The sequence below is a fragment of the Schistocerca nitens genome, chromosome 3 (assembly GCF_023898315.1).
Source record: "Schistocerca nitens isolate TAMUIC-IGC-003100 chromosome 3, iqSchNite1.1, whole genome shotgun sequence".
In the NCBI taxonomy this organism is placed as follows: domain Eukaryota; kingdom Metazoa; phylum Arthropoda; class Insecta; order Orthoptera; family Acrididae; genus Schistocerca; species Schistocerca nitens.
Genome location: NC_064616.1, coordinates 917744416 through 918032773, shown reverse-complemented (window position 1 = coordinate 918032773; position 288358 = coordinate 917744416). Strand labels below are relative to the sequence as shown.

General features: G+C 41.7%; 1 protein-coding gene and 1 pseudogene across 1 annotated transcript; both read left to right on the top strand.

The window, feature by feature from the left end:
- Positions 1-51364: 51364 nt before the first annotated feature.
- Positions 51365-51482, top strand: LOC126249855 (5S ribosomal RNA; annotated as a pseudogene).
- Positions 51483-154527: 103045 nt separating this feature from the next.
- Positions 154528-286196, top strand: LOC126248977 (protein-serine O-palmitoleoyltransferase porcupine). Its single transcript, XM_049950533.1, has 8 exons — positions 154528-154694; positions 154886-155134; positions 173335-173590; positions 173671-173872; positions 232357-232582; positions 249464-249570; positions 275282-275499; positions 285367-286196. The coding sequence occupies exons 3-8, from the start codon at positions 173359-173361 to the stop codon at positions 285798-285800; spliced, it is 1419 nt and encodes a 472-aa protein (XP_049806490.1). The 5' UTR covers positions 154528-154694; positions 154886-155134; positions 173335-173358; the 3' UTR covers positions 285801-286196.
- The last annotated feature ends 2162 nt before the right edge of the window (positions 286197-288358 follow it).

The window sequence follows — 288358 nt, the reverse complement described above, 5'->3', positions numbered from 1 at the left end:
TCATGGGTCGGACTGTTTCAAAATCTGTTCTCTAAGTTTGACATCAGTGAAATTGTACACGATTGCATCACGCAACACAACATCTGAATATAAAGCACCACAAGCACATTTGAATTTGCATTTCCTCGTCATACCCCGAATATCTGTTAACCACTCGCGATAAGTTTCTTCTGATTGTTTTTTGCAATTAAGGAATTGATACCAGCAGCTGCCACATTCACTTGGTGGTCATAATAGTTACTTAGCAAATCTACAACCTGTTCTTGCGAAAGATTACTCAGAGTGACATTAAGAAAGAGTTTTTGAATGAGTCTGAACACTGCACTTCCTGCTGTTGAGAGAAAGTAATGGCTTTCCACCTTACGTGGTACGTTGTGTGCAATTATGCCGACTTCAAACTGTTGCAACGACTCAAACCATTCCTCGTCTTGTTCATGAAACTTGCGAAAAGGCGGTATAGCACTTGGAGCTGCTGTAGATGCCTGTTGTACTGTATTCGTTTGATTTTCCAGGAGCTGTTGTACCGTATTGAGTAGAGATGCAATCTGTTGCATCTGAAACTGAAACATCTGTGTTAGCTGCATTGCATCTAACGCTGGCAGCTGAGGCGCCTGAGCAATGGGTGGGATAGATGGGGCAGGCATGTTGGAAGAGACAAATGCAATAAACAGATAAGTCAAGCAAGAAAAATAAATACAAAAGCAAAGAAAACTTCCGCAACGTCCACCTGAAAACACTAATTAGCAAAAAAAAACTATAAGAGGCTGTTAAAGCAAGTAATCACCCCTGCAATGGAAAGACAAGAAAGAATTAAGGCGCCAGATTCCCTTCGCCTAGATGCCACTGCTGTCTCGGTGTCATCCGAGAGAGGGATCGGTAGTGTACTATTGGCTGACGTCGTCTTACAGCCCTCTCTGCTGTAACGGTCCTGGCCGTCGTTCCAGCACTTGATGCTTGGACAGTTCCAGTAGGAGAATGCGACACACCACACGTCCAGAATTGCTATAGAGTGGCTCCAGGAACATTCTTCAGAGTTTGGATACTTCCGCTGGCCACCAAACTCCGCAGACATGAACATTATTGAACACATCTGTGATGCCTTGCAACGTGCAGTTTAGAATAGCTCTCCACCCCCTCGTACTCTTACGGATTTATGGACAGCCCTGCAGGATTCATGGTGTCAGTTCCTCCAGCACTACTTCAGACAGTAGTCGAGTTCATTCCATGTCATGTTGTGGTACTTCTGCGTGCTTGCAGTGCCCCTACACGACATTCGGCAGGTGTACCATTTTTTTGAGGCTCTTCAGCGTAAGATGATGAACGTAGACAGTTCATTTTTAAGGATATGACATACACAGAAATACTGGTACAATTGAGATATTGCCAACAAGCACTGCATTGCCGACATCTTTCAGGAACTTCTGCTGCAGCACCTCAAAGAGGCTACTTCCAGTTTCAGCACATCTCCTTCCGACTAGAGGTCAAGTTCCCGGCCATTGTGACCTCCCAGATCACGCCACCTTACAGTGGAACAATGGAGTTTGAACCTCAGGTCACACCCTGTTTGTGCGTGCATGCACCAACCTCTGGCGTGCCACAGGGGAGTGTTATGGGACCATTGCTTTTCACAATATATATAAATGACCTAGTAGATAGTGTCGGAAGTTCCATGCGGCTTTTCGCGGATGATGTTGTAGTATACAGAGAAGTTGCAGCATTAGAAAATTGTAGCGAAATGCAGGAAGATCTGCAGCGGATAGGCACTTGGTGCAGGGAGTGGCAACTGACCCTTAACATAGACAAATGTAATGTATTGCGAATACATAGAAAGAAGGATCCTTTATTGTATGATTATATGACAGCGGAACAAACACTGGTAGCAGTTATTTCTGTAAAATATCTGGGAGTATGCGTGCGGAACGATTTGAAGTGGAATGTTCATATAAAATTAATTGTTGGTAAGGCGGGTACCAGGTAGAGATTCATTGAGAGAGTCCTTAGAAAATGTAGTCCATCAACAAAGCAGGTGGCTTTCAAAACACTCGTTTGACCTATACTTGAGTATTGCTCATCAGTGTGGGATCCGTACCAGATCGGGTTGACGGAGGAGATAGAGAAGATCCAAAGAAGAGCGGCGCGTTTCGTCACAGGGTTATTTGGTAACCGTGATAGCGTTGATGATGATGATGAGTCCCATACTTCTTTACAGAGCGTAGGGGAGCGACGCGGGAGACCCGCGCCGCCTTACTAGGCAAGGTCCTAGTGGAGGTGGTTTGCCATTGCCTTCCTCCGACCGTAATGGGGATGAATGTTGATGATGAAGACGACACAATAACACCCAGTCATCTCGAGGGAGGAAAAATTCCTGACCCCGCCGGGAATCGAACCCGGGCCCCGTGCTCGGGAAGCGAGAACGCTACCGCGAGACCACGAGGGGCGGACGTGATAGCGTTACGGAGATGTTTAACAAACTCAAGTGGCAGACTCTGCAAGAGAGGCGCTCTGCATCGCGGTGTAGCTTGCTCGCCAGGTTTCGAGAGGGTGCGTTTCTGGATGAGGTATCGAATATATTGCTTCCCCCTACTTATACCTCCTGAGGAGATCACGAATGTAAAATTAGAGAGATTCGAGCGCGCACGGAGGCTTTCAGACAGTCGTTCTTCCCGCGAACCATACGCGACTGGAACAGGAAAGGGAGGTAATGACAGTGGCACGTAAAGTGCCCTCCGCCACACACCGTTGGGTGGCTTGCGGAGTATAAATGTAGATGTAGAATATCGCTCGCCTATGGGCTAATGCCAAGACAGGTTCAAATGGATCTGAGCACTATGGGACTTAACATCTTAAGTCATCAGTCCCCTAGAACTTAGAACTACTTAAACCTAACTAACCTAAGGACATCACACACATCCATGCCCGAGGCAGGATTCCAACCTGCGACCGTAGCAGTCCCGCGGTTCCGGACTGCAGCGCCTAGGCCGCCAAGACGGGGAGGGTATATATATATATATATACACTCCTGGAAATGGAAAAAAGAACACATTGACACCAGTGTGTCAGACCCACCATACTTGCTCCGGACACTGCGAGAGGGCTGTACAAGCAAAGATCACACGCACGGCACAGCGGACACACCAGGAACCGCGGTGTTGGCCGTCGAATGGCGCTAGCTGCGCAGCATTTGTGCACCGCCGCCGTCAGTGTCAGCCAGTTTGCCGTGGCATACGGAGCTCCATCGCAGTCTTTAACACTGGTAGCATGCCGCGACAGTGTGGACGTGAACCATATGTGCAGTTGACGGACTTTGAGCGAGGGCGTATAGTGGGCATGTGGGAGGCCGGGTGGACGTACCGCCGAATTGCTCAACACGTGGGGCGTGAGGTCTCCACAGTACATCGATGTTGTCGCCAGTGGTCGGCGGAAGGTGCACGTGCCCGTCGACCTGGGACCGGACCGCAGCGACGCACGGATGCACGCCAAGACCGTAGGATCCTACGCAGTGCCGTAGGGGACCGCACCGCCACTTCCCAGCAAATTAGGGACACTGTTGCTCCTGGGGTATCGGCGAGGACCATTCGCAACCGTCTCCATGAAGCTGGGCTACGGTCCCGCACACCGTTAGGCCGTCTTCCGCTCACGCCCCAACATCGTGCAGCCCGCCTCCAGTGGTTTCGCGACAGGCGTGAATGGAGGGACGAATGGAGACGTGTCGTCTTCAGCGATGAGAGTCGCTTCTGCCTTGGTGCCAATGATGGTCGTATGCGTGTTTGGCGCCGTGCAGGTGAGCGCCACAATCAGGACTGCATACGACCGAGGCACACAGGGCCAACACCCGGCATCATGGTGTGGGGAACGATCTCCTACACTGGCCGTACACCACTGGTGATCGTCGAGGGGACACTGAATAGTGCACGGTACATCCAAACCGTCATCGAACCCATCGTTCTACCATTCCTAGACCGGCAAGGGAACTTGCTGTTCCAATAGGACAATGCACGTCCGCATGTATCCCGTGCCACCCAACGTGCTCTAGAAGGTGTAAGTCAACTACCCTGGCCAGCAAGATCTCCGGATCTGTCCCCCATTGAGCATGTTTGGGACTGGATGAAGCGTCGTCTCACGCGGTCTGCACGTCCAGCACGAACGCTGGTCCAACTGAGGCGCCAGGTGGAAATGGCATGGCAAGCCGTTCCACAGGACTACATCCAGCATCTCTACGATCGTCTCCATGGGAGAATAGCAGCCTGCATTGCTGCGAAAGGTGGATATACACTGTACTAGTGCCGACATTGTGCATGCTCTGTTGCCTGTGTCTATGTGCCTGTGGTTCTGTCAGTGTGATCATGTGATGTATCTGACCCCAGGAATGTGCTATTGGTAACTGTGTGTTGAAAATGGCTCAAAGAACACATATTGAGGACGTTATGAGGGGTAGAATAATAGGGCGACTGGCGGCTGGTCAAACACAGCAGGTCGTAGCATGAGCCCTCCGTGTGCCACAAAGTGTGATTTCAAGATTATGGCAACGATTCCAGCAGACAGGAAACGTGTCCAGGCGCTACACTACGGGACGTCCACAGTGTACAACACCACAAGAAGACCGATATCTCACCGTCAGTGCCCGCAGACGGCCACGGAGTACTGTTGGTAGCCTTGCTCGAGACCTTACCGCAGCCACTGGAACAGTTGTCTCCAGACACACAGTCTACAGACGACTGAACAGACATGGTTTATTCGCCTGGAGACCTGCAAGGTGCATTCCACTGACCCCAGGTCACAGGAGAGCCTGTAAAGCCTGGTGTCAAGAACACAGTACATGGTCATTGGAACAGTGGTCCCAGGTTATGTTCACGGACGAGTCCAGGTATAGTCTGAAAAGTGATTCTCGCCGGGTTTTCATCTTGCGTGAACCAGGAACCAGATACCAACCACTTAATGTCCTTGAAAGGGACTTGTATGGAAGTCGTGGTTTGATGGTGTGGGGTGGGATTATGATTGGTGCATGTACACCTCTGCATGTCTTTGACAGAGGAACTGTAACAGGTCAGGTGTATCGGGACATCATTTTGCACCAGTATGTCCGCCTTTTCAGGGGTGCAGTGGGTCCCACCTTCCTTCTGATGGATGATAACACACGGCCCCACCGAGCTGCCATCGTGGAGGAGTACCTTGAAACAGAAGATATCAGGCGAATGGATTGGCCTGCCTGTTCTCCAGACCTAAACCGCATCGAGCACGTCTGGGATACTCTCGGTCGACGTGTCGATGCACGCCTTCAAACCCCTACGACACCTCAGGAGCTCCGACAGGCACTGGTGAAAGAATGGGAGGCTATACCCCAGCAGCTGCTCGACCATCTGACCGAGAGTATGCCACCCCGTTGTGCGGCCTGTGTACGTGTGCATGGTGATCATATCCCATATTGATGTCGGGGTACATGCTCAGGAAACAGTGGTGTTTTGTAGCACATGTGTTTCGGGACGGTTTTCTCAACTTATCACCAGTACCGTGGACTTACAGATCTGTGTCGTGTGTGTTCCCTATGTGCCTATGCCATTAGCGCCAGTTTTGTGTAGTGCCACGTCGTGTGGCACCACATTTTGCAACTATCCTTAATTTATGATCAAGAGTGTACTTTCATGACAATGCTTTTCCAACGACGTGAACTCTTCTCCCAAAAAGCACACTTAGATAGCTTCCGCATTCCTGTCGCGCGCATTATTCTCAGCTGCTGACGTTACACTGACCATTGTGTTGTGCGACATATCAAGTTTTTTACTTTTCTCAATAACACCTATTTTATTCGCGAATCACACATTGTCAGTTTGGCAACCCGTAGGTGATTAACCAGACTGTTCAGATGAAGAAAAGGAATAAAATCATTTAGTAAGACTCCATTCCAGTCGTTCAGTGTTAAAAATACAATGAGTTATGGGGATTCGACCGAAATTCCAACAGAATTGGCGATTTATTTTTGTGTGAATTGTTCACCTTTTCTCATTCGAAGAAGCATCAACATTTTGAGTAGGCCACATTTTTCTTGTTGACAGGTTTAATTGTACTTCTTGTGCCGAAACACAGTATAATTTGAACAAACTCATTTTTGCAGCAGCTATTGTGACAGAATCCTGAAACAGTGTTCCATTAAACAAGCAATTGGCGACCAGAGAGCTCTATATCTTACAATAAACCTCATTGTGTCGGTTTGCGGTAACATAAGAGAAGAAATTTCATGTTTATTTTCTTACTAGGAACGATTGTTTCACTAGCTGTCGATGACTCTTAAAAAGCTACAGTCACTGGAATGAAAGAAATAAAATAGAAAGTACAACTTCTGATATATCGCTGTAGATAAGAAAGTTCAGTGTGTTTACGAACTGGCAAAGTGTCATCATTCGCCAAAATCTCGTTTCCATGTCTCGAGCGGCTTAGGAGATATGAGCGAGGTTGTGGATATTTCATTTTTGCGGGCGTGAGATCGACAGTGAACGCGCTACATAGGATCTATTTTCTGGAGATTGGAGACTGGTAGAGACCTCCTCCCAAGTCTAAAGAAAAATTCAATATGTTAGCTAAATTTCATGCGCAGCAACATATGGTGTAATACGCACCAACCGTAAAATCATAGCGACCGCTATTTTTCATTGCAAACTTTTCGAATTTTGCGTAGTGTCTTACTAATACGTACACATCGCAGTAAGTATGACCATTAGCGAGGTGATGAGCACTGCGCCACGAAGCTGACATAAACGCTAAAAGCAAGGCAAAAATGAAATATTTTTACTGAATAGTTTCTGTAAAATCGTTTGAGAAAGATTGTAGGGTGCTCGCACTTCGGTTCTGTCAGCACAGAGCGTCGCCAATCGGTGCGTTAGAACTATGAGTACGCGTCTTAATACGCGCAGGACCCGCGTGACATGTGCAGGATGTGAGCGTCGTGCTGTAGCGTCGTGTCACGTCACACGTGCTATACGTTCCTCAATTGGCGCCTAGCTTAGCAATTGCCAGTTCGTAAACACGCAGAACTTTCTTATCTATGACGATATATCAGAAGTTGTACTTTCTATTTATTTTTTTCATGCCAATGACTGTAATTCTTTAAGAGTTGTCGACAGCTAGTGAAACAAGAGCTTCAGAGTATGAAAATAACATGAAATTTCTTCTCTTATGTTATAGCAAACCGACATAACGCGGTTTTTCGTAAGCAACTGAGTTCTTCGGTAGTCAATTACTTGTCTCATGAGACACTGTTTTAGAATTCTGTCACAATTGCTGCTGCAAAAATGAGTTTGTGCAAATTATAATGTGTTTTGCAAAATAAGTACAATTAAACCTGTCAATAAGAGAAATGCGTCCATTATTCTTAAATGTTGATGCTTCTTCGAATGAGAAAAGGTTATCAATTCACACAAAAATAAGTCGCCAATTCAATTGGAATTTCGGTTGAATCCCATAACCCATTTGTTGTTACTATCCTATCCCGCGACTAACCCTTTCCTTCCTCCTTCTTCGTCCTCGTTTAACTTAGGAACCCAATCAACTAAGGAATTCTATAGCAATTTTAAAAAGATAAGCTTAGTAGACCAGTAATGGTCGGAAATTCCATAACCGTGACAGTATAAACTGACGCCGAAATCTGGAATTCGAACTATCTTTTTATGCATCAATGATTCCACTCATGCCGGCCGATGTGGCCGAGCGGTTCTAGGCTCTACAGTCTCGAACCGCGTGACCGCTACGGTCGCAGGTTCGAATCCTGTCTCGGGCATGGATGTGTGTGATGTCCTTAGGTTAGTTAGGTTTAAGTAGTTCTAAGTTCTAGGGGGACTGATGACCTCCGATGTTAAGTCCATAGTACTCAGAGCCATTTGATTCCACTCATGACATCAAATAACAATAGTTTTGGATTATTTAATGAAATTTCTCGTCGGCAACACAACACTGTTGTTTATGCACGCAAACTACTGTGCGAGTAGTTTTAATTTGTACGTGTGAAACAAATTGTTTAAATGACAATATTCACAATTTAGTTAATATTTCCTGTGCCACATCTTCTGAAGCTACATTTGCAGAGTTTTGTGACATCTTCAAGATATGTGTGTTTTTGACACTATACCAGCCATTGCCTAACACCAGATTTAATAAACTCCTGAAGCAGTTCTTGTTCAATGGCAAGTGTGCCACAAAGAAAGTGCGCCAGAAAGGCTGGGGGAGTTTACAGTTCATGGGGAAATAAAAAAGAGTAATTATTTAAACATCCCATGCTAGTTTCTATGTCATCTGCAAAGCAAACTACACAGGTCCCTCCCTCTCTCTGTATACAAATTTAGTTCCGGTCTTTTGTAAAGTGTAATTCGAGTCAACCTACATCTACATCTACGAGTACGTGATTACTCTGTTATTCACAATAAAGTGCCTGGCAGAGGGTTCAATGAACCACCTTCAAGTTGTCTCTCTACCGTTTCATTCTCGAATGGCACATGGGAAAAACGAGCAATTAAATTTTTCTGTGCGAGCCCTGATTTCTCTTATTTTATCGTGGTGATAATTTTTCCCTATGTAGGTGGGTGCCAACAGAATGTTTTCGCAATCGGAGGAGAAAACTGGTGATTGAAATTTGATGAGAGATCTCGTCGCAACGAAAAACGCCATTGTTTTAATGATTGCCACACCACTTCACGTATAATGTCTGTGACACTATCTCCCCTATTTCGCGATAATACAAAACGAGCTGCCCTTCTTTGTACTTTTTCGATGTCATCCGTCAGTCCCACCTGAAGCGGATCCCACACCGCACAGCAATACTCCAGAATAGGGCGGACAAGCATGGTGTAAGCAGACACCTGTTGCACCTTTTAAATGTTCTGCCAATGAGTCGCAGTCTTTGGTTTGCTGTACCCACAATATTATCTATGTTATCGTTCCAATTTAGGTTATTTGTAATTGTAATCCCTAAGTATTTAGTTGAATTTACAGCCTTCAGAGTTGTGTGACTTATCACGTAATCGAAATTTAGCAGATGTCTTCTAGTACTTATCTGAATAACTTCACACATTTCCTTATTCATGGTCAATTGCCACATTTCGCACTGTACATATATCTTATCTAAATCATTTTGCAAGTCATTTTGATCATCTGATGACTTTACAAGATGGTAAATGACAGCATCATCTGCAAACAGTCTAAGACGGCTACTCAGATTGTCTCCTATGACGTTAATATACGAGGGCCGTTCAGAAAGTAACCTCCGGTTGATTTAAAAAAATACACCAAGTTAAATAAAAATATTTTAATATATACATCTTACAACTACATCTTTGCACTATTTTTCTACATAGTCTCCATAGCGATTGAGGCACTTATCGTATCTCTTCACAAGCTTTGAAATTCCTTCTGCATAAAAATCACCCGCTTGTGCCTGGAGCCAGCCTGTGACCGCACAGAACTTACGGTAACCCAATCTTGCAGTCACTATCTCGTACAAGAGAGTCTTAGAAATCTGTGGAAAACCAGTAGACAACTCCGACATTGAGAAACGTCGATTTTCACGAACTTTTGCATCAACTGTCTGAAAGAGTTCGTCAGTCACCAATGATGGTCTACCACTCCTCTCTCCATCATGAACGTTTTCTCGTCCACTTTTAAATAAACGTACCCATGCACGGACAACTCCTTCACTCATAACTCTTGGTCCGTACACGGCACAGAGCTCACGATGAATAGCTGCTGCAGAATATCCTTTGGCTGTAAAAAACCTTATGACAGCACGCACTTCACATTTGGCGAGGTTTTCTATTGCAGCACACATTTCAAACTGCCACAAAAACTAAACTAGCGCAGGTACGACGTTCACTCGACCACGGCTTGATGCCGACTGACCTGTTGAGTGCGTGAACGCACAGATGGCGTCGCTACTCCCCCCACAACCCGCACTGTGACCAATCGGAGGTTACTTTCTGAACCGCCCTCGTAGATCAGGAACGATAGAGGGCCTACAACACTTCCTTGGGGAACGCCATATATTACTTCTGTTTTACTCGATGACTTTCCGTCTATAACTACGAACTGTGACCTTTCTGACGGGAAATCACGAATCCAGTCGCACAACTGAGGCGATACTCCGTAGTCACACAGTTTGGTTAGAAGATGCTTGTGAGGAACGGTGTCAAAAGCCTTTTGGAAATCTAAACATATGGAATCAATTTCACATCCCCTGTCGATAGCTCTTATTACTTAATGAGTATAAAGAGCTAGCTGTGTTTCACAAGAACGATATTTTCTGAATCAGTGCTAACTATGTGTCAACAAATCGTATTCTTCGAGGTACTTCATGATGTTCGAATACAGTATATGTTCTAAAACCCTACTACAAATCGACATTAGTGATATAGGCCTGTAATCAGCGGATTACCCCTACTTCCCTTTTGGGTATTGGTGTGACTTGAGCAATTTTCCAATCTTAAGGTATGGATCTTTCTGTGATCTAGTGGTTGTATATAATTGCTAAATATGGAGCTATTTTATCTGCATACTCTGAGAGGAACGTGACTGGTATACAATCTGGACCGGAAGCCTTGCCTTTATTAAGTGATTTAAGCTGCTTCGTTACTCAGAGGATATCTACTTCCGTGTTTCTCATCTTGGCAGTTGTTCTTGATTGGAATTCAGGAATATTTACTTCGTCTTCTTTGGTGAAGGAATTTCGGAAAACCGTATGTAATAACTTTGCTTTAATGGCAGTGTCATCAGTGACTTCACCGTTGTTATCGCGCAGTGAAGGTATTGATTGCGTATTGCCACTGGTGTGCTTTATGTGTGACCAGAATCTCTTTGGGGTTTCTGCCTCATTGCGAGACAGAATTTCGTTGTGGAAATTATTAAAAGCATCTCGCATTGAAGTACACGCCATATTTCGGACTTCTGTAAAACTTTGCCAATCTTGGGGATTTTGCGTTCTTTTAAATTTGGCATGATTTTTTTCGTTGCTTCTGCAGGAACGATCTGACCAGTTTTGTGTACCATGGGGGATCAGTACCATCACTTATTAATTTACGTGGCATATATCTCTCAATTGCTGTCGATACTATCTCTTTGAAAACATTCCACAACTTTTCTACACTTACATGATCAGATCATAAGGAGGAAGACTGTCTTGGGCTTGGAGCTTTGGTTCTTTCCCAACACAGCTACGACAATTTACAACTACAATACCAACCATTTCTACAACTACCTTACTGTGTTTTACCTGCCCACTTTTATATGGACGTCCCTTCTGTGGTTCCCTGAGACCTTCTAGTTTTGTGACATCATCAATTTGTGTGTGTGAAATAGCTACCACGTCCGCCTTATATCCTCTAATGATAATCATGTGGCCAGAAATTAATTATTTATTGACTTCAGAAATAATTCTGGATCGATTCTCAGTCAGGCATTTGCTTTGGAAGGAAGGAGTCTCGCGTGCAGTGGCATCCAACAGGTTGGTTCAAGCATGCAGAAACAGGATCTGACCAGTTGAGATGGCAGAGGACACCAACAGGATGTGGACTTTTGTTGCACAGATTAGTGTGGTACTTCAAAGGAGCTGTGGGGCAGCTGACAGCTGATAGCAATGTGGCGAGTCCACTGACACGTCCAGGTGCTCTGACACACCTCAATTCTGGGGAGCCTGTACGGGTGGCGAGACACGAGAAAGTTTTCAGATATGTTTAAGCAATGACTGAAAGTTTAATTACATGTTTCCTTATGCGATTGGAATGAGAAAGTGCTGGAATTGTTTAAATATTCCACACATTGCAACTGATGTCCTGACAAATTCTTTAAATAAACTATATTCCATACACCTTGTATCCCATAAATTGTTTAAATAAAAATATTCGTCACATTGTTTAAATTGTTTAAACAATGTCCCATACCCTGCAATCGATTTCCACTAATCAATCAACATTTCCAGAAGACAGGAGCAAGGGAAAGTGAAGGATATCCATTTAATTATTTAGTCAATCGAACTGATACAGTTGTAGGGGTGAGTCTATTGAAATAACCTGAAGCAGCCTGTAAATACCGGAAGTGGCACAACTGAGCTATTTTCCACCAATTTTGTCAATCAGTTTACTTAATTAGTCAATTAATTTAATACTAGAAGTGGTGCCAGGTTTCTGAGATGGGAGAGGGAGAAATGCAGGAAAGAAGGTGAGTCATGTTGTCTTCCTGGATGTGTTCTTGCATTTTTATCAACTTTTTAGGTGCTTAATATCATCCCTCTCCTGAAAGATATTGCCATTAAACTCACATGTTTTAAAGCCCACAATACTGCTGAGGGGGATTAAGTTCACTTCTGGCTTGCGATAGAAGTTACCTAAAATATGCACAATTTACAAGAACATACTATGCATCTGATGTCCATGGGAAATGTAACATCAAATGCATCTCATTTCCAATTAAACTCCAGGAGCAGAATCTGGATTATTCAAGTCATGTTTGCAGGCTGGCAGCAGAATGATAGTGACGCAGAAGACAATGTTCACACTGGGCAGAATGAAGTAAAGCATAAAGTAGTTGGACCTGTCTACTTTTAAAAATTAGCCAGTCAGTATCTCAAACACACAGATTTGCTACTATTCTCTGAGGGTGAGAAACAACACCATGTCTGGATCAAAAACATTTTCCATCTAATTTCTGCCCAATTTTTTTTAAATGGTGCAAGTTGTTTTTGCCGTAGATGCCTCAACTCTTTTACTAGGCATGAGTATCCAAAAAGACGCCTCATTTCCTGCTCTAGCCTGGAAATGCCTGCCAAAGTTGAAAAGTTATTGATGTTTAAGAATGCCTACCACCATGAGCGATGTCTCTTTGTCATGTATGCTGACTTTGAGTGTCTCCTAGCTCCTGTGGCACATTGTGAAGGTGGCCCCTCTGCCTGTCATAATACCTTCAATGAATGACATGTACTATATGTAGCAGTGTATCAAGTTGTATGCTCATATGACTTCAACCTCAACCATTTAAAATCAAACTTTGGAGATAATCCTGCAAGATGACTTCTCTCTGACTTCGAAAAACTTACATGGCACATTGACAAGATTTATTGCAACAATGTTCCCATGACCAGTTTTTGCCGGCCGCGGTGGTCTCGCGGTTCTAGGCGCGCAGTCCGGAACCGCGCGACTGCTACGGTCGCAGGTTCGAATCCTGCCTCGGGCATGGATGTGTGTGATGTCCTTAGGTTAATTAGGTTTAAGTAGTTCTAAGTTCTAGGGGACTGATGACCACAGCTGTTAAGTCCCATAGTGATCAGAGCCATTTGAACCAACCCATGACCAGTTTGCAGGAGAATGATGCCTTATATGAGTAGGCAATTTACTGCCACATTTTTCAGCTGCCATTGGATAGAGAAGTAGAACCGCCAGGTTAGCTGAGAGTGCTAATGTGCTGCTTCCCGGACTCGGGTAGGTGTGCCAGCCCCGGATCGAATCCGACTGGCAGATTAACGACTTCGGTCAGCGTGCCAGCCGGCCTGGGTGTGGTTTTTAGGCGGTTTTCCACATCCTGATAGGTGAATACCGGGCTGGTCCCCACGTTCCGCCTCAGTTACACGACTGGCAGACATCTGAACACATTCGCACTATTCCGTGGATTACACTAGACACAGGCAGCTGGGGTACACTCATTCCGTGCCAGGGGTTATGGGGTGGCGGCAGGAAGGGCATCTGGCCACCCCTTAAAATTAACCTTGCCAAATCCGTTCTAACCATGACAACTCTGAGAAACTGCAGGATAAGGCACTAGTGAAAGAAGAAGATTGGATAGAGAAGTGGAAACTCCGTGTAGAGATTACTGTCATATAATGGGGAAATTTTGTGCTGCAGCCCACAGTGCATGCAATTTGATATACTAACTGCCATGACACACACTTGTCTGCTGCCATAATTTTAATGGGTTTGATGCTCACTTTCTTCTTCAGTGCTTGAGTGATTTCAGCTTCAAAGATGATAAGGTGAGTGTCATACCTGAAACTGTTGAAAAATATATTCCCAAGCAAATCTCGCCATAAATAACACACCACTTTCTGCATTCGCTACGTTTAATGTGTGCACCTCTTCAGAAACTTGCTGAGACCATGTGTCAAGAGGATATGGATATCACAAGTGCTGTATATCTCAATGATGCAAAGTTTCAAAATGTCACGAGGAAGGTGGTCTTTCCTTATGAATACCTGGATTCAATGGACAGACTCCATTGTCCGACATAACAGCATTATCCAGTAAACTCACAGGCACTGCCATAACATATGTGGGGTATGGGTATGTGACGAATGTTTGACAGGATTTCAGCATCCTTGATTGGGGTGAATATGTTGTACTGTACATGTACACTGTTGTATGTCTACTTGCATATATTTTTGAGACATTTTGGAGTGTATGAATGGGCACATGCTGTTTGGATCCTGCCTTCTATTACAAGGGCACCTTTCCAGCGCTTTTGTGGAATACAATGTTAAGAACAACACATTTCAACATAGAACTGTTGACAGATGTTGACATGTTGCTCTTCTTTGTGTGGGAGTCACACAGGACTTTGACAGTATGTGCACAGGTATGCCAAGGATAGTAACTCACAAATAAGTGAGGAGGTTTACAGGCCATCTGACGATTTAAGTTACATCTTTTACTTGGCTGTAAAAAACCTCTACAGGCACGCCACACAACAATCTCTGCCATTTGGAGGGCTCTGATGGCTGTCCTGAGAAGAAATCGTCAGACTGGAGAAAGAAATCTCAAGATGTGGCTGCAGATTCTGGTGAAGAATAGGTCTTGGAGGCATACCTGGCACATCCTACCCATTTTCATGATGCACACTGCGACTTGCTACTGTGTCTGGAGCCCTAGTCCCATGCTATGGTTCCATTCTCAAGCTGACGACAACGCTGGGGGATAGGCAGAGATATATTCCGCACTACTTAAGCCTCCAGCCATGTCCCAGTTTACGGATGGGCCATATTAGAATCACTCGCAGCATCTCCTTCAGTCAGTGTCCCTGGTTGATGGAGTACATTGATGAAACACTAAACAGAGGACTTTGGTGATATATGAATTTGAAAAAAAAATTAAATTAATGAAGAATTCGGCATTTGAGAAAACCATTGAAAATGCTAGTAAATCAGTTCACTTACTTTACTGTTGGGTTAGGTATTATGGCGCAAGAGATCACATCACCAGTCCAAATTTTAAGTGGACCATCATCATCAATCAAGGACTAGTTACTTTGGAAATGGCTAAGGTTTCAGTGCATTTCATGAAGCCTTTCTACATCAGTATATGTATTCTGGGTCTCTCTAAACCTAACATGTAAACGATTCCACTATGAGTTTGCAAAGCCAAACTGCACCGACCCCAGTTACTCTACATGAATACAGTCAGTTCCATCTACTGGGTGAAAGTCTGCTATCCATGTGAGGTAATTAGGTACAATCCAATGCATTTAACATGTCTGGATGTACAGCTGATTATCCTTATGGAATAACTCCTCAAAACTAGAAGATTATTGGTCTAATGAAAGATGATGCGAATGTGTCGCAGTTTTTGGAGTTTGTGGGGCTCAGATCGAAAATGTGTCCATACCAAATTGATGCAGGTGTCACCCAAATGCGAGCTAAGGGCATACATTGTGTGGTCTCAAAGGCTCTCTCGATTGAAGATTACAAGCGATGTCCGCTCAGGGACGTTCGTGGCGCTACGCATATGTTGTGCGAAATAGTCATTCAGTCATGAGGCCATGTGGTACATATTGCACTGCAGCTGGAAGTTGGACTCTCATGTTGTGATAACAAACGGTTCATCTATGGGGACCAGGATCCTCCCATACTTACACTATTCACTAGAGAATGATTGAATGGGTGGATGGTTATTTATTTGTAAATAGTGGTTGTGTGTGTGAGTGTATGTGGAATAGCTGGATGAACCCTTCATCATACGTGAGCGTATGAGTATGTGTGTCTGACTCCACACTATGTAAATTGCATATATTGTGTGTACTATGTACATGACTGCACACTGTGTGTGCAAATAATATGGGGTGCATGATTTCCATGCATCACAGTGCCACCATCTGCTTCCAACTATGGTCACCAGGTTCCGTGATCAGTCATCGTGATTCATAGTCTCACACACCTGACCAGTCACAATGCACTTGTTGACATGTCAACATGAGCTTGGACAAAAGGAGCAGGGCATTACTGGTAAAGCTCTATTATCAAAACAACAGTAATGTTGCAGCTGCACTTCAAGAATGGTATGGCTTCATGCCTACATTCATCATTGGCCTGTTCTTTTTTCAACAGGACCAAAGACGTGCAGTGTGACTGGCCAGCGTGATATGCTTTTCCAGCATGTCATATCCGCCCTACAGGAGAGAGATGCATTGAACTCAACTGTTTTCAAGCAATATGGGGCCTCACTGCACTACGCTCGTGAAGTTCACCTGCATCTTGGGAACACATTTGGAAACGATCGAATTATCGGCCGATCGTTTTCAAATGCTTGGCCAGCACGATCACCTGATCTCATTCCCTGTGACTTCTGGTTGTGGGGCTACCTAAAGGGCAGGGTTTACCACATGCGCTGATCTGAAGGGCAGAATATCAAGAGAGGTAGCCAGCATACCTTCAGACATGCTTCGTTCTGCTGTGCATAATGCAATCCTGCACTTTCAGACTCTTCTGGACATTGATGGGCGCCATATTGAACCCCTTTTGTAGCAGTAATCGTAGCTGTTCTAATATACTCCCTCAGTTGTTACGACCTGTCCTTACCACTTGCCACACACAGAGATATCTGACAGCACTAAAGAGCCTGTGGACTCAGACTCTGCAAGGTAAGGAGATCCTGGATGAAATAATGATTACATATCAGAATAACAGCCGTCATACATGCCCTAAAATATTTCAGTGGGGAAGAGGTAGCCTCTACTCTAGAACACACAAACAACTGTTACCTGTACTAAATCTTTTTCTTACAGAATCACCATACACATTGGGTTCAAGTGTGTAGTTGGTGACACTGGAAAATCCTCCATAATTAGGAAGATCCTGATAATGAATTCACAAACTAAATGAAATTAATCATGATAAACATGAACACATAATAACCTTTCAAAAGTGTTCCTACATGAGAAAAGAAGCTCTAGCGTAACTTACAATACAATAATCACAAAACAATGTACCCTCCAAAACAATTTACTCGCTACACTTCAATATTCCCTACTGTCTATGCTATTTTAGCTGCACAATTATGTATATTTACCGATACCTTTCTCGACTTTTAAGCCCTATGAATACACACGCGATATGTGGCTAGTCTGAAACGAGGGAATGAGAAGAAACTACGTAACACAACTCCAATCACCAGTAGAACTGAAGTGCACACACAAGCTAGTGACTCCATTACTGAGTGCCTCAGCAAACATAATATTTACTCTGATTTTTCGGCGGCTGCTGTGGTCGGCAATCGCGTATGACGACGGCGGTGCGTAGACGGTATGCGGACCTGTAAACCGGAATACTATTCTGACCTTGACTGTAGCAATCACAAACTGTCCTGAGTTTTCGTGAGGCGAAAAACTGTTTTTTTTTTTCCTCAAGTTAACCTACTGATAATGTCCACTCGCTTTAGCTTACCGACGTGTACACCTCTGCCGTCTTTAATTCTTCCGCAGAACGTAACTAACTTGGGTCGAAATCCGAAATCTTCACTCCGGAGATGTTACGAGATTTTCGAACCCTATGAACGCAAATGTTCACTAAAAAGCTCTCCTGGGCCGACAGAACAGTAAGTGTTCCGCCTACACACGGCCCTAGTCTGAAGAGACCTCCCCTTCTACCCACGGCCCCGGTCTGTATATCTTTTTTGTTCCCCCCACTGTACCTTGTGTTCATCCCCTACCACAATTCGTAGCTGCCAGTGCTGATTGTGGTACTACTTGTGTCGCTTCTTGGCCCAATGAAGCTTGAGAAGCGTGTTGGGGTGGAAACTATTTTCCTTCTGACCTGTGGCATTCATGTTTCGCTCCTATACTCTCAGACTCCGCCCATACATGAGCTGTCCACGTACACCCTCGTGTTCTCCACGCCTTCATCACGTGATACGTGTGGATTTGTTAAAAATAGCGATGCTTTCCACTGTGGCATGTTTTCTGTTTAAAAAAAAAAAAGAGAGAGAGACAGTAGCAATGTTTTTCGTGCTTGTCAAAGACCTCCCGTCGTTATTCTGAAAGAATTCCTTTCCGAGAAGCTTTCCCAGGCATCAGGTGTGGTCTTTCTACACGTGTTCTGTCCCATCGTCTCTGTCCCGCTGTTAACTTTATTTTGGGCGACTCAACACTTTTTGTAAATGTGAATTCCATGTATTGGTCGTCTAAGACTGGCCACGTGGACCCCTGCTATGCTCAGATGTTTCTTTCCATTCCACGTAGGTGTCAGTGAGAGAAGCTCGTTTAATGGCTTATTGTTAGCTAATGGCATGCTCGTTTAATGGCTTATTGTTAGCAAATACCACCTGCCTCCCCACTGCGAATGGTCGGCTTTTATTGCCCCTTTTGAAATGCGTTCCATGTTCTACTTCTCTCAATGGTTCGGTACTCGCTACGTACATTTCACTTCAAAGTGACAGCGATACTATGTGACTATTGACATGCAAAATAGGGAATGCTTGTTAGTATTGAGTTCATGTCGGCCACGTATGAACGATCACTCTCCGTACTATGCAAATTAGTATCACTTTCCTTGAAGTAGGGCATGCATGGTATCAAACTCCTCGGCTTGATGAGTAGATTACGATTCTATATTGAAAATAGTATGTTAAGGGGCAGTTAAATTTGTGCAGGGGTGAATCAATGGTTGAGGCACTGATTAACACTGTACAAAATTATGCAAAGTTTTTTTGTGTAAACATCCAATCCCTGCAAGAGATCATTTCAAATAAGTACCCCGCTCATACAATTATAGGCGGTGGTAACTTCAACCTACCCTCGATATGCTGGAAAAATTATACGTTTAAAGCCGGCGGCAGGCATAAAGCGTCATCCGAAATTGTACTGAATGCTTTCTCAGAAAATTACTTTGAACAATTACTTCGTGAGCCCATTCGAAGCGTAAATGAGTGATAAAGCATACTTGACCTTTTAGCAACAAATAATCCTGGACAAATAGCGAGTATTGTGACGAACACAGGGATTAGCGATCGACCACATGGCACCCTTGTTTGTGCAGTTGTGCCGTGTAAGCCGCATTGTGTAGTGTACTAGCGACGGATCGGTTAGCTGTGTAGTGTATGGTGTTAACTGTGTTCGTACAAGCGCTGCTAACTATTCCACACGTCCGTAGTAATGAGGAATACACAGATATGGTGTATGTTTATGGCTTCTGCGATGATAGTGCTACTACTGCAGGCGCTTTGCGATTGACGATTACCCGATCTCAGGGTGTTTGCCAAAGTGCTTATCACTTTGCATGCAACAGGCTCTCTTCGAAGTAGACATTTTTCATACTGTACAGTACAAGCATACGAAGAATGTCCCTGTGTATGAATGTCTCACAGACATGTGTATGGAAAACATTACATGCAGAAAACCTGTATCCATTTCACATACAGTGTGTCCAAAATCTCCACATTGGCGACAATGCCCAACGACTTCAATTCTGTCGCTAGATAATTGAGAATAGTCATTTTCTTCCATACATACTATTCTCCGACAAAGCCCAGTTTTCACGACATGGAATAAACAACACACACAATAATCATCAATGGTCACAGGAAAAGACACACGCCGGCCGCGGTGGTCTAGCGGTTCTAGGCGCTCAGTCCGGAACCGCGCGACTGCTACGGTCGCAGGTTCGAATCCTGCCTCGGGCATGGATGTGTGCGATGTCCTTAGGTTAGTTAGGTTTCAGTAGTTCTAAGTTCTAGGGGACTGATGACCACAGATGTTAAGTCCCATAGTGCTCAGAGCCATTTGAACCATTTTTGAAAAGACACACGCTTCAGAGGATAGCATTTTCCAAGTTCGTTTTGCCTTAATGTTTGGTGTGGTATGATCGGTAATCTTTTGGTAGGTCCATATATTATTAATCAGCGATTGACGGGAGAGAGGTACCTGCATTTTTTGGAAAATTCATTTGTGGAACTATTGGAAGATGTTCCTTTAGCCAAGCGAACTGCGTCGGTGCCCCTCCACATGTTATTTTTCATGTGAGGGACCATCTCAACCGCACCTACCCTAATTGCTGGTGCTATTAACTGGCCTCCAAGACCACCTGACCTGACACCTTTAGATTTCTGTTTATGGGGCTGTATGGCAACAGAGGTGCACAAAGTGAAGGTAAATACAAAAGATGAACTGCTTCATCGCATCGTGGACGATGCTGAATTGATGAGGAACCAACCACAGGCAACTGAACAAGCAACACATGTTATCGCTAGAGCACAAAAGTGCATTGACGTTAATGGTGAGATATTCGAACATGTTTTGTGAACGGTACATCTGAGTGATAGGTGTGTAAGGTGTCCGGATTTTATGAACCTTACATGAGCGTGACCCATAATGACAGTAAGGTTCAAAATGGCTCTGAGCACTATGGGACTCAACATCTTAGGTCATCAGTCCCCTAGAACTTAGAACTACTTAAACCTAACTAACCTAAGGACATCACACACATCCATGCCCGAGGCAGGATTCGAACCTGCGACCGTAGCGGCCGCGCGCTTCCAGACTGTAGCGCCTAGAACCGCATGACCACACCGGCCGGCCGGCAAATGACAGTAAGATACAGTATGAGATCCTCAGAAAAAATAATTATATTATATCAACAAAAGGCAGTAACAGTAATCTCATGTACTGAAAACTAACAAAACAATATCTACCAATATATGGACGGGGGCATGTATAAACAAATTCAAGTGAAACGCAATTTGGTGGCGAACCGAGCAGTTGCTTAATGGCACCGGAAAACACCCCTTAACAAGAGAACGGCGACCTTCAGTGCAGAAAGGAATAGGGCCAGAACAATGCATTATTCCTTTTAATGTAAATCCAGCTGCGACTGAGGGTAAGTGGCTGCACGGCATTAACAGGGCTAGGCTGCGACCCAACAAGAAAAATTAAATTTACCTCTAGCGAGACGGCGATTGGCTGAAGCCATACTGGGCGATGCAGACGCGACATGGTGTGGAGATCCCCATTATATAGAAGCATTTTGAGAAGTAAAATGGCTAGATATCTCTCTCATCTCGCGGCGGACCGTACAAGTCTATGGAAAATAGTGAGAGCATTGAGAGCTTCGCTTTCGGCAAAGTGTGGACGATACGCTTCACGTGTCGTGGCGACAGACAGCAAAGAGGTAGTTAATTATTACTGCGGGATTTTTTGCGGACAAAGAAATTGTGCACATCACTCCAACCCTTAGCGAGTGTGCAATAGCCATTATTTATACTAGGGAAAGATTAACGATCTACAGAACGCAGGAAAGTTGAGACTGAGTGAATTCAGTCAAGGCCAGAATAGGTAATTAGCGTTTCAGGTCAAGCACGGAGACAATGCTGTTGCAGATGCCACTTGGTAAATTACCATCGCGCATTAGGCCACAGTAAATGTTGAGTCGAGATTTTGCTCACTCCATCTTGCGTACGCTTTGACCACTGAATATCAAAACCTTGGATACTAACCTACCCTCACCTTGTGTACATGAGAGTTTTTCATTGGTTCAAAAAGTAAATTTATTCTCCACTAACTCAGTGCATTGACCAGCTATAATAATGTAGATGAAAATGGTCTGATGAAGATTTTTTTATCATTTTTTCCTGTCATAAAAATTTTTCATATGTAGAGATAACGATTTTAATAATGATCAGTTTAATATGTCCAAGAGTTAAATATTTTGTTATTGATTGTCAAAAGTGATTGAACATGATTGGTGTGTATCACTTGGCCCCTGAAAGCACAGTTGATAAATTATATGTATAATATAAAAGGGAATAGCTGTTTTGTCTTTCTAGAATAGATCCCAAACTTTCACTTTTATTAATACATGCATTCTAGTTAGGTGACAGCAGCATTTCAAATGATTTTTGTTTTGATCCGCACCTAATATTTGCTCCCTTACAGGGCCAGGTTCATATTTATTTAAAATGTCTGTTTAACAGCCTGGGCTTGAGAAAAGAGTTCGGGGGTTTTGTCCACTTACACACTAAGTGGTAAGCTAAGTTTGCACATATTAGTACACTCGCTGTGTAGACACAAAAGTGCGGACGCTGACAAATGGCGACGTCTGCCAGGATTCGAATTTACAGCATTCTGATAGATTCAGGGTTTGTTTATGACAGGTTAAAAAACACATAATCCTCCCGAACAATAAGCTGACGCAAACTGGAGAAAAAAAATGTAAATGTAAATGTGACTCAACTGTGTAGTAAGTGTAGATAGAAATGTATTCATGTATTTCTTATTTTCTGGCGCAACACAACGCTGAATTGGGATGTGTTGAGTTCTAACTTAACTCCAGTAACCAAAAGGCTAAATAGAAGACGAGGAAAAGGGTTCAGATATTGAATATAGGACCGTGGATGATATTTTGGGGTAGAATCAAGTCTTATGATCAGATATTAACACGCAGTCAGGTTCGGAAAATTCGAGAACAGCAATGCTTAATGGAACGCTCAAAAATGACAGAAAATAAAAGATTAAGTCAAAGAGAAGTCATGGAAGATCTTGATAGGATTGAAGGTAGATCAGCGTGAACAACACGAGACACAACACGTAGAAATACCGAATGAGACCGAAAATGCAACAGATGATGTTCAATATGGTCCAAAGAATGGACACGAGAACGGCGTTACTGATGAATCAGACGCGGAGTCTGCAGATAGTGATTTTCAGCATATTGAACCAAACGTAATCATATTGAATGAGGCAAGCTTACAATTGCATGAAAGACCGAGTGTTAGTGCTCCTACATTATGTTCGGAAGTGAAGGAAACGGTTCACGAAAAACGAGATAGGGAACTGTTGCATCAGATGGCAACTGGCGAAAATGGTGTAGATGAAAACGCCAACATATTTGGAATGTTGCAGCGTTTATTACAACAATCTTAGGAATTAGGAGGGCGCATAACACAAGGGCAAAAAGAATTAGAAGGGCGCATAACACAAGGGCAAAAAGAATTAAATGGGTGCATAACACTGGGGCTGAAAGAAACTAACCGCCCTGATAGCTGAATGGTCAGCGTGACGGACTGCCGTCCACAGGGGCCCGGGTTCGATTCCCGGCTGGGTCGGGGATTTTCCCCGCTCAGAGACTGGGTGTTGCGTTGTCTTCATCATAATTTCATCCCCATCCGTCGCGCAAGTCGCCCAATGTGGCATCGAATGTAATAAGACCTGCACCAAGGCGGCCAGACCTGCCCCGTAAGGGGCCTCCCGGCCAATGACGCCACACGCCCATTTCATTTCCGCAGGGAAATACAAAAAACGAGTGATAATATTCAAGGCCAATTAGATCAAATAGGAACTGAAGCTAAGGAAGAGCAAATCACGCTTCAAACGCTCGTTACAGGGCACAAACAATTGAGAACAGACGTTGACACTGTCCAAACAGACATGGTTACGTTGCGTGAAGTTACGCAACGAAGTGTCAAAAAGGTTAAACAACAGGTCAAAGCTTATGCCATGAAAGGGACGACGAAAGCGAAACATGTTATTGCTGAGACGACGTCTCACAAAACAACGACAAAAGAATCATTAAAGGAATTTGATGCTCATATTTTAAAAATACAAGAGAAAAACGAACACCAGTTTCAATGGTTGAGATCGGAAGTTTTACGTACGATCGAAAGTCGTGCTGACGTAGAAAGCGTTAGTGAGGAGTCACAGACGACGACAAATCCGCTTTAGTGTCGGTAAATACTATTATGAAGACTGTAAAATCAACAGTTGCCGATAATACGACAGAAAGGGTACGCGAAATTATGTGTGACGCAAGACGGAAAGGCACATGTGGATACCAGTCCGAAACCGCAAACCGCGAACGGGAAATTACTCCAAACCAGCGTATGCCAGAACATCACGATAACCGTAGGGAACAGTGTGGATTGCGACCACTTGTTCACGAAAGAATAACTGGTCAATCGGGAATACCAGAGGGTGGTTTGCAGCAAAGTTCAGTACGTCAAGCACAAACCGTGACATACGCTGATTAAACCATAGAGACGCGTTACACAACGCCACAACCCGTAGGACGAATACCGACGGGTTACAGTACGGCGTCTAACGAGACAGAATTGCTTACACGTCAAGATACAGAGCCAGTAGCGGGCGTTATGCACGCACGTTGCGCAGTGACACCTGCAAGTGATTCGCGGCACAAATTTCACGGAATGAATCAAGTTACACACGTTTGCGTAGATTTGACGTAAACCAAGGACAGAATTCCATTCTTCAAAACTCAGAAGGTACATCACAAAGAGAAGCGAGAGGTTTTGACGATAACCACTTTCTTACAGTGCGGAAATACCAGCACTATAAGAATATGCACATATTCTCCATCCCTGCACCTTTATTGACCATATTAAAAGTAGGAATACCGACACACTGGCCATTGAAACATAAGTTAGATTCATTTGCGCACATATGGAGGAAAGTGTTGCTGAAACTATGCAGAATGCAGCAGAAACTCGCGATTCGTATGGTTTGTTTAGAGCCGCCGTTATAGCAAAATATTGGTCACCTGAGGCTCAGATCAGAATAAAAAATGGATTATTACAAAATGTCTCATTCGAAAATTCGAGTGAGAAAACAGCAGTCAAATTCTTTGAGAATATGACTAAAAGGAACCAATACTTAGATAACTCATATAGTGACGGAGAATTGATTCAAATATGCAAAATGAAACTGCCAATGAAGTATCAACAAACCTTGATAGGACGTGGGGGCGATAATGCAGAAACATTCAAAGGTGTTTTGAGAGGAATAGAATTCATGTTTGAAAGCGAGGCTCAAAGACATCGCGATTCAGGCCAGAATAATTTTGAAAGAACGTGTAATAGTAAGGAAAATATCAATAATGGTAGCGATGGTAGGCCGGTATTGGGACTGAATTCTGGACGAAATGGGAATAATTAGGGAAATGGGAGTAGTGGAAACACTAGACCACAACGTAATGGACATGGTTTTAATAGTGGTTGGAACAGGAGGAATATAGACGAACTCAGGAATAGAAACTGGAGAACTCGGGATAACCGATAGAATGATTTTAATCAGCAATCACCAGGTCCATAGAGAGAAAGCAGGTGGTGAGTTGGTGCGAGAACACAGCCACAAGCAAATACTTCGGGCTATTACCGGAGAAACGCACCAGAGACGGAGGTTGAATTACGACCACCAGTTCCTGGGAAGCGTGAGGCTTGACTGACGTTAGGTATTGCAGTAGATAAAGCACGTAACACACTTTCTGTAGAAACGGATGACAAGGCGACCGCAGGTTAAGGTGTTGTAACGTCGCGAGTCAAACCGGAATAGCATTTTATTGCAGTGAGCTACCTTGCAGTACGGGTTCCTACCTTTGGAGTCGGTGTCGGTGACAGTCGCTTGCATCTCGGCGTGATTCACTCGCACCTGTCGCTACCACGACCGTGGGAAGCGCTACTTGTGTGAGTTCCAGCGACAGAATATTCAAGCCCTCAAGAATCTAAATAAACTATACTAAATCTTACTCAATTTCGAAAAAACTTTATATTTAGCCTTTTGTTATTAAAAAGAAGCTGGTTGCAAAGTCTCAGCTTTCTGGCTGGGATACTTTCAAAGTTAGAGAAAATTAACAAAAATACCGAAAACCGATTCTTATAAGATTAAAGTCAGTTCGGATGCATAACAGTTTATCCTTTGCTATCAGTTGGAGTCATTACTGAAGTTTACAAAATGTTAGGACAGTGTGTTTGAATTTTTATACATAAATATCGTTCACTATTTTTCGTTTTCATAATAGAGAATTCAGTAAGAGCTAATATTCATTTAATAACTGTTTGTTTTGTTGTGTAAATAAATGAGAGTGCCGGCCGGTGTGGCCGTGCGGTTCTAGGCGCTTCAGTCTGGAACCGCGTGACCGCTACGGTCGCAGGTTCGAATCCTGCCTCGGGCATGGATGTGTGTGATGTCCTAAGGTTAGTTAGGTTTAAGTAGTTCTAAGTTCTAGGGGACTGATGACCATAGCTGTTAAGTCCCATAGTGCTCAGAGCCATTTGAACCATAAATGAGAGAGTAAATGAGAGTGTGTATGCAGGACATACGTAAAGATTCAGTATTATCTCCTGTTAAACATTATGTAACTCGGTGATGGGAAGGCGTGCAACAAGCTGTTGCAACGAAAGCTGTAATTCCCCTTACTTGCTGATGACGTATGTCCAAATGTGCTTGTTTTCGTAAGAAGGCAGCCAGAATACTTATTTGTAGAGTAATGTCCGCAGCTCGTGGTCTTGCGGTAGCGTTCTCGCTTCCTGCGCACGGGGTCCCGGATTCGATTCCCGGCGAGGTCAGGGATTTTTCTCTGGCTCGTGATGACTGGGTGTTGTGTGTTCATCATCATTTCATCATCATTGACTCGCAAGTCGCCGAAGTGGCGTCAAATAAAAAGGACTTGCAATACGGCGCCCGAACTTCCCCGCATGGGGCCTCCCGGCCAACAAAGCCATACGATCATTTCATGTTAGTTTTCGTTTCGTTTGGTTTGGTTGAACATTTTGTTAATATTTGCAGCATAAAATGACGTAAATGCATCTGTAAATGTTGATTGGAGTAAAACAGTTGAGGCGCGAATACGATCTTGAAAGATTGATCTGATTGACTGTTCATTTGATCAACCAATCAGAGAGAAGTCTTTCCCGCGCTCTATAAATGATTATACGCGCTGTGAGCAACGGAATTGAGGCAGTCGTAGTATTACTGTCGGGTGCGCAGGTCGTGTAGAATGTGCCCGAAAAAAGTTGTATGTAAAATGAAGAAGGTACCGTTATTTCGCGTTCGGTTTATATCGCCGTGAAAGCAGCTGCATTTGCGGACAGATGTAAAAATTTGAGCTTTGTGAAGGAATTAGATGGTGAGATAAACGCGTGTGAACTCTCGGCCTTTGTGAAGAACTCCACGTGGCATATTTCGTAATCGTTTACGGAATAGTTGCCGAGCAACTTGTTTTAAAGAAATTCACTGAAAAGGACCGAATGTAAAACTCATGTTGTAGCTGAGTACAAACTGTGAGTCTAAGGCGCTGCAGTCATGGACTGTGTTGTGTGGCTGGTCCCGGCGGAGGTCCTCCCTCGGGCATGGGTGTGTGTGTGTGTGCTTGTCCTTAGGATGATTTAGGTTAAGTAGTGTGTAAGCTTAGGGACTGATGACCTTAAGCTGTTAAGTCCCATAAGATTTCACACACATTTGAACATAAACTGTGAAAATCGCGTAACCGTAAGGTTGACCTTTGGTACATTTCTGGCTGTCTTGCATGTGTATTAGATGGTATGAGCTATGAAATGAGGAGAGTCATATTAGCTGTTAGTTTTAAATACGTGCTGATGGCACCTATTTGATTTGGCACTAAAGCAAATAAAGAACTATTTGCCGAATTTTGACATTTTTCTAAGACGAAACAATCGCCCTCCATCCGAAAATTGTTATAAGATATTTACATGACATTTAGCTACAGAGTTAATGCGGACTGTGCTAACGTAAGTATTGACGATGTTTTTCTTCACCGCTGCTTTTAACATCATCAGAACAGTATCTACGTTGCAGAGAAGCGGGTTGGTGTCCAGACGCCGTACTGAGCTAGGTGGAACTTTTGTGGTTGACAGTACAGCGAAAGAAGCAGTAAGCAATTACGCGAATTTTAACCTAGCAATGCCGCAGTTGGTGCTTTATTGGCCGGGAATTACAATATAGTGTTTGGAAGAGTAGGAACTGTGTATGAAAGCAGCAGTGTTAAATGAACTTGGTGAAGTGTTTCACACGCGAGTGAAAAAGGAACTATATTAGGACATGTGTGCTAATGAACATGCATCAAGAATCGGCAGTCACTGAAACGAGGTGGCAGAGTTTGTCGGCGACCGCTCGGCAACGAGAGGCGGCATTTCTACTAGATTCCTGCATGGCCGAGTAAACGAGCACAAAATCCGAGATGGGGCGAGCATACCCTAACCGGATAGGCTGCCCGCACTAGTTCTAGTGACCGAGCGTAGAAGCCGTGTCCGAATACGTAGCACGTAATTTCAAACACATTACACGTGTCATTATCCGTGTGAGACTGCAGCCAGTACGGGCTTCTCATTTGTGGTGAGTCTCTCTCTGTAATCATGCAGCGCGAGGAAGCCAGTGCAGTAAGACGTAAGAAGCGGGAAGATCTAAAAAGCCAAGTATGGAGTACATTTCTGTTGGTTGTAGACGAAAACAGTGCATCTATTGGGTACGTATCGTGCATAAACTGCTCCACATTATTTTGTTTCCAGTCGGGAACCACTAATTTAAAGAAACACAGCTGCAAGAAACCTCACCAAGATACAGCTCCTTCAGGGATACCGGCATTAATAAAAAAAAATAGTATTCCAGCAAAGTGTGTTGCAATGTGTGCTAAAGACATGAGAACTTTTAATGCTGTTTCCGGTGAAGGTTTCAGAGAACTAGGCCAAGAATTAATACATCCAGGTGATCATTATGAAGAAGTTAACGTGGCAGATGTCATGCCACATCCGTTTACTATAAGCAGACATGTCAAAAAAACAAGCTGATGCAATACAAAACAGCATAATGCCTTCTGTTCAAATGGCTCTGAGCACTATGGGACGTAACACCTGTGGTCATCAGTCCCTTAGAACTTAGAACTACTTAAACCTAACTAACGTAAGGACATCACACACATCCATGCCCGAGGCAGGATTCGAACCTGCGACCGTAGCAGTCGCGCGGTTCCGGACTGCGCGCCTAGAACCGCTAGACCACCGCGGTCGGCCGCCTTCTGTTATTGCGCAAAAAATGTGCTGCGACAGTTGATATGTGGACTGATTCGCATAATCAGGTGCACTATTTGACGCTTATAACATTACATTAACACAGATTGGTCTCTTATGAACAATGTTTTATTTACAACAAAATTCCCGGACGTTAAGAAGACGGGAGTAAATATTATGAAAGAAATTGAAGAGAGGATGGCTGATTGGGACATTTCGCCGGACGTGTTGCACAGTTTTGTTTTTGTCTCCGACCAGGGTGCCAATGTAATAAAGGCTTTGGAAAATCACGAAAGGACTTCTTGTGCTGCTTATGGTATAAAGACAGCACTTAGTCATACTTTCGATGAAGATAACTATTTGTTAAATCATGCCCCGAACATCGCATCAACAATAAATACTGCAAAATACATTGGAAGGTACATTAAGAAAAGTGGCCTCTGCTCATCTTTGAAATCATCGTTGAATCAAGAGTTCTGCACAGGCTGGAACAGCTTGTACACTATGCTGGAATCCTTACACCCTCAGTATAACGAAGTCATCTGGAAGTCCTTCAACAGACTACGGACCAAAGTCGCAAGATCGAGGGACAAACTCCTTAAATGGAACTTCCAAATGCCAACACAACACTGTGAATGCGGTGAATTGCAGACAATGCAGCATCTCTTCAAATGTAACTCATGCCCAACCAGCTGTAGCATGAAGGACTTAACGTCTGCAGCGCCCAATGCTACCAAAGTTGCGGAATTCTGAGTGAATACTGCATAGTTTTCTTTGTATGTATTGTATATGTGTTCATTTTAGTGTACCTCTGACATGAATAAAGAAAGAAGCATAACGAAGTTTGCTGACGGAAAAGGACTCCGCTTACAGATTGCAAGGATATGATAATGAGCTTGCAGGAAAAATTGCGCATTTTCTGAGACCATTTAAAGAGGCCACAGATGAATTAGAAGGCGAGAAAGAACCGACAATCCAGTTAGTTCTTCTTTGGTTTCACAAACTGCAACAAATTTGCAGTGTCAATGACACTGACTGTCAGGTGAGTAATTACTGCAGATAAAGGCAGTGTTTGGCCGGCAGCTGTGGCCGAGCAGTTCTAGGCGATTCAGTCCGGAACCACGCTGCTGCTACGGTCGCAGGTTCGAATCCTGCCTCGGGCATGGATGTGTGTGATGTCCTTAGGTTAGTTAGGTTTAAGTTGTTCTAAGTGTAGGGGACTGATGACCGCAGATGTTAAGTCCCGTAATGCTTGGAGCCATTTGAACAACTTTTTTAAAAGCACTGTTTCATTATGATATGCGATAGATTTATATTTAACTAGCGTAATTGATGTGTATTAACAGATAGTATTTTTTAACAGGAGGTACAAAGGATTAAAAATCGAGCCTTGACTTTCGTTTGTGAGAAGATTGTGATCACTTCCAGACATAAAATTGCTACGTTTATTTGGCCGTCTTTCCGTGATCTTAATATGCTTGAAATAAACGAAAAAGCACGAAATTCTTAGCAATGTGCGACAAATGTGTGCTACTTACGTAGGTACAATCATTAACATAATGGTTTTTGCATAGTTAGTGGATAGTGTATTATAGAGAGACGGGAATGTTATAGTTCGTATAATATTTCATTAACGTAAAAACCTAGTTTTTACGGGAACGTTTCGATGGTTTCCAGATCAATTCTGTATTACTTGTCTCTTTTGTTTATTATCATAGATCCTTCAAGTACTGTGTCATCACCACCCAGAAAGAGAGACCGTTTCAAGGAATGGAGACACAATAGATCATCCGCAGCAGATGAAGTAGATCTCTACATTTTAATGAACCCCGGAGATAATGATGACATCTTAAAGTGGTGGAGCAGACATGAAAAAGGTCTGCCAGGCCGTACTGCAGTTGCAAGACATATTTTATGTATCCCAGCAACAAGCGCACCTAGTGAAAGATGCTTTAGTAAAGCCGGCATGTTACTAACAAATCGCCGCAGCCAATTAAATACGGAACGCGTTAGTGATTTACTGCTGATCAACAATAACTATAATTTTGTTTCTGTTGCAAACAAGTGAAAAGTATGACAAGTTACGTCTGTAAATATTTAATGTTCTTCGTATGCTTTCCTTATGAAGATGGTTATCTTCTAGATTACAGGGACGACACTTATTTAATGTTTCTTATTAATGAAAGGAAAAATATATCTTCTGTTTGGAAATGAGACTCGTCTTCTATCCGTGACTGCATTGAAATATCATTTTCCTTTCCAAGTGCTTTATGAATTTGACAACGGTCTTGCCGCAGTGGATACACCGGTTCCCGTGAGATCACCGAAGTTAAGCGTTGTTGGAAGTGGCCGGCACTCGGATGGGTGACCATCCAGCCGCCATGCGCTGTTGCCATTTTTCGGGGTGCACTCAGCCTCGTGATGCCAATTGAGGAGCTACTCGACCGAACAGTAGCGACTTCAGTCAAGAATACCATCATAACGACCGGGAGAGCGGTGTGCTGACCCCATGCCCCTCCTATCCGCATCCTCTTCTGAGGATGACACGGCGGTCGAATGGTCCTGGTAGGTCACTCGTGGCCTGACGGCGGAGTGCTTTATGAATTTAGCTGTGTCACGTACCTGTTCTTGGAAACGTTACTTTTGTATTAAAAGAGAGAGAGACAGAGATAAATACATTGTGTGTGTGTGAGAGAGAGAGAGAGAGAGAGAGAGAGAGAGAGAGACGGACGTTGGATTTGTACAGTACAGTGCAGCGAGCCGAGGCGAGGTGAGACCCCAGCGGTGACCTGTCATGCTCGGTTATCCGCATATCCGGAATCCGGACAACAGTCATGGGGCGAGTACGTGACCGAGCCGAGTCGTGTGGGGCTGGACATGAGCGGCTCGGTCCCTCCGTCGACAGGCGCGCCGTGACCGGTCAAACATTGAGCGTTGCAGCACTCTTCATTTCTACTACAGAGAGAACAACTGACGGTATGCGGTAGCAGACGACGTGCTGACAGCTGAAGACCGCCAGGCGCAGTTCTACCACAGTCCAACATAACAGTCGCGACACTCACTGCTGTAAGAGTTATTACCGTTTGACAGATGGAGCGACACTAGCGCTCCAAGCGGCGAGTAAGATGAACCTCAGACGTGTCGTAAGCATAATGTTGGTTTTGCATCCATTTCCTACGTCATTTACGAAGTATTTGATTTATTTTCTTTCCTCTAAGGGCTTGTGTAGCATCAGAAGGCACATATGTTTCTAAAAATGATTATAAAATAAGTGCAATTATGGACAAAAACGGTGAATCGAGTGGCAAGCTACAACACATTCGTGAATAAACACCTGTGACATTGGATAGAACTGCAGTTTAGCACGTTGATGGCAAAAGAATATGAACACACAGATTTACACGTAAGAAGCACAGACATTTACCTCTACATTGCAAAAGCGATCGACAACTCATTTATCGTTCTGTAGGCCTACTGTGTTTGTCATTGTTGCCGCCTGTTGCCACAAGTACGACTTTCATCTTTATATCATTCTAAGTGGGACAAGCAACTGCCAAATAGTAGTAGAAATATGTTGAAAACATTATAATGAGCTGATTACATTACATTTTACGCAAAACCAAATATTTGAATAATTTTCAAACAATCTGTCGGTGAACAAGGTGCTAACAAAATAATGTTATCACATGAAGGAAGCAAGGAAAATTAAGTGACTAACAACAGAAGTGAATGAAATACATACCAAACCCTTTTGTAAGACACGAATAACTCCACTTAATCTAACCACTTCATCGTCAAAACATGTCTGTGTTGACGATTCACACGAATTTGGCACTGATACATGGAGAGTTGAACTGGCTGCTTCTGTGTCATAGGACTGTTTTACAGCCGTAGATGGATTGTCGAATCTTTGTGGCAGTTTCCTCTTCATCGTCAGTTGAGGTGGCTTATTTGGGATGTCAAACAATGCGGGTACTGCATTCTACACGAGGTTATTATTGTCTGCGTTCATGAACTGGTTTTGTTCGAAATGCAGCGAACAAAACCTAATATTATGATACAGGTAAACTGGGTCTTTTTTCATAAGGTCTTCTCGTCTGCTACTAACTAACCATTTTCGGCTTCTAAAACGAAACATCATTAATACACATGTAGTTTGCAAGTGAATCCTGACGATACAGTTTAGTAACATGCTGGTATATACCTCTCAGGATCCCTAGGAAACGTAAAAAAGACAGCTGTGATGTCTTCTTCCTGTTGTTGCTGCAATTTATAGCGCTACAAACGTTCCAGCTTGTAAAAACCATTATAGAAATCAAAATAAACAACCACTATTAGGTTTCCCTATCGCACCGAACTCACAGTTTAAGTTACTGGCCGCTTGGGGCGCTGCTGGTGCGGTAGGCAACAAAATCGAGGCGAAGTGTCGTGACAGTTATGTTTGACTGTGGTTCTACTGCAGCGATCAGCATCCGGGGCAGTTGGCGGCCGTGTGTGCAGCGAGGGCCCAAAACTGCACTTGGTTGAAGCAGAGCTTGGCGGACGGATACGCAGTTTCATCTTGGCGTGCAGTCAACCGGACGAGACGGAAGATAAGCAGTGTTCTACTTTATTGTCTGTGTGCATGTGCTAAGAAACCGTGCAGAATGGCTGAAAACAATCAGAAAATTGTAGATTTGGGGAGAGTTAAAGCTGAAAATGATTCCATGGGTACTGGTTTCAGTTTTGATATGTCACAAGGTAATACGAGTAAGCAGTTTGACAGATTCAATGTGTGCTAATTATGGAACGGATAGTGTGCACAATATATCGGAATCTAGTGTCCCATTTACACCTCGTAATGTTAAAGAAATAAAGCAGGAGCCAATGTCAGCTGCTAGGGAGCAGAAGGACAATGAGTCAGTTATGTTGGTAAATATCTCGCAACATATGTGACAAATAGATGCTACGTGTGTAAAATGGGATCGGATATTGATAGTAAGATGAATGGTTTGGGTTCCGAAATTAAAACATCATTGATTTCTGATATTGACGATAAAATGAATAAAATGGGTAATGACATTGATACAAAAATGTCCAGGTATATTAATGTCACGTATAAAAACTTCACTAAGTTATGAAATAAACGAATTACATACTGAATTGGTCGAAATATAACCCAAAATGGAAAATAAAATTTCGAATTTGAGGGATTCGTGGAAAAATGACCTGACTTTGTATGGTAATAATATTAAAAGTGATATTAGTCAGGTCAGGCAAGAATGTAATGCTACAATTGTAACAGTTGAAAGTGAACTAATGTCACAGATAAGGCAAGTTGCTGAGGATAGTGTTCAGTTAGAGGAAAGAGTAAATTCTGAATTAGATAAAGTTCATGAACAGATTCAGAAGGTAAAAAAAATGCTGTGAAGATAGTCGCATTTTCTTAGAAAGTAAAATTAAGGAAGGAAATGATGTGTGTATGAAGGTTGGTGTGCAGATGTCTAATAAAATTACTAATTTTGAAACTAACATTAGTCAGTTTAGTACTGAGGTAAATGAGTAACTATGTAACCATGAAGGTAGACTAACAATGGTTGAGCTAACAACAATAATGTGTGTGTAGTTTCTAATGGTGTTGTGGAATCTATTGAAATTGCCTGTGTGACGCATCGCCAATTTTTGAAATTTGACCCAAATAAGAATGTTTATCCAAAACAGTTTTGGAGTGATTTCCAAGATATGTTGATTAGTGTGGAACGATAAGCAAAAAATTGGTTTTATTACTTCAAATTTAATGGGGGAAGCTAGAATATGGTGGAATTTAGCTTCTGATAACTGCGACAGTTTAGGGGATTTCAAACAGGCTTTTTTCGAAGAATACGGGGGAAAGAGAAAGCAGTTGGAAGTTTTAAACAAGAAAGGTAGCATCAAAAGGTTTGTACAAAAGTGAGTGACTACCTTGTTATATTTAAATGCTAAGGTAGAAACAGAGCAGGTCATTATGGGCATAGAGAATAGGTTGCTACTGCATTGGCGGAATATAATCATTTCGGCTCCTCGAGATGATATTGATAGGTTTATCCATCATTTGGAAAGAGTAGAAAACATTTTGAAAGAGGAGGAAAATAATAGGAGAGAATATAGGCCTCCCTCGAGTCGCAATGACAATAGGACGGAAGTCAATGTAAATAGAATAGGCGTACAAAGAGGCAACGGCTACCGGGGTAGGTATAGAGGAAGAGGAGGTACTGCTAGAAGTAGTTTCAATAACAGAGTACAGTATTTTGAATGCAAGCGGCTCCGAGTCGATGACATAATGGATGAGCGTCACCTATCAGGTAATAGAAACGTCAGAGGCAACGACATCGCACAGAAGGGAATCCCGTAGCGGTCTATGATGACTAGCGTTTGCAGGCTGCAACTGTGTAGACTAAACACGCTAGCAACGCCCTTTGTAAAGAAGGCACCTACTAAACAATATACTGAATGTAATGTCAATGAAATCAGAAGGGCAGAGGAGAGTGACACTGAGAAGCAATTTACTTCTTTAGAAAAGGAAGTAGCATTTCATGGAAAGGAAAGTTCTAGTAAAGATCGCAGGAACCATGCTAAGAAGGAACTTATTACAGAAAGTAAAGACTCAGGTCATGAGGTGGGAGTGAATCAGCACTGCGAAACAGATGTGAGACTACCTGTAGACGGTGGAAGTGACACTACGGGAATACAAGAGTGTGTTGTACGTAGACTGAACTAAGTAATTTCGGAGAGTGAGGATGAAGGGACGGAAGAGGAAGAAGAAGTGAATAATTTAGATAGTTCTGACGACACCTTGGATAGGGTTGCAGAAACAAAGATTATTCTGGAGGGTGAGAAGTTAGAGAAATATTTTGAATTGTCTATAGTGGAATGGATAGTAAAAGTTGCCACTAATAATGTAGTGAATGGGGGGCCAATTAAGTTAAATGTACTTTTCACAGAAGGAGTAGGCTTTGACAGGCGCTAAGTAGTGGAAAATTTATTGGAAGAGCCTAAGTCTGTAATCAGAAGTGAATACGTGGGACAACCTATAGTACAAGTACCTGTATTTCAAGAAAAGGTTCCTTGCTTGATAGATACCGGATCAGAAGTTTGCACAGTGTCACAGAATTTTGTGAATGCTCTTCCAAAAAGTAAACAAATAGTGATAATGCCTGTGAGTGGGTTAAAAATTGTGCTGGCCACGGGTAAAAGCAAGAAAGTAGTAAAGCAAGAAATATTGTTACCAGTCACTATAGGTGGGATACAGATAGAATTGAATTTTTTGATTATCAATGGACTCAGTGTGGAAATGTTAGTAGGTGCCAATTTCTTGAATAAATACCAAGGGAGGGTTAATTTTGGAACCAATGATACAATGATTAGGACAACTGGAAAACTGGTAACTATACTGTTCATAGGTAAAAGACATAGCGTGAATAATGAAGTAAGTGATACTCTGATCCGATACTGTAGGACCACTGAGGTGATTGGAGGTTAAAATGAATGTGGCGAAAGGAAGGAAGTAGATCCTTCTGAGCTACAGAATCTCAGAATCAGGATCGATGAAAAATTAGAGCAACTAACTGATTTGACGAATGTACGACAACATTTAAGGCAAATTTTTAATAGGCATTGTAAAGTATTTTTGGACCAGCCCGGATTAGTTCAAAACTATTAGTGGTATTTAACTGTGAAAAAGTTTTGGTTTTACCTTTGAATCTGAGAGTCAGGCTTTCAGAAATTTGTAATTAGGGTAAATGTGTGTGTTAGGTTAGGATGTAGATACTAAGAATGGACACAAACACAAACTGTATTTGCAGGTACGAATAATGTGACCGAACTGGAAATGGTACTGAGAAAGAACCTGATTGCTGAGACAGAGCTGGACACTGTATTCCAGTGACAAGCCATTATGTGACCCACATGTAACTGTTAGTGATCCGCACCCGTTTGTTTAGTCAGTGAAAGTAGTCGAAACCCCAATGTTGTTTTGGAAAAGTGTTGCAGGGATAGACGACCCCTGTACCACTGTAAAAGTTTATGTTTCAGTGAATTTTTAGAATGCTCCATAAGCGATGAAGCGGAATATTTGTTTTTGGGTTAAAAATGAGGTACAAAACGAAAAAGTTTCCTCATGAGTGTTTTGTAAATTTGAATTGAAAGAAAATGTTGTAGTATTAAATTTTGGGAGAGAAGGGGATTGAAAATTTGTTTGTATAAGAATTTTCTGTGTGCCATCAAGCCCTAGCCAATGATTATTTGATGTAATTATGTATAATGTTATAAAGTAGTCTGAAATATTTTGTTTATTTGTGAAAGACTTTAGTTCAACATAGAGTTTCGTAAGAACCATTTTAGATTTGACAGTGTCGATATGGATACCTAAATTCTTCCTGTTCGCTCCGTATTTTGTAAGAACCATAAATATTGTTAAATTTTAGGTTCTTAGGGGGTGTGTAATGTCGCGAGTCAAACTGCAATAGCATTTTATTGCAGTAAGCTACCTTGCAGTACGGGCTCGTAGCTTTGGAGTCGGTGGCGGTGATAGTTGTTTGTATCTCGGCGTGATTCACTCGCACCTGTCACTAGCACGACTGTGGGAAGTGCTACTTGTGTCAGTACCATCGACAGAATATTCAAGCCCTTAAGAATCTAAATAAACTGTACTAAATCATATTCAATTTCGAAAAACTTTATATTTAGCCTTTTATTGTTAAAAAGAAGCTGGTTGCAAAATCTCAGCTTTCTGGCTGGGATACTTTCAAAGTTAGAGAAAATTAAAGAAAATACCAAAACCCAACACTAATAAGATTAAAGTCAGTTCGGATGCATAACAGTTTGTCCTTTGCTATCAGTTGGAATCATAACTGAAGTTTACAAAATGTTAGGTCAGTATGTTTTAAATTTTATATTTAAATAACATTCACTATTTTTCGTTTTCATAATAGAGAATTCAGTAAGAATTAATATTCGTTTAATAGCTATTTGTTTTGTTGTGTAAATAAAGGAGAGTAAATGGGTATGTGTATGCAGGACATATGTAAAGATTCAATATTATCTCCTGTTAAACATTATGTAACTTGGTCATGGGAAAGTGTGCAACAAACTGTTGCAATGAAAGCTGTAATTCCCCTTACTTGCTCATGACGTGTGTCGAAGTGTGCTTGTTTTCATAAGAAGGCAGCCAGAATAGTTATTTGTAGAGTAATGTTTTTCTAAAGTAATTTCAAGATTAGTTTTCGTTTTGTTTGGTTTGGTTGAACATTTTATTAATATTTGCAGCATAAAATGACGTAAATGCATCTGTAAATGTTGATTGGAGTGAAACAGTTTAGGCGCGAATACGATCTTGAAAGATTGATCTGATTGTCTGTTCATCTGATCAACCAATCAGAATGAAGACGAGAGTAGGTCAGAGATAAGTCCGCTACTGCGTGTAACAGTCAAGGGTATTGTCATTAACGCAATAGTAGATAGTGGGAGTGAGTTAACGGCAATATCAGAGCTGTTACTCAATCGTTGCAATGGTAACAGTGACTTATTCGAACAGAACAAAGATCCAGAAGTGTTAAGGGTCAAACATAAGTGGAAAGACAAAAAGTTGGTTGACATTCATCAGCATTATTTGCTGATGAATAACGTGCAGTTCTACAGACGCATTGTATAGGAATTCTTGCAGTGGTCATACAGCAATTAGCCATGAAACAAAAATCTAAATGGATCAAAGATGATAAAGCAAAAGAATGTAGATATGTTTCAGGCAGCAGCAGATCTCAAGAGGCAGACAGGACGAGCTACAAACATGTAAACGTTCAAATATAGGTACAATAGTACTAATCATTTAAATAATCAAAGTAGATTTCAAAAAGAAAAGAAAAGTACTTGTATATGTACTAATTATCTAACCTACATATCATCAATCCATGCTCATTCAAGAAGTAAAGGAACCAATAAAAAATAAATTAACTTACAGTATAAATGATAATTCTTCTGTAAAGTACTGGAAAAAAACATTTAAATATTCATTGTATTATTCATGTAAATATTCAACTGAAAAAATCATTGTAAATTTAGATAAAGAAACTTGTAAGTAGTAGCATTAAGCAAAAGTCACTGTAAACAAATGAAACAATGTCACTACAATCATCTGGTCAATGAAGCCAAGCTGACAACAGAAGCAGAAGGTCGACAGGAGGCTATGGTCTGAGTGTGACAGTTTATATGATTGCACAATATGGCACTGGCGACAAACTGGAGACTGAAGTAAAAAATTTACTGACTTCCGCTTTACATTAGTGTAGAGACTGCGCCAGGTGTATTTTGAAGAATATTGTCCCATGCCTCACCCCAATAGAGAAAAAAACCAGCAACAGTGAGGGACAAAGGACACACACCTGTGAGGAAAGTGAAGTGACCCTATTAGCGTGGCACAATAGCAACGACTAACAATAGCAAACCGTTGGTAACAGGTCTGTAGTACAACTGTCTGGAAAAATAAACTCAGAATATTTCTCTCAATACCAGATGGAGAAGCTAATAACTGAAAACAGATATATCACTTCCGAAATTATCTATTCAGACTTGACCATATCTCATAACAACATTACTGATAATTCTTCCAAATAATGTTCGCTGAATAACATATCCTATCCCTATGCCCAAGAAGTTGCAAGTTCCAAGAGAGAAGACATGAAGACTCATTAAGTAACGAAGAGAAGAAAGAGTCCCAAGATGAGGGCAGAAGACAGCAAGATTCCTTTCTAAATCCTATACCTTAAACCAGTATGAGATTTGTCAGAATCAACAGAAAGCAATACTCAACAAAACCGCGGCAGTTATTTCATCCTAACTATCAAACCAAATGCGGTCAAACCTCAAACAGAGATTGCATAATGGGGACATCAAAATGCAGCAACTGTTGAGGGGCCACACTCAGCAGTCTCGATGGCAACTACATCAATAAAGGACTATGGCACCTATGTTGTCACATCATGGCATTGCCTTGGATGATTAGCTTGTCATCAGACAATGAAATGTGGAAATGACCATGTAATGGCAGTAGTGATCGAACACTCAGAACTGTAAATGTCGATAATCTTCATCAACATCATGCAGAGTCTACAACTGACTAGCAGCATCAACCACCACTGATCGACAGCAGCATCAGGAAGCAACCCCAGCCCAAGGTTTGAAGTGTAGAGTGCATGAAGAAAGAAAGTGATGCATGTGACGCATTCACTGTTAAATTTTAAAGAGTGCATAAGATAATCACTTCAGCAAGGAGTTGAGATGCATGTAAATATTCAGTCACATCTGTAACACTGAGAATTTGTACTTTGTGTGTTTCATTGGTACTCTATAATTCGATTTTAAATAATAAAGTTTATTCATAAATGTACCATGTTTTATATTTTATATTTCATGTTTAATTTGTAAATGCCCATTCAGGCCAAAGATACATTAATAAGAAGTTGTGTATTGTAGATATCTTGGAAACGTGTTTCAAATGATAAATAATGTCAATGAATAAAGTTTGTGTTAATGTGTATAAAAATATGCAAAAATATTAACGATTTTACATACATAATGTCACTTAAGTAAATACATATCTATCTATGAGGATAAATTGTAATATTGATGTAGCATTTATGTGTTGAGAATAGATAAGAGAACAAAATTCTTCCTTAACTTCACTCATCTTTCATAAGCATCAGTATCATGAATGTTTGAGAATTGAGGAATGCCTAAAGTTATTGTGAAGAGGAAATCTAAAGGGTGGATGAATCATTTTAATAAAATTTAACCACAAGTATAGGAGAAAAATGTTGTAAGATTAGTCAAATAACTGCAATAAACGACTGTAAAGCCACATAATAATTATCTAAATATAAAATGCCATGTAAAGAAATATGTCTCAAATAAAAAAAATGTTAAAAAGACATCATCTAGCATAAGATACAAGAGTAGCTGGACAATGATTAAATTAATTGAATTTATAATTTTGTACTGCAATGAGCAATGCCTCAACCATTGATCACAGCAGCACAAAATGAATTCAGAAGAGACGGCATGTGTAAGGGGTCCAGATTTTATGGACCTTACATTAGCTTGATCCATAACGACAGTGCAGTAAAGTATGAGATCCCCAGAAAAAATAATTATAATACATCAACAAAAGGCAATTGCAGTAATCTCATGTACCAAATCTAACAAAACATTATCTACCAATATATGGACAGGGGCACAAATTAACAAGTTAAAGTGAAACGAAATTTGGAGATGAACCGAGCAAGTGGTTAAAGGCATTGGAAAAACGCCACTTAACAAGAGAACAGCGAGCTTCACTGCAGAAAGAGATCTGCCAGAACAATACATTATTCCTTTTAATGTAAATACGACTGGGACCGAGGGTAAGTGGCTGCACGGCATTAACAGGGCTAGGCTGCGACCCAGCAAGAAAAATAAAATTTACCTCTAGCAAGACAGCGATTGGCTGAAGCCATACTGGGCGACACAGATGCGACACGGTTGTGAGATCCCCATTATATAAAAGCATTTTGAGAACTAAAATGGCTAGATATCTCTCTCACCTAGCAGCAGACCGCAAAAGTCTGTGTAAAATAGTGAGGGCATTGAGAGCTTTGATTTCTGTAAAGTGTGGACGATATGCTTCATGTATGGTGGCGACAGATAGCAAAGAGGTAGAGGTAGTTAATTATTCCTGTGGGAATTTTTGCAGGCAAAGAAATTTTTTACGTCACTACAGCCCTTAGTAAGAGTGCAATAGCCATTATTTCGACTAGAGAAAGATTAACATTCTACAGAACGCAGGAAAGTTGAGACTGGGTGAATTCAGTCAAGGCTAGAACAGGGAATTGGCGTTTCAGATCCAGCACAGAGACAACGCCGTTGCAGATGCCACTTGGTAAAGTACCATCGTCCATTAGTCCACAGTAAATGTTGAGTCAAGATTTTGCTCACTCCAACTCGCGTACGGTATGACCACTGAATATCAAAAGCTTGGATACTAACCCATCCGCACTTGCATACATGAGAGTTTTTCATTGGTTCGCCGGCCGGAGTGGCCGTGCAGTTCTAGGCGCTAGTCTGGAACCGAGCGACCGCTACGGTCGCAGGTTCGAATCCTGCCTCAGACATGGATGTGTGTGATGTCCTTAGGTTAGTTAGGTTTAATTAGCTCTAAGTTCTAGGCGACTGATGACCTCAGAAGTTTAGTTGCGTAGTGCTCAGAGCCATTTTTCATTGGTTCAAAAACTAAATTTATTCTCCACCAACTCAGTGCATTGACCAGCTATGATAGCGTAGATGTAAACGAGCTGATGAAGATTTTTAATGATTCTTTCTTGTGATAAAAATTTTTCATATGTAGAGATAACGATTTTAATAATCGTCAGTTCAATATGTCCAAGAGTTAAATATTTTGTTATTGAGTGTCAAAAGTAATTGCACATGATTGGTGGGTATAACTTGAGCCCTGAAAGCACAGTTGATAAATTAAATGTATAATAAAAAAGGGAATAGCTGATTTGTCTTTCTAGAATAGATTCCAAACTTTCACTTTTATTAATTCATGCAGTCTAGTTAAGTGACAGCAACATTTAAATGATTTTTGGTACAATCCACACCTAATATTAGCTCCCTTACAGGGCCCGGTTCATATTTGTTTAAAATATCTGTTTAACAGGCTGGGTTTGAGGAGACAGTTCAGATGTTTTGTCCATTTACACGCTGAGTGGTAAGCTAAGTTTTCACATATTAGTACACTCACTGTATAGACACATAAAGTGCGGACACTGACAAGTGTTAAACCTGTTTTTAAAAGACGTGGTATGTCTTTTTCATCTGAATACATGTAACTTGCATTTGTAATGCATTATGTACTAAATGCAAAGAAAATAAACATTATGTAAAAATGTGTAACAAAGCTGTACTTCTCTGTAGCATTGTTTTCAAGGAAATCACGTTATGGCCCAGTTACATTGCGTATACATTCGCGTTGTGCACATCAATTTTGCAGAATTAAAGGTCCTTTCAATACCAATACCTCCCTAACCAAGCATTTGCGGACCTACGTTGATATAACATTTTTGTTCAGAATTTCTTGTACTAACACTGTGTAAAATATTGACCTTTCTTCCCAAAACACCCTATATACAGGTTGTCTCATTTATCTTGACCACCCTAAATAATTGTTTGTCCAGATGCAAATTACAAAATGTTTCAAGCAAATGTTCTTTAGCCATCAGGGGGACATCAAGCAGCATAACTGCCTTCGTTATAGCTTTGTTTTTTTACAATGATATGAACTGTGGTATGACTTCTTTAAATGGCACCCTGTATTTTTTATTTGGTAATTCATTGCCTCTCCTAAAGACCTATTCAAAAATTTATCACAGTGTACCATTCACCGAAACAAATTGTTATTAATTACATAACACAACATTGACGTTGATGCTCCCAGCGCTTAGTGCAGGTTCTCGGGGTAATGGAACACATCCACGTGCTGACATTGACAGAGGACAAATGTAAACATAAGTAGAATGCACACCCATAATTTCGTCACCCATCGTCAGTTGAAGAGTTGTGTGAGTAGAATGTACACCGACGAAGAGAAGGTGCAAATGCTACTCATGTATGTGGAATGTAAGTTAGCAGAACAGTAATTGTAATACTGTTTTTTTATGTACAGGTACATTTAGTACCGTAGTTTACTCCTTTTAAATACTGTTGTGTAGTGTAGGTGTACAGCAAAGCCTGTCCTTCCGGGAAACTGCATTGCATTGTTGTTGCTGGAGGTAGGCAAAATGCTACGCAGGCAGCAGAACTGTACAGAGAGCGACATCCTGCAAGAACCCACCTTCGCGACGGATGTTTTCTCGTCTTGTTGTGACGCTTCAGGAAATGGGAAGTTTAAACCCACGACAACGCTATCATCGTAGCACTCGCACACACAAAGCTGCCGAAGTTACTGTTCTCGCTTCCATTGCTATGAATCCACATGTGAGCACACGAAGCTTGAACATGATGTAATGTTGTTCCACTAATTTACTCTGCAAGCGGTGCTGATATTCAATAAAAGCGGGTTAAAAGCTGTGAGCTATGTGGGGAAGTTAACCTTGCATTACTGCGCAACTGTTTCACCAGGTATCCAGTCTAGCTTACCAAATTCCCAACCAGACTAACATTAATTATAATCTTTTAATAGTTGTACGACAACCGGTGATATATACTGTATATAAAAAAGAGAATTTAAATAAAAAGAAATAAATCAGTTTATATTTGGAAATTTATTTTAACATTGTTCATTGAAATTTCAGCATATTAAACTTGATTCATAACTAAACTGGCGCCTTATTTAGGATTGTGAAAATGTGAGATTGTAATCTTACGGAACACATCAAATATGGAGCCAAGATTGGGAGACTGCATACAACACAGCATTCATAAAATAACACATGAAGAACGTTGAAACATATGCAAGAGGAAATTAACCACAACCAACCGATTCAATTTTCACCCAAAGAAGCTACGTTCGTAGCGCAATCCTGTCCGTCATGTAATTACCACACACTGGTATACTAAATTCATACTAACTCTCTGTGAAATCTTCCCGAAAAGAATAGGTGAGGGCTACTTCGATGATTACACCACATGCTTCACGTGGTCAACTTGGTTTATACAAAGAGTGTAACTCCACAATAATTTTGATAATTAAAATAAATTAGATCGAAAAGCAATTTACAAAAGAAAAACCTCAAACTGGTTACTATCGTCTTACTATTAACCTGATGGGTCAAACAATTGTATAAGCACGTGGTACTGGTCTCACAAAGTACACCCCACGTGGGTTGAACATAAAGAAAAGTTGCTATATTGAAAAATATTGTCAAGACGAGACGTTATAATCTCACGCACATTCGCATTGAAGATTGATGATGCTAGTTAGAGTTACTGATCAACACGTGGTTCCACTTTACTCACAAAGTAGTGACAAAGCAACTACCGGAATATATTCTGAACTTCACACTCGAATTACACTACGTTGCAATTGAAGATAACATTAGATATTTTAGAGCTAAACCTGAAATAAAGGTGATTAAATTTTCAGTTAGGCTGAACTTAAGAAATCCATTGTCCTACGGACTTAGCAGACATGCGCTTAGCCGGAGATCTTACCACTTCAGACGCTCGCCGCATACAGACTGCCGTGGTCCCTTCGTGAGGGTGGCTCACAAATACAAACGGAAGTGGCCAGAGAGGCAGCTTCCTATACCAACATGACAAGGGACGGACAGGACCATACTAAGGATAGAAACCTCTCTGCTTTTAGAAAGCATAGCTACCTGTTCCGACGTTGGACCTACTGTTCTCTAGCAGACAGGCTTGTCTGCTACCCTCAAGCATGCAACTAGAAACACATTTGCTCATTCATCCTCTCACACAGAAGGGAAGGGGGATGACAGTATCTTGTACAGTATATAAAAGAAAGCGGATGTAGGTTCCGTATGAGACTGTGTGACATGAATTACATATAAACTGTGTTTTAAAGTGTAGTAGTGTGACAGATCGTTCTTTTTGTGTTGGCAGAAGTGCCAACACCGTGTTGCTAGAGGAGGCCGAAATGCACGCGTTTAAGCTCACGCAGGCTGGCGTGAAGTCTGGAACAGTTAAAGGAGTTGAGTCTAATAAATAAAGTACGGAGTTTCTGGAATACTTAACTTTAATCCATAATTGGAGAACATCGCTCTTGATGATACATGAATTACAATCTCAATATAAACTGATAATGGCGCCTTGCTAGGTCGTAGCAAATGACGTAGCTGAAGGCTATGCTAACTATCGTCTCGGCAAATGAGAGCGTATTTGTCAGTGAACCATTCCTAGCAAAGTCGGCTGTACAACTGGGGCGAGTGCTAGGACGTCTCTCTAGACCTGCCGTGTGGCGGCGCTCGGTCTGCAATCACTGACAGTGGCGACACGCGGGTCCGACGTATACTAATGGACCGCGGCCGATTTAAAGGCTACCACCTAGCAAGTGTGGTGTCTTGCGGTGACACCACAGTTGTTGTTTATGTGTAAAAGTAACATGTTCCACTACTCAGTCTCCTCCCAGATAGTCAGAAACGCCACAGTAAATTTAGACGAGGAATTTATGCCGTAAATGACAACAGATTTAAGAAATTAACATGAAAGGAATCCAACAGAGACCTTTCAACGAGATTGGCATTCCTAAAACCTGTGTTCATCATATTGTTACATGTCACCAGTTCCATACTTAGCATGTACACCTACATCAAGAATTGCATGGGAATGATTTCCAGAATCATGTACAGTTGTGTCAGTGGGTACAGTAGCAAATCCTTTCCAACCTGAACTTCTTCTCCAATGTTCTGTTTACTGATGAATGTTCCTTCTCAAACAAAGGACAGGTAAATATATACAAGGAAGATGCATTATTAGTCCAGCGACAACCCACGATGGCTTAGACAGATGGAACATCAGCATCAATGGAGAGTTAATGTCTGGTGTGGGATGCTTGGTACTACAATTATTGGCCCTTATTACATCAATGGCAGTCTAAATGGCACAGCGTATGCCAACTTCCTCAGATGAATTCTTCCTCCTCTTCTGGATGAAGTGCCTTAAGAAGCAGAATGCTTATGTGGAATCAACACGATGGATGTCCAGCACATAATGCCTTGTGTGCACGTCGTGTTCTGAACCAAAGGTATCCTGCCAGATGGATTGGTCGAGGAGGAACAGTTACTTGGCCTGCCAGTTCTCCTGATTTAAATCCTCTGGACTTATTTCTTGGGTGGTGCATTGAAGACGTTGTCTATCGCAATATTCAAACAACCCCAGAGAGCATGCAAGAACGTATCGTGCTTGCTTGCAATTCTCTTCAGCAGGCAACACTGGAAGCAGTAAATAATTCTTTCATTCAATGAGTGCACCAGTGTATCCGTGTCCACAGTCACCAATTTGAGCACCTTTGAATGTTCTACTCCTGGGCAATGGTACAGGAAAGTCAAAGTCAATTTTGTGTTATGTTTTTACTTGATTTTCATTCGTTTTCTGACAACTGCAGCAAGTGGACGAGTTTGTGAACCCGGACTCAAAGTCGATGTTGTGTTATGTAATTAATAACGTTGTGTTTCAGTAAATGGTACACTGTGATACATTTTTGAATAGGTCTACGGGAGAGGACATGAATTACCGAATAAAAAATACAGGATGCCATTTAAAAAAGTCATACCACAGTTCATATCTTTGTAAAAAACAAAGCTACAATGGAGGCAATCATGTTGATTGATGTCCCCCTGATGGCTAAAGGACATTTTTTTGAAACATTTTGTAATTTGCACCTGGACAAACAGTTATTTAGTGTGGTCAAGATAAATGGGACACCAATAAGAAATTCTGAGTCAAATGAAAAAAGAAGTAACGTTTATCGATTTTGAACCTCGAGATCATGTACAACAACAACAGTGACAACATGTTACGTAAACGACGAAATGTTTTAGAAAGAAACTACGTGAAGTTTGGAAGGTAGGAGACGAGGTAGTGGTGGAACTGAAGCTGTGAGGACGGGTCCTGAGTCATGCTTTGGTAGTTCAGAAGGTAGAGCACTTGCCCGCGAAGGGCAAAGGTCCCGAGTTCGAGTCTCGGTCCGGCACACAGTTTTAATCCTCCAGGAAGTTTCAAGAAACTACATGTACACGACACATACTGCAACAATACGAAATCCTTAGTGGAAAAGTAAGATTCATCGATTTTGGTCCCTCGAAATCATCTACAATAACCACAGACTCGTTGGTCGCAACATATTCCATACTCAATGAAAAATATATATACTATTTACGATGGTATTGCTGCTGCTGCCACTGCTGTTGCTGCTGCCTCTCAGCCTCTTCAATTACCCGATGGATATATGCTGAAACAATAAGACATGTATTTATTACGAAATTCTTATTGAAAGAAAAGTTACTGTTATCGAATTAGATCCTTCGAAATCAACAAATTCGCTGGTCACACCAGTACTACAAAGATGGAATATATAGGGTGGTCCATTGATCGTGACCGGGCCAAATATCTCAGGAAATAAGCGTCAAACGAAAAAACTACAAAGAAAGAAACTTGTCTAGCTGGAAGGGGGGAACCAGATGGCGCTATGGTTGGCCCACAAGAAGGCGCTGCCATAGGTCAAACGCGGTGCTTTTCTTTTTTTAAATAGGAACCCCCATTTTTATTACATATTCGTGTAGTACGTAAAGAAATATGAATGTTTTAGTTGGACCACTTTTTTCGCTTTGTGATAGATGGCGCTGTAATAGTCACAAACATATGGCTCACAATTTTAGACGAACGGCTGGTAACAGGTAGGTTTTCTAAATTAAAATACAGAACCTAGGTACGTTTGAACATTTTATTTCGGTTGTTCCAATGTGATGCATGTACCTTTGTGAACTTATCATTTCTGGGAACGCATGCTGTTACAGCGTGGTTACCTGTAAATACCACATTAATGCAATAAATGTTCAAAATGATGTCCGTCAACCTCAATGCGTTTGGCAATAACATTCCTCTCAAAAGCGAGTAGTTCGCCTTCCGTAATGTTCGCACATCCACTGACAATGCGCTGACGCATGTTGTCAGGCGTTGTCGGTGGATCACGATAGCAAATATCCTTCAACTTTCCCCACAGAAAGAAATCCGGAGACGTCAGATCCGGTGAACGTGAGGGCCATGGTTTGGTGCTTCGACGACCAATCCACCTGTCATGAAATATGCTATTCAATACCGCTTCAACCGCATGCGAGCTATGTGCCGGACATCCATCATGTTAGAAGTACATCGCCATTCTGTCATGCAGTGAAACATCTTGTAGTAACATCGGTAGAACATTACGTAGGAAATCAGCATACATTGCACCATTTAGATTGCCATCGATAAAATGGGGGCCAATTATCCTTCCTCCCATAATGCCGCACCATACATTAACCAACAATGTGCTGATGTTCCACTTGTCGCAGCTATAGTGGATTTTCCGTTGCCCAATAGTGCATATTATGCCGGTTTACGTTACCGCTATTGGTGACTGACGCTTTGTCGCTAAATGGAAAGCGTGCAAAAAATCTGTCATCATCCCGTAATTTCTCTTGTGCCCAGTGGTGGAACTGTACACGACGTTCAAAGTCGTCGCCATGTAATTCCTTGTGCATAGAAATATGGTACGGCTGCAATCGATGTTGATGTAGCATTCTCAACACCGACGTTTTTGAGATTCCCGATTCTCGCGCTATTTGTCTGCTACTGATGTGCGGATTAGCCGCGACAGCAGCTAAAACACCTACTTGAGCATCATCATTTGTTGCTGGTCGTGGTTGACGTTTCACATGTGGCTGAACACTTCCTGTTTTCTTAAATAACGTAACTATCCGGCGAACGGTCCGGATACTTGGATGATGTCGTCCAGGATACCGAGCAGCACACGCCTGTTGGGCATTTTGATCTCAATAGCCATACACAACACGATATCGACCTTTTCCGCCATTGGTAAACGGTCCATTTTAAGACGGGTAATGTATCACGAAGCAAATACCGTCCGCACTGGGGGAATGTTACGTGATACCACGTACTTATACGTTTGTGACTATTACAGCGCCATCTATCACAAAGCGAAAAAAGTGGTCCAACTAAAACATTCATATTTCTTTACGTACTACACGAATATTTAATAAAAATTGGGGGTTCCTATTTTTAAAAAACGCACATGCTATCCGTTTGACCTATGGCAGCGCCATCTAGCGGGCCAACCATAGCACCATCTTGGTTTCCCCCTTCAAGCTAGACAAGTTTCTATCTTTGTAGTTTTTTTCGTTTGATGCTTATTTCGTGAGATATTTGGCCCGGTCACGATCAATGGACCACCCTATATATTCCATCTTTGTAGTACTGGTGTGACCAGCGAATTTGTTGATGATTTCGAAGGATCAAATTCGATAACAGTAACTTTTCTTTCAATAAGAATTTCGTAATAAATACATGTCTTATTGTTTCAGCATATATCCATCGGGTAATTGAAGAGGCTGAGAGGCAGCAGCAACAGCAGTGGCAGCAGCAGCAATACCATCGTAAGTAGTATATATATTTTTCATTGAGTATGGAATATGTTGCGACCAACGAGTCTGTGGTTATTGTAGATGATTTCGAGGGACCAAAATCGATGAATCTTACTTTTCCACTAAGGATTTCGTATTGTTGCAGTATGTGTCGTGTACATGTAGTTTCTTGAAACTTCCTGGAGGATTAAAACTGTGTGCCGGACCGAGACTCGAACTCGGGACCTTTGCCCTTCGCGGGCAAGTGCTCTACCTTCTGAACTACCCAAGCATGACTCAGGACCCGTCCTCACAGCTTCAGTTCCACCACTACCTCGTCTCCTACCTTCCAAACTTCACGTAGTTTCTTTCTAAAACATTTCGTCGTTTACGTAACATGTTGTCACTGTTGTTGTTGTACATGATCTCGAGGTTCACCCTGTATACTTACAATGCTGCTGGTGCAGCAACTGCTGCCACTATCTCTGTGGCTGCACCACAGGATTCATTTCATCCATACTTTGATGTTGGTTGATATGCGCTGAAACAATAAAAAGAAATGTGTTCAGTTCTACGAAATTCTTAAAAAAGTTAGTTACAGATTTGAATCTGCACTTACCAGGTAATTTCCCGTCCTGCTCTAACGGTCTCTACCGTTTGCCGCCACTAGCTCTACCGATGGTGCTTGATGCAGCTGAACATTTCATTTCTTTCACCTAATCTGGTAACACGCACGCAAAAGGGAGCAAACTGACGCGCACGAGCGAGACCAAGACGACCGACCTCACACTTCGGTGATTGATGACAGAATGAGGGCGACTGACCCCACAAACAAAGGATGGGGCCCTTCCACGCCGACACCAACGTGGTGACCAAACCAGAAGTTCTACTGTCACCTCCGTATAACATGTTAGTTTTTGAATCAGTAGTCACAGGATGCGGGCTGTGATGTTATCCATGCGTCTGGGTAAGATTACTCATTAACATGGTCCATCAGCAGATAGAAAGTGGACGAAAACGATCGAAGGGTAGCGATTGTAAGGGCAGAGGAAAAAAAGTGCCAAGGCAAGCGCCAAGGGAAAAAAACCTCTGCGACAGTAGGACGGGTAGTGGTCCCATAGGAACTTACCACAAAATTGGCATCGCGCATACGAGTCATAGTGCTTAAAGCTGGGCTCATCCTTTTTAAATACGTTAGGTAGCAAATAAAATGCCAACGGCCTTGCCGCAGTGGTAACACCAGTTCCCGTCAGATCACCGAAGTTAAGCGCTGTCGGTCTGGGCTAGCACTAGGATGGGTGACCATCCGGTCTACCCAGCGCTGTTGGCAAGCGGGGTGCACTCAGCCCTTGTGAGGCAAATTGAGGAGCTACTTGATTGAGAAGTAGCGGCTCCTGCCTCGCAAACTGACATACGGCCGCGAGAGCGGTATGCTGACCACATGCCCCTCCATACCCTCATCCAGTGACGCCTGGGGCTGACGATGACACGGCGGCCGGGCGGTACCGTTGGGCCTTTATGGCCTGTGTGGGAGGAGTTTAGTTTTTAGCAAATAAAATATATATATCACATAGTAATGGTTCAAGTTGTGTAGTAACCAAAAGCGTTCACATGGTTTTATATAAATATTTGAGAGCACATTACACACATTTCTTGATTTCACCCGCTCAAACACATTGTAAGCAGTAACATTCTATTTTCTCAGGGAATCCGTAGTGCTCAAGGCTAATTGTCTTAACATGTTGAGGAAATAAGAGCTCTAGAACATTTTTTCGAAAGTGTGGCTACAGGTCTGTTCTTGAATAAGTTGAGTTGTGTAGTCAGTATACTCCTTTAATAGCGTTAACTAAAGCATGACCATACTTTGCGCAATACACTCACTACCACTCCTCAAATTCACTATCAGAATTATTACCTTATTCACAAACATCCCGCACGCACTTGAAGTAGAATAACTGAATTACAATGGATTCGTAGCGATTATTCTGTTACAGACAGATGGTGCGGCGAAAGGAACAAACAGAAGTCTGTTGTACGCTTGTAATACAGCATCCTTTGCATTCAAGCCTATAGGAGGTTTCTACATAACATGGTATTCCTTTTTGAAAAGCCCGCGTCTCGTGGTCGTGCGGTAGCGTTCTCGCTTCCCACGCCCGGGTTCCCGGGTTCGATTCCCGGCGGGGTCAGGGATTTTCTCTGCCTCGTGATTTTTATTTATTTATTTATTTATTGTTCCGTGGGACCACTTTTAGGAGAAGTCTCCATGGTCATGGAACGAGTCAATACATGAAATTATAACACGATTGTAGAAACAGATGAAATGAAATATAAGAAACATATTCAGGCGACAAGTCGTTAGTTTAAATAAAGAAAATCAAGAATGTAACACTGGAATTTGCTTAATTTTTTAGCTCTTCCAGGAGCTCCTCGACAGAATAGAAGGAGTGAGCCATGAGGAAACTCTTCAGTTTAGAATTAAAAGTGTTTGGGCTACTGCTAAGGTTTTTGAGTTCTCGTGGTAGCTTATTGAAAATGGATGCAGCAGAATACTGCACTCCTTTCTGCACAAGAGTCAAGGAAGTGCATTCCACATGCAGATTTGATTTCTGCCTAGTATTTACTGAGTGAAAGCTGCTAACTCTTGGGAATAAGCTAATATTGCTAACAACAAACGACATTAAAGAAAATACATACTGTGAGGGCAATGTCAAAATTCCCAGACTATTGAATAGGGGTCGACAAGAGGTTTTCGAACTTACACCATACATAGCTCGAACAGCCCGTTTTTGAGCCAAAAATACCCTTTTTGAATCAGAAGAATTACCCCAAAAAATAATACCATATGACATAAGCGTATGAAAATATGCGAAGTATACTACTTTTCGTGTTGAAATGTCACTTATTTCAGATACTGTTCTAATGGTAAATAAAGCGGCATTTAGTTTCTGAACAAGATCCTGAACATGGGCTTTCCACAACAGCTTACTATCTATCCATACGCCTAGGAACTTGAACTGTTCCGTCTCGCTTATAACATGCCCATTCTGTCTGATTAAAATGTCAGTTCTTGTTGAATTGTGAGTTAGAAACTGTAAAAACTGAGTCTTACTGTGATTTAGCATCAAATTATTTTCCACAAGCCACGAACTTATATCATGAACTACATTATTTGATAATGTTTCAATATTACACACGAGATCCTTCACTACCAAGGTGGTGTCATCAGCAAACAGAAATATTTTTGAATCACCTGTAATACTAGAAGGCATATCATTTATATAAATAAGAAACAGCAGTGGCCCCAGCACCGACCCTTGGGGAACGCCCCATTTAACAGTGCCCCATTGGGACTAAACATCATTACCACTCTCAATATTGCGGAGGATTACCTTCTGCTTTCTGTTCTTAAAGTAGGAGGCGAACCAATTGTAAGCTACTCCCCTTACTCCATAATGTTCCAACTTCTGCAGTAATATTTTGTGGTCAACACAGTCAAAAGCCTTCGTTAAATCAAAGAAAACACCTAACGTTCGCAACCTTTTATTTAATCCGTCCAAAACCTCACAGAGAAAAGAGACTATAGCATTTTCAGTTGTTAAGCCATTTCTAAAACCAAACTGTACATTTGACAGCAAATTATGTGAATTTAAATGCTGCAGTAACCTTGTATATACAACCCTCTCGATAACTTTAGCAAACACCGATGGCATAGAAATAGGTCTATAATTGTCAACATTATCCCTGTCTCCCTTTTTATAAAGTGGCTTCACTACCGAGTACTTTAATCGGTCAGGAAACTGACCACTCCTAAAGGAAAAGTTACAGATATGGCTAAGTACTGAGCTAACATACGTGGAACAATACTTCAGTATTCTGCTAGATACCCCGTCATATCCATGAGAGTTCTTGGTCTTTAGTGATTTAATTATTAACTCAATCTCCCTCTTGTCAGTATCATGGAGGAGCATTTCAGGTAACAGTCTCGGAACACTTTTTTCTAAGAGCGCTATATGATTCCCTGTTGGGACTAGGTTTCTATTTAGTTCACCTGCTATATTCAGAAAGTGATTATTAAGTACTGTACATATATGCGACTTATCAGTAACACGGACATCCCCACTACGCACTGATTCTATATCCTCGATCTGTCTCTGCAGACCAGCCACTTCCTTTACGACTGACCATATGGTTTTAATTTTATCCTGAGACTTAGCTATTCTATCCGCATACCACATACTTTTTGCCTTCCTAATAACTTTTTTAAGCACCTTACAATACTGTTTGTAATGGGCTGCTGCATTTAGATTGTGACTGTTTCTAACGTTTTGATATAATTGCCACTTTGTTCTACAAGATATTCTTATCCCTTTAGTCAGCCACCCAGGCTGCCTGTTTGTGCTAGTACCCTGTTTTGAACGTTCTAACGGAAAGCAACTTTCAAAGAGCACGAGAAAAGTCTTGAGGAAAGCATTATATATATCGTCTACTGTATCAGCACTATAAACATCTTGCCACTCTTGTTCCTTGATAAGGTTTACAAAAGTCTGTACAGCAACTGGATCAGCTTTCCTAAAAAGTTGGTAACTACATTTAACATGTGTTGCAGCACAAAAATCTTTTAGACTTAAAATTTGTGCATCATGATCTGAAAGGCCATTCACCTTTTTGCTAACAGAATGCCCTTCTAATAATGACGAATGAACAAAAATATTGTCTATGGTTGTTCTACTGTTCCCTTGCACTCTCGTTGGAAAGAATACGGTTTGCATAAGATTATATGAATTAAGGAGGTCTACCAGCATCCTTTTCCTTGCACAATCACTTATACAATTAATATTGAAGTCACCACATATAACTAACTTTTTGTATTTCCTATAAAGTGAACCAAGAACCTCCTCTAACTTTAGCAAAAATGTTGTGAAATCGGAGCCTGGGGATCTATAAATAACAACAGTTAGAAGTTTAACTACACTAAATTTAACCACACCTGCACAACATTCAAACACCTTTTCAGTGCAGTACTTTGAAACATCAATTGACTCAAATGGGATACCGTTTTTCACATACATGGCTACTCCCCCACACCGCAAAGAGCTCCTAGAAAAGCTGCCAGCCAACCTGTATCCTGGTAAAGGAAGCCTCTGAATTATCTCCTTATTTAAGAAGTGTTCAGATATACCAATAATTTCAGAGTCAACATCTATAAGCAGTTCACTAACTTTATCTCTAATACCTTGTATATTTTGATGAAATATACTAATTCCCTCATTAATCGGATACCCAAGCTTTGTAGAAAGTGGTTTCTTTGTTAGAGAGACTTCCCTTAAGCAGGAATACCTATCAGCTGACTTCAATCTAAAAAAGGTACAGCTCTAACACCCACAACTACCGGAATTTTCCCATGAGTGATCCCACCACCCCCACCTATGCTGTCACCTATAAGTTTTGCCAACCTCCCCTTCCCATACCTGTTGAGGTGCAGGCCATGGCTGCGTGTTGTGTGCTGTCCTTAGGTTAGTTAGGTTTAAGTAGTTCTAAGTTCTAGGGGACTGATGACCATAGATGTTAAGTCCCATAGTGCTCAGAGCCAATTTTGAACCTTTTTGAAAATTCAGCTTCCGCACACACGTTATACGATCTTACCAGGTCTGTATCATTAAGTCGCCGTTACTCGCACATGTAGCAAACAAAATCTTTGTATGACGAGTTTAACAGGCTCTTTTATTTTTTCATAACAAACTCAATTTTTCCAGGTGCAACAACAGATCCGTGTCGTCGTGATTCTTCTCCTGCTCCAAAGAATTAAAGAGGTGCGTTGCTTAGCAACAGGAACTTAAAAATGTACTTCGACTACAACAATTTTGCGGTTTCTCCACCCATCTGCTCAGCCCCTGAAAATTAGCTCCGAATGGACGTACTCTATTATATATTGCATTCGCAATGATTTCTTAGCCAGGCGAAATTTGTGTGATCTGGATGGTGGTAGGAAGGTCTACGGTAGCTATGCATGGTATAAAGAAGACGCCACTGTGTGTTGGGTGGATTTGCAAGTATCGAAAACACTAGAACGTGTCGTGGAAGTGGTGAAATCGATAAAATAAACAAAGATGCTAGGGCTTTCTTAAATAGTAATTACATCCTTTATTCATCGACAAGTATGTGATGACGAGAGGCTTTTTTGCTACTGGCAATGTGAAAACGGCATCCAGCTGATGCGAGTGTGGACGTATCATAATTTCTTTAAACACCTATAATTGACAGTGAGAAATGTTATGCTGCTGCTTGAACGTAAAGGTATTGTGGCTTACGTTCCAAAATATCACCAGACGTTTGTGGCAAGTAATCCAGCTACTATTCATGTAAAAAGAAATTACGTGCGTCTAGTCGTAAGGGAAGGATGATTTGACGTGGCGAATTGTGATTTCAAGGCATTGAGGAGCGCATCCGAGCATAACGGGTGATAGATTCATTTCGTAAACAGCTGCACTATATAGCAATGCAAGGGTTCAACTGGACCTGCTATAGTGTACAAACGGGTCGGACGACACACGGAACGTCCCCTCATCGGCACCCCCAAGCATTTCCTCGCGTTTTCCTTGTTGCACTATCAACAGATTGTTGATTACAGTACACCAACGTGTATCGGTGATGTCTTTCCAGCCCTTTCGTCCGCGGACGCCTGTGCTTTATAACACTTGTTTGAGCGAGTCTTGGCAGGATACAGCATCTTCCGGAAGCACTGACTGGAAAACTTTTACGTTAAATAATTTCCTACAAGTCAAGAGAATCGAGACACGTACTGGTGTGAGTGTGAGCATACCACAAATGTTTGGGGTGCTGTACACTTATAAATGATAACTGCTCTGCTTGTCTGAAATGTGTATATGTTGCAGTGTAAAGTTACTGTGGTTTATGTTCCGGTACGTCCAGAGAAAATGACTGTATGTTCTATCGTGAGGGAGGTAGAGATTCAGCAGATCGATAGCCGTAAGGGTATGAGCGAGATTTTATGGCCGGCCGCTGTGGCCGAGCGGTTCTAGGCGCTTCACTCCGAAACCGCGCGACTGCTACGGTCGCAGGTTCGAATCCCCGGGCATGGGTGTGTGTGATGTCCTTATGTTGGTTAGGTTTAATTACACTCTGGCCATTAAAATTGCTACACCATGAAGATGACGCGCCACAGACAAAGATGCTGTGATATGCAAATGATTAGCTTTTCAGAGCATTCACACAAGGTTGGCGCCGGTGGCGACACCTACAACGTGCTGACATGAGGAAAGTTTCCAACCGATTTCTCATACACAAACAGCAGTCGACCGGCTTTGCCTGGTGAAACGTTGTTGTGATGCCTCGTGTAAGGAGGAGAAATGCGTACCACCACGTTTCCGACTTTGATTAAGGTCGGATTGCAGCCTATCGCGATTTCGGTTTATCGCATCGCGACATTGCTGCTCGCGTTGGTCGAGACCCAATGACTGTTAGCAGAATATGGAACCGGTGGGTTCAGGAGGGAAATACGGAACGCTGTGCTGGATCCCAACGGCCTCGTATCACTAGCAGTCGAGATGACAGGCATCTTATCCGCATGGCTGTAACGGATCGTGCAGCCACGTCTCGATCCCTGAGTCAACATATGGGGACGTTTGCAAGACAACAACCATTTGTACGAACAGTTCGACGACGTTTGCAGCACCATGGACTATCAGCTCGGAGACCATGGCTGCGGTTACCCTTGACGCTGCATCACAGACAGGAGCGCCTGCGATGGTGTACTCGACGACGAACCTGGGTGCACGAATGGCAAAACGTCATTTTTTCGGATGAATCCAGGTTCTGTTTACAGCATCATGATGGTCGCATCCGTGTTTAGCGACATCGCGGTGAACGCACATTGGAAGCGTGTATTCGTCATCGCCATACTGGCGTATCACCCGGCGTGATGGTATGGGGTGCCATTGGTTACACGTCTCGGTCACCTCTTGTTCGCATTGACGGGACTCTGAACAGTGGACGTTACATTTCAGATGTGTTACGATCCGTGGCTCTACCCTTCATTCGATCCCTGCGAAACCCTACAATTCAGCAGGATAATGCACGACAGCATGTTGCAAGTCCTGTACGGGCCTCTCTGGATACAGAAAATGTTCGACTGCTGCCCTGGCCAGCACGTTCTCCAGATCTCACACCAATTGAAAACGTCTGGTCAATGGTGGCCGAGCAACTGGCTCGTCACAATACGCCAGTGACTACTCTTGATGAACTGTGGTATCGTGTTGAAGCTGCATGGGCAGCTGTACCTGTACACGCCATCCAAGCTCTGTTTGACTCAATGCCATGCGTATCAAGGCCGTTGTTACGGCCAGAGGTGGTTGTTCTGAGTACTGATTTCTCAGGATCTATGCACCCAAATTGCGTGAAAATGTAATCACATGTCAGTTCTAGTATAATATATTTGTCCAATGAATACCCGTTTGTCATCTACATTTCTTCTTGCTGTAGCAATTTTAATGGCCAGTAGTGTAGATCTAAGTCTATGGTACTGATGACCTCATATGTCAAGTCCCATAGTGCTCAGAGCCATTTGAACCTTTTTTTTTTACATTTTATGTGGAAAATTATGTGTGCTATAGATATTGATATTCGTTCTAAAAACACAGCTGTATAGAGGAGACATTTCCAGTACATCGGTCGGCGTCAGACTGCAGCGCCAGTCGTAACATTTAATTGTATTTACACTGCTAAATATATTTCAAAATGGTTCAAATGGCTCTGAGCACTATGGGACTCAACTGCGTAGGTCATTAGTCCCCTAGAACTTAGAACTAGTTAAACCTAACTAACCTAAGGACATCACAAACATCCATGCCCGAGGCAGGATTCGAACCTGCGACCGTAGCGGTCTTGCGGTTCCAGACTGCAGAGCTTTTAACCGCACGGCCACTTCGGCCGGCAAATATATTTCCCTATATTCTTGTGAATCTGGAAATGACCGTAGAAAGCATAGCAGCAAGCCAACCGGTCGGGGGCGGGAAACAGTATCTCGGTGGACATCTTTGTTCAGAGAGACCGAGAAAGCTTCCGGCTTTGAACTACTTGGCTAGCGGCTCTCCCTGGACGGGTGAATAGTGAACTAATACCCCGTTTGCGTTGAGTCGTGTTCGGGACCGCGTCTGTCGCATGTATACTCAGTGGAAATTTGGGAAGATCCAATATGACGAGTGTCTCCGCTGGGAGTATTGATAGCGTTCCAAATCCAGCAACTCAGTCCCCATGGGGTGGGGGCCCTCTACAGCCGGCGGGATCTCTCTGGCTTCCGCGGCTGCGGTCATGGGACGCGTTTCCGGCCGCAATTTCCTCCGTTGGCGCTGTACTGCGGCACGGTGCATGTAGGCGTACAGAAGGTATGTGGGACGTGAGAGTGTTTTCGACGATCTCAGTGATCTATAGTGCGTTTAAAATAAGTTGCAACTTTTGACACTTCAGAACGAGTAGAGGGAAGCGCAGATGCCAGCGTGTGCTGAGCCATCCGCAGGTGACGATAATTCCAGGCCTACTCCGCGTGGAACCTGGCGGGCTCGCTTGACTGCGTGAACAACAAACCGATCTGCGATCTTTTTCAAACGATTTTAAGGAAAATACTCGGTAATAAACTCTTACGGTGTTAAAGGTAACAGCCTTAAGCTATTAAGATCATATTTACAAAACCGTAAGCAAGCCGTCTGTGTTGGGAAAGAAATGTCCAGTATAGAACAAGTTGAGGTAGGTGTTCCGCAGGGATCCGTGCTGGGCCCTTTCCTTTTCCTAATAATGATAAATGACCTGCCATCATTTATCAAATCCAGAACAGTACTCTATGCTGATGATACAACATTTCTGAACAGCAGTAATGATCTTAATAGCCTTAAAACATGTGTTACAGAGACAATTGAGCAAGCTTCTCTCTGGTTTAAAGCAAATGGGTTCTTGCTTAATGAAAGCAAAACCCAGCAGATGGTATTTAGTTTAAAAGACAAGTTTCCATCAGATGATCCTAGTTGTGTTAAATTTTTGGGGGTATATTTGGATGATAAACTTTCTTGGAATCCACATATTAAGTATATTAGCGGTAAATTGTCTAGGGTAATCTATTTGTTAAGGCGATTAATGCACTGTGTACCTAAAAATTATGTTAGAGTATCTTACTACTCATTTTTCCAAAGCATCATATCCTATGGCATTATTTTATGGGGAAACTCCACTTGTGTGAATGATATACTATTGCTGCAAAAGAAAGCTATTAGGATAATTACAGGCTCACTATACAAGGCTCGTTGTAAACCTTTGTTTACTCAACAAAAAATCATGACAGTAATAAACCTATATATTTATTATGTTTTAATCTACACAAAAAAGAACTTACGTAAAGTAAAACGCAGGGCAAATATACATTGTTACAGCACTAGGACAAACAGCTCTATCTATACGCCCTACCACAGACTGTCAAAATCTGTTAACAGTTATGAACTTATGGGCCACAAATTATTTAACAAACTTCCACAAGGTATACAAAATTTGCCAGAGCAACAATACAAACAAACACTTTATGACTGGTTAGTTGTAAACCCATTCTACAATGTAAAGGATTTCATGACCTGTGATATTAAACTGTAAAGTTCTTAACACTTCTGTCCTTCTATAGCATGTACTGTACTGTATTACATGTATGACTTTGTCTATTGCTGTAATGGCTTAAAGACAATAAAATTATTATTATTATTATTATTATATCATTCTCACACATCTTACAGTTTACTTCGTCAGATTCGTGCTGAACCGCTTATCATTTAGTCATGGTTATTGTGATACGTCAATATTAGGTAAACTATTGTAAGAAATTCTTAGGGTGCAGTGAAAAGTAGAGGTCACTGTGAATTTGTGTTTTGTGGGTATTAGCTTGCATGTTGCTGCTTATTAAATGTAGGTAATATACTGAATTATTCTTTAAACTTGGAAGTATATTGCTGTCTGTTTCCAATCTCGGGAAAAATGAAATGTGTGTAAAGCCCACCATGCGTCAGTGAAAAAACTAGAGTGAAATATTCATAAATTCCTCATGTCTCGTAAATGGTTTGAAATATTGAAACAACATTTTGGCAAATGATAGCACGTAAAGACGAGAGTGTTTTGCCATATGATTAATATGCGCAACTTCCATATCTACCACGATATTCAAGTGACTACAGATTTTTTTCAGTTAAATAGTGTAATTATTGAGGGCCTTTGATAGCTGGTAAAACGAGAATTGCTGTGGCTTGTGTAACAATATACGATGTTCACTCCAAAAAATGCACACTATTTTTATAAAAATACAGTTTTCATTCGGCATGTGTGAAAGTTTTACATTGTGTAGATACATCCTTCCCGCTTGTTTTCAAACTCAGTTCAACCTGTTCCCATGAGTGTCGCGCTCACAGTATGTCTTCAAGATGGCTGCTACACTTGACGCTCGTCAGAAGCAATGTGCTCTCATAGAATTCCTGTGCTGTGAAAACGAGACAGTGGGAAACATCCACAAGAGGTTGAAAAAGGTGTATGGAGATGCTGCTGTCGATCGCAGTACAGTTAGTCGGTGGCCAAGCAGGTTACGTGATGAAAGCGGGCACGGCAATATTGAGCATTGTCCTCGCAGCGGCAGGCCTCGTACTGCACACACTCCAGAGAGTTAACGAATTGGTGACTGCTGACAAACGCATCACAGTGAACGAATTGTCACGCTACGTTGGGATAGGGGAAGGAAGTGTTTCCAGAATACTGAAAGTGTTGGCGTTAAAAAAGGTTTGTGCCAGGTGGGTTCCCAAGATGTTGACAGTCGTTCACAAAGAAACAAGAAAAACGGTATGCAGCGAACTTTTGGAACAGTACCATAATGGTGGAGATGAATTTCTTGGAATAATTGTGACAGGTGATGAAACATGGCTCCATCATTTTTCACCAGAGACGAAGAGGCAATCAATGGAGTGGCATCATGCAAATTCACCCAAGGAAAAAAAAAAAAAATCAAAACCACACCTTCTGCTAGAAAAATTATGGTTACAGTGTTTTTCGATTCCGAATTACTCATGCCAAGTGGAACCAACATAAATTCTGATGCATCTGTGACGTCACTGAAGAAACTTCAAGCTCGAGTGAGTCGTGTTCAACCACATCGGCAAAAGCAAGATGTTTTGCTGTTTCACGACAATGCATGGCTACATGTCAGTCAAAAAACCATGGAAGCGATCACAAAACTCGGATGGACAACACCGAAACACGCGCCTTACAGTCCTGACCTGGCTCCATGTGACTATCATCTCTTTGGGAAACTGAAAGACTCTCTTTGTGGAACAAGGTTTGAAGATGATGACTACTTGTGCACGCTGCCAAACAGTGGCTCCAACAGGTTGGCCCAGAATTTTACCGTGCGGGTATACAGGTGCTTGTTCCAAGATGGCGTAAGGCAGTTGAGAAGGATGGAAATTATGCGGAAAAATGAAAATATTGTTCCTAAAGGATGTATCTACACATTATAAAACTTTCAAACATGTAGAATAAAAGATGGATTAAAAAAAATAGTGTGCATTTCTTTTGGAGTGACCCTCGTAAGTGAAGAAGTTACAAATTTATTTTTATACTGAGAATGGGCTGTTTTATAAGCTATTGACGTGACTTGCACTCAGTTGCTAGTTTAATAACAAACTATTTCAGCATTCTGTAGCAATTTCAGCTCCATTAGAATGTTAGTGAGATGAATATTTCCAATTTCTGCTATCATGGTAACAAGAGAAGTTCCGTATTCATCAAAACTCGCTACAGTCCTTCATGAATCAATGTCTGCGCAACCACCTTCTTAGAGTGGCTGACAACTCAAGGCCAGTCCTCTCGTGTAACATACACAGTGGCTTCTTTTGCCAGCACTTCCGAATCCCTCAGAGTAAACTTCTTGCTGTTTTTTTGCCACAATAGGTGCATATATTTTCAGTCGCATTTAAATGAGCATCATACGGAGGAAGCACGATTAAACTATGCCCTCTTCAGTCAGCCAGTTAGTCGACCTGGTAGAGTAACGTTTTGGTTCAACTTTTATCTCGTGGAACATTTCTTTGTACACAGAGCAAAACATCCGCTTTCCTCCACTGCATTGTTGGTGATTTATGTATCACAACAAAGTGATAATGCGTTTCGTCCACTGCTACTGCCGCGCGGGATTAGCAAAAAAAAAAAAAAAAAAAAAAAAAAACGGTCTTAGGCGCTGCAGTCATGGACTGTGCGGCTGGTCCCGGCGGAGGTTCGAGTCCTCCCTTGGGCATGGGTGTGTGTGTGTTTGTCCTTAGGATAATTTAGGTTAAGTAGTGTCTAAGCTTAAGGACTGATGACCTTCGCTGTTAAGTCCCATAAGATTTCACACAATTTTTTTCCATTGCTATTCCCAAATTCCGAGGAATGTTTTGCAGCAGAACGTTATCTCACCAACCAGTGAACGTGTTCTTTAATTGCAAATCTCGTATCAGATGTACTGCACAGTTGTTATTAATGCAACGCAAACACAAAACACTTGTTCACAATAGCTGACGACTACAGAATACTTCAACGACAGAAAATACAACTTTAGAACGAGAGCTGACGAACGTTGACGCATCTAACGCCTCACACCACGTGGCAGTGTTTTGGGCTGGCGATAGGGTTGCTGTACCTGCGGAACTGCTGGCGGGGTGGTAGGAAAAGCCAGCTCGCTATTGGTGTTACCTGGGCAACAGCGTGAAGTCCCTCTCCGGTCAGTCAAACGTCAGAAGTCGCAACTTATTTTAAACGCAATATAGGTGTGAATGGATCGTGTTTCTCAATACATTTGTTGTTGTTGTTGTTATCCAATAGCGTGGTAAACCATTTCCTCCCTCCTTCTTCGTCCTGGAGCAGCTGAGAGAACCAGTCAACTTAGGAATTCTATAGCACTTTTAAAAAAGAAAATACACTTAGCAGACTTGGGGTGCTTGGGGACTCTGTAACCACGACGGTATAAATTCACGACGAAATTGGAAATTCCAACTATCATTTCACAGATCACCAGTTCCAATCGTGACGTCCAATAATAATAGGTTTGGATTATTTAATGATATGTCTTCTCGAAAACATAACACTGTCGTTTACGCATGCAAACTATTATGCAATGTCGATCTTTTTTTATTCTGAGTAGTTTTAAACTCTGTGAAGAAAATTACTTGAACACTATATTAACGATTTAATTAATATTTCCTGTGGCACGTCTTCTGACGCAGCATTTGTGACATCTTCAAGACGTGATATTCTGCACCAGATTTAATAACTCCTGAAGCAGTTCGTGAAGTGTACCTCAAGAAAAGTGCACAGGAAGCCTGAGACAGTTTAGAGTCCATGGCGGATTGAAATATCTCATGCCAGTTCCTATGTCACCTGCAAAGCAAACTACACATCTCTCTCTCTCTCTCTTTCTCTCTCTCTCTTTGTGTGCAACGATCTTTTTTAAAAAGTGTATTTCGAGTCAGCCGTCTACCAGTTTTGCAGCATCGTCAATTAGTGTGTGTGAGATAGCTACCGCGTCCGCCTTATATGCACTGTATCACGATCACGTGACCGGAAATTAATTACTTGCGGGTTGTTTGAAAAGTTCTCGGAATCACCACGAGAGGTCAGTGCTAGCGGTACGAGTTGTTCACGTGATATTCATTGAACTGTTGCCTGTAAACACGTACCACGTCAGTGCTATTGGAAGAGAGCTGTGGCGGTGACCTGTTTCTGCTGTTGTTCCCGCGTAGTGATTTGCGAAGATGGAAAAAGTCGAGATTCGAGCAGTGATTAAGTACTTCGTGAAGGAGGGTATGACAGCAAAGGACATACATGCCGATTTCCAGAAAACACTGGGGGACTCTGCCCCTTCATATTCAATTGTTGAGATGTGGGCAAATGAATTTATATTTGGTCGGGAGAGTTTAGATGATGATCCGCGCAGTGGTCGGCCAAGATGTATCATTACGAAAGTGCACAAAATGGTCATGGAGGATCGCCGATTGAAAGTGCTTGAAATTGCTCATGCTTGCCAGATGTCACCTGAAAGTGTATATCACATTTTAACTGAAGAATTAGAAATGAAAAAATTGTCTGCAAGATGGGTACCGTGACTCTTGACACTGGATAAAAAAATGGCTCTGAGCACTATGGGACTTAACATCTATGGATATCAGTCCCCTAGAACTTAGAACTACTTAAACCTAACTAACCTAAGGACAGCACACAACACCCAGTCATCACGAGGCAGAGAAAATCCCTGACCCCACCAGGAATCGAACCCGGGAACCCGGGCGCGGGAAGCGAGAACGCTACCGCACGACCACGAGCTGCGGACACTGGATCAAAAACGCATGAGAATGCATATATCGGAACAATGTTTGGCCCGTTTTAGGAGAAATGAACAAGTTTTTTGCGCCAGTCCTCAGATTAAAGTTGGCTACACTACTATACCCCAGAGACAAAACAACAGTCAAATCAATGGAAATATGCTGATTCTCCGCCACCAAAGAAAGCAAAGACAATTCCTTCGGCGGGAAAGGTCAGGGCATCAAAGTTCTGGTATGTGAAGCGGATTCTGTTCGTAGATTATCTCCCCACTGGGAAAACAATTACTGGAGAATACTATGCTAGCCTCCTGGACCAATTACAACAAAAAAGAGGCGAAAAAGGGCTAGGTTTAGCAACGATGAAAGTCATCTTCCATCAAGACAATGCGCGCCCGCACACATGTGCCGTCGCCATGGCAAAATTACACGAACTAAAGTACGAATTATTGCCAAACCCGCCTTATTCACCTGATATGGCTCCGTCAGACTTCCATCTCTTCCCAAAACTGAAAATTTTCCTTGGTGGACGAAAATTTACTTCCAACGAAGAACTGATAGCCGGAGTTGACAACTATTTTACAGGCGTGGACGAAACTCATTTTCAAGTTGGGATCAAGGCACTGGAAGATCGTTGGACCAAGTACATTAATCGACAAGGCGACTACATTGAAAACTAAAAATGTTTCAGTGATGCAAGTACTTTTTTCTATTCCGTTCTGATAACTTTTCCAACCACCCTCGTATATTAACTTCAGCAGTATTTCCGGATCGATTCTCGGTCGGACATTTACCTTGGAAGAAGTGCTCGCAGGCATCGGTATTCGGCAGGGGTTTACATCTACATCTACGTGATTACTCTGCTATTCACAATAAAGTGCCTGGAAGAGCGTAAACACTGCTTTGTTTGTGGTTCGATCCGACTGCGAACGAGGGCACATGCATGCTCGGCAGTGGCACATTACGCGGGGAGAAATAGAGAGACAGCACGTGTTTCAACAGGAATTTCTCGGGTGCTTTTGTCCGGGGATCAGCGTGACATCCGGTCTCTCAGTCGTGGGGCCAGAGCGGCCACATCTTGGACTCCGGTGCGTGCCACATCCGCTGACGGACACGTCGCTTTGCTGGGGCCCCCGGCACACTCCGAGTCTGAGCTGCCTGTGCGGGTGGTGTTCTGTATGGGTCAGTGAACGGCGCACGCTTCGCGATCGAAAGATTTTTAACAGTGTAATTACGTATGATGGGTGTTTCATGATGCTATTCCTTGCAGAATTGGGATTAAAAGGAAAGCGCTCGATTTAATTACTTTCTTCGATGTACTTTACAAGACATGCATCTTCCTAAGCAGCTGAGAACGATGAGCAAAAGAGATCCAACCCGTGCAAACTGAATTTTTTATAAGTAAGCAATATACCCTCTGCTATGTAATTGAATTTCCTGTCATGAGATCCTCCTCTCCAGCACAGAGCCGTCAATTTCCAGGTAGAGGAGGAGGAGAGGCGACAGTAGGCTTGGGGGGTTTACCAGAGGGGGAAGGGTTAATTAATTGATCAATTTAAGTAAGTAATCAATCAGATTGGTAGAGGGAGAAGGGGCTATTTGAATAACTCAGGCCTGAAAGTGTACCTGTATCAGCAAGGGAGAGGGGGGAGGGTTGGAGGTTTCCTGAGGGGTTGGAAGGAGGTGGGGAGGGGCAGGGTAATAATAGGTTAAGGACCTGTCAATCAAAGGGAAGGATTACCCCCAGGGGTCATAATCCACTTAGCAGAACAATAGGTTAAGGATCTGTCAATCAAAAGAGAACAATAGGTTTACCCCTGAATGTATACTTATCTCTGATGTAGGCAACCTGCAATGTGGGGTGATGCCACTCTTTTCCTACTTCTTCCATAGTGTACCGGTACATCAAGCGGCAGTGTTGAAGCATTCGGTTTTTGGAGAAAATGATCTTATATTTTTTTAAATGGTCTAAATACAGGATTTTTATTTCTGGAAACATAAATGTTGATGAAATCTAAAGTTAGCCAAACAATTTAATTTTCTTAATATGCTACGATCACATAACCAATATTGCATTAATAATTCAAATAGATAATTTTCCTGTCTTGATAATGTGATCATTTGATGGACTGGTCTTTAGAGTATCCCAAAGTCTACGTTTGGTTGCAAGACAACAGTCTGGTTGTGGGTGTAAGCGGGCTCTCTTGTGTTACTCTTGCCCATAAAGGCATACAGCTCAAACTGAACACTAAAACGCCTATAAGATTCCAGCGAGATCTATATTAGATTTCTGAATGAAGAAAGGTTAAGGATCACAAAATACAATAATATCCTTGACAATCCTTATCTTCAGGATGTATCTCCGTTATTTATCAATGCACACAGGTATGTTGAAAATGTATTACCGTAAGATAGTAAAAAAGAAATAAAACTACTCGTAGGAAACCCGATTATACACCTGTGAATAGAGGGTTCACACCTAACCTCGACAGGCTTAGAATTCTGTTCATAATTTCTCATGAACAATCTAAAAATAGCGATGCAGAGAAAGTCAACTACATAAGGTTAAAATTAAGTACAGGGTGGAAATCAGATTGATCAAATGGAAAGGGAATGATGAATACATCAATAGCTCTCAAAACGATGTAAACCTGTCTGAAATGTTGTCAAGATGGAACTGGGTGGAATTAAGACTACCAAAAATACTTCATCTTAAAATTTTATCATTCCCTATGATTTCAATATTTTTTTCATTAATGCTTGTGATTTCATTAATAATGTTGCAAACGAAAAACTAAAGTTGATAATATTCAGAACTCAAATAGTGTTGACAACTTTCTGAAACATTTTGAACTCATTGTACTTGCCTTTAAATGCAAAGAGATTAAAGTAAATTACCACAAAAGTACAAAAGGTAAGACACTCAAAATCAGATGGTCTCTTCAATTTTGCAAAAAAAAAAAAAAAAAAAAAAAAAAACCTATATTATAGCACACCAGCTATGTTCAATGATTCATTGGATATTTAGACGTGTCCATTACCTTCCATCCTTAAACGTTATAGTTCTTAAATCTCAACTACAGAATGATGACAACTCACATCCTAATAATTATCGCCAAATCTCTCTTGTATCCATCGTTTCAAAAGAACTAGAGTACTGCACACAGCTCCAAGTCTGTGAACACCTATCAACGATCAACAAATACCATCCTCAGTGGCTTGCAGGATGATTTCAGGGTTGGTGTGTCAGTGGAGAAAGCAGTTGAAGATGTTGTTTTATTTGTGCTACACTCATTTAAATCACAGTTATCTGTTACTGTTGTGCTGGTGGATGTCGTGTCGGTGCACTCATATATGCCGCTATCACGACCACAGAATTCATGTTCGGCACTGCCAGAGAGAAGGCAAAATAAAGAGTGCCTGCTTCGCTCGCTGGCAGCACCAGTATCAGACGAATGGTCCAGACAGCAAGCGGCCACCATGGTGGTGAAGGTTCCACTTACGGACTAGGACAGTTCTGTGATTTTGTATGATGAACATAGCATGTTATCAAGTTCTACCTGGATTACTATTCTTCTGTTAATGTTCTCCCATGTTTGTTTAATTCTGGTGCTCTCCTCATTGCTGTATTTCTTGTGTACTGTTGGTGTGAACGAAGAACTGTAGATACTACATATCTCAGGAACGCATCTGAATGGGTCAGCCACATGATTCTGATTAAAATAGGCAAAAAAAATCTCTTTGCTCAGCTCATAACTGAGTGAGAGAAAACAAATACTATAGTTTAGTGATAGAACTAATGTTCTGCATATCAAGTGGGGCATGCCAAGAATTTCTGTGTTTGGATTTTTACTATTCGTAATCTATGTAAATGACATGCTGCATAAGTCCACACTATATTTTGATATCACCACATTTGTACACTTGAAGAAGAGTTAGCAGCATTAAAGCATCAAAGTAAAAATCAGGCACGAGCAATCACTACATGGTTTGGAATCAATCAACTATATGTTAATCATGAAAAACTGTAAATATTCTCCTCAATTTATATAGAAAACATGACAATGATTGTGCTTCTTCTGAGTTTCTCATGGTTCATCTTGACTTAAAGTGAACTTCAAAAAGTCTTGTGGAATATCAGTGTACAAAGTTAGTATGGGTTACGTATTTCTTAACCCTTTGGCTGGTGTGGGCTTGTACACACGTCCTGCTACACCACTGCCCAGATGTGTGTATACGTGCGCCGCTTGGAATTTCCTACATTGCTATGGAAGTCTGAATGCGTCCTGAGCCGCCGACTTCTCACTGTTGCGGAAGAGTTACTTCCGTATCTCGGTGAATAAAAAGTTTCGACTATTTATCATACAACATACGTGCCTCATTGCGTGCTATCATTTGCATGAAACCTCGTTTCAGTATCTTGACTCGTTTATGAGATATGACTATTTTTGTGACCATATGTTCGCGATGTGCAAGGACGTGAATGGTCGGGTCCGGCGTGACTGTCCTTCGGATATGAGACCCAACTATTCGAGAACGGCAATGTTTTACTTCATTTGATGCAGTACAGTAACTATACGGCCGTCATTTAGCAAGTAAAGATATTGGGCTGTAAGATGTGCATAAATCAAATTTTTTAGCTTGATAAATTTCTTAAAAATGGATGATAAGTATTTCACAGCAGCCGATAAGTACTCAGGGGTGGAACTGGGTGCGTCACGCCCAACCATTTGTCGGACAGAAAATTCAGCAACTTGTGAACGAAATGAGATATCGTCTTCTCTCAATTTTAAATAAAATTTCGGTATCTTATCTACATTTAATTCACTTCACTGTATGAGCTAAAATCAACCATACGCAAAATACACGCATTGCGTTTTTACCTCTGTGAAATCTTTAAATTTCCTGCATTGTTTTACTTGATATGAGGCAACGCATTAAGTATGACGAATAACCAAAATAAATTCAGTTCTTTATCGAATTAGATATCAGACTGTAAAATGTTCAAAAAACCAAAGTTTTTCGCGTGACAGTTTTCGAAAAATTGGATGATAAGTATATTATATTGAGCAGAGCACCGTGTTGCAGCACAGGCAAAAGATTTTGGCGAGCAGTACAGCTATAACGCAAGCCCTCTCAGCACGGAACGCAAAGAGCACGTCTGCAGCAGCTAGAGGGTTAAGTAAACTCCCATCTTGTGTTAGTGATAACGTTAGTGGCAATGTTTATTGTCAACTATGCCTTTTTCTACAACCAGTTCACAAATGGAGTTCTATTATAGGGCAATTCCTCTTGGTAAGGAAAAAATTAAGTGGCAGAGAAAGACATTCAGATGAATTTGTAGCCGGCCAGGGTGGCCGAGCGGTTCTAGGCGCTACAGTCTGGAACCGCGCGACCGCTACGGTCGCAGGTTCGAAACCTGCCTTGGGCATGGGTGTGTGTGATGTCCTTAAGTTACTTAGGTTTAAATAGTACTAAGTTATAGGGGACTGATGACCTCAGAAGTTAAGACCCATAGTACTCAGAGCCATTAGATGAATTTGTGGTGCCAAAAGTAAAGTGTCTTGTAGACTATCTAAATCATTCACTACACACAAATGGAAACCAACGGAACCATAAATTGTGACAGTCTGTTCATCAACATGATACACCTACAACAGCAGACTGACATCCCAGTTGCCAGACTTAAAAAAAAATCCAATCCAGTTACAAACACTTGAGTTTACAGTTACAGGTATTTAATAAATTGTGAGCACAGGCACTGGGTGTGATACTTAGTGTGTTCAGAAACACCACTAGAAACAGGTTAATACAAAGGAGATTTTAATCAATAGAAGAATTTAAAATGTGTCTCCAAAATGATATTGAATATATATAATATTGTTTCATTTATATTGTGTATGTACGTTTGTCATGTATTGTTTCACAAACATGTTATATCGTGGTAGTAATTTATTTATTCATTATCCAGGGATCATCTCACAATGATGTAGGAGTTTTCATGATAATCCAAAGAAGACGAGTAGTTCCAGTACACATATGAAGACAGGACAGGTGGTTGGCCGTGACCTTGCTGAAGTAACCATTCTGGAATTTGTCTCAAATCATTTAGGAAAAAAACCAGGATGGCCGGTCTGAGTGAACTCCATCCTCCAAAATATGAAGTCAGTGTTACAATAGCACAGACTCTTTTGGTTGGTACCCTGTTATACAATGTTCTTTTTATTAAACGCAATATTCACCAAATATGTTATAATATAAAATGTAGTTTTGCAATGCACCACTATGGATGCCTGATGGTGATTTCTGGCCTATGAACTTTATATCTAACTATATCTTCTTCATAATGCATGCATGGTGTTCATTTTAATCGAAGACATTGAAATACATCGAAAATTACACATCGGAACAAAAAAATGTATAATTCCAATTTGTTTGTCTCAGAGGGGGACATCCAGTGATATCACACTCGACACCCCCCCCCCTCCATGCATCGGTGGTGGGGGAAAACTTTGAAATCTTCAAAAGGAACCCTCGTTTTTTATTGCAGATTACGATTCTACAGCAAAATCTAAATACATTTTATATGAAGCATTTGCTTCGTTTCGCCACAGACGGTGCTGTAATCGGAGGAATAGAAATGGGTACACAATCATAGTTTGTGACATGCTACTCAATGGCCCTTGAATATACAACAGGATGTGTGACCCCATCTCCATGGTATGAAAGTAGGAGAGACCAGTATTTGATAACTTCTAACTCCGAATCCAATTTGCAAAATATCGAACAGGGGACTACTCAGTATGCACTGTGGCTGTGGTTTGAGGCCATCTTGAAATATCTTCACAGAAAGAAATCCGGCGAGTCAAATCTGGCGACCTAACGGGTCAGTTAGTAGGCTCACCACTGCCGATTCACCTACCAATATAAACATGGTCTAATCCCTCCATGCTTCAATTGCTAATCCATTGGTCAGCTGTCATACTGAAACCACATATGTTGTTAAATGTCCAGGGCAATATCCTGCAATAGTACCAGTAGTTCCTGTTCCAAAAACGTTCGATATTTGCTTACCTTCAACGCGCCGTCGATAAGATGGGGACCAATGAGTTTGTTCCCCATGATGCCACACCATATGTTCACCAACCAAGGATGTTGATGGTCAACTTTCGGTAACCAGTGAGGATTGTCTACAATCTAGTAATGCATCTTATGCCAGTTAACATTACTACGGTTTGTGAATGTAGACTCATCAGAAAATAGTACCTCTGCAAAGAATGTGGTGGTCTTTTGCATTTGTTGACATACCCATTGACAAAACATTACCCAGTTATGGAAATTGGTACCATGAAGTTCTTTCTGCAGTGACACATGGTGTGGATGATACTTATAACGATGCAGTATTGTGACGGACATACCGGTATCGCGGTGTAATTGATTGGCGCTGATCCGTGGGTTGTGTTGTACTGCCGCTAGAACAGCTGTTTCGTAACTTTTCCTGCTACATGTTTTCTTTGTTTCTGTTTAGCAGTCTGTATGCTGCCATCAACACAAAGACGTTCACAGCCTGGTAAAAGAGCGAACAAGAGCGAGCTTTCTCTGGAAAATGCTCGCCATACAAAGCAACATCAGCCTAATCATTTCTCCTAAATTCTCTGTGAATCAGGATCATTTCAGTTTTTTCTTCTGTGGTTGCAACGTTTATCGTCCACTTGCACGTCTGTTCTCCAAATTATAGGTAAGTGTGAAGGCCATAAACACTGCGCAAGTATTGTAATGTTTGAAGCCAGTACCTGCTCTACGTTTGCAGGACACGTGAACTCTGGTCACAGTGTACACTGACTGATCTGCCTCTTATGATATGTCGTAGTTTGATACATGACCATGATGGCGTTTCAAGTAGTCCCCTGTTCAAAATGTTGGAGGAATACAATAATACAAATGGGGTTTCCAATTAGAAGTTATGAAATACTCATCTGTCCTATCCTCGCAGCATGGAGGTGGGATCCCACGTGCCATTGGATATTCAAGGGTCATTGAGTACCATGTCATAAATTACGATTGTGTACCCATTTCTATTCCTCAAATTACAGCACCATCTGTGGCGAAACGAAGAAAATACTTCATACAAAACGTATGTAGATTCTGCTGTACAATCGTAATCTGTAATAAAAAACAGGGGTTCCTATTTAAGATTTCAAAGTTGCCCCCACCACCCTTGCACACGGTGGGGTGCCGCGTCGAGTGTGCTATAGTTGAATGTTCCCCCCTGAGACAAACAAATTGGAACTATAACTTTTTTTGATCCGATGTGTAGTTTTAGAAATATTTCAACGTCTTCAATTAAAATGAACACCCTGTATGTTTATTTTTACATGTATTGGTGTAAGGACACGAAGTAACGCTCAACTGAATCTATCGATATCATATGTTGCCTTTGATCCATGACGTAATGCTGTGGCATGAGTTGTACTTCACGTGAAAACAGGAAAAGAACAAAATACTGACAATTTGTTCTTTTTTTCTTACTTTTGGAATGTAGGCTGTGATGACAGACTAATCTCTAACACAGCCCAAAGTATACATTAGGTCCCAAGTTGACAATTTGTTTGAGTCAGTCAAGCGAGCGAATGTGAATACAATGTCTTAATCGTGGTGGCATTCTGATCTGCAGCATACCCCAGTGCCTATGTTAGTCTGAAAGGTGATAGTTTTGTTGTGAGTTGGGGAAGAACTATTGACATGTATTTATGGTTGAAAAAGGTGACGACCGTATATAATAAAAGCATGTTAACGGAGAGGTAATTTTTATGATTATATGACTGCGTATTGACTATTGATCAGAATTACGATACACATTTTCCAAAAATAAACTACCCCTAAGTGTCTCTGAGCTGCGAGGAAATAAAGGCAATGACACCATACCTATCAGTTTTCAGATTAAGCTGATAACCTGCATAATACATGCTACAAATCAGCCTGTCATTCAACTAATAATTCGTAGTCACATTCAGTGGCTTCAGACCACTACCTTTCAGTCCAGCCTGTAACGGCATTACAGATCAGTCTGTCACTACATTCAAGAATTATCAAACTCGAGCGTTGTATCTCAATATATTTCAGTTATACATAGCCGAAGTTCCATGCAGCACTTTATAGAGTATTTACGAAGCCAAAATTACAACATGGATTACAAAGCTTTGGCCAACAGGTAGGTGACAACGCTTTTGTCTGAATGGCAAATGTCTTCCTTAAGATGTCTTGAACGATAGCCAATCGGCAGACTTTCGAACATAGATATTGATGTGTAGCCTTCGAGGATTGATCTTCATCACTTTACAGATAATATGCTGATGGTTTCATTTTGTGATTTTTGCAGCACTTCGAAACATTTCTTGTCGGAAAAAGGACATTCAGTACGGTATTTCTGTTACAATGTAAAAATACACAATTTGTAAAAGTATTTGTATATATTTACTTAATTTATATAATAACTTATGAAATAATCTTGAAGCAGAATCTGAGAGACCCTGAAAATACTCATCGATCGTTAATAAATTTCTATTGGTACTTATACTGACGGTTAAGAAATACTTACCATTAATATAATTTTAACTATATAAACTTCACATTAGTAGCCGAAAGTAACAATAACAAAATAACGCACCAGTCAGTGCAGATATTGTTCTCAACCATGTGTAGAAACGAACTGATCGACTCACGTGGAATTAGATGGCATCCAGGGCAGTGGCTGTGGGCAGAAGTGAGTGACGTCACTTTCGTCAAAAGACAAGTTCCAGCCTAACATCAACAGATGGCCTTAGCTTTGGACTAATGTGTCTATCTATGACGTCGTGAGCGTGAGCCAATTAGAGGTTGATACGCGGCCTGCCATAGCAAGACGCTCTTCAGGACTGTGTCACGTCTCTTTGGCTGACTGCAACATATTGTATCTGTGTATAACAGAGCAAAATTATTTCCCATTTGACAACCAGTTCCAGTCACACCAGGACAGACTTTCCATGGGGTCACCAGTCAGTAGACTCCTAACCATCATCCCCCTCGGCTGAAAGCAAAATATTGGAAACAATATATGATAGTATACTGATATTTCTATCTAGATGGCATCATATTTCTTCTAAATAAAACTCCCAGTTGCATACAACAACTCCACAATGATACAAACACAGATCACTCCAAAATAAAATTCACCATTGAAACAGAAAATAACGAAATGTTAAATTTCTTTGACTTCACAACACACAGAGAAAACAACCAATACCAGCTCTCCATATTCAGGAAAGGCATCACCACCAGCAGAGCCATACACACTCTAATCATCCGATTCCGCACAGACTAACCAGTTTCCAGTATATGATACACAGACTGTACAAAATTCCACTCAATGAAGATAAAAACAAAAATTAACTACAAAAAATCAAACAAATGGTTACAGAGAATGGATATAATACACACATTGTAGAGAAACTGAAACACAAAATTAAAACAAAAATAAAGGAGACACTCGGCGCACAAAAATAAACGACCTGTCACCAACTTGCAAACACAGACACACAGATGAATAAGAAACGCCAATAACAACAAGCAAATGATTTACTCTCACTTACAACGAAGCAGCCCATAGAATAGGCAACATATTCAAACAACAAGGGCTAAAATAGCCTACAGAACAGACAACTCAGTACAGAGAAGTCTAAGAACAACCAACACAAGCACAGAAAAACGTAACAAATCTGGTATTTGCCAACTGACATGCCAAGGCTGCAAATCAGTTTATATAGGACAGACAAGCAGAAACTTTGTTACCAAATATACAGAACATAGAAAAGCATTAAAAAGTAACAGCTGTCATTCTGCATTTGTTGATCATCTTATGGATATGAAACACAGCCTAAGAAACACCAACACTCACTTGAAAATTTTCAAGTGCTGCAACAGCCCCCCCACAAAAACTAATAATTGAAGAAAACTATAAAATACAAAAAGCCATAACTGAAGGAAAATAAGTAATAAATGAATACACAGTTCTGTGCAGTGGAACTCTGTCCTAAGCCCTCAAAAAAAAAAAAAAAAAAAAAAAAAAGTTCAAATGGCTCTGAGCACTATGGGACTCAACCGCTGTGGTCATTAGTCCCCTAGAACTTAGAACTACTTAAACCTAACTAACCTAAGGACATCACACACATCCATGCCCGAGGCAGGATTCGAACCTGCGACCGTAGCAGTCGCACGGTTCCGGACTGCGCGCCTAGAACCGCGAGACCACCGCGGCCGGCTCTTAAGCCCTCAAAGAACTATCAGACAACAGCACTCCATAAACTCCCCAACCCCTCCCCCCCCCCCCCCGTCAAAACACACACATGAGCACACACACAATAAATAAAAAAAATGAAAAGAAAAAAGTAATAATAAAATAAATGAAACTCATATCCATCGACACACACACACACACACACACACACAAAGACAGATATATTCCCAAACATTCAGAACTACTGGCCAGAGAGCATTCAACTGTCCAGCTGCCCACCATCTTGTTTCCGTTGTTTATAAACAGTGACGCAAAACGCTACAGGTGGCTGAGCCAACGTAGAGAAAGGGGTGTCAGCTACCGAGCAAATCGATGGATGTCACTATGGTCATGCTACTATGATTCTTTGCCAATCCAGGGTGCATATTTTCTCACGCTCAGTCTTTGATCCTTCGGTGAACTTTCATAGCAGTAGTAGCGTTGGAAATGGAATCACATATTCACATGAAAGCAACATCTGAATTAACTTTCCAGAAGTCTTTTTATCAGCTTTATGTTAGACAGAACAAAGATGCTGATTATTCCACATCACAAATGTTGCAGGTAGAATTGTTTAATTTCCCAACAACAATTCAACCATGGACTTAGATACATAGATTCATTATTAAGATTACGGATTACAACATTCTCATCACATTATTGTATTTGTGGTGTCACCGCTAGACACCACACGTGCTAGGTGGTAGCTTAAATCGGCCGCGGTCCATTAGTACATATCGGACCCGCGTGTCGCCACTGTCAGGATCGCAGACCGAGCGCCACCACAAGGCAGGTCTCGAGAGACGTACTAGCACTCGCCCCAGTTGTACGACGACGTTGCTAGCGACTACACTGATCGAAGCCTTTCTCTCATTTGCCGAGAGACAGTTAGAATAGCCTTCAGCTAAGTCCATGTCTACGACCTAGCAAGGCGCCATTTGTACCATTGCATGTACCTCAAGATAGTCTCACTTGTATCATCCAGAATGCTGTATACCAAAGGACAATATAAAAGTTAAGTGTTCTAGTAGCTACGTTCTTTTCTTTATCACATTCATTACGAATCCTGTTCCAGACTTAACGCCAGACGGCGTGAGTTGACGCGTGCCCTTTCGGCTACTTCACTGTGGACTGGCTGCCTTAACAGTCCACTACAGTATTCGCATCTTAAATAATGCTGGGCAACAAATAAGTACAGGCGTGGATTTGGGAAACTCTTGTAAAATCTCGGGCAGCTATGGCTGGAAGGCAGTAATTAAGAGGCCGACTGGCACATTGGATGGTAGGCGCGGGCGATCTTGATATTTTGCAAACGAGTCTGCGAGGCAGGTTTACGACACCGCTCGCAGGTCAGAAGACATGGCCCAGCGGGCACTGTATACAAATGTGAAGTAATCAGGACAGCACAGGCTGTGACGTGCTGTGAAGAAGCCATATGTTGCACTTACAACAGTGTCTAGATACCTGTGTGTAGGGGCCAAAGTGGGCTGAGGAAACCTGACGTCATAATTACTAAAGATCACTCCACTTGTCCCCTCCGGAGGACCTACGTAAGAGGCGTAGGGAAAAGGTGTATAAATAAGCGGGTTCGGAGGCGGTCATGTCTCCATTCTAATGTCTGCGTTTAGAACCGGAGAGAATGACGATTGTGTAAGTTGCAGGCCAACCGCAACGACCTTTTGGTGATGGATATCGGCGGCCAACTGCACCACTGAGGCTACCTCCCACCTCCACTGCACACACCTTAGAGCTACATCGGCGCGAGGAGCGAGAGGGCTGCTAGCATCTACTCTCTGTGTGGTATCATCCGGTAGACTGCAAGCCGCCGTCCTCAGGGGTGTGCCGGGGCGCGAACTCGCGGCCTCGCGGGTGCAGAGTTGCTGACAAGGGAACCTCCCCATCGCACCCCCCTCAGATTTAGTTATAAGTTGGCACAGTGGATAGGCCTTGAAAAACTGAACACAGATCAATCGAGAAAACAGGAAGAAGTTGTGTGGAACTATAAAAAAATAAGCAAAATATACAAACTGAGTAGTCCACGCCAAGATATGCAATATCATGGACATTCCGAGACTAGGAGCGCCGTGGTCCCGTGGTTAGCGTGAGCAGCTGCGCAATGAGAGGTCCTTGGTTCAAGTCTCCCCTCAAGCGAAAAATTTTTCTTTATTTTAGCAAAGTTATGATCCATCCATACGTTCATTGACGTCTCTGTTCACTGTAATAAGTTTAGTGTCTGTGTTTTGCGGCCGCACCGCAAAACCGTGCGATTAGTAGACGAAAGGACGTGCCTCTCAAATGGGAACCGAAAACTTTTGATCGTAAGGTCATAGGTCAACCGATTCCTCCACAGGAAAACACGTCTGATATATTCTATACGACACTGGTGACGGCATGTGCGTCGCATGACAGGAATATGTTGTCGACCCACCTAACTTGTACACTTGGCGAATGGGTAAAAAGATTCTTCTACGTTGCCCGATTAGGTTTTCTTGTGGATGTGATAATTACTCCCAAAAAAGTGATGAAAACATAAGAGTTTGTCACATAAACTGCAACAAATGAATCCAAAACTCTCACACTCGCACACTTTTCCCTGTGCTCTGTCAAAACATATGTTTTTTACGTTTTCAAATTTTTCCGTGTGTAGACCGTCAAATCCTGTATATGTCCAAGCAAATCTAAACATGTCCTGGAGTTTTGGAGAGCGAAGTTGATTATGTGTGAGTGCCTGAACTTTGATAATTGTCTGAACATAAAGAATTAAACTTTTTGCTCGAAGGAAGACTTGAACCAAGGACCTCTAGTTCCGCAGCTGCTCACGCCAACCACGGGACCACGGCGCTCCTGAGTTTTGTCGGTACTGGATGTTGCCTATCTTGCGCATGGACTACTCAGTTTGTATATTTTGCTTATTTTTTCATAGTTCCACACAACTTCTTCCTGTTTTCTCGATTGATCTGTGTTCAGTTTTTCAAGGTCTATCCACTGTGGCAACTTATAACTAAATCTGAGGAGGGTGCGATGGGGTGGGGGGGGGGGGGGGTTCCCTTGTGAGAACGAGCTGCCCTGGCCGGATGGCCGGAGCCCCTAGGGCTGCATTCAGACACGCAGGAATAGCGCATCTTAAGCCGCGCGGTTTGAACCGCAGAATGGCGGCCTGTGTGTTCAGACAGGTGCTGTCCGGCCGTAGATAGTAAGCGGTTGGCTTTCGCGGTGTGTAGCGGGAATTGACAGTGTCAAAATGGAAGTCAGAGGAGAAATATTGTGTTTACTCTGGTTACTCATAAAAAAAGAGAGCGAGAGTAAGAAAAAGACAGTACTGGGTGCATCCTATACTAAGTGATCGGCACGTACATGGCCAATCCGTAACGTTGTACCCTACATTAAGAATCTATGGAGAAAAATTCTTTGATTATTTGAGAATGTCAATAAATTCTTTTGACGGGCTACATCAATTAGTCAAGGAAGATATTTCAAGTTCTGAAACACACATGAGACGAAGCGTGTCACCGAAAGAAAAACTCGTAATAACTTTGAGGTAAGATATGTATTGATTGCTGTTCATCCATACCAGCATATACATTGTTAACAAAACTAGAAGAATGAGAGCTAGAGCTATATTGGGATGCAGGAGACGGTGATGCTGGTACTATGACTGTAGAGGCTGATTCAGGTGCAGTAAAATATCCCTGACCGTTTGAATATTGTTGATTATGCCAGTATGCTGTGGTAGGTATAATCTGCTGAGAATTGTTGAGAAGAGAGGGTGGTGAAACCTGCCCTTTTTGTATCACCTGGTGCAATTCAATTTTGATTGCTAAACGCCTATTTTCTGGTACCTTCATGAGTTCATTGTATAATGACAAGCAAAGAAGTTTATCATCGTCTTGTTTCGAAACACTGTTTTCTTGTAGTTCTTTCTCCAATTTTTTTCTTGGCTGGATACTTTTTTGTATTAATTCACTGATTCGGTCTTCTGTCGTAATCTGGGATTTCTTTCGTTTGGTTACACGCACTTCAGTGGGTTTAGTAGTGTTAACTGCAAAATGGTTCAAATGGCTGTAAGTACTATGGGACTTAAGATCTGAGGTCATCAGTCCCCAGGACTTCGAACTACTTAAACATAACAAATCGAAGGGCATGACACACAGCCATGCCCGAGGCAGGATTCGAATCTGTGACCGTAACAGCAGTACGGTTCCGCACTGAAGAGCCAGAACCGCTCGGTCACAACGACCGGCCGTTAACTGCACTTGCCTCACTATTGACTTCACTGGCCTCATTATTGACTTCACTGGCGCCATTATTGACTTCACTTGCCTCATTATTGACTTCAGAGTGCCTTTCTTGACTTTCGCCTTGATGCTTTTTTATACTAGCAGTATTTTCTTTGGTGTCTAAATTTTTCTGAAGAAAAGAGAGTCTTGAAAAATACATATACTGTGATCCATTACGAGCATCTGAACCTGAAGGAGCTGTTTTGATTTTCTTATTATAGCAATCCCATATATTTTTCCATTTTTTGGTAGCGATACACGTGAAAATAATACGACATTATTAATTTCGCTGTTTCAGATATCTTGGGACGGGTTGTTCATTTGTAGACATTAGCTACCACTATAGCCTTGGAAAATCTACGGTAAGAGGAATTGTCTGCGAAGTTTGTAAGACATTGTGAGAAAAGTTGATGCGTAAAGTCATGCCTGAACTAACTGAAAAAAAATGGGGGGGGGGGGGGGTTCAAATGGCTCTGAGCACTATGGGACTTAACATCTATGGTCATCAGTGCAACTAACTGCAGATATGCGGAAGAAAATAGCGGAAGACTGAAAGATATGCAAATTTTTCAAATTGCATTGGCGCCATAGATGGCAAGCATATCCGTGTTATAAAGCCTATGGATTCTGGATTGTTGTATCGTAGCTACAAACATTTCTCTTCGATAGCGCTTTTAGCACTCTGTGACTCAAACTATTGTTTTACTTATGATGACATCTAAGCTTATGGCAAGGGCAGTGATTCCGCTATATATAAAGCTTCCATATTTTACAAAAGACTTGTAAAAAAATCATTGAATATACCAAAACTCAAACCAATATATCTTATGTAGATCCAAACCACTGCCCTATATTATAGTTAGAGATGAAGCTTTTGGCTTAGCGGGAAATTTAATGCGACCCTATGCAGGCAAACGTTTAGCAGATAAAAAACGGAGAGTCAGACATTACATAGAGTGCACTTTCGGCATATTTTCAAACAAGTGTCGAATTTTTCATAGGCCTATAAATGTAAACACAGACTTGCTCATCATTCTCTGCTGTTTGGATACATGCAGGTTTTGTAAGAAGTAATTACATGGAGCAAAGATGTTGCATAACCTAATGTTCGACACTGTACTCTTGGTGTCATAACCTAATGTTTGGCCCTTTGTCGTCATTTAACCTATTGTTCTGTTAAGTGGTTTTCCATGTCACCCCCATTTCCTTAAACTATTTTACCGCCTTTTATACCAAATTAAGTAATTAGTTATGTCCTCCTACCATTTTCTGGTACACTTTTCGAATTTCACATGCTTTTGAACGCCATTTCTGGCGCATTCTTCTTTGTCACCCACCCCCTTAAACTATTGTACTGCGTTTTACATAAAAATTATGCATACTTCACTTTTGAGTAATTTGCACCTCATTGGCGACATAGGGGTGTACACTACATACAAAATTCATGTTATTAATCAATGCCTCTTTAAATCTTTTCTAATCAGATATACAATAACATTATTCTGCTTATCTCTGCTCTTTCCATTACTCCCAGGTCTGATGAGAAAATATTCAGTAATTCATTCAGTATAACTTTGCTTTAACTTCATAAAGACATCACAAATCCAGGACCATACCAGAAACTCTACAAATCTGCACAACCAAAGTGTCTGCACCACCTCCTTGTACTATGTTGGGGTGACTACTAAGTATAGGCCATGGCCGATACCCAAGATTATTATTTTTTAATTTTGCCTTCTGGTGCAAGTTAATAAACATGGTAACTATCAATAGTAGTACCTTTAAGTAGTACACATTAAGAAAATGGTACGATTTACATTCCACTGAGTAAACTCATTGTCATATATTATATATTTATGTGGATTACACTTGTACCCTGATGTGTTCTAGTTAATGTTGTGAGAACTTATCAGTTGTTGTTGTTGTGGGGACTTATCAGTATGTAGACAGTCCAGTATCATTAATGTGACCACCTATGTTCGATGCCAGGGTGCAATAATCACTCTCGGACGGCAGCTAGCAGCATTAGCAGTGGAGGATATACACTCCTGGAAATGGAAAAAAGAACACATTGACACCGGTGTGTCAGACCCACCATACTTGCTCCGGACACTGCGAGAGGGCTGTACAAGCAATGATCACACGCACGGCACAGCGGACACACCAGGAACCGCGGTGTTGGCCGTCGAATGGCGCTAGCTGCGCAGCATTTGTGCACTGCCGCCGTCAGTGTCAGCCAGTTTGCCGTGGCATACGGAGCTCCATCGCAGTCTTTAACACTGGTAGCATGCCGCGACAGCGTGGACGTGAACCGTATGTGCAGTTGACGGACTTTGAATGAGGGCGTATAGTGGGCATGCGGGAGGCCGGGTGGACGTACCGCCGAATTGCTCAACACGTGGGGCGTGAGGTCTCCACAGTACATCGATGTTGTCGCCAGTGGTCGGCGGAAGGTGCACGTGCCCGTCGACCTGGGACCGGACCGCAGCGACGCACGGATGCACGCCAAGACCGTAGGATCCTACGCAGTGCCGTAGGGGACCGCACCGCCACTTCCCAGCAAATTAGGGACACTGTTGCTCCTGGGGTATCGGCGAGGACCATTCGCAACCGTCTCCATGAAGCTGGGCTACGGTCCCGCACACCGTTAGGCCGTCTTCCGCTCACGCCCCAACATCGTGCAGCCCGCCTCCAGTGGTGTCGCGACAGGCGTGAATGGAGGGACGAATGGAGACGTGTCGTCTTCAGCGATGAGAGTCGCTTCTGCCTTGGTGCCAATGATGGTCGTATGCGTGTTTGGCGCCGTGCAGGTGAGCGCCACAATCAGGACTGCATACGACCGAGGCACACAGGGCCAACACCCGGCATCATGGTGTGGGGAGCGATCTCCTACACTGGCCGTACACCACTGGTGATCGTCGAGGGGACACTGAATAGTGCACGGTACATCCAAACCGTCATCGAACCCATCGTTCTACCATTCCTAGACCGGCAAGGGAACTTGCTGTTCCAACAGGACAATGCACGTCCGCATGTATCCCGTGCCACCCAACGTGCTCTAGAAGGTGTAAGTCAACTACCCTGGCCAGCAAGATCTCCGAATCTGTCCCCCATTGAGCATGTTTGGGACTGGATGAAGCGTCGTCTCACGCGGTCTGCACGTCCAGCACGAACGCTGGTCCAACTGAGGCGCCAGGTGGAAATGGCATGGCAAGCCGTTCCACAGGACTACATCCAGCATCTCTACGATCGTCTCCATGGGAGAATAGCAGCCTGCATTGCTGCGAAAGGTGGATATACACTGTACTAGTGCCGACATTGTGCATGCTCTGTTGCCTGTGTCTATGTGCCTGTGGTTCTGTCGGTGTGATCATGTGATGTATCTGACCCCAGGAATGTGTCAATAAAGTTTCCCCTTCCTGGGACAATGAATTCACGGTGTTCTTATTTCAATTTCCAGGAGTGTATAATGGGTGTCAGTGGGATATGGAAAACAGTGCAGTTGTTGACGCAATGGAGCAATTTATATGACGTCCAAACAGACATAATCATTGGCTTTTGGGCCAGAAGTGAAACATGAATGATATCTTCTGGGTACCACCTTTATATCCCCCAGCTGGACACATCTGGGTGAGGGCCTGGTGCGGTGGTGGCGGAAGCGCGACATGGGGCATCAATCCAAGGTCCTCAGTAGCGCCACAGGCAGCGCCAGACATGGATCTCTGCTAGCGTGACTACAATGTTTACGTGTCCTCTTCAGTTGTCATGACAGGAACGGACATCCACGTAGATTGCCACTGTGCTTTGGTCATGCTCAATGCTTGGACCCAGGCCTCCTTTAATGGAAAACGACTGTCCTTATTTGCTAGTCCATCATGGGACTTCCACAGGATGCAGAAGAAGAAATACAATGTAGAACATGCTATACACTTACCAGGGCCGTAACACCAAAGCCAAACATCTACAAGAAAGAGAGAAAAGCACTTAAGTGGCTCCAAGAAGATACTGAGACAGTCATCCTCGCAGCAAACAGAGGGAATTTTATGCTACCACGTCATGTTTACAGTAAAAATTGTATAACCTATTAGGGATCAACACATACGAAGAATTTCTTACCAACAGAGTGAAGAGGAAAACCATCAGCCTTGTCCAGCACATATTCCGAGACAAGATGAAGTGAAGAAACTTCGTCCATGAGCAGCTACACCGCCTAGACTTTATGGACTATCTAAAGACAACAAGCGAGAAATACCTCTTCATCAAGTTATTAGTAACATCAAATTCACGATAAAGATAGTAGAAAACGACCAACTCCAATTTATGGATGCGTTCGTTAAGCGAAGACCAGATGGCACACTAGGACACAGTGTCTACCATAAATCGACACATAAAGAATTGTACTTGATGCCTCCAGCTTTAATACTGCTTCACAACGAGAAGGTGTCCTAAGCACACTAGTGCTACCACGACAGTCTAGCAGATGAACTGCAACACTTACAGGCAGTGTTCCGTACAAACAGTTCAGCAGCCACCAGGTACAGTGTGCCTTATGAATGAAGCCGAGACCACAGCCTGCTGAAGATCAAAATAGAACAGTTGCAGGGAGGATTATTCCATACGTCAGGAACATATCAGAAAAAATCGTAAGAATACTCTGGAAACACAACGTTAGTTACATGTTCCACCCACCAGCCAAGACGAAAACGTATTGGGATCTGTCAAGAATGTCCTAGGGCTCTGGAAACCGGGACCCTATCGCATCCCTTGTCAGCGTGGAAAAAGATAAGTAGGCAAAACTATATGCTCAGTACAGGAGCGATGCTCTGACCATACACATCACGCTGACAATGTTCACCCAACAAAGTTCACTGTGGCAGAGCACTCCATCTCCTAAGGACATACCGTGAATTATGACGACACCAAGATGTTTCAATAGTCTGACACGACCTGGGATTGTATTTTCAAGGAAGCTGTAGAGATACTACAGCATGATGGAGTAATATATAAAGATAGCGGTTTTCAGTTAAGTAAGGCCTGGGATGCAGCCTTGAGCACAGCCAAAGTACAGTGGCAGTCTACATGGACATCTGCTCCCATCATGATAAGCATTGTCGTCACACAAGCAGAAATCTGCGTCTGGCGCCAGCTACAGCGCTACTGAGAACCCAGGATTGATTCCCGACATTGCGCATCCCCTAGCACCGTACCAGGTATGTGCATGGAGACAACCGGCTAGAAACGGCGAGAGGGGGGCAGAGGATATAAAGGTGGCACCCAGCAGACATCACTCGGTCAGCAGAAACGCCTGAAGATGGTAAGAAGTCGTTTTGGCGAAATATCACGCGTTTTGGACGACACCGCCCATCTGAATGCTCGAAAACTATTCAAGAAAAGGGCCATGGATGACAGGGGTGGACAATGGCCATGGAGATGTGGACGGGCAAACAGACGTGCGACGGATGAGCAGTTGACCACCTAGATAAGCCGTGGGCCTACCAACAGTGTCTCCTCAACGACCGTTCAGTGAATGTTGCTGAGTACGGGCCTCCGCAGCAGGCCTGCACCCATGCTGACTGTAGTTCATCAGCAACGAAGGCTTATCGCAACTGGCTGTCCACTGAGTGGCGAAGGTGACCTTTTTGGATGAATCACGTTTTATGCTCCGTCGGATAGATGACCACTGACGTCTGTTGGCGTGTACTGTGTGAAAGTCTGAAAGCAAACGGCCTGCAACAATCGTTGGAAGGGTCTAGGCTGGACGACATTCCCTGAGTGACCTCATCATTCTGGAAGGCACAATTTTGTATGCTGTATTCCAGAATAAAGGAACTGCAATATTACAGCTGAGAAGCAGCAGAAGCCAAAAACTGTATCTTACAACATGTGTTAACAGAAATGCAACAGTTGTATACCTATTGCAGCAGAATACACATTACAATGATTTCAGATGTCATGTTGAGCAATTGTGGCTTAAAACGAAAAACAAATGTGCAACTTATGTACTCATGAATAACTGGCAAAAACGGTTTGCTTAACCACTTAGAAACCCCAAACGTGAAGAATTATCTTTCTAGGTCATTGGTGAATTTAGAAAATGGTACGAGGAAATTAAGCAGGTAACAGTCACCTAGCATTAAAAATCGTCATATTAATTCTATTATAAGAACAGTCAACTAAGAAAACTAAAATTACAAGGAGACAGAATAGGTGGAGACTGTCATTCAAATGAATCAATTCAGTTCATTGTAATCATAAACAAATATACAATGTGAGGTACAAAGGCAGTACAAAGTAATCAGTTAACTACTTTCAGAGGAAGGTGTAAAATATAGTGTACTGCTAGGCTTAGTCAAAGGATCCCCTGTAAATTAATCTTAGCATAATATTGATGCTCACAGATCAGACATGTCTGCAAATGAGATCACAGTAGTAGTAAATGTACATCAATAAGGATCTCGTGATGTGTGTTCTTCTTTGTTCAAATGTACCCTCCAAACACTAGCAAGGTCAGTAAGTAAAACTGGATACTATGAAGTGTTACTGATTAGACATTATTAACGCCATTTCACAGCACAACATACCTACATTGTAGATAAGGGGATTATAGGTAAGAGCAAATTGCACCACATGTGTTTCATGCAAGAACTTGCTAACAAAATCTGATGCAGCAACAGTACCAACAAGATGTTGCTGTCATATTTACTGGTACAGTACTGGGACAAACCATTACAAATTTGATACATATTATTTGTGCAATTTTTATGTATAGAAATTTGTGAGGGTGTTTAGGAAAGGGTGGAGTTTAGTTTTCGACATATTTGTTGAAAATAAACTGAGTGAAGATAATACGAAAAACGAGGAAAAAGTGGAGATCTTTTGGAACTAACTAGATGAACTTACTTAGAAAATTAGAAAAACAACATGGACTTTCTTGGAGATATTAATGCACAGATTAGCAAAGAAAAAAGTATAATGAAATTTTTGGAAACCATCTCACCCATTATAAAACAAAAAGAAATAGCATCAGGCTAATAGAACTTTGACAACCACATAATCCAATTCTTAAATCTACAAAACAAAAAACATGGGCATCCTCAAATTCCCACTTAACCATGTAGCAATTAGTCATATGTTGTTGACATTATGCAAAGAAATTTTGAATATTAGAGTGCTTATGGGTGGAAACTTGGGCCATTATCCGTCGAAAAGCAAGTTTAAACTCACCCTAAACAGAAAATACAAAATAAAACAAAGTAAAGCCCATAAACACAGCACGAAAAATATGTTATGCACAGGTAACTTTACATAGGCGACAGAAAACATCCAGACTCAAAGCTGGGAAAATATCGAGGAAATCTTAGTTAACAGACCTGAACAAATAGCAGCCCAAAATAAAATCAGAACACATAAATAGTAGTCAGTGCAATGTGATACATACATTGCAACAAGAAACCAGGCTTGGCAACAATGGAAATCACAAAAAAAACCAGAGGAACACAGACTAAACTGCATTACAGTTACGAAAAGGCAGATAATAATATAAAAAAGGTTAATAAGGCATGTGAAAACAAAACTCTCCACCAAACTGATGAAGACTTTACCAAAACCAACACATAAAGCTTCCACAGAATTTTCAAGCAAAAATTGTCAAAATATAAAGCACCAGGTCTTCACTTTTGAGATGCTAATGAGAATATTGCCACCAACAATAAAGAAAATTGTAAAATATTAAAAGAATATTTTGAGAAACTCTTGCACTGTGAACCCATTTTCGAAAAATTTGTATTCACTCCAAATAATTCTGATAAACCAGTTTCAGAACCACTGACAATTGAATAATTACAAAAAAATTGAAAATTAAAAAATAATAAAGCATCAAGTCAAAATCAGATAGTGGCCATCTATGGAAAAATAATAATAAAAATGCCATTAAACCCCTTCAATGCCTTCAATTACGTTTGAGAAGAAGAAGAAGAAATCCCAGTAGAGTGAAAAACAGCTCTCATCCACCATCTTCACAACAAAGGCTTCAAAACAGACCTAAACACTTGCTGAGGAATATCGTTGCTGGATTCTTTGAAAAGTCCTTTTAAACTGAGCAGAGCCACAATTAGACCCACAACAGGAAGGGTCCAGAAAGGGTAGATCATGTTCTGAACAAATACTGCACCTCAAAAACATTATGGCATACCAAAACTGAAGGACAAAGACTTATATTATTTCCTTCACTGACTTTAAGTAGGAATACAATTCAATTGACAGAGAATGCCTAACATCAGTATTAGGAGAACTGGGTTTGGGTAAGAAGACAACTAATGTAGTGAAAAGCAGTATTATGAAAGGTTTTCAAAAGTTAAATTCATGGGTGAGACATCAGATCCATTTGAATAACTGAGTGTAAACTACCCATTTTATGACATCTGAATCTTAGGCATCGTCTATGACAAACAATATACAACTCACATTAATGTGGAATCTGTGTCATGTAAAAATCAACAGATTAAGCAGTCACTAAATACCTGCAAAGTGATCCTTTTTTACTCATGCACAAACATCTGGAGCCAACAGTGGAACCATATTGGCCTAAATAGTTTCCTAACCGTAACATCCACCAATGCTGACTTCTTAAATTTGTTTCATTGCAACTGAATAACTGAAAGAATATAATACGAATTTTAAAGCGAATGTACAGCCTTATTCCTTACATGCTTTGGCAAAATCAGGACAGACTGAATAATATGGATGCAGTCACTAGAAGTTTTTTCCTTAAATATATCGTAATGAGAATAAAACTGTCAGGTCTACTGCTCACAAAAGTTAGTATACTCCATTCAGTCCTAACTTTGCTTTTAACTGTTTAAATTCAAGTCAATATTTGAAACAACATTAGGATACAAAAAGGTTCACAGTAAAATTTCCAAATAATGGTATCAATTTTTATTCCACTGCATACTTTTTCACGAAAAATTGTACATTTTTATTACACAAATATGAGAACATTCTCTACAGATATACACTGACAACAAAAGGGCATAAAATAAGAGCAGAAACCCTTAACTACAGTGTGGCAAATTCCTCCAGTGTGGTACTAGCAGTTTCCTTGAGGAAAGTATATTACTTATTTGTGAGCAGCAGCATTTGTATTCATACATGAACTTTTACTGCCACAGATTACTGACTGATTATAGAAACGAATATTTAAGTCATGACCTTTTACTGCCATACATTGTTGATTGATTAAAGAAACGAATATTTGAGCCCTTACCAAAAATGTGCAGCCTCAGAGGAACTAAGCCCTCAAAAATGTTCCACAGTCATATGATCAGAACAGAAAGGCATCTTATGCAATAAGCCCTATTAATGCAGAAAGCTGTAAAGTGGAAGTCACAGTATTACCCTACAAGTCTCTAGCAAGTGAAACCCGAGTTTTTTACAAACAGACTTGGGTTAACTTATTTTGCTGACAAACTGGAAATCAGCACTGCTCCAATCTCCCTTGACGTCTTGCTAAACATTCAATGTACATAAAAAACTTTGCCACTACTCAAAGCATTTTATTTCACTATGGACTCAGAGCATATTATGTTTTGCAACAACAAAAAATGTATTATATTCCTTAAAGTGTGAGCACATCTACAACAAAATTAACTTATTTTTAGGCAAACAAGGGTAATTAATTTTACAATTTATCTAACTAAATAGAATAAGTTCCAAGAATTACCAACATTCCAATACTGCTAGCACTCATACCACTTGAAAAACACCTAATTATAGAGCCTTAACTAAATAAACATTATATTACATTGTTGAGGGACTGACACATTTTATTAGGCTCTCAGTAAAAAATATGCCACGATCTGTTTTCAATATCCTGTATAACGTTACATTATAAAAACTATAGAACAGCTAGCAAGCTCCAGAACTAATGAAATCATTTACAAAACCTGTCTATCTCTTCAAAACCTATATCTGATCTGGATGCTGAAATATGTTCAGAGTCCTCTCCACAGAAGCTTTCTTATCTGTCACAGTCTTTATCTGTGAAGAGAGAAGAACATTTTATACATCATCCAATCATATGTAAAATATGAAATATTAAGAAGAAGACATATTTGATCTATGAATTTTATTAATATCGACAGTTCAATTCATATAATCCCTGACCTTCTCTTTCAGCTGTTGAAGAACAAAAGGTTCAAATGGCTCTGAGTACTATGGGACTTAATATCTGAGGTCATCAGCTCCTAGAACTGCTCGGCCACAGAGGTCGGCTGTTGAAGAATAGTTGAAGAACTCTGTACTTAGCAACTCAATATGTTTAAATAGGAGCTACACTTGAAGAAGCCTTTCAATAGTAATTTTAGTATTGTTATGTTACTATAGCACAGCTGTGTACCCTTCGTCTCACAATTGCATGACAGTATTACCACTGACTTGCGAATAGTTATGAAACTACGTCTGCAACTTATAACATACCTCAGTAAAACATTGCACATGCATCTCAACTAAAAATGTCACAGTATTGGTCAAAGTTGTTGTAATGTAGAGTTTATTCACCTTCAGACATTTTACATCTTATTGGTTCATGTATTTACATATAAAACTAACAGACGTGAGGTGCACAAAATTTCATCATATTTACATCAGTAGCACATCATTACATATAATCTGAAACTTAAATATGCAGGAAATTTTTAACCAGTGATTTGTTACAACTTAGTATGACAGTAATTAGAGCTTTTTGTCATTTAAGTCCGATTCCTCACTCTCACTTATGGAGTAGTATGCATTCTTCTTAAATCACTCTGCTAAAACAATTTTAAATGTACTGCAGGGAACAGAATGAGCAGCTTTTGGAAGTCTGTTGAAAAATCTGGGCCCCAGATATTTATGATTGTCCAGTTCTTGTGTTGTGTTCACATATAGACATCATAAGGTTACAGTTATTTAAATTCACTTTAAAATTGAGAAGGCAGCTATACATGTAGAGGCTAGGGATTATCATAATACTGAGCTCTGTGAAGTACTCTTTATAAGATTCACATGAAGTAAGTGCTGATATATATCTGATGCCTTTTATTGCTGATTGAATACAATTTTTGAGCTGAGGTAATAACCACATAGAAGAGTTCCATAGTTAAGCTGTGAGTGCAAAAATGTAAAATATGCATGCACTAGCAGAGTTTTGCTTACATTATTCCGTAGTGTGTACAACAGATAAATCACTTGAGACAGTTTGGAGCAAAATTTTTCTGTGTTGCTTGCCCAGATGAGTTCGTAACCTATGTGCAAACCTAACAGTTTAATTAGTTCACGATCTTCGTTGGAGACACTTAAATTGAAAACAATATCTACAGTTTTATTATTATTAATGTGGTGTCACCGCCAGACACCACACTTGCTAGGTGGTAGCCTTTAAATCGGCCGCGGTCCGGTAGTATACGTCGGATCCGCGTGTCGCCACTGTCAGTGATTGCAGACCGAGCGCCACCACACGGCAGGTCTAGAGAGGCGTCATAGCACTCGCCCCAGTTGTACAGCCGACTTTGCTAGGAAAAGTTCACTGACAAATACGCTCTCATTTGCCGAGACGATAGTTAGCATAGCCTTCAGCTACGTCATTTGCTACGACCTAGCAAGGCGCCATTACCAGTTTATATTGAGACTGTTATTAGAGTACCGTCAAGAGCGATGTACACCAATTATGGATTAAAGTTAAGTATTCAGGCCACTACGTTCTTTATTTATTAGACTCAACTCCTTTAATTGTTCCAGACCTCACGCCAGTCTGCGTGAGCTTAAACGCGTGTATTTCGGCCTCCTACAGCAACACGGTGTTGGCTCTTCTGCCAACACTACAATTAATCTGCAAATAATTTACCTGGAAGCAATTAGGCATTCGTTCATTCTTATATTTACACTATGTTACACCTCCTCTAGATCATCAACTTGTATGGTTAGAGTTGTATCAACTGCACATAGTACTGCCTCACATGGCAAGAATGAGAGTGAATCGTTTATATATACAATGAATAGGAATAGACCCAGTACCAAATCCTGTGGAACACGTTTTGTAAGAGACAATGAGTCTAAACTTTGGTTGTTTATAGTTGTCATTTGCACTCTGTTGCTTAGATGTGATTCAGTAGGGTAAAGAGCATTCTCTCTAGAGTTTCACGGGTTGTTTCCTCACTCTCAAAATAACATATTTTTGTGTTGGTGGTCTCAACTGCTTTGACAGTTGAAATACAAAGTCTGAAACCACATTGTGAGGAGCTACGTAGATTATTTTGCTCAAAGTGCTTTTTCATCTGTATCTGCATACAATATTTTATTCTTTTTTATATGATTGTGAGATGGGGCAATAGTTAGCAGGGGACGCTTATTCACCTTCCTTAGGGATATGTGTTACAATAGTACTGGTCTAGCGGTTCTAGGCGCTCAGTCAGGAACCGCGCGACTGCTACGGTCCGCAGGTTCGAATCCTGCCTCGGGCATGGATGTGTGTGATGTCCTTAGGTTAGTTAGGTTTAAGTAGTTCTAAGTTCTAGGGGACTTATGACCACAGATGTTGAGTCCCATAGTGCTCAGAGCCATTTGAACCATTTACAATAGTACATTTCACGCAACACGGGAAGATTCATTCATGTAGGATTTGGTTCTTGATTTTGGTTAGTAGCAGAAGCCTTTATTTCTTTATATTTTTATTACATAATTTGTAAGTCAATAGAAATATTCTGCTTTTGAGTTGCTAAGTTCGACAATTGCTTCACTATCTTGTCTGTAGGATACACAATACCAGGAGTTGTAATGTGGCTTACTGTCTAGAACTCGGAGCAAAACTAGAGCTTTATTTGCATCTTCAATGAGGTGTTTATTTGAGCCAGAGTTAGTAAAGCGTGTATTTAAACAGAGAACATCGTCTATGACACTTTGATGTTGATCAGATGACTGGATGGAGTAAGAGTAGTAGTGAACAAGGACTAGCCTGAAAAGAAAGAGTGAAGCTGGAGACGCAAAAAGAAAAGCAGAAGATAATCCTTAACTAAGCATTAAAGAACCCAAAACACAAAAATAAACATGGCACATCAATATAACCCACACCAAGCAAATGTGCAGACACAAGGTAACGAAGATGTGCATAAGTCGACAGAACATCTCAGCATAAAGAAAATTACTAGAATATCTCGTCTGGCACAATCTGAAGGTACAAGGCAATACACAGTCTATACTTTGGTGGCATTGTGAATGCACTCAAAATGGGGTGGAGTGAAGGAACCTAAGCACTTGGGACAGAAGGAAAACGCTCATTGTAGCACTGCGTTGGCTGGACAGAATCACTTACTGCTGAGTAGAAGCGTTCAGTTGTTGTAACGGGCTCGAACTATCGTCTGTGATAAGAGGCCGGCAAAGTTCACCTTCACTGGTCCGCTCCCTTTTGGGTGCAAAATGGCTCAGATAAACCATTGCGGTCCAAGCAATACAATTCTGACTACCCATTGTTGCTCCCTTAATCTGATTTTCAGTGGCACCAACGTGCCATGGGTCCAGATGTACTACACCATGTCCATACGAATTAGCAGGAATCTCGTCCGCATCATTGATAACTAATAACTCAAAACAATTACCACAGGATTTCCTGAAATGTTCATTTACAAACTCAGACGAGGAAAACAGTCAAGACTCCCCATGGTCTTCATCCTTAATACTGGGCCAATGTTAACCGATCCACAATCACTACAGAATCTGGGGTTTCGATTATTCTCTTAACAGTACATTGGCTCTCATATGATCAGCTCCGTCACCAGACTGCCTTTAGTCATGCAAACACCTCTGTCTGCACGTCGTTACTTCAGCTACAGGAAGGGTGGTGTAGCATGATCCATCCTCCAAGCTTCAACCTAGAAATGGTTGAAACTAATAAACATTATAGTTCATCTACCAAACATGTATCCAGAGCACAAACTGATCACTGAGAAGCGTCTATTTTGGAGCTGCGCAGTCGGTAGAGGCTGCACAGTTGCACTGAACTGGATCACTGTACATGAGATACTCATCAACACTTCAAAAAGATCCAAGTTCCTAATAAGAGTGGTGCTGTCTTCACTACACAGATTGTGAAAGTTCAATGTTGAATGCCACAGAACATCCCCATCAATGGTGGAGGTGAAAAATAATTAATTTGGTTTCATCTTCTCTCAAAAACATCAAAATATTATGAATTGTCACTTGACTGTGGCCGGAAAGCACAAATTCCTCACTGCAGATTGTTCCTTTTTTTTGTGCTACACAATCGGAAGAATATATGTCTGCATCGAGCTGTTCTTGGGGTGCCAACTACTCCCTCTGGCGCAAGGTTCCACGCTGAAGAATTGGCAGGGTGCCATGTATTTTCAGCATTCCACCTCAGTCCGGTCTCGCTGTCGGGAGCTCCCTGTCATTGGTCAGACTCTCGGATGTCCACTGTCGTGTCATGCGCAGCGTCCAATCGCGCGTGAGGCGGCTGCCGACTCTGCAGTGTGTACGCAGGCAGCTCAGCTGACTGCTAACGTGGGTGTGGCCGCTGACCACTGGGTTGGTGAACAGGTAGATGGCCCTCGCTGAGGTCATGTCAGCCCAGCGTTGCCACAGGTGCGTCGCCGTCAGCCAGCTCTGATGAGGGAGGGGAGGAAGCGAGTTGCCTGTCACCTCCGGCCGTGCCTCTCGCCATGACATCTCTGGTGGAGCTGAACTCGTGGCTGATGACACCACTCCGCCGTGCCTTACAATATTCCAAAACTACACAGTAACTCACAGAATACAACCACCCTACTGCAGGTACACTGACCTATGAGAAGAGCTTCACACTAATGCAGGAAAATAAAGGCAAAGTTACAATGATCACAATCTAAGGATTTACAAACATCTATTGACACAGAGCGACAGGGCTGTCTGACCACATATAATGTAGCCCAGCTCATTTAATAGTTTATAATTGTTTAATGCAAGAAAACAGAAGGGAGCACTTAACAGCTAACCTTATTGTATGGACACTAAGGCGTTACAAAAGTGTCCTGGCCCAACAGGATCTTGGAATCGCAAATTATTGAACAAATTACGCTTTACGCCCTTTACATGCCAGAATTAGAGTTCATTAATTAACATGAAGAAATTTAGTAAAAGATAAGAGGGTGAGAAGTGACGTCACATGGGAATATTAGGAAGGGATTATAATACATTAGTACCATAACCAATGGAAAACACTATTAATCTCCATAAATTCGATATGCAACTATAGTCCACAGCACCTGCTGTTATACTGTAGCAGCATAGCACTTTATGGCACTAGACCTCATCAAACAATAGAACATATTAGGGGTCATACTCCCCGTTCATCATCCCAGTTTTGTTCTCACCTTATCATTCTTTGCTGCAAGACTGTCTCTTTAGTTTACTCTAAGGACTGTTGCTGGCACTGGCCTCTGCAAGACATCGGTGATCTCTCCATTCTCAACTTTAATCTCAGAGTTGCTGCAGCTTTGACAGACCTGACGTCATACCATTCATTTGACTCAGTTTAGGCTTCTGAAACACACACGCAAAAACGATTACTTAAAAAAAAAAAGACATGCACTCTCTTTCCATTGACTGATAAATCTTACATAGTGATATTGAGTGTAGGAAATGAAATAGTCATCCTACTTGTTTGCTTGCTTACTCGACACCTTCCGTCATTTTCATTTTGGTAGTTACACAAACTTAAGTAATTTGGTAGTTGGTACCGCATTACCTTTCAACAGATTGGCATTTCACTCCATACTTGGACTTCCTTTCGTCAGTTGTTCAGTACTGTACTTCTCTGCTCTCGTGAAATGTCCTCCCATATAGGTTCCGATTCATCGTTCCCCCTCTGGAAGAAACTAATCCATTCATTAATCATCAGCATGGTACGCCCATATTTGCGTCCATCCACATAAGTAAATCGTGCAGCGTACGCCCTCTACCACGTCTGGCAAGCTAAAAAGTTAACAGCACAATGCACCTTTTCAACTGGATACACCACTCTAACTCATTGCACTGAACGCCCAATCCTGCGTCTGGGAGGCAAAAAATTAAAAGCACAATACATCTTTGCAATTGGCTACACAACCTTAACTCATCAGACTTTCTCTCCAAGACCTAATTCCAAATCTTCGATGAAAAGAGGGACCTACAGCAGAAACGAACAGCTTACAATATTGGAGATCTTCAAGGTCGATCAGGGTGGAGCTACACTACTGGCCATTAAAATTGCTACACCAAGAAGAAATGCAGATGATAAACGGGTATTCATTGGACAAATATATTATACTAGAACTGACATGTGATTACATTTTCAAGCAATTTGGGAGCATAGATCCTGAGAAATCAGTACCCAGAACAACCACCTCTGGCCGTAATAACGGCCTTGATACGCCTGGGCATTTAGTCAAACAGAGATTGGATGGCGTGTACAGGTACAGCTGCCCATGCAGCTTCAACACGATACCACAGTACATCAAGAGTAGTGACTGGCGTATTGTGACGAGCCAGTTGCTCGGCCGCCATTGGCCAGACGTTTTCAATTGGTGAGAGATCTGGAGAATGTGCTGGCCAGGGCAGCAGTCGAACATTTTCTGTATCCAGAAAGGCCCGTACAGGACTTGCAACATGCTGTCGTGCATTATCCTGCTGAAATGTAGGGTTTCGCAGGGATCGAATGAAGAGTAGAGCCACGGGTCGTAACACATCTGAAATCTAACGTCCACTGTTCACAGTGCCGTCAATGCGAACAAGAGGTGACCGATCCGTGTAACCAATGGCACCCCATACCATCACGCCGGGTGATACGCCAGTATGGTGATGACGAATACACGCTTCCAATGTGCGTTCACCGCGATGTCGCCAAACACGGATGCGACCATCATGATGCTGTAAACAGAAGCTGGATTCATCCGAAAAAATGACATTTTGCCATTCGTGCACCCAGGTTCGTCACTGAGTACACCATCACAGGTGCTCCTGTCTGTGATGCAGCGTCAAGGGTAACCGCAGCCATGGTCTGCGAGCTGATAGTCCATGCTGCTGCAAACGTCGTTGAACTGTTCGTGCAGATGGTTGTTGTCTTGCAAACGTCCCCATCTGTTGACTCAGGGAACGAGACGTGGCTGCACGATCCGTTACAGCCATGTGGATAAGATGTCTGTCATCTTGACTGCTAGTGATACGAGGCCGTTGGGATCCAGCATGGCATACCGTATTACCCTCCTGAACCCACCGATTACATATTCTGCTAACAGTCATTGGATCTCGACCAACGCGAGCAGCAATGTTGCGATACGATAAACCACAATCGCGATAGGCTACAATCCAACCTTTATCAAAGTCGGAAACGTGATGGTACGCATTTCTCCTTCTTACACGAGGCATCACGACAACGTTTCACACGGCAACGCCAGTCAACTGCTGTCTGTGTATGAGAAATCGGTTGGAAACTTTCTTCATGTCAGCACGTTGTAGGTGTCGCCACCGGCGCCAACCTTGTGTGAATACTATGAAAAGCTAATCATTTGCATATCACAGCATCTTCTTCCTGTCGGTTAAATTTCGCGTCTGTAGCACGCCATCTTCGTTGTGTAGCAATTTTAATGGCCAGTAGTGTATTTATAAACATGCGGATCCACTATATGACTAAACAGCCCATCTACTGCTGTTATGCTGAACACGCTGCTGAACGTTCATCTAGTTCATAAGGCCTCGAATTCCCTTATGTTTGTTATGCAGCACATACTGCCCGATCTTTTGTTCTCAGGGTTTCGATTTCCACCACAATTTTTCGACTCCCAAACGACCCACAGAGTACCCTGAAAGATGTCTTGCAGAAATGCTTCCGAAATAATCAATGGGCTTTCATTAGGACCTTTTGCCCTCGTCACACAAAATCAATAGAACGTGCTTAATGGCTGGCGCATTCTTGCCTCCTATTACACCTCGGATCTTCGTTCTCTGATGAGGGAATACTAGCCACATTTTCTCCTTCATACGTGTTACAAAAACGCTCTCGTCCATCATCACATGACTCCCCACGTCGAGAATGCACTGGGCACTTATATTCCTAATATTTATTTACATTGTGTGTGACTAGGGTCTCCCGTTGGGTAGACCGTTCGCCGGGTGCAAGTCTTTAGATTTGATGCCACTTCGGCAACTTGCACGTCGATGGGGATGAAATGATGATGATTACGACAACACAACACCCAGTCCCTGAGCGGAGAAAATCTCCGACCCAGCCGGGAATCGATCCCAGGCCTTAGGATTGACGTTCTGTCGCACTGACCACTCAGTTACCAGGGCCAGACAATATTTACATTTATGACAGGGTATGAAATAAAACAAACGCTCTCTCGTTCCCGCAATAGACCTTCTCTAATGCCTTGGGTGCGTATGACAAAAGGAAGGCAGTTTCTAGTTGCCGACTACAAGTGCCCGCACTGGTCTCTTCCAGTCGGAGTGGACCTGGTTGTCGCCTCTCCACATGGCACATTACAACTTGTGTCAGGGCCCCTGATATCGACGCTACCTTCCACCACCGCATTATTGCATGGCGCGGAGATAGGAGGAAGTGGACCTGGCCCGTTTCCGCGCCCTCACATGTGGCCCATCTGTTGTCCGCCTGATCTATTGTACCGTCTAATTGGTCCACCATTCTGGCTGCCCTTTTAGTGGGTGCGCTACCCTTGATCATGACTCTGGGAGTGTTGTCGAACTCCGTTAACTTATGGCGCTTCAGAGGGTAGTATCACTCATTCTAACAACTGTGGTTCACAATATTATTTAATAAGCAAGAGACCTCCCGCTCTTTCCCATTACAGCTTACGAATGCACAATTTACATTGCCGGAATTGACTCTATTAGATTGCAAACACAGAAAATTAATTACCCCCAAAAGAAGCACATGAAAATCACACAAAAAGAGAAATAAACAACGCTGTATTAACAACGCAGATTCCCCACTGCAAACAGAATGGCAAAACCACCAATGTAAGAATAAAATAAGTTACAGGAAAAAAATTTACTAGCTCAGAATAATATCCTAACGGCTTATTGGCTCTGAGCACTATGGGACTTAACATCTTAGGTCATCAGTCCCCTAGAACTTAGAATTACTTAAACCTAACTAACCTAAGAACATCACACACATCCATGCCCTAGGCAGGATTCGAACCTACGACCGTAGCAGTCCCGTGGTTCCGGACTGCAGCGCCTAGAACCGCATGGCCACCGCGGCCGGCCTAACGGCTTATTGTCCAAGGATTTCTATCAGTAAGATCTTCGACAGACTCGCCAGACGAAAGTGGTGCCTTATGTATTTCATTGGCATGGGAACTGATAGAAGATCTTGTAATGGACTAACCAGATATTCAAAACTTTTTCGGTTCAGTATTTTCGTCATATGCGTCTACAAAAATGCTCCCAACTTGGTAACCCTAACACTCATTATCATATATTCAGAATGAAGCAGTATTGGAGAAAGGAGGGCATCACCCCAATCTCGATTGTTTCCAGATGTATCCAACATGACAGTGATGACATAATTCAAGACGGCGGCGTGAAGACTTGGCGACAGCGCATGACGTCATCCAATATGGCGGATTTTGGCGAGAAGATAGGTCAATTGGGCTACCTCCACTAACCCAACCCCCCTCCCCTCCCTTCCCACAGAAAAGTGGTGGGAAGTTCAAATTCCAACAGGATAATGCATCACACCACAGTTATCTCTACTAATCTAAGAAAATCGAGGGAAAGAAAGGGCCCTTGGGCTACCTCCACTAACCTAAGTCACCTGACCACCACCTCCTCCAAGGGATTCGCGAGAAAAGGACTCGACCAGTGCTGGACATAAGTCTTTATTTTAACAATTAGAGGCACTACCACCATCTAGTGTGGTCGCCAAGGGTCCAGACTCCAACTAACTTAGTATACAGTACCACTACCAGAGGGTGCTCTCGTCCCCAAAATGGCTGCTGATGACACGAGTACCACTATCCAAGATGGTGGGAAACAGTGTGGTCACCACAGAGTCCGGACTCCAACGGACCTAGTGCACAGTAGCACCACCAGAGGGCGCTCCCATCTGTGACGTAATCCAAGGTGGCCACCATGATGTCAGCTGATCACGCAAGTACCATTATCCAAGATGGCGGGAAACAGTGTGTTCACCATGAGGCCCATGTGATCTAGTACACAGTACCACCACCAGAGAGCGCTGTCGTTCATTGTGTGTTGTAATCCAAGATGCCGGTCTGGGATGGGACAAAATGGCGGGAAAAGGACTCTGCATGAGCTGGACATAGGTCTTTATTTTGCAGGCAGTGTCTCCACCACGAGATCTACACTCCACCTGACCTAGTACACAGTACAGCCACCAGAGGATGCTGTATCCCTCCTGTGATGTAATCCAAGATGGTGGTATGGGGGGGGGGGGGAATGGGGCGAAAATGACTCAGCCTGCACTGGGTTGCTGGAGAGAGTAAGGAAGGAGTGTATTTCACTTATTTTGGAACAATTTATTTAGGGATAGAGTATATTTATCACACTGACACAAAACACTCGCCCTGATGTGCTTGGGGTCACAATACACAGTCTGCAGACCTACAAACTACTCGTAAATAATGCAACAGACACGCTTGCTAATTGTAGACTGTCGAATAATGTATTCCACAGCCTACACACATGCAAACTACTACACCAAAATAATGTCAGTACAGACTTGCAAACTGCTCCTAAATAATGCAGCACACTGATGTGTAGACACGCTAAATACTCGTAAACTGCCAAAATAGTCCAAAGCACAGCCTACAGACCTACTCACAAAATAATGCACCATACATGCAATCAATGCGTGCAAGCACCATCCACCACCCCCTGTCCACTAGACTGCACAGGAGGCAACAGGCAGCCCCTGCGAATTGACGCGGCCATCAGCTGTCAAACCACACACAGGTGCCCGCTCGGGTCCCGAAAGAATGAGGCAGCAACATCCCTTTCGTACTTGGTACCTGAGAAATTCCTCTCGAAATAGGTGTTCACCTAGGCGCCGTTGCTGACGCGACTGGACGAGAGCGAAAACCTATTTGCCGAGTGTGCCGACGCTGCCGCAAGCCACTGCTGGAAACAAGTCACCACTGCTGCCTACAGCGACCCGGTGAAAGTTTCTTCCATTTTCCAGTATACAGTCAATGTTATACTGATGTCACGGAACTCCACGGCGCGCTCACACTGGTCTCATAGGCGAGACACCTCTGGGCAGCATGTGTGTTTACCATAGATGACAGAGTAGCACAGTATGGATTGTTCATAGCTGGACATGAGAGCTGCGTTTAACCGTGATTAACTGCCCAGGGTGACTGACGCAGTATGCACGGAAATTCTTACTGTAAATAAACCTGTTTACGAAGATAGCGCAGAATAACAACATCGAATGCAGTCTTCCTCGCAGACCTAACATGATACCCCTTCCATCACGTGTTACCCTTCCTGCTTTCAACACACACAAACGTTCCCTCCGCTATGTAGAGACTCCTATATCCCAGCACCAAAGAATGTCTTGTGAATGAATCGAGCATTACGATTGTCTCTTATCGAATTTATCCTCCGAATTACCGATGCAACCAGTGTGTAAGCACCATCTGCCTTTTCTTTCTTTCTGCAGATGAGACTTTCAGCAGGAAAAAAAAAAACTATTTTATACAGATAGCCATATTGCATCGACAGTTAAGCCCTGCAAAGTGCCCCTACATATCGTCAAATATGGAAAGACTCTTACTCAGTTACACTGCTCTCCCACTTAGGACAGGAGCTTGAATAATAGATCATGAAACCGAAATCCAACCCAGCAATATATCACCGCGTACCATGTCGATGCAGTAAACATACAAAATGACCCCTTTTACATCGTTCGTACATATACTGTGAAGACAGACAGCACAGTACGTATACTTGTGGCACTAGGGCATCCACGCCCAATGGGTGGCCACAGCACCCTCACCGGACCGAAGTCACTCTCAGAATGGTTCTACAAATTTGGGCTCCCTTCATCTCGGCACAAACAGGTTACTGTTTCTGGTCCAGACCTGGTTGCTTGCTTGCTTTTCTACACCTGGGATTACAAGAACACATGAATTTTCGCACGGTTTGCCATAATATTATACTATTTTCGCGGTAATTCTCAATATCAAGCAACCAGCAGTAGCCTACCGATCGCTCACGCAACATAATTCCGAAGATATAGACTGGAAATTATTTCTCTACAAACCCAAGACTTTAGCGCTTATCCCATCTGCGAAGACCTTTACCTGAAAACTCGAAACAAATAGAGAAAAATGATATTTCCACTCGCAAATACCGATGTCGGTGATGTAACAGATTACAAATCATCGCTATAATTTACAAAGTCAACTAAGGTATTTCTCGTGTCTAGAGAACAAGCAAACATCTCTTTCACCTGCTTTATGCACACACCACAACCGATGTTCCCTCAACTAAATAAAGACGCGAAATTTGCAGAAGCAGTCACCCGAACAGTTTTCATGTGAGGGAATAACAGTCCAGCACAAACACAAGTCCATATTGAATCTTCTCAAATTTACACGCAATCACGAAAGCCGTCCCAACACATACCAAGTATTAGTTCACTATTCTGGCGTCTAGAGGACGGGAAAGTTAACTCAGATACATTCCTGCATTGTAACAGGCCTTTGCATTCGGACAGCTGCTGCCGTTAATGTGAAATGTGAATCATTCCCGCACAAGTCACCGGAGCTCCAGGCCAATCACGCATAGACAGGTGAGCCTATGAATTCGTTCACATATATATTTTATCCCTGTACTTACAGCTAAATGTTACCATTGCGGTCTCTGTTGAACGACACTCGTCAGTGAGTGAAGTATCGGAAATACACCCTGCTGACGGCTGCGGCTCTGGAAATAGAAATATCCGTACCCGTTCATAGGACTTGATATACTCTTCCCTTGCCATCACAGTATTCCATGTCAAATCCATACCTTCCTTACGATTGGACACAGTCATTTCCATTGCACACATAGTTTATAAGCCTGATGCTCAAATGCGAACATATCATGCACCCCGTACTACTAAGTATAATAGTTCGTCAATAACTGATCGCTGTCGATACGAAATAATAATATCAACCATGGGTGGACCTGTCTCATAAGTTTTTCTTGCGAGTGCTGCCACCGTGTCCTAGAAAGAGAGGTTTAACCACCAGATGTTAAAAAAAATTCGATCCCAACAACTAATGTATGTTACCGTCACAAGCGGTCTTGGTTCTACAGGTGCATACATGTATCCATGTTAAAAGCTATACTGGCTTTATAAATCGAGGTACGACATTACCTCTGAATGAGGTGGTTTTTTGTCCAGAAAAATACCGAGACGGCGATCGCAGGAGTATATAGTATCAGTCCATCACTCAGGTTGCACGTCGCTGACGGTGCAACCTCGTAATAAAATCGCTGAATTTTGGAAGTGATTCAGCTAAGGAATGCAGTATGTAAGCGGTATTTGCGACTCCCTCACACTGCCCCAGCTAGATATTCCTATAGTACTTGTAACATTGTCTGTCTCCATACCATGTCAGCGGTTTGGTGATAAATCCACTGAGTTACAGGTAATGACTGATTGAGAAGGATAACAAACAGTAGTAGTAGGTGAGGTGCTGATTGAGGTCATAAGAAAATGTACACTAGCTTGTCAGATCTCTAGTGTTACGCTATCTGCTAGAAATGATGTCAATGATTTGGAATCAGGTCTTTCCATTAAAGCACATACCTGCATTGGATCCTATTGACAATTCCTTTAATGATTACAACCACTACTCAATCAAATTTATGACACTCCCATACCTCGAAACGTGTCACCTTTCTCGAATCTAGCTGCTACAGTAACATTTCAACGTGGCTTTTGTCACTCCTACTCATCTTGCAACTGCTCCCATTTCTACAGCTTTCCGCATATGACCATTCCAATTTAAGTCGGAACTGAGCAGAAGTCGGAGAAAGCCATATCCACCACCTTCTGCAACCCATGTAGAAACAGAACGACCTAAGTTAGGGCAACAGGACCGTGTTTTGATCATTCGGTGGAAATGCGCGCAATGTGTTACGTATCCAAACTAGATATAGATACTACAGTTCGAAGCAGATCTGTGCCCATTGAAAATCTATCAGCCCAACATGTTATCATCGTCATTCTCTATAGATAAAAATTAAAAACTACAGAAGCTCCACTAACTTCATCTGATATACACTCCTGGAAATTGAAATAAGAACACCGTGAATTCATTGTCCCAGGAAGGGGAAACTTTATTGACACATTCCTGGGGTCAGATACATCACATGATCACACTGACAGAACCACAGGCACATACACACAGGCAACAGAGCATGCACAATGTCGGCACTAGTACAGTGTATATCCACCTTTCGCCGCAATGCAGGCTGCTATTCTCCCATGGAGACGATCGTAGAGATGCTGGATGTAGTCCTGTGGAACGGCTTGCCATGCCATTTCCACCTGGCGCCTCAGTTGGACCAGCGTTCGTGCTGGACGTGCAGACCGCGTGAGACGACGCTTCATCCAGTCCCAAACATGCTCAATGGGGGACAGATCCGGAGATCTTGCTGGCCAGGGTAGTTGACTTACACCTTCTAGAGCACGTTGGGTGGCACGGGATACATGCGGACGTGCATTGTCCTGTTGGAACAGCAAGTTCCCTTGCCGGTCTATGAATGGTAGAACGATGGGTTCGATGACGGTTTGGATGTACCGTGCACTATTCAGTGTCCCCTCGACGATCACCAGTGGTGTACGGCCAGTGTAGGAGATCGCTCCCCACACCATGATGCCGGGTGTTGGCCCTGTGTGCCTCGGTCGTATGCAGTCCTGATTGTGGCGCTCACCTGCACGGCGCCAAACACGCATACGACCATCATTGGCACCAAGGCAGAAGCGACTCTCATCGCTGAAGACGACACGTCTCCATTCGTCCCTCCATTCACGCCTGTCGCGACACCACTGGAGGCGGGCTGCACGATGTTGGGGCGTGAGCGGAAGACGGCCTAACGGTGTGCGGGACCGTAGCCCAGCTTCATGGAGACGGTTGCGAATGGTCCTCGCCGATACCCCAGGAGCAACAGTGTCCCTAATTTGCTGGGAAGTGGCGGTGCGGTCCCCTACGGCACTGCGTAGGATCCTACGGTCTTGGCGTGCATCCGTGCGTCGCTGCGGTCCGGTCCCAGGTCGACGGGCACGTGCACCTTCCGCCGACCACTGGCGACAACATCGATGTACTGTCGAGACCTCACGCCCCACGTGTTGAGCAATTCGGCGGTACGTCCACCCGGCCTCTCGCATGCCCACTATACGCCCTCGCTCAAAGTCCGTCAACTGCACATACGGTTCACGTCCACGCTGTCGCGGCATGCTACCAGTGTTAAAGACTGCGATGGAGCTCCGTATGCCACGGCAAACTGGCTGACACTGACGGCGGCGGTGCACAAATGGTGCGCAGCTAGCGCCATTCGACGGCCAACACCGCGGTTCCTGGTGTGTCCGCTGTGCCGTGCGTGTGATCATTGCTTGTACAGCCCTCTCGCAGTGTCCGGAGCAAGTATGGTGGGTCTGACACACCGGTGTCAATGTGTTCTTTTTTCCATTTCCAGGAGTGTAGAACTCACCGAGGCACCGTTGCACCGTTGCATAGCTGTGGTGCGGTCCAGCATGGAGAGAGAGATTTTATGATGCTCCCCAGAATAGAATTTCTAACGAGACACCCCTTCCGTCATCTAATTTACCTGTCAAACTGCTGCTGCTGCCTATATGGGACGATCCTATTAAATATTCAGCTTTTGATACATTGCAGAGGGCAGTATAAGGTTTCATCACCTGTACTGTAGGATGATGACCGTATCCCACAGACTATACTGTAAGTCGCAAGAGGCGCTCCCTGTGACCCTGTGTCATTGTTTGAAACATGGTTTTCTAACACGCTTTGTACAGTGGCATACATTTTGTTTTTCTGCCACGACTTCGAGGTCTGTGTCAGGTCCTAAACTGAAATTAAGATGCTGTGATCCACAGCCTCTCGCAGAAAACTAGACATCGCACGGTGTAAATCATTTTGTTACTGCAGCTACCATAAAACACGACATACAGTGGATGATTTTAAATAAAAGACAGTTACAACATAACGAAAGTAGAAGAGTTTGGCTGTGTTGTAGAGAGTTTCCAGACTGATGTCCGAAAGTGATTGACGACCTCTACATTTAAACTCATCTGTCACAGTGATGGAATAGATGATGGCTCTTCACTCACTTTCGACTGATTCCTCACATTGCACTCATGTACACGATCACTGTTTCGCTGCTAGCAACCCCCAGAAGGTGTCACCCATCTACAAAACTCGTTCCCCAACTCAAACGAGCGCTGTCAGTCAATCACTATGCGGTAACCACCAGCGCACATGGAAAAGACACTGCCGATGTACTGTAATAATAAGCATCACAGTTGATAGCGTGAACAGTTTTAGCAATTTTACAGTAATTTCACCACTGGCCAATAATGTGACAACATGTTTCAAAATTTTAGTATCATAGCTATACCGCCCCATCTCTACTTTGCGAGTATCATTGCGAATGTAGATAGATGACTGCACAGTACGTCCATTCAGTATTAATTCTCGAACACATAAATCATCAAAGTGTACCAGACAGCGCTCTACATATTTCTAACACCTCAAGCATAATGCTTAATTTCGATCTATCTCATGTGTATGAGAGTCACAGAGCATTCTCGCTGCCTTAGGCAAAAATTAGAAAGTGAAAGACCCTTATCACACTGTCATTGACCAACCCGCCCTGCAAGCACCGTTACCCAATTAATCTGCATCTGATCAGAAGTAGACCACTACATTTCACATCTTGTGAATGAACGGAGCTTTCCGAACCCTCACCCATCCAAGTGCACGAGATTTCTCGAGAGGAGCCCATGTCGAGGAGGTTAGCACTCCTTATCGATGTATAGTAACAGATTTCAAAGTGTCCTGATGTAATAGCTGACAGTTAAGAAGAAAAAGAAAGGAATGATTTTTATTCGCGATGGTGTTCCAGGCAGATGGAGTTCGACGATTTTTACATAAATCAACCAAGTTAACAACTCTAAAGTATTGTTCTAGAGTGTAGGATCGGTACCTGGAAGGTATTGGTAAGAGAGAACATAAAAACACGCACTCTTAAGGCTACAACGTTCTGCGCTTAAAACTGGCTATAATATTAGATCGCTTGCGTTTCCAATCTATCAGTCATATGGAATGTAGCGCTGTTAATATTCCAATGTAAGAAATATATTTAAACCGCAGGACATACATCCTTCTTCCCGTTTTCTCTACGATAAACTATGTTATAAAACCGTAAAACGAAAAAAAACTGCTTCCTTAAAACATTGGCTCTTTGTGATACGAGTACAATATAGCTTTCTGGAAATGTATAGCGCCAACTGTTCACATCCGACCACGGTTCGGAAATTATACTATGCCTGCCTCAGCCCTATGTAAAGTGATTGTTAGTAATGGCGAATACCTCTTACAAGGAAGCAGATAAACGCATAGCAGCAGTGTCCGACATATGAAAATCACGAGTCATTCCGTCACTAACTCTGTAAACAGCACACCTGTCAGGCAAATGTGTACACGGGGATTGCAGTGCCTCACAAACACCTGACATGTTTCATCACAAATGAGATGGAAGTTCTCTGATGACCGACAGGTTTACCGTTAACGATCGAAAGTAGACAGTGCTTTAAACCACATACAGAACAGGTGGCTGTATACGAGTAGAACGCAGGCTGTCACATGACTGATGCATCCTGACAGAACAGTGGAAAAATTGACCTGCAGCAACTTCTCCTTCTCTAGAATACATCATCAATCAGCCATTATATCGTACCTCGTTACAGCTCCATCTCAATCGATCACCCCGTCCACTCTCTGTTATCCTTTAACGTCTATGCAAGTAAGTTTAGAGGCGGATGGTTCTCTGTCTTCCTGAAGAGCATCAAATACAGTAGTCAACTCACGTGTATCACTGGTACCTCAATAGACATACAGTATAATGCTGCCTCGACGGAGAAAAATTGACTGCCTTCCTGATTCCCTTCGTTTCGATGTCGACGTTTTCTTGGATTCCTCTTGCTGCCGCATACTTGTTCCCATGTACAAAGTTTTCGGCGCGAACCAGAAGATACACAAGTACTTCCTCAATGTACGATATTATGTCCATTTATACCTATTCTCTCGTCATTTTTCGCAATTCTATTGATTTTATGTCAGATCTATCCATGCGATCATAACATAACTTTTCGTTCTGTGTTCCAAAATTGCTTGTAAATGTAGAACAGCTGCCAACACCTAGCCCAAATGCACTGATTGGGAGGCGTAATATAGCACTGCAGTCGACTGTATCCAGTCACCTCCATATCTGTAGAGTGTTTGCTCCGTTTTCTGCATGACTGTGTATATGCATGCCTCACGGAAGGCTCCCAGGAGCTGCAGTAGACCCAAGTTAGCATTCGAATCTGGATCCGCTGCGGGTTCTATCCAGAGCAATGTTGAAATGCGGATCAACAATATGCCACGCACGGGATAGGGTTTGAAGGTGGATCCGCCACACGCAAAGTACGAAGCGGTTTTGGGATGCAGATCCACAATGTACCACATCCGAATTAGCGTTCGAGCGTGGATCTGTCGCGGATTATATATCTGCACCTATGTTCGGAGGTGGATGCACCACACGTCACGTCTACGATAGGGTTTGCAGGTGGACCGAACACGCATTATGTCTGGGGAGGCGACTGGGTGCTGGGAGGCATGCATATACAAAGACATACAGAAAACAGAGCAAACGCTCTCCAAATATGGAGGTGACTGGATACAGTCGACTACAGTGCTATATTACGCCTCCCAATCAGTGCATTTGAGCTAGGTGTTGGCAGATGTGCTACATTTACAAGCAATTTTAGAACACAGAACGAGAGGTTATGTCATGATCGCATGGATAAATCTGACCTAAAATCGATAGAATTGCGAAACATGACAAGGGAATAGGTATAAATTGACCGAATATACATCGAAATGCGAGGAAATTGAGGAAGTACTTGTGTATCTCCTCGTTCGGGCCGAACAATTTGTACTTGGGAACAAGTATGCGGCAACAAGAGGAATACGAGAAAACGTCGACATCGAAACGAAGGGAATCAGGGAGGCAGTCAATTTTTCTCCATCGAGGCAGCATTATACTGTATGTCTATTGAGGTACCAGTGATACACGTGAGTTGACTACTGTATTTGATGCTCTTCGGGAAGACAGAGAACCATCCGCCTCTAAACTTACTTGCATCTGCGTTAAAGGATAACAGAGAATGGACGGGGTGATCGATTGAGATGGAGCTGTAACGAGGTACTATTTAATGGTTGACTGATGGTGCATTCTAGAGAAGGAGAAGTTGCTGCAGGTCAATTTTTCCACCGTTCTGTCAGGATGCATCAGTCGCGTGACATGGCCTGCATTCTACTCGTATACAGCCATATGTTCTGCATGTGGTTTAAAGCACTGTCTACTTTCGATCGTTAACGGTAAGCCTGTAGGTCATCAGAGGACTTCCATCTGATGTGTGATGAAATGTGATGCATTCCTCTAAACGAACTTTGATTTATGCGGTGTACTCCATCCCCCCCCCCCCCCCCCTGTCACATCTTGGGAGTAAAATCGAGACTTCAGCGTCATAACTAAGTTAGCGATAGGTGCTTGTAAGCACTGTAATCCCCGTGTACACATTTACCTAACAGATGTGGTGTTTACAGAGTCAGAGGCGGAATGACCTATAATTTTCACACGTCAGACTCTGTTGCTATGCGTTTATCTGTTTCCTTGTAAGAGGTATTCGCCGTTACTAACGATAATTTTATATAGGGGTGATGCAGGTATAGTATAATTTCTGAACCGTGATCGGATGTGAACAGTGGGCGCTATACATCTCCAGAAAGCTGTATTGTACTCGTATCACACAGAGCCAATGTTTTAAGGAAGTAGACTCTTCGTTTTACAGTTCGATAATATAGTTTATCGTAGAGAAACGGAGAAGTAGGATGTATGTCCCGCGCTTGAAGCATATTTCTTTCATTGGAATATTAAAAGCGGTACATTCCATACGACTGATAGGTTGGAAACGGAAGCGATCTAACATTATAGCCCGTTTTAAGTGTAGAACGTTGTAGCCTTAGGAGTGCATGTGTTTATGTTCTCTCTTATCAATACCATCCACGTACCGATCCTAAACTCTAGAACAATACTTTAGAGTTGATAACTTGGTTGATTTACGTAAAAACGCGTCGAAATCCATCCGTCTGGAGCTCCATCGCGCATAAAAATCATTCGTTTCTTGTTCTTCTTAACTGTCAGCTATTACATCACCACACTTTGAAATCTGTTACTATACATCGATAAGGAATGCTGACCTCCTCGACATGGGCGAATCTCGAGAAATATTATGCATTTGGATGGGTGAGGACTCGGTAAGCGCCATTCATTCACGAGACGTGGAATGTAGTGGTCTACTTCTCGTCGGTTACAGATTAAATCGGTGACGGTGCTGCAGGGCAGGTTGGTCAGTGACAGCGTGAGGGAGGTCTTTCAGTGTCTAATTTTATCCTAAGACTGCGAGAATGCTCTGTGACTCCCATCAGCATAGAGATAGATCTTAAATTAAGCACTATCCTCGAGGTGTTAGAAATTTGTAGAGTGCTGTCTGATATACTTTGATGATGTATGTGTTCGAGAATTAACAATGAATGGACATACTACATAGTCATCTATCGCAATGGTACTCGCAAAGTGGAGAAGGGGTGGTTTAGCTATGATACTGAAATTGGGAAACATGATGTCACATCATTGGTCAGTGCTTAAATTAGTGTAAAATTGCTAAAATTGTTCACAGTATCAACTGTGATGCTTATTATTTCAGTACATTGGTGGTGTCTTTTCCATCCCATCCGTCCACTGGCACGCTGTTGGTTACGACATAATGACTGACTGACAGCGCTTGTTTGAGTTGGAGAAGGAGTTTTGTGGCGGGGTGACACCTTCTGGGGATGGCTAGCACCGAAACAGTGATCACGTACATGACTACAATATAAGGAATCATTCGAAACGGAATGCATAGCCATCAGCTATTCGATCAATGTGACAGATGAGTTTAAACGTAGTTTGGAAACCGATGGCAACGCCGTAAAACTCCTCCAATTTCCTTATGTTGCAAAAGACTTGTATCTAAGATCATTCAGTGTGTGCGGTGTGTTATAGTAACAGCAGTAATAATATGATTTACACAGTGCAAGGTCTAGAGATAGTCCAATTGACCTATCTTCCCTCCATAATTCAAACTTCCTTCCTGGGGGTCTTGGCAGGGGTGTATGGCACTTTCCAGTCACCTTGGATGACGGTACTTGCGTCATCAGCTGACGCCATGGCAGTTATCTTGAATGACATCAATCACGTCACAGTGAAACGTCTTGGATAACTGTACTTTGGGGTGACGTCCTTGATGTCTACAAGAGGCAGTGGATCAGAATGTCTTAATGGCAGTTTAGAACCTGACACAGACCTCGAAGTCATGGTAGAAAAACAAAATGTTTGGTAGTGTACAAAGCGTGTTAGAGCAGAAAAAAAAAATGTTTCAAAGAACAAGACACGGTCACAGGGAGCGTCTCTTGCGGCTTACAGTATGGTCTGTGGGATAGGATCATCCTCGTACAGTGCAGGTGATGGAACTTTAAACTGGCCTCTGCAGTTGATCAATACACGTATATTTAAGAGGATCGTGAATATGCTCGATGCCTGCACATATGAGGTATTTGTTTTCGATATATGGGAAGAGTGAGATGCGGTAAAAATCTTATCTAGTTATCTATCAGATGAAGTTAGTTGGGCTTTTATAGTTCGTAATTTTTCACTGATGGATGGAACAGAATAACGATAATAGTATGTTGGGGAGATAGATGTGAATGGACGTGGATCTGTAGTATTTGTATGTAATTTGGAGAAGCACCACAATGCATTAGCAAAATCCACGTCCTTCCGCCAGCTCCCGTACTGTCTTTTATACTACTTCGTGTTGCAGGAGCAGGCTTTGTTTCCGTCAAACGATCAAACCACAGTTCTTTCACAGTATCTCCGTTTCGCCTGTTTCTACACGGATTGCAGGAGGTGGTAGATATAGTTTCCTCTGACCCCTACTCAGTTCCGACTTACACTGGAAAGATCACATGCGCAAAGCTGCAGGGATGATAGTGTAGACGTCTGAGGGGGCAATTGCAGGATGCGTAGGGGCTACCTAAAACTAGGCAGTAATTTTACTGTAACAGATAGGTTCGAGAAATGTGACTCGTTTCGAGATGTGTGAGTGCCAGAAATATGATTCACTAGTGGCTGTAATCATTAATGGACTTCTCCATAGGATCCAACGAAGGTATGTGCTTGAATGGAAAGACTTGATTCCAAATCCCTGACAGCATTTCTAGCGGATAGCGTTTCATTAGAGATCGGAAAAGCTTGTGTATATTTCTTACAACCTCAATCATCACACCATCTACTACTGTTTGTGATCCTTCTCAATCAGCCATTGCCTATTGCCCAGTTGATATATCACCAACCCTCTGACATTGCATCAAGACAGAATGTATTACAAATACCGGAGAAATATCTAGCGGCGGCAGCGTGAACGAGTTGCAAATACCGGTTTCTTACCATGCTCCTTAGCCGAATCGCTTTCAAAACGTAATCTTATTACGAGGTTTCACCGTCGGCGAGATGTTGGTCTGAGACTATACACTCCGGCGATCACCGTCTCGGTATTTGTCTGGAAAAACCAGTTCATTAGGAGGTAATGTCATACCTCTATTTATAAAGCCAGTATAACTTTTAACATGAATGCTTGTGTGCACGTGTAGAACCACGACCGCTTGTGACAGTAACATACAGTAGTTGTTGGGATCGGGTTTTTTTAACATCTGGCGGTTTGTAAGACAGTTAAACCTCTCTTTCTGAGACAGGGTGTTAGCACTCGCAAGAAAAACTTATGAGACATTTCCACCCATTGCAGATTTTCGGTCAGTATTATTTCGTATCGCAAGCGATCAGTTATTGACGAAGTATTATACTTAGTAGTAGGGGGAGCGAGATAGGTTCGCCTTGAGCATCAGGGTTATAAAGTATGTGTTTGTGTTCAGACATGTACAAAGGAGGGTATGGATTTGACGTCGAGTACCGTGATAGCAAAGGGAAGAGTATATCAAGTCATAAGAATGGTGCAGATATTTCTATTTCCAGAGCCGCAGCCATCAACAGGGTGTATTTCCGATACTTCGCTCACTGTCGAGTGTCGTTCAACTGAGACTAAGATCGTAACATTTACTTGTAAGTACAGGGATAAAATATATATGTGACCGACTTCTTAGGATAAACATTCTGCCTGTGCGTGCTCGGCCTGCAGCGCTGGTAACCTGTGCAGGGGTGATTCATGTTTCCCATTAATGGTAGGAGCTGTCAGACTGGAGAGGCCTGTTGGAGTGTAGGATTGTAGATGAATTAACCATGTTGTCCTCTAGATGAACAAATAGCGAATTAATACTTAGTATGTGTTGGATAGCTTTCGTGATTGCGTGGAAATTTGAGAAGAAGGTGCGTTTGCGCTGGATCGTTATTCCCCCCCCCCCCCCTCATGTAAATTGTTCGGTTGACTCCTTCTGCGCATTTCTTTTCTCGCCTTTATTTAGTTGAGAGAAGATCGATTGTGGTGTGTGCATCTAGCGTGTGGAAGACACGTTTGCCGGTTCTCTAGACATGAGAAACACTTTAGTTGACCTTGTAAACTATAGGGATGATTTGGAATCTACTACATCACCGACATCAGTAGTCACGAGTGGAAATATCAGTTTTTTCTATTTTTTTTTTTCGAATTGCCGAGTAAATGTCTTCGCATAAGTGACAGGTTTCTAGTTAGGCAGTGGTTTACAGCACGCCCCACCTAGCAGAGGTTTTGGGTTTCTAGAGAAATACTTTCCAGTCTATATTATGTTGCGCGGGCGTTCGGTGGGGTGCTCCTGAGTGCTTGATATCGAGAAGAACCGCGAAAATGGTATAATATTATGGCAAACCATGCGAAAATACATGTGTTCTTGTAATCCCTGAGTCTGGAGATGGGTGTAGAAAAGTGAGCAAGCAACGAAACAGGTTCTGACCAGAAACAGTGACGCGTTTGTGCCGAGGAGAAATGAGCCCGAATTTATAGAACAGTTCTGAGAGCGACTTCCGTTCGCTGAGGGTGCTCTGGTCGCGCATTGGGAGTGGATGACTTGTGATCGTCAGCTGCGGTAAAACATCTAGAGCTGCGAATCTTCGCAGTGTATGGCTCAAATGGCTCTGAGCACTATGGGACTTAACTGTTGCGGTCATCAGTCCCCTAGAACTTAGAACTACTTAAACCTAACTAACCTAAGGACATCACACACATCCATGCCCGAGGCAGGATTCGAACCTACGACCGTAGCGGTCACGCGGTTCCAGACTGTAGCGCCTAGAACCGCACGGCCACTCCGGCCGGCCACAGTGTATGTACGAATGACTTAAAAGGGATGATTTTGTATGGTGCATGATAGGAAATGTATGTGTACTACATCATCATGGTATGCGGTGATATATTGCTGGGTTGGAGATTGGTTTTACATACTAATATTCAAGCTCCTGTCCTCAGTGGGAGAGCAGTGTAATTGAGTAAGAGTCTTTCTGTATTTTACGATATGTAGAGGCACTTTGCAGGGTTTAATTGTCGATGCAGTATGCGTATCTGTATAAAACAGTTTTTTTTCCTGCTGAAAGTCTCGTCTGCAAAAAGAAAAAAAAAAGGCGGCCGGTGCTTCGATACCGGCGGCATCAGTAATTCGGCGGGTAAATTCGATAAGAGCCAATCATAATGCTCGATCCATTCACAAGACATCCTTTTGTGCTGGGATATAGGCGTCTCTACATAGCGGAGGGAACGTTTGTGTGTGTTGAATGCAGGGAGGATAACACGTGATGGACGGGGTACCACGTTACGAACGCGAGGAAGACTGCATTCAACATTATTCTGCGCTACTGTCGTAAACAGGTTTATTTAGGCCAAGAATTTCCGTGCATACAAGCTGAGACATCAAGAAAGCGAGCGTTAACTATTTCTGGGACACTATACAATTTCCGAGAGGTCGACTTGGCTCTTATTTTGCATAATCATGTGGTGTCAGAATAACATTGAGAATCTTTTAGATGGTGAGTCGCCACGCGGAGGTTTCGCGGCGAGGTGTCAATCATGCTGGGGCATATACGCACGGCTGGACGCAGCTGAAATGTTCCATTAGGATCGCTAGGGAGAAAGCAGCCTGCGCTATTCTGGAACAGATTTCTATAGCGCGGTCTGTGACGTCAGTATCCATAGGTATAGCGGCAGCAACGGTAAACACAGGTGCCACCCGGAGGCGTTTCTTGTATGGGATCGGTGTGAGCGCGCCTTGGAGTTCTGTGACGAGGTGGATAGGGCTGTGTGCTGTACCTCACGTGATCGACGAGGACGTCACGGCGGAGGAGTAGACGCTGCGAGCAGCCTGGTTGCTGCATCCCTGACCCGCTAGCCTGAAGGAGGGCGACCCTTGGACGCCAGAGGGATGCTGTGGCGACCGCGGCCGGTTTGGGGTCGGGGCCGGGGGCAGCGGCGGCGGGGAAGGCGGGGGCGGCTGCGGCGTCGGAGGAATATAGCTACAGACAGAGAGCGATAGAGGCACCACACAGGCCATACTTTAACTAAGCGCCTTGTTAGGGGTTGCTTCCTATCAGCTAAAGGCTATACCACTTTCCTACTTGACGTCCTGAGCAAGAGTGGCCGAGCGCACACTAGAGACTTATTCCAAGCCGCGGAGCTGTGCTAGCTGAGCTAGTCTCGACTCGCGGATCCAGCGATACGATAACGGACCGCGGTCGATAACTGCAGCCCCTAACAAGTGTGGTATCGGACGTTGATACCACAGATTTCATAGGGGCCTTGCAAACTATTGTCATGTGGAGGGGTGAATTTCTAGATGATGAAGAAAAGCAATAGTGACATTAATATTGCCTTTTTATTAACAAAAGATGAGAAACTGAAACATTTACAGGCAGAAAAAGTGAAACTCGTTATTCTTACTCGCTCTGATAGCATTAAACATGACCTATTGAGAGGGGGGGGGGGAGCCGTGTGAAATGATGGAAATGATCCTGCAGCCTGACTTTCCCAAAATGATGAAGAAACGAAGGGATGGTGAGCAAGGAAATGAGGAATCTGATCGTCGTGGCTAAAAGTTAAGTTACTTCTACGTGAGAGAATTAAGTTATCAGCGTGCAACCACCTTTACTGTAAACTAAAAAGAACAACTGAGTATTAGGATAATAAGACGCCAAAGTGGCCGGCCGTCCAGGAATCAAGTAACAATCATCAAGGTCCATGATAATTACTTTCGTCTGAGCAAAGAGGATCACATTACCGTGGACATGAAACCTTGGTATGGAATCATTGTAACGTAAGGCCAGCCCCTCACCTTGTGGTCACGTTGTCTAGCACAAAGGACCAAGCCCATTTCACAAACGCTGCAGTTTAAAGACTCTTAATTCCACACGCATATTGCGAAAATAAATAAATAAACAAACTGAGTAAGAATGCAGAAGGTGCAGCTGTAACCTTCAGAGTGAGAATCTTTACCCTAATATAAACTTCAACATGCTTCTCGCGTCTAACGGACAGAGGTCGGATACTAAACACAGCATGACAAACAAATTCTTAGCTTTATGAGATAAACGTCGCAAAACAATAAAACGAAGACTACAAATGCGATCTAAGCGAAGGATTTCCTCACTCATAATGTTGTAACCAACGAAGCTGGAGTTCACAAAGAACACTCATACTTACCGATACGGGACCTCGACGTCTCACCTCCAGCCATGAGCAGCAACAGACTAGCACCTTGTCTCCAGAAGGGAGTTGGGGGCGTTAGGTAGCGAACATTGGAGTGCAGAGGGACAGTTCCCACGGAGGCTACTTTGCGGCGTTAAAAAGGAGTGAGAAGTGAAATTTCGGAGTAATACGACAGTATTAGGGGCTAAGAAGAGGGTCAACTTTGGCCATCACATAGCATTCAGACTGGTCCCACGTGGTCCCCCTAAAACAACGATCAAGGCGAGAAAGGTGGCTACAGGGAAGCTGCTCAACTGACTGCACAAGTAAAGAAAAATATCTTGCTCCCATCTTCTCTCGCTAATCGGTGTGATATTAACACAAAAACCTATCCCGCCATGCGGCATTCAACTGGAATTATAAGACACTGATGCAAAATTCCTTCGCTACAAAAAGAATAAAATATGAAAGGCGTGCATAGTGACTGGGAATGAAGTGCATTTCTTGCATCACGCTGGCCTATGACTAATTTTCTCTAAGACTCGTATAAAAAAAGAGGATCTAGAAAATCTTCACATCCATTGGGGCAGGGGGTTTACATATACACAGCCATGTGGTAACTATCATGGGTTCTGTGGGATAGTTTTACCCGTCATGTTCCTTTTTTATATACTTAAATAGTGGGCAAACACAATGAAACGAATCCCAGAAGTGTCATCAAAAATATTGATACAAAAGTATTATACTCAATAGGCGCTAAAAATACATCATTGCAAACCAATGTACAATAATCTCACATCAAGAATAAAAAGGGCCTCTTTTGACAAGCACAGCCTTCTACCTGTAAAAGATTTACATTGGACACAAAACATATAGCAGAACGACTTCATCAAAGCTAGCACGACATTTTTAGATAAGTGGTGTATTTACCATGCACATCACTGTTCAAGATATATACGTATATAGTAAAATATTACTTAAAACAGGCAAGTACAATCAGACCAGGGGTAGTAACTAAGAGAAATACGGTAACTGTGGAACAATTTGTGGACAGGACAAGGAAAATACTAACATGAATTCTTTATAGACGAATGGAAAAACTGGTAGAAGCCGAACTCGGGGAAGATCAGTTTGGATTCTGTAGAAATTTTGGAACACGTGAGGCAATACTGACCCTACGACTTATCTTAGAAGATAGATTAAGGAAAGGCAAACCTACGTTTATAGCATTTGCAGACTTAGCGAAAGCTTCTGACAATGTTGCCTGGAATACTCTCTTTCAAATTCTGAAGGTGCCAGCGGTAAAATACAGAGAGCGAAAGGCTATTTACAATTTACACAGAAACCAGATGGCGGTTTTAAGAGTCGAGGGGCATGAAAGGGAAGCAGTGGTTGGTAAGAGAGTCAGACAGGGCTGTAGCCTATCCCCGATGTTAATCAATCTGTATATTGAGCAAGCAGTAAAGGAAACAAAAGAAAAATTCGGAGTAGGTATTAAAATCTATGGAGAAGAAATAAAAAGTTTGAGGTTCGCCGATGACATTGTAAATACTGTCAGAGACAGCAAAGGACCTGGAAGAGCAGTTGAACGGAATGGACAGTGTCTTGAAAGGAGGGTATAAGATGAACATCAACAAAAGCAAAACGAGGAGAACGGAATGTAGTCGAATTAAAACGGGTGATGCTGATGGAATTAGATTAGGAAATGAGACACTTAAAGTAGTAAAAGAGTTTTTCTATTTGGGGAGCAAAATAACTGATGATGGTCGAAGTAGAGAGGATATAAAATGTAGACTGGCAATGGCAAGGAAAGCGTTTCTGAAGTAAAGAAATTTGTTAACATCGAGTATAGATTTAAGTGTCAGGAAGTCGTTTCTGAAAGTATTTGTATGGAGTGTAGCCATGTATGGAAGTGAAACGTGGACGATAAATAGTTTAGACAAGAAGAGAATAGAAGCTTTCGAAATGTAGTGCTACAGAAGACTGCTGAAGATTAGATGGGTAGATCACGTAACTAATGAGGAGGTATTGAATAGAATTGGGGAGAAGAGGTGTTTGTGGCACAACTTGACTAGAAGAAGGGATCGGTTGGTAGGACATGTTCTGAGGCGGAGGGCAGCGTGGCGGGTAAAAACGGTAGAGGGAGGCCAAGAGATGAATACACTAAGCAGATTCAGAAGGATGTAGGCTGCAGTACGTACTGGGAGATGAAGAAGCTTGCACAGGATAGAGAAGCTTGGAGAGCTGCATCAAACCAGCCTCTGGACTGAAGACCACAACAACACCCCATGAATTAGGACAGGATGCTGCAGTCAGTGAAATTATTTTTCAAGAAGCTGAGCAGAGGGCGCTCGATGCTTCTTTAAGAGAGTTGCATGCGGAAATGTCAAGATGTGTATGGAATGCAGTGGGTCTGACGGATTTGCACGCAGAAGTGTGGATAGCTGTAGAATGTGAGGAGATCGATTTGTCGACTGGAATGCAGGGCAAAGAGACAGTGTTTGCAGCTAGTATAAAATGTTTCAGATGCGGACGAACGGAACATGTAAGGAGGCAGTGTCGCCAGCCTCAGATTGATGTGAATCAAGTAAGAGGAAGCAATAGTTTTAGAAGTAGAGGAACGAGGAAGAATAAGGTGTTAAGCTCCAACGGGAACTGTAGGTCCACCTCTGATCATTCCCATTAAGATTGGATGCTAAAAAATGGTATGCAGAGATGGATTGTGTGATAAGGGGAATATTACTGGACACAGGGGCGTATGTGTCGGTCGTCAGTTACGATCTGGTGAAACATAAGCAATGGGACCCACCATGGTACAAATTGCGTGGTGTAGGGGATAAAGATGTCACACTATTAGGTTCAGTGGACATAGATTTTTGCCTGGATTCAATTCAGTTTCAGCAATGTGTAGAGATTGTTCTACACGTGAATGCTACGACATGCTTCTAGGATTAGATTTCTTATATTAATATTGTGTCATAATTGATCTTCAGCAACATAGGGTGGAACTTGGCGGAAATTTTTTCAGTTAGGTGAGGCCATTGCCAGTGTAGCGATGTTGCGAGGGGAGTCTGTTGCGAAAGACGAATCGATTAAACCACGACCGATCACGCTAGAACTTGATTCACACGATTGTGTACCCAAGGGTACTGGGAAATCGCTTTGGGTCAGTGTTGAGTCTAGCTTGCCGGTAGAACTTTTGTGTGTGGTGGAACCGTTAGAAGAGACTCAAGTATTAGATCAAGTGCGTTGCTTAGTTAAAAGAGATATTGTATATGTACGACCAATAAATGATGAAAAGAAGGTACCTGTTTTTATAGATAATTTTAGAGCAGAAGACACAGGATTAACAAAGGGGATGTTAATCGCTAATATGGGTATCTTGGAGGAAGAAGAATGGGACGCAAGGCGTTTCATCCGCAGAAAATCACCAGACGCCATTGAAACTGCATTAGGAGGAAAACTAAAGCACCAAGAGGGACACAATAGGGAACAGATGGAAAAATTACTTTTGGAATTTAACGATTTATTTTTTCCAAAATGGCGATTACTAACTACACATATTACACAACACCAGATACCAACAGGAAATGAATCACCAAACCCTTCAAACCTTACGGAATACCTGGGTACAGTTCTTGCAGTCAATTTTGGAGGAATTTATCGATAAACAGCTGAAGGATGGACTAACTGAAGAAAGTAATAGTTCATGGAAGGCAGGAATAGTCATTGTAGCAACAAAAAAGAATCAGTGGATGGAACACAAAAAAATGGGTTTTGTGGTGATTATATACACCTCAACCGGAAACCATAATAGACCCCTACCCTTTGCCAAATATCGCTGAAACCTTGGATCATTTACGGCAATGTAAATATTTTGCAACAATGGATTTAAAGACTGGTTATCATCAGATAGAGGCTGATCCACAGGATCGACACACAGAACAACGTTTTCCTCACCCTGGGGACACTACCAATTCAGAAGACTGCTATTCGGATTAAAAAATGCACGTGCAATGTTTGAGAGATTGTTGGACAGAATACTCGAAGGGTCAAAACCACAGTAACGTTCAGCTTATGTCGATGGCATAATCGTCTATGGGAGTGATATGGAACAAAATATGCAGCGATTAAGGGAAGTATTCCTAAAGTTAAAAGCAATGAACTTAACATTGACTAAGGTTCAAAATGGCTCTGAGCACTATGGGGCCTAACTTCTGAGGTCATCAGTCCCCTAGAACTTAGAACTACTTAAACCTAACTAACTTAAGGACATCACACATATCCATGCCCGAGGCAGGATTCGAACCTGCGACCGTAGCGGTCGCGCGATTCCAGACTGTAGCGCCTAGAACCACTCGGCCACTCCGGCCGGCATTGACTAAGGGAAAGTGTAATTTTGTGATGGAAGAGGTAGCATACCTAGGTCATATTATAAGAAAGATGGGGTTAATACAGACCTAAGATTAATTAGAGCTTTCCGGAACCGCGCGACTGCTACAGTCGCAGGTTCGAATCCTGCCTCGGGCATGGATGTGTGTGATGTCCTTAGGTTAGTTAGGTTTAAGTAGTTCTAAGTTCTAGGGGACTGATGACCACAGCTGTTAAGTCCCATAGTGCTCAGAGCCATTTGAACCAATTAGAGCTTTACATTAATTTCCTGTACCAGAATCTGTAAAGGAGTTGCGGTCATTCTTGGGACTTGCGGACTACACTCCTGGAAATGGAAAAAAGAACACATTGACACCGGTGTGTCAGACCCACCATACTTGCTCCGGACACTGCGAGAGGGCTGTACAAGCAATGATCACACGCACGGCACAGCGGACACACCAGGAACCGCGGTGTTGGCCGTCGAATGGCGCTAGCTGCGCAGCATCTGTGCACCGCCGCCGTCAGTGTCAGCCAGTTTGCCGTGGCATACGGAGCTCCATCGCAGTCTTTAACACTGGTAGCATGCCGCGACAGCGTGGACGTGAACCGTATGTGCAGTTGACGGACTTTGAGCGAGGGCATATAGTGGGCATGCGGGAGGCCGGGTGGACGTACCGCCGAATTGCTCAACACGTGGGGCGTGAGGTCTCCACAGTACATCGATGTTGTCGCCAGTGGTCGGCGGAAGGTGCACGTGCCCGTCGACCTGGGACCGGACCGCAGCGACGCACGGATGCACGCCAAGACCGTAGGATCCTACGCAGTGCCGTAGGGGACCGCACCGCCACTTCCCAGCAAATTAGGGACACTGTTGCTCCTGGGGTATCGGCGAGGACCATTCGCAACCGTCTCCATGAAGCTGGGCTACGGTCCCGCACACCGTTAGGCCGTCTTTCGCTCACGCCCCAACATCGTGCAGCCCGCCTCCAGTGGTGTCGCGACAGGCGTGAATGGAGGGACGAATGGAGACGTGTCGTCTTCAGCGATGAGAGTCGCTTCTGCCTTGGTGCCAATGATGGTCGTATGCGTGTTTGGCGCCGTGCAGGTGAGCGCCACAGTCAGGACTGCATACGACCGAGGCACACAGGGCCAACACCCGGCATCATGGTGTGGGGAGCGATCTCCTACACTGGCCGTACACCACTGGTGATCGTCGAGGGGACACTGAATAGTGCACGGTACATCCAAACCGTCATCGAACCCATCGTTCTACCATTCATAGACCGGCAAGGGAACTTGCTGTTCCAACAGGACAATGCACGTCCGCATGTATCCCGTGCCACCCAACGTGCTCTAGAAGGTGTAAGTCAACTACCCTGGCCAGCAAGATCTCCGGATCTGTCCCCCATTGAGCATGTTTGGGACTGGATGAAGCGTCGTCTCACGCGGTCTGCACGTCCAGCACGAACGCTGGTCCAACTGAGGCGCCAGGTGGAAATGGCATGGCAAGCCGTTCCACAGGACTACATCCAGCATCTCTACGATCGTCTCCATGGGAGAATAGCAGCCTGCATTGCTGCGAAAGGTGGATATACACTGTACTAGTGCCGACATTGTGCATGCTCTGTTGCCTGTGTCTATGTGCCTGTGGTGCTGTCAGTGTGATCATGTGATGTATCTGACCACAGGAATGTGTCAATAAAGTTTCCCCTTTCCTGGGACAATGAATTCACGGTGTTCTTATTTCAATTTCCAGGAGTGTATTAACGCCCGCCCATTCGTAAAAGGATTTGCGGATATTGCCAAACCATTGACACAATTGTTAAAAAAAGGCTATTAAATTTGTGTGGTCAGAAGAGTGCCAGCCTGCTTTTGAGGAGCTAAAACACGCTTTAACATTGAGTCCAATACCGGTATTTCCAGATTTTAACAGAGAATTTTTTTTATCATGTGATGCTCAAACCATGCTGTGTGTTGTCGCAAGAAGTGGAATGTGTAGAACATCCAGCAGCTTGTGCATCAAGACAAAAAAGTTCTGTGGAAAGAAATTATTTCCCAACGGAGAAAGAGATGTCAAACTTTATTAATGGAATCGCATATTTCAAATGTTATCTGTAAGATAAAAAGTTTAGAATAATAACAGTCCATATGGCATTAAAATGGTTGTTGGGGTTAAAGGATCCTTCTAGTAGGTTGACATGATCAGTAGTAAGACCAAAAGAATTTGATTTCGAAGTCATGCACAAATCTGGGAAGAAGCACGGAAACGCGGATGGCTTAAGTATAAAAGTAGCAGAATTACATATTGAGGGTAATGAGGATAATAAGTGTTAGATGACCAATGGATTGTCACCCATGGAGATTGAAATGAGAGGACAGGACGTCAGTTGTGCATGTAGGGCAGTTAAAACCTTTCCAAGGGACTCCGGAAGTTATTCCAGTGATAGGATATGCGGACCAGAAAGTGAGGAGGAAGTTATCTGGAAGATAAACAAGAGGTTGTGAATGAAACGGAAACTAGGAAACTATGGATTCAGGCCTAATAGATAGTCATTTAATATTATTTTTAGGTTAGGTATAGATTTAGTGTAATCAGTATAAGCAGCTGCAGAGCAGCAATGAATTTAAGGGGGGGAAAGTAATAGGTATTCCTGCCCGTATGTGAGGTGCAGAGAAGGTGGGATGATGCTGTTCATAGCGGGACTACTAACCTTCGTCGGGGTGGAAGCATTACGGAACCAGCACTTGGAAGACGGGAAGGGGAAGTGCTGTTCGCCATGCAGTAAGACGTAGTGATCACCTGTCATCGATAGGTGATACGGGTGATATTCAGTGCATGGGAGATGTGTAACGAGATGAGAGGATTGGACGACAAATTCCGTCACGAAATGGAAGGCACGGGATACTCAAAGAAAGTGCTGGGATATGTGAGAGAGTACATGGGTTGTGCAAGGAATTAAGGAGTGAGATGATCCAGGTACTGGAAGTTATTCCACATACGCAAAGGAAGAGTGGTTGGATCGAAGCTGGAGGTCGGCTTATGAAAACCATATTTGGCACTGCTGATCAGGAAGGCATTGGAAGGGTGAACGACACCTTAGCAGAGATTAAGCAGTTCGCAAAAGAGAACAAAGCTGTGAGTGAGTGCCACACTATGCAGACTGCAAGTGTAGAGAAGGACGTATTGAATAACAGGCGACTACTACGACAACTGACTGGAGAAGTAATGCGGTCAGTGGCGGATACATATGGGAGGCGCGCGGAGCCCCCCCCCCCCCCCCCCCCCCGCAGCGTGGCCATCCGGATTGCCTCCCGCGCCGCCCACGCCAGTCAGCCAGCACGCTATTCGCTGGCTTCTTTCGTCAGTCGACTCGACTGAATCAAGTAATCGAGTAGTTGTACTTTCCTATGTAACACGAGTGTGCGCGTCATCGTATTTTATTCGTTTCTGTCTGGCACATAGACAGTTAACACACACCTACGAGAAAAGTCGCGACCATTCTAATGATCTCAATACGTTATTCTGTCTGGCATTTGTTTGAGAAAAGTCGCGAATATTATACTGTTTTCTTGTACAGAGAACCTTCGACACAAAGCTTTATAAATACGGACTATTCGCAGAATAGGAAGCGAGATTACATTCAGAAGCAGAAATATTAAGACTGAAGAATGAATAAGTAAAAAGTCCTAGTTGTAGCAAGTGCAAGTGTGAAGAATAGTCAAGAGTGAGAGTGATCAGTTGATCGTGAAGTATTAATAATTGTAACTCATAGTAATTTCTTAGTAAAACAATATTTTTACTAATAACGTAATACGAGTTATGTATGCGAAACTATTGATGTGTATATCTCCGGTAATAGTGACTTTCGAGAAGATTCCTAAAAAGACATTTTACTATATAGGCTTCCTATCGAACGCACTTGAAAGGAACGGAATCGACAATAAAAGTTCCACATACATAAATTGCCGGATGACGCCATCATTGAAAACTCGTCCTTAAATTATATGTCGTAAGGTACATATTGGCTTATCAGTTTCACAGTAGGTATTTGTTCACACTCCATAAAAGCCTTTAAGCGAACATTCTGGCAGCGAATGTTCTGGAAACAACCGAGCCACATATATAAGGGAAGCAGAGTCGCTGCCAGAAAATCAGTTTTGAAAACTATAATCGTCGCGATAACTTGCAAGTGATAAAAAGTGAACAACTACGATTATTGGCTATTACCACGAACTTCAGTCAGTGTTGTGCTTAGTGATATTAGAAATATGCGGAATGTGACCGTGTGTGTTTTAGTGCTACGTGTACTAGTGTTGCACTTTTCAGTGCGAATAAAGTGTTTATTCGAGAATTAAACTTTGCATGTGACTTGATTATTTTTTATTACAGTAAAAGTAAAGGTAGCTCATGATATCTTTAGCGCCCCCTCCTTGTGGTTTTTCTGTATCCGCCACTGAATGCGGCATGCCAGAGATGCAGAAAAGGCAGTTAATCAGAACTACAAACCGAAGTAGAAGTCTTAGATAGGTAAGTAGTAATTAAAAAATCGTTGCAGTCCATAGAAGATAGTATATGGGAAGCACGAGGCAATGTAACAGAAAAACAGGAGGTTACGCATGCAGGCTGAAGAGGTCTGCTAGGGGTAAACTTGTCCGCAGAGCAGTATTTAGTCGGTCTAAAGAAAGTACAGAAGGAACTACCGCCGGAGTTGGGGTTGGTATTAGAACCCGAGCGCAAAAACTTATGTTTTTATTTCAAGGTAGCAACAGTATCAGTGAGAAGAGATGGATTAATTGCAAAAAAGGGGAAGATATGTAGAAATGAAGGAAGCAGAGTTACAAAAAGCTACCGAGGGGAAATCACAGTCTATCTGAATACAGTAATAAGAGAGGGGCAGTATTCCTGCTCAATGAGGTTGCTAATGGCACAAAAGGAGGTAACAGAATGCAATAATGAAGTAATCGAGCCGGAATTGCACTGTCAGCAGCTCGAGGCGCATTGGATGTTCTCTACCTTTAACAGGATGGTAGTAGTGGGTAGTTGTTTCGAGCAGGGCAAGCTTACGTCAGCAAAGATTGTAGAATTAAACGGGAGTGGTCTGTTATTAAATGGAACAGCGAGTGGGATAATGGGACCTACTTTCCATCTGCCCGCCGCTATTTCAGGGACAACTCACTTGATATAATTACAATGAAATGAACACCTTTAGCTGCTTACAGGCTTTGACATACGTCAACGGGGACAGATGAAAATGTGTGCCCCAACCGGGACTCGAACCCGGGATCTCCTGCTTACATGGCAGACGCTCTATCCATCTTTTTTTTTATTTTTATTTTTTAATCGCATTTTGCTCTATACTGGATGATGAATCTGTTCGTGGCGGACGTCCGATGACAGCCGTTCAGGTTCTTTGTTGATCCGTTTACTCAGTTCTTTTATTACAGAGGGTAGCTAACGCTCTGACCGAGCACGCTGAGCTACCGTGCTGGCGATCCATCTGAGCCACTGAGGACGCAGAGGATAGCGCGACTGCAGGGATTTATCTCTGGCACGCTTCCCGCGAAACCCACATTCTCAACGTATTGTCCCGCTCTACATGCGTAGTGCCCCCGCCCATTATACTCATTACTCGCGGCGCGTTGTCGATTCCCATAAGAGTTCGGGAACTGTTTGTGCATTCGCACAGAAGAAGAAGATGGTCAAGTGGCCGGTGAGCCTTATATATATATACTAAGTTGGTATCTGTTCTTTCGGACATGTCAGCTCAGATGGATAGAGCGTCTGCCATCTAAGCAGGAGATCCCGGGTTCGAGTCTGGTCGGAGCACACATTTTCATCTGTCCCAATTGACGTATGTCAACGCCTGTAAGCAGCTAAGGGTGTTCATTTCAGTGTAATTTCATTCTAACGAGCTGCATGGTCACCGAAGGTATCTGTTCTTTCGGACATGAACAGATACCATCTTAGTATATATATATATATATATATATATATATATATATATATATATATATATATATATATATATATAGAGTTAAGGCTCACCGGCCTAATTTCATATGTTCTTTGTCAGTTAATTTGAGCCAATTCCTTTCAGTATGATAATAATTTCAATTTCTTGTGTTATAATTATGGGTATCTATGTCTAACAATGCAATATGGTTTTTTATGTGAATACTGACGATACTGTTAATATGTTTGGTTTCATTAATTTAGTTCTGCAGGAGTCTCTTGGAAATAATCTTGCTATACATCTTACAGATTTTTTTTAGCTTCAGTACCCTTTGTACATGCACATTTGCAGCATTTCCCTAGACCAGGGTACCATATGAAAGTTGTGAACAGACTAGGTAGTAGTACATCATTATTAGTGTTTTTGTGTCTACTGCACTTAACATTTTTCTCGTAAGAAATATATTTGAACTCACTTTGTGGCATATTATTTATACACTGGTCAGCCAAAACGTTATGACCACTGCTCACTGCAGGTTGGATGCCCCCTGCTGGCGCTGCAGGTACGTGACACAGTAAGAAAAATTTGTGAGCTGAGCAGAGACGGATGGGGGATTACACTACTGAAGATATGTGCTGCAAATGGAGAAATCCTTTGAGATGAGCGACTTTGCCAAAAGGTAGATTATTATTATGCAGATTCTGTGAGCGACTATCTCGAAAACGGCGATGCTGGTCGAATGTTCATGTGCTACTGTCGTGAGCATCTACAGAAAGTGGTAGGAGAGCTGTGGAACTACCATTAGGCGCTAAGTCGTTGGATGTGCATGGCTTATTACAGAAAGTGGGGTTTGGTGGCTTATCAGCTCATTAAAGTAGGATAGATGCGGATCTGTGACACCGACGGCAAAAGAGCACAATGCTGGTGGATGCATATGTGTTTCAGAGCACACATTGTTGAACAAGGGGTTCCGCAGCAGATGACACCTGCATGTTCACACATTGGCCCAACGACATCGTCAGTTACGATTTTAGTGGACTCGGAATCATCGAGACTGGACCTTGTATCACTGGAAATGAGTTGGCTCTTCGAGTGAATCAAGTTCTTGCTACACCAAGTCGATGGTCGTGTCCACAAACACCGTCATCCAGCCTAATTGCTACTCGAAATGTGCACCATGCCAAGGATGCAGACTGGTGGGAGCAGTATTATGCTATGATAGACATTCTCCTGTGCTTGCATGGGACCTGTGATAGTAATCAAGGACACTGTGTCAGCTGCAGACTACCTACATACATTCATGCTTGATGTCTTCCCTCACGACGATGTCATCATTCAGCAGTATAATTCTCCATGTCTTGGAGCCAGAATCGTGCTACAGTAGCAAGGAGCATGAGAGTGACATTACGTTAATGTCTTGGCCAACGAATTCGCCTGATGTGAATCCGATGGTTTGCATCTGGGTCACTATCGAGCGCCATCACCACATACACAAGTCAGTGGCCAGCTATTTACAGGAATTACATGACTTGTATGTAGACATCGAGTGCCACATAGACCCACAAATCTATCAATGAACTGTAGAATCGAAAGTATACAGAACTGGTGCTGCATTACAAAGATGGCCCAACAAGATATTAAGCAGGTGGTCATAATGTTTTGGCTCGTCAGTGTATGAGTCTCCCTGTCTAGTACCTATCCACAATGGGGAATTTGTAACTTTCTCTCTCTTTTACATCCAAGTCTCGAAGTTTGACAGTAATATTGTTCAAATAATGTCCTTTATTTATATGTATTTGTACATATGTGGTTTTGTTGACATTTCTAAAAAGATTATTTTCACTGAAATAATTGTTTCCATTTTCATGTTCAGAGCAGCTCTATTTTGTAAGACATCTGTTTAAACACTGCTTATAACAAATGAAGTGTCACTTGCATACATGACAGCATTTCCATCTATTACTTCGATCATATCATTTATATATAAAATGAAAAGTAGTGTGCCTAGCATTGATGCTTGAGGCACACCATATTTAGAAATTAAAATAGATGTTTGTACTAGTATTGTTTACTGTACTTTTTATCTCTACATGCATTTTGCATGAATGATTTTCCGATATTAGCTGCTTTCCCCCTAATACCATAACATTGAAGCATTTCTAATAATATGTTGGAGTACACACAATCAAAGGCTTTTGATAGGTCAAAAAACATACAAAAGACTTTTTTATGTTCATCTAGTGCCTTAGTTACAAATGTTAAAAACTTAGCTATTGCTGTTTTGGTAGATATACCAAATATATATATATATATATATAAAATATATATAAAATTTACTATTCTGTCTTTAATTACACTTTCTGTTACTTTAGATAAGACAGGTGTGATAGTTACTGGTCTGTAATTTCCTGGATCTTCTTTGCTGCCTACTTTGTAAGTAGGGGTCACTTTACTCTTTTTTAAAACATTTTGGAAATATTTTTTCTTCCATGACTAAGTTTACAAGAAACATCAGAGGCTTTACCACCCACTGCAGGCAGCATTTAATTAGTCCAGTACATATACCATCTAGGTGCTCAGTATTTTTTGTTTATAATATATATATAAAATTTTTAATAATCCAGATTCATTTGTTGGGAAAAGGAAAAACCATTTTGTCTCATGAGATGTACTTCATATGTATTTTGTGGTAGGTGGGTTTTACTTTATTAATTTGTCCACTACCACAACATAAACGCTGGTTGCTAATATTATTGACTTTTTTAGTGTCTATGACTTTTTCACATTCTTCATGATAGTTATTTTTCCACTGTTTTCATGTCTACAGTACCCTCTCTTGCTTTATGTGGGACCTTGTGGTCTTCAAGATATGAGTAAAAGCTGCAATTTTGTTTTTCTAATAACTGGGTTTGGTTTCATTTATTAGTTTGTTATATGATCTCTTCTTGTCCCTATAAGTATCACAGTTTGCTTGTGTTAGTTTGTCCCAAATTCTTCATACATAATTTTTAGCCCTTCCTTACTACATCTATTCTGACACTGTATTTATTACACTTATCATTTGTATTCCTACATACTACTAGACATGCAAGATTTATGTGATAGGATATTGTTTTGCAAAATGATTCCCATCCCTTATTTACGTTTCCTGTTAAGAAGATCTCACTCCAGTCTTCAGTTTGCAGTGATCTTCGTTGCCAGCATAGTTTTGCTGGCTTTGTTTGTAACAACTATTTAAAGATTTTCTCACATTGATCTCTGTATCTTTACTGCACCTTGTGAGACTAGATTGCCATCACAAACATTGATTAGATCAATGAATCTCCTTGTATAACAGTTGCCCTTTAGTGTCTTAATATTTATATCACCTGCTATTATTATGTAGGGATATTTCCTGATAGCCTGGTCTAATACTACTTCTAGCTCCTTTAGAAAACCATTTACCTAACTCTTTGGTGATATGTATAGTCCTAATATCAAACACTTTTCCCCTTTGAATATTATTTTGTTGCTGCTGGTTCAAATAGCATTTCTGTATAGTTGTCCACTATCCATTGAATGTGATCCTGCATTTCATTGTGTACATATACTGCAGCTCTTACACCTTTATATTCACATCTGCAGAAGTAAGTCACTTTTTATATGGTAGACCTGTACCTTTCAAACACCAGTTTCATTTACTTTTAACCAATGTTATGTCATAATGAAAATATGTGGTAGTTTTTCTACCAGTAGTACTTGTATCTCATTTACTTTAGTTGATACATACCGTACATTCTGGTGTAAAATTCATACAGTAGAAACATTTATTTTTATATCGAAATTTTTTATGTCACTTCTTTTCTCCACAAAAAATCCTGAGCCTTCAGGTGTTTGTGTTTCTTGATTCTTTCTCCTCTCTCCAATTTTGCTGGTGGCTTCTCTGCTGGTGGTAATGCTTCTTCTTCTGGTGGCATCAGTAATGCATCTTCTTCTGCAGGGCAGAGCAATGTTTCTTATTCTTTTTCTTCATTATGAGACTGTCATGGCCCTTCTTTTTCAGGAGAAACAGATGATGCTCCTTCCTTTTGAGAAGACAGTGATGTTCATTCCTTTTCTCCATAGTACAGTGATGTTTCTTCTTCCTGTTATTCATTACGATGGTCCTTCATTTCCTGAAGATAGCCATTCCACTTCATTTTCTTTAATTTTTGGAATTAAGATTGGCCAGTGTGTTTCTTGTCTTGGCCATAACACTTGAATAAATTTCTAGACGAAAGACAAAAATAAAAAATCGTGGCACTTTAGAGGTACCCAAAACACTGAGGAAAATGCGTACCATGTCACAAATGTTGGTAGCTTTGTTCAGCATCAGCACCTATTGATACTGGCGCTCAGAAACAGTTAACCTTCTGTTTATTATCACAGCACTGATATGATGCAATTTCGCGATACTCAACATTAAGAGGTTAATAATTTCTAGTACTTCTTTGTACATAGCTGTTTTGCCAAAATTGTTTCTGTGTACGTTGTGTTTCGCGAAATGTTCCCTCACTGAGCTTGTAGCTTCAATTAATGTTACTTTTGAAAATAGCTACGTATCTTTTTGAATTTTCTGTTTGTGCCAGTAATTTCTTTATTTACACATGAAGGTTCAGTTAGATCATTTCTCTGTGGAATACTTACAAAAAAAAAAAAAACAAACAAACACATGAACATGGAATTACTTCTAAAGTTTCTTTAAGCGCACTGGTTGAATTGCTGTTTTCGTTCCTGTGGACGGTATTGCCTCCTCCAATAATGGCACAATTCGAAAACCTTTAGTGATATTTCACAATCTTTCACTACTTCACTTAGAGAGGTGGCAGGATTGGTATAGCCAGTTACTTCCTTTGCCATAAAACCTGTTAAGCCTCTCCCATAGCTATCCGAAAAATGCAAATTTCTCTCTTTCTTATTTTTGTATTTAATGACTCATTTTGTAAGGCATTTAGTCATTTCTTGACTCTTCAAACCGTTTTTAGTAAAAAAAGTTCATTTATTTATTTTTATTTATTTGGTTGAAACTTCGTCTGCTGCTTGCAGCTAAGATTCACTTATTATATCGAGTTTTAATTTTTCTCGTTTTGTTTTGCAAGCCAACTTATATTAGGCCTAAGAAATGGGTGATTTCTATGTTTTGGTTTTCTTTCAGATTTCTTACCATTGTTCCCAAATATTCAAGTACATTTTATCAATCACTATGTCCTTTTCTAAAGTATACACCACGTTTTCGTCTTGCACAACATCATGTTTTGCTACAGCTTTCAATTGCAAATCACAGTGAATTACACCACAGGCGCATTTTGTATTTATTGTGTCAGAATGTGCGGCATACATCGTATGTATCCACTTTTGAACCACTGAACACAGCCTATTACTGTAAAGCGGGGTGACTTTGAACATTTAAAATTCATTTTTGTAAATTAAACAGAAACATCTCAAGATAGTGACATTAAACTTTTTGGAAAGTTGCAATAGGTGTTGCTGAATATGATAAAGCACATTATACATTTTTATCCTCAACGTTCAGTTTTTTTTTATTTTTCACTGTTCAGTTTCACTCCATGAATTGTGGTCACTTCGAACATGCAATAATTTGCCTATTCTGTGGGAGTCATGTCAATTACTATTAAATGACACCCCTATCATATGAAACAGCGTGTTTTTTGTATATAAATGTAGTTTTGAAAGTAAATCATTTAGAAAAATGTGAGTATTTTTTTATGAGTTTTTGTTCATCACCTGAATCTTTTCGTATGATTACAGCTTAAATTTGCTAATAATGGAAATGGGTGCTGAGCTACTTATGATATAAGAACACTATTTGAAAACAGATCTTTTCAAAACAGTCTGTATGATTTTAATAAAAGCAATGAAGAAAGTTATCACATTTTAAAGAAATGTATACATTCTACAGGAAAGGAAGTTGCCACGACAGAGTCTTCACTCTAGCAGATGTCATAAACATAAAATTTAAACTCAAAATGAAGCCTTCCCCTTCCGGCTGCCTTAGGATCCGAATCCTACAAATGTCATATTTCTCAAAACCTGTCACATCGAGAACATTAGGCCACACAATAAAAACTTTATCTGATTACACCTTGGAATGCCATTACCTGAGAAATGTATTTTCATCATCAGTCACAACCGTTCAACATAATATTTTACAATATCTACACTAAAACATATTTTCCATGGAGCTGGTGTGACAAAGAATACAGAAGGCGCTGTTCAAAGTCATCCCTTGAAAGACAAGCCTTATATTTAATTTTTTTATGTCACCAAAGAATAAATATAACATTTTATGCTTTCTGTAAATGTTTATTCAAGTGTTAACCTTGCCCATATAAACTTATTTCAAATACTAAACTAAAAAATACTTCTAATAATAGGCAAATGTTTTTGCCGTTGTGAAGGAACTTACATCTCCAGAAAATTATTTTATTTTCTGGCATTGGTATGCAATGTTATTTCATATTGACTCTCATATCATCTGAAAGTATCGAGTATTGGCGATATTTAACGGTTCTGACCTTAGTTCCATATTTACACATTAGAGTGCAGCTATTCAAAGCTGCCGTTCAAAGTTACCTCGAAGTTCAAAGTCACCCCGCTTTACGGTACTGTTTATAACGCTTTTACTACATAAAATACACTTCACATTCGATGAATAATCGTTTTGCACAGAGCCGTTCACTAGAATGTCTATACGTACCGCCATTATACAATGAAGCACCAAGAATAATAAACTCAGGTTCAAGCACCTACCTAATATGACGTCACAGCTTGTCACTTCCTGTAGATGCACCGTGAGCTACAGTGCGCACAGGCTGCCACAACTTCTACGTAGTTACACAGCTTCCAGAATAGCATCAACTGAAATCATATGAGACGTTATGAATGTTATAGTGCAAGTTATGGCAATGGAGCTGTGACAAGAGTTAAATACAAGGAAGAGAAAAACCAAATGTTGGATCTGAAAGTAGACTTTGCAGAGGGTTAAATCAGGAACCACAAATATATATACAAGGAAAGGACACTCAATGATGAAAATGCTCTCTGCTATGGAAAACTAACCAACAGCTGGCACGTAAGTTAAATACCATCTACAGTCACACCACTCTTTCAAGAGTTTAGAATCTTACTGTACGTCCGCAGCTCGTGGTCGTGCGGTAGCGTTCTCACTTCCCACGCCCGGGTTCCCGGGTTCGATTCCCGGCGGGGTCAGGGATTTTCTCTGTCTCGTGATGACTGGGTGTTGTGTACTGTCCTTAGGTTACTTAGGTTTAAGTAGTTCTAAGTTCTAGGGGACTGATGACCATAGATGTTAAGTCCCATAGTGCTCAGAGCCAATCTTATTGTATTTGTTGATGCAGGCATTTTGAATACTGGTAACTTATGTTTAATTTAACAGCTTCCACATCACACTAGGGGCTAATAGCCTACAATTTATACAGTGCTTGGGCACACAAATCACGAAGTTCATATGACTTGCTTTTTTGGTTACATATTAGGGGAGTTTCTAGTCTCCTACTAAGCGCCTCCCCAGGTGGTGGAGAGATGGATGTTCACCAGATATGGTGGGTACCATGGAAATAAAAACCTTAGTGGACCAAAACTAGTACCAAGGGCATGACAGTTCCATATGTCAGTGGCAGTACTCCAACAGCATCTGTTCCATACGTTAGTGCCAGCTGATTAATATTGTCTGTGGCTAACATCAATAGTTGTAACACAGAGCTTGCTCCACTCGAGGTTGATAGCCCCTGACAGTCAAACATGAAAAGGTCTTTTAGAGAAAAATTTCCACCATCCAACCAAGTAAGGAAGCAGAAGGCTCCGTCAGATTCGGGGGGTAGCCAACTTGAAGACTCAAATGAATCAGATCATTTGAAATGCCAAAATAAAGCATAAAGATGTTAACTACATTGCAACACATAACATAAATTCTGTACTGAAAACTGGAAAGCTCAAAAATTTCACAAATGAATTGGACAAACGAAACATCATAATAGCAGAGCTTCTAGAAATGCGAAATACAACAGAATATCCATTTGAATCTCAAGGTTATAGAATTTACAATGGAAAAACGGGACAAAGAGTTATGAAACAGTGCGCACAATTTGGAACAGGATTTATAGTAAATTTGAAAGTGGTGAATCCAATAACTGATTTTAAAGCTATTTCTGCGTGAATCGCAACATTAACTCTGCATGCCACAAACAAAGCTTATACTATCATAAATGACCATGTCCCTACCTATGAGAAAATTTTTCTAACAATAACTGGGGTATAAGTAGAAAATTTCTGGGAACTTCTGGATCAGACAATAAATCAAGTCTGTAAAAACAATACAAAAATCTTAATGGAAGATTTTAACGCCCAACTAGGAAAGGAAAAGACTCATTGAAATCTGCAGATTGCATGTGCTCATCTCTAAATCTCAAATTTTTTTAAAAAAATCAAGCTAACTTATGGCATGGAAACACCCTGATTGGACAAGAGGAGAGTTCAGCTGGACTATGTCTGCATGGAGAAATTCTTTCTTAAAGAAATTCGAAATGCTAAAGTAATGACAGGAACAGACAAAGGTTCAGATCATTATTTGGTCAAATTCAAAATCACATTCACCCCATTAAGGAAAAAAGACAGAGAACAAATGGAGATAAAAGAAAGTATGACCCACATAAATTAATAAAAAATGACAAATCTCCGAAAAACACTCAAAATACAATAGTAACCGTTAATCTTGAGGAACTAATACCAATTTTAAAACAGCATGTTGAAGACTCGGCCCCAGTAAATCAGCATAAAAAAATATGCATGCTGGATTATAGAATGTAACGAAATTCACGATGAAAAATTTCAAACTCATATAACAGAATAAAATGCAACTAACCTCAAAAACATCAGAAAAATTCTATAAAACTATCAGAAAGACAAAGCTGAAATATCAAAAGGATCTACTGAGTTCCATTGAAGAAAACTTCCACAAAACCAATACCAGAGAGTATTCTAAAGCCTCTGATAAACAATTAGGTAATTACAAGCCTCCCACACTATTGCTGAGAAATAAAGATGGACGAATAGGCCATAATACCAAGGAAAACGCAGGAATCATGACACAAGCATTCAACAAGCTCTTGAACTCTAAAGAACCTTAAAAGCTTTTAACAATAGACACAAGCACCCCTGTAAAAACCAAACCAGAAAATATAAATCCCCCCCCTTACAGTACAAAAAATAGAAATTGCACTTAAAAAATGAGAAACTACAAAGCATGTTGGGAAAATCAAGTGTTTGCGGAAATGTGGAAGTATATGGTAAAATAACTGAGACATCATTACATATTATTTTACAAAAAAATTTAGCATCAGAAAAATTCCCAAAAGAATCGAACCTCGCCCTTGGATTGTTCCTACAAGATTTTTCCAAGATTTTACACAATAGGATCAAAGAAGAATTGGATAAGCAATGGGGGAATACCAAGGAGGCTTCAGACCTTGGAGAACCTGTGAGAAACAAATAGTCACTGTAAAATTAATCATGGCTTAATACCACAAACAAAACAATCCTCTCTCAATTACATTTATAGATCTTAAAGAAGCATATGATTCTGTCTACAGACCCTCAATGTTAAAAATTTTGAGACATTTTTGACTCCACCCAAAATTAATTAAACAGGTAAAGCTTACCTTAATAAATACAAATTCGAAAATTAAGTTCAGAGGGAAACTTTCTGAATCATTCTTGGTAAAAACTGGTTTAAGGCTGGGAGATGGCCAGTCGCCACTTCTTTTTAATTGCACCCTTGAATATATAATGAGGGATTGATCCAAGTACAATCCAAAGAACATTAATACTGGAACACAAAAAGATGACTTAAAGTCGAACTCTTTAGGATTTTCTGATGACCTCACTCTCCTCGTCAACAACATCAAGAAACCAAACAACAAATACCATCATTACAGGAAACAGCCCAGAGTATTGACCTTAAAATATCTTTTGAAAAAACAGAAATAATGCTAATGGAACCGTTACTCGCAAACAAAATTAGAACTGGAGAACATGACATAAAAATTTCTGAAAAGTTTAAATAATTGGGAGAAATAATAACACACAACCTGAATGAGGAAGCATCAAGGCAGAGTAGAATAAACAAATTGATTAAAACACATCATGTAACCAAGAACACATATAACAAAAGAAGCCTCTCAATAGCCAAACAACTGAAACACTACAAAACAGTCACACAGCCGCAAATAACATATGCTGGCGAAACTATATTTTAAACAAGCAACACCGTAGCAATAAACAGATTACTCAAAACAGAAAGAATGATCGCCAGAACACGTATAAATAAAAAACACCAAAAAGATGGAGTTTGAAGAGTAGCTCCAAATGAAACAGTTCATAAAGAAATAGAACCAGTAACAAGTACAATGAAAGAGAAACAGATCTTTTTCCTAGGACAACTGATGAGGACAACAGAAAATAGTATTAGCAGGACAATAATGGATATGTAATGGAGTGGCATTAGATTGATTGCAGAGATCAGGGAGGACATTATCAACTTACATATTACGATGGAGGATATGAAAGGCAAGACAGACACACTCAAGATACTTCAGGTCAAACATATTACACTACCAATAAAAATTAACAAACAGAGAATGGTAAGGGTGATTTCGGATGAGGAGAGAATGGCATGATCTGAATAAATGAAAAAGTGTTGGGTCAACAAAAAACAACAGAATCTAGTTCAGAATACTGACGAAAGTGGCCTAATCTATGCTGTAAAATAAATAAATAAATAATTATGTTTATTTATTTATTCATCCAAAAATCTTATAGGGTAGTGGGATAGGTCCTACATCATTGGTTTGCAAATGCTGCGTGGACACACACACACACACACACACACACACACACACACACACACACACACACACACACTGCTAAAGAAAATTAAACATAGGTTGTTGTTCTTGCGCTTCAAGAAGCTGTGAAAGTGTACTTGCCGACCACTATTTTGACTTTTTCAGTAATAAAAAGAGAATATTCTGCAATAGAATGGAATACAGTTGCAATTACTTCACAAAAACTGTGACAGTATGCTGCTGTTTCTAAATGCAGCCACCAGGGAGCAGTGCTGGAATGGGAGTGGTGTAACAAAGGACAATCAAGTTGAATTTTTTCTGGCATGGCAAAACTTGCGTCTCTTAAGCTGCGCCACAGAAAGCTGGGAGTTCACACATGAAACTGCAGTATGACACTAGCTGTGATGACACATAAGTTGTGTGTGTGAACCTCGCTCAAGGGCCCAAAGCAAGACACAGAGAGAGAAATAAATCTTTGTGAAAATCAAATTTGTATGCAAACCAGCAGTATCATAGGCTTGAATTTTTTTAAGCAATGTCTGCATCCTATATTTCCATGAAAAATTTATCTATCCACTTTACATTACAAAATTTTAACCAACATTTAGGATTATTATTCTTATTACTATTATTACTAATGTTAATTCACAAAATTTTCATATATATGCTAGTGACGACAGTGTCTTCATGATAGCCATGAAGTTTGTAATTAAGTTGAAAATAGAATCAGATCATAAATAACAGATACTAAATACACACACTTATGACCTATTCCAGCAATTCATGGCCCTTGTTATCATTATTTTCATTAAGCACATTCTGTGGCTTGAGTTCCAAATGAAACTGACAGTCTGCCTCCAATTATGAAGTGTTACTACTATTACATTTGGGATGTAGACACTAAATTGTACTAGTAACCCTAGACAACAACTGGGCAGTGAATAGCAATAAAATTATGCTTTGTGCTTTTGGACCTTCTGGAAATAAGTATCAGATGAATCGGTGAGACAGCATTTCGTGAATCTTCATACATACAATGTGGGCCTTCAATGTAGATAAATTTGGTTATCCATAAGAGCAACAGATGTCAGGAGCATGCCAAATGCTACAGTCTCAAAATTGATGATGGTGTGCTTTAGGCCCTTATAGTTCTCAGCACCTCAAATCAGTCACACTTGCCGGCCACGGTGGCCGAGCGGTTCTAGGCGCTTCAGTCTGGAACCACGCGACCGCTACGGTCGCAGGGTCGAATCCTGCCTCGGGCATGGATGTGTGTGATGTCCTTAGGTTAGTTAGGTTTAAGTAGTTCTAAGTTCTAGGGGACTGATAACCTCAGCTGTTAAGTCCCATAGTGCTCAGAGCCATTTTCAGTCACACTTCTTATTGTTACAATAAACCCTAGGACACCAGATTTCCTGTTTGAGTCCAATAATGTATCTCCATTAGGCTGTCATAAATATTTAATATAAACGTCAGCCTCTCTAAGAAGTTTAGAACTTTCAGAAAAATTTTCTGGTGTGAGTGATGATTTAAGGTATTTGTTCAAAAGATTGGGAGTGTTCTGAATATCGAATGAGCCACCAAAACCTCTCAATAACTTCATTATGGCTCCTGCTTCAGAAAATTCAGGATCACATCTGTCCTCCAAGTACTCAGGAGCTGTAGCCGCACTATTACTAAAGAGCCACACCAATGTAACAATTTATTGGGATGAACTTATCAGCCATCCAATAAATTAGACAAGTGTAGGCACTTCCTTAACAATTCTTGTAGCTGGGCTGTCGGTTGGGTCTGACCATTTTAGAATCGTCTGCTACTTCTGCACATGAAAATACACACTGTTTAAAATGGCTAATGTGCCAGATGGCGAGAGAGATAGAGGTGTGATGACAGTGTTTCTGATTTTTCAACAGTGAGGGATATTCTGTTTCATTCATTACTATTATTTATCACGGTCATCTATGCTACAAACATATGGTAATTAGGTTTACTTGAATATCATTTGTTTGGTTTTTATTTGTTTTGTATTACTTTGACATATTTCCTCAGGCAACTATAAATCATGTTTCAGGTTTCAGTCATCATTTTCTATAATAACTGTGCAGCTACAATAGCACTGAAATTGAGATAATTGTAACTTCTTCCAGAAACTGCAGTGAAGCTAACAGCATCTCCTGACAGCTTCTGGCTGCTTTCATGGCTGTATTCCTTTCCGTTAAGAATGGTTTCATCTTTTTCAGAAGCTTTAAAAAGCATTCGTCATCCATTCTTAGATAATTACGAAAATCATCGGATCATTGATTCCCAGCCCCATAAATAACACAGTATGGGTGAATTTCTTTCTTTGCAAAAGCCACTTCTTCGCCCACACATTTCTCTCAGCTTTTCTTGGCCTTGTTACCTCTAAATCAGCTAACGAAAATCCAAGTTTTTCTTTCTGTGTAAAAAAAAACAACATCTTGTGGAACTAAATCTCAGTGAACATACAATAAATAGTTCGCATCTAGAGATAGGAAAAGGGCAGTGCTGCAATCGCTGAGCGCAGTTTGTCAGAACGTGTTAAGGCTGCCACAAAATTGGTTGTTTGTTTGGTTGGTCAGGTGATAATCTGGTACATGTGTATGGTCATTAAGTGTTTGTGCAGCAAGCCTCACTTTCATTTTTCTCTGTTCCGCTGAAGGTGTCTTGCCCTAAACTGAGTTGCTGAAAAAAGAATTTCATCCTCTTAGGTCCCTTTTAAATGCACACTGTAGTTCCAACTGATTATATTACACTCAGAATCTAAAACAAGTTGCCTGGAAGCTAAAATATTTCTAACTGATTTTAGCATGTCACACGTATCTAATACAGTTTATGTTTTCTTCCCAGTTCTTTTGTAAATAAAATAATTCTGAAATAATTCACTATTTACATCATGTACCCAGCCATTCCTAAATTACATAAAACACTCTCAAATAACAGAGAGATAACTTCTAAACCAATTTCAGCAACAGAATCCAGTGCTAGGTTAATGAAGTTGCACCGATCTGAAGATCCCAAACTATTAATCTTTTTAGCTGCCTCCTTCATTAATCGTATTTTTGCAATTTCTTTAATATCTTTTGGTAATTTATTCTACTGTTTTATTCCTTGGTAGAAAATACTGTTTCAGTTTTATGTTTATTTTTTTTTGTGTGAATGTAAGTTGAGTTTAGCTCTTGTTCCATGATCATGAACAAAGCTGTTTGTGCAGTAATTACCAACGTTATTTTTGATATGTACAACTGACTGGTAAATGTATTCACATGGAGCAGTTCAAATCCCCAGTGTTTTGAACAGATCTTTACAATGAGCTCGACTACTATTTTTGGTTATTATTCTTGTGGCTCTTTCCTGGAGTTTGAAAATTGTGTTCATATTTTGTGCATTTGTTCCCAAAAAAGTATGCCATAGCTAAGAATTGAGTGTACATATAAATAGTATGTAACTAAAAGACGCTGCATGTTAAACACTGATGATAGGATTCTAAGGGCATAACATGCTGATGACATTCTGTTTGCAAGTACCTTTGTGTGTTCACACCACTTCAACTGAGAATCAATATTTATTCCTGGAAATTTTGCATTTGTTACACGGTCTATAGAGGTGCCACCTACATTTAATTTAACATTGTTATTTTCCCTCTTTAAACTGAAATTCACAGCAATAGTTTTCTTTATGTTCAATGTCACTTTATTGATTATTGACCAGTCATAAACATCCTTGAGAGTTTCATTTGTTTCCTCGGCAAGAAGTTTTCTTGTTTTCTCAGTGACTATAATATTGCCATCATCAGTGAAGAGATTTTTTTCACCATGAGTAACACTACTGGGAAAGTCATTGATGTATATCAGGAATAGTATTGGTCCTAATATGCTACATTGCAGAACCCCTATATTACTTACTGTATTTTGGTTCTGATAGGTGTTTTACTAAATGTTTAGATTTATTTGAAGTATGTGTTATCTCTACTATTTCGACCCTATCTGCTAGTTATGATCGAAACCAATCATTAGCTACCCCTCTTATTCCTAATGCTTCTAATTTATTTAATAGAATCTTATGTATCTTGTGTATCAAAGGCCTCAGAAAGATCCAAAAATATGCCTGTGACGCACTCATCTTTATCAACAGCATCAAGTACAACTTTTGTGAATTCTACTATGGCTGACTCCGTATTTTTGCCACTTTGGAAACCAAACTGTGATTCGCTTAAAAGATTGTATGTATTCAGGTAATTCATTACTCCGTTTTTCATAATTGCTTCTATTATTTTTGAGAATGGTGACAGCAACGAAATGGGCCAGTAATATTCTATGCCTTCTGCATTACATTTCTTAAGCAAAGGTACAACTCTTTCCTGTTTTAACTCCTCTGGAAATGTCCCTGATGTGAAGGATTCATTTAGTATATTTGTTAAGGAGCCTTGTATAATCCCCATGCATTGTTTCAGTACACGCATTGGTACTTCATCTAAACGTACTGACTTTTTATTTTTTAGTTTTTGAACAGTTTTGTGACTTCATTCTCTGTGGTTGGAAGTACCATCGTTGCATTTAGTGCAACATTATTTACAGGAGTTATATTTGTTATGGGAAATTCTTGCTGCAACTTCTCTGCAATGCTTGAAAATACTCGTTTACATAGTTCGCTAAGTGTTGTGGGTCGTTTATTATCTTATCCCCTTCCCTTAGCAGTACATTATTCTGCATTTGTTTGCCTCTCCCTGTTTCCTTTCTTATAACATCCCAGACTGCTTTGCTTTTACTCTTTGCATTATATATTATTTTGTCATTAAATGACTTTTTTGCAGCAATCAGCACCTTCCTTTAGATCTTTTTGTATCTACGATAGAAAATCAAAAATTCTAGATCATTGCGATACTTTCTCATGGAACTGAGGTATTTAAGCGTTCAGGAAGACTTCTTAATATCTGCTGTTATCCATCTGCTTCTGTGAGATTTTGATATAGACATTCATATTTTTGGAAATGCCTTTTCAAAGTTCAATTTAAATAATGTGGAGAATTTATAGCATTTCATATTCATGTTGGTTTCCTTATACACTTCATCCCAGCTATGTTTTGCTAGAAAATCTTTTATTTTGATTTCTGATAGATGTCGTTTGTAGGTTTCTAGTTTAGAGAATGATTCGATGCCAGATTTTACTGTTGTTATTTGGCAGAGATGGTCTCATATTCCGAGACCTTTTCCCTGTCCATATTTGTGGCCACATGGTCAATTACTGATGTAGTCATTGTAGTAACCAAAAAAAAATGGTTCAAATGGCTCTGAGCACTATGGGACTCAACATCTTAGGTCATAAGTCCCCTAGAACTTAGAACTACTTAAACTTAACTAACCTAAGGACATCACACACACCCATGCCCGAAGCAGGATTCGAACCTGCGACCGTAGCAGTCCCGCGGTTCCGGACTGCAGCGCCAGAACGGCACGGCCACCGCGGCCGGCTTGTAGTAACCCTTGTTGCACTATTGGCCAATAGGGACATGCCAAGACTTTGAAGCATATTTATGAGGGTGCTGCTGGATTCATTTATGATATTAGTGTTGGTGTTAATGTCCCCACACAGAATTATGTTGACCGTTCTACTTGCGATTTTATCTAGAACTTCTGTTAATTTATTGAAAAAATGTCCACACTACCACTTGGAGATCCACATGCACACAAAATGATTAATTTCTTGGTGATATCAAGCCCTGTTAATTCAATGGCTGATATTTCAAAGTGTTTGTCTTCGCTTACTGTATTGAAGTCATGTCTTGATTTGAACTCTGTTCCTTTTCTGATATAAATGCGTGATCATCCACTCCTTGAAGCAGTTCTGCAGAAAGAATTTGTCCTTTCATACAATGATAATACTACATGTTGGATTTATGTGTCTCTACACCAGTCCTCAGTAACACAAACTACTGTGCAGTTCAAAGATTGGAGCTCAACTTCTAATAGTTGTATTTTATTTTTATTGATTGCATGTTTTGATGGAGGAGTGTTATGTCTGTGAAATGCCCCATGTTACTCTTTCCAATAGTTTCTTTTTCTTTGTGACATCTGGTATGTGTCATATTAGAAGTGTTAAAATCTGTCTTGTGAGTGATTGTTTCAGTATTTTTAAACTGCTGGAGATACTCTTTAGGCAGGGGAACCTGTTGTCTGTAATTATGCTAAAAAAGATCTACTTTTTCTATCTATGGCAAGAGGTTTTTGACCATGTGTGGCCCGAGATCCACCTCCTATACTTTCATGAATCAGCTGTACCAATCTTCCCTTCCCAGCCCTGTTTAGGTGTAGGCAATGCCTAGTGAAACCCCATCTGTTGATAGTCCCGATGGGCACCAGAGAAACATGAGCAAAGTTGGCTGTCCTCAGAGCCATCCCTAACCCCACATTGATTCACCTCACTGCACCATCAAGATGTGGTCGATCATGACACCGGAACAGCTCAACAAACTGTACGTTGGTGCCATGACTCAGGGAAGCTATCTTGTCCAGGTCACCACGTAAGTCATATGCCCCAGTCCTCTCCAAACTGTTTCCTGCCCCACCCACTATCACTACATGGTCCTCTTTTGTTAAGTCCTTACATAAAGACCCTAAGTCCTCTATTACATGACTTAACCCTGCATTTGGCTTAAAGATACTGGTGTCCTGGTACGCTGCCCCTAAACTTTCCTGTACCTGAGGGCCTACACCTCGCCCATGGCTAGTACCTAGCAGCAGCACTTTCTTTTTCCTCACACTTTGTCTATTTCTAGGCTTCTTGGCCTCAGTTGAAGTGTGCTGTACATTTCCTGCTCCTCGTTCTACCTGAGGCTCTTCTCCACTTAACTCTGGCAGTGTCATACCTGTTTTTGGTGTTGATGATAAAACAGTCAGATCGCGTTGTCTTTCTTCCTATCCTCTTACCAGTTGCCAGTTCCCAACCACCCTTCTCCCCCCTATCTCACTGGAGCCTTATCAGTTCCTTCCTTGCTTCCTCCAAATGTGCCTGAACGGCACAGATTTTCCTTTCCCATTTCCCAATAAAAATGTTCCTACTGCATACTCTGCAGTTCCAGGAGAGAGCCTGGTCTCTTCTTCCAACATTCTCCCACTGCATACCCCACCCTCCAACCTAGTGAAAATAATTCCTACAAGATTGGCAACAAATCCCACTACTCACTACCCTATGACAGCTCACACATTTCTCAAATGGTTCAAATGGCTCTGAGCACTATGGGACTCAACTGCTGAGGTCATTAGTCCCCTAGAACTTAGAACTAGTTAAACCTAACTAACCTAAGGACATCACAAACATCCATGCCCGAGGCAGGATTCGAACCTGCGACCGTAGCGGTCTTGCGGTTCCAGACTGCAGCGCCTTTAACCGCACGGCCACTTCGGCCGGCACACATTTCTCACACATGGGCAGTTTCGAAAGTATAATTAAGTTTATAGAATGCTTTAAATGTGTAAATTTGTCAAGGACGAGAGATTGGTTGTGTGTCAACAAAACGCGACACAAAGGTTTTTATGTGTTTTTTTTTTTTACTGAAAAGAGAGATACAATGACAGAAAAATGAATTAGTAATTACTTTTCTTTTAGAGCATTTACGTTATCAAGCGTTTTTGGTCAGGGTTTTAAATGTTTACAACTCGCAAATTTTAGGCCTAGATCGCGTCTATCTAACTAGAAAACAATACGAAATGTGTTAGTTAATACGATTTAGAAACGTTTAATTACACTTCTGTAACGACAATAGACACTGATGAAACTATTAGCTGTCTTTTTTAAGCGAATTCTGCTCTATCAAGAAAACGTGAATAGAATTTTTTGTGTTTATGTCACACAAAATTTCCGGATACGTCGCGATTATCGGGACTTCAGATAACACGAATTTTTGTCAAGAACAAGCTCTGCTGGTATGCTAATATTCAGTTGTGTGACAAGAATGGACAGCACAGCAGTAATACGAAACAAAGAAACTTTAGATTTGACACTATTTCCTCTTAAACAAGTTATTTTAGTGAACGAAAAAATACCTGTGATCTCACTCGGTGGCCATCTTGGAATACTAAATGGAGGAATTTAGTCAGATTTGCTTTTTTAAATGTTATCTGCTTATGAATATAGCACGACTGTGGGTACAATGACGGGCAGCTTACTCAGACACACTTCCAAATAAGTTTTTAAGCAATCGATGTCTGGGGAAAGATGGTACTCACTTAAACAGGTTAGGCTCCAAGACCTTCACTAAAATGATTACTAATATTTGCAATATTATAAATAATAAGGGAAACTAAAAAGCAGAAGAGGGGATGATCATGCACAAAATGTGCCTGAAGAAAGCAATATTTCTTTCCTTCATTATAATGTAGAGGGATTAGGTGATAAGATTGATGTTTTCGACCACTATCTTTCAGATATTACACCCCACATACTAGTTGTCAGTGAACACCAACAATCTGCAGATAACATTCACCTGTTTAAAATGGCAATCTATCTGAGAACAAATAACTTAGTATGTTGTTGTTGTGGTCTTCAGTCCTGAGACTGGTTTGATGCAGCTCTCCATGCTACTCTATCCTGTGCAAGCTTCTTCATCTCCCAGTACCTACTGCAACCTACATCCTTCTGAATCTGCTTAGTGTATTGATCTCTTGGTCTCCCTCTACGATTTTTACCCTCCACGCTGCCCTCCAATGCTAAATTTATGATCCCTTGATGCCTCAAAACATGTCCTACCAACCGATCCCTTCTTCTAGTCAAGTTGTGCCACAAACTTCTCTTCTCCCCAATCCTATTCAATACCTCCTCATTAGTTACGTGATCTACCCACCTTATCTTCAGCATTCTTCTGTAGCACCACATTTCGAAAGCTTCTATTCTCTTCTTGTCCAAACTGGTTATCGTCCATGTTTCACTTCCATACATGGCTACACTCCATACAAATACTTTCAGAAACGACTTCCTGACACTTAAATCTATACTCGATGTTAACAAATTTCTCTTCTTCAGAAACGATTTCCTTGCCATTGCCAGTCTACATTTTATATCCTCTCTACTTCGACCATCATCAGTTATTTTACTCCCTAAATAGCAAAACTCCTTTACTACTTTAAGTGTCTCATTTCCTAATCTAATCCCCTTAGCATCACCCGATTTAATTCGACTACATTCCATTATCCTCGTTTTGCTTTTGTTGATGTTCATCTTATATCCTCCTTTCAAGACACTGTCCATTCCGTTCAACTGCTCTTCCAAGTCCTTTGCTGTCTCTGACAGAATTACAATGTCATCGGCGAACCTCAAAGTTTTTACTTCTTCTCCATGAATTTTAATACCTACTCCGAATTTTTCTTTTGTTTCCTTTACTGCTTGCTCAATATACAGATTGAATAACATCGGGGAGAGGCTACAACCCTGTCTCACTCCTTTCCCAACAACTGCTTCCCTTTCATGCCCCTCGACTCTTATAACTGCCATCTGGTTTCTGTACAAATTGTAAATAGCCTTTCGCTCCCTGTATTTTACCCCTGCCACCTTCAGAATTTGAAAGAGAGTATTCCACTTAACGTTGTCAAAAGCTTTCTCTAAGTCTACAAATGCTAGAAACATAGGTTTGCCTTTTCTTAATCTTTCTTCTAAGATAAGTCGTAAGGTTAGTATTGCCTCACGTGTTCCAACATTTCTACGGAATCCAAACTGATCTTCCCCGAGGTCCGCTTCTACCAGTTTTTCCATTCGTCTGTAAAGAATTCGCGTTAGTATTTTGCAGCTGTGACTTATTAAACTGATAGTTCGGTAATTTTCACATCTGTCAACACCTGCTTTCTTTGGTATTGGAATTATTATATTCTTCTTGAAGTCTGTGGGTATTTCGCCTGTCTCATACATCTTGCTCACCAGATGGTAGAGTTGTGTCATGACTGGCTCTCCCAAGGCCATCAGTAGTTCTAATGGAATGTTGTCTACTCCCGGGGCCTTGTTTCGACTCAGGTCTTTCAGTGCTCTGTCAAACTCTTCACGCAGTATCTTATCTCCCATTTCATCTTCATCTACATCCTCTTCCATTTCCATAATACTGTCCTCAAGTACATCGCCCTTGTATAAACCCTCTATATACTCCTTCCACCTTTCTGCCTTCCCTTCTTTGCTTAGAACTGGGTTTCCATCTGAGCTCTTGATATTCATACAAGTGGTTCTCTTCTCTCCAAAGGTCTCTTTAATTTTCCTGTAGGCAGTATCTATCTTACCCCTAGTGAGACAAGCCTCTACATCCTTACATTTGTCCTCTAGCCATCCCTGCTTAGCCATTTTGCACTTTCTGTCGATCTCATTTTTGAGACGTTTGTATTCCCTTTTGCCTGCTTCATGTACTGCATTTTTATATTTTCTCCTTTCATCAATTAAATTCAATATTTCTTCTGTTACCCAAGGATTTCTATTAGCCCTCGTCTTTTTACCTACTTGATCCTCTGCTGCCTTCACTACTTCATCCCTCAGAGCTACCCATTCTTCTTCTACTGTATTTCTTTCCCCCATTCCTGTCAATTGTTCCCTTATGCTCTCCCTGAAACTCTGTACAACCTCTGGTTCTTTCAGTTTATCCAGGTCCCATCTCCTTAAATTCCCACCTTTTTGCAGTTTCTTCAGTTTCAATCTGCAGTTCATAACCAATAGATTGTGGTCAGAATCCACATCTGCCCCTGGAAATGTCTTACAATTTAAAACCTGGTTCCTAAATCTCTGTCTTACCATTATATAATCTATCTGATACCTATTAGTATCTCCAGGATTCTTCCAGGTATACAACCTTCTTTTATGATTCTTGAACCAAGTGTTAGCTATGATTAAGTTATGCTCTGTGCAAAATTCTACAAGGCGGCTTCCTCTTTCATTTCTTCCCCCCAATCCATATTCACCTACTATGTTTCCTTCTCTCCCTTTTCCTACTGACGAATTCCAGTCACCCATGACTATTAAATTTTCGTCTCCCTTCACTACCTGAATAATTTCTTTTATCTCGTCATACATTTCATCAATTTCTTCATCATCTGCAGAGCTAGTTGGCATATAAACTTGTACTACTGTAGTAGGCATGGGCTTTGTGTCTATCTTGGCCACAATAATGCGTTCACTATGCTGTTTGTAGTAGCTAACCCGCACTCCTATTTTTTTATTCATTATTAAACCTACTCCTGCATTACCCCTATTTGATTTTGTATTTATAACCCTGTAATCACCTGACCAAAAGTCTTGTTCCTCCTGCCACCGAACTTCACTAATTCCCACTATATCTAACTTTAACCTATCCATTTCCCTTTTTAAATTTTCTAACCTACCTGCCCGATTAAGGGATCTGACATTCCACGCTCCGATCCGTAGAATGCCAGTTTTTTTTCTCCTGATAACGACGTCCTCTTGAGTAGTCCCCGCCCGGAGATCCGAATGGGGGACTATTTTACCTCCGGAATATTTTACCCAAGAGGACGCCATCATCATTTAATCATACAGTAAAGCTGCATGTCCTCGGGAAAAATTACGGCTGTAGTTTCCCCTTGCTTTCAGCCGTTCGCAGTACCAGCACAGCAATATCTTTCAGATATTACACCCCACATACTAGTTGTCAGTGAACACCAACAATCTGCAGATAACATTCACCTGTTTAAAATGGCAATCTATCTGAGAACAAATAACTTAGTATAATCTTACGAAAATATCGTTTGGGCAAAAGAGTATTCCACTGTTCTGCACTGTGAAATTGTAGCAATTAAGTTAAAATTCTTGTCTGTTGTATACTTTATCTTATCATTGTATAGATCACCAAATGGAAATTTTGAATTATTTCTTAATTCCCTTGATACAGTATTACGTAAATTAATGTCCAAGCAAGAGCATATAAATGTTATATTATTAGGGGATATTAACGTCAACACGTTACAAGATTCCCAAGAAAGCAAATGCTTCAAAGACTGTATCTACTCTTATGGTGCAAAATATCTGTTAGGAGACATACCCACTAGAATCACTCCAACTAGTATAAGCTCTATAGACTATGTTATTAATAATTGTGAAAATATTGCCACAGCTGCTGTTGTAATTGGTCACATTTCTGACCATCCACGTCAACTATTAGTGCTAAAGGGAGATCCTTCTATAAAACCAAAGAAAATTTATGTATACAAAAGAAATCTCTGTGTTATCAACATTGCCAAACTGAGAGAGAGCCTTGGTCATGAATCTTGGCATCTAGTATTTCAAGCCAAAGGAGTGAATAATAAATGGGATGCCTTTCTATATACATTATCTTATCATCTAAATAATACTATTCCCATCAGAAAGATAAATATTAATAAGAATAAGGCAACATAGTCAAGGCTCATGGAATTTGATAATTCTACCAAAGAACTGAAATAAAAAAAATGGAAGAAATGTATATGATACAAAGAGACACCAAAAACAATGAGCACAGGGATAAATACAAACAATACAAGTACCAGTTTCGCAAGCAAGTCAAAAGATTGAAGGCTGGAAGGATTAACTCGAAAATACAAAATTCAGATTGTATCTCCAAAAGACCTGCTGGTCAATAGTAAATGAAATAAGAGACAGTAAAACAAAACTAAAAGGTAATATCAACATACAGATATCTAATAACAATATTGATGTCACTAATCCTCAAGAGATCAGTAACATTTAATGACTATTTCATAGATATCATAGAATCTGACTTTTGTACCACAGATAAAGTACCTATTGGAAGTCTTGCTAAGGACAATTCTGAAGCTAATCAACTCCATGAACTTGAAATCAAGGATATTTTGTAGCTCATTAGAGATTGTAAAAAACAAAAAATCCACTGGCTGGGATGAAATTTCTCCATTTTTACTTAAACAGTACGAAAACAATCAAGTGTATCCTTTGGTGCATCTAATAAATAGTGTCTTAAAAGAAAGAGTGTTCCCTGACATACTACAAATAGCCATTGTTAAACCTCTCCACAAAAAAGGTGACATACAACTAGTAGAAAACTACAGACGACCCACCTTAACTTCCGTTTTTAGCAAGTTAATTGAAAAAATAATTCTGAATTATATATTAGAGAATTATAATAAGCACAACATCCTGGGAGATTTTGAGCATGGTTTCAGAAGTGGTCGTAGCACCATAACTGCAACACTTCAATTTATGCTGAAAGCTCTTGACAAAATTGATAAAGGCATGCAAGTAGCTGGAGTCTTCCTAGACCTATCAAAGGTTTTTGATAGGTTTGAACATAAGGTATTTCTGTCAAAACTGGCCGGAGATGGCATAAGTGGAAAACTATTGCACCTCATCACATCACATTTAAAAAACAGAAGACAGTGTACCTCAATCTCACACAATAATGGAGAAACATTAAAATGTTACAAATCAAGGTTCAGGAATATTAAATTTGGTGTGCCTCAGAGATGGATAATTGGTCCCTTGCTTTTTATATGTTACATCAATCACTTCCCAAAGATAGTAAAAACTGATACCTTCATCACGATGTATGCAGATGACACTTCAGGCCTTTGTTGGGGAAATGATATTCTTAATCTCAGCATAGAGGTAAAAAAAATTATAGATATTGCAAAGGAAAAGTTTGAAAATGACAATCTAAAAGTCAACTTACAAAAAAGAAACATAATCCCCTTCAATACTGGTGATTAGCAAACTTGTATTGACTCTCAAGATAGTAATAGTGTAGGGAAAATCTGCAGTGTGTGTAAATTCCTACTTATATGCATAGATAGCAAACTACTATGGACACAACAAATTGACAATGTATGTGCAAGGCTATCATCTAGCCTATATGTTTTAAGAAGAATAACTCCATATGTCAATACCCAAACAATGAGAGTGATGTATTTTGGGTTAATACATCCATTTCCAACATATGGTCATGCATTGTGGGGCGCAGCTTCCAAAAGTCATGTAGACCGAGTATTTAAACTCCAGAAAAGAGCCTTGAGAATATCAGGCAAAAAAGATGCTAGAACATCATGTAAGAGATTGTTTATAGAATTTAAAAATCTGACTATCTATTCAATGTATATGTTTGAAACAATAGTATTAACTGTAGAAGATAAGAAATATACCTGTCGTAATGCAGAAATTCATGATCACAATACTAGACAAGTACAAAATTACGATATGATACACAGAAGACTGAAAAAAAACTGCAAACAGTCCATATATTAATGGAGCAAAATACTTCAATGCACTGCCAAATGAACTGAAGGTAATAACTTGAGAGACATTCAAAAAACATCTAAAATCGTGGCTCATTGAGCAGTGCTTCTATACCCTATTGTTGAAACTAAAATCTAAAGTATTATTATGTCAAATAATTTGGTCTCCATTACTAAGTTCCTATTATAAAGTAAAATTGAATTGTATACTGTTGTTTTGTACTACCAATTGCTATGCATGTAATTACATGTTTCACACAAATAAATTACAAATTAGCACTTGTCTCGTAAACATGTAGCTAAAAAAAGAAAAGAAGTTAGCTCTACAATATAAGACTTTATAACACTGTGCCTTGATGTTTTCCAATATATGAAGTGACTCATATCAATACGACGATTGTAATTAGACTTTGTTTACATAGCCATGAAAAATTGACAGGTCCTAGTTTGCATCTGTAGCAACAACAATACTGCGCCATAGTTGTTTCTGGTACTCAATGTATGTAAACGTAAGTAAAGTTTCACTTTTATCACAAAATGTAAACAAGCAGCAGCATCCCAAAAATCACATGGCCAGTCTGGTTTGGTACTGACTCAGACCCATGTTACATGCCAGATTTGCGGCGATTTTCACTCCTACGGTTAATCTGCGCAACTGTGATATGCACCCACAGATTTGAGAAATGTCGATCAAACTTGCGGCTGCAATTTACAATTCACACGCTACGATTTGTTTGCGCAGAAATGATGTGCCTTATCCGCGCAGACCTAGAGGAGCTTGTGCAGTTGCCCAGAAGTTTTCTTTACGCTCATGTACCAGCGGTGTTTGGTATGTCAAAACATAATATCTTTGATAGCAGGGATGTTTATGATTATCAAACAAACAACATTTAAATACCAAATGGAAAGTACATGAATGCAGAAGACGTAATTTGGCTGTAAAGCGAAACAAATTTGCATTTTATAGTGAATTATGTAGCAAAATCACAGTGAGATGCACTACACTTACAAGTGTTATAGTGTACGCAGTAATCCCGCCAGAAATAAAATAAACATTAGCGTAGATGTATGAACAAAGGAGTTATAAAGGATCCTAGCATTTAGCTTGCGCGTAAACTGTATAGCAGTTTCTATATTTTAATTCGTGGTTAACAGTATAATGGTTGCTCGAATCTCTTAGTGCCTTGCCATGAATTAAACTGAAATTTGCAGCGCTTACCACATGCGTGTTTGTGAACCGTAGCCACGAGTTGCAAGGATGGAGCGGTGGATGTTACCAGCAGAAGAAACATTAGATGCACTGCGGTGTTACAGAACCTACGGCAATGAATAGCAACGAAACTCACGGAAGTTGTTCGAAAGTTACGAATGAGTACTGCTGTATAATACTATTTTATTACAAAGCAGCTGCGAAACAGTTGTTGGAGATGAAGTTTCAGAAATGAAAAATTACTGTCTGCGGTAAGTTCAATTACAGACCAGTTGCTTTTCTAGCATTGTGGTGGTTCACCATAATATTTTTAATAATGGTTAATTTCTAGAGCTTTCTCAAATATAATCAAGGGGAAAGGAGCATTTTCTCATAAAGTGCAGTCTAAGTGTAACACTTAAATGTCTTGTTATTTTTTTTATTTATGATTTTCGTTAGTTTGTGGGCATGTTTAAATTTCAAATCTTCTAAGTAGTGGTATAATATAGAACGTAGATCTGACAGAGTGTTTACATACACCCATAAACTGAGGTTATGCGCGTTTCATCAATATTTTAATTTACAAATGTCTGTAGGACAGAGAACTTACCGTTACAAGTGACAAGGAAGTAACACTCGTAAGTGAACATTTATGGTTGTGAAAACTGTGGATCAGGTCAGCATAGTGTGGCAGACTGTAAATTTTCTGTGGGGGCACTAACTGAGAGTGTTAGTACTGTTGAACTTCAAGAAAATAAGAGCAATATAGTTGGCAGCAGTTTCCCTTGTAGTTTTTTGTGTTCTCCCTAACGCGTTCTTTTATTTGTATGAATTAAGCTAGTTTACCCACCCAGTGTGCACTGCAGTGGATTCATGAGTAATTCAGTTTGATAATGCACAACCACTTTGGCCAACATTACGAATGAATAAGTAAAATGCTGTTCAGCCAGGTGGACATTGTGTAAGGGGCCTGCTTAAGAGAGTTAGAGTTTGACATATGAGCAAAAGCTGCCATATTTTGACTAAATTTTTTCTCACGGTACTAGCCGACTAAACTGTGCTGTCTTTGCCTTGTAACATCAGATAAAAAATTTCAGAAAACAAAACAAAAAAACAATGTTTGATTTTTGTTGAAGAGACAGCTTCTAATTATTTGTTGAGTATTTGATACATAGGGCCAATTTTGTGTGCATTAGTTTAGAGCTGACTGCTGGATGTTAGACAAATCATATAATCACCATAGTGATTTCTAGAACCAGGAATTGTCCCTTATCCTTCAGCTATGCCATATCTAAAATGTCATGTCTATGGAAAGTGGTAATAAGTGACCAGGAGCTCATGCCAAAACTTCTCACACAACTACATTACAAAAGGTTTAAAATAGACTCAAAACATGTCGATGCTAATTATGTTTCAGCAGTGACAACATGCTGCTGCATTGTTTCACAGGTTGTCTGGTTTGCTGTAGTTCAAAATAAATCAATATCTCTAGCATATAGATTTAACATTTAATGTAACACATAAAGCAGGAGCTGCCAACTAAGGCCTTACCCATCAGTCATCAGTTTTGATTTTAAGAAGCTGACCAGGCCATTGTATTCATTTTAAATAATTATACCATTGATTGTAATGTATTGTATGCTAGCACAGTCACAAAACCTGTGTAAGGGTAGCATTTTTTCTTTTTATGTATTGATTTCACATCTGAAATGGTTGTGGGGAAACAATTATTAATGATGCTATTGCAGCTTGCTTCCTCCACACAAATTTGTGGAATATATCGTGCTGTATGCATTATAATTTTCAGTTGTGATGTAGCTCAGTAACACACAAGGGGACGAACTTAGCTAATTACTAAATAATGAAATAGTGATTGTCTCAGAATGAAACAGCATACCCAGTGGAAAGACTTCCCTCAAGTAATTCACTGTGGCTGTGGACCTGTACATACAAAAGGCTGTTGAGGTGGAAATATCTGGTACAGATTAGTCAATCACTGTGACCTTGCTCCTGGCTGACAAATCATCTGACACCCATTCCTATAGTGGTATTGATATCGATGTCTGCCTGAGGGAACAGACAAGTATCCTTAAAGTAACACGCCCTCCCTAATCCCTTCTCTGCTTCTGCCATGGAGAAATGGCAGAGGAGGGAAAGAGAAAAATCTCATAGCTAAGATGGCTTCCATGCTACAGTGGAACAGGAATGGCTTCAGGACACGTGTGGAAAAACTAAAACTACTAGCTTCATAGCTACATTCTCTACAAAAAGCAAAACCATAGTGGAGAAAGTGCTAAAGGAGTGGCTGTTTATGTAAAGAATGCATACCACTTGTCACATCTTTCCCTCACCATCAGTTTCCAAGCAGTTGCTTTATCAGTGGATGTGTGTAATTTGTTCCCCCTACATGCCTCCAAATGAAGTTGTAGATAAAAAGGCTCTTAGAGAGGCTCTTACTGAACTCACTATGCAGATTCCTGAACCCGTCATCCTATGTGGCAATTTTAACACCCACAATTTGGTATGGGACTCTGCAACTATCTGCTTGAGGGGTAGACCTGGCGAGAGCCTAGTAATGCCATTGCACATGTCTTTTAGACATCTATGACTTCTTTCCACATCCCAGACATCACTCTCCATCGGTTCCATGGACTATGACTAATGTAACGGGAACTAGAGCACACAATTTAAGCACTTCAACAGGATTCCTTGTGGTTATCAGCCTCAATATGCTCACCATCCCTTGCACCCTTTGCTCAATGGCAAGTGATTGGCAACTTGCACTCGATCTGGATTCACTGGACAGGCAAAACAGTGAACAAAAGGAAGCCACTATAGTAAGAGCTCAGGAAGGTGAAATGTGCACTGTACAGCCAATTTGCTGTGTTCAATCACTGTGACTGCTCAGGAATAGGTGGGAATGGCAGCATGTCACCCGGTAGTCACAATTACCATTCTGCAGTCGGTGGCATGCAGACAGTTCTGCATTGGTTTGAGTGCTGGTCAGTTGCAGAGCACCTCGTAGCCTTTTGGGTAACAAGGGCAGAAGTCATGGAATTATTCAAGGGAGCAAGAAGAGATTGTAGCAACAGTATCTAAACACCATAAACTATCCCACTAAAAATACAGTTGGTGGGGAAACCAGTAGGACGATTTCTAGGAGAGGGGGGAGGTGCCCAGTTGTTGCTGTAATGTGGATTATAAGTTTCCAGATCAATCTGTGAGACATTGCCCAAACAATGGCAAAACTCTCTACTAGATATCACCACTCCTACTCAAAATCCAGCTTTTTGGTGCCACAAAGTGGCCACCGAGATTGGCAATTAGGTATTCAGTTCATTAAGAATGCAACTGTCCTTTTCTATGTGGGAACTGAATTTTGCATTATTCATGGCTCATGGCACATCACTTGGCTATGATATAGTCAATTACAGCAAGCTGCAGCATCTCATAGTGCATAGCAAAGGAATCCTCCTCACCCCTTTTTAACTTTATATGGATGTCAGAACTATTTCTCAACTCCGGGAGAGAACGTATTGAAATTAAGTGTGACTGGCTTTCATATAGATATTAACAGTGTAATGTCAACAACAAGAAGTCCTATGTAGTGTTCATTGTGTGTGGATGACTTCCCTGTCTTTTGCCTTCTGCACACCACCCACCACAGTAGTGAAAGTGCATATACCACTTAGGTCTGCTGATAATGAAGAGATTGAGAGCATGTATGATGAGATAAAGGAAATTATTCAGGTAGTGAAAGGAGATTGTTACGGTTGACTGGAATTTAGTGGAAAAAGATAATAAATAGTTCACTAATATGGTATGGGGGGAAAGGAATGGAAGAGGAACCAGTGTGGTAGAATTTTATACAAAGCATAATCTAGTCATTGCTAACATGTGGCTTAAGAATCATGAAAGAAGGTTAATACTGAATTTAATTTGTGTAAGGAGAAAATATAAATCTGCAGCAAATGAATTGGGCAAAAGGGAATACAGAAGTCTAAAAATAAGATTGACAGTAAGTGCAAAATGGCTAAGCAGGAATGACTAAAGGACAAAAAGAAGGCTATAGAAACACACATAACTTGGCAAAAAGGAGATACTGCCTACAGAAAAATTAGAGCAACTTTTGGAGAAAAGAGAAGCAACTGTATGAATATCAAGAATTCAGATGGCAAGCCAGTATAAAGCAAAGAAGGGAAACTTGAAAGTTGGAAGGAATATATATAGGGGTTGCAAACAGTGGAAATGAATGTGAAGGCAATATTATAGCAATGGAAGAGGAAGTAATGATACTGTGAGAAGAATTTGACAGAACACTGAAAGACCTAAGTCAAAACGAGGCCGCTGGAGTAGACAACATTCCTTAAGAATTTTTGTTATTCTTGGAAGAGTCAGCAATGAGAAAACTGTTTCATATGGTGTGGAAGAATTATGGGACAGGTGAAAGAAGAATGTAATAATTAGAATTTCAAAGAAAGCAGGTGCTTACATTTGTGAATATTACTAAACTATCAGATCAGTAAGTTATGATGGCAGAATACTGACACGAATCATTTACAGAAGAATGGAAAAACTGGTAGAAGCTGATCTCGGGGACAGTCAGTTTGGGTTGTGGAGGAATGTAAGAACATGTGAGGCAATTCTAATCTTAGAAGATAGGTTAAGGAGAGGCAAACCTACAATTATTGAATTTCTAGGTTTTGAGAAAGCTTTTGACGGTGTTGGTTGGAATACAATCTTTTAAAGTCTGAAGGTAGTAGGTGTGAAATACAAGCTAGTGAATGGTTATTATTTATATCTAGTACAAAAATCAGGATGCAGTTACAAGAGTCAGTGGGCATGAATGGGAAGCATCAGTTGAGAAGGAAGTAAGGCAGGGGGTTGTAGCCTACCCCCAATACGTTAATCAGTCTTTATATTTAGTAAGCAATAAAGAAAACCAAAGAAAAGTATGGAGAAGGAATTAAAGTTCAGAGAGAAGAAGTAAAAACTTTGAGGTTTGTCTATTACATTGTAATTCTGTCGGAAACACCAAGGGACTTTGACAAATGGCAGCTAATTCTAAATGTGGAAAAATGTAAGTTAATGCAGATAAGTAGGAAGAACAAACCTGTAATGTTCAAATACAGTGTTACTAGCGTGCTGCTTGACACAGTCAAGTCATTTAAATATCTGGGTGTAATGTTGGAAAGAGATATGAGATGGAATGAGCACGTTAGAATTGTGGTACGGAAGGCAGATGGTCGACTTCAGTTTATTGGGCGAATTTTAGGGAAGAGTGGTTCACCTGTAGAGGAGACCAAGGAAGACACTAAAACAATTCAGAGGCTGGTTGCTAGATTTGTTACCAGTAGGTTTGAACAACATATAAGTGTTACACAGATGCTGTGTGAACTCAAATGGGCATCTCTGGAGGGAATGCAATGTTCTTTTCAAGAAACACTATTGAGAACATTTAGAGAACTGGAATTTGAAGCTGACTGCCAAACAATTCTCCTGCCACCAACATACACTGTGTGTAAGGATCATGAAAATAAGATACGAGAAATTACGGGCTCGTACAGAGCTATATAGACAGTTGTTTCTCCCATGCTCTATTTATGAGTGGAACAGGGAAGGTAATAACTAGAGGTGTTACAACACATCCTCCGCCGCACCCTGTATGGTGGCTTGGGGAGTAGCTATGCAGATGTAAATTTAGAGCAGTTGAACAGAATGGACAGTATCTTGAAAGGAGACGACACTTGAGTCCAGCACCTGACAGCACTCAAAAAAGAGTACGCAAATTGGCAGTGTGTTCCTCTGTCATACAACCTGAGATGACAGTATCATCAAGGTAGTTCGAACAGAACGACACTTGCACCCAGGGGGCTCACGGTCCTTTCATGAGTATGTGTGTGCCGAGCACGGGACCCCGAGCTGTTGCAGCCTTTCTTCTTTCCCAGGCTGCATTTCCTTTCCCTTCCCTTCCCTTCCCTTCCCCTCCCCTCCTTTCCTGTCCTTGCTGCTTCCCCTCCACCCTCTCCTCTACCTCTCTTGGTGTCCTTGTTTATGTTGGCACCGCTATCCTCCTGGTTATGTTAGCTTTGCGATTTGGTTTTGTTGAGTAATTACCTCGTCCTTTTGGCATTCTTTGGTCCCTCTCTGGGGTTTGACATCTATTACTAAATTTCTATCCCATAGTGTGAGCCATTTGGGGAAGAGCACCTTACCTAGTGTCTCTGGCGTGTACTCTCCTAGTTCCTTCCATCTTTTCCTTCACGTCATTGTCTGATGCTAGGGTACATAGCCAGCACGGTAGCCAGCCCGTGTGGTGGGTTTGTTATGTACACTTTTGGTTGAGCCCCCTGAAAACACGGACCACACTTCTGATACCTGAACTGTGACCTCTTCATGTAAGCCTAGGAGTGGTTGCTTGTCATCTTGGAGCATCGGAACTCCCGGTAATGGCCGCTGTGCCAGATGGCCCTTGCTGTGGCTGGGTGGCAACCGTGGGGAGAGCCCCTGATCGGAGTGGGTGGTATCAGGGCGGACGCTATGCAAATGAAACGCATAAGAGTCCAGACCTCTGGCCATTCTACTGCCGTCTCGTCGACTGGAAATGATTCTTTTAGTGCTGCTTCTTCTGCCCTTTCGGCCTTCCCTTCGATGGCTACCCCGTGGGAGGAGGGTCAGGCTCGTCGACTAGGGGCGAAACCTTTCCCCCGCTATCAGGTTTGCACCAGGACTGATGAGGATATTTCCACCAATACCAAACCTTTGTTTTTTGTGGAACACATTGAAGACAAGTTTGGCAAAGTGTACTCTCTCAGCAAGATGCGATCGGGTTCATTGTTGATCAAAACTGTTTCAGCTGCCCAGTCTGCGGCCCTTTGTGCCGGTGACCATCTTGGCATAATTCCTGTGTCCACACCCCCCCCCCCCCTCCACCAGTCTTTGAATATGGTTCAAGGTGTAATTCTTCACACAGACCTCATCCTTCAAACTGATGAGGGACTTAGGGACAATCTAGGGTGGCAGGGTGTTCACTTTGTTCGGATTGTTCAGAAGGGCCCGAAGGACAACCACATTGATATTGGTGCATTTATCCTGGCCTTTGAAGGTGATACTCTCCTAGAGAAGGTCAAGATTATGGTTTGTCGATGTGACGTGAAGCCATATATCCCACCATCTATGAGATGTTTTAAGTTTTTGCGTTTCGGACACATGACACTGTTCGCAGACCCCTCTCTGTGGTGACTGTGGATGTCCACTACATGAGGGGAGTTCCTGTGTTCCCTCTCCTGTGTGTGTTAATTGTCATGGCAATCATTCTACACATTCATCTGATTGCCCGGCTTATAAGAAGGAAAAGAAGATACAGGAGTATAAGTTCCTTGATCGTCTAACCTACACCGTGGCTCGTAAGAAGTATGCACGTCTTCATCCTGTGGCAATAGCGTCTAGCTATGCTTTACATCTTCACCCCTTCCTCCCCCTTCCTTACCCCAGTTTCGAACCCCTTTCCTCCCCCCTCATCCCCTGCAGTTCCCACACCCTCCCCTCCGGGCGCCGCTCCCCCTCCCCAGCTGGAGAAGTGTTCCACTCCTTCGGCGTCTACCGGCCAAGGGCGCCCCTCCCGGGAACCCCCTTCCTGGCACCTTCCAGGCCAAAGGTCTGCTGGCACACGGTGACCACAAGAACCACGGTCTTTGGGCCCGCTCTCTTTCTGTTCCAGATCTTGCTGCAGCACAGCCCTCCTCGATCTCAAACTGAAAAGAAGAAGAAACGTAAGTCCTGGGACAAGGAGCCTCTGGTGTTGCCACACCTTCGCAACCTGATTCTGACCTGCTTTTCATGGATGTTGCCCCCTCCTTTTCAGTGACTGATGGTGACCCGGCGGCATGACTGGCTTTAGCCTGTTCAACCCCATTTTAATCTACATTCTGTGGTTATCCAATGGAATTGTAATAGATATTACTGTCACCTTCCAGAGTTGCAATCCCTTATTTTGTTTTGCTGTGCAGATTGTGCGGTTCTACAGGAATCTCATTTTACTGATGATCACTCACCGACCTTCTGTGGGTTCCGTGCTTTCTGTTGAAATCGGGTCGGCCCCCTGCTGACCTCTGGTGGCGTTTGTACGTTGGTCCATACGGATGTTGCTAGCACGTGGATTCCTCTTCAAACTACATTGGAAGCGATTGCTGTTAGGGTCCACCTGGTCTCTTGGGTCACAGTTTGCAATCTTTATCTCCCTCGTGACAGGACTCTTACACCTGCTGCCTTAACTGCCCTTCTTCAGCAACTTCCTCCATCTCAGGGATTTTAATGCTCATCATCCCTTGTGGGGCAGTGCATTTTCATCTAGTCGGGGTCTTCTCATAGACCAGTTTCTTGCAGACCACGACTTTTGCCTTCTTGATGACGGCTCCCCTACCCATTTCAGTGCCAGTCATGGTACCTTTTCTGCCATTGATCTTTCTCTTTCTTCTCCCTCCCTTCATTACACTGGTCGCCACACGACGACCTTTGCGATAGTGACCACTTCCCGTTGATTCTCTCACTCCCTTCCCACTCCCTGATGGACAGGTTACCTCATTGGTCTTTCCAGCATGTCGATTGGCCTCTATATATTGCACAGGTCATTCTTTCTCCCACTTTGTTGGGTTGTATTGCTGATGTCGTGTGTGACGTGTCTGATGTGATTGTTTGTGCTGCTAGCCTTGCTATCCCACTCTCATATGGACCATTTTGCCGCCAGCAAGTACTGTGGTGGAGTACGGCCATTGCCATCACCATCCATGATCGCCGTCGAGCTTTGCAACACCTTAAGAGGCACCTATCTGCTGCCAATCTTATTACCTTTAAATGCCTTCGCGCCAAAGCCCATTACTTAATCAAACGGAGCAAATGGGTGTGTTGGGAACGCCTTGTTTCTTCCCTCGGCTCTACTGTCACTATGTTGGGTATGGGATACACTTTGCTCTGTCCAGGGTTGCCATTGGCAGTCTACCCTCCCGGGCGTTGCCCTCCCGGATGGACTTTGCACGGGGCCGTTGATTCTTGCAAAACATCTTGTGACCCATTTTGCAACAGCATCAGCATCAACCTCCTATCCGGCTGCTTTCCTTCGCCAGAAACAGTGGGCCAAAGCTTCCGCCTTATGTTTTACCCCTTGTCAGTCAGAATCTTACAACGAACCTTTTACTGAATGGGAACTTCTTTCCGCACTTTCTTCTTCTCATGATACAGCCCCTGGCCCAGACTCCATTCATAACCATTTGCTTCAACATCTCAGTGCTCCACATCATCATCTTCTCCAGGTGCTTAACCATATTTGACTCCAGGTGACTTCCTTTCTCAATGGAGCAATAGCATTGTGGTTCCCATCTTAAGCCTGGTAAGAACCCTGTTTGTCAAAAGCTATTGGCCTATTAGTCTGACAAACATTGTTTACAAGTTACTTGAACGGATGGTAGCCTGTTGGCTCTATTGGGTCCTCGAATCTCGGGATCTATTGTGCCCTTATCAGAGTGGCTTCTGAGAGGAACGGTCTCCAATTGATCATTTACTTCACTTGTAATCCACAGTTCGGCAGGCTTTTCCACAGTGCCACCATTTGCTTGCAATATTTTTTGACCTTCGCAAGGCCTATGACGCGTCTTGGCGCCATCATATCTTTCTTGTGAGTGGGGTCTTCGGGGCCCACTCCCGATTTTTCTCTGCCAGTTCCTGTTCCATCTGTCATTCAGGGTTGGGGTTGGTACTGTTTTTAGTTCTCCATGGACCCAGGAGATTAGCATCCCACAGGGTTCCGTATTGAGTGTACTTCTTTTCCTCATTGCTATAGATGGACTTGCGGCCTCCATCGGTCCTTTGGTCACCCCTGCTCTGAATGTCCATGATTTCTGCATTTGGGTTAGTTCCTCTTCGATGACCTCTGTAGAGTGGCAGCTCCAGGATGCTATACGGCGTGCCTCTGCATGGACCCTCTCACACGGGTTTCAATTCTCTCCTTCAAAATCGCGGGTGGTCCACTTCTGTCGCCACCCTGATCCGGAGCTGTACTTTGATGGGCAACAGTTACTTGTGGTCCCACAGTTTCATTTCCTGGGTCTTCTTTTCAACAACAAGCTCACTTGCCTGAAGATAGGATGTTTCCGTAAACTCAATGTCCTTCACTTCCTTGCCCACACCTCTTGTTGTGCAGATCGTTCCACTCTTCTCCGCCTTTATCGGGCTTTAGTACTGTCTCGCTTGGACTATGGTTGTCAAGTTTATGGTTCAGCTGGATCCGGACCACTTGTGGTTTCCATTTGGCCACTGGTACCTTCCCTATACTTGCCCTGTTGATAGTCTCTGGTTGAAGCTGGGATCCCCCCCCCCCCGCCCCCCTTTTTCTGTTTGGTTGTCCCAGCTTCTGGTTTCTTATGCAATCGCTGTCCATTCCTCTCCCACTCATTCTTCCTATTCTATCCTGTTCCCAGACCAAGGGCGTCCCCCACCTGATTCCTGCTTTTGGGCGGGTTTACTGGTTGGGCTCCGCCTTGCGTCTCTCCGCCGTGATTTTTTTCAGCTTCTTTCTTTGTCCTATCTCCCACGTTCCCTCCCCAACCCCCCTCCCCCTCCCACCCCCCTCCCCTTGGTTATTTCCTCGGCCGTGGATTCGGATGGATCTCTTCCGAGGTCTGAAAGATTCCGTTCCCCCGATGGTGTTCCGTTGTTTTTTCTGCTGAGTTTTATGGTAGTTTTGGGATGGTGGGTGTTTTTTTTACACCAATGGCTCTAAATCTGGTGATCATGTGGGATATGCCTTCACATCCTCTGTTGGCATGGAAAATCATCTCCTGCCAGCTGCATGTGGGGTGTTTACTGCGGAATTGATGGCAATTTCCCAGGCCCTTACCTTTATTAAAAAGTCCCAAGTCAACCATGTTTTGTTATGTACGGACTCAATGAGTGGCACTCAGGCTATTGACCAGTGTTTTTCGAGCCATCCCTCGGTCTCGGCCATCCATGACCCTCTCGCTGATCTTCACCATGCTGCTTGTTCCGTTGACTTCCTTTGGGTCCCTGGCCATGTGGGTATCCCAGGTAATGAACTTGCTGATTGTTTGTCTGAGGGAGCAGTCACTTACCTCCCCTTCTCTGACACCTCTCCTGTGGCAGATTTACGGCTTCATATCAAATACCACTTTGCACAATCATGGGCCAACTCTTAGGAGGCTACCTCCCTGTCTAATAAACTTCGTGCGATTAAGGTGACACCTGTCCCGTGGTGTTCTTCCTTCCACCTCTCCCGAAAGGATTTGACCACCCTGTGTCGTCTGCACATCGGCCTTACCAGGCTGACCCACAGTTTTCTTTTGCGTTGTGAGCCACCCCCACTTTGTGGTTGTGGAGCCTTCCAGTCAGTAGCCCACATTTTGGTGGAATGCCCCCTTCTTTTGGCTCTGCATACTAAGTACAGACTTCCCTGCACTTTACCATTAATGTTGCCAGATGATTCTCGGATGGTTGAACTGGTTCTCAGTTTCCTCTGTGAAAGTGGTTTTTATTTTCAGTTGTAAGGTTTTTAATCGCCCTCTGGAGTAGGGGCAGGGTGGTGAGGGTTGGGGTGTTTCCCACTGTAAGCTGTGTTTAAAGATTCCTGACTCCCCTCCCTGGCCAAGATCCTCTTTTTCTCTCCCATTTACTCTGTTTTTATCGCTTTTTAGATTTGGTTAGTTTCCTTTTACAATATGCACTTTTACATTCTAGCGGTTGAATGCTTTTGAATAGCAGGTGGTCTTGCCTGTACTTCATCAGAGGTGGGATATTTCCTGCCTCTAGCATAGCCTTGTGGTTGCCCACTTGCTGACTTCCCTTCTTTTGTTTTCAACATTGACAACATGACTGCACTTTTACATTTTTTAGCCTTTTACCTTTTATCGTTATGACTCTTCTGAGATGTAAATACGTCTGAATGGACCACCTTTGAAACAAGGGACTGATGATCTTGCTGTTTGGTCCCTTCCACCCCAATCAATCAACCAACCAACCAGAACAGCACTTGAGCAGCCAGCTGTTCCAAGTAATGTTGAAAAATGGTCAGTACGGAGGCACTGCTGAAGGGCAAACGCAAATACTTGAACAGGCTTCAGTGTGTATTAACAACAAACACTTTCTGTGCTTCTTCATCTAGTGGTATTTGCAAGTAAGCATCACGCAAATCTATCTTAGAAAAGTAACAGCCTGCACCAAGCCTGTCCATGAATTCTACAGGATGAGGTAACGGGTAAGTGTAGACTACTGTCTGTGGGTTGACTGTAGACTTGAAGTCAACACAAATGTGAATACGACCAGAAGGCTTGGGCAACAAAACAAGAGGACTTGCCCATTGACTAGCTCGAATGGGAGCTGTTACACCATTACCTTGCAATTTGTTTAATTCACTGGCTGTTTAGTCCCGTAAAGCAATGAGAACAGACTGAGCCCAGAAAAACTTAGGCTGTGCATTGTCTTTCAGGGTAATGTGTGCTGCAAAATTATTAGCTTTTCCAAGTATATCAGAAGAAGAGTTCAGGAAATTCCTTAAGCAAACTAGCTACTGTCTTTTGGATTAAAAGCAGTCACTGAAAGTACATTGTCTTGGATGCTAAGGCCAAACATGTCAAATGAATCTAAGCCAAAAATATTTTCACTGTCTTGATTGCAACACAGTAAATTTGACTGTCCTGGTGTGAGATTTGGAAGTGGCAGGCAAACTACACTGTCAAAGCACTGGAATTTCTTGTCCGTTGTATGCAGCGAGGTGCGTGCTTGATTTTGATAGGCGTGGTGAGCCTAACTGTTCATACGTGGTGTGATAAGCAGACTTACAGAAGCACCTGTGCCCAGTTGAAAGTCAGCACGACAGCCAGAAATTTTTAGTGTTACAAATAGTTTGTTAGAATGGCGTCGCACTGCAGTGGGACGAGATGAGGTCACAACCTTACTTGAATTACTGCTAGAACCTGTAGTCAGTTTTGAAAACACTACATACACAGAATTTGCAGGAGACTGTTGTTGCGAGAGGGGGGCAGAATTGGTGTTCTTTTGGCGTAGCAAGCAAACTGCCTAGACACAGCCTTTCTTTCGACATGAATAGCATGTCGCTTTGCGTGATGGGCAATCTTGTGGCTTGTGGCAAGCAAAACACCAATGGCAAGACGTCACTAGATTCACAGGCGTGGCTACTTGTTTACTAGGCTGTCTATGCATCTGTGTGCGTGCTCATTGTAGCAGCTCAGTGGAGCGGTTGCAGGCAAGAGACAATTCACCCCGACAAATTTATCGGTGACTATGGTGCTGGAATCAAATTGTTCTAATATTTGCAACACTTGATGGTGCGAAGGATCTGAGTACTTGAGAATCTTTTCTCAAATTCTGCTGTCAGGGACATTGTATGTGATCATATCATGGATCATCATGTCACTATAGAAGTAGCCACAACTACACTTGAATTTACACTACCTAGTGAGACCCTGTAAGTCAGTATACCACTGACGCTAAATCTGTTCTGGCTTTTTCATAAAGCATAAGAACTAAATCTGGCATCTGACTGCCACAACCTGAATCTGCTCTCTTTAATACTGACTTAATGCACCTAGTACTTCATCATAGGAGAGTGCATCAGGAGACGACGTAGGAAAGAGTTTTTGAAATAAGCAAAACACAGGGGTTCCCGTGAATTCAATGGACTTGACAGTGGGCCTGGAACGGGGTGAGATATTTGAGCCATTCCTGTCCTTTTTCATCAAAGTGCCGAAATGGTGGAATGTTGTTTGGTGGCACTTGTTGGATCAGTTGGTCGGTCAGTTGAGTAGCCGATGCAGTTTGTGCAGCAAGAAATTCCTGTACAGTAGACAGCAATGTGGTGATTTGCTGGTTCTGAAAGTGAAAAATCTGATTTAGTTTCAGAGCAGGAGCAGTCTGCAGCTGAGGCATGGGGTAGCTATTATAATGCTAACAAATCACAGCAAAATATGAAAAGACAAATAGAAAAGCAATGTGAAAATCCTCTGAAAAGCAGCTCCGCTCCTGTAACTTGTGTAACAAGAGCAAATGAGCAAATAGAATCATGGTAATGACAGCTCCTCTGTAGCAACTTAGAACATATGAAAAGCAAACAAAACTTGTTGATCAGATTTGGTGCCACTTATTGTGGATGTGCCCACCTGTAATGTTTTGTCATTCCTGGCTGGATGAGGAGAGGGTAGTATGATAGGTGCGTGGCCGGTTTCCTCTCACTACAGCACAAAATGCACATGTGGTTAAATTATACTATATTGCAGGAACCAACTGAGTATTACTTTACTTGAGTGATGTCCAATCTAAAGTTCCGTGGTTAACAGCAATCAATTGACAGGTACTAATTCTTGAATCTTGTCCATGTCCCTATCACAATTATATACAATGAACAGCTAGCTAAGGTGCGAGGCAATGACGATCACTATGGAAGACTAGAGCACAGTGTTACATATTGAGGTGCAATGCAGTAGTCCCAATGCGACATACTGAGGTACTGAGATTGAGAGATTGACACAGCTCGATTGGTGGCGGCAGCAGCATATATGCACACTGCCCAGGGGGCATTATTGGCACATAGCCTGGAGATGTGACTTAGTCTTCTCTTGTTACAGGTGCAATTAGTTCAGCACCTGCCATACAATGTTTCCTAGTGCTGACCAGTGTGCTAGCTAAGGCGTATGCCAGCAGAAAATGGAATTACTGTTTTTGAAAGTCCAAATGTATTGTCAGCCTTGTATGTCAGTGACTTCTATCTGTACTTCTCCATCTTCGATTGGCCATTCATGAGACATGGGTATAGCTTTGTGCCATAAAAAAATGTCAGGTCATATTGTTCTGTAGAATTTGATCCACCCACCCACACCCTCAATTGTAACTGGCGGTAGCAGCATCACTCCAGTCCAGATGTAAACCCCATATCTCAACCCCCACCCCCTGGCATTTTAAATTTGTGTTAATTGTCCATATCATCCATAATACATTGAATGATCTTTTTATGATATCTTCTGCTCGTGTCTATGCCAAAGTGGGTGTGGGGAGAAAAGAGAGTTACAGGATATATCTTCCACCCCGGCTTTTATTGTGGGGGAGCCTTTGGTTGTACACTTTCTCCTGCCATTTTACCTTCACCTGTGTGTATTCTACACATTCCTTATCAATGTTCTCAGGTCACTGGCCTCTGTAAGTTATTTCTTGTGACAGTGTCACAGCTCTTGATCCAACTCCAGCAATATTACTGAAAAAATTCGTCTATTGGCTTGATTATGAGAATAGGATAAAGGGAATAATAACCACACCTTTGAGTCCCTCAAAATCCCCAGTCATCATCATCAGCAGCAGCAGCAGCAGCAAAAGCAGCATCAGCTACAGTTCCAATTAGTGGAAAATTTGGTAACACAAACTTCTGTGGATGGATTAGTGACATCTATGATGTAAAAAAAGACTGTCTGATTATGGCATGTTTATTGGAACTAGTAATAGCTGTAAAAGTCATGAGATTGTGACTGATGAAATTATTACATTTCAACTGATCTTTTCTGTGTCTGTATGTACTATGGTGTACTAAGTATAAGTAAAGCTCCCCTAATTGTCTTGAGTATTGTGATTCAAAATGAACGGTAGGTAGAAAATTTAGTGGAAGTGATCTTTCTCTCACATCCACATCTGAAGTAAGGTCAAACATCACATTAAATACTGTGAAAGCAAACTTAATATTTAGTGATATAAAAACAAGCTTCTTGTCAGGCCATGAAGGCCCAAGGACGTCTACTGTCTGCTACGTCATCCTCAGCCACATGGCGACGCACGGGTGCAGGAGGGAGATGCATGTAGTCAACACACACCTATCCCCGTTTTGCAGCCTTTCCAGACCATGGGACCACTGCTGTTGGTCATTTAGCTTCAGTTACCCCGACAAGGCTGAGTGCTAGGATGTAGTTACTGATAATTTATATTGGGAAACATGATCTCTTTAAGAGTGGGCTCAGCAGCTTTCGCTGTAACAACAATTACTAATGTACATGTCATCAGAATCAGTAAGTTAGTATACTCTAAAATGTGACCATAAACTAACTTGTAAATTTTTTGCACATTAAGTTTGTTTTGCAATGAAATTTCTACAGAATTTTAATGGTAGCTATTCCATGGTACCTGTGACATTATGGGAAATGTGTCCTCCTCTCTCATTTTTTGTCAGAAGAAATTTTACAGACACCCTGCAGATGTATGTAGTTACAGTCCTGATAAATAAACTCTTTCATATCTCCACAGTCTCTTTATGACAAACAGAAATACAGTCAGTTAATGCACAGTGAGGTCTTTAGTTAGCCAACAGTTTGAGAATATTTTAGCTCAATGAGGAAATGCAGGGACAAGATGCAGAGTTTTTGGCCTGGCAGCAAGGACTCTTGTTTTTACATTAAAAAACTCCAACTTTTCAATGTAGTGCTCTTGTGGATCAACAAATGTAGTCCATCATTTTTGTAAAGAGTAGGTTCTCTCTTCAAAGTGTGATTCCGGAAATTCTGGAAAATGCACTACAGCTGCCATAGCATCTACATTTGGCTAGGAAAAATTTTCAGGCCACAGATTACTTGTGATGTGTGAATAGATGGAATTAAGAGGGTGGTGTATATTCCAACACCTTGTATTTCAAAACCCTCAGTTTTTTAAGCCTGGTTTCATCTTCCATATTTTTTCATTCAGTTTGTCTAGAAGACTGCCATAGTATTTGCCAGTTGGTGTTTTTGCATACCAAGAACACTGGCCTTCAGCTTTCAGCCAGTGCTTTAATTACAGTTTCAATTTTAACGTGTCCTAAACACTGCTGGGACATTCATGTTGTACAAAAGTTTCTCATTATTATAGTAATGAATGTCCGTGGAATATAAATCATGGAAGCAGTGAAACTTCGTGGCTGGACTGGGGATCAAACCTGGGAATTTTCCTTTTGTGGGCAAGTGCTGTACCAACTTAGCTATCCCAACACAGGTCAGGATCCACCCTCACAGCTTTACTTCCACCAGTACTTCATCTTCTCATGTCCAGTGCACAGTTTTAATAAGGCAGGGAGTTTCAAATCAGCACACACTCCCCTGCAGAGTGAAAATTCATGCTGAAAATGGGAGGAGTACATGTAGCAACTTGCCATATTGTTGATGTGTTGAGTGATCTATAGATGCATAATGAGACTCTTGAGTTTATTTGTACAACATGCATGCACATACATATACATCTCCATGGCTATGTTGTCCAGCTGGTTAAATTTTACTGACACTGGAGCATAACTAGGATGAGGGGTTATACCAGGTACCAGGTGGAGTGAATGATGGGAGATTGGTGCTGGGTGGGCGTAGGGGGGTTCGAGAGGAGGATGGTTGGTAGCTGAGAGGAATCAGCAAGTGCACAAGATAGTAATGTGGTACCAGTGAACTCAGCCTAGCGTAGATAGGGTGATTTGTTTGTGGCATACAATTATATCCTCATCTTTAATCCTCACTAGGCCCTGTCCCCCAGCAATCTCCAACCATGTCCCCAGCTCCCCACAATTCTGTCCCACCACTCTCCTTTCCATTCTCTCTCGTCCTTTGTTCTATTTCACTCTCTCTGTCCACTCCTCCATGTCAATGTGCACCACATGCAGCACACCTCACCCTGCATCAGACAAAGCTCGTCAGTGTCACATTCCCATTCAGTATACATCCTGACTCCCTGTGTCAGCAATCAGTTATCTTTCCGTCGAACTGTGCTACCTGTCTCCCCATCTCTCCCCTCAATACCCACCTCACCTTGTCTCCCTTCACCCACTCTATCTGATGCAGCCTCTCACCCAATCCAGCTGCAGTACTGGTGCAACTAGTCCACTGTGACAGTGTAGCTGTGCAGAGAGAAAAAGAGAGAGAGAGAGAGAGAGAGAGAGAGAGAGAGAGAGAGAGAGAGAGAGAGTCAGTCTTTGTATGTCTCTTTGTTGTTTCAGTCTTGCTTAGTTTTGTTCCTATTGATCATTCAATGCCTCAACTATATGGTGATGCATTTCTATTATTTATATTTCCCGAAGCTGATTCTTTATGTAAAATGTTTCTTGTGCAATTCTCATGCCATCATATGTTACATGCGCTTGTAACTTATGATTGTGTATGTTACACTGATGGTGCTCTTATTACAGCTTGTCCTATGGTAGTTTACACAGCAGGAATATTTAGCAGTACTTTCTTATTGTGGCAAGGGATGAAGTGGTAGAATTTTCTGTCTGGACCTAATGGCCTTGTTGGGAAGTTAAATCAAAATACATAGTGTAGTCTATCTTGAGCGATGACACTAGTGAAATAATGTTACCTCCAAGCTAATGAAAATATTCAAATAAAATTTCTTCAAATAATTAGGTTGCTTCAACTTTTTCCTTACTGTTTTCTGCAGTGATTTTCTTTTGTTTTAACAGGTTAATTGAAGTGGACAGTAAACCATGAATGATTTTGACTATGATTTTGTTGACGAAATGGATGATATGTCACCAGTTTACGAGGATTTGTATGTACCATCCACACATCTTTGGTATGAGGAAGATGATGGAACAGACAGTGTCAGAGTAACAGAACTTTTAGAACTCTGTATCGAACCTACATTAAGAGATGGCCTGAACCACATAGGCAAATTATTACTTTGGTGTTTTCTCTTCCGTGCCTCGACCCAGTGGGGTAGGTTTATAAGAGAATGTTTTACTTGACAATCCTAACTATGTACATTTATTTGATTCTAATATGTATCATATTTTCAGTGAAGGTTCCAGCACTGGTATGCCATTCTGTTTCTGCTGGAACTGGTCTGGTGATATTACATCACTTTTTCCACAGTACCATGTATTACATAATAGGATTTGCTACTGGTGCCTACTTCCTGCTGTTTCTTGTCTCATGTTTTTTGAAAAGGCATAGAGGTCCAATCATGGGAGTTGTTTCAGTCGGTTTTCTCATTATCTGGTAAGTAGAAGTTTCTGAAACATAATAGTAAAAGAAAGATTTTTTTAAAATAATTGTTTCAAATGCTCGCTTATTCATTTATCTGTGTTGGCCCTGCTTGTGCTCATGTTCTCTCTCTCTCTCTCTCTCTCTCTCTCTCTCTCTCTCTCTCTCTCTCTGATACACTATTTCACTCTCACATAGTGCGCCTAAATCTAGGTGCAGTCAAATGACGATTGAAATCCAAAGTGCCATAATTATATTAAGATTTATTTACAGTACAGTACTTCACAGCACAGTTCTTTACGGGTATAATACAAGTCAGGTGATCAGGCTACACTACCAGCTTTTTTTGTCGTTCGACACTTCCTTTTTAGGAAGCTACTAACTCTGCAGACTCTGATAAATGAACAGCACATTGTGTAAGTTATCTCCTAATATCCATGATGCAGTACTGTAATGGATGTGAAGCAGGCAGCAGAGGGTTGTCAGTATGCCCCACTAAGCAACATATTAGGTGCACACTATGAGTCTGTACATCAGTGGTTCCTGGCCATAGGCAGACACTGCAAAGCCATGAGCAGCTGTGACATCAATGTGTATGGCGATGTTATTTGCAGCTTCAGCTCAGCTGATCCAGGTATAAGGTTCAAGAACTGGCTTGCGTAAATAACCCAAAACTGTGGCAACTGAAATGCATTTTTTACGGCAGTCCTTCAAGAACAGTTCAGATCCATGAGAAGTCTTAACAGTGGTCGAATCCTAGTCACAAAGATGTTCAGATGGTTCAGTACTTCAAGCTGACATTACACCATCAGATACGTGCCAATGTCGTTGTCTTCTTTTGGGCAACTCAACAACCATATTTATGGGCCACTAGCAGGCCCAGTCTGCAGTATTCGGCAACTTACGTCAGCTGCTGCTAACAGGCTAAGTAGAGTTCATCCATAAATGGAGCACCCACTCCTTCAGCATGACAATGCCAGACCACACACAAGCACTGCAACATGTACAACAATCCAGTGCCTTGGGTTCACTGTCACTGATCATTCTCCACACAGTCCTGACTGGGGCCCCATCCAATTTTCATCTGTTTCCAGAATTTTAAAGGACACCTTCAATTTGCTAGTGATGATGTGGTGCAAGCAGAGGTGAGGTTGTGGTCCTGTCAACAGAGTCAAAGGTTATAGAGTGATGGTATCAACAACCTGGTCTTTTGTTGGAAGGAATGTTGTCATTGCCAGGGTGACTGTGTTGAGAAATAAATCATGTAGACACAAAAAATAAAGATGTAGAATGTTAATAACATTTGTTTTATTTAAAAAAGCTTTAGAAGTTTTCACATGGAAAAGTTCATCGTCACTACTTTTCAACAAGCCCTCATAATACTGGCCTGGTACCAATCTTAACCATGCAGTGGTACTCTACTGTACCACCAAAAGTTTGATCTAAGTAACACTGTACACAAAATTTTTAACACAGTGGATCTGCCTTCAGATGATTTTTAAGTTTTAACCAATCTATCAAACTGATTATAAAATTTAAAATTTCCTAAATTTAAATATCAAAAACACTGAAAAAATTTACAAATCTAATATTCCAGCTGTAACTTCTTATTTACTAATAATGGTGCATAAGCCAAAATTAACCTATCATTAACACAATCAACTTTATGCTCCCAATTCTCATTCAATTTAATTGCAAAAACTAAGAAAAGAGTGAATAATCCAACATTTCAGTATTTAAAACTTTGTCTCGTAAAAGTAATTTTATTTTTACTTGATAACTTTTTTTGTTTGACTGCACTGACTTTATCATATTCTTCTGAAGTTTTGCTAGAGGATGCTGAAGAGTGCAGTTTTGACTGCCACTGTTGTGCCACTATCAGAGTCATTCATTGCTCTCTCTATGTTATGATTTATCACAAAAGTCTTCATAAGATCAATGAGTAAATAATTAATAGTCAGTGAGTTCATTTAGAATGAATTGTGAAATGAATGAGCTATAAACTGGAAAACAAGCTACTACCCTTCGGGAGAAAAACTGCACAACAAATAGATAAAGTGAAAAAAAAAATTGTACCTAAGTCCACTTATCAGACTCAAACTGCAGGTACAGAATTCGCTTCAAAACTGTCATAGAAAAAAAAAAAAACACTGCTGAACATACAAAACAAAACATCCTATTAACTATTTCATCTCATTACACAAGATTATCTTACTGCTAATACTGTGTTCCTTCGGTGGTAACATCACTGTACCCCCACCCCCCTCCCTCGACCCCCTCCCATCAACTTAAGAAGCAATGTTCCACTGTAGTTGTACTACTCTTTGCATTTACACTGATGGGAAAAGAAGTCCCAACACCAAGAAATGATTAATGTTGAGTAATGTGATGTTGGGAATACATTGGTCTAGATACAATATTTAAACGATTAATGTTGCAAGTGTACAAGTTTATGTAAGCTCAAGAAATTAACAACTTAATGTGGGTGTGAGAAAGCTATTGCAAATGAGGAATGCTGGTACTAATAACCAGTATAACCACAGATTGTTGAATGCAAGCATGCAAATGTGCATGCATTGTGTCATACAGGTGCCAATGTCAGTTTGTGGGATGAAGTTCCATACCTTTTGCGCTTGGTCAGTCAGTACAGTGACGGTTAATGCTGGTTGTGGATACCACTGAAGCTGTCGTCCAATGATGTCCCATACATGCTCAAATGGAGATAGGTCTGATGGTCAAGCAAGCCAAGGAAACATGTCAAAACTTTGTAGAGCATGTTGTGTTACATCAGTGGTATGTGTGTGAGAGTTATCGTGTTGGAAAACACCCCTGCAATGCTGTTCATGAATGGCAGCACAATAGGTCAAATCACCAGACTAACGTACAGATTTGCAGTCAGGATGTGTGGGATAACCACATCCTGCTGCTGCTGCCATACGAAACTGCACCCCAGACCATAACTTCCGATATAGGTCCAGTGTGTCTAGGCCACAGACAGGTTTTTTGCAGGCACTCGTCGGCCTCCTTTGAAGCTACTTGTGGCAGTCACTGGCACCAGGACAGAACCGGTTTTCATTAGAAAACACAACAGTCCTCCACTCTGCCCCCCCCCCTCCCCCCCCCCCCCCAATGAGCTCTCGCGTGGCACCATTGAAGTCGCAAATGCTGGTGACTTGGGGTCAATGTCAATGGAATGCACACATGCACACTACAAGACATCTGTCTCAGAGCTGTTCTTGAAGTAACCAATATATAACAGTTCACTGAGTCACTGTGGTGCCAACTACTGCTTGAATTGCTGCTGTTGCAGATGGAGTACAACGTACCAGTGCCATATGTCGAACATGATGGCCTTCCCTCTTGGTAGTGCCACGTGCCATCTGGAGCCGAGTCCTCTTGCAACCACACTTTCCTGTGACCATTGCTGCCAGCAGTCATGTACAGTGGCTACATTCCTGCCAAGTCTTTCTGCAATATCACGGAAGGAATATCCAGCTTCTCGTAGCTCTATTACATGACCTCGTTCAAAGTGAGTGAGCGGTTGATAATGGTGTCTTCGTTATCTTAAAGGCATTCTTGACTAACATCAGTTTACTATGTCCAATCTCAAAGGTAACTAATTTGCATCATCATAGTGCTGCTACTCTTACCACTCTTATGTGACTGGCACGTTATTTGAATAGGTGTCGTCTTTCAGATGTATACACATACCTACCAACTTCTGTTTGTGTCGCACAACTCTTTCTTGGTGTTGGGATTTTCTTTCTGTCATTGTATGTAATGGATGAACTTAACGAGTGCCATCCTCCACATCTTGAATGAGTGATACCAAGTATACAACTAAATTAAGGATTAACAGAAAAGTTTTCTGGTTATGTACCTCATCATATTGTAAAATGACTGTCCCTCAATCAAACCGGAATTTTGGCCACAGTTACAGTGGCTCCTTCTGGCACTACTGATGCATTTTGTTGTCCATGGTCGATTTTATTTCATCTTAATATTCTACTGAGCATTGACATATGTTACAATTTTAAAATAGTTTATATTACACAACACAGTGAAACATAATCCATTCCTTATAGTAATTCATATATGCTGAATACAGAGCTGCAGTCAGATTTGCTCTGGCACGTCAGGAAAAAAAGTTATGTATGTGTGATGGTTATCAAGGAAAATGCTATTAACTATGTTGAATTGCGAATGTGAGAAATTTTAGTGAAATTAATGTGCGTACTTTGGAATGAAAACACTAAATATTATAATTAAGAATTGAATTATAAATGTTTATTTCCCTCTGAAATGAGTCAGGGACCCTTAGTTGCACTAAGATTGACAATGGCTTGGTTTGAACTCCTTGCTTTCCAACTGTGAACGTCTTCCGTTGCTCTCTGCAAAAACCACAGTAAGCAGCCTTGATATCTTGTCTCCATGTTGGACATCCTGGTGGAATCTTTCACTGTGCTCGTCACTCACAGCTCCCATCTTTGACAAAAAGAGGTGAGATGCAAATGCAAGAAATGAATCTTTAGTGACATTCGGCAACCAAGGTGCTGGAAGGCTGTCAGCAAGTTGTCCACAATTTCTGCGTGGTTGTTTGCTCTGTGGTTCCCAAGAAAGTTGTGCACTACAAGCACAAATACATCCCAAGCTGCTAGTTCTCATTCCATGAGCTCTAATCTGAATTGTGGACCTCGAATCAACTTTCGTATTTCTGGTCCAATGAAGATTCCTGCTTTCAATTTTGTGTCGGTTTTCATCTTTCCAAACTTGTCTTTTAGGTACTGAAAACCACACTTTGTTTTATCCATCACTGAAAAAACTATTTCATGTGGCCCAGATTGATATGGATTGGAGGTAGGTAAATCTCACTATGATCCACGAGAGGTACATGTTGAATGTTGTGCTGTCTGTCTACAGGTAAATTTGTGGGTGGCCAGCTTTTCACTATGTAGTGATTCTTGTCATCGCGACTATTCCACAGGCAAAGAAAGCACATGTGCATTGTATACCCAGTCTACAATCCTAATTGGACGACTCCAACCTTCAAATCAACACAGATATTTCAATTATGCCCAGAGTACTTATTCAGGATCAAGAGAGTGTTCATTGTTTCATAAGTTTCCCTCATTCCCATGGCATAAGCAATAGTAATTGATGGTTTCTGGTTGCCATTGTGTAGTAGTGCAGCTTTGAGACTGCTTGAGCTAGAGTCATTAAAAAGTCTCCACTCTTCTGCAATGTATTTGCTATCTAGTTCCTTTAAGAGTCCTGTCACATTATGATAGAAGCAAACACCACGTTCAATAGCATAGTATGCTACAAACTTCATGTGGCGATGCCGAAAATGTATAACTGTAGCACGTCTCTCAAGGAAGTTCCTCTCCTTCAGTCTTGGAACCAATAGTTCCGACTTTTCTTTTGACAGGGAAAAAACATGAACCAGGTCATCCCATTCAGCTTGGCTGATTATGTGTGGCTTTTTAATGTCATTGTTGGGATCATTCATGTATTCCATAGCTCCAGCATCACTGTAATTACCTTCAGTATCACTTTCATCATTGCTCATTGCATCAGATGGAGGAGCAATTGGTACTGGGTAATCTGTGCCATGTGCCACAGGCCTTAGAGCATAGAGCAGACTGACAATCTGTATACACAATTTTTGACTTCTTGCTGTACTTGGAAATGTTGGCCAAGCAGAAATCACAATTTGAGTGGTGATCATTCTACTCCCATCGGATCATGGGAACAGCAAAAGTCATTACATTTCACTTACCGTTTAATGACTGGGTTAGGCTGGAGTAGCAGACGGTGCAAAAGAGATGAGGAGCCCAGGATTTTGTTTGATCTCCGATTTCACAATCGAAGTAATGTTTGTAAGCTATATGTCACTTTCTGGTCATGTTCTTGCACTGGTCGGATGTCATATACTTGCCACAAATATAGCAAAAGTAGTCTGTACAAATCACAAAACTGGCCTATTCGTCTTTCGTTTATTGAATCATCATATACTGAATTACTGAATCGTCGTATACAAAATCACTTAAACGCATGTTACTGTGATTGTTGATTAATAAAACACAGAACCACACTAGCACGAACTATTCTCTTGTCACCTTCGAATCGGAGTTATGGACAAACAGGGGAAATTGCATGGGAACTAATTTTAAAGAACATATTGAAACCTGCCTGCATGCTGTAGCCTGCGGACAAGTTAGAACTTGTGTAAGTCTGCCTGTTTCTTTTTACTACTGCACACCTATCATTCAACAGAAGCATGAAGCAGGGTAACCTTGAGAATACATACACAATCATACATCAAACATGGCTTGTTGATGCAGCTAGATATTAACCCCTGCACAGGCTTTTAATATCATACGACCTCCAGCTATAACTTTAAATCTAGACATCCTACAACATTTCTGATTGCAAAATCAGAATCAGTGCACCCTATTACGTAACTTGCGTTGTTTTCACCCATTAGCAAATTCACTGTTGCACACTGTTGTTGGTCTCCTGTGGGAAAATTTATTGTGATTGGTTTCCTATGGTAGAAGAAGTGAGGATCTGCTGTTGTCTGCTGCTCCTTACAGTAAATGTGCCATGATTGGTAGCCATCAGCAAATGGGATCTGGACTCTTGTTTCCTCAAACGGTACATACATCACATAGTGGCAGTTACTTGTAAGTAGCACTCAGATTTCAAGTTGTTTCTATAGTCTGTTGGGTTCTGAAGGATCTTTAAAGACTAAGGCCATCCTCTCTGTTTGTGTTGTTAAAATGTTTAGTATTTCAGTAGCGTCTCTGATCTTGCATTCCACTATCCCCACCGACTTCAAGTGTGTAAGTTTTGTTCAATTTTATTTTTTTGCTGCAGCCTTTCTGATATTCGACCACTAAAATTTGGTGTGCTGTCCAGGTCAAATGTAACTCTCATGCTCCAGGATGAGTGTTGCTACTTGCCTGCTGGTTTTGCTGCTGTAGACTTGTCCACACTCACAATCTACCTTGTACATGATGTGCAGTTTGCAGAGCATCTGTCTTATCCTTGGTGGAGCCTAACAAATCCTGGATCTTGGGAGTACTGTAAAAGGTGGACTAGGCATCAAACTGGCTAAGGTGTTCATGTAATTGGTCAGTGAGAAATTTCACATAGGGTAAGAGAACTGCTGGCTGTGGTTTGTTGATGTTCTGTCATGTATTCTTTTATTCATTGCCGTGGCTGTGTGGATCAGTTTTGGGTTGTTACCATAGGCCAAGAATGTTTTTAAGTCTTTTTAAGCTTATATTGTAAGCATCATTGGGTGCCACATGCAAATTGTTCACAAATTTATGACTGAATTTTTCTGTGCTGGGTGGTGGTGGAATTCAGCATGTAAATACCTGTCCATATATGTTAGCTTTCAATATACTCTGTACACTAGTGTGTCATCCAATGCCCTCCCCTATACTGCACAACCCACACTCATATGATGAAAATAACAGTCCACACCCCATTCCATGACGACTATCAATCCAACATACACTGTACGGGGTAATAGAAAACAGCAGAAACCACTCCCTCCACAACAGGAGATCAATCATAATAAAGTTTTCCACGTGAGACTAATAATATCAGAAATTTTAATTGTGTCTTAATATCATGGTCAGGAGAGGAACCACATCAAAATATGATGGACTGTGGACCATAAAATACACGAGTAGACTCTGAAGGAGGCCACTGTAACTGTGGCCAAAACATTGGTTTTATATGATGATAGGTGTTTTGCAATATGACATGGAACTATTCCTAGAAAACTTTTATGTTAACAGACTCTTTCTGTGGAAGCCTGCACAATTACAAAGTAGCAATTATTTCCTTCCTGACAACCTTAACATGTAGTCATTAAAATTATATATCACATCTATACTGTAGTGGCACAGCAGTTCACTGGTGGAGATAGGTGGGCAGTACACATCAGTGACAGCTCAAAGGCTATTGACTCTCTTATTTGTTTCCCAGTAGTTTATTACAGAAGACTTGGGTCACATCAGGCGGACAATGGGTAGTGGTTATTGAACCCCTGGTCCATGGGGCATGGTGTGTGGCTGAGATGTCGCCTGCAGTCACTAAGCCCAGCTTCACTCAATGGTAGGGTGACTTTGTGAGGCTAGTATTCCTGGCTTGCAATGTTGTGCCGGGTCAGCTGCTGTTGGGGTGGCTCAGCCAGAGGTAAGGTGTGGTGGTGGACTGCTGCGGTGTATGGTGCAAGCCTGGTGGACCAGTGGCCCAGAAGACCTCAGTTTAACCCATGACCCATAGGTGCTGTGACTGGGCCCCTGGACGAGTGGTACTGTTATGATGGTGACCTCATGGTGGAAGCCCACACTACAGCAGATGGCAACTTGGGGACTCAGCAGTTCGAATCCCTGGCCTTGCAAGGCAGCCAGTATTTATATGCTCCTAGGTTAGCTTGTTGGCAAGTGGGCACACCAACTTTCACATACACCACATGCTGTTATGCTGCTGAAATGTTCTGGGTTATGGTAATACCATTGGTCATTCACCAAACGTTCATGTCGCTTTACCGAGACAGGCGGGATGGCAAAGCACAGTGCTTCTGGATATGGCAAGTGATATGATTGTGTGAATGAGCCTGTGCCTTGGCTAACACCACTACACTCTTCCCCTCTTAGAAGAATTCGTCTCTTAATTCTTTGCTTTGATGGAACCCATGACTTCTTGGTTTCTTGGCTCACAATATTTACAGGAGTTCACTCAGAACTTTTCTACAGAATCGAGCCCTGCCTTCAAGAGTGCTTACACTATTAATATAGGCCTGCAGATTGGAAGGACAGTACGACCGAGATCTGTGCAGTTCTACACTTGAGGTAGCACTAGACAGCACCTAATATTATCGAGACTAGAAATGTGACTAATATAATGAGTCTACGCTGATGTTCTTTATGGTACTGTCACATATGCCCAAACAGTTCTCACCGAGCGAGGTGGCGCAGTGGTTAGCACACTGGACTCGCATTCGGGAGGACGACGGTTCAATCCCGTCTCCGGCCATCCTGATTTAGGTTTTCCGTGATTTCCCTAAATCGTTTCAGGCAAATGCCAGGATGGTTCCTTTGAAAGGGCACGGCCGATTTCCTTCCCAATCCTTTCCTAACCCGAGCTTGCGCTCCGTCTCTAATGACCTCGTTGTCGACGGGACGTTAAACACTAACCACCACCACCACCAAACAGTTCTCTATTGAAACCTGTCCATTTTGGGCAGCTAGAATTTCGTCTTGGTTTTCTGTGATTCCCCAGTTAATTTAAAAAGATTTTTGGGATAGACGTTTCGAAAGGGACTGATTTCTTTCTCCATCTTTCCCCAATCCAAAAGTGTGCTCCATCTCTATTTGCATTGTCATTGACAGTATGTAAAACCTTAATCTTCCTTCATTTTCTGTTGAGACCTGGCAACAATTATGCTGGGCTAAACACATACTGGAATGTCATCCTGACTATCAGCATAGGAAAGACATCTTAGTGAATGGCCAGTCACTGCTTTGTATGGTTCCTCAAATCCAAAAACATACCATGCTGCTTCCAATAAGGTCCCAGGTAGTATTGCTACTGGATTATTTAGGAATAAAGGAGACAACTCACCAAAAGGCAGAAGCGCTGCATCGTCGACAGGCACATAAACAGAAGGTACAGAGCTGTGGATTGATAGCTGTAAGAATGAAATTCCTTTCTCAAGCTTGTAGGAGAACCGTGTGAATGCACGCGAGTGCGCACCTGGATGGCACCCTCCTATGCCAATCTCTTCATGGGCCACATAGAAGAAACATTCCTAGCTTCCCAAAATCCCTGATCTGGTTCAGGTTTATTGATGACATCTTTATAATCTGGACCCGGGTCCAGGACACATTATCCTCTCCACATCAAACTCACCAATCACCGACAGTACTGGCACTTTGACAGCTGCCATCCACATCAAAAAAATCGCTCCCACAGAGCCATGGCCACCCATGGCAGATGCAGCTGCAATGATGAGAACTCCCTCACCCAATATGCTGAAGACCTCACAAAGGCCTTCAGAAACAGACAATCCCCCCCCCCCCCCCCCCGACCTAATACACAAACACATCTTCCGTGCCATGTTCCCACACACACCTGATCCTCATATCCATCCCAAGAACCAACCACAAAGAAGTACCTCACTTGCCACCCAATACCACCCGTGACTGGAATGACAACCACGTCCTTTGTCAGGGCTTTGATTATATTTTATCATGCCCTGAAATGAGAGACATTCTACCCAAGATTCTTCCATCTCCTCCCAAAGTGATGTTCCACCACCCACCCAACCTCCACAACATGCTAATCCATCCCAATGCCACTCCCACCCAGAATCCCCTGCCACAGGGCTCATAACCTTGTGGGAGACCCAGAGGCAAGACCTGCCCTATCCACCCACCCAGCATCTCCTACTCAAATCCCATCACAGGTTTATCATACTCCATCAGAGGCTGGGCCACATTTGAAAGCAGCCATGTTATAGACCAGCTCTGCTGCAACCACTGCACAGTGTTTTACATTGCTGTGACAACCAACTAGCTGTCAACCAGAGTGAATGGCCACCACCAAACTGTTGTGGAGAATAAGGTGGACTACCCAGTGGGATAACATGCAGCAGAGGACAAAATGCAAGATTTCAATGGCTGCTTCACAACCCATGCCATCTGGATCTGTCCCACCACCAGCAGCTTTTCTGAGCTGCCCAGATGGGAGCTATTCGTACAGCACATCCTTCTCTCCTGCAACCTCCCTGCCTAGACCTTAGACCTAAGGTAACTTGTTGTCCCCCTCTACCTGCACCCCTAGTTAGCCCACAGATGGCTCCCCACACTCCCATGAGCTGATAGAGGCTTCTCCCCAACCCCCTTCCTGCCTCCTCTCTCCATCCCTCTCCGCACCCCATCCTGCACTCCCAACTCAACCCAGTACACTCACCATGGGCCAGGAAAGAGCTATGTTTCTCCTACAAGGTTGAGAAAGAAAGTTCATTCTGAAAACTAGCAAAGCGAAGCTCTGTACCTTTAGTTTACGTACCTATCGACGACACAGCACTTGTACCCTTCCGTGAGTCGTCTCCTTTATTACTAAATAATTCGTTATTCTCAGCCAGAACATACCATACATTATAAAGCCTACTGGAAATAGATATGCAAGAATCCTTCTTCTGTAAAACTCATTTATTCAATTTTTTTTTTTCCTCAGAAAGATGTAGAACACCATTCGGAGATGTAACATTGTTTACCAATTTGCTGAATGTGGCTTATGGGGTTACATGTCAGTTCATCTTTGACTCTTAATGCCACAGCATTAATTTTACTGTCATGTCTACAGTGTCCCATCAGACTGTTCTATTTAACAGGATTGTGTCCCTAAAGACATCTTTTAAAGTGTATTATAATTTGCAATACTGATCAACAGTTGGATTTCCTGTTAAATGTTTGCTGTTTGTGAAAGATTTTGTGATATTCTACTTTTCATCTAGCCTTAGAATGCCAATGTAGTTGATTATCAGAATGTTGCAAGAATGAACAGAACAGACTAGTTTTAAGTTTTTATCTGAGGACATGATTTGAGCAAACTTTAACTGTTAACAGTGTTTTTAATCAGCCAGAACTCAGCATTGAGGACCATATTTTAAATGTTCATGAAACTGTTTTATTTCGGGGTCTGCTCTTTCTTAATAATTAAAGACCTAATATTAAAGTGCATTAAATCACTGAATGTTTTGAAATTCCTCCACAACAAATTGTTAGGGGTGATGAGAGGCCTTGTCTCCTGCAGTTCCGTAAATCATTCACAAGGTCTAAATTGACTATGACAGTGCTATTTACAAATCTGCTAAGACCTCATGCCATTGTATGCTAGACACTCCTCCATGAGAGCATCATACCACGTACGGATGATTATCAGACGTAGTGTTGCGGGACAAACCGATTTTTTGCGGGATGTTCAGATCTTTAGGAGTGCCGTGACCCACCCTACATAAGGCTTACACCGGATACCATATGTCCCGACTTACGCACTCTGCTAAGAATTTGAAATATCATGTGTGTTCACTTCAAAAATAAGTATATTAAAGATCTGAAAAGGAAGGTGGAAAAGGAAAGACGCTCACCTACAGCTTTGGTGTTGGGTTCATGGTACACAAGAGGTATCAGGATTGCGTAACTAAGTGAAGAGCAGGTCAGAAAAGACATCAATGCTGACAATCCAAGCAGGAGACAAAAAGTATACAAATGTAGATTGACAAGCACCTACTACTGACAAGAACAGGAAAGGCAAGAAAGTAGTAGACAGTTTTCAGGAGGAGCCAGATTAGATACACTGAGAAGTAAAGAACTTGTTGGCAATTAACAATACACAGATTGGAAGGGAGACCCAACATACGGAAAAGTAGGAGAGTACCAAGCTCATCAGAGGACAAACAACAATGAGGAAAGGTTAACTGAACTGTGTCAAGAACACAAAATGAGGCAGAACAACTCACATAAGGCCCAACTGAGTGAGAAGAAGACAAGGACAAACTCGTGCACCCATATTGGGGAATTCCATATGACCACTTCGCAGTCAGTTGGACAAATGCCAAAGAGATAGTGAACACCAAGGTCAGGAAGGACACAAGAATAGAATGAGATCACTATTTCACTGAAGTCAAGTGTCATGGGATTCCAAACAGAGGTAGACAGCCACAGATGACTAGAGATACTGGAAACATGAAGATAGACAGGTACAAATGAAGATACAATCAGGCCAAATACAAGGAATGAATTGCAACTTACGATGGACCAGAAGACGTGAAGCAGAACATGGGTACACAGGCAGAACTGTGGGAAAAGGAAGGAAAGAAAAACAATCACTGGTGGTTTAAAAACGATCAGGACGAAGCAGTAGAGAACCGCAGAAAAGCCTGGAGAGGCTGGAGTTGCAAGAAGAGCTGAGAAAAATTGGAGGTTTCCATAGGAACAAGGAAGGAAACAACTATAACAATAAAATGGACCAAAAGTCACAGGATGAAGCAGAAAATGGATAAGATTGAGGGAACAGCTTTGAGAAAAACAACAGTAGAGAATTTTTTAAGAAATTCAAAGAGAGTCTGACTGGATACGGGAGCAGAGAACTGTTTGTAAGAGATAAGAAAGGATAACAGGCCATAAGTGTGAAGGAGAACTGTATGATACTTGCAGAGTACTTCCACGATCTGCTGAACTGGGAACCACGAGAAGACAAGATGGAATTGGGGATAGACACAAGAGTGAGCCATGCCTTCCAACAAGGGATGAGGTTGCACAGACTGTAAGTGGTCTAAGGAATAATAAGGCAACTGGAGAAGATGGGATAGCAGCAAAGATGATAAAGTGAGGAGGTGATAAGGCAGTAGACAGCATGACCAAATTTATATACCAGGTTTAGAGGACAAAAAAGTTACCAGAAGGATGGAAGAATGCTATAGTGCCGATATATATTCCTAGCTGCTTAAAAACATCAAGTAACTTAGCCTGCACCCAAGAATAGCATTCACAGTGGGGCTGCATTGTTTCTTCTGCAATATTTTACAGAGCAGTAAACAAATACCTTTAAACTAAGCTTGCTTATTCCCTTTTAATTTCTGTGTCTGTTATGTTACACATATTATCAGTTGCCTTTAAGAACTGAAGCAATTAACATCCAAAATGAGATTTCTGTTATAACAACAGAAAAACTTAGGTAAAACGTACTGATTCCTTGAAACAGTTTTGAGGTTACGGTCTCTAAAATGCTTGGAAATAGCATTAATTTATGATGAATGTGGACATTATATGATGGCTATCCAGAAAGTAACAGATGTTTTGGTCTATCACGGCACTGTATGGGTCTGCAGCAGTCATCTTGGTGCAGTAACGTTTCTACACTCAGTGTGCGCCCAGTGGTGGTAGCGTGTGGTCTGTGTCTCTGCTACTTTGCTTTCTATGACACATTAAAATGTGAGCTGCAATAGTGTTTACGGAAAAGGAATAATGAGTAAAAGCTGAGTGAAGCAATGGTGCATTGATTTTAAAAATGGCTGTACCAATGTTCACGATGAGGACTGCAGTGGTAGGCTTAGCCTTGTGACGGACAAACTGATGATGAAAATCAAGAACAAAATTCGAGAAAATTGTTCTTGCTTGATTATGGAACTTCTGAAACATGTTCCCCAAATTTTATGGAGTTTGGTGCATGAAATTATGGTGGAAAAGCTGGGTTACTACAAATTTTGCATTAAGTGGTTTCCCAAAATCCTGAAGGAAGACCATAAAAAACAGAGACTGGCTGCAATACTTACCTTCCTTGAACATTACAAGAAAAATGGTAATAAAGCTATCAAACGTATTGTAACTGAGGTTGAGATTTGGGTGGAGCATGTAAGTGAAATAAAAAGGCAGTCAATGGGATGGGGGGACAAATTCTCCTAAGAAAACTAGGAAGTGTTTGTAAATGCTGTCTGAAAGAAAGATGATGGTTACAGTGCTTTCGGACTAAGGGAGTGATTCTTGTTGATTAGTGTGAACATAGCACAACAGTTAACTCATAGATGTGTTGCCAAAGCTGTCAATATAAAACAACTGTTGGGAGAAAACTTAGTGCAGAAGTTTTGCTTTTTCATGACAATGCCTGTCCACACACAACCAATTGTACTCAAAACCTCCTATGGAGTTTTGGATGGGAGGTGTCTGACCATTCACCATAAAGCCTGGTTTTGGTGCCGAGCGACTACCAGCTCTTCAAGACATGGCTCGCTACACAATGCTTTGGTACTGAACCTGAACTGTACGCCGGTGCAAACCAGTGGTAGCAATCACATACGGCAGATTTCTACAGATACAGTACTGAAAAACTTGTGCCATGGTATGATAAGTGCCTCACTTTGGATTGCAATTATGTAGAAAAATAGCTTAGGAGTGTATCTTTAAAATTTATGTAATGTAATTTGGTTTTTCCATATAGTTGATTTTTTTATTTAAAAATGTTTGTTACTTTCTGGAAAGAGGGAACTAAATGTAAAATTATACTTTATTTCTAATATAGTAAAACTTCTTTTCACCAAATCTTTGGGGACCCAAATAGCTTTTCCTTAAAAGGGGGTTTTGCCAGAGTACATGGAAAGTGTGATGCAGAATCATAATTGAAGCATATTTAGGTGATATATGTGCTATTTAATTACAAAATTACCAATATCCTGTGCATAAAAATTTAAATGCAGTAAATATACATTTATTACACCTTTCACAAAACACGTTCTTTATTTTTAAAAAATCAGGAACTCTCTTTCCCCCCCACCCCATATTGTTGTGAAAGAAATTGTCCCAACAGCTGGTTAGAATTTATTCATCTACATTAAGGGAGGAAAAGAAATGCCTCACAGTATCAGTTCCTTGTGCAGTCGCAGCAGCAAAAACTTGGCACAACACCCTCCTCCTCCTCCTCCTCTTTTTTCTTCTTCCTCTTCCTCATTGTCATTGCCAGCTTCTACCTCTGTTGCTTCATAAGCATTTTGCTTGCATAAATCTTAGGTGTGGAAGTCAAGACATCACCACAACAATGTCCTTACTTGTGGAACAATATCATCTTCAGAAGCGACTGATGTACCACAGCCACCCTTTGTGAAACAATTAAAGTCTGTCATTAACTGGCATAGGCAGTTAGAACTAAGTATGGTCAATATTATTTAAAGACACAGTAACTACTTTATTGATTCATAAATCTGAACAAGCACATTAGCACAAGTAACATCAACATTAAAGTTAAGAGAGTGTCAGAGAAACTAGCTCACAAAGGAGTTCCACACATCAGTCCATTCCTGTGGGAAAGTCTTGCCTGTGCAAAAATTGATCTCACTTGACATTGTTATTTCCAAAATTCAGTGTTACTGCCATTGTAATTGCCACATAGCGCCCACCCTCTTGCAGTATAGAGCACTGTGGAAATCAGGTGTGATGTACTAAACATAACAACTACTATAAATCCAGATGCACAGAAGGAAAAAAAAGTGCATACAGAGGCAGTATCAATAACAAGGCATAAGAAAGTAAAAATTATTTAATGATACACTCACAATACCACATCATGAGTAATTTAAGTTTGACATCCACACAATATGATTGAATTAATATAATAAAAAGATAGGAAGAACAAAAATTGTTTGTGAACACATCTGCTGGTCGCTGTATGGCATAATAAAACACTTAGAGCCATTCCACCGCATAGTCTAGCAAATGGGCCACTGGTTTGTGCCAGCAGCCATAGCATGACTAGGTTGCATCAGCAGTCTCTGCAGCATAGACGTCGTCTGGAGCTGACAGTTGCTGCTGCACATATGTGAATCTGTGGAGTCGTCCTGAATATTGGAAGTAGCCTGTTGAATGTCGTATTGTGTGCCTGCCTTGCAGTATACATGCTGGTTTCAGCTTGTGTACTGAAACTGTAGATGTTTTTTTAAATGTGTCTTTCACACCAACACAAGGATAACAGAGATCAAAGTTTAGAAATGGTTATTGACAAAAGAAAGAAATGTCTGTTTAGACGATAACAAAATCACAATTACGGTGTCTCACAGGTATGAAGACTTGTCAGACCCTGGAACCATCGTACTGCCAAAGTAACACCATTAGGATCTTCTTTTATGGAAAATGTTCTAAGTCCAAAGCTGTCCAGAAAAACACCAGTGATTGAGCAGAAAAGTCTGTCCTGGGTACAGTCTGATTGCGCCAAGGGAACAACGGTGAAGGCTGAATACAGCGGCATTGGTGAGCTTAGAGTGTGTCATAAGACGATGGGGTGAATAGCTCCCTCCCAAATGCTAGGAGAGGCTCTTGAAGCAAGAAGAACTGAGTTGTGTAGCTCTAGCACTGACTTTTATAGTGACCGGTGATGCAATACTCGTGGCACTGTTTTCTGGTCACGTGTGTGGTGGATGTGAATAGGTTCCTTGGAAGTGATGGCTTCTACTAGTGCTGGTACAGCCACCTGGTGTCCATCCATTACTGCGACAGGGCAATTCCGCGATGCTAAGGTGTGCAGGGGCCACATAGGCTGCATGCTTGCCCGAAGTGGCCGAAATGTTGCCAGTCACTTTTGTGAAGATCGCCGGTGCAGCAGTTTTCTGTTGAAGTGTGATGTCGTAAGTGTTGTCACCTCAGCATATCACTCTATGTGGACCCGAATATGGCAGTTGGAACACTGACCTCATTGTATCATCCTTCAGCATCATGAAGTCACAATTCTGCAGTTCTTTGTGTACAAAAACTTGCGGACTTCTGGCAGCTCCCGGGAATCTGATAAGGCTGCTGGTTCAATGAACTCGGCCGGAAAGTTTAAAGCTTGTCCATACAGAATGTCTGCCAACAATGCTTTTAAGTCTTATTTAAATGCTGATCTGACTGCTAATAACATCCAAGGGAGAGATTCATGCCACTTGAACCCATGACACATTAATGCCACCTTTAATGTGTGCTACCAGCATTCTACCAGCCTGTTCCTTTTGGGATAGTAAGCGGTGGCTCTAGAACATTTCACTCCACACATTTTGCAAAGGTTCGTGGACAGTGTCAACTCAAATTATCGGCCTTGATCATTTGTGATGGCCACTGGGCATCCAAAATAAGCCATCCACATTTCAGTGAATACTTTCACTGCTGACACAGCTGTGATGTCAGATAACGGAGTGGCTTCCAGTCATCTTGCCACTGTGTCAAATCTAGATGAATGTGCGGCAAATGGCCAGCTGGAACATCGAATGTACCTAAAGCAGGGCTCATGTGTCTTCCTATTTCGCTCTTTTAACATTCTACTTAAGCTCGAGTCCAAAGTTTACAAACTTTTTTCGTGTTTGGCCACAGAAAACATTCTGTCACTAGTCCGGTAGACAGTCGTATTCCTGAATGCGATAATCAGTGCAATTTCTGAAAGATGGTTTGTCTATACTTTTTAGGCACGAATGGTCTGGCATGTCCTTTTGATGTGTGACACCATAACCTGTCTTGGGTATCAATCATTTGGCAACATTCAAATTTCTAACTCGTTATGTTGTTTTGTTGCAATTTATGGAGTTCCTCATCGTTTCTTGGGCTGCTGCAATGTTGTCTAGGTCGAGGCATATTGGCAGTGAATTTATTCTGGAAAGGCAGTCCGCCGCAATATTATTCACCCCTCTAATGTGTACCACGGTCATCAAGAATTGACTGATCAAATCCGGGTAGTGAAAACATAAAGGAGAACAATCTTCACTAGGATTCCATATCATGTCCAGTGGGACATAGTGGTCCGTCAATATTTGTGAATTGTCATCCTTAGATGTCTGCCTTAAGGTACCTGACTGCCTCATAAACTGCGAGCAGTTCCCTGACAGATACCCCCCACTTGGGTTGAGCTGAACTTAGTTTTTTTTTTTTTTTTTTAAACGAATCTCGGTGGATAAGATTTTCTGTTGATCATCTGGTGCAAAACCTCTCAATGATCACATCACTTGCATCTGTTACCATAGTTAAAAGGGCGGCAACCTCTACCAGATGTGCTAGTGTAACTGCTTGTTCTAAGCTGCATTTGATCTCGAAATCCTGTTGCACATCGACTGTCCACTACAGCACACGCTTCCCATCAGGATGTCTGTCAAACATGCCCACAACTGCACTGCTTGAGGCGGATGTTTCCTGCAAAAGTTGACGGTGCCAAAAAGTCATTGCACCTTTTTGAAGTTTGTAGGTCTAGGCATGGAGTTCATAGTTTTAATTCTATCAGCTTTGGGTCTCATACCAGATGTAATTACACAATGACCCAAAAAGGGTACCTCATTTCTCTGAAGTTACACATCTGTTCATTGACCACAACACTTTGTATCTTCAGAGTATCAAAACTAATTTTTAATGTATTTCATGTATTTCTGCTGATTTTGAGAAAACCACTGTATAATGCAAGTAACAAAAACAGACCAGAAACACTCTTAATATTGAGGCAATACAACTCTGCAATGTCTGAGCTGCCTCTTTTAACCCATAAGGCATATACACAAATTCGTAAAGGTCAAAGGATATGATAATTGCCATTCTTGGACTGTCTTTTGGTGCCGTTTGAATTTGATGCTAGGCCTTTTTGCAATCTATTACACTAAACATATATGTACCTGCCAGAGCCTGTAAAAAAATCCTATATGTTGGGAATAGAGTCTCTATGTGGTATGGTAAGGGAGTTAAGTGATGTATAATCTGTAAGTTCTCCTTAGGCACTAAATGGATCAGTGGTGCCCAGTTAGAAGCAGAGGGCTGAACTATAAGTGCAAAAGTTCATTTACAATTTAACTGTTCGACGTCTATGCGAGTCTCCTTGCCTTGGCATAGACTGGGGGCCTTGTGATATATGAATGTAATGCTTGTCCCTTGAACACCACCTCCAAATTCTTTTTGTCCCTGTTTTGTATTGACTACTTGTTTCCTTTTGCTGACATAAAGACGTAAAATCTTGGTGGCTTGAACTTCGCCGACCTATATACTTGATCTCTTCCAACCTAGTATATCAATATGCTGCTGCAGCTGAGGTTGAGGCTGCTGCCCCTGATGCAGCAAGGCTGCTAGCCTCTTGTGTATGCTGTCAAACTGTCTTGACAATTCTTTGTTGCTTCATGTAATTCTAAATTTTCTCGGCATAGTAACACATTGTGCTGTGCCACCACCTGCAATCTGGGGTGAGTCCTGGTGATCTTTTCTGGGTTGAGTATAATTTTTGTCAATCATTTTCTTTTATCACCCCATGCAATTGCACCTAAATTGTACATGGGCCTCTGCACTGAATGTCCAATAATAGTGTGGTGTCACCGCTAGACACCACACTTGCTAGGTGGTAACTTAAATCGGCCGCGGTCCTGTAGTACATGTCGGACCCGCGTGTCGCCACTGTGTATTCGCAAACGTAGCGCCACCACAGGGCAGGTCACAAGACACGGACTTGACCTCGCCCCAGTTGTACGGACGACATAGCTTGCGACTAGACCTACCAAGTATTCCTCTCATTTGCCGAGAGACAGATTAAATAGCCTTCAGCTAGTCCATCGCTACTACCTAGCAAGGCGCCATGTGTATCATTGCTAATTGCTTACTACTATGCAAGAGATGTATTTCAACAAGAACAAGACTACATTAAAGTTAAGTATATTAAAATCTCTCTTCTTTTCTTTATAGTTTTCATCCAGTCTCCTGTTTCAGAATTTACGCCCGTCTGCGTTAGTTTCGCGTGCACCTAGCCACTCATTGTGTCGAGACCTTAGGGAATCGACACAACAAATAGGACAACTAATCGTTCCTTTTGCTGTATACTGAAAGCTTGTGGTGGCATAGAAAATCCACACTCACAATTGGCACAGATACATCTTCCATCACAAAATTCCACTTAAAACTGAGCCGCAATCCAAACTCTAGTGTGACGTGACATATTCCGCAATGATGCACTGGTGTGGTGTTAATGGCATGTAGCAAGGTTATTATTGGTTTGGGCTAAGTGGGAATGTTCCCATGGCTGGTGCTCACTCCGGAACCAGTTTGCCAGGAGGCGACAATAGTGGGACAAAGCGGTTATCAGCACACATTGCAGGTAGCCTACATCAGGGGCAAGTAGCCATTCATGGCAAACCTATTGCTCTCTTTTGATTGAAAGGTCCTTAACTAGTTGTCCTGCTAAGAGAATTAAGACCCCCTGGCGATAAGCCTTCATTTTGATTGACAGGTCCTTAAACTATTGGTCACCTCCCTCTCCACCCCTCTCCACCACCCCTCTCCGCCACCCCTCTCCGCCGCCACCCCTCTCCGCCGCCACCCCTCTCCGCCGCCACCCCTCTCCGCCGCCACCCCTCTCCGCCGCCACCCCTCTCCGCCGCCACCCCTCTCCGCCGCCACCCCTCTCCGCCGCCACCCCTCTCCGCCGCCACCCCTCTCCGCCGCCACCCCTCTCCGCCGCCACCCCTCTCCGCCGCCACCCCTCTCCGCCGCCACCCCTCTCCGCCGCCACCCCTCTCCGCCGCCCCCCCTCTCCGCCGCCCCCCCTCTCCGCCGCCCCCCCTCTCCGCCGCCCCCCCTCTCCGCCGCCCCCCCTCTCCGCCGCCCCCCCTCTCCGCCGCCCCCCCTCTCCGCCGCCCCCCCTCTCCGCCGCCCCCCCCTCTCCGCCGCCCCCCCTCTCCGCCGCCCCCCCTCTCCGCCGCCCCCCCTCTCCGCCGCCCCCCCTCTCCGCCGCCCCCCCTCTCCGCCGCCCCCCCTCTCCGCCGCCCCCCCTCTCCGCCGCCCCCCCTCTCCGCCGCCCCCCCTCTCCGCCGCCCCCCCCTCTCCGCCGCCCCCCCCCTCTCCGCCGCCCCCCCTCTCCGCCGCCCCCCCTCTCCGCCGCCCCCCCCTCTCCGCCGCCCCCCCCTCTCCGCCGCCCCCCCCTCTCCGCCGCCCCCCCCTCTCCGCCGCCCCCCCCTCTCCGCCGCCCCCCCTCTCCGCCGCCCCCCCTCTCCGCCGCCACCCCTCTCCGCCGCCACCCCTCTCCGCCGCCCCCCCTCTCCGCCGCCCCCCCTCTCCGCCGCCCCCCCTCTCCGCCGCCCCCACTCTCCGCCGCCCCCCCCTCTCCGCCGCCCCCCCTCTCCGCCGCCCCCCCTCTCCGCCGCCCCCCTCTCCGCCGGCCCCCCTCTCCGCCGCCCCCCCTCTCCGCCGCCCCCCCTCTCCGCCGCCCCCCCTCTCCGCCGCCCCCCCTCTCCGCCGCCCCCCCTCTCCGCCGCCCCCCCTCTCCGCCGCCCCCCCTCTCCGCCGCCCCCCCTCTCCGCCGCCCCCCCTCTCCGCCGCCCCCCCTCTCCGCCGCCCCCCCTCTCCGCCGCCCCCCCTCTCCGCCGCCCCCCCTCTCCGCCGCCCCCCCTCTCCGCCGCCCCCCCTCTCCGCCGCCCCCCCTCTCCGCCGCCCCCCCTCTCCGCCGCCCCCCCTCTCCGCCGCCCCCCCTCCTCCTCTGCACCCCCGTCCCTCTGCACCCCCCCTCTGCACCCCCCTCCACGCAACCCCCCCTCCACCCGCCCCCCTCCACCCGCCCCCCTCTCCACCCGCCCCCCCTCTCTCTCCACCCGCCCCCTCTCACCCCCCCTCTCTCTCTCCACCCGCCCCCTCTCACCCCCCCTCTCTCCCCTCTCACCGCCCCCCTCCCCCTCTCTTCCACCCCCCCTCTTCCACCCCCTCCCTCCCCCTTTATGTAATCAGTTTGCGCGATACGGGACCATAAACTCGCACACCCTGCTCACTTCTGTTCCAACGTCCACACACAGAGTGCCAAACCCATCGCTCGCCGCCATCACCAAGGTTCATGGACCAGAGAAACGACACCTCTTTCTGCATCCGCAGTTGTGGACACGCATGTATCCCAGAGTGAAGCACCCCTGGGATGGAATCCTGGGATGATTGGAGTGGTAGGAATTCGGATGTTATCAATACCTCCAGCACAGACATCAATCAGTTTGAATCTTCTCTCGTGCAACACACTCACATCCACTTCGGTCACACACATCCAGTTTACCAGTCACTTCGCCAGCCCTCGCTGTCGTGACTGGGATCAGACAGGTGCATTCTTTGAACATGTGACAGGCTGAGCTAATCCTTTACCTCCAGTTGCTGACTCCTCGTGACCGCAGTGCACTGCGAAACAAGCAGCTTGGACATACATAGTTGTACTAAACAGTTCCATCCCGACATACACCTCCCAGTTTAAAAAATCTACTTTACCCAATCCAAGGCAATGATGTTGACCATACACCTTGAATTTCTCACACGAAATGTATATTCCTCCCATTTGTTTGAGTTATTTTCAAAGATAGAAGAAATCCAACAACATACACATTTTCACATCGCTAAATTATCATTACTTTGAAAATCCTGTACAGGACTACGGCATAGACTATATATTCCCTTTAAGTATTCCTTCATCAGGTAGAGAGATACTTTTCCTTATCTGTCACGTCCTGTATCGTAGGTCTGGAATATTAATCTCATATTTGGCTCATGATGGAGCGCTAAGATCTATCACTGTCACAAGACGCCTCCTGACTTTCGAACTCTCTCTTAAGTTAACCAAATGTCTCGCCACCTATGAAGTCACTTAAGGTAACAGCACAGAGAAGTTGAAAATATAAGTTTTATACCACATATCACTTTATAAATCCTGATTTTATTACGATGGTTGTCGCTCCCTGTATAGTTGGACCATTCAGTTATCGTTAAAAGATATTGCTGCAACAAAAAAAGAAAGCAAAAAATAAACACCAAGTGAAGAATCGTATCTGTAGTTCCACAGCCATCGGCTGCACCTACACAGTCAGCATGTCACTGATTTCAAATTCATTGGCTAATTAATTCAATTGATCATGAGAGTCACTCAGCATGGAGAGTAATTTTTCTGTTTCAGTAGTCTGATAACACTCACCAGTTAGTTCAAATGGGAATTCCTGGAGAAAAGACAATGTTCTTTTCAAGGAAACCTATTGAAAATAGACATTTTAAGCTGACCATAGGTTGATCTATCGCTGGCAAGATACGTTACACGTAAGGACTGCACTATTGAAAACACGATCACAATGACTATGTTATCATCACACTGCATAAAAAGTGTTCCTGGTTCTACTGGCACACACAAAAGTCGCTAATAGTGTACTGCGTTCTGGTAGAAACACTGTATGTGATTTGGAATCAAGTCTTTCCATTTAACCACGTACTTGTGTTGGATCCTATGGTGATATCTTTTAATGACAACAGTCACTGGTGAATAATATTTATGCCACTGCCACTCTTGTGTCTTGAAATGAGTCTCCATTTCTGAATCTATCTACAGTACAACTCCAACATTGTTTTAGACAGTCCCTATGCATATTGTAACTGCTTCTCAGTGGATGGAGTGATTGGTTGAGATGAAGTTGTAGCAAGGTATGATTTAATGGTAGACTGATTATGCATCCTAGAGAGAGAGAGGGAGAAGTTGCTGCATGTCATTTGAGCATTTTTTTCCGTTGGTCTGTCGGGATGCATCAGCTGCATGACATAACCTGCATTTTACTTGCATACAACTGCGTGTTCTGTGTATGACTTAGAGCACTGTCTATTTGTGATCGTTAACAGTAAACCTCTCAGTCATCAAAGGATTTCCATCACATGTGTGATGAAACATTTACATCCTGTTTCGACATATTCCTATAAGTGAACGAAGATTTATGCGATGTACTCCATTCCTCTGCCACAACTTGGGCAGAAAATCGAGTCTTCAGTTTCATAACTACGGTGATACTATGCTAGCAACTGGTGTTTGTGAGGTACTGCCATACCCATGTATACCTCTGCTTGACAGATGTCCTGTTTACAGAGTTAGTGGCGGCATGAGCTGTAATTTCACACGTCAAACACTGTTGCTATGCTTTTGTCTCTTTCTTTGTAAGAGGCATTCGCTGTTACTAACGATTATTTTATATAGGACTGATACGGGCATAGTGCAATTTCTGAACCATGATCGGATGTGAACTGTAGGTGCTATACACCTCTGGAAAGCTATATTGTGCATGTATCACAAAGAATCGATGTTTTAAGGTGTAGATTTTTCATTTTACAGTTTGTCATCATAGTTTATCATAAAGAAATCTGCAAGTAGAATGTATATCATACGCTGGAAATATAATTCTTACATTGGGATGATAACAGCATTGCGTTCCACACGACAAATAGGTCGGAAACCACAACGATCTAACATTATAGTGTGCTTTAGGTGCAGAACCGTGTAGCCTTATGACTGCATGTGCTTATGTTCTCTTCTACCAATATCTTCTTGGTACTGACCCCAGACACTAGAACAATACTTCAGAATTGATCGTGCAGTTGATTTACATAAAATGCTTCAAACTCCATCTGTCTGGAGCTCCATCATGCATAAAAACCACCCATTTCTTGTTCTTAACCATCTATTATATCATCCCAACACTTTCATCTCTACTATACACCAACAAGGAGTGCTAACTTCCTCAACATTCGCATATCTGGAAAATCTTGTGCTCTTGGATGGTTGCGGGACAGCAGTTACGGTCTCCTGTTTGTACTGTTTCTTCATGAAACACGAATGTAGCAGTCTACTTCTGGTCAGCTGAAGATTCAGTCGGTGACAGTGTTGGGTGGAGTGTTGGTCAAAGAGAGCGCAAGGAGATCTTTGAGTATCTAACATTATCCTAAGAATGCGAGAATGCTCTGTGACTCTCATCTGCATAGGGAAAGATTGTAGATTACGCACTATGATCAAAGTGCAACAAATATGTAGATTGCTGTCTGGTATACTTTGGTGTATATGTTTGAGGATTAACAATCAATGGACATACTGCACAGTCATCTATCTACATTCACAATGGCACTCACAAAGTGGGGGGGGGGGGGGGGGGGGGGCGGTTTAGCGATGATACTGAAATTGGGTAGCATGCCGCTGTGTCAGTGATCGGCGTTGCTCAGAGCAGTGGTGTTTCCGTAGAGTTGTCAGTGCTAACAGACAAGCAACACTGTGTGAAATAACCACAGAAATCAATGTGAGATGCATGAAGAATGTATCTGTTAGGACATAGGGGCAAGATTTAGCATTAATGGGCTATGGCGGCAGACGACTGACGAGTGCTTTCGCTTACAGCACATCACCTGCAGTCCCTCTCCTGGGTTCGTGACCATGTCAGTTGGACCTGTAAGACTGGAAAACCATTGCCAGATCAAATGAGTCCCGATTTCAGTTGGTGGTAGGGTTAGATTGTGGCACAGACCCCTTGGAGCCATGGACACAAGCCATCGACGAGGCACTGTGCAACTGGTAGTGTACTCCATAATGATATGGGCTGTATTTAGATGGCATGGACTTGGTCCTCTGGTCCAACTGAACCAATCATTGACTGGAAATGCTTATATTCAAGTACTTGGAGACCACTCATAGCCATTCATGAACTTCATGTTCCCAAACATGTCACCGGGCCACAGTTGTTCATAATTAGTTTGAAGAACATTCTGGACAGATCAAGTGAATTATTTGGCCACCCAGATTGCCTGACATGAATCCCATCAAACATTTATGGGACATAATTGAAAGGTCAGTTCATACACAAAATTCTGCTCTGGCAACACTTTTGCAGTTATGATGGCTGTAGAGGCAGCATTGCTCAATATTTCTGCAGGGGCTTCCAACAACTTGTTGAGTCTATGCCATGTCGAGCTGCTGCACTATACCAGGCAAAAGGAGGTCCGACACGATATTAGGAGGTATACCATGACTTTTGTCACCTCAGTGTAGTACAGATAGAACATTCCCACTTGTCGAGTGTGTCACCATGTGTGCTTTCAATCACTGAATCCTACACTGTCAAATATATTTCATCTCTACCTTCAAGTTGATGTACCTCCTTTTGAATGCACTTCCAGCCATATCTCCATATGACATTTATTGCTTCTTAGCCTCTCTGGGCGCATTTCCTGCAGTTTTTCCCCATTTAGCAAAATCACCCGGTACATACTGTTAGTTTTAAGCATGGGAATACCTGCAGCTTCTCACTTGTTTTACTGTTGTTAATGTCTTCCAATTTCATTAGGTTGATCCGCTAAAAATTTGTTAGAAGAAGTATGTTCAGTGTGCAAAATATTGTTGTGTGTGAAAATCCATCATAGCAGAACATGTCTGATGAGCTCAGACTGTCAGACATAGTGATGTAGTTAACACTTACCAAGCTAAGTACAGAACATTACCCATTGACTTACAGCTTCCATCTCTGGTTAGATCAATTTCAGTATAACATACAGAGTGACCCAAAAGGCCATTAACATTTGAAAAATGCACCATTTCGTGGAATAATGGAGGCAAAGAGTAAAAACTGACACACATCCCTGAAATGACATGAGGTTTTATTGAAATAGAAAAGAGAGCAAAAACTGGCCAACAGTGGCACTTGAAAGCAACACATCAGTGACACTGCTGGAGAATTGTATAAAATGAACTGCAGTGAGAGAGGGACTCAGATCATCCCTAGCGTGGCTGATAAACATCTACTGGAAGGTACAACTTTTATGTGGGATGGTGCTGTACCCCGTAGTGCTACACATGTGAAAGATCTTCTGCGCACATGGTTTGGTGAGAATAGCATTTTGAACCGCCACTTCCATCATGCTTGGCCTCCCAGGTCCCCAGACCTCAGGCCTTGTGATTATTGGTTGTGGGTTACGTGATGTCATAAGTCTACCGTGATCATCCAACTTCATTAAGGATGCTGAAAAACAACATTTGATGGTAATTTGTCACCATACCTATTAGCATGCAGAGATTCTCTCTGGTTCCGAGTGGCTAACAGTAGTGGTAAAGGCTGCCAGTCTTGCATGCAAGATGAAAGCAGAGCTGACTATTTGCAGCATAGTTGACAGGACCGATTGCAGGCCTCTGGTACAGAGCTGAGTGGAGGGTCTGAATCAGAGGCTCAGACGGTTCTGCAACCATGTAGGTTACAGATTCCTCGACTTGCGCCAAAGGGTGGTTGGGTTTCGGGTTCCGCTGAATAGGTCAGGTGTCCACTATACACATGAGGCAGCTACACGGGTGGCAGGGGCTGTGTGGCGTGGACTGGGCACTTTCTTAGGTTAGAGGGTCTCGGGGAAACACAAGAAGGGCCACAGTCACAAAGGGTGCAGGCTGAACACAGGAAGAACGCAGATACAGGAACCATTGGTATAACAGTTGTAAATTGTTGTAGCTGTGTTGGGAAAGTACCAGAGCTCCAAGCACTAATAGAAAGCACTGATGCTCAAATCGTTACAGGCACTGAAAGTTGGCTAAAGCCGGATATAAGCTCAGCCGAAATTTTTGCGAAGAACCTAATGGTGTTCCGAAAAGATAGGCTAAACACGGTTGGCGGTGGCGTGTTTGTTGCTGTCAGAAGTTGTTTAACTTGTCGCGAAATTGAAGTAGATACTTCCTCTGAATCATAGCTAACACTTTGTTTAAGAATCATGAAATAAGGTTGTATACATGGAAGAACCCTGGAGATACTAAAAGGTATCAGATAGATTACATAATGGTAAGACAGAGATTTAGGAACCAGATTTTAAATTGTAAGACATTTCCAGGGGCAGATGTGGACTCTGACCACAATCTATTGGTTATGACCTGTAGATTAAAACTGAAGAAACTGCAAAAAGGTGGGAATTTAATGAGATGGGACCTGGATAAACTGAAAGAACCAGAGATTGTACAGAGTTGCAGGGAGAGCATAAGGGAACAATTGACAGGAATGGGGGAAAGAAATACAGTAGAAGAAGAATGGGTAGCTTTGAGGGATGAAGTAGTGAAGGCAGCAGAGGATCAAGTAGGTAAAAAGACGAGGTCTAGTAGAAATACTTGGGTAACAGAAGAAATATTGAATTTAATTGATGAAAGGGGAAAATATAAAAATGCAGTAAATGAAGCAGGCATAAAGGAATACAAACTTCTCAAAAATGAGATCGACAGGAAGTGCAAAATGGTTAAGCAGGGATGGCTAGAGGACAAATGTAAGGATGTAGAGGCGTATCTCACTAGGGGTAAGATAGATACTACCTACAGGAAAATTAAAGAGACCTTTGGAGAGAAGAGAACCACTTGTATGAATATCAAGATCTCAGATGGCAACCCAGTTCTAAGCAAAGAAGGGAAGGCAGAAAGGTGGAAGGAGTATATAGAGGCTTTATACAAGGGCGATGTACTTGAGGACAATATTATGGAAATGGAAGAGGATGTAGATGAAGATGAAATGGGAGATACGATACTGCGTGAAGAGTTTGACAGAGCACTGAAAGACCTGAGTCGAAACAAGGCCCCCGGAGTAGACAACATTCCATTGGAACTACTGACAGCCTTGGGAGAGCCAGTCCTGACAAAACTCTACCATCTGGTGAGCAAGATGTATGAAACAGGCGAAATACCCCCAGACTTCAAGAAGAATATAATAATTCCAATCCCAAAGAAAGCAGGTGTTGACAGACGTGAAAATTACCGAACCATCAGTTTAATAAGTCACAGCTGCAAAATACTAACACGAATTCTTTACAGACGAATGGAAAAACTAATAGAAGCCAACCTCGGGGAAGATCAGTTTGGATTCCGTAGAAACACTGGAACATGTGAGGCAATACTGACCTTACGACTTATCTTACAAGAAAGATTAAGGAAAGGCAAACCTACGTTTCTAGCATTTGTAGACTTAGAGAAAGCTTTTGACAATGTTGACTGGAATACTCTCTTTCAAATTCTGAAGGTGGCGGGGGTAAAATACAGGGAGCGAAAGGCTATTTACAATTTGTACAGAAACCAGATGGCAGTTATAAGAGTCGAGGGGCATGAAAGGGAAGCAGTGGTTGGGAAGGGAGTAAGACAGGGTTGTAGCCTCTCCCCGATGTTATTCAATCTGTATATTGAGCAAGCAGTAAAGGAAACAAAAGAAAAATTCGGAGTAGGTATTAAAATCCATGGAGAAGAAATAAAAACGTCGAGGTTCGCCGATGACATTGTAATTCTGTCAGAGACAGCAAAGGACTTGGAAGAGCAGTTGAATGGAATGGACAGTGTCTTGAAAGGAGGATATAAGATGAACATCAACAAAAGCAAAACGAGGATAATGGAATGCAGTCGAATTAAGTCGGGTGATGCTGATGGAATTAGATTAGGAAATGAGACACTTAAAGTAGTAAAGGAGTTTTGCTATTTGGGGAGCAAAATAACTGATGATGGTCGAAGTAGAGAGGATATAAAATGTAGACTGGCAATGGCAAGGAAATCTTTTCTGAAGAAGAGAAATTTGTTGACATCGAGTATAGATTTAAGTGTCAGGAAGTCATTTCTGAAATTATTTGTATGGAGTGTAGCCATGTATGGAAGTGAAACATGGACGATAAATAGTTTGGACAAGAAGAGAATAGAAGCTTTCGAAATGTGGTGCTACAGAAGAATGCTGAAGATTAGATGGGTAGATCACATAACTAATGAGGAAGTACTGAATAGGATTGGGGAGAAGAGAAGTTTGTGGCACAACTTGACCAGAAGACGGGATCGGTTGGTAGGACATGTTCTGAGGCATCAAGGGATCACCAATTTAGTATTGGAGGGCAGCGTGGAGGGTAAAAATCGTAGAGGGAGACCAAGAGATGAATACACTAAGCAGATTCAGAAGGATGTAGGTTGCAGTAGGTACTGGGAGATGAAGAAGCTTGCACAGGATAGAGTAGCATGGAGAGCTGCATCAAACCAGTCTCAGGACTGAAGACCACAACAACAAACAACTTCCTCTGAGTTAGTATGGGCAGAGGTCATTGTTGGCAACTGGAATAAAACAGTAGTTGGATCCTTTTACCGACCTCCCAGTTCAGATGATACAGTTGCTGAAAGGTTCAAAGAAAACTTGAGTTTGATTTCAAACATGTACCCTATTCATACGATAATAGTTGGTGGTGACTTTAATTTACCCTTGATATGTTGGCGAAAATACATGTTTAATTGCAGAGGTGCGCATAAAGTATCATTCAAAATTGTGCTAAATGCATTCTCTGAAAATTATTTTGAGCAGTTCATGAGCCCACGCGAATACTAAACGGTTGTGAAAACACACTTGACCTCTTAGCAACAAATAATCCTGACTTAATAACGAGCATCAAAACTGATATTGGGATTAGTGAACACAGGGTTGTCGTAGCGAGATTGAATATTGTAATCCCCAAATCCTCGAAAAAAAGCGAAAAATATACCTATTCAAAAAAGCAGATAAAAATTCTCTTGACGCCTTCCTGAAAGACAATCTCCACTCATTCCAAATTAATAATATAAGTGTACCCAGATGTGGCTTGAATTCAAAGAAATAGTATCGGCAGAAATTGAGAGATTAATACCAAATAAACTAACAAACGACAAACCTGATCCTCCTTGGTACACAAAACGGGTTAGAACACTGTTGCAGAAACAACAAAACAGACATGCCAAATTTAAACAGACGCAAAATCCCCAAGATTGGCGATCCTTTACAGAAGCTCGAAATGTAGCGCGGAGTTCAATGCGAGACGCCTATAACAACTTCCACAACAAAACTTTGTCTCTAAACCTGGCAGAAAATCCAAAGAGATCCTGGTCATATGTGAAGTATGTTAACAGCAAGAAACAATCAATGCCTTCTCTGCGCAATAACAATGGAGATACTATCAAAGACAGTGCTGCCAAAGCAGAGTTACTAAACACAGCCTTCTGAAATGCCTTCACAAAAGATGACTTAGTAAATATTCCAGAATCTGAATCGAGAACAGATGCCAACATGAGTAATGTAGAAGTAAATATCCTCGGAGTAGTGAAGCAACTCAAATCACTTAATAAAAGCAAGTCTTCTGGTCCAGACTGTATACCAATTAGATTCCTTTCCGAGTATGCTAATGCATTAGCTCCATACTTAATAAACATATACAACCATTCGCTCGACGAAAGATCTGTACCCAAAGACTCACAAGTTGCGCAGGTCACACCAATATTCAAGAAAGGTAGTAGGAGTAATCCAGTAAATTATATGCCCATATTGTTAACATCGATATGCAGCAGGATTTTAGAACATATATTGTGTTCGAACATTATGAATTACCTCGAAGGAAACGGTATATTGACGCAGTCAACATGGGTTTAGAAAACCTCGTTCCTGTGAAACACAACTAGCTTTTTTCACATGAAGTTCTGAGTGCTATTGATAAGGGATTTCAAATCGATTCTGTATTCCTGGATTTACGGAAGGCTTTTGACACTGTACCACACAAGCAACTTTTAGTGAAATTGCATGCTTATGGAATATTATCTCAGTTATGTGAGTGGATTTGCAATTTCCTGTCAGAGAGATCACAGAGCTCACAGTTTGTAGTAATTGACGGAAAGTCATAGAGTAAAACAGAAGTGATTTCAGGCATTCCCCAAGGTAGTGTTTATAGGCCCTTTGCTGTTCCTTATCTATATAAACAATTTGGAGACAATCTGAGCAGCAGTCTTTGGTTGTTTGCAGATGACGCTATCGTTTATCAACTAATTAACTCATCAGAGGATCAAAACAAACTGCAAAACAATTTAGAAAAAATATCTGAATGGTGCGAAAAGTGGCAGTTGACCCAAAATAACGAAAAGTGTGAGGTCATCCACATGAGTGCTAAAAGGAACTCATTAAATTTCAGTTAAAAGATAAATCAGTCTCATCTAAAAGCTGTAAATTCAACTAAATACTTAGGTATTACCGTTACAAACACTTAAATTGGAAAGAACACACAGAAAATGTTGTGGGGATGGCTAACCAGAGGCTGTGTTTTGTTGCGGGACACTTAGAAAATGTAAGAGACCTACTAAGGAGACTGCCAACACTACACTTGTCCGCCCTCTTTTGGAATACTGCTGCACGGTGTGTGATCCTTACCACATAGGACTGACAGGATACATCAAAAAAGTTCAAAGAAAGTCACCGCGTTTTGTATTACCACGAAATATGGGAGAGAGTGTCACAGAAATGATATGGGATTTGAGCTGGAAATCATTAAAAGAAAGGCGTTTTTCGTTGCGATTGAATGTTCTAACGAAATTCCAATCACCAACTTTCTCCTCTGAATGCGAAAATATTTTGTTGACACCGACCTACATAGGGAGGAACGATTACCACGATAAAATAAGGGGAATCAGAGCTTGTACGGAAAGATATAGGTGTTAATTCTTTCCGTGCGCTATACTAGATTGGAGTAATAGAGAACTGTGAAGGTGGTTTGATGAACCCTCTGCCAGGCACTTGAATGTGATTGTGCTGTTCACAACATTGTCTCTCAGCTATAGGTATTGTTGATGAGTGACGGCCAACACATTTAGCATTTGTTGCAAAGATCATCATCTTTGCTAAAAATAAATTGTCATGCTAATTATTGCTTTTGTATCATGTGAAGTACAATAAATTGGTCATTGTGTGCACATTTTTTGTTTCAGTAAAACTTCATGTCATTTCAAGAGTGTGTGTCAGTTTTTACCTCTCTACTTACATTATTCCACAAAGTATTGAATTTTCAAATGTTAACAGACCTTTAGGTCACCCTGTATTTTAACCAGGTGTATGAGGGTTGCTCAGAATGTAATGCACAGCATTTTTTTTTCTTCAACAATTCTTTATTGAACATAATGAGAATTACACACAGGAGAGAATGTTGTTTTATCTACACACCCTATTTTTCCGCATAATCTCCATTCCGTTCTATGGCCTTCCTCAAGTGTGAAACAAGGGCGTGTCTGCCCTGTTGGTACCAATCCTTGTCCTGGTGGTGGAGCCAGTGCTTCACTGTGTGAATCACCTCATCATCATCATCCTCAAAATGTCTTCCATGTAATGCATCTGTTCTCATGAATGACAACATCAGTTCGCTGCAACATGTCAGGTGTGACAGCTGTGAATGATCTCCCCGACTGCTGCAAATCGTCGAGCTCCGCTGAACTGCCTTCTGATGACCTTGTGCCCTCCATGCGTAGCGACTAACTGCACTAATGTCGACAGCAGATGCTCCATAGACTTTACACAAGCATTTGTGAATATTCCCCACAGTTTCTTTCTCTGCAGTAAGGAATTCAGTGATGGCACATTGCTTGTAACGTACATCACCTGCAGACACTATTTTTAAACTGTCATGAAGTTACACTATGCACCAGAAGTGATGGAAACTTGACGCACTCGCTCAGGAGACAAAAAATAATACATAGGTAACATTTTGCATTCGTAGAATTGTTTTCGACTGAGGAAAAAAATGTAGTGCAGTACTTTCTGGGCAACGCTCGTAATTTGTTTCCTGACACAAGGGCAACCGTAAGATATATAGGAATTTTCCTTCTTTTTTTATCCAGTTGTCAGACAATTTTAGCATGTGCTGTAAATGTTCGTGTTTTTTTAGGCACATTCATTTATAGGGGGATGGGGAGGTGGAGGTTAAAATCCTATGAGTTCCTAGCTCATTCTCTATTCTAATTTATATTAGTTATCAGCGAATTGAACATATATCTGGAAAAAGGTTTTAGTACTTTTTTCAGCCATTCCTCGTTTTATTAAGTAGTGTCTTATGTGAAATCTTTGTAGTGTACTTTTGGCTTGCCATTTGTGTATGTGGTGATGGGATTTGTTATGCTTTCCAGGTTGGGGAGATAATTTACATTTATTACATTTGTTAATTACAAGTATTGCACTTAAGTGTGGAAAATTGCAATCAGACTAATTAAAGGCACTCAAATGCGCCATTTGCAGTCGATAAAATTAAAGGATTTGGTGCTCCAGCTGCAGGAATGTAACGAAGGTACATTATAATTCCTCTTATTTCCATAAAAATTATTTATTTCAGGTCACAGCTATAGTGGTGATGGTTGCCCTTTACCAAATTAATAAATTATCTCTGTGAAATGTTTAAACCTAAAGAACTAACAGATTTCATTATAAACCAATATTTAAAAATGGCCAATTTCTCAGGTGTTTTTTATTAACGACATTGACTTACTAGACAGACTTTTACTGGGGCGCATTTGTGCATTACTGGGCAGTAGTCGTCTGTGTTGATCAACTTCCTGTTTTCACTTGACAGCAACTATGGGTGGCAAATGTTGCAGCACATACACTGCAGTTGGGCTGGTCTAGGTTGGGCATTAAAGAGCAATTACTGTGGTTATGGAAGTAAACACTGATGGTTGGTCAAAGTCTTGATCGTATTTCCGGCCAAACTCAAAATGTCTCACACTGAACATTGAAGCAAAATATCTCACATTAGAAGTGCATCAAAATCTTTCCTTTCTTCAGGCTTCCTGTAAAACTTCATTCTGAGTCTGTTCTAGTTGTACTGAAGTGTGAGTGTACTGGCCTATGGACACATGCATTATTTCTCTATTTTAATGTGTGTGTGTGTTGGGGTTTATGGGCGCTCAACATCGAGGTCATCAGCGCCCTCTATTTTAATAAATTGGTAAATTGGTAAGTAACCTACTGTGCTGTTTAGGCTCTTTTTAGCAACTTACTTTTTTACAACTTCTAATAACACAGTGAGTAGTGCATTAATCATAAAACTAACAGTTGCCCATTTCAGCACTGCAAGACGAATATTGCCACAAGCTGTGCTACATGCAGTGTGGTGTAGCATTTAGCACCACTGGCTGGCGTGTTGTGGGTCTTCAGTTCAAGTCTGACCACTGCTTGTAGAATAGGATTGTTGTGCCCTGGTTTCTCCAAATAAACTGCAAACCAAAAAGGAGATCATGACCATGTGGCAGTCTTTCCTTCGTGCTTCTCATGCAGAATCTACGGTTCTGTGTCGCCTTCGCATTGGCCACACTTAACTGAACCATGGCCACGTCTTCCTCCATGAGGATCCACCCCACTGTCAGTGTGCTACTTACCTGACCATGGCACACATCGTACTGCACTGCCCTAATTTGGCCACCTTACTATGAAACGTTAAACTTGCTGACAAGCTACCTCTGCTGCTAATGGACGACACCACAGTGACTAATCTGGTTTTATGTTTTACCTGTGAAAGTGGTTTCTACTTCTCTCTTTGACATACCAAGTGAGGTGGCACAGTGGGTAGCACACTGGACTCAAATTCAGGATGATGATGGTTGAAACCCGTATCCGGCCATCCTGATTTAGGTTTCCCATAATTTCCCTAAATCCCTTCAGGCAAATGCCAGATGGTTCCTTTGAAAGGGCACAGCCGACTTTCTTCCCCGTCCTTCCCTAATTCGATGGGATCGATGGCCTTGCTGTTTGGTCCCATCCACCAGATCAACTGATCTCTTTGATGTATGGCACATTAGCCTCTTCATCCACGTGAGGGATTGGAGGGGTGCCTTGTCACCTAATCCGACCTAGGGGCCCATGGCTCCCCAGGCGTGGTGGTCTGGCTTGGCTCCTGCCCTTCCTATGTTTTAATTCTTCTCATTCTTTCACATCTGTCATTGGTTTACTGGCTCATCATCATTGTTTCTTCTCTCAGATTTTATCAACTTGTTTGTGTTGTTAGTTTTCTTGCGTGTTGTTAGTTTTCTTGCACCGATTGGATGCATAACATGTCCCCTGGGCCTCTAGTTGCTCTCTGAGTGGCGCACCTACCCCACCTTCACTATTTTACCCATCTCTTACTTCAACTTGCTTCTGTCTCCTCGTTTTCTTGATTCTCAGATACAATCGAGTCTATCAGAATGTGTCCCTTGTGTCCTTCCTTTCACTCTACTATTCCTGGCTTGGTGCAAAAAGGATTAAGGGACCAGTGACTTCGTAGTTTGGTCTCTCTAACCCCATCAATACATCCACCCATGCTGAGGTGCAGATCAGAGGTGAGGCCATTTTGTTCAAGGAAACTGAAGACCCGTTTGATGAACACAAAGCTTTGATGGGAGGATCTACCTTCAATGCTAGTCATAGTGGAGAGAATGTGCCAACGCAATGAGAACAGGAGGATCTCCCAGTTCTGCCATACAGAGGACCCTTTACAAGATCTAGATCTATAGTACTGTGGTCGGCTCCCATGAGAACTACTGAAACAGTGGCTCACTTTTTCTTCAGGGAGAGAGTAATGCCAGAATCTGTAGTGCAAGCAGTTACGGTCACAGGCTGGCATGCTGCTAGCCGCTAGTTCGAACCTGACCACCTGCAATTACTTGTCATTAAATATTTATCAGTTGGGTTCTCAAAATTACAAAAATAAGAAATATTTGTACATTCTGGAATATTTAATGTTTGTATAAATAGTTACACTGTGTACCCAGGATTTGTTTTTTGTCTGTTCATTGGTGACTAATCATCATGTTTTCGGTACTAAGTATTGTACTTCACTGACGACCCTGCTTTCGGATTTGGACTAGATTGTGGTTACTGCATGGCAGTGTTTTAACTACTAAACAATTTACTATACCTTGTTGATCCATCACCTAAAGCATGGGTAATTGTAAAGCATTACATATTTGTTGGTCAATCTTGATTTTGACAGTGAAGCATCAGACATCTAAGGACAAAATGTTTATTCAGCCATCCCAGAGTCACATAGTTTTTGTTATTTTTCATTTTTCTGGAAACATGTTCTATTTAATTGTTGAGTATCACTCGGCCCACCTTTAGCATAGTGATAGTGAGGAGTGTTGTGGGATGGCCACCCTATTGCAGCAAAAGGAAAGGTAGGGTCAGTATTTGTGGGGATCAGGAGGCTCAACTGTCGCTGCAGAATAGACCCTGTGGAATAATTTAGTTGTAGATGTCCTTAAATATATTTTGTAGTACATATTAACAACAGAGATTAGAAACCAGATATATTCTCTAAATCTAATTGCCACTAATGCTGTGGTGTTTGTCGTCATAATCTGCATGATACTCAGATTTCATAATACAAAATTGAGTCAAACTTTAATACCATGATGATTTAATAGTTATTGTGAAGTTTTGCCTATAAATTCATGATGGAGTGATCAAAAAAATTTCTTTAAATTATTAATGCCAGTTTCTTAACATTGCCCTCTTTTGCCCCCACTTTACATGTTTCATTATTATTATCATGTGTAAGCCTTGTAAAACTTACAATTCCTTGAATTTTATTGTAATAGAAGTTTTATTTTGCCATAGTCTCTCCAGTCAATGTGAACCTCCTCCCATAAAAGTGTTGGTTCAAGTTTGCAAACATAATTATTTGAAGGAAGAATAGGGTAGCCATTTTAACGTTTTATAGCTCAATTGGATAGAAACCCTTGACCTCTCTTCTTCCTGACAAAGGAATGAGTAGTTTCGAAAATTAGGTAATGGGTTCCCTTTATATGTAATAAATAAACAAACAAACAAACACAATCTGCTTAACAACTTTTTATCTGCCAACAATTGGCTTTGTTCTGCACTTCAGATAATCTTCAGGTGTATGATGGAACAAAAAGACAAAAACTATAATGATTTTACAGAAATGTGGTAATGCAAACAGTTGTCTCGTGGATAATAGAAATGAAAACAAAACTATTTCTCCCTATATAATTAGATAAAAAATTAATAAATTGCAAACTTAAAGGACACATTAATGTAGTACATTTCATCATGAACGATGCATTACACAGTAGTAGATAAAAACAAGTGTTATGAACGTACTGACAGGACACTGTTCATCGTACATTTTCATTCTTATTCACATGTTTTATAAAAAATTTAAAAAGTCGGTACAGAATAGCTGAACATATGTGACACTTTGAGAAAGTTGTGTAAATTTTGTGTGTTGTTTGTTTATTGGCAGTACTACAGAGTATTGACACTAACAAATAAAATTTTAAATATGTATAGCATAACTGTTTTCAGTTCATACAAAGAGAAACACACAAGTAGCACTTTTATACACCTTGACCGAAAACATTTTGTTGTAGTACATCTGTGTTACTCTTTTGGTGATGAACTCTCAACACTTTGTTGACTATATTTACAAAAAAAATCAATTGGCATTGATATATGATTTGCTCGTTAATTTGGTTGATGAGAGAGCTTCTTGTCATGTGAACTCTACATAAAAACCCCTCATGGGCTCATGACTCTTTCATGAGTACGTGTGTGACGAGCATGGGACCCAAAGCTATTGCAGTGCCTACTTCCTTTCTTGTGTTGCAGTCTCTCATCTCAGACTGTCCTTCCTTCTCTTACTTACTTACTTTCTCATGATGGCAGCCTTTGATGTTGACCTAGTTACTCCGTAAGTTCTGCCTTATTTTCTCAAAACATTCATTCATTTACTTTACATCACCATTTTCGTTTCGCCTTCTGGATTTGATCTTCAGTCTCAAAATTCTATTTCTATAGTGTGGCCTGACTGGGGAAGAAAGCCTTAAATAGCACCTACAGCATGCAATGTTGAATATCACGTGTGTACAATACCTGCTTAGTCTCGTATATGCATTTGAAAGCAAGCGCAGTAGTCAATCTCAGGTTATTGGGGCGTTACCTATATTTTTGGTACAGCCCCCCTGAGACCACAGGCATCACACCACTAATGCCTGAGCTCCTAGCTCCCCATGCATGCTGAGGAGTAGATACTAGTCTCCCAGGGGCATCAGGACGCATGACAATAGCCATCATGCCAAATGACCTTTGATGTGGCTGGGTGGCACCTGTGGGAAGAGCCCTTGATTGGAGTGGGTGGCATCAGGTCGTACATTTTGCATATCAGCATATCTAATTAAACCAAAACAATGGCCATTCTGATCAACCATCTCGTGACACAGGTATAGAAATTTCAATGTGGACAGGAGGAGGGAAGGGGGGGGGGGGGGGGGGGAGAAGAATCGGGACAAGGCTATTTCAGCTACCCTGGAGGTACCAGATACCCCCACGCAGCCGGATTGTAAACCAGTGTTCGCTGATGTGGTTCCATCCACGCCAGTGACAGGCAGTGAATATGAGGTGTGACCAGTCCTCCTGGCACCTTTAATTCATAACCTAGAAACACACAATGTGATCGTTCACTGGAACTGTAATTGATATTACTGTCACCTGCCTGAACTACATCACCTTATTTCCTCATCATCTCCTATTTGCATTTCTCTCAAGAAACAATATATACTGATGACAGTTCCCTAATGCCCTGTGGTTATTGCTCATTCTGTCAGAACCCTAATGGCCCCAAGAGGGCACATCTGGAGGGGTGTACATTGATTCACACACATGTCGTCAGTGGGTGGATTTCCCTTCATACCATATTGGAAGCAATAGTGGTGCAGGTCCACATGAACTTAGCGATCACTGTTTGTAATGTTTATTTATGTCCTGTTAGGCCTCTTATTTATATTGAGTTGACCACCTTAATTTAAAAGCTTCCCTTCCCACCTCCCATTTTTTCCTACTAGGGCATCTCCATGTGCACCATCCCCAGTGCGTACCACTTCATCTGGTAGGGGCTTTCTGATTGACCTGCTTCTTACCAGCCATGATTTGTCTCTCCACAGTGAATGGTACTCCTCCCCACTTCAGTCTCCCCCATGGCACCTATTCGATTATTGACATAACTCTCTCTCCCACCCCAGTCTCGTAGCTTCACTTCATTGGTCACTACATGATGATCTTCTGCATCTCCATCTACATACATATGTTGCAAGTCACTGTATGGTGCAGGGTGGAAAGTATCCTCTATCACTACTAGGCATTTCTTTTCCTGTTCCACTGGCAAATATAGTGAGTGAAAAAGACTGTCTGTATGCCTCCATATGAGTACTAATTTTTCATATCTTACCCATGTGGTCTTTACATGAAATGTATGTTGGCGGCAGGAGAATCATTTTGTAGTCAGATTCAAATGTTGGTTCCCTAAATTTCCTCAATAGTGTTCCACAAAAAGAATGCGACCTTCCCTCCAGGGATTCCCATTTGATTTCTCAAAGCATCTCCACAACACTTGCATGGTGTTTGAACCTACCAGTAACAAATCTAGCAGCTTGCGAGGCAGCATGAATTCAAAGAAATAGCATTGATAGCAGTTGAGAGATGCCTATAATAGTTTCCACAGTGAAACTTTGTCTCAAAACCTGGCAGAAAACCCAAAGAGATTCTGGTCGTAAGTAAATCTTGCTAGGGCAAGACATAATCAATGCCTTCTCTGCTTGATAGCAATGGAAATACTATCGATGACAGTGCTGCTTGAGCAGACTTACTAAACATAGCCTTCTGAAATTCCTTCATCAAAGATGATGAAATAAATATTCCATAATTCGATTCAAGAATGGGTGGTAACATAAGTAACTTAGAAGTAGATATCCTCGAAGTGGTGAAGCAACTTAAATCACTTAATAAAAGTAAGTCTTCTGGTCCAGACTGTATACCAATTACATTGCTTTCAGAGTATGCTGATGCAATAGCTCCATACTTAAGAATCATATACAACTGCTCACTCAGTGAAAAATACGTACCCAAAGACCTGAAAGTTGTGCAGGTCACACCAATATTCAAGGAAGGCAATAGGAGTAATCCACTAAATACTGGTCCATATTACTAACAATGATATGCAGCAGGATTTTGGAACATATTATTGTGTTCAAATATTACAAACTACCTCAAAGAGAATGGTCTAGTGACACACAATCAACACAGATCTAGAAAACATCATTCCTGTGAAACGCAACTGGCTCCTTACTCACATGAAGTGTGGAGTACTGTTGACAAGGGATTTCAAAGTGATTCCATGTTTCTAGATTTCGAGAAGGCTTTTGACACTGTACCTCACAGGTGGCTTGTAATCAAATTGTGTGATGATGGAATATCATCTTAGTAGTGTGACTGGATTCATGATTTCCTGTCAGAGAGGTCACAGCTTGTAGTAATTTACATAAAGTGGTTGAGTAAAACAGAAGTGATTTCTGACATCCCCCAAAGTAATATTATAGGCCCCCTGCTATCTGTATAAGTGATTTAGAAGACAATCCAAGCAGCTGCCGTAGGTTTTTTGCAGAGGATGTTGTCATTTATCATCTAGTAGTCACCAGAAGATCAAAACAAATTGCAAAATGATTTAGAAAAGATATCTGTATGGTGTGAAAATTAGCAATTGAGCCTAAATGATGAAAAGTGTGAAGTCATCAACATGAGTGCTAAATGGAAGTCTCGGTCCGGCACACAGTTTTAATCTGCCAGGAAGTTTCATATCGGCGCACACTCCGCTGTAGAGTGAAAATTTCATTCTAGAAACATGCTAGTTGCTAGTTATCAGGAGCTCCAACTGTAGGCGTGTTATGGAGTCTCTTAGGAAGTTAGCATTCAGGGCTGGAAAGAAAGCCATTGTGCACTTCCTATGTCTGTCAGGAAACCTCATCTGAGATGTGGAGGTGGCCTTACCTGTGGCTATTGAGTATGCAGGGCACAGTCATCTGAAAGTTGTGGCTCATGTTTGCACCAACAGCGCCCATCCCATGGATTCTGAGGCGATCCTTAGTTCATACATGCAGCTGGTGGAGGTGATGAAGGCTGCTGGCCTCATGCACGGGGTGCAATCTGAGTTCGCAATTTGCAAAGTGTTCCCGGAATTCACCGAGATCCTTTGGTTGGGAGTCGAGTGGAGGGTATCAACGAAAAAGCCTTCGGCAACTATCTGACAGTGCTGGCTGCAGATTTCTAGATCTTTGTTATTGGGTGGGGATTTGTAGAGCTGCATTTGATAGGTCAGGTGTGCACTACACAAATGAAGTAGATACTTGGAGACCAGAGTACTTGTAGAGTACACATGGATTTTTTTAGGCTACGCAGTAGCTTGAGGTACTCTGATGAACACTTCCCAGTTCGTAAGCAGAAAGGGAAGTCAGACTGTATTAAGAGTAAAGACACTTTGATTGTCAAAATTTTATCAGTAAGTTGTCAAAGTATTCATAACGAAGTTCCTAAATTTACTGCCCTCCAAGAAAGTTCTCGCAATATTTAGCGAGTCTGGAACAAAGGCAGATTCAGCCTCATAGGAGATGGACTGTTGACACAAGCACTGTCTCTACTGAGGTCGTAGTTGAGTGTAACTGTGAAGTTATCTGGTCCTGTATACAACGTCTAGAAGAAACCAAGTTAATTGTTGGAAGTTTTTACCAGTCACCTGATTCTACTCAGATCATGCAACATTACTAGGAGTTGACTTTAACCCAGAAGTATACACAACGGCACAGACAGTCTTGCAAAGTACTTTTGAATACATTTTCTGAAAACTGTCTTGAGCAGCTAGTTTGGCTCCCCAAACACAACGGAAACAGCTTAGACCTTGTAGCTACAAACAGGCCAGATCTTAGTTAATAAATCAGTCACGATGGCTAGGAGAGTGTTTCTGGTAGAAAAAGCAGACAAGCAGTTGATAGCATCTCACTTAGAAACTGAAAATTGTAGTTTGAAGATCAATGTGCTAGTCCAGTCACTTGAGGACCAATCTGGTGTGGCAGTTAAAGATAGCAGAATGAAAGCCAATGTTTTAAATTTCACATTTAAGAAATCTTTCATGCAGGAGAACCATGAAAACATATCATCATTTGATCATTGAACAAACTCCTGCATGGAAGACACGGTAACAAGCATTCCTGGTGTAGAGAAACAACTGAAAGAGTGGAAACAAATAAGCCTCTATGGTATTGGCCCATTACTTAGCTTGCATTTATTGTGAATCTCTCACCCAGCACACAGACTGAAGCAAGTGGAAAAAAGTGCAGGCGACTTGTGTGTACAAGAAGGGTAAAAGAACGAAGCCTCAGAATTACAGACCAATATCCGTAACACCAGTTTGCTGCGGAATCCTTGAACATATTCTCAGTTCAAACGTAGTAAATTTTCTTGAGACCGAGAAACTTATGTCCATGAGTCAGCACAGTTTCAGAAAGCATTGCTCGTGTGAAACTCGACTTGCCCTTTTCTCACATGATATAGTGTAAACTATGAATGGAGGGAACCAGGCAAATTCCATATTTCTAGATTTCCAGAAAGCATTTGACTGTGTGCTCCATTGCAGGCTGTTAATGAAGGTTAACAGATATGTGAGTGGCTCGAAGACTTCTTAAGTTATGGAACACAGTATGTTATCCTCGACAGGGAGTGTTCATCAGAGACAAGGGCATCGTTGGGAGTGCCCCGGCAACTGTGATAGGACAACTATTATTATCAACGTCTACAACTACAACTACATCTACATCGATACTCTGCAAATCACACTGAAGTGCCTGGCAGAGGTTTCATCGAATCACCTGCGCAATAATTCTCTATTATTCCACTCTCGAACAGTGCATGGAAAAAACTAACACTTATATTTTTCCCCATGAGCTCCAATTTTGCTTATTTTATTATGATGATAGTTTCTCATTACATAGGTCAGCATCGACAAAAAATTTTGCTTTTGGAGGAGAAAATTGGTGACTGAAATGTCGTGAGAAGATACCACTGCAACAAGAAATGCCTTTATTTTAATGATGTCCACCCCAAATCTCATATCATGTCCATGACACTCTCTCCCCTATTTCTTGATAACATAAAACATGCTGCTATTCTTTGAGCTTTCTCTATGCACTGCATTAATCCTATTAGTAAGGATCCCACACCATGCAACAGTACTCCAAAAGAGGATGGGCAAGCATAGTGTAGGATGTCCCTTTAGTAGATCTGTTAAGTGTTCTGCCAATAAAATGCAGTCTTTCGTTCACCATCCCCACTACAGTTTGTGTGTTCTTTCAGGAGTGCTAGTTCTGCAAGGTTTCGCAGGAGAGATTCTGTAAAGTTTGGAAGGTAGGAGACGAGGTACTGGCAGAAGTAAAGCTGTGAGGACGGGGCGTGAGTCGTGCTTGGGTAGCTCAGACGGTAGAGCACTTGCCCGCGAAAGGCAAAGGTCCCGAGTTCGAGTCTCGGTCCGGCACACAGTTTTAATCTGCCAGGAAGTTTCAACTAGCACGTTGTGACAGTGACAACTTTCCGCTGATCCTGTCACTATTTTGCCACCACCAGATTACCAACTTCCATGTAGCATGCTTCAAAGATCCAAGTGGCAGATGTATGCCTCTGCTGTTACCTTAGCCCCCTCTCTGTCAAATTGCATCAACAGTGTAGTCCAAAACATCTGAGATGTGATTACCTGCGCCACTAGAACTGCTCTCCCCCCTTTCTACAGGTCACATCCATTGCCGGCCAGTGCCATGGTGAACCCAAGACACCACACCAGCTATTCAGGATCATCATCGTGCCCCGAAATATCTCAAACAGCACCTTTCATAAGGCTGCCCTCCTCACTTTCAAGCAACTCCGTGCTAAGGCTCACTATCTAATTAAGTGCAGTAAGAAGGAATAGACAGAGCACTATGTCTCCACCTCGGGACTGTAAGCCTCTTCCTCTCAGGTATGGGCCAAGCTTGTCTGCTGGGACACCAGAGGTCAACAACTGTTCCGGATCTTGTCCTTCATGGTGGTCCTTGCACCGACACTTCAATTTTTGCTGAATACCATGTGACCCACGTAGTGACAGTATCGGCATCCTCTTCTTATCCGACTACCTTTTTAATGCGGAAATGACAAGTTGAAGACATCCTCCTGTGTTTCACCCCCTGCCAATCCGAATCATATAATGTTCCTTTGACTGGGAACTGCTTCAGGCTCTTGGCTTATCTCACAGTATGGCTCAAGGCACTGAATCAGTTTATAATCAGATGATCCAACACCTGATCGTTACTTCAACTATATTTGGCTTGGACATATCTTTCCTTGACAATGGTGAGATTGTATCACCGTCCTAATCCTTAAGCCATGGAAAAACCCTATGTCTCTAGACAGCTACCAACCGATTAGCCTCATCAACATGCTCTACAAACTGAAAGGATGGTTGCCCATAGATTATGCTGGGTTCTCGAACCTTGGGTCCTTTCGTTCCTCTGTCAGTGTGGTTTCCAGGAGGGACAATCCTCAACCAACCATCTGGTTATGTTGGAGCCAGCAATCTGACATGCTTTTTCTAACAGGACCTTGTCAGTCTTTTTTTGACCTACATAAGGCATAGGACACAAAGTGGTGTCATTACATTTTACTTACCATCCAGGGTTGGAGCTTTCAAGGCTTCCTACAGATCATTATTAGTCAATTTTTATCCCATCGGCTGTGGGCTAGAGTTGGCACGTAACTCGGCTCTCCATGGATCAAAGAGAATGACATCCCATAGGGCTTTGTACCGAGTGTCTCACTCTTCCTCATTGCCATGAATGGTCTTGTGACCTCTATTGTGCTGCTGGCCATCTCTGCACTGTATGTCAACAGCTTTTGCATTTGGTATGGCTCCCAATCAGTAGCCTTGACCTGAATGCCAGCTCCAGGGCACCAACCAAAGGGTCTCTGCCTTGACACTTCCCAACTGTCTCCTGCAAAAATGCAGGTCATGCATTTTTGTCATCACACTGTGGTCACTCCTGACCAAGAACTCTTCTAGTGTACACAGCACTTGGATGTTGTTGCACAGCCCATTTGTTTTGGACCTATGTTTCAATAAAAAGCTGACGTGGCTTATTCATATTCGGCAACTAAAGACTAGCTGCATGTGGAAAGTAAATGCGCGCTGCTTCCTTGCCTGCCCCTCTTGGGATACAGATGATGCTACTCTTCTCCGTATTTACTGGACCCTTTTCTCGTGTTGACTGGACTATGGTGCCAGGTTTATGCTCAGTGGAACCTCCAGCTTTTCAGGTATTCGACCACTCCATCATTGTGGTGCACAACTGGCCACAAGTGCCTTCCGGACTAGTCCCACAGCCATCCTCATTGCCCAAGTGGGGATCTACCATCTTCAATTCTGACAGTACTGATTCTTGGTTCCTGTGCATTCAATATTCCGTGGACGTACACGCAGCCCTCTGCCAGGTCCTCTGCCTCTCCTCCCTAGCATATGCTCCCCATGTTTTCTCACTGAGTGAGGTGGTGCTGTGGTTAGCACACTGGACTCACATTCAGGAGGACAACAGTTCAAACCCATGTCCAACCTTCCTGATTATATCGCCTGCTGGTCAGGAAGACCATTAGTTGCCAGGAACACGTAGTATTTTTACAGCAGAGCTGATAGCCATTAACAGAGGCATATGTTTTATTAAATGAGCATCCCTTGGCCACTTTTAATGTGTAGTGACGTGTTGAGCTGTCTCCAGGCCATTGAACCGATGTTACTGTTATCACCCTGTGGACTCTGCTATTCATGTTCTTCTCACTGTAGTTAGTTGTATTGCCTGCTCGATTGTTTTTCTCTGGGCCCCAAGTCATGTGGGTGTCCCAGGGAGTGATCTGGTCAGCCATTTGGTTAGAGTAGTGATCACTCGTCCGTAATGACTTTGATGATCCCAGCTGCGGATTTGCGGCTGCTAATAAGAACTCTGCTCACTCGGAGACGGAACATTGTCCGGTGGACTACTACCCCTCTAATAAAGTCCGCAGTACCAAGGAGACTACTGCTGCATGGCACTCTTCCTTCCGTTCCTCCCAGAAAGAATCCACCATCCTGTGTCACCTCCACATTGGTCCTATCAGGCTAACCCATAGTTTCATTTTGCGTAACGAGCCACCCCTACATTGTGATTGTGTAACCTTACAGACAGTAGATCTATCCTGGTGGAATGTCCCCCCCTTCCCCTCCCCCTATCCCCCCTCCTCCTCCTCCTCCTCCTCCTCCTCCTCCTAATCATGCTCTTCCAAATTCTTTGCCTCTAATATTGGTAGATGATTCAAGGATAGTTGAACTGGTTCTCTGTTTCCTGCATGAAAGTGCTTTTTTATTCTCAGATATTAGGTTTTAAGCTATGTTCACAGTGGGGCCAAGGTGGCTGCGATTGGGCTCTCTCTCACTGCATGCTGAGTCTATGGACATCTTTGACCAACTTACTCTTTCATCCTTCTTGAAGTCTGTTTTAATGGCTTTTAGACATGGTTTACCTCATTTTCTGCCATGCCCTATTTAGGGTTATCACTCTGTTAAGTAATGGGTGCTCTTTAACTCCTTGACTATAATTGTACAGGAATGGAATAGCTGTGGGTGGGACTCCTCATCTCGCATGAAGAGCCTACCTGCTGCCTTAACTATGTCTCTTATCCTGTATTCATTATTGACAGCCCAACTGACGTCCATTACATTTTTAGGCCTCTCACTTTTACTGTTCTGAATTTGCCAACTAGAATGCATTCTTTGCTCTGTAACTGTCTTTGTCCCTCATTGGGTTGGTGGCGGTTGGGTGTGGGGTGGGGTTTCTCTTGCCGTCAGTCAGTCCTGGGAGACGCCTTGTCTGCTCTTACCTACATGTTGTCTCAAACCATGTACTTCTCTGTACAGAGTGAGATGGTGCAGTGGTTAGCACACTGGACTCACATTCAGTAGGATGACACTTCAAACCTGTGTCTGGGCATTCAGATTTAGGTTTTCCGAGATTTCCCTAAATCTCTCCAGGCAAATGCCAGGATGGTTCCTTTGAAAGGGCACGTCCAATTTCCTTCCCCATCCTTGATACAGTGTGAGCTTGTGCTCTGTTATTATTGACCTTGATGTCAGCGGGACATTAAGCTCAGTCTTCCTTCCTCCCTGCCTTGCATATCCGTAAATTACTTCTCAGCTCTGGCATCGTTATTGCCTTTTATGCCTCGATTTTACCACTCCTTCTTACTTTAATCATTGTAACAAGTTCCTGGCAGATGTCACTGGCTCCAGTTGAACTAAGCTTGACCAACGGACTGATGACCTTTCTGTCTAGTACCTTAACCCTCAATTAACCAACCAACCAATTAACATAAAAATTGTGTTCACACTAGCTGTGCAATAAGGAGTCTTCCAATTTTTATAAAGTAGTGTGTAGGATATGGGCTGTATAAAATTTTGTCAACAACAGAGTGACCATGTTGTTGTACTGGACTATATGCACTTCCCTAGCTTTTCCTTCTGTCTCCAGTAGTGCTAAGTTTTGCTCATACTTTAGATCTCCTAAACAGTTTGTCAGCTGCATTGTATGTTGGAGAGGGAAGGTAGACTATTCAGTTATATTTCTTTTTGTTCAGCATTACCCATTTTGTATATTGTCCATTTAGTATCTAAATTTTGTTTAGTTCTACAAAAGAGGTTTTTTTTTATGTTCTCTCTGTTGTTATCTCATATTTCCTTCATCATGTTAATTTTATTGTAAACGTCCTGTGTAATTAGTGGGAACTAGTGCATTTTATAAATCTAAATGCTGTGAAGGTCTGGTTGTGAGGATTAAATGAACTACTGTTAATATTGCTGTCTGTGGTTTTGGGTTTTCATTGTAGTTTGAGGGAATATTCATGATATTTTTTGGAAAAAAATATTTAATGAAAGTTGAAGTAATTAACTCTCAAGTTTAGCACAGAAAACTTATGAGGTGTTTTAATGTATTCTGCAGAACCATTGTAGGGTAGAGAGCATTGAATCGTGTCTGTGGTGATGGCCCAACTTCTTAATAATGCTCTCATTACAGTTTGTAGATTGATTTTATACAAAGTTGATGCAAAAGTCAGCAAGCAATCCACTAAGAAGGCTACACATGCCAGAGCCTTTATCTTGTTGATAGAATTTGTTGTGAAGTGAAATTTAGTTATGCTTAGGACAAGCTGGAGGAAATTTATTAGTACATCTATTTTGCCACATTTATGGACTTGTTTTTCATGAGGTGTTTGTAATTGTTTTGTTGGTTATGACACTACTGCAAATACACTGCCAGAAAAAAAAAAAATAGCACACAATTTTAGTGGTTTCCAGTTCACACAAGATTTATTGTTGCTGCAGTGCATATGGAGTACATGAGCTGATTACAGTAATAGAGCAGTAGCACAAATGGTTCTGAGGTGCCTGATATTGACTCATGCTGAAACACTCAATTACTACGTGGTGTATCCTCCATGGGCAGCAGTGCAGGTGCTGACTCTGGCAGCCAGTTAATCGTACAGATGGCAAATACTGTCCTGGGAAACATTACACCACCCTTGCTCGACCTGTTCACGTATTTTTGTAAGCGTTGTTGGTTGATGAGTTGCTCGATTTGCTTCTCATCATATCCCACACCCCCCTGCGGGTTCGGGGATAAGAATAGGCCCGCGGTATTCCTGCCTGTCGTAAGAGGCGACTAAAAGGAGTCTCAAATGTTTCGGCCTTATGTGATGGTCCCCTCTCGGGTTTGACCTCCATCTTTCTAAATTATTCCGAAGAGCGAGCCAATTGGGGAAGGGCGCCTTACATGGTGCACTGTATCCGTCGTGCATTGAGACCTTTAGCCAACTTTTTCGTCGTTGCAATGGTGTCCCGCTCGTTTTCCGTCTCTTGGGCGGGGATACGTCGCTGGGTGCGATTACCACACTGCACTCTGCAGTGTTGCTTTTAACTGCGACGACGACCTTGGACATATTTGCACCTAAGATCCAGCACGGTAGCCAGTCCGTTGTGGTGGGGCCGCCATGTACCCTCTTGGTTGTAGCCCCCTGACAACACAGGGATCGCTCTACTGATGCCTGCGCCGTTCACTCCCCACGTATGCCAAGGAGTAGATGCCCGTCTCCCTGGGGCATCAGGACTCCCGGCAATGGCCATCCTGCCAGGTGGCTATTGCTGCGGCTGGGTGGCGCCCGTGGGGAGGGCCCTTGGTCGGAGTAGGTGGCATCAGGGCGGATGACCCGCAATGAAGCGTGGTACATCATCTCTCGCTGGCGGCCAGCCGCCAGCAGTCTCTAAGCGTTCTCGGGCTCAATTTAATGCTCAAACGTACGATCCGAAAACGTTCCCCTCTCTGGCAACGCCGTGGGAGGAGCGTAAGTCTCAGGATGGAGGTAATAGTTATTCGCCCCGATTCTTAGTCTGCACGAGAGCTGATAGGGAGTCTTTTCTATCCACAAAGCCTCAGTTCTTCGTCGAGCATTTAGAGGACAAGTTTGGGGAGGTGAAGGGCTTGTCCAAAATGCGCTCTGGGTCAGTACTGATACAAACGGCATCCTCCACCCAGTCACGCAGGTTACTTGCTTGTAACAAGTTGGGGGATGTTCACGTTACCATTACACCACATAAGAGTTTAAATATGGTCCAGGGAGTTATTTTCCATAGGGACCTACTTTTGCAGTCTGACGACGAGCTGCGCGCCAACTTAGAGCGTAGAGGTGTTCATTTCGTCCGGCGCATTCATCGGGGTCCGAAGGACAATCAGGTTGCTACCGGTGCCTTCATCTTGGCCTTCGAAGGTGATACATTACCGGAGAAGGTCAAGGTGATGGTCTACCGTTGTGACGTCAAGCCCTACATCCCTCCCCCGATGCGGTGCTTTAAGTGCTGGAAGTTCGGGCATATGTCCTCTCGCTGTACTTCTAGCCTCACATGTCGAGATTGTGGACGCCCATCTCATCCCGATACTCCATGTGCCCCGCCTCCCATCTGTGTCAACTGCGGAGAGCATCATTCTCCTTGCTCGCCTGACTGCAAAGTCTTTCAGAAAGAGCGCAAGATCATGGAATATAAGACCCTGGACCGGCTGACCTATACTGAGGCCAAAAGGAAATATGACAGACTCCATCCTGTGAGAATGACATCGTCTTACGCAGTTGCTACAACAACTGTGTTAGCCCCATCCGTTTCGAGACTTCCAGCGAGCTCGATACGCAGTAAGACTCCTCCTGCCCCCTTGCCCGTGGGGGGCTCTACCCAACCGGTTGCTCCTGCACCACCTACCTCAGGAGCAACCTCCTCCCACCCGTCGGGGACGTCCGTCCCCGCTTCTCAGCCGGAGAAGCGTCTAACTTCTTCGGCTACTCTCGCCCGTAAGAGTTCCCTTGGGACCCTCCCTTCCCAGGGTTCCACCAGCGGGAAGGATGACGGCCGACAGTGGCATAAGTCCTCACCAGCGGCCGGGTGTAGGACTTCACGATCCTCCTCTGTCCCGGAGACTGAATCGGTGAAGCCTTCCCAGCCGGTGAAGCCCAAGGTTCAGCGAGAGAAGTCCAAGAGAAAGAGCTCTAAGGCCAAAGACCTTGCGGTGGCACCAACCCCACCGCACCTTTCGCGCTCTGCGTCTGAGGATGAAGTCGAGATTCTAGCATCCGCTGCGGACCTTGATCTCGCTGGTCCCTCAGACGCCATGGATGCCTCTCGTATGGGTACTGAATCGGTGGCAGTGAGTGAACAAGCGGCGTAAATTGCCTTCCCAGTCCTTTCACGCCTTTCTCAGCCATGGAATATATCATCCTCCAGTGGAACTGCAGCGGTTTTTTCCACCATCTCGCTGAGCTCCAACAACTTATCAGCCTTCACCCTTTCTTCTGCATTGCTCTTCAGGAAACTTGGTTTCCAGCGATGCGAACCCCCGCCCTCCGTGGCTATCGGGGTTATTATAAGAACCGAGCAGCTTATGAAAGGGTGTCTGGTGGCGTCTGCCTCTATGTCCTTCACACTCTGCACAGCGAGTCTGTCCCTCTCCAAACACCTTTAGAGGCTGTCGCTGTTCGGGTGTGGACGCCACAGGCTGTTACCGTCTGCAGTATTTACCTTCCACCGGATGGTGATGTCTCGCAGCATGTCCTGGCTGCGCTGATCGCCCAATTGCCGCCGCCTTTCTTGCTATTGGGCGATTTCAACGCCCATAACCCTCTGTGGGGTGGGTCAGTAGCAACAGGTCGAGGCGCCATCGTTGAGCATTTATTGTCGCAGCTCGATCTCTCGCTGTTAAACGATGGTGCCTTCACACACTTCAGTGTGGCGCATGGCACGTACTCCGCCATTGACCTTTCAATCTGTAGCCCTAGCCTCTTACCGTCTGTCCAATGGAGTGTGCATGACGACCTGTGTGGTAGTGACCACTTTCCGATCTTTCTGTCACTACCACAGCGTCACTCTTCTGGGCGCCCTAGCAGATGGGCTATGAATAAGGCTGACTGGGACTTGTTCTCCTCCACTGCCGCTCTTGAGCCTCTCTCTACTGACGACATTGATGCGGTGGTTCAGTCGGTCACCACCGGCATCGTTACTGCCGCCGAATCTGCCATTCCCCGCTCCTCTGGGTCCCCTTGGCGGCGGACTGTGCCTTGGTGGTCGCCTGAGATCGCTGCAGCGATTACAGATCGCCGGCGGGCGCTACAGCGTCACAAGCGACATCCCTGCATTGAACACCTGATCACCTTCAAACGGCTGCGTGCGCGAGCCCGCCTCCTTATCCGCCAAAGCAAGCAGGAGTGCTGGGAGCGGTACGTGTCCACCATTGGCCTCCATGTCACTCCATCGCAGGTCTGGGCCAAGATTCGACGCGTCTACGGCTATTGGCCACCTGTCAGCGTCCCTGCGCTCTCACTGAATGGAGCAGTTTGTACTGACTCCAACGTCATTGCAAACCACTTAGCAGAGCATTTTGCTATGAGTTCCGCTTCTGCGAATTACCCTCAGGCCTTCCGCACCATTAAAGAGCGGATGGAACGTCGGATCCTTTCGTTTCGCACCCACCATCCAGAATCGTACAATGTTCCATTCAGTGAGTGGGAATTCCGCAGTGCCCTTGCCGCTTGTCCTGATACCGCTCCTGGACCAGATAGCATCCACTGCCAGATGCTGAAACACCTCTCAGTGGACTGCCAGCGACGGCTCCTCGATCTTTATAACCGTATTTGGGTCGAGGGTGAGTTTCCGTCGCAGTGGCGGGCAAGTATCGTTATCCCCATTCTGAAGCCAGGCAAGAACCCTTTGGAGGTGGACAGCTACCGCCCCATTAGCCTCACCAACGTGCTTTGCAAGCTTCTCGAACGGATGGTGAGCCGGCGCTTGACTTGGGTACTGGAGTCTCGGGGCCTTCTGGCTCCATCTCAGGGTGGGTTCCGTAAAGGCCGCTCCGCCGCCGACAATCTGGTGAGCCTGGAGTCGGCCATCCGTACTGCCTTTGCCCGCCGTGAGCACCTGGTCGCTGTCTTTTTCGACATGCGGAAGGCGTACAATACGACATGGCGTCATCACATCCTTTCTACACTTCATGGGTGGGGTCTTCGGGGCCCTCTGCCGATCTTTATCAGAAATTTTCTGTCGTCTCGTACCTTCCGCGTGCAAATCGCAGCCTCATACAGTTCCACCCACGTCCAGGAGAACGGTGTGCCACAGGGTTCTGTTTTAAGTGTCTGCCTGTTTTTAATAGCCATTAACGGGCTCGCTGCGGCCGTGGGAAATTCTGTCCCTGCTTCCCTGTATGCTGACGACTTCTGCCTTTATTACAGCTCTACTGGCATGGCAGCTGTTGAACGTCAGCTACAGGGTGCTATCCGCAAGGCGCAGTCTTGGGCTGTAGCTCATGGATTCCAGTTTTCGGCCACCAAGACCTGCGTAATGCATTTCTGCCGGCGACGCACTGTCCACCCGGAGCCGCGGCTTTATCTTTCCGGCGAACTTCTTTCAGTGGTGGCGACCCACCGGTTTTTGGATGTCCTTTTTGATGCCCGATTGACTTGGCTGCCTCATATCCGGCAGCTCAAACAGGCGTGTTGGCGGCATCTAAACGCTCTGAGATGCTTGAGCTACACCCGCTGGGGCGCCGACCGATCTACCCTGTTGCGGCTCTACCAGGCGTTAATCCAGTCACGTCTGGATTATGGGAGCCTGGCTTATGGCTCAGCATCCCCCTCTGCGTTGCGGGTGCTAGACCCAATACTACACAGCGGGATCCGACTTGCCACTGGTGCCTTCCGCACCAGCCCTGTGGAGAGCATCCTTGTTGAGGCAGGTGTCCCTCCACTGTGGTTACGACGCCAACAATTACTGGCTGCTTATGCTGCCCATGTTTTTAGCTCGCCCAGGCATCCAAATTACCGTGTCCTGTTCCCGCAGTCAGTCGTCCATCTGCCAGACCGTCGGCCCCGGTCGGGTTGTCCGATCGCCGTACGCGTCAAGGAGCTTCTCTGCGAACTTGGGTTTTTCCCTGTTCCACCTCCTTTCCGGGCGCCTCTGAGTACACCCCCGTGGTGTGTTCCTCGCCCTTGCCTTCGGCTCGACTTGGCACAGGGCTCGAAGGACTCGGTCCCTCCAGAGGCCTTCCGCCGCCGCTTTTTTCCCATCCTGGCCACGTATCAGGGCTCTGGAATTGTTTACACCGACGGTTCGATGGTTGCTGGTCGTGTCGGATATGCGCTAACTCTAGGGGACCATTCCGAACAACGGTCCTTGGCGGCTGGCTGCAGCGTTTACACTGCTGAGCTAGTCGCCATCTTTCGAGCCCTAGAGTATATCCGCTCCTGCTCAGGTGAGTCCTTCGTTATCTGTAGCGATTCCCTGAGCGGTTTACGAGCTCTCGACCAGTGCTTTCCTCGTTCTCGTCTGGTGATGGCTATCCATGAGTCCTTGCATACTCTTGCGCGTAGCGGCCGCTCTGTGGTCTTTGTGTGGACCCCCGGTCATGTCGGTATCCCGGGCAATGAACATGTTGACCGCCTGGCGAAAGAGGCCACGAGACAACCGTCTCTGGATGTTGGCCTCCCAGAGACTGATTTGCGGGCAGTCCTCCGCCGAAAAGTTTTTGCGCTTTGGGAAGCTGAATGGCGCGATCGGATCACACCCAATAAACTCCGTGCCATTAAGGAGACGACGACTGTGTGGCGCTCATCCATGCGAGCCAACCGCAGGGACTCAGTCGTCCTCTGTCAGCTCCGCATTGGCCACTCCCGGCTGACACACAGTTTTTTACTGCGCCGGGAGGACCCTCCTGTATGTCGCTGCGGGGCGGGTTTGACAGTGGCCCACATTTTGTTGGCCTGCCCCTTTTTAGCTGTGGTCAGGCAGACATTTGCGCTGCCTGAGACGCTCCCTGCCCTTTTATCTGATGACCCTGTTATGGCTGGCTTAGTTTTACGTTTTATTAGGGCAGGGGGATTTTATTCTTTACTCTGAGTGTTTCTGTTTTATTTTATTGTTTTATGTTGATTCTGGCCTTTGGCCTACGGTTTTAAACTAAGTTTTTAATGTGTTTTCGGTGGTTGGCTTTTCCTTTTTTTGTTCCTATGGTCGGCCAACCACCGTCACACTCGGTGTGATTTTATTTAGTTTTGTCTGGTCCTTGTCTATGTTTCTTTTGTTCTGTGTCGTCTGTCTCCTTTTCTGTTGAACAGTTTTTATTCTCTGTGGGTATTTTTAGTCTTATGGAAAAAGGGACCGATGACCTCTGCAGTTTGGTCCCTTTAATCCTTCAACCAACCAACCAACCAACCATATCCCACACGTGCTCGATTGGAGACAAGGTTAGAGATCGTGGTGGCTAGGGAAGTTGCTGCATGTCTCAGAGCCTATTGAGTTTCACAGACTGTGTGGGGGCGAACATTATCTTGTTGGAACAACACATCACCTTCCAATTGCAAGAACAGCAAAAGAATGGGTCTAACAACATTCTGCATGTACCAAGCACTGGTTAGTGTCCCCTCCATAAACATCAAAGGTGAACGAAAATTGTAGACCATAAGGCCTGGGATGAGGCCAGTGTCTCTTGGACGAATGCACTCCACGAGACGGTGGTCACCAGGTCTACCTCGTACATGTAAATGACCATCACATGCATTCAGGTAGAACTTGCTTTCATTGCTGAAGGCCACAGCATGTCATTCCATCTTCCAAGTGATCCTCTGACAGTACCAGATGAGCCATGCATATCAATGCTGTGGTGTAGGTTGAAGATGGGCTATAGGTGTGCGTGCCCATATTTTCACAGCTAATAGCTGCTTCACAACAACTTGTGTTAACACGTCTGGGCTCACAAGCCCTCTTATCTGCGCTGTGGCAGCTGTACAATCTGCCACTGCTGCCCTTACAATACGACAGTCTCGGTGGGAGTCTGTGCTGCGTGGATGTGCAGAATCTCGTCTATGGGTGTGAGAATGTTCACAGGACCACGGATACCAGCATCATTGTGCAACTGACACAGTATGTCCATCTTGTGGCAGTTCTCCAAAAGGACCATCCCACCACTCAGAAGGCCACAGTTTGACCCATTTAGAACTCACTCAATTGAGTGAAGAAAGCATGTGTACATCTCCGTGGCATGGTTTCCCGGTTGCTTCACACGTTTGCATCACACTGAGCCTTCTGGTTGTGAGCATTCCCCATTAAAGGGTAGACACAGATGGCCCTCTAGTAGCAAGGCCACTTTACTATCTGTTGGCGGACGACATTGAAATCATCATCAGTACATCTGTTATCCCCCCAGGTGGCATATACTACCATCAGATCAAAATCTACGTTGTCTTCTCAGGTGTATTAACCCCATCAGTGGAAATGAACTAGGTCATTGTTAGAAAATGAATATTTTTGATACTTTCAGTGAAGTTACAACTAGTTTTTGGTAAGTGAGACCTTTCAAATGTTTAATTCTTGGAAGCTGTATAATATACTTCTTTATTACTTCTAGGAGAGATTTCACTATTTGGCTAATTAAAGAATACTTCTCACTTATTTATGAGCAGGATCAGATATGAGAGGTAAAGGGCTTTTTTTTTCTAAACAGAACAGTATCCTTTTTGTAACAGATAGGAATTTTTTACTATTACAAGTTTCACTAATTTGAAAAGAAAAAGTTTGAAATTTAGCTGTAGAATTTTCCTCCTCAGTGTAGTTTTTGTGAAAGAACTGGAACATATTTTCAGTATGGTGTTCCTTGCCGATTACTACCACCACATTCCTTATTTTGGCCTTGGTGGTGTTGTTAGACCACAGTTGAAGTTCTTCAGTCGCTTACGCAAGGCTTTATCAGTAATCAGGTTTTGTTTGTGGAGTATAATTATTTGCTGAACTCTGAGAAATCAGCTTGGGTTTTTCCGGAGCAAATGAGATCTTTTTACTATTTACTTGTGGGAAGTATTTTGCAAATTATATTTTAGTTGTTCTTGAGTAGGTCCTTTTCTCTATCACTAAATTCATTGAAAGCCATATTTGTCACTTCTTTGGATGAATATTTAATTTTATTTCATTACTTTAATAGGAGGGACTAAAGTTTCGTAGTATGTTTCATGCTACTAATTCCAATTTAAATTTGATTAATTACCTTGTTAATTCTGTTTTGGAAGAGTGGTAATTGTGCAGGACAGTGTAACATCTCTAAATTCGGTATATATAAGGAGCAGGGAAATGAAAATGAGACAGATTGAAGAAAGTTAGTAAACTGTTTAATATTTCAAAAGTAATCACCATACTGTTAATAAAAAATAAAATTCAGAATGAGATTATCACTCTGCAGCGGAGTGTGCGCTGATATGAAACTTCCTGGCAGATTAAAACTGTGTGCCGGCACTTGCCTGCGAAAGGCAACGGTTCCGAGTTAAAGTCTCGGTCCGCCACACAGTTTTAATCTGCCAGGAAGTTTCAAAAATAAAATTGCTTTTGTCAGGGCTTTTTCCGCTTTTTGTATGTTGTACAGCAGCCGTTGATGATGGTTCAGAATCAAAACCAGTAGCAAAATAAAAAATAACATTATTACAGATAGTACAGTGCTATGCATTTTTTTAAATTTGTAGTTGCTGTTGACTATCGCCTAAACAAGATGTTCAGTAAATGTATTAATAGTTATGATGATTAATTCTGAAATAAAAACAGTTTACTTACTTTGTCACATCTGTCTCATTTTCATTTGACATCCCATTATACTAATGTGTATTAAACTTATCTTTTTTCCTTATAAGGAAATATTATTTTTGAGTAGAGCCACCTCATATAGACTGCAGATGAGGTTTTTAATTCAAAAATAATCTCTGGGAATAAATAATTTTGTAATTAGTGTCCGGAGGTGATACTTCATTATACTGAACTGCTCTAGTCAGTAATTGGTTTGTGGCATTCTTTAGCTAAATTAGCATTTAATAATTTAAAATTGTGTAAAAGTTATGTGGAAAATTGTTATAAGGATGCATTCTGTCTTGATTTCAGTGAACTGCTTTTTGTTAGTAGAACTGAATGGCATAAAATTCGGGGAGCTCAGATGCTCGTGGCGATGAAGGTGATATCAGTTGCATTCGATGCAGATTTTGGAGCTTTGCAATCTCTTCCATCACCTGCTGAGTATATAGGTTATGTACTTTGTGTAGGCACATGTGTCTTTGGACCATGGGTGCCGTACAGGGATTACTTAGCAATTTATAACAAGCCCTTATGGGTAAGTAATATTGTTGTGTTTGTTTTCACGTTACATTAGTAAAATATTATGATAAAACAGGTTTTATGTCACTTTTATGCAGGTTATCCAGATCTGAATTCTTTGTTAGAAGGTTTTAAATGTGTGTTACGCATGGAAGAAAAATAGTTCAGTTCCCACCTTATAGTCATGGAAGATAATATAAGCCACATGTACTCTAAAAAAATTGTGTTAGGCTCCTGGTGGAATGCTTTATCCTAGGATATTAAGGTAATTTGATGCATCAGTGGATTCTCAATATATATTAATATTCCAGGAACTTTAGCAGTGATGAGGGCCCTTATAGCCACTCATTCACACAAATATGTGTTTCTTATTACAGCCATTTTGTGCGGACAGTTTCATGCACATAATTTTCCCATCATTCTAAATTTCCTTTCTTTATCAGGGTCAAAGTATGTTCTTCCAACTGTGTTCACTCCACTGTACTATGCTGCATACACTTGTCAGTTTAGGCTTTACTTGGGTTTATCTTTCATAATTCCTCTGTCCTTATTCTCTGATTGTGACTGTACTGCAGTATCGGTTCAGACTCGAGAGAGTGCAGGGTGGTCTAGAAAAAAAACCACAAGTTTGAAAGCTGAGTTACAACGCTGAAGTTCTTATTTATGTGCCTATCCACTAGCGCAGCCACTTTGCAATATGTGTTAGGCGACAACTTCTTGCTGCTACAGCAACATCAGAGGGACAGTTGATTATGTTAAAACTATCTCGCAGATTTAAACTGTGCCAGGCCGGGAACCATGCCTTTTGGGACTCCTACCGATTGAGCTACTTGGGCACAACTTAAGACTTGTCCTCACAGCTTCACTTTTCCCAGTAAATACTTTCTGAATTCCTGGACTGGCACACAGTCTTAATCTTTCATCAAAAGCAACACGCACACTGTTGCAGAGTGAAAGATTCATTGTGGAACTTCATTGTGCTGCTTCTGAGTGATTATTACTCTTCTTAACATTGAATGATGAATTCTGACTATTCCACCAGTATGTGTTATGAATTAACCTCTTTCATCCAGTTTCCTTCTTTACAACAAAATGAGTCTCCTCATCCACAACCAATTTATATTTTGTTTCCTTTCACATCATTCTCACTCTTTGTGGGGGTCCTTACATGGAGTCATTTCTTTTAATTGTGTTTCTAAGTGATCATTCTATCACTACATTGTACTAACCTATGGTGGTGATAGTAAGTGAATCAGAGTGGAAGGGATTTCCTCATTTCATATGCATGTGAATCATTTTAATTGTATAAAATGGTTTTTTTTCCTCATATTTTGTTTGCAAATTGGGTATATGAAGTAGAAATAAAGACTGGTTAATGTACCAATTCAGACTATAGTCGATGTGACATGTAAATGTGGTCTGAAGTTTAGCTCATCTCCCTGTCTTGAAAGATAAATCTCTATACTTAGCAGTAGACCAGTGGCCCTATGTACTTAGCTTTGGTTCAAAAAATAGAGCAACTTAAACCATTAAGTCTTTACTCATGTATGTATGCAGTAATATATTACGAATGACAAAACCGTTGTATTAGTAGTGTCCTCATGAATATTTATTCAGTTATGAAATAACCAGGATAACTATACAGGACCACTGTAAATGATTCATTGGTTTCCAAATTTCTGTATTTTTCCAAGTATTACATGTACAGATATTATTAGTGTATGAATAGAACCATAAACTCGTAGTTTTGCATTGTGCCCTTCAGTTGGCATTAAGACTGTAGTGCCTTGACAAAATGATGACAAAGCAAGAAAAGAGTTATTGTGTATTGGAATATGCAGAGAGACACTCGTAGAACATCTGTACAGTGCAAAACTAAAACTTGCCAGGTTTGACGCCTGACTTTTTACTCGGTAGTGTACAAGGCTATTATTAATGATTCGTTCATTCGGCTATTCCTTAATGTGTCAGGATGTGTCCTCTCAGCTGATTCTTCCTTTTAGTCAAGTTCTACCAAAAAGGTTTTTTCTCCAAATCAGATCAGTACCTCCTAATTAGTTACCTGATCTCATTAGTTACCTGATCTACCCATCTAATCTTCAGCATTCTTATTCTCTTTTGTCTGATGTGTGTATCATCCATGTTTTACTTTCATACAAAGCAGCATTCCAGTCAAATACCTCCATAAAAGATTATGCATAGTCATATTAAAGGTGGTATGCCCTTGCCTCCCTTCAACCTGTGAAATGACATAACCAGTCAGTTGTAAGAAGATCTACAATAAATAAATAAACCAAACTGTGGGGTAGCTTGACATTTTCACATAACAACCTGTTTGTTACCCGAGGTGAAAGCAAGTAAACTTGGGATCAAACTTCAAACCTTTGAATTTGTAATCTGACATTTATCAGCTTAGCCACCAAACGGTGCAATCATATTTGTAGATAAGAAAAACTGTGTGTATTTGTGGCAAAATTGCTTGATTATGTCCGAATGAAATATATGAGGACTTGAAAAATATCTCATAATGGGCCTTGCTTTTCGCGGGCTCTAATCATGTGTGATATCTGTTTAGTCAGAAATCTTCCTTCAGATATTAATTTTTACTTGAAGAAAGTAAATTGGTTTTAATTTTATTAAACTGTTAGTGGTATTTTATTGCCTTAAATAAAACAGCTGATCACCAATTATATAGCCTGAATCACATTCTGTGGATCCCACAGAGAGAAATCTCTGGGACATGGAAAGAAGTCATAGGCGTAAAATTTATTTTAAGTGTTGTACAAAAGAGTGATTTAAATTTATGAAATATGTTAGTGTTACAATGCTAATGTTAACTGTATAGTAAACCAGTGCATTAATTTTAAGAGATTATGTAAAGATATACTTTAATGATACCCAATGGTAAATTATTAAATGTTGTCTTCAACTCCACCATTTTATGTCCAAAACAGTTAATATACTGTGGCAGGGTGTTGGATAAAAGTCTACCCATGTATTCATCAACTTTCTATAATGTTGTTAAAATCTTTGTTGTGGTAGAGATGGTTTGTGTTCCAGGTATTATAATTAGATCTTATGTTTCTTTTATGAGAGAAGGGAAATATTGGTTATTATTTTACATTAAATGTACTTATGTTTCCAATAGATCCATAATGAGGAGATCATCCAGGATGTAGAACATGTCTGAAAATAAGAATACTCAATAAATATCTACAATGAACAACGGATATGCTAATGCATGTTCCACAGATCCAAAGTGAAATGGTCCTCACGGATGTGGAATAAGTAAAATTGTAACTATACCCTGATGGGGAAAAAAGCAACACCAAAATAGTAATTAATGTAGAGTAATGAAATTTCTGGAATGCGTTTGTCTAGGTAACATTTTTAAGTGAATAACACTGCAAGATTACAGGTTAATATAAGTGCAAGATAAGCCATTGCAAATGTAAAATTCTGGTTCATTAATAACTGGTAAAAATGCCAGAATGTCCAGCAAAAGCATGCAAATGTGCATGTATTGTGCTGTACAAGTACTAGGTGTCAGTTTGTGGGATGGTGTTCCATGCCCGTGACACGTTGTTGGTCAATACAGGGACAGTTAATGCTGGTTGTGAATTACACTCCAGTTGGTGTCCAATGATGTCCCATATGTGCTCATCTGGAGACAGATATGGTAATCGAGCAAGCCAAGGCAACATGTCAACTCCCTGTAGAGCATGTCGGGTTATAACAGTGGTATGTGGGCGAGCGCTATCCTCTTGGCAAAACACACTCTGGGAAACTGTTCATGAATGACAGCACAGCAGTTTGAATCACTAGATTAACGTAAAAATTTGGAGTCAGGCGGTGTGGGATAGCAATGAGAGTTGCATATGAAATAGCTCTCCAGACCGTAACTCTAGGTGTAAGTCCAGTGTGTGTAGCATGTAGACAGGTTGATTGCTGGCCCTCAACTGGCCTCTTTATAATCAACACACAGCCAACACTGGCACTGAGGCACAACCAGCTTTCATCATAAAACACAACAGTCCTCCACCCTGCCATCCAATGAGCTCACATTTGACATCACTGAAGTCACAATTGGCAATGGTGTGGGGTCAGTGGAATGCACACTACAGGGCACCTGACTTGGAGTTATTTTTGAAGTAACCGATTTGTAAGAGTTTGAAATGTTACTGTAGTGCTCATGTCACTACTACCGATGCAGTGCAAGGCACCAGAGCTATACACCATCATTTTACTACACTTATTTACAATGTTCACATTATTACCTCAAATATGTATGGAAGTAAGATTGTATGTAATAGTCACATTATTCTTTTGTATTATTAGTAACATACACACATCAGTCAGTTCTGCTTAAAAAAAAAAAAAAAAAAAAAAGGGTGGAGTAGAAACAATTGGCCAAAAATAAATCCTTCAGGCTCTTCTTAATCTCTACTTTATTAGTAATACACCGTTCTGGACCTAAGTAAGTAACTTTAAACGTTTGTGAAGAATATTCTTATTTCTGGTACTGATTCCATGAACTGAGCTATTGGTTTGAAAAAGTGATACACTTTAATGACAAATTTCGTTAGGGGAAAAAATATTTTGAAACAGCGACAGTTAGTATCCGTACTTACTGAAACAGACCTCTGTAGGACATTCTTGAGTTAACCCCACAAATTATTCTTATTACATGTTTTTGGACTTGGAAAACTGTAGCTTAGCATGATGAGTTAACTCCAAAAAATAACCCAGTATGATATTATGGAATGAAAGTGAGCAAACTATGCTAGCTTTTTTATTTTTGTATCACCTGTGTCTTACAACATTCGCATTGCAAACAGAGATTTATTTAGGCACTTAGCAGTTCTGTGAAATGGAATTTCCAGTTGAATTTATTATCAAGCTGTAATCCACATATACTGGCAAAAAACCTCTTACAATTTCTGAACTGCATATAATGTGTTTTCTCAAAGTTTAGCAATGAAGAATTGGCTAGGAACCATTTATTATTGTTAATGAAAATTTCAATAGCTGATCTTTCTAAGACTGTATTTGATTTGCTATTTACTGCTGTTTTTGCATCACCTGCAAACAAAAGAAATTTCATATCCAGTAATGTTATTGATGGAAGATCATTCATAGGCACAACAGAAAGTAGGGGACCTAAGATGGAACCTTGTTGGAAACCACATGTTGTATGATGCCTAGTAGCTTAATGTGTCTCTCTTTCCTGTTGACACCCTTTGTTTTGTGTCAAACACACAGTATTTTAACCATTCTCCAACAAGTCTTGTTACACTCAAAGATTCTGATGTATGTAAAAGGATATTGTGATTTACACAGTCAGACAGCTTCGGTGGCTCACAGAATATACCAGAAGCTTGTTATTTATTGTCTAATGAATTAACTAGATGCTTGCTGTATGTGTAGATAGTCTTTTAAATATTGGAACTCTTTAGAAATCCAAACTGTGACTTTGTCAATATATTATTTGTTGTCACATCATTAAGAAGTCAGCTGTATATTACTACTTCCAGAATTTTAGAGAATACTGGGAGAGAGAAACTTTACAGAAATATGACAGTATTTATCTCTTAACAAAAGCTGAACTTCAGTACAATTTCAAGCATTCAGAAAGATAAATGACTGGTCATTCAGGTAACTTAATCTGTAATTGTATTTAAAGAGAAGTTGTTACCAAACATCTCAAAAAATTGTATACTACTGTATAAAGATAAGTTGAACATTAACATTGTTACCAAAAATTTTGGAAAGTTCTTAACTGATTTACCATTAATTTTTATTTTACATTATACTCTAGTAAAAGTTTGGACAGGCATAGGCTATATATATTTTTTAATCAAAATCTACAGGTTTTCTGTTTAAACCAACTTTGGGAAACAAGATTCTGTGCTGTGAAAATGTTTTTTTTTTCTCTTTTTTTTCTTTTTTTTTTTTTTCTTGTCAAGTTTAACTATGATAGTGTGTCATTTAAATCATTAGAGTTTAGACAAATTGTTTTTTCCACATGCACTGATCAGGGAAATAATACAACACCAAGAAGGAGTTGTGCAACATAAATGGAAGTTGGTAGGCATCTTTCTACAGTACATCTGAAAGATGACGTCTATTCAAATTTCACTCCAGTCACAAAAGAGTGGTACAAGTTGTTCCTCTACGAGGATGCAAATCAAATTTGCTTTAAATACACACACTAATGGTCATGATTGTTAGTTACCTTTCAGACTGCGTGTGGCGAGTTGATGTTAGTCAAGAAGGCCTTTAAGGCAACAAAGATGCCATTATTAGCACCTCACTAAGTTTGAAAGAGAAGGAGGTCGTGTAATATGTCTACAAGATGACAGACATTCCTTCTGCGACATTGCAGAAAGACTTGGCAGGAATGCAGCCGCTGTACATGATTACTGGTGGCGATTGTTATCAGGATGTATGGTTGCAAGAAGTCCGGACTCCGGACACTACCAAGAGGGAAAACCATCATGTTCAGCATATGGCTCCAACACATCATACTGCATCTGCAGCAGCAATTTGAGCAGCAGTTGGCACCACACTGACACACAAACTGTTACAAACTGGTTACTTTGAGACAGCTCTGAGCCAGACACACTGTTGCATGCATTCCACTGACCCCAAACGACTGCCATTTGTGACATCAGTTGTGTCAAGCAAGAGCTAATTGAAGGACAGGGTGGAGATCTGTTGTGTTTTTTGATGCAAGTTAGGAGTGATGTCCACAAACAGCATTAACCATCCCTGTATTGACCAACCAATTGCAACAGGTGTTGAATGCAGCCCACAAACTGGCATCTGGCACCTGTACAACACAATGCATGCACATTTGCATGCTTGCGTCCAACATTGTGGTGGTTACTCCAGTTATTAATGTACCAGCATTTCATATTCACCATGGCTTACCTAACTTATATTACTGTGTGATCTTGCAATGTTAATCACTTAAATTTGTTACTCAGACAAATGTATTCCGAGAATTTCATTAATCATTATTTGGTTTCAATGCTATAGCTCATTACAAGGCACACTGCAAAACATCAAAATAGTGTTACACACATCAAATCAAATGTATTATAAGAATAAAAGAATCCCTTCAGATGACAAAATAAAGACAGTAGGGATATAGTGAAAGAGTGACTGGTAGAATCAGGCATGAAGAGGAGCAGATAACATTAATAATAAACGATACATTGATAACCTATGTTTGTGGTGTTGCAAAACACTTTAACAACTGCTTCATAACTTGAAAATATGGGATCTTCAGAGTCAGTAGATGCTGCCATGGAACATCTGAGACCTGTCATTACAAATAACTCAGTAATACACTGAAGGGCCAAAGAAACTGGTACATCTGCCTAATATCATGTATGACTTGACTAATATCTGAAGTAGTGCTGGAGGGTATCCACCATGAATCCTGCAGTTGTCGTTGTTGTTGTTGTTGTTGTTGTTGTTGTGGTCTTCAGTCCTGAGACTGGTTTGATGCAGCTCTCCATGCTACTCTATCCTGTGCAAGCTTCATCATCTCCCAGTACCTACTGCAACCTACATCCTTCTGAATCTGCTTAGTGTATTGATCTCTTGGTCTCCCTCTACGATTTTTACCCTCCACGCTGCCCTCCAATGCTAAATTTGTGATCCCTTGATGCTTCAAAACATGTCCTACCAACCGATCCCTTCTTCTAGTCAAGTTGTGCCACAAACTTCTCTTCTCCCCAATCCTATTCAATACCTCCTCATTAGTTACGTGATCTACCCACCTTATCTTCAGCATTCTTCTGTAGCACCACATTTCGAAAGCTTCTATTCTCTTCTTGTCCAAACTGGTTATCGTCCATGTTTCACTTCCATACATGGCTACACTCCATACAAATACTTTCAGAAACGACTTCCTGACACTTAAATCTATACTCGATGTTAACAAATTTCTCTTCTTCAGAAAAGATTTCCTTGCCATTGCCAGTCTACATTTTATATCCTCTCTACTTCGACCATCATCAGTTATTTTGCTCCCTAAATAGCAAAACTCCTTTACTACTTTAAGTGTCTCATTTCCTAATCTAATCCCCTCAGCATCACCCGATTTAATTTGACTACATTCCATTATCCTCGTTTTGCTTTTGTTGATGTTCATCTTATATCCTCCTTTCAAGACACTGTCCATTCCGTTCAACTGCTCTTCCAAGTCTTTTGCTGTCTCTGACAGAATTACAATGTCATCGGCGAACCTCGACGTTTTTATTTCTTCTCCATGGATTTTAATACCTACTCCGAATTTTTCTTTTGTTTCCTTTACTGCTTGCTCAATATACAGATTGAATAACATCGTGGAGAGGCTACAACCCTGTCTTACTCCCTTCCCAACCACTGCTTCCCTTTCATGTCCTTCGACTCTTATAACTGCCATCTGGTTTCTGTACAAATTGTAAATAGCCTTTTGCTCCCTGTATTTTACCCCTGCCACCTTCAGAGTTTGAAAGAGAGTATTCCAGTTAACGTTGTCAAAAGCATTCTCTAAGTCTACAAATGCTAGAAACGTAGGTTTGCCTTTTCTTAATCTTTCTTCTAAGATAAGTCGTAAGGTTAGTATTGCCTCACGTGTTCCAACATTTCTACGGAATCCAAACTGATCTTCCCCGAGGTCCGCTTCTACCAGTTTTTCCATTCGTCTGTAAAGAATTCGCGTTAGTATTTTGCAGCTGTGACTTATTAAACTGATAGTTAGGTAATTTTCACATCTGTCAACACCTGCTTTCTTTGGGATTGGAATTATTATATTCTTCTTGAAGTCTGTGGGTATTTCGCCTGTCTCATACATCTTGCTCACCAGATGGTAGAGTTTTGTCATGACTGGCTCTCCCAAGGCCATCAGTAGTTCTAATGGAATGTTGTCTACTCCCGAGGCCTTGTTTCGACTCAGGTCTTTCAGTGCTCTGTCAAACTCTTCACGCAGTATCTTATCTCCCATTTCATCTTCATCTACATCCTCTTCCATTTCCATAATATTGTCCTCAAGTACATCGCCCTTGTATAAAGCCTCTATATACTCCTTCCACCTTTCTGCCTTCCCTTCTTTGCTTAGAACTGGGTTGCCATCTGAGATCTTGATATTCATACAAGTGGTTCTCTTCTCTCCAAAGGTCTCTTTAATTTTCCTGTAGGCAGTATCTATCTTACCCCTAGTGAGACAAGCCTCTACATCCTTACATTTGTCCTCTAGCCATCCCTGCTTAGCCATTTTGCACTTCCTGTCGATCTCATTTTTGAGACGTTTGTATTCCTTTTTGCCTGCTTCATTTACTGCATTTTTATATTTTCTCCTTTCATCAATTAAATTCAATATTTCTTCTGTTACCCAAGGATTTCTATTAGCCCTCGTCTTTTTACCTACTTGATCCTCTGCTGCCTTCACTACTTCATCCCTCAGAGCTACCCATTCTTCTTCTACTGTATTTCTTTCCCCCATTCCTGTTAATTGTTCCCTTATGCTCTCCTTGAAACTCTGTACAACCTCTGGTTCTTTCAGTTTATCCGGGTCCCATCTCATTAAATTCCCACCTTTTTGCAGTTTCTTCAGTTTCAATCTGCAGTTCATAACCAATAGATTGTGGTCAGAATCCACATCTGCCCCTGGAAATGTCTTACAATTTAAAACCTGGTTCCTAAATCTCTGTCTTCCCATTATATAATCTATATGATACCTTCTAGTATCTCCAGGATTCTTCCATGTGTACAACCTTCTTTTATGATTCTTGAACCAATTGTTAGCTATGATTAAATTATGCTCTGTGCAAAATTCTACAAGGCGGCTTCCTCTTTCATTTCTTCCCCCCAAATCCATATTCACCTACTATGTTTCCTTCTGTCCCTTTTCCTACTGACGAATTCCAGTCACCCATGACTATTAAATTTTCGTCTCCCTTCACTACCTGAATAATTTCTTTTATCTCGTCATACATTTCATCAATTTCTTCATCATCTGCAGAGCTAGTTGGCATATAAACTTGTACTACTGTGGTAGGCATGGGCTTTGTGTCTATCTTGGCCACAATAATGTGTTCACTATGCTGCTTGTAGTAGCTAACCCGCACTCCTGTTTTTTTATTCATTATTAAACCTACTCCTGCATTACTCCTACTTGATTTTGTATTTATAACCCTGTAATCACCTGACCAAAAGTCTTGTTCCTCCTGCAGGGCTGTCCATAAATCTGTAAGAGTACGAGAGGGTAGAGGTCTCTTCTGAACTGCACATTGCAAGGCATCCGAGATATGCTAAATCACAGTATGACTACGTTTTCACAGTTTCTAACACACAATTCAACAAAACCCGACATTTTAATTTCACAGAGTGGGCATATAATTAGTGAAACTGAGCAGTTCAAATTCCTTGATGTTCAGATAGATAGTAAACTGTCGTGGAAAGCCCACGTTCAGGATCTTGTTCAAAAACTTAATGCTGCCTTTTTTACTATTCAAACGGTACCTGAAGTAAGTGATTCCCATTCTAAAAGGATACTTTTGGCTCAGAAATGAGCAGTTCGAACAATAAGTGGTGTAAGTTCACGAACCTCTCGTCGACCCCTGTTCCCTAATGTGGGTATTTTGACATTGGCTTCTCAATATATATATATTCTTTACTGTTGTTTCTCGTTAACAATATCAGCTTATTTCAAAGAATAAGCAGCTTTCACTCATTTAATACTCGGCAGTATTAACTGCTGCATCCATTTTCAATAAGCTAGCACAAGAATTTAAAAATCTTAGCAGAAATCCATGTGCCTTCAAATCGAAACTGTAGAATTTCCTCATGGGTCACTCCTATTCTGTTGAGGAGAGCCTTGAAAAATTAAGCTGATTATTGTTGTATTGTTAACTGTTTACTTAAACTTATGGCTTGACTTTTTTGGGTTTATAAACATTTTATTTTTATTTGTTATTACTTTTGCATTATAATTTCATCTACTGACATGTTCCATGACCTTGGAGATTTGCTCCTCAATTTGGTCCTACGGAACTTAATGTGTAAATAAAATACGCTCAATAATTTTCATGTCTGGGGACTTTGGTGGTCAGCGGAAGCGTTTAAATCAGAAGAGTGTTCATGGAGCCACTCTGTAGCAATTCTGGACATGTGGGGTGTCGCATTGTCCTGCTGGAATTGCCAAAGTTCGTTGGAATGCACAAAGGACATGAATGGATGCAGGTGATCAGACAGGATGCTTACATACGTTTCACCTGTCAGAATCGTATCTAGGTGTGTCAGGGGTCCCATATCATTCCAGCTGCTCACACCCCACACCATTACAGAGCCTCCACCAGCTTGAACAATCACCTGCTGACATGCAGGGTCCATGGGTTCATGAGGTTGTCTCCATACCCATACACATCCATATGCTTGATACAATTTGAAACGGGACTCATCCAACCAGGCAACATATTTCCAGTCATCAACAGTCCAATGACGGTGTTGACACACCCAGGCAAGCCATAAAGCTTTCTATCATGCAATCATCAAGGGTACACAAGTGGACCTTCGGCTCCGAAAGCCCATATCTGTGGTGTCACCGCTAGACACCACACTTGCTAGGTGGTAACTTAAATCGGCCGCGGTCCTGTAGTACATGTCGGACCCGCGTGTCGCCACTGTGTATTCGCAAACGTAGCGCCACCACAGGGCAGGTCACAAGACACGGACTTCACCTCGCCCCAGTTGTACGGACGACATAGCTTGCGACAAGACGTATCACGTCTTCCTCTCATTTGCCGAGAGACAGATTAAATAGCCTTCAGCTAGTCCATCGCTACTACCTAGCAAGGCGCCATGTGTATCATTGCTAATTGCTTACTACTATGCAAGAGATGTATTTCAACAAGAAGAACATCATTAAAAGTTAAGTAGATGACAATCTCTCTTCTTTTCTTTATAGTTTTCATCCAGTCTCCTGTTTCAGAATTTACGCCCGTCTGCGTTAGTTTCGCGTGCACCTAGCCACTCATTGTGTCGAGACCTTAGGGAATCGACACAACAATATCAATGTTGTTTCGTTGAATGGTTCGCATTCTGACACTTGTTGATGGCCCAGCATTGAAATTTGCTGCAATTTGTAGAAGGATTGCACTTGTCATGTTGAGTGATTCTCTTCAGTTGTCGTTGGTCCCGTTCTTGCAAGATCTTTTTCCGGCTGCAGGGATGTTGGAGATTTGATGTTTCAATGGATTTGGATTCCTGATATTCCCGATACACTCGTGAAATGGCCGTATGGGAAAATCCCCACTTCATCACTACCTTGGAGATTGTGTGCCCCATTGCTCGTGCGCCAACTATAACACCTTGTTAAAACTCACTCAAATTTTAGTAGCCTACCATTGTAGCAGCAGTAACTGATCTGACAACTGTGCCAGACGCTTCTTGTCCGATATAGGTGTTGTCGACCGCAGTGCTGTATTCTGCCTGTTTACATCTCTCTGTATTCGAATATGCATGTCTATACCAGTTTCTTTGGTGCTTCAGTGTATGTGACCCTCATTACACTTGAAGAAGTGATGTACACCATAAAATCTTAACAAATCAAAGAATCCAGAGGTCATGATATAATATCAACATAGTTAAAGACTGTACTTCTAAGTTTTAAACATTCTAGTGAACCCGGCAGTGCTGCACAATTGCTAAATATATATGGGAATTGGATGTACATTCTGATCTCCTTCTGTCCCCCCCCCCCCCCCCTTTCTGTCCATCTCCTCCTCTTCCCTCTCTTTGCTTATTTCCTCCCCCCCCCCCCCCTCTCTCTCTCTCTCTCTCTCTCTCTCTCTCTCTCTCTCTCTCTCTCTCTCTCTGCCTTCCTGTCTCTCTGTTCATCTCCTCCTTGCTTCTATTGTGAAGCCATTGTTGAAAAACCCATATTGTTAAGTCTCTGCAAGATGAAGTACGGTATATATATATAGTGGTTGACTACATCATATTTAACTGTCTAGGAAAATACCACTATTAAATGATTCATTACATAAGTAATTTAGTGTATTACAAACCTCAGCTCAAGAATGTTGTATTATTTTAGTACAGAACCCATCATTATCACTAAGACATTTAATAAAGAGAGAGAATAATACTGAAGACTTATTTTGGAAGTACAGGATGTAGTTGAATTTCATCAGACTTGTTTTGGAATTCTTTCCTCCACTAAGCAACTGTTCAAATGTAAATTATTAACTACTGACTCAAAATTTTTAATAAACTGTTTTCAGTTTATGAGCAATTTTTCAAATGGTTATTATTTACCTTCTGAGAAATTTCCTCATTGTCTAATTTTTACTATATTCCTGCGTAAAAGTTCATTGTACAATTTGAAATGTAATTTACCTTTATCACCAGTATTCCTTGATGTTAAATAGTCTTCTTCTGAATTTTGAACAATTTTCTCATGTCATTTGTAACCCAGAGTTTAGGAGAATTTGATCTACCAACACAAGTTATTTTGTTTAAGGCAAAAGTTTTCAAAGTAAATTCGTTACTATGTTACAGACAGTATATTTTTCTTTTATACCATATACATACAACATATGTGTTTTTCCAGTCTGTAAATCAGAAATACTTCTTCATTTCCTCAGTTTCTTTTTGTTTTGTTACTGTAATCATTTTCCATTTTTTAGTTTTCATATCAAGTATAATTATGATGAACATCAGCAGCTAAGCACAATGATTTGTAAAAGAATTGACCATAGGATTTACAAGATTACTTAGTAATGTGGACTATTCTTCAAACATTTAACAAATAGTGTTATTGCCATAATCCTGCTTGCCAAAGCCATTACTGGTGTTAGATTATTCCTGTATGTAGTGTCAGAGGGCACTAATATGGTGCTAGAAGAGATATAAAATTTGATTATCCACTTGTAGTACCTTGTTTGTTTAAAAGCTAAAAAAAACTTAATAACAAATCAATTTGTTTGATGAATAGTTGAAAATTACCATCAAGAGGTCGATATATTATGACTATCACAGTAATTTGAGTGGCAAAATTATCAGAACTATGTTTTATATGATTTGTAAGTTGCATTTCATCTAAACATACCAGCCTACATTTTTTAAATCTCTAATGTTTTGGTGCAATATTAACCTCCACTTCTATCTTCACAAGTTAGTCTCAAAATTTCTTCTATTACTGCTAACTTGCCTCTTCCCTGTGGCCTTGCCTGATTATGCATTCGACACATATAGTGAACACATTTCTTCCTCCCCCTCTTTCTATCCACCTCTTCCACCCTCTGTCCATCACCTCGTCCTCCCACCTCTATCTATCTCCTCCTCCCTCTCTCTTTGTCCATTTCTTCCACCTTCTCTCCCTCCCCCTCCCCCTCCCTCTCCCTCCCATGAGACCCCCCCCCTCCCCGTCCGTCCGTCCGTCCGTCCGTCTGTTTGAGATTCTGCTATCAATCGAGCCAATTTCCCTGTTTCCATGTCCATTTATAGTCAAGATGTGGGCCACAATGTGTAAATCACATCTTTGCAAGGTGGCGCAGTGGTAAGAGACACGACTCAAATTCATACTGAGGAGGATGATGTTTCAAATCCCTGGCTGGCTGATGTTCAGAGACTAATACTCAGTACCAAAATTTGGTCTTAAACAGGCATGGGTGTCTTTGGATAAGCACTGCAGATACCGACGACACACACCTGCTTTCACTGAGTGATATACTGTGAAATATCATGAGATACATAATGCTCACTCTTACGCGTATATATGGGCACAGCAGTTCATGTGCAAAAGATCACTCTGGGTATTTATAAAATGTCACACCATTTATATTTACAGTAAAATTAGTTTACAACTAACATGTAGTGAGCAGGCAGCAGCTCTCATCACTGGTCATTTTTCCATCTCACACTAGTCCTGTTGCTGATGGTTCATTAATAAATACATATGTTGCATTCACATGCTCAGCAATTCAACCTGTAAAACATCTTTAAATCTTTACATATAAATAAATATATCCTAATTAAATTGAGTGTTATTTTGAGTTCTTTTCCGTGGTGTTTTCAGAATTTACTTGTCCTGCAACAAATTAGAGTGATATGTATATTTATCAAAAGTCTCAGTTTTTAGAAATTTGTGTTTCCTTGTGTCTGTTTCATTTGCCACATTTTTATATTTTCTTCTTTTGTCAATTTACTTCAGTATCTCTTGTGATATCAAACGATTTCTTCTTTGCCTTGTCTTTTTACCTATTTGAGTATCTGCTGTGTTCACTAGTCCATGTGTGAAAGATATACATTTATCTTCTACTATATTCTTTTCCCTTATTTCAATCAGATGTTACCTAATGCTCGCATTGAAACTCCCAGGAACCTCTGGTTGTATTAACTTACCCAAGTCCCATTCCTTTAACTCTGTACCTTTTTGCAAATTGTTTGGTTTCAATCTATAGTTCATAACCAACAAATTGTGGTCAGAGGCCACATCTGCCCCTGGCAATGTCTTACAGTGTAAAATCTGCTCCCAAAATCTCTGTCTTACTATTATATTATCAGTCTGAAACCTTCCACTGTCTCCAGGCCTCTTCCACGCATACAACATACTTTCTTGATTCTTAAACCAATAAATGTTTGCAATGATTAAATTATGCTGTGTGCAAAATACTCCCAAGCAGCTTCCTCTTCCATTCCTTTCCCTCAGTCTATATTCTATACTATTTTTTCTTCTCTTTCTTTTCCTACTATGGAATTCGCACCTCCCATCACAATTAAATATTTTCCTCTCTTAACTATATGAATAATTTCTTTTTCCTCATCATACATTTCATCAATCACTTCCGCTGCAGACCTAGTTGACATATAACTTACTGTGGTGGTTGTAGTCACCTGGTGGAGACGAAAATGGAAGACTATTTCATCTCTGAAAGATTTTATCCAGGATGATGCCATCATCATATAAACATACAGTCAAGCTGCTTACCCTTGGGAAAAGTAACAGCTTTAGTTTCGCCTTGCTTTCACCCATTTGCAGAACCAGCATAGCAGGGCCATGATGGTTGATGTTACAAGACCAAATCAGACCCTCATTCTGACTGTTGCTCCTGCAAGTACTGACAAGGCTACTGCCCCTCTTTGGGGACCACATGTGTGTCTAACGTCTTATACCTCTCTGTTGTGGCTGCATCTACAGTATGGCTGTCTGTATTATTGAGCCATGCAAGCTACCCCATCCCATCTCAGCAAGGTCCATGGTTCATGGGGGATCAGAGAGGGGGGTGCAATATAATAATTGAAATAAAAATCAATACAAAGACTCGCTATGTACCAGGTGAGGGCAGTCGTAGACATTAATAAAAGGTGAGGCATGTATTACCTTTTACAACCACACCTTCCTCATCTGACATAAAAGCAAAAGCTTTGCAAGTAAAGTGACTATTCAAGGAATAAAAAGTTACCTCTGGGGACAAAAGAAGATAAAAATCACTCAAGAAGAAAATAAAATTTTAACATATTATTTATTTTTATTGTATCCCGTTTATTCTCTTAATAGTTCCATTCCCTCCAACTGACCCTCACCTCTCTCTCTCTCTCTCTCTCTCTCTCTCTCTCTCTCTCTCTCTCTGTGTGTGTGTGTGTGTGTGTGTGTGTGTGTGTGTGTGTGTGTGTCACACACACAGTATGACAGATAAAGAAAATTCTGTGTAAAATCGTTTCCATAAGACTGTTTCTTCTTGTGTTTGTCTGCCTCTTCCTGGTAGGTACAAGATATTTTTTTCCAGTCCATGCTAGATTTTAGTTTCACTACAGAGGTCTTTATCTTCCCACACCTAATAATTTGTGTATTAAATGTCTTAAAGATTATTTGCAATGTGTATTTCATTTTTCTTTGCAGAATGCTAAGTGGTTGTGGAAAATTGCTGTGAGTGTCCTCATGGCATTGTTCTTTCTTACTGTTTCCACGTGTTGGACACATTGGTTCATTCCAGATGATGCCTGGAGGTATTGCAAATAGTCTGTTTTTTAAATAATGATATATGTAAACTCCTCATTGTGTATTATGTGCTTTAGTAATTTTGCACCTGAAAGAAAGAAAGTACCTGAAAGTGTTATTTCATACTGTAAAGATATTTTTTGTAGCCCTGTAGTTAAATAGTAATTATAGATATGTGCACAACATTTGTGACCACTATAAAAAGAACCAGACTTGGTTTATTGTACAGGTGGATGAAGTAACTGATATGTCAGAAAGACTAATTAAACTGTATACACCCACTTGATGTGCAGCAGTGTACTTAGGATTTAAAAGTGGTGTGGGCTCATAAATAATATACTCTTTATTCAGAAAAAAGAAAATGTCAGTTTATTTTCTTATGGGCATTACATGGTGAGCATTGCCAGGGTGGGGGTGAGAGAAGGGAACCCCAGTACCCCAGACCTATCTCGGAGGAGAACGTAAGTGAAAAGGTAAAGAAGACTAAGCTGTTTCAGTGTCTGCTCTGGCTGCATCTCGGAACAGAAGAGAGCTCTGTTTTTGTGTCCGTGTCGTAGAGAGCCATCCGTCTCACAAGTCAGGTGATCCTGTGTAGTGATTCAGTTGGCAGGGTGTGTTGCAGGTGACGATTCGGGCTTTGCCAGTGTGAACTGGATAGTAGTTCACACAGTGGAAAGGCATTGGCCGATAAAGGTGGTCCTTTGTAAAATTTAAATAAAAAAATTTTCTCAAGTTTGGGACTTTGAGGCACCTTGTCCAACTGAATATATGTGTTTACAAAAGTGACTGTGGGAATTGCTTTTAGGTAGTACCTTATTGGACTGTTGATTTAGATGGAAATTCATGTCAAACTATGTGAAAATTGATAGATTAAAACTGTGTGCCAGACCAGGGCTTGAACCTGGGACCTATACCTTTCACTGGTAAGTGCTCTAATGACTGAGCTATCTAAGCAGTAGAGCACTTTCCTGCAAAAGGCAAAGTTCCCAGGTTCGAGTCTTGATCTGACCCAGAGTTTTAATCTGATAGGAAGTTTCAAATCGGCACACTCTCCTTTGACAAAAAATAAATAAAATAAAAAAATAAATTCATTCCCAAGAACTGTGTATCTGTAAATTGTAAATAATGGAATGAGTAAAGGGAAGTTTCATAATTCTGCAGACTATTCTGCAGAATGAAAGATTTATTTTCAAGTTATGTTATTATCTTCCCAAAAATTGACAATTTTTAGAATGGGCAGTGATTTAGGTGCTCTTGACTAGTGAGTAGCCGGCCGCCGTGGTCGAGCGGCTCTAGGCGCTTCAGTCTGGAACTGCGCGACTGCTACGGTCGCAGGTTCGAATCGTGCCTCGGGCATGGATGTGTGATGTCCTTAGGTTAGTTAGGTTTAAGTAGTTTGAAGTTCTAGGGGACTGATGACCTCAAATGTTAAGTACCATAGTGCTCAGAGCCATTTGAACTAGTGAGTACTGGCTTGTGTCGTCATTGAAGAGGCATTAAGTGCTGTAAGTTGTGTGTGAGGAGTATGATGAATTTCCTTCATTGCCAGCATCTCACAGTTCATTATTGAGGATGAAGATAATGGAATCGTAGCCTCAGCTTACCCACATTCCATCTGTAGAACGCTCACAAGTAGGGCCGACTTCACAACCACGAAAAGAGAAATCGTCCACTACCTCTAAACATGTGACATAATCACTGTCTCTGAAGGAACAAGTTTCATCACACTCATTACTCAATGAAAGTCCTTCAGGAGCTGCCAGGCACACCTACTTATGGGCTTCACTGCAGTGAACTTGTCCCAGGTACCCGAGCCAGCAGCTAAACCTCACTGCTTAGTCTCTCACCTTATTCCAACCACACTTGGGCTCCCTTTGGACGTAGAACCTACAACATAATACACAACACTGCTACAGGCACACACTAGAGCTGTGTTGTTTCAACTTCTTCTGGGGCTGTGTACTACAGTAGTCGATCATAGCTCCTACACAGCTCCATGAACTACCTTCCTCGATATTGACCTCTGTCTTGCTGTTGAATCCATAAGATACTCTTTGTCTTTAAACCCACTAATTGCACTTTGACAGGTAGTACCCATCCTACCCTGCCATATAACGTGTCACTGCAGATGAAGCATTTACATGGAGCCAAGTGGTTCCCTCCCTCCACCCCACCCCCTGCCCTCCCAATTGAAAAATTAATGACCTTACTTGTCTCAGTTGTCATGTCTAGTCTATGGACTGCTCAGTGCTTAAACAATTTTAAATAATCAAGTTGACACCATTAAAATAAATTTTCCATTGAAGCACATATATTGTCACAGTAGTAGTTCTTGATCATCTTGCAAATAAAAAGTTACATTATTATGTCAAAACAAGTCTGTAATGTTCAAAAGCTTAAAGAATAACAACTTAAATGTACAAATGGTGTCCAGTTGTAGGGACCTTAATCGATGCATTCTCAACCTGAACTTTATAGAAGTGACAGTATACGACTGGTTTAGTGCCGACTTTTCTCATAAATTGCTTAACCAGAACTTTGACTGTAGCTTGCTATAGCTTGGCAGTGACTGACTTGCTGTTTTTAAAAGTGTTTGATGTTGACTCTCACAGCATCTATTTCAAACCTTGTGTAGGAAGTTTAAAATGCAGAACTGTTACATTTACGGTAATCACACGTTAACTAAATAAATCTTTGGCCAGATATGTATAAATGTTGACCATATTTTCATAAAATGGCTTTAATATCAAGTTATGTTGATGCTGATGTAACTGAATCACTGAATAAATGATTTCAATCTCCTTAGTATCTTCACACAGTACAAAAATGTCCCAGGGATTTTAGTTTGATTGTCAAAATTTAACATTAAATATCTTTGAATGATTCTCACATTTCTCTCTTGCACTCATTATGGCATCATATTAGTTTTGTCTGTCTGCCAGGCTTTGACTTCACCTAAATCAAAGATGAAACTCTCTTTGCATTTGCAGCAGGTTCCTAACACATCAGTTGAACTACAGAGCATCTTTCCCATACCTCACAACCCTGCTCAGCATGTACATGTCTAAAACATATTGTGCAGTGCTTTTCAGTTTAATCCATTTGAGCTCCACATCATCATCCTCAGAGCTGCATATTTGAAGTTGATTACTCATATACTCTGTTGTTTCTATCAAGTCACTTTTGCAAAAAAAAAAGGATATTATTTGTGCCTGTCTTAGATTCCTTGTAACATCTGTAGTCACTGATGCTATCACAGCCTTATGACACCGATGCCTTTCTCTATATTAAACTGTTTTGGAAAATTTGGGTCTGTTAGTTACTAAGAGGGCTAGGATGTTGCACTCAAGAGTCAGCCCGCTGTGCTTTCATAGCAACTGTGTGCGTGCTCAAAGTAATATTTGGACAATGCATTCAGAACAGCCTCTCACAATTCCCTTTCTTTGGCACCCATTTTAATAGACTGACTCTCCAATTCTATAACTGGCAGATTGAAGTCTCCTTCTATTACAGTACCAGGATCGGGAAATTTACTCGAGATATTGTTCTGTGAACTGCTGTGCCACTACAGATCCTGAGGCACAGGGTCTATAAAAGCATCTGATTACTATGTTTCACTGATCTTCAGTGATCACCTTCAACCAGTTTATTTCACATTTGGATTTTGTAATAACTTGACTAATTGTTATCGAGTTCTGTACTGGCATCTAGCCTAGCCTTGCAGCATATTTTCCAATCTGAATTCAGGATTTCAGTGCTGTTCCCTTTCAGTTTCAGCCAACTTTCTGGTTCTAATACTGCATGGGCATTATTATCTTTCATAAGTGATACTAATTTTTCGCCTTTACCAAGAATGCTCCAGCAGTTTATTAAAAACACGTTAACATTTTTTCCTTCTGTTCTGCAAGGATGAAAGTCCTCCTCTGAGCATGATGTGTCTACAGTTCTGCACCCATTAGCGGAGACCAGGAAATTGCTTCAGAGATTGTCACAGAACTGTCTGAGCCTGTGGTTTATACTTTCCACTCAGCTCCAACCCAGGGGAAAAAATGGTTCAAATGGCTCTGAGCACTATGGGACTTAACATCTGAGGTCATCAGTCTCCTAGAACTTCGAACTACTTAAACCTAACTAACCTAAGGACACCACACACATCCATGCCCGAGGCAGGATTCGAACCTGCGACCGTAGCTGGTCATGCAGTTCCAGACTGAAACGTCCAGAACCGCTCGGCCACAGCTGCTGGCAACCCAGAGGAACTCCATCAATTCTGGATACAGTGCTGCAAATAGTGAACTGCATTTGTACTGTGTATATAGTGCTAGATATGTTCACCAATCCCACCAGCCGCCTAAAGCAGTCTATTCCAATGCTGCCCCATGGGTCACAGGCAGGCCTATTGGACATGTTCTGTGCATGTTAGAACTTTCTGGCCACTCTTGCCTGCGGGTGCTCATTCAGTAGTTGTTTGTAGAGCCTTCTCAATATCTTGGACAAGACCTCCCAATAAATGTCCCAACTACACATTATCCTATCCTGACATGCATGCTGTTTCCCTGAGACGCTCCTTATTTGCCTAATTTTGGGGGCCCAATAACCAACATACCCACCTTCTGTGCTTGCTCGGACTTCTCTGCAAAAAAATTGGTCACTAGCTCAAGAGACAATGCATGCTGTGTCAACTCACATTTTGCGTTTTAACGCAAGCCAACACTTCATACGTATTGCTAAGGCAGAAGTGGACAGCCAAGTGGATAGGACCCACAGTCGCCTTCTGCCCAGATACGTGTCACCACTCAACCTCAAATGAGGATAAATTTTTCAAATTATGCATATTGTAAGATAAAGTGGCATTTGTGTTTCCAGGGGATTACAGTGACATTAGAGGTGTTACAGCTTTTGTCACTGCTGCCTCAGCATTGTTGAAGATTAGGGCAGCAGCCTGAAGTGTGTCAGCCATGGCCAGTGCAGCTTCTAATTAACCTTGTCTCAGCAAATGACACACAGTTCCTACAATGTGAAAATCATGAAATATTTACTTACCATATCAGGCAGCGGCAATTAAGAAAGAATAAGAATACTGCAACAAGAGATAAAAGTACCTGATTGTGGTGCTGCAGGTGAAATAAATTGACACCACTAAAATCGTGATGCACACAAAATTAATAAAAACTAGCAGTAAAATCTGTACTGAAAAGTTAGTACGCTGTAGACTAATGACTGCAAAATATGCAGACTTTTAAATCAACATAAATAGCAAATACATAAACAGATACTGTTCAATTCTACATGAACCATGTAAGGAAACTACTAATCAAATCATGTATACAGGCTGTAAACTAACGCTGTTGCTGAGCTCCTCCCTGCTCTTCAACAGGAGCTCTACAGGCTGTTTACTTTTTTGCAGTGGTTACATCATGTAAGTAAATAAAGCAGCTCTAATGCTTATGGTGGTATGAAGCTACACTACAAAGTTAACTCACCCTACACTAAGGATCACAAAATACAAGGTGTACAACTTTGCTTCCGCCGTTTGCCGATAGGTGGTGAAAACGGTAAGTAGCGGTCGAAAGAAACAGATTGCAGATGTCAGGCAGTTAGCTTGGACCTCGGTCAACATAACCTCGTTCAAACATTAGTCGATTTATTTCTGCATCATAAAGTAGTTGTTGATTGAAAATGTCAGTTTACGAACCTAATTCTCATCATTTGCGGGAGGTGTTACTGTTTTGTTTCAATATGAAGAAAACAGCGGCTGAGTGTCACCGAATGCTCTCAAGTACGTATGGTAAGGATGCTATTAGTGATAGAACGTGTCGTGAGTGGTTTCAATGCTTCAAGAACGGTGATTTTAACGTCATAGACCAGCATAGTGGTGGAAAAGAGAGTGTTTTCGAAGATGCAGAATTGGAGACATTGCTGAGTGAAGACTCGCGTCAAGCTCGAGCAGAATTGGCATGATCAGTGGGAGTGACACAGCAAGCCATTTCAAAACATGAGCATGCTGTGAGCATGATTCAGAAAGAAGGAACTTGGGTCCCGTGTGAGCTGAAACCAAGAGACATTGAACTGTGTTTTTGTGTTTGTGAAAAGTTGCTTCAGAGGCAAAAACGAAAGGGATTTCTGCATCGCTTTGTGACCAGGAACGAAAGATGGGCTCATTACGATAACCCTAAATGCAAAAAATCGTGGGGATATCCCAGCAATGCTTCCACGTCGATGGCCAAACCGTATAGCCACGGCATAGTGTTATGTACTATGAGGTGTTAAAACCAAGTGAAACAATCACAGGTGCTCATTATTGAACGCAATTAATGCGTTTGAGCAGAGCATTAAAAGACAAATGGCCACAATACAGTGAGAGGCACGATAAAGTGATTTTGCAGCACGAAAACACTCGGCGTTGCAAAAGAGGTCAAAACGTACTTGGAAACATTAAAATGGCAAGTCCTACCTACCCACCATGTTCTCCAGACATTGCTCCCTCTGACTATCACCTGTTTAGATCAATGGCTCATGGCCTGGCTGGCCAACACTTCCGATCTCATGAAGAAGTCACAAATTGGATCGATTCATGGATCGCTTTAAAAGATGAACAATTTTTTCAACGTGGGATTCGTACACTGCCTGAAAGATGGGAAAAGGTAGTGGCCAGCAATGGAAAATACTATGAATGATACATGTGTAACCAATTTGTTGTCCGCCCCTGGTAGCTGAGTGGTCAGCACGACAGACTGTCAATCCTAAGGGCCTGGGTTCAATTCCCGGCTGGGTCGGAGATTTTCCCCACTCAGGGACTGGGTGTTGTGTCGTCCTAATCATCATCATTTCATCCCCATCGACGCACAAGTCGCCGAAGTGGCGTCAAATCGAAAGACTTGCACCAGGCGAGCGGTCTACCTGACGGGGGGCCCTCATCACATGCCATTATTATTATTAACCAATTTGTTTCACTAAAGCCTCAAATGTTGGGGAAAAAAGGGCGGAAGCAAAGTTGTACACCTTGGACATAAACATGACTTATAATTGGAACAGTGGAGGAACTGTCTTCTTTACGACTTCTTCTCATATTGTGAAATAATGAGGGTAGTATCACCACAAGCAGTCCCTTTCCTTACAAAGTGATGTCTGGCTACTCGACAAGCTTGTGTTGAATGCGTTTTTGTCTCCCACTTCCATCCACTCGCCCCACTGATTGTATCCACACACAAACTCACGTGTGAGCCTTGCCCAATAAATCCACCCATTGACACAATCTATTCTAGTCATGTTACTGGCATTTCCTATCCCATCAGAGGCAGGGCTACTTGTGAAAGTAGCCACACTATATACCAACTTTGCCACAACCATCCCACTACCTTGTATGTGAGTATAGCTGTAGATTAACTATCAGCTCAGTCATGGTCGCATCCTAAATGTGGTTGAGGGCTGACTGGATTCCCTAGTTGTGGAACATTCTGCTAGATACAATGTGGTTGGCTTCAGTGGCTACTTCAAAACTTGTACCATCTGGCTTGTGTTACTGAACACTAATTTTTCTAAATTTTTTAACTGCCACAATCACAACTATCCACACCCACAGGCACCGTCTCATCTGTATGAAACCACCTGCTTACCCTGATATTTTTGTACTCCACTTTACCTCATCTATATCTTGTCTGCCTCTTTGTCTGACTTCACATCCACCACAATCCAGATGTATTATTTTCTCAGTATACCTCTTTCTGATACCCAGTCTTGCTACATGCCTTTCTTTGTTCTGACGAACTGCTCCCTTTGCTTGTACCTATATGCTCCAGATTTCAACTGTTGTCTAGTTGTTCTACCATCTCCCTGCATCACACCTTGCCCGTGTCCCCACCACTAACCTACCCAAGCTAACCAAGATAACCATTATCTGCAGGCAGGCCCAGTGCCAAAGAGAATGAGTACTTGTCTTTCAGCTTAGAAAATTGGATAATGGAAACTTCATATCAGTTGCTACCAACCAAAATATTGGTGTTGCAAAAGGCAAGATAAAAGAAATAAAAAGTGACAGACTGCAGTGGAATGAGCTGCTGCTTCAGTCACTCCCTGCTTACCGCGCATTGTCATTCGGAAGCAAATTTCTCCTGGATGTCTCCCTGTCATATTACGAAAATGTTGAAGCATTTAGATGTGTGCGGATCTCTTTTGCAGTTGCCTTTACAATTAGCTTGGCTTACAAATTGAAAAAATCTCACCTCTAAGTAGTTGTCAAAAAAAAAATCTCATCTTGTCCAGCAAGGCTCCATCTCATCCAGCAGAAACATGGTTGTAAAGTGGGGAAATGATTGTGACATTTCTCCCACCCAACTCACAAACTTAACACAGCCCACAGACGAAATAGTTACTGAAACCTCTAAACAAAATAATGAGAAACAGGCCTTTTAATAACTGCTTATGTTAAAATGTACCTTCTGCTCATCTCCAGACACATCCTGCCACTGCTGCAAGTCTCAGTTGCATCTGCGCTGGATGTCATGTGCTCTATTTGTGCAAGACACGTTACGTTATGTAAATTGCTCCAAAGATTAATTAGGACATGTTTATTAGTGGACCAGGACCAACTTGCTGCACTGCTACACTTACAAAATAGTCTCAGTAAAGATGACCAGCCTTGCTGTGACACTACAAGAAGGATTAAGCTTGTCATGTTACAGGCCCAGTGATTAATTCACTGTAGATATCTATCTGCATTTAAAAAGATTCAACCACTGATTTGGAAATTTTATGTCAATAGTGGTCAATGTACAGCCACCAGTGGTCCCTAATCTACACCAAGATAAAATAACAGTCAACAGGCCAAAGATCACACCTGAATGCCATGCTTAAAGTTTCCATGGAAACAATTCCAATTAATTGGTTTCAGGTAGACTTTAGAAAATCAGTGTCTTTTGTTAAGCACTGCTCTTGCTGCCCCTCAGGGAATGAGGACGCTCACTAAACTAAAACACTCATCTAGAAACCTGGAAGATAATTAATCAAAATCCCATGCCTTCACACAAGCATGTACTTTAGAGTCCTTGTAACCTTTCCACATTAAAAAAAATAACATTTTGTATCATAAAAGATCACTGAGTCCTGACTTCAAATATGTTTAAACACTTTTAAGCAACAACACTGAAACAAAGGACCCACAAATTGCCACCTACACCAACAAGGACTGTTAGCTGCCTCATCTATTGCATTAGCTGCCAGCAACTAAAAAAAAAAATCTTTAAACGCTCCAGAATTTCAGCCAGTAAACTTCAGGAATAGAATGGAGGAACTATCATTGGTAATTTGCTGCTCCCACTGATGGCACTCCACTGGAAAGTGTTACATCCTTCCACCAGTTTGTTCCTAATAAGTGCTGCAAAAACATCTGCCATAATTGAAATGTCGAGGCCTTAAGCCAGCCTAATAAGCCCCATATACATGCCTCCTTAGACAGATGAGGCAAAGACCACTCCATCAGCTCCAATCTGGATAAAGCCATGTTTCACTGGATGCCAGCTTTGGCAACCATAACAGCCAAGAAATCAATACACTAGGTGTTACACTGCTTTACAGTGATGAGACATCTTTGCAAGGAAATAGATGTGACAAAACCATCGAGCACACTATATACTAGACAGCTTAAGCTTGGATTGTACTTCAACAAAATACAGTAAATTATCAAGTTTGTCTTTATATAAAAGCTGAATGTGGCTTTTCTTGAATGCTGTAGCGACATCAACTGTTATCCTATTGTCCCATTTATCTTGACCCACCACCCTAAATAACTGTTGTCCAGATGAAAATTACAAAATGTTTCAAGCAAATGTTCTTTAGCCATGAGGGGGACATCAATCAGCATGATTGCCTTCATTGTAGCTTTGTTTTTTACAAAGATGTGAAGAGCGGTATGACTCTTTTTAAATGGCACCCTGCATTTTTATTTGGTAATTCATTTCCTCTCCTAAAGACCTATTCAAAAATGTTTCACAGTATACCATTCACTGAAACACATTGTTATTAATTACGTAACACAACACTTAATTTGAGCCCGGGATCACAAACTTGTTGACTTGGTGGAGTTGTCAGAAAACAAATGAAAACCAAGTAAAAACATAACACAAAATTGCCTTTGACTCTCCTCTACCATTCCCCAGGAGTAGAAGATTCAAAGGTGCTCAAAGTGGTGACTGTGGACACAGATACACTGGTGCACTCGTGGAATGAAAGAATTATTTACTGCTTCCAGCGTCAACTGCTGAAGAGAATTACAAGCAAGCACGATACGTTCCTGCACGCCCTCTGGTGTTGTTGGAATATCGTGATAGACAACGTCTTTAATTCATCCCCAAAGCAAAAAGTCTAAGAGGATTTAAATCAGGAGACCTAGCAGGCCAAGTAACTGTTCCTCCTCGACCAATCTATCTGGCAGGATACCTTCTGTTCAGAACACGACGTGCACGCAAGGCGTTATGTGCTGGACATCCATCGTGTTGATACCACATAAGCATTCTACTTCTTAGTAGCACTTCATCCAGAAGAGGAGGAAGAATGTGTCTGAGGAAGTTGGCCTACGCCGTGCCATTTTGACTACCATTGATGAAATAAGGGCCAATAATTCTAGTACCAAGCATCCCACACCAAATGTTAACTCTCCATTGACACTGATGTTCCACTTGTCTAAGCCATTGTGGGTTGTCGCTGGATCAATAATGCGTGTTCCTTGTATTTACCTGCCCCTTGTTTGAGAAAGAATAATCATCGGTAAATAGAACATTGGAGAAGTTCGGGTTGGTAAGGATTTGCTGCTGTGCCCACTGACACAACTGTACTCAATTCTGGAAATCATTCCCATGCAATTCTTGATGTAGATGTACATGGTAAGGATGGAACCGGTGACGTGAAGAAAAAAAGATGTACACTGGTTTTAGGAATGCCAATCTCGTCTTCAAGCTGTGATGTGCTCACATGTGGATTCATAGCAACAGAAGCGAGAACAGTAACTTCGGGAGCTTCATCTGTGTGAGTACTAAGACGATTGCGTTGTCGTGGGTTGAAACTTTCCCTTTCCTGAAGTGTCACAACAAGATGAGAAAACATCTGTCAGGAAGGTGGGTTCTTGTCAGGAATCGCTCTCTCTAGAGTTCCACTGCCTGTGTAGCATTTCACCTACCTTCAACAACAACAATAAAAGAAATGTTATGTCAATGCTGTTAGTAGGAAGGATAGCCTTTACTGTATGCCTACTCTACACAACAGTATTTAAAAGGGCTGAACTGTTGTACTAATGTACCCGTACATAATAAAACAGTTTTGCAATTACTGTTCTGCTAACTTACATTCCCCATAGATGAATAGCATTTCTACCTTCTTTACGTTGGTGTACATTCTACTCACACAACTCATCAACTGACAATGGTTGACAGATTGACGAGTGTGCATTCTACTGATGTTTACATTTGTCCTCTGTCAATGTCAGCACATGGATGTGTTCCATTATCTCCAGTACCTGTACTAAGTGCTGGGAGTGACATCAATGTTGTGTTATGTAATTAAGGAAGTTGTATTTCAGTGAATGGTACACTGTGATACATTTTTGAATGGTTATTTAGGAGAGGAAATGAATTACCAAATAAAAATTCAAGGTGCCGCTCAAAAAAGTCATACCACTGTTCATATCTTTGTAAAAAAAAAAAAATAAAAATAAAAAATAAAAAAAAGCTATGGCGAAGGCAATCATGCTGATTGATGCCCCTGATGCCTAAACAACATTTGCTTGAAACATTTTGTAATTTGCATCTGGACAACAGTTATATAGGGTGGTGGGTCAAGATAAATGGGACACCCTGTGTGTGTGTGTGTGTGTGTGTGTGTGTGTGTGTGTGTGTGTGTGTGTGTGTGCAACATGGTGCATGTGAATAGTATAGCAGCTGATGTCGTTACAGCATTCAACAAATGCCACATTCAGCTTATACACAGGATACTGGTACTGTAGCGAAATGGGACCAACAGCCACTAGATTTTGGCACGTTGCTTGAGGCGAAGACACACTAGATTGTGTTAGCAGCTGGCTGCATGACTTAATTAAAATCTACATGATCTAATAGCAGTGTAAGGAACAAGATGTAAATGTATTTAAAATTAACGAACCCTGCAATGCTTCACAATTGTTGAATATGTTTGGGAATTGTATACACATCCTACTCTCCTCCTCCCTGTTCATCTCCCCTGTTCTCCCTGTTCATCTACCCCCCATCGTCTCCCTGTTCACCTCCCCCCCTTCTTCTCCCTGTTCATCTCCCCCCCTTCTTCTCCCTGTTCATCTCCCACCCCCCCGTCCACCCCTCTCACTGTCCACATGCCCCCCGTCCACCCCTCTCACTGTCCACATGCCCCCCGTCCACCCCTCTCACTGTCCACATGCCCCCCGTCCACCCCTCTCACTGTCCACATGCCCCCCGTCCACCCCTCTCACTGTCCACATGCCCCCCGTCCACCCCTCTCACTGTCCACATGCCCCCCGTCCACCCCTCTCACTGTCCACATGCCCCCCGTCCACCCCTCTCACTGTCCACATGCCTCCCGTCCACCCCTCTCACTGTCCACGTGCCCCCCGTCCACCCCTCTCACTGTCCACGTGCCCCCCGTCCACCCCTCTCACTGTCCACATGCCCCCCGTCCACCCATCTCACTGTCCATCTCTTGCTCCACCCATCTCTCCATCTCCTCTGCCTCCTAACCCCTCTCTTTGTCAATCACTTCCTTGTCCCTCTCTCTGACCTTGAGCCTTGTTTATTGTTAAAGCAAATGAAATCTCAATTGAGAAATGAAATCACTTAAACCGAATGGGAATTTTGATTGGCTCGCTAATAAGAGTGGTACAGGAGATACCTGTCCAGCTGTTGCATCTGTGTGGGTAGTAGCTTCAGTGACAGTGTTTCTCATAGTTTTAATCATTGAATGGGTAGGAATGCAAAGTTTCAGTTGATTTGGTTTCCATTGTACTATTCCAATCATAAGTCAACAAGCTATAAATACAACATTACTCTTTCCTCATAAAACTGACTGTGATGAACAGCACATTGTTGTGTATACAAATTTTGTTTAAAATTATGCATAAGGAGAAAGAATATAAATGGTAGAAGAAATTTGTCTAATGGTTTGAAGGCCCTGATATTTAAGTTAATACTTTGACTGCGAGAAATAAAATCAAAGCGCACATTTTCACAGCACAGCATTTTCTTTCTCACAGTCAGATTTAACAGAAAATCTGTACAATGTCGTTTAAAAAAATATATATAAAATGGTCAAGACATTTTTGAGATATTTGCTGGCAAAATTTCTCCCAGTGTCTGTCTGAACGTTTATTAGAGCATCATTTAAAAATTTGAAATAAATAGGGCAAGACCTTTTTGAACTTTTTGCTAACAATGTCTCCCCTGTGTGTTATCTATACACCCACACACCACATAAAGAGTGTACCACATGTATTAATGAAATATGTAGCACATGTCCATTGGAAAGTATGTTAGAGTATCATGGAAAAATTTTAACTTAATTGATCCAGCACTTTTCGAGATTTTTGCTAACAATGTTTCTTCTTTTATTCTGTCTATATTTTTTTTAAAATAAGAGTATACACACACACGCAAAATTATGTGGGGAGTAGGGTTACAGTGAGTTACCTTAGGTTTAGGCCACGGAGGTTATGGGAGTGAAGGATGTGCTGTAATGATAGCTTCCCATCTGCACAGCTCAGAAAAGCTGGTGGTGGTGGTGGTGGTGGTGGTGGGGAGGATCCAGATGGCATGGGTTGTGAAACAGCCATTGAAATCTCACATGTTGTTCTCTACTGCATGTTGTGCCATTGGTTAGTCCAACTTGTTTGTGGCTGTGGCCATCATTCTGGTCGACAGCTGGTTGGTTGCCATACCAAAGTAAAATGCTGTGGGTCCACCCTCTGATGGGGTAGGGTAAGCCTGTGACGGAACTGGAGTAGGAGGTGCTGAGTGGGTGGATTGGACAGGTCTGGCATCTGGGTCTTCCGCAAGGGCATGATCACTGTGCCAGGGGTTGGGAGTGCGAGTGGCATAGGGATGGACTGGGGTGTATTTTTTTTAAATATGTACCATATGTCCTTCTGAGTGTTTATTAGGGTGTCTTATAAAAATTTGAAGAAATTTTTGAGATTTTTGGTAACAGTGTTAAACTAAAACTTTTCTTTATATACTGGGTGGTCCATTGATTGTGACCAGGCCAAATATCTCACAAAATAAGCATCAAACGAAAAAACTACAAAGAACGAAACTTGTCTAGCTTGAAGGGGGAAACCAGATGGCGCTATGGTTGGCCCACAAGATGGCGCTGCCATAGGTCAAACGTTTTGTTTTTTTAAACAGGAACCCCCATTTTTATTGCATATTCGTGCAGTACATAAAGAAATACGAATGTTTTAGTTGGACCACTTTTTTCGCTTTGTGATAGATGGCGCTGTAATAGTCATAAACATATGGCTCACAATTTTAGACGAACAGTTGGTAACAGGTAGGTTTTTTAAATTAAAATACAGAACATAGGTACATTTGAACATTTTATTTCATTTGTTCCAATGTGATACATGTACCTTTGTGAACTTATCATTTCTGATAACGCATGCTGTTACAGCGTGATTACCTGTAAATATCACATTAATGCCATAAATGCTCAAAATGATGTCCATCAACCTCAGTGCATTTGGCAATACATGTATTGACATTCCTCTCAACAGCGAGTAGTTTGCCTTCCGTTATGTTCGCATATGCATTGACAATGCGCTGACACATGTTGTCAGGCAATGTCGGTGGATCACGATAGCAAATATCCTTCAGCTTTCCCCACAGAAAGAAATCCAGTGAACGTGCAGGCCATGGTATGGTGCTTCGACGACCAATCCACATGTCATGAAATATGCTATTCAGTACCGCTTCAACCGCATGCGAGCTATGTGCCGGACATCGATCATGTTGGAAGTACATCGCCATTCTGTCATGCAGTGAAACATCTTGTAGTAACATCGGTAGAACATTACGTAGGAAATCAGCATACATTGCACCATTTAGATTGCCATCGATAAAATGAAGGCCAATTATCCTTCCTCCCATAATGCCTCACCATACATTAACCCGCCAAGGTCGCTGATGTTCCACTTGTCCTAGCCATCGTGGATTTTCCGTTGCCCAGTAGTGCATATTATGCCGGTTTACGTTACCGCGGTTGGTGAATGACGCTTCATTGCTAAATAGAACGCGTGCAGAAAATCTGTCGTCGTCCCGTAATTTCCCATGTACCCAGTGGCAGAACTGTAGACGACCTTCAAAGTTGTGGCCATGCAATTCCTGATGCATAGAAATATGGTATGGGTGCAGTCGATGTTGATGTAGCATTGTCAACACCGACATTTTTGAGATTCTCGATTCTCATGCAATTTGCCTGCTACTGATGTGCGGATTAGCCGCGACAGCAGCTAAAACAACTACTTGGGCATCATCATTTGTTGCAGGTCGTGGTTGACATTTCACATGTGGCTGAACACTTCCTGTTTCCTTAAATAATGTAACTATCTGGCGAACGGTCGGGACATTTGGATGGTGTCATCCATGATACCAAGCAGCATACATAGCACACGCCCGTTGGGCATTTTGATCACAACAGCCATACATCAACACGATATCGACCTTTTCCGCTATTGGTAAACGGTCCATTTTAACATGGGTAATGTATCACGAAGCAAATACCGTCTGCACTGAAGGGAGTGTTACGTGATACCACACATTTGTACGTTTGTGACTATTACCTCGCCTTCTATCACAAAGCGAAAAAAGTGGTCCAACTAAAACATTCATATTTCTTTACATACTACACGAATATGTAATAAAAAATGGGGGTTCCTATTTAAAAAACCACATGCTATCCGTTTGACCTATGGCAGCGACATCTAGCGGGCCAACCATAGTGCCATCTGGTTTCCCTCTTCAAGCTAGATGAGTTTTGTTCTTTGTAGTTTTTTCGTTTGATGCTTATTTCGTGAGATATTTGCCCTGGTCACTGTCAATGGACCACCCTGTATAATGATATAAATTAAACAGTTGACATCAGTACAGCCTCGTCCTGCAGTGAAACCAACAGGACTTTAATGATAATAACTAGCATGACAGGAATCTTCTGATGTTATATAAACCAAGGCTATGTAATTGTATGTAATACTTTATCATACTAATATTTTACAATGGATTGTCAGCTTTGGCCAGTATCTCAAAATATTTTTACTTTTATTACATGTGTACTCAATGGAAGAAATTATAAGAAACGTTTCCAACATAAATGACAAAATTGCACAAATGTGAGCTGGAAATTGTATAAAGTGTGATTATGTAAGGTTTTTCTCGCAAGAGTGGGGATGCCAAACATATGATAGCGTATGGCACAAACTTAGTTACTGATACATATATTTCTGTTAGTGGATGTTGAGCAATGTTACATAAAATGGGTAAGATTACATTAAATCCCACGATCCTAAGGGTTGTAGTTTTATGTATGAAGTTGGTAAGTATCCAGCCACAGAGCTAAATGCAGTTTTTGTTATTTTTTCTTTTACAATCTCTCTTTATATTATCTATATTGTGATACATTTTGTGCTTCTTCATTTTAATAAATCCAATAATTTATTATTATTACCTAGAACCATCACTAAAACATAAAAATTGCCTGACATTGTTTCAACGTCCATTATAATTCATAATGTTGTCTGTGAGTGAGGCTTCTTAAACCATGGTTTATTATGAAAACATGTAGCATACTGTGTTAAAAATGCTGTTCTTTCATCACATACACTGTCACACATTTTACGTACTTTTCAGTGTAATAATTGTATAATCTGTTGTTATTACCTGTTACCGTCACAATCAATCCATTGTGAAGTATCAATATGATAAAGAATTAAATAAAACTACATCACTTGGTTTATATAGCATCAGCAGATTCGTATTATGCTAGTTGTTGTCATCATGAAAGTCCTGTTGGTTTAACTATAAGACAAGCTGTATTGATGTCAACTATTCAATTTTAAATACATTTCTGTTTTGTTCCTTAAACTGTTATTTATTTTTATGTAAGTTATATAACCAGCTGCTAAAGTCGTCTAGAGGTCTTCACCTAAAGCATTGTGTCAAAATCTAGTGGTCATTGGTCCCATTTTGCTACAGTACTGACCATACATGTGTATACTATGTATATGCCGAAGGTTGCCTTTCTTTATATATAATGATCTCTGTTATGAGATGAAGTAAATACTAAGTGTGTCAGCTACTAAGTTTTAACAGTATAACATCTTTGGTAAGAAGATACCTTTTACATTTAGTCGTTTTAGTGAATAGTTCCTTATGCAAATATTGTTCTTTTATTTTCATTGCCTCTTCTCTATGTTAATGTATATTTTCAGTTTTATGACCATCATTCAATTACACTGGTCACAAACGATATAAAGCTGTTTTTAACTATTTCATGTATGGATATATTGTCATTTTAACTATTTCATGTATGGATATTGTCATTTTAAGAAAAATTTCAATGATGTATGGAGCCATAATGATGCTAACACAAATAAAGAATGTTTTATGGTATATATTCTGTAATTAATTTGTGTATATATTCTTGAATCCTGGTACAATATTATGTGCAGTTGTGCAAGCTGTTGTGAGTTGCTAACATGAGGAAAATTCTGTTCTATATCTGAGATCTGAAGATGGCTATGTTGGTTGCTGAAATTAGTAATCCAACCAAATAAAGATTATTTCATGTGCAATCTTGACTTTGAGGGTTTTCAATCCCTAACATATATATTTTTTTTAATTAAATTATCATGGAATTACTTGCTAAACTCTGAAGGTGGTGATAGAACTGTGGACATGACTGCTGCAGAAAATTCTCTTTGAGATTGGGGCAACTTGAGGATGTTACTCAGATAGAATCCCATGTTTGGATTCAGTAAGGAACTGTATAATTTGTGCAAAAGAACAAGAAGACATTACAGAAAAGCTAAAACAGCACAGGTTGAAGAAGAGTCTGGTAATGACAAAAATGCTGCAGAGGAGTTTGTTTCACCAATTAAGTATTTTGAAACAGCTTAAAAAAGGCTTGACATGCTTTGGGCAGCAACCTTCAGGTTTCTTAGGTGATACTTGTGTGCTAAACAAATGGAGGAGATGTGCTTTCTTTCTAGAATGTTTCTGTCTCCACACAGTAAATATCACTAAGTTTGTTTTAACTCTTGCTTAAAACATTGTATGTACACCAATTGCTCATTATAATGTAACAGTTTTTCATTATTGCTATTACATAGATGTATATCAGTTATTTCACATAACTGAGGCTTTTTGGTCATCATCATTGGGGCTTTAGCTTGATGGGAGGGAATTCAGATTTGTAAAGGGCTTTACCTTGCAACCTTGGTTGCAAGATACTAACACAAATTCTTTACAGAAGAATGGGAAAACTGGTGGAAACAGTCCTCAGCGAAGATCAGTGTGGATTCCGGAGAAATGTTGGAACATGCGAGACAATACTGACCTTACAACATATCTCAGAAGATAGGTTAAGGAAAGGCAAACTTTGAGAAAGCCTTTGACAGTGTTGAATAGAATAAATTCTTTAAAATTATGAAGGTAGCAGAGGTAAAATACAAATTAGTAAATGGTTATTTACATCTTATACAGAAACCAGATGGCAGTTAAGAGTCAAGGGGCATGAAAGAGAAGCAGTGGCTTAGCAGGGTATGAGAAAGGATTGTAACTTTTCCCCATGTTATTTAATCTGTACATTAAACAAGCAGTAACGGAAATCACAGAAAAATTTGGAGTAGGAAATAAAATTCAGGGAGAAGAAATAAAAACTTTGAAGTTTGCTGATGACATTGTAATTCTGTCACAGACAGCAAAGGACTTCGAAGAGCAGTTGAACAGAATGGAAAGTGTTTTGAAAGAGGATATAAGATGAACATCCATCAACAAAAGCAAAACAAGGATAATGGAATGTAGTCAAATCAGGTGATGCTGAGGCAATCAGATTAGGAAACGAGACACTTAAATAACCCCCCCCCCCCCAAGGGGCTAGACACACTGTGGTGAATTCATGCTTGACTACCATGGTACACCAGCCTTTGCATTATCTTTCTCCTTCCATGCTACATGTATATCCTTCTGCTATTCTTTTTCCCCTCCCTTGTGGAACATGGATATTTTTGGGAATGTGTCCTGCATTTTCAGTAGCCTGAAATCGGAACAGACCCCACACTGTTTCTTTCTTCATTCTCCATCTCCTATCCTTCCTCTGCTTTGATGTTTGAGGTTCCTCTTTGTTTCTTCTTCCTCCCTGTGTGCACATGGAGGCCGGCCCATGTGTCTGCTATGGAAAAGGTCCCTGGGTAATACATAATTCCCAGACCCGGGTCAACAGGTAGGTTTCACCTGTACTCCCTGGTCCAGGGAGGGGTGATTGCCTGAGCTGTTACACCTGAGGTGTGAGTAATCACCTAAGGCGGGTGAGCCCTGCCCTGAGGGGGCCCCCAACTGGAAGGAGACACTGGCAATCATGGGAGTTTTTCTCGCATTAAGCCAATCACTATCTCAGTCTACGTAAAGGGAATGAGGCTAAAGATTCCAAGACTCTCCCAGCTGCACCCCAGTTCCTCATGGTATCACGTACTGAGGGAGGTCAGTCCTTTGCTACAGTTAATCCGTTTGTAATTCAGAAAAGTGTTGATGCAGTTGCCAGCCTTGTGAAACCCTGATCTCGTTTACGTAATGGCACCTTGCTTTTGGAGGTGAATTGTGATTCTCAACCCCAACAACTGCTTGCAGCTTCACTGCTGTTCATGTTGAGGCACATTGAATGCTGAATTATTAATGTGGTGTTATTTACACTAGGCTGATCGATGGTCTGGCCAAGGAAGAAATCCAAATTTACCTCTCTGATCAAGGCATCACTGCAGTCCATCAGGTAATAAAAAAGGTTGATGTAACCTTAGTGCCTACATACACACACTTTTCCTCACGTTTGATAGGATAGTGCTTCCATCAAAGATCAAAGCAGTCTATGAAGTCATTATGATGTGACAATGCATTCCAAAACCCGATGCACTGCTACCTGTGTCAATGTTACAACCCTACTTGAATGTTCTGTCAAAACATGAGCAAATGTGTCACTTGTGGTAGGGATGCTCACGAAGGCTATTGTCCCCTCCTCCTCCTTGCTGTAACAATTGCAATGGTGACCATGCAGCCTCATCCCGAGACTGTCCTGTGTATCTTGATGAGCAGGCCATCCAGGAGTTCCAGGTGAAGGAAAAAGTGCCTTACCCTGTTGCTCACAAATTATTGGCTAGTCTAAAGCCCTCCATTTTAGCATCTGGCACTTCACCTTGCTCCATGAAGGACACAACAACACAGACTTGCGACCTCAAATTCAGCACCACAGTTGTAAAATCACCCAGTGTCACAGTAGCATCCCCGTTTCCGCCTCCTCCTCCACCTCATCATCATCATCATCATCATCATCATCATCATCATCATCCACCTGTGCAGTAAGCCACCACACCTTCGCTTCCAGTGGCGAAATCACCTGGTACTCAACCGGCCAGCTGGAAAGGACAGAAGGAATAATCCCACAAATACTTTTTACATCCCCCCAGCCTACAAACATCTGAGTCTTCCAGTGCCAACCAGATACGCTATAAGAAATCAAAGGCAAATAGTCTTCTCCTTTGCCAATTCAGCAATCCTCTTCAATGGTGCCACCGCTTAATACCCTTACCTGCGCTCCGTAGCAGTGAGTCTTCAAACGCTAGCACTCGGCAGCTGCTGAGGTGACAAGCCTTCATTTTTTCCCTCCTCCCCTTTCATTGTCATGACTCTCCTCCAATGGGAATTCACGGCATTAGATCCAACAAGGAGGAATTAAGGCTGTTCTTGGAATCGCAGCGTTCACTTGTTTTCTGCCTCCAGGAAACCAAATTGCATCTTCGCGACTGCTTCAACCTCTCACATTTCTTTCCAGTCCACTTTGACCAGACTGTGGCTTTGTCTTTTGGCTTGGAGAAAGCCAACAACACCTTCTGGAGGAATGGTATCCTCCGTACTTTATACATGTAGGGCTTCCAATGTCGCCTGATCCATTTGCTTCAGGAATTTTTAAATCTGTGTGGGTTTTGCCTTGTCGGACAGCTTCATATAGGAAAACGGTTTACCTCAGGGTTCTTTCCTAGGCATTGTCCTCTTTGCTATAGCCATTAACCCTATTGAGGCCTGTCTCCCACCAGGCATCTCTAGCTCCCTTTCTGTTGACGATTGTGTGATCTATTGCAGTTCTCCACAGACTTGCTTCCTCGAGCGGCATCTTAAGCGATGTCTCTGTTATCTCTACTTGTGGAGCATCAACAACAGTTTTCGCTTTTCCCTGAAAAAACTGTTTGTATGAATTTCAGGTGGCGCAATTGGTTTCTCCCACCGTCTTTACATCTTGGGCCTGTTGCTCTTCCGCTCACTGAAACTATGAAATTCCTGGGGCTCATGCATGATAGAAAACTTTCTTGATCCTCCCATGTGTCTTAACTGGCCGCTCGTATGCATCCTTCCTCGATGACTCATTTGACCGCCAGAATGGGGCGCATCCCTCTACTCTGGCAGCTTAACTTCGCACTACCTGTCACTTCCCCAATAGGTGTGAACCCTTCACCACCTTGGCTTTGTGTGGCAGCCCGTGTTCACCTTGGACTTCATTTGCTTCCTAAGGAAACTACTGCAGATTCGATCTATTGCTTTAAGTTTCTCAACCTGCACACAGAACTAGGTGATAGAACCTTCGTGCACACTGAAGGCTCTCGGACTGACCATGGTGTTGGGTGCACCTTCATAATTGGCAACAACGATTGTCAGTATCAGCTTCCAGAACACTGCTCAGTATTTACAGCAGAGCTCTTTGCCCTGTGTCAGGCCATGCAGTACATCCTGCTTTTCAATTATGTCATCTGCTCCCAACTCTCTGGGCCCTTCAGAGTGTCTGTGTGCTGTACACAGTCCATTCCAGTCCATTCCTTAGTGCAACAGGTCCAGGAAAACTGCCACTCGTGATGGAGCCTCTGTGATGTTTATGCGAGTTCCTGGTCATGGTCTGGTGGGAAATGAGGCTGCTGCAAAGGCTGCACCACACCTACATTGGCCTGCCAGTTCTTCCATTCCTTCTGATAATCTCCATATTGCCATCTGTCAGCAGATGGTGTCACTTCAGCATCACCACTGGTCTTCCCTTCATGGGAACAAGCTCTCCCAGCAACTTGCCTGATGTCCTCTCGGCCCTCTTGTTCCCAGGAGACCATTTTAGCTTGTTGCGTTTTGGTCACTTTCATTTTAGCCATTGCCATTTGTTAAGTGGTGATCCTCCATCACTTTGTGCTCATTGTCATCAACCTTTGACAATTCGCCATTTCCTTACCGAATGCTCTTTTTCTTTAACCACTTACATACAGGTGTCTGTATGTTGTCTGAGTTGTCAGCCATTACTCTTTATCCATCGTAGCAATATTGTGAAGGATGTTTAATCTTTCGTCCAGAACCTCCATTGTCTCTGTGACATATTTTATTGGCCTTTCTCCAAGATGAAGTCCTTTTTCTTAGCTCTCTTTCCTCCCATCGATTGAGCTTAACATGTAGTCATTTTTATCTCCCTTTTTGTATTAGTGTTCTCAGGGTCTGACATGGGCGTGTATTACCTCCGCTGTTTTTGGATCCCAAAACAAAAACAGAAAAAAAAGAAAATACACTTAAAGTAGTAAATGAGTTTTGTTATTTGCACAGCAAAATAACTGATGATGGCCAAAGTAGAAAGGAAGTAAAATGTAGACTGGCAATGGCAGGAAAAGCATTCCTGAAGAAGAGAGATGTGTTAACATCAAATATAGATACAAGTATTAGGAAGTTTTTTTCTGAAGGTATTTGTGTGGAGTGTAACCATGTATTGAAGTGAAACATGGACAGTAAACAGATTAGATAAAAAGAGAATAGAAGTTTTTGAAATCTAGTGCTACAGAAGACTGCTCAAGATTACATGGGTCAGTCATGTAACTAATGATGAAGTACTGAATATAATTGGGGAGAAAAGAGATTTGTGGCACAACTTTACCAAAAGATGGGATCGATTTATGGGACACATTCTGAGACATCAAGGTATGACCAGTTTAGTATTTAAGGAAGTGTGGGGGTTAAATATTATACAGGGAGACCAAGATATGAATACAGTAAGCAGATTGAGAAAGATGTAGGTTGCAGCAGTTATTCGGAGATGAAGAGGCTCACACAGGATAGAGTAGCATGGAAAGCTGCATCAAACCAGTCTTCAGACTGAAGACCACACCTACTGATCATGGCTAGACCCTCACTGGTTTTTCATGTTATTGGCTCTCCAAGGTATTTGGAAGAATTAGTCTCCTGAAATTACATTAATTCTCTCATTGCTGGTTTTATTTCTCCATCAGCATGTCTGAGTAGTAGGTACTGTATATCGTATGCTGGTCTCCCAAATAATCACAAAAGAAAACACCTTTGTGCATCCCAAAATATGGTCAACATCACTTTCCTGCTGATGCCTGCATTCTGAATTTCTTTTGGCAGGATGACCTTGTATGCTTCCTTTTCATGCTTTGTCTTTTGGCATCTGGTTCCAAAATGGTAAATCCAAGTTTCATGACACATTCATATTCTGTTTAGAAAATGATCAACTTACGTTTCATGGCATTCTTTCAAGTCTGTACACACTTTGAGTCTTGTTTCCTTGTGTTGTTGTGTTAACTCTTTTGGCATCTGCATTGCACTTGTTTTGCTGTTATTGAGCTTGTTACTGATAACATTATAAACTGTGCCAACACTTACTGCAATTGTTTTTGCTATATGTTCAACTGTAACACATCAGTCTTTATGAATAATGTCATCAGTGTGGATTTCAAACGAAGGAGTTGACACTTCAACCGGCCAGCCAGGGCACAGTTCATCAGTCACTGAGGTTGAACCATTTTTCACCTGTTCCACTCACTTATAAAATTTTCCACAGTTTATACAACTTTCGCCATACTTTAAAATCATTTGAGAAAAGTTTTTAGCCAGTTTTTTACCTGCGGGAAGCAAAAAATCAGATCACTGAATGGTTCTCAACTAATGTGCAGACTTCAAGTGAACATGCCATTATTAAAATATTGAGGTCATAAATAAAACAATTTTTATCTGTCAGCTGTTCTCAACTGATGCCAGTGATGCTAACCTAAAGTTATGAAAGTAGAAAACTACTACTACAAACTATTTCATTTCTATATCAATTTTTCTCTTTAATTACTGGATGTCCTTCATATATATTGTGAATAGGATTGTGTTGAATGTGTCTCTGATGTTCATGAATTCTGTCTTGTTGATGAGAATTTCATCCTAACTTTAGTTGCTAGTTTCTTGATGGAGGAGAGTTGGTAGGTAGCTTCTTGTACACTGGATGCTCAGATTGTGATACCATACACAAAGGCTGAGGAACTGACTACTAACTTGGCCTTTTGTTATCAGTTCTCTATCTTCAGTCACCTGTAATTCACAAATAATTTTCTTCAGCAGGCTTTTGAAGAAACCTGGGAATAGGCTAGCTTGTTGTCTAACATATCCTCTGATTTTGAAGTTCTGTGTCAGTTCTCATCCGAATTCTACTTTGGGCATCATTTTGGTAAGTTTTCCTTTCACAAGGTTCAAGGTCTCATTTTCTAGGCTCAGTTCAGTTAGTTTCTGGGAGAGGAAATAACTGTCTACCAAATCATAGCAGTTCTGGAACTCTACAAAGGTTGCTATATGAGGTGCAGTTCTTAAATTTTTATTTGTGAGAGTATTTTTGACATTCAGTATTTGTTTCTGACTTCCAGAATCCATCTCAATACTCTCCTATGCAGGATTTTAGTTAACCCTCCACTCTTGTTCGTAATACCTCAAAGAATGTTTTTAGATCACTGAAATGAGGGGATTGATCTTTCTCCATTTTTGTGTAGCAGGTGGACAACAGTAGTGATAGTCATTTAGAATACTTTAAGAATTGCTGTATGTTTATTTACTTCTGAAGTAAGTGATCACCAGTGGTAGCATCTGTATTAATATTATTAAGACGGACAAAGATGTACATGGTCCACTTTTCAGTAAATATCATGTTAATAATTGTGTATATTGATCAATAGATTATCACCATCAAACTGATAAGAATACACAGAAGTAGGAACTACCAAATTCCTGCATTTACCATGAACAGTGAATGAATGTAGTGTTTAGTTGTTTTTGCTGCATAAGCAACTTGACAGAATCCAAGAGTGAGCATGAAAGTGAATAATGTTCATAAAACTAAAGTCAGAGTTCAAAACTTAAGTCGTCATTATTGAATAGTTAGAAATGAAATGGTAGAAATATTTGAAGAGGCTGTGGTGTTGCATGCTCAGCAGCTAATGGGATTGCTCATAGCATGGTATATGGATGTTCTGCCTTCTAGAATGTTGTGTGTCTGCATAGGTTCCCACAACAGTCACTGCTTTGGAAACCATGGCATTTTTCTCAAAGTAGTAAACACATTTAGAGTAATATAAAATACATTCCAAATACTGATTAAATTTTGTGTGTGTTGCAGGTGGTGGACAGCTTATCGTGATGCTCTCTCATTCAGGTCGAGTCATTACTTTGTTTCTTTCTTGTCAGAAGCATCAGCTATTCTATGTGGATTTGGCCAACGAACTGATCCACTGTTTAGCCTCCCAGTAGCTAGACCGCAGTTTATTGAAGTACCTCGGTCATTAGTTCAAGTCGTCGTGTACTGGAACATTCCTATGCACAATTGGCTGAAAAATTGTGAGTATTTTATTCTTCTGTACATTTATATAGCTGTGTAATACACAAAAAATTACTAACTTACCAATCTCCATTTTGTAAGATTGATGTTATTTTGTGGTTTTCCTGTTCAAAATAACTGGGCCCTACATTATAACCGTATGTTTCAGGTATTGTAAATAATAAAAGAATTCATACACATTATATCAAACATTGTTTTCTATCTTCCTTTAATTTTAAGGTTATATTTCCTTCACGTTATACGTTACACTTTGAAGTTGTGAAAAAAATAAAACTTTTTTTTTTCATGTATTGCAGCCTCTCCTCTTGTAAGAACAGTACATTTCCTGTATCATTTTTCTGTTTGCTGAAGGCACAAACAGCAGATTTTTTTATAGTGGTAGCAACAAAAAAAGTTACTGGCTTTTCACATATACACATTTTTGAGAGAAATCTGTTGATTGTGAAAGACATACCCCCACTCGAGTGTGTACATCCTGTTGGAAAATAAATCTCCTATTTTGCAATATTTAACATGGTATATATATATACAGCATCAGTAACCACTTTTAGGATTAATATATCTTGGTATGTAATGTCTAAATGACATCAGTTTCATCACTTAGGCTGCTTTCCCTCTATAACAGTGGTTGGCTCCTGCACTGTAGGTTACAGTGAAATTTCCAGCATAGCTAGTTGTGGGCTGAGATTCTCTGCTGAAGAAATATGAGGTTTGCAGCCAAAAAAGGTCTGGTCAAAGTTACAAGAACTTCTTTATTGCAGCTCATTTACAAACATTGGCTTGGAACTGCGAGTAAAGGTGGTGGGCAAGGTGAATGCCACGGCATTTCCCAGCTGCTAATTGCACACCCTGCTGCTGCTGCTGTTGCTGCTGCTGCTGCTGTTGCTGCTGCATTGCCAAATTGTTGGATTCACCAGTCAGCAAAGGTGTGGCCAGCAGGGGTTGCTACGCGAACTTCTGGGCACGTCATGCCGAAGTATCAGTGTGTAGAGGTCTTCTGTTGATGTCCCATAAGGCCAGGGAGGAGTGGTGGATCCCCATGTCGTACTCCTGCCACAGTGTCAAAAGTGCAGAGCTGCCATGGTGTCCAGATGTGTAGATGGTAGGTAGCTGTTCCTATCCCAGGGGCAGTAGATGTGGCTGCATCATCAGCATAGTGTGAGCAGCACAGGTTCAATGTGCCTTAACTGCCCAGATGTAGAGTGCTGACAGGCTGGTTTGGACAAGCTTAAATGCTGTTGCTCCCCACTGACTTTGTGGTGGTGGCAGGATTTGTGTTTCACGGTGGATTACCTGGAATAGAGGCAGTGACCAGCTGTTGTAACAGCCAGTGAGTCGAGCTGTAGTACTTCCTGGTGACTTGCTACCTCATTTCGTCATGCGGAAGGCTGTGATGCGTAAGAGCTGTTGGTCCACTTAGCACGTGGGTCGCTGACTGTTGCTTCTGACTTCACTGTGTTCTGATCAAAACTCTGTTTCCAGGTCCCGTTATAACGCTTTCACTTGACACCTCCAACAAGCCATTTCCTAAATTTGAATGTAAGAAGACAGGTACTGTGAAGCTGCTGGTGCAGGCTTAAAAAAAACTTACCCCAGAAAATAAATTATAATTTGCTTGTATGTTACAAACAAGGGGAATTCTGTTACATCATCTGAGTAGTACTATAGCTAATCTTTGTAGGAGTGATATGAAAACAGGGGACATAGTGTAACAGAAATTACATGAACATCATAATATTAAAGTTATTTCATCTCAAATTTTCATATGTGATTGGATATATGAATGTTTTGTGAGCTGAATCTTTTAAGCTGTTCCTCCTTTTTAATTAAAATTCATAGGCGTCGGACTTTTTGGCTCTTGACAGCATAGAAAGGCAAACTTACACCCAAGGTACACATGCCAGATCATGAATGTTCTTGACCGTGAACCTACTGACATGTTTCCTATCTATCTCTCCTATACCTCTGTTCATAATCCCCGCCAAGAGACTAGCATTAAAATGATAGAGTTAAATGATGTTAACACAGATTTAATAAATACTCAATTTATTATACTTTAGTCACAAGTAAGATGTCCCTATGTGTCGGTTTTCACTAGTTCTACAACCACAGTCATTCACTAAACACCACTTGGTTTGAGTTGGCCATTGCTGGTAGGTACTTAACGTTTGCAATTGAATTAAATGTCATTTCCTGGGTAATGAAATACAATCATTTCTGCAAATTATTTTCCCATGACATTAAAAAGACTTGTTGTACATGATCCCTTTTGCATGGCTTCTCAAACCAGAGTGGCTCACTCTTCCGCCTAAAGATCTACAGGTGCCAAAATCACCCCGACCGCATGATGGGTCTTCCCTGTCAGCGACGCTACCTTGCTGGAGCAAAGGTGCATAAGGATAGATGCGGTTAGCCAGGGATGGGATTGATATCTGTATCCTCATGTCCCCCAACTAGATGTTTTCAAAATCCACGAGAAGCAAGAATTTTTGGAAATAAAGAAAAAATCACCCTCCATTTCTGAAAAAAGACCCCCCAAAATTTTGAAAAAGAGAGAATGTAGAAAATCTATCCCTAAAGATCTAAATAACAAATTACCATGAACTGAAAGACAGTAAATGGCAATAGCACCCTCATAACTCCAAAGAAAGAAATCTTGTTAACAGTTTTTTAATACACACACATTATGTTCATCCATGCATACTATGTGAAATTTTACAACAATATTATCTATAGCAAGATTTATTAAGTATAATGATGCAATACTAAAAGTAGTAAAATTGTATCTTTTCTTGAGTTCATTCAAATTATGGAAGTATTAAATTTAAATCTGAAAGGAAAGTACATAGAAACAAACACATTTATCAATATTTTCACAATATCTGCCATTATTAATTTTCCCTCAAGTTTTCGCACTAGACAAGCACTTAAATAAAAAATGTGTCTAGTATGAAAGCAAAGGCTTCAGTCTTGTGCATTACAGGCAGTCATATCTAGTATTACAATGCTGGAAATGATTTACATTCTGAGGGCAACAATGACTAGCACAATATACATTTAAAGTTATTCAGTTTGCTAGAAGAGAAAAATTTATTAAACTCTCAGTTACTTTCATGCAAATGGAAGGATGTGTATATATTTGGAAGCACAATCCATAGGATAAACTATTTCTTCTTCTTCTTCGGCTTTATAGCTCATTGTGAGCCTTGGTGTTTTCAACCATTTTCCACTATTTATCTCGGTCCATTGCTAGAGCTCTTAGTTCTATAACCCATTTTACAGAGATCATCAATGACTCCCAACCCCCATCTGATTTTTATTTGATCGTGCCCTCTTTGTCCTCCTATATTTCCTTGTAGTACCATTTTGGCTACTTCTGCATCATACATACGTGCTACATGCCCAGGCCACTTGAATCTGGATGATTTCACTGCTCTTCTGATAGGTGGGTCTTTATAAATGTTGTACAACTGATGATTGTAGCTTTTCCTCCATATTCCTCTTTCAAAAATTCAACTAATAATTCTTCAAAGAAATTATTATTTTTTTTAATTTTAATTTTTTTAATGCCCTCAGGTTTTCCATGTCTTTTTGCTATTAGGTTCCAGCTTTCGGAGGCATATGTGAGTGCAGGTATTGAAAAGTGTCTAGTAGATGAGTAAGTTGGTGGTGCAGATCAGGAGCCTTGATGATGATGATGATGATGATGATGATGATGATGAGTGGTGTTAGAGTAAAATAAGCTCTATTGGCTACAAGCAGTCTCTGATTTCGTGGGAAGTGCAATTTGAGGAGGTGAATGTTGAACCCAGCTCAGCTCTCTCAAAGGTATAGTTTCCCACTGTTATTTAGGCTTGCATGTTCTCCTTTCATGCCTTTCTGGCAGCCATTTATTTTGATTTCTGCTGGTTAATGTTTAACCCCATGTTCCTTCTAGCCTGTTCAAGTGTGGTGAATGTCTCTTCCATTGCCTTTTGGGTTCTTGCCACTATATCTAAGTCATCCATATTAGCAAGTATATGCTCTGATTTGTGGAATTTTGTTGCCTTTCTGAAAACGGGTTTGCTTCCCTCACTACCTTCTCCAGGGCAGCGTTGAAAAGGAGGCAGGCTAGTGCATCTCCTTGCCATACCCCATTTTTGATGTTTAATGTATCAGACAACGTACTTCCCATTCTTATGCTACTTCATGTCTCACTCATTGTCGTTATCACAAACCTTACTAATTTTCTAGGGATTCTTAATTTCAGCCAGGGCATGGTGTAATTGCTCTCTATCTATACTGTCATAGGAAGCTTTAAAGTCTATAAAGAAGTGAGGCATGCCAATTCCAAATTTAATAATTTTCTCTAGGATTCACCTTAGAGTATAGATTTGATCTGCAGTTGACTTTCCTGGAAGAAATTAATGTTGATTTAACCCCATGCCTCCCTGAATGAGTGGGAGGAGATGGTTGAATATTATGTTGGAGAATACTTTATACCCCAAGTTAAATACTGTGATTCACCTATAGTTATCACATTCAAACTGATCTCCCTTCTTTTATATGGGGCATATTATCCCTTCTCTCCATTGCTGTGGTATTTTCTCCTCTGACCATACTAAAGTAGTCATCTGTAGGAAGATCCGTTCCAGTTCATTGCCTCCTTGCTTAAGCAGTTCTTCTGGGATACAGTCTGTTTCTGCTACCTTGTTCTTTTTCACCTTGTTCCTTTTCAGTTTCTTCATGGCAGCTGTTATTTCTTGTAGGTTTGTTGGATTTATGCTGCCAGTCATTTTCTGTGTGTACTTCTGTTTGGTTTCTTGATGTTGTTATTCTGGGGTGAGGAGTTTTTCAAAGTGTTGACACTACCTTTCACACATGCCTTTCTCCTCACTTAAAATTTTTCCTGCTTCACCTTTTATCAGACTACTTGTACCATTGAAGGGTTTCTGTGCTCGATTTACTTCTCCATAGAATTTCCTTAGCTCTTCCTTATTCCTCAGAAGCTCCATTTATTCAGTATTTGCTTTCATCCACTATATCTTCTTTGGTGGGTTCTCTTTTCAATCATCCATTTTTCTTTATAGTGTCCTACCATCCTGCCTGTACACTGTTATTGTAGTGTCCTCTTATTTGCCTTGGTATTTTCTTCTGTAACCATTTTGCATTCAGCATCAAACCATGGAAATCTCACATGCCGTACTTCATTTCCTAGCATTTAATTTACAGATGTCTCCACTGTGTCTTTAATTATTTCCTACTGGTATTCAATGTTATCGGATTCTCTAGCATGTTTGAGTGTCCACATTATCCTTTCCTGGTACTGTTCTCTAATTTCAGCTGATCCTAAAGCTATGGCTGTTGATGTTTGAGGCCTAATGGCAAACATGACAGTACATCTGGCACCATCTGTTGCTCTTCTGTCATGTATTGTACATCAAAATGAAACTCTTGAAGAGGAAGCATCCACCTTGTCAATCTACAATGCCTTAACTTCCTCATTAGCATAAATGACAGGCGCTTATGATCTGTCACCTCAATCAACTTTCACCCAGAAAGGTAATACCTAAACTTAGTGAAATCAAACACTACTACCAGTGTGTCCTTTTCAATTAAGGAGTATTTTTGCTTGTGGGCATGTAACACATGACTGCCAATAACCACTGTTTCTGTCTCCTCCTTTCCAGCTTATTTTTCCTTTTGGTACAGTTGGACTCTGACACACAACCTAGGTAGAACGTTCTCATCATATCTGGATGAGACAGTGTTTGTCTGTCACCCAAATTCTTTTTTTGCTTTTCCAAAATCTGTTGTACATTCTGCTGCCAACACCACTCATTGTTTTTCTTTAACAGTCTATGTAGTGCCTCACTATTTCAAGGTTTTTCATCAGTGAAGTGATGATAGAAATCCCAGGGACCACTCATTAATTTTTTCATGTTTTTTGGTATCAGAAAATCTCTTATTGCCATCACCTTGTCTGGGTCAGGTCTAATCCCCTATAGCCCCACAATATATCACAGGAATGGTATCTCCTGCCTCCAAAAACTCAGATTTTTGAAAATTAACTCTTGCACTTGCAATTGCCCATCTTTTGAATCTCTCTTCCAATGTCTTCATGTGTTCCTCCCAAGTTTTGTTGGCTATCGAAACATTGTCCACTTACATCATAATTTTGTTTAACAATTCTTCCCCTAGTACTGAGTCTAGCTTCATTCTGCACTGATAACATCGTCCTTCATTTAAAAATGCTGTATATTGTCAGAATTCCAGGTCTAATTGGACTTGATGGCATCCTGACATTAAATCACAACTTTTAAAGATTTTTACTCCCTTGAATTTTTTTAAGCTCTTCTATATTCTCTGGGTAACCCCTTTTTGGTCCAAACACTTTGTTGGCTTAACAGGTGCCCAAAACAAGCCTCACATTGTCATTCTTTGCCACTATGACTAACAGGCTATTGTAGTGACTCAGAGCTCTTTTTATCACTCCTATTGCCAGCATTTTCTGTGGGTCCTTTTCTACAACTTCTTTTATGACCTGTGGTATTAGATAAGGCTGCCTAAATTCTGGTTTATGAGGGTGTATTTTTATTCAATATGTTGAGCCCTGTGTTACTCAAAGTCTTTTTGCAAAAACCATCCTGTACCTTCCTATCAACTCAGTGGTCCATCTTCTATGCATTCTAGACTTGTGATGTCATATATTTTGCTTTTGATTTTTTCACAGGCAAGTTCACTTTCTTCATCCTCACTGGTCACATTTACACCACTTCAGTGGTCGACCAAAATTTCCTTTTCCATGTCATCTTCACAGGCTGCTACTTGATATAAGCAGGAAAAACCGCACATTCTGTCTGTCATTTTCTCAAAAAATTACACTCTTGTATTGTATTGTGGTACAAATCAGTAATCACATCCTGTGATTGTGTGTAAAATAAAAAGAAGTGCATTAATCACTGTTCCTTATAGGAGAAAATAGTTTTCTCTGAATTTGTATCACATTCCAACATCACCTTCTCCTTTGCCGTGCACCTTTATCTTCCACTCGATCTGGGCTTGTAAATTACCATTTGGCCATTTTTATTAAGAGGACAGATCACAAAGATGAAGCAGCTGTTCAGTAATCCCTCAGACTCCAACTCATCTTTTGAGCAGAAAGATAGTTGCAATGTAACTGCAGTTAGCAGGCTAAATTGTGCATGAAATGTCATGTGGTGAGGGCCCCCCGTATGGTAGACAGGTCACCTGGTGCAAGTCTTTTCAGTTGACGCCACTTTGCATGTCGATGAAGACAACACAACATCCAGTCCCCGAGCAGAGAAAATCTCCAACCCAGCCAGGAATCAAACCCGATCTGCTCGCATGGTATTCTGCCACACTGACAACTCAGCTATGGAGGCGGAGAAAAGACGACATGGTGTAGGTGGAGAAGATGCTGGAATGTTGCATAGACCAACTAAGTGGAGGGAAAATCAGTTAAGTTGATGGAAATACAGCTCCCAGAAGCACGTGAGGCACAAGTAGTCTGCACACAATAAATAGAACAAAGTTGGAGGAGGGGGAGGGGAGAGTAGAGAAGGTGACAGGAAGATGGCTGAAAAACTATTGGCCATTTAAGGAAAAGGGGTGAAACATGATAAAAGCAAGAACTTGGATAAATCTGAAACTAGCAAAAGATAGGGATATAACAGGGACAGAAAACAGTAGCAAAAGTTAGGGATAGAATAGGTACAGAAAACAAATAGTCAGGGACAAAGACAGTAGGGAGAGAAAACAAGCAAGCTTGAGGCCTAAGTTAGATGGGTTGTAGGAAGTGCTAGCTGGCGATTTATAGAAACTGGTGATTATCAGAGGCCCATGGACCAGAGATTAATTGTGCTGTGCTGAGCAACTACCAGTCACATTTACTTATCATTGTAAAGGTGAATGGTGATCTGTGTTAATCTTTGTTTCATTTTCATGCTGAGTGATTGAGACTGAACTTGTATTGGGAATGAGCACGCTCAAATCCCCGTTATACCAACCTGCTTTAAGTTTTTCACTTTTTATAAATTACTTAAATAAATGCTAGGATGGTTCCTAAAACAATGCCAGAACCAATTTTCCCCCAACCTCATTCTACCTTGTCTCTCACTGTTTCTTCTGACATTAATATTTATAAGCCATTAAACCATAACAATCTTGCCTTTTTTGTTTGTTTCATTTCTACGTGTGAAATTCCATTATTGTAATAATGTCCTCCCCTGCACATATAGTTTTTCTCAGCTACACACTCTTCATTGTTTCAAACTACAGAGGCCTTTCAAAGATGATCTAAATGACCAGTATTTCACCTACTCATTCTATAATGGTTTCACTAAAAGAAGCAACAGAAGTACAAAGAATCTTAAGTTACTCAAGGTAACATATGAGAAATGAACATTCTTAAGCAGGCTAGCACACCGCAGTAGGTGGTGGAAAGGAGGGGGAACGTAGATCATTCATTTCAGGCCTGGTCACCATTTTAGTAGCAATTGAACAGTAGATGATAGGGAATCACGTGTTCACATATGTTACCTTTGTCCTAAGTGCAGGGGCTGTTGATTCAACACAATGGCTATTTCATCACCATTTTATTCACACAGCTGAAAGATGGAATACAATCCTACAGTCACTTACAGCTTTCAGAACAATGGGAAACATTCTTAAGAATAAGCTACTTGGTTCTGATAAAAAAAGTAAGGACACCTAAAAACATCACAGGTGTGAGGGAGGCAATCATCAGGTACCTGAGTCAATCTGCATGGTAACATCCACACTGTCTACAGATGAGCCAAGAGTTTGCAAGAAAAATGTTGTGTTTGGGTTTAAAATTCCATTTATATAGAATGCTGGTCATTCAGCAGATCAAAGATGCAGACTTACAATAGGGAGTCTTCTTTGCTGTGTGTATGTAAGTGATCTTTGAAGGTGACTCAAATGCAGTATTTTTTTATGAGCAGTGAGCCACATTTTCACTTACAAGTTGTTTTTGGGCCCCTCAACAGCCTTACATAGTTCATGAAAGACCTCTCTACTCCCAACAACATGTGATTGTGTGTTGTGCCAGTGGCGTAAAAGTCACAGTGAGCTCCAAATGTTACTACATGTATTAGTTCTTTCTATCAGAATTGTGGATATGGCAGATAAACACAAGGAATGTTTATTTTGAATAGAATGCTGCAACACTGCATACTGCAAATGCATCCATGTCAGTTGTGAGGAATACTTTCCTGGGACACCTCGTTTCTCACTTTGGTGACATGCCATGGCCAGCAAGATGCTCAGACTTTCTTCTTTGGGGAGGGGGGGGGGGGGGGTAGGGGGAGGGGATTTAAAAGAGTGTGTCTGTGATTAAAAAAAATTTAATTGGGTCAAATGCTGTCACTAAAGAGGAGATGGGTTTGACTGACCAACACCTGTTGGCCCTAGTTAGGAGTAACTTCTGGCGAAGTGTTAAAAATAGTATTAAAAAGAATGGCTGACACTTGGATGATGTAATTGTTCGTAAGTGACCATGTGTAATTAAACAGATGTTAACCTTTGATTTTTGTGTAAATAAAAGATTTTTCTGTATAAGTAAACATACTAATGCTCATTTGTAAATCATTTGTTCCCATAGGTAACTCTATATAACTATATTTTAGATTGTCATAAATTAACTCATTAATTGCACCAGAAAGTAACTGGAAATTGCAGACCCTGGTATTCAGTTTTACTTGTCAGTTTAATAGATGTATGTGAAAACATACAATATGGAAAAAATGCTTGGAAATAATGTTGGATTCACAATATAAATTAGGAGTCATTTATTTCTTGCTGTACATAAGGTTAAAATTTCATCTGACATTTTCTTTTTGCAGATGTGTTCCGTACCACGAAACCTATGGGAAGCTTTGCTGCTATTCTGTCAACATATGCTGTAAGTTCCTTGCTACATGGCTTGAATTTTCAGTTGGCAGCTGTTCTACTGTCATTGGGAGCATATACATATGCTGAATACGTGTTGCGACAGAAATTGGCTACGGTGTTTGGTGCCTGTATTTTAGTGCGTCCATGTAGGAAAGATTGTGCACATCGCTACAAAGAAAAGAGACTTTCAGTTATATTGATTAACATATGCTTTGGTGCAATTGCTGCATTTCATTTGTCATATTTGGGAGTAATGTTTGACATGTCAGATAAACTTCAAGATGAAGGTTATAATTACTCACACACATTGGCAAAATGGTCAGTGTTGAATTATGCCAGTCACTGGTTTGCACTGGGAACATATATTTTTTATCTTCTTATTTAAATATGAATACTTTCTTTTCCAAGCACCAACACTCGACACACATCCTTCCCTTAGTTTTTCATGACATGCCAGATATTCTGCCTTTGCAGCAAATAGCAGAGTGAAATGCAAATCAAATATCAGTACAGGTAAGATTCCAGCCATCATGCTGCCCTTTACAATGTATAAATTAGTGTGTCTGTAAGAAATTGTAGACATGATTTGACAGTGTGTCCACAGCTACAAACTTATTTCTGGTGGAAACTTTTGCAATGTCTTGAGTTCACAAAAAAGTATTATTAAAAGAAAATAAGTTTTAGTTTAAAAATTGACATTGTGCATAGATCTTTAGTAATTGTTTAGAGTGAACAAAGCTGTTTGACAACAGCCAACTACTTGAAAAACTTCTGGATTTATTTTGTTATCCTTTATTTATGTGCAAAATACAATAAAGTGATGTGGTAAACCATAGCAATTGGGCTGCTCAACATGATTCCATCCATTTTATGTATATTTTAAATTGAATGGGTCAGTGTTACTTGCATCAGAAGTACACAAATATAACATAAAAATAGGAGTAAACAATCACCCACCATGTGTAAGCTGTAACTGTACAAAAGTAATCTATATCTGTATAATTAATTGTGTATTCCATTAGACACAACACTTCAACAGTAAATAGTGTAAAATGCTGTAAACGAATATACAGTATGGTCCAAAATAATATCCCCAGTAAGCGCTTTGACTGTACTTTAGCTTGCATTAAATTAATCTATTATTGATCTTTTTTGCTTCAGCATTTGAACTTTTGATGCTAACTGTTTTACATTAGCATATTTATGAACTTTAGAAGTAGTCTCCATTCATGCCAGCTTTGTTTGAGTGATTACTTAAAATATGTTGTAGAGTACATATCCATAAGAAAGGTGATTTTTTTATTTGGTATGAGAAAGTTTGAAATAAAATACATATCAGTTAGGTACAATAATTGGCACTTGATGACACTTATACAGTATACTTCGAAGTTTCATTACACTCCACCAGATATCTCTAGTTTGTCTTCCCTCCACTTTTGTATTATTTGCTACACAGAATCCTGTGCATTTATGAAGAATTGTTTCAAAAAATCGTTCAGTAAGTACCAAGAAAATTTATATTTATCTGTTGCACTATAATAACATAAATAACCATAACTTTAGCATTTTCTAGTTAACTATACAAATATTTGATTTTAAAGGTTATGGGAAAGAGAACACACATTTCTCCAAGGAAGCAAGGGATTATTTTGGGACTTAAAGCTGAAGAACTCTCGAATAGGGAAGTTGCTAGGAAATTATTAGTCGATCACAGAACTGTGACAGATGTATTGAAGAAACAAGCTGAAACTAGAAAGAGAAGTTTGAGGTACAAAAGTGATCCAAAGAAAATCTGCAGTCCCAGACTGTGCTGGAGAATGAAAATGATAGCACACACAGAAAGAAAACTGAGATCAAGGCAGATTGCTATTATGATCAAGCATGAGTTCTGGGTCTCAGCTTCCCATCAAGCGGTCTTAGGATGCCTTTCTGATCTCACCCTTACGAAGAAAAAACCTGCAAAGGAAGCCCACCTAACAAAAAAGCATGTTGAAAAAAGAAAAAGGTTTCTCGATCTGTACCAACACAGCTCATCCAAGGACTGGGAAAGAGAAGAAATTTAGTGTGTATGGCAATGACAGTGGTTTGAAACTGCGAATGGAGCCAGGAGAGTAATAATGAAGGAAGAGTGTGTTGTGGAAATTGAGTAGTTCAGTGAAAGAGTAATGCTGTGGGGAGGAATGTGTCTAAAGGAGTGGGAAGATTTAAGATACACCTAGGTTCAGTTACTGGGTTAAACTACTGTGATATCCTTCAAAATAAGTTATTAAATAATGCAGGAGATCATTTCAGTGGAGAAAACTGGGTCTTCATTTTTGAAAAAGACAATGCTAGCAGTCACTGTGCCAGGGTTGTCCAGGAGTGTCGTGCAGATATGGCTAATGAACAGTTATGGTGACCCCCAAATTCTTCAGACATAAAACCTTCTGAGTATTGTGGGCAATGATGTCTAAAAAACTAAGTAAATGTTGTTGTACCTGTAGAATAGAGTTCATTAAGAAAATTGCTCACATCTGGTACCATTAAATTGAACCTGGTACATGTGGAAAATTTGTCAGGTCAATGATTGATAGAGTTAAAGCTCTTAAAAAGGCATGGGGTAGGTGCACAAAATTTTAATTTTATATAATTTGTTCTGTACAACTTAATTTCACCTTAAACAAAAAATTCAATAAACCATTGAAACAGCCTCTCTGTTGCTGTTTTCACATACATTAAGTAAAATTTGTAGGTGGCAATATTATTTTGGACCATACTGTAATAGGTATAACCGTCACACTAATGCAAAATGTTGCGGTTTAAAATTAGCATCTACCGAACTGCTAACTAATGTATTGCTTGTACCCTATCAGCATTTTGAATGCTGCCTTTCCCTACAGAAGGAGAGTAGCTAGATGTGCTCATGTTGCACCTCATCTTGATTAAATCAAATGTGGATCTGTG

Excerpts from the sequence above, each read along its gene's own strand:
- LOC126248977 (XM_049950533.1), top strand. The coding sequence starts at position 173,359 with ATGAATGATTTTGACTATGATTTTGTTGACGAAATGGATGATATGTCA. Across the intron at positions 173,873-232,356 it reads GTCGGTTTTCTCATTATCTG|TGAACTGCTTTTTGTTAGTA; the intron begins GTAAGTAGAAGT and ends TCTTGATTTCAG. Across the intron at positions 275,500-285,366 it reads GCACAATTGGCTGAAAAATT|ATGTGTTCCGTACCACGAAA; the intron begins GTGAGTATTTTA and ends TTCTTTTTGCAG.